At 38.9% G+C, this 254,271-nt stretch overlaps 6 protein-coding genes and 1 non-coding gene across 10 annotated transcripts; 2 read left to right on the top strand and 5 right to left on the bottom strand.

The window, feature by feature from the left end:
• Positions 1–72,712: 72,712 nt before the first annotated feature.
• tmtc3 (transmembrane O-mannosyltransferase targeting cadherins 3) lies at positions 72,713–123,253 on the bottom strand. The gene is made up of 14 exons (XM_014970006.2): positions 123,097–123,253; positions 121,829–122,042; positions 121,486–121,704; positions 113,912–114,011; positions 105,613–105,728; positions 103,949–104,121; positions 87,581–87,833; positions 83,962–84,110; positions 82,457–82,577; positions 82,176–82,287; positions 78,628–78,731; positions 77,963–78,132; positions 76,351–76,577; positions 72,713–75,353 (listed from the first exon to the last, which is right to left on the bottom strand). Exons 2-14 carry the CDS (start codon positions 122,015–122,017, stop codon positions 74,473–74,475), a joined length of 2,814 nt encoding a protein of 937 aa, XP_014825492.2. The 5' UTR covers positions 122,018–122,042; positions 123,097–123,253; the 3' UTR covers positions 72,713–74,472.
• A 38-nt stretch (positions 123,254–123,291) lies between these two features.
• cep290 (centrosomal protein 290) lies at positions 123,292–183,576 on the top strand. 2 transcript variants are annotated; one of them, XM_088006579.1, is made up of 52 exons: positions 123,292–123,931; positions 127,645–127,722; positions 127,885–127,954; positions 128,039–128,085; positions 129,444–129,575; positions 129,948–130,001; positions 131,601–131,747; positions 131,942–132,124; positions 132,411–132,500; positions 133,949–134,071; positions 135,871–135,994; positions 137,868–138,040; positions 138,384–138,546; positions 138,663–138,763; positions 138,852–138,918; positions 141,607–141,719; positions 142,574–142,649; positions 142,772–142,899; positions 146,054–146,212; positions 146,803–146,952; positions 147,043–147,158; positions 147,234–147,336; positions 148,309–148,539; positions 151,475–151,648; positions 152,269–152,380; positions 154,521–154,726; positions 155,026–155,177; positions 155,594–155,705; positions 156,387–156,842; positions 156,941–157,105; positions 157,851–157,958; positions 158,106–158,240; positions 159,605–159,874; positions 159,996–160,103; positions 160,754–160,953; positions 162,488–162,701; positions 164,197–164,334; positions 165,192–165,413; positions 169,047–169,169; positions 170,130–170,272; positions 170,468–170,623; positions 173,456–173,579; positions 174,178–174,849; positions 176,239–176,373; positions 178,376–178,462; positions 179,160–179,324; positions 179,412–179,534; positions 179,623–179,792; positions 180,138–180,279; positions 180,674–180,747; positions 181,695–181,777; positions 183,104–183,576. In XM_088006579.1, the coding sequence occupies exons 1-52, from the start codon at positions 123,824–123,826 to the stop codon at positions 183,346–183,348; spliced, it is 7,950 nt and encodes a 2,649-aa protein (XP_087862705.1). In that variant the 5' UTR covers positions 123,292–123,823; the 3' UTR covers positions 183,349–183,576. The 2 variants fall into 2 exon arrangements, with proteins under 2 accessions (XP_087862705.1, XP_087862704.1); XM_088006578.1 differs by lacking the exon at positions 174,178–174,849 and having other exon boundaries at positions 123,294–123,931.
• Positions 183,561–190,279, bottom strand: rlig1 (RNA 5'-phosphate and 3'-OH ligase 1). Of its 3 annotated transcripts, none has more exons than XM_014970008.2 (7): positions 189,576–190,279; positions 188,833–188,947; positions 188,036–188,131; positions 187,808–187,924; positions 186,654–186,851; positions 185,017–185,186; positions 183,561–184,029 (listed from the first exon to the last, which is right to left on the bottom strand). In XM_014970008.2, exons 1-7 carry the CDS (start codon positions 189,663–189,665, stop codon positions 183,850–183,852), a joined length of 966 nt encoding a protein of 321 aa, XP_014825494.2. In that variant the 5' UTR covers positions 189,666–190,279; the 3' UTR covers positions 183,561–183,849. The 3 variants fall into 3 exon arrangements, with proteins under 3 accessions (XP_014825494.2, XP_014825493.2, XP_014825495.2); XM_014970007.2 differs by having other exon boundaries at positions 188,833–188,950; positions 189,576–190,277; XM_014970009.2 differs by lacking the exon at positions 188,036–188,131 and having other exon boundaries at positions 188,833–188,950.
• Positions 190,280–191,566: 1,287 nt separating this feature from the next.
• Positions 191,567–195,673, bottom strand: lyve1b (lymphatic vessel endothelial hyaluronic receptor 1b). Its single transcript, XM_014970013.2, has 6 exons — positions 195,280–195,673; positions 193,879–194,044; positions 193,594–193,763; positions 193,112–193,519; positions 192,786–192,864; positions 191,567–192,159 (listed from the first exon to the last, which is right to left on the bottom strand). Exons 1-6 carry the CDS (start codon positions 195,563–195,565, stop codon positions 191,964–191,966), a joined length of 1,305 nt encoding a protein of 434 aa, XP_014825499.2. The 5' UTR covers positions 195,566–195,673; the 3' UTR covers positions 191,567–191,963.
• A 1,137-nt stretch (positions 195,674–196,810) lies between these two features.
• On the top strand, positions 196,811–205,407 carry LOC106905288 (uncharacterized). The gene is made up of 8 exons (XM_014970011.2): positions 196,811–197,077; positions 198,681–198,821; positions 198,934–199,134; positions 199,850–200,037; positions 202,907–203,120; positions 204,009–204,107; positions 204,192–204,259; positions 205,133–205,407. The coding sequence occupies exons 1-8, from the start codon at positions 196,811–196,813 to the stop codon at positions 205,290–205,292; spliced, it is 1,338 nt and encodes a 445-aa protein (XP_014825497.2). The 3' UTR covers positions 205,293–205,407.
• A 717-nt stretch (positions 205,408–206,124) lies between these two features.
• eif4g2b (eukaryotic translation initiation factor 4, gamma 2b) lies at positions 206,125–220,085 on the bottom strand. Its single transcript, XM_088006577.1, has 19 exons — positions 219,978–220,085; positions 217,537–217,662; positions 216,494–216,596; positions 216,263–216,394; positions 214,623–214,689; positions 214,283–214,434; positions 214,073–214,183; positions 213,793–213,975; positions 213,569–213,710; positions 212,408–212,571; positions 212,211–212,324; positions 210,792–210,920; positions 210,467–210,571; positions 210,165–210,380; positions 209,244–209,502; positions 208,478–208,682; positions 208,184–208,392; positions 207,984–208,105; positions 206,125–207,377 (listed from the first exon to the last, which is right to left on the bottom strand). Exons 6-19 carry the CDS (start codon positions 214,364–214,366, stop codon positions 207,312–207,314), a joined length of 2,109 nt encoding a protein of 702 aa, XP_087862703.1. The 5' UTR covers positions 214,367–214,434; positions 214,623–214,689; positions 216,263–216,394; positions 216,494–216,596; positions 217,537–217,662; positions 219,978–220,085; the 3' UTR covers positions 206,125–207,311.
• On the bottom strand, positions 211,003–211,180 carry LOC148159496 (small nucleolar RNA SNORD97). Its single transcript, XR_015763210.1, has one exon. It is a non-coding gene; the product is annotated as a small nucleolar RNA SNORD97 (small nucleolar RNA).
• Positions 220,086–254,271: the final 34,186 nt, after the last annotated feature.

Here is a 254,271-nt window from a genome sequence, read left to right as displayed (position 1 = left end):
AAAGAACAAAAAAAAAATGCTGAATTGCCAACACATATATATATATATATATATATATATATATATATATATATATATATATATATATATATATATATATATATATATATATATATATATATATATATATATATATATATAGCTCTGGAAAAAAAATTAAGAGACAACATAAAGTGATCAATTTCTCTGATTTTATTCTTTATAGTTATATGTTTGAGTAAAATGAACAATGTTCTTTTATTGTATGAACTACTGACAACATATCTCCAAACGTTGTATTTAGCAGAAAATGAGAAGTGGTCAAAAACAAAAACGACAGCGCTTTCAGATCTCAAATAATGCAAAGAAAACAACAATACTAATGTTTCAACTCAGGAAGAGATCAGAAATCAATATTTGGTGGAATAACCAGGAGGTTTTCAACAGGTTCAGTGCAGTGGGCTCTTCATTTTTTTCCAGAGCTGTATGTATATATGTATAAAAAAACCTGATGAGGTTTTGAGTTGGAAACTGTCAAGTATTTAAAAAAAAGCATGCTTACCTGCTGCCCAGCTCATGTCTGCTAATCATGCCACCTTATCTGATTGAAAAACACAGCATAGTTAACACAGTTCTTTTTAAAAATATGTATTATTTTGATTGGCATTTACATTTTAGCATCAGATGATTGCTCTAAATATGCTCAGCACATCTTTCTTTTTCAATATGACTCACTCTTTTCCATTTCACACCTTTACAGTTCTGGTTGTTTCCTACCTGATATTTCTGTCTGGGAAACATTCTGCGTTTTACACATAGAAAAATACAACCTGTGGCTGTGGAAATTTTTGTTTTTTGTTACTGTCCCCCATCAAGAATATGTTATTTTGGCCTGATAACATCCTGAATAACAGAACTGCAGGCTGTGATAGAACGACTGAAGGAAAGAGTCAAATCAAAGCTTATCTGAGATTTGAGCGATTTTTACTGTAATCACCGTAAGCACTAGCAATAACTAAAAGGAAATATTAATGAATAAATCAAATATTTAAGTGCATAGACAAGAAGCAGTGTCTTTATGGAGCGTAACATGCAGTCTGAATAAATAACTGATGGTTTCAGCTTTTAATAGCTTTCATTTATTTAAATAGTTATTTGTTTCCTCAGTTCATGTTAATTTTACATAATGGTAAATTATTTCATGATCGTAGAACAAACTCGTTTAAGTTCACGTCATCACGCCGACACTGTGCCATGTCTATTGTGTGATCGCAAAATGGCGGTTCTCTTCTGACTGAGTGCTTTAAGTCTTTTGAACTTGTTTTGTGAGCTGGGGGAAATGTTGCCAGATTTAATTCACAAAATCCCAGTGTTCTCAGGGGACAGCGTAAGAGAAATCAGGTGGCAAATTACACATATTGTGCCTATTTGAGAAGGTAAATGAAAATCACCATCCACCCAATACAAACTGTCAAATTATGCTTCTTGGCTTGGAGGGATCACGCTCTTCCCAGATGACTGCGAGCACAGAATGCAGGGAAGTGTGTGTGCGTGTTCTTGAATGCGTGTGTGTGTGTGTTTTTGTCCTTTAAGCACTGGACTTCATAAAAGCCATGAAAACAGGAGGGAGTGCTTGGCCTTCAGCCTCTTGTCTGTGACGCCTACATTAACACAGCGACACATCACAGCTACACAAAACAATCTTGGCAATCAAAGCAGCTCCAACATAACATTTGCTGAAGGCTGGGAATTTGTTCACCCTCAGGCTTTGCTCGTTTTATTTTTGTCTATTCACAAAATGTGCAAAATGCAAAATGTGCTCTCTGATTATCCAGTAGTTTGAAACCTGACCTAATTAAGACGAACATTTCCTTCAAAATACTCAAATATGGAACAGTTCATTCAGAGGTATTAGCTGAATGATGACTTGAATTCGATCGTCTCGTAACATTTGGAATCCATTACGCTTAACTGGTGGAGTACGCCACTCACTCAGTTGTTGTTGGTTTTTTGCAGCGTTCCGACGGAAAACAGAAGGCAACTGAAATTGCCCTTGAAAAGTGGGAGATTTCTCCCAGATTAAAGGAAACAAAGACAGTGGCATCTGTTCCCACTGCCTGACGTTTCAGTTCCTGTGTGTAAGCTGTAAGTAATGTCAGGGCTGTTATGTGTTTTCCAGGCATGTATCACCACTTTATAGCACAATCAAATAACTGTGTTAGCTTCACTTGCTACAAGAATGCTGTATATGTCATGAGGTGTGAGTTTGAGGATGGACTGAAATGCAGACGGGGAGCTGGGAGCCTGGATCATGTTGACAGTTTAATCCAAAAAAAAAAGAGAAACAGGGAGCACAGGGAGCCAGAGCAGAACAAAAACTATAAATCCAAGAAAAATGCCAACAGGGAACGCAGGGAAGAAATGATGAAAACAACAGGAAATACTGAGAGGAACCAGACTGGAGTGTGAGCAGGAGAGGGGTTTAAATACTGTGAGGACGAGTGCAGGAACAAAAGACCTGGGCTGATGAGCTTCCAGGTTGCAGGTGTGATGGGAGAGAGCAGAAGGCTGGCTGAGGAGAAAGAGAGGCAGAAAGAGAGAGACAGAGAGAGAGAGAGAGAGAGAGAGAGACAGAGAGAGAGGCACAGGGGGTGAAGGAGAGCAACTAACTAGACCTGAGAAACATAATTAAACTAGATGCTGCTAACGCTCAAATCTCATTGGGTCCAAGCACAGCATACGGAAACCCAACAGTTACTGACTTGGAGCGTCAGTCGCTTGTTTGTGTTGCTGAATTTACAGCAATCCCTCATACAGAGCATGTATGTAAAGGCAGTGGAGAGGAACAACTCCCCTTTAACAAGAAGAAACTTCCAGCAGAACCAGAACCTGGCTCAGCATGAGCGGCCATCTGTCTGCCTCCACCGACTGGAGGCTTCAGAAGACAGAGCAATATGCAATATGTGAAAAAGAAACTGATACAGGAGTTCTTCCTCCGTTAATGAAAAGTAACAAAGAGACTCATTTAATTGCTGGCAGCAGAGTCTCACCAGTAGACCCCCTCCTCCAGGAAAGCATTACTGTCACAACATAACTCCAAACCAGATGTAGCTTCTAGAAAGAACAAAAAACTGGGAGAAAACTTAAAGTTAGCAGTTGAAACAGCAGCAGTCTGTCCCCTGAACTTCTTCTTTGTGACATAATTATTATGTACAGCACACGGTGGGATCCGGTCACGCAAACGGACCCAATGTGTGTAAAAAAAAAAGCTGTTCGTATGTTCGTATGCCACAGGTCAACAGAGATGCCTCGTCTTGTGCTGAATTAATTCCACTGTAACCGAGGCAAAGTCATGACACCACATCTGCTTCTCGTCTCCGCAGTCAGGGATTCACGCCACCCAATGATAATGAGCAGAAAGAGAGACAAAGGAGCGCGCTCTCCTGGGCTGTCTTCCACAGTAGCCTGATCTCAAACCTACAGAACATTTACGAGGGCACTGGCAGGCCAAGAAAGCATTTCTGTAATGACAAGAAAGATGACCTGCTGTCTTTGCTTTGTACAAATTTGTAGTAAAGTAAAAGTTAGGGAGGTCGGCTTGAAACCAAGATGTTCTAACAACCATCCCCACCTTTTAAGTTGAACAATTTACCACGTATCCAACTACAAATTTACATAGGTAATTTACATTAACCTATGTAAATTAGGAGCTCTTGCTTTTATTGGAGATGTAAGATAAGCCAGATGTGTCAAAAAGATACTCAGGAAAATGAATTCTGAGGAGAGAGACTTGTTTTGTAAGCACCAATGTGTTAAGTGTTAAAGCAGTTTTTCAAATTTATCAGTTCAAAAAACTCGGGAATCAATCATGTTAGCACAGCTGAAAACTGTTGTTCTACATGACAGAAGCAATAACATTTTTCTCCATTTGCCTAGTTGAGTATCAGTATGTGTGCATTCAATTAGTCTAAAAATGGCCAGAATAATAGAATTTTCTACTGAAACTCGTCAGTCTGCTCTTTTTCTGAGAAGTAAAGGTTATTTAATGAGAGAAATTGGCAAGAAACTGAAAATCTCAATGGTTTGTGTACCGTTCCCTTCTAAACAAACCTGACACAGAACAGGACCTTCAGGAAGCATGGGGGGCAGATGACACAGTCTGCAGGGCTGGATTTGGAGCAAATGGAGGATTCTTTAATAAAAGCAAAGTTTAAAGAACACAATTATTATTTAAAGTAAAAATTAAATTATTTCTAATTAATTAAATTGGTAACACTTTATTTGAAGGGGGGTGAATAAGACTGACATGACACTTTCATAAACATGACATAACACCTGTCATGAACATGAATAAGCCTTCATGAATATTTATGACTGTTGTCATAAAGCTTCATTCGGTAAATTATGACACTTTTAATACAAAGTTGACATTATTCAAAATGTCTTTGTTATGACAATTTGACATTAACCAAGAAATCATTACTGTTTAAACTTTACCTTTAATAACATAAAGTTACCTAATTTTTAAAGTGCAATCGGTAATACTTTTAGAACAAATTTATATCAGTAATAATTTATTGGTTAATGTCAAGTTGTCATAACAAAGACATTTTGAATAATGTCAACTTTGTATTAAAAGTGTCATAATTTACCGAATGACTCTTTATGACAACAGTCAATGAAGGCTTATTCATGTTCATGACAGGTGTTATGTCATGTTTATGAAAGTGTCATGACAGTCTTATTCACTCCCCTTCAAATAAAGTGTTACCATTAAATTATTTCTAATTTTTTTCTAATTTTTGACTATGTTTTATATTTATTTTGTAATTCATTTGTTTAATAAAAAGTGAGGTTTTTTTTTTTTTTGATAATATGCAATTTTTGGGGGGTAACTCCAACATTTTGAGCAGTAGAGTGCATAATTTCCTAAATAAAAACACACATTGCATCTTCCCCATATGGGTCCCAAGCAAGGAAACCAACAGCATGAAAGAAACTGCTGTTTTCTATCCAGCTTCACCTCCAAAATTTGAGAAAATATGGAATTACAGAGGAAAAAAAATTTACTCATGTGTCATGATTTTAGTGTATTAAAAGGAAACGGTTTGTTCAGAGATACAAGTACATCTAGCGAGGGACAAAATGGCAGCGTATAGTACGTAAGAAACGGCAAGGAGCAAACGGAGCCAGAGTTGTGTGAAAAACACAAAACTAACATGTGGAGGCTGTTAAAAGAGATTTATGGCCAGATTTGCACACAGTCTGGGTGAAAGTAAAAGGCTAAGGTGGAAGAACAAGTGCAGGCAGGGGAACAGCAGGTGATAAAACAGCAGAGGGAGGCCCAGAGGATTTGGGATTTTGCATTTCACTGTTTCCAGGGCAGTCCCCTTTATTCTGCCTTCATTTGTTCATCACCCTACAACTTTTTTGTGGCTACCACAAATCCGCAGAAATGTACATACAAGTGACAAGAAAAGAAGTTTATTATTTAAACAAACTTTCTCTTCATTTATTAGCTTTTGTTGTTAAAATGAGTAACTCACTTTACCATCAACTGATTGGAAGATCAAAAATTTGATCTTTTCTTGATATCCAGGCATAGACAATGTATCTAAATTTCTTCACATGTATTATCCGTGAGTAAGACAATGCGTTTTTTTGACAGAAAGTTTTTTGAATCATTTATAATGAATTAAAATGATAATACTTTAATAATTTAAGAATAGTAATGGATTCAAATACTGAATTTTGAATTTTAACTTGGAAAGTTTGAGGAGCTCCCATGGCCTCAACACAGTTATATTCTAAGTATATTTGCACATGTTTCCATCATATTACCACTCAGAAATGAGAGGATATGCACCGTCATCGGTTCGCTCAGCCACAACAAGCAGCAAATACCACATGCCACTCTTACTGCTGCTAAGGGTTGTTTAATAAACCTTAAATACAATTTTTATTTAACCTTTTAACATTTTAAAAGGTTCAGTAAACTGTTTAAAATGTCACATTTTACAATGCTTATTTTCAAGTAAGTAAAAAACCCAATAATTGTCAGTTAATTACATCTCTTCTCTGCCCAGCTTTATTTGCTTCTTAGATATTTCAAAGGTGTGTTTGGTGCTGAGAGACGGCTGATTGTTAAAATATACAGTGAACTTGATTAGGGTGTGTTGTTGACTAGAGCAAACAGTAATTACCTCGGCTGAAACCATTTTCCAACCTCCCTTTGGCCCGCCGCCACCTCTTCATGGACCAGGCTTTCGGTGTTTTCCTCAGAAGGTACGAGGAAATAAATGTCACATTTTAAAGGTGGTTCAGAGTGAAAACAAGGAAATGCAGTTGACAAAATAAACAGCAGAGAAGACAGCACGAAAAGTGAAAAAGCGACAGGCGTGGCGACGTTTCAAGCCAAACCCGCACATGCTGCACATGAAAAACGCAAAAGTCCTCTTTTGGCAAAATAAGATTAGGGGAGACTGATCCGAGTCGGAGCAGGACGGGTTCAGGAGCTGATGCGGATGGTTGGACCCCCAGGACCCGCATGAGGAGAGCATGAGGCAAAATCATTCTCGACTGGAGACACCTCCATGCAGGAAGCGAACCGAATCCCCAAACAGTCGCAGTGAAAGCTCTTGGTAAACATGGCCTCCAGGTCTCTCTGCTGACACCGGCTTCCATCAACTCCCTTGTTTCTACTTTGTGACCAGGAGCTTCTGCTCTCCCATCCTTCCCCCATAGACAGCTCCCAGCTGCACACAGCCATGAAACCAAAGACGAGTGTTTAGTACCCAGACCCTATTTTTTATTTTTTTGTTGTTTGTTTTGTTTTTTCTGTTTTGTTTTTGTGACTGTACGCCAGCTGAACTTGGACCACAGCGCGCTGGCTCCCGGTGAGAGTGCACTTGATGGATCAGTCCCTTATGCACTCATGAATGTGACTTGGACGCGTTTTCAAAACGGGGCTTGTTTTTTATTTGTGAAAAATGTGTTTTCGGTTGTGCTTTGTCTCAGGCAAAGACGAATGTGATACGAATGTTTCTCCATCAGCTCTGGTTCAGATAACGGCGCTGGGAAGTAATTGAAAGCAAACAACTCCATCGGACAAACAGCAGTTCAAGTGGAGACGCTCTGGAAATGGGGTTTAACTGAGTCGCGTCCAAGAACAACAATGCATGCAAATGTAGCGTTGGTAGCAACAGCTTGAAGGCCTTCGCTGCCAAACCTGCTAGCTAGCAGGGAGCTAGCAGATAGCACAGGAAGATACAGCAGGACCTGAAGTATCACCATGGAAGTGTTACATTTAATAAGTAATGGCTTATTATTAAAGCTGTGTAGGTGTGTGTGTTTTAATGAAATCAAATCCATCCATATGAATGTGTGATTAAAGATTTCTGTACTTTTGAGAAAATTCAACTAAAACACAAATTGAAATTAAGTGGACATTTTAATGTGAACTCAGAGGCCCTTTGCACATACTTTACAACACTTTTTGTAAATAAATAAATTTAAAAAAAACATTCATTTATCAAAGAATATATCCACATGGAAATGTTTCAACCTGGATTTGAATATGGGACCATGTTGCTGCCAAGATGTCCGGGCTGTGAAATTCATTTTTTATGTTGAGGTCAAGGAAGGAAATCCCATTTCATTATTGACAATAAAAAGGAAAAAAAAATTAAGAGCAATTTTGGGGTAGGTCGGCAAAGTTACAGTGAAATGTAGCATAAAATGTGGTTTAAAAAGTGTTTGATATGTTGATATGTTAAGAATGACTTTCTCAGTAAACAAACTGTTGAGACCCGTAGAAGTCAGACTAAAATTTTAATGTTTAAATATGAGTTTGGTTCAGTGCCACTGACCTAATCTCTGGTATGCCTTTGCAAAAAATTTAAAAGAAATTGAGAAGAAATAATGAAATCTGGGAAGTGTCATAACTTTGACAACGTTCAATGTTGTTTAAATACAAAGGTTTCTTTTTTTTGGGTGGGGGGCAATTCTAGACTTTTCCAAAGATTGGAGGGGTTCGGGCCCCCCAGAGTCTCTTGGGATTTCCACCCATGGTTGAAGTTATTGTCTGATTTCATCCCACAAAATGAATCTGAGCTGACATTTTCCTCTGATGTGAACTTGAGAGGTTTAAAAATGAAGGGCTCTTATATTGTTTTGTTCTAGATAAAGATTCACCGATTCGATATGAATATCTGCATCGGTCCCTATATTAAAAATATTCTAGATTGGGTGTCAGTGACATTGTGCATCCTTAGTTCTAGGCCGTATTTGACCTCGCAAAATTCAAACTTATTAGACCATTTGTGGAGTGTAGAATGGACCAGTTTACACGTGACAACGTCAATGGCTTTTCAATAATCAGGAAGACTTTAGAACTAGACAAGATTATGAAATATGGACTACTACCACATGACTATTACATGGAGAGACAGTATGCAGTGTTAGATTATAGCTGGGATTCAGTTATTATTAACATGTTAGATTTTGGGTAACTTTAAATGAAAATCTGTCATGGTTTTGAGTTTAACTGTATTTTTGACCAATTATTCATTCTGTACTTTGATGCTTTATGTGATATGGTAAAGAGACTGTGTCAGTACGAGAGAGGTCATGAGTTCAAACTGCTTTTATTCTTTTTTATATACGTTCCACTTTTGCCTAAAACAAGTGTATATTGAGACTCCTAAAATAATAATAATAAAAAAACAATCAAAAAACTGCTTTTTATTTAAAACCAGCAACAAAGCAGTTTTAGCCTGTATGTCTCAGACATTGTGTAGTTATTGGGGAAACAATGCTCACAGGGTATGTGGTATACCGAGAAATATGATGCTCCTAAAAGTGAAAATACAGAGTTCAGTGCTATTTAAAGTCAAGACCTTCTTAACTTTAATGACAGCCTTTTTCCATGATAAGTGATAAACCGCACTTTGAATTTTTCAGTAACTCTAAACTGTCCTAAAGTATTATTTCCCTACCTACAACCAGAACATTGTCTTAAACTTAAAGTTGTGTGAAAGCTAAAGCCCAGTTTCCCTTAGGAGAATATTAGGTTTTTATTTTTGCGTGACCAATCGCTTTGATGTCTTTCAGCCCGGTTTCCAAGCCCACCACAGTATTCACCCTGCCCCTATCAAAGTGTTCAGTGATGTCCACATAAATATAGACTGTAGAAAAGCCACAGTGCTGGAACTATTCACAGTGATATATTATTAAAATGACTGGAGACCTGGGCCAGACTCTCTGGTCACAGGTTTGAGTCTCACTTAAGGAGCAGAAACTTTTTCTTCATTTGTCATCGGCGCAGTCGCCCGCCAAGTACCCCACAGGGTTCCTTCTTTTGGTGCCTTATGTTTAATATCTACATCAATATTGGCAGAGCTGTGCATTTCGGTGTGAACAGGTGACCATGAACTTATTAAAATGCTGAGTAGCTGCATGAAGGTCAATTCATGGATGTAATGTAACTTACCTCAGCTGAACAGAAACAAACTGAAGTCAATTTTTTAGAGAGGAATGATCTAGAGTCAGCTTTAATTATGACAGCTGGAAACTACAGATCAAGCCTGAAGTCTGGATGTTGTGATGAACTTTGACATGAACCTTCAGAGACACATGAAGACAGTTACAAAGTTGGGCTTTTATAACCTAAAGAACATTTCCACGAATAAAGAATCAATGTCCCAGCAAGATCTGGGACATTGATACTATAACAATCTATTGTTATAGTATCAGCCACTCAGCTCAAACCAAACAGGGAAAAGCAGCATTCATATTCTATGCTCCACCGATGTGGAGCAAACTTCCAGAAAACTGCCAAACAGCCGAAACCCTGGGTAAAAACACATTTGTTTGGAGATGACTGTGACTAATAAGAACTGGAACACTGATTGATTTTGGTCTGAATTACAGCCTTGCATTACTTCTCTTTGTGTTTCCACTGTAATGTCATCTTGTTTCTAGAGTTATGTTTTTATATAGAAAATCACTTCCAACTGCCATACAAATAAATGTGACTTGACTTGACGTTTTATCTCAGGCAGGCTCAGACTTGTCATTAAAAGTCACTCATTGCTTCAACTCAACAGTTCGAATCTGTCAGGTTTTCAGGCTTTTGAAAGCAGATCAATTTTCCCATCACAATTCATTTCCTCATGCACATTTGCACGTTGGCTTCCCTACAGATCACATCACATTTATTTTTATCACCCATTATTTTGTTATTACATCAACAAGAACACGACATGCAACAAAACACAGAGTCAAGTTTAGACATTTATATTCTAGAGGATTAATACTTAACTTATTTAATTGTTTTCATTTTATGATACGTAACGTGAAGCGACAGATGGAAGCACTACGATCTCATTACGTTCAAGTTCCAGAAGTACAACTGCTTTACTTGAGTCATTTGCATAGGTTGTTTTGTTTTTTTGTAAGTTTATGTGTATTGTGACTGTGTGTTGAAACCAAGTGTTTTTGTTTGTTTGTTTTGTTGATCCTTCTCTCTATTCCATGTTTTGATCTCAACAGAACAAACCTGGTTAAATAAAGGTTACAATTATTATTATTATCATTATTATTATTATTATTATTATTGTAAGAAGACTTTTAGCTTTATTTATTGATCTTATTCTGTTGTGTAAAGTGAGCCTAAGGTAACGGCTCACATTCAGAAAGTAAATCATTTCATCCACTTGATGACACTCAGACCTGCTGTTCTCCATCTTGACCTGTCTATGTAGCGTTTCTGTAGAGAACCTCGCCGGCGTGTGTCAGCGCGAGTCAAGCAAAGTGTGATTTATGGCTTCACATAAATCACACTTTGCTTCCTTGCCGGGATTATTCTTCGAGCCTCTCCAGGCGAGTTGATGAGCAAGGCAGGAGTCCGCAGCCATAGTGCATACATTAGCAAAAACCGTCCCATCCCGACACAAAGCACGACAAAGCTGTGTGTCATCATGAACGTATTGTGACTGTTCCCTCACACTCTGTGTGTGTGTGTGTGTGCGTGCGTGTGTGGGAATCAGCACAGGAACCTTCACAGTTCAGGGACTCTAAGGTTACTAATAGCTTACACCAATAGACTTGTGATCCACATCTTACCCTTTATGGTGCTCTTCCCTGCGGCCAGAGCAAAATGGCCTCCCCCCCACCCCCGGGGTGGGGAGTGCGGGCCTGGCCAGCCCCGTCCCGGGAGGACGTAACAGGAGGCTTATCGGAGTGCCGGGCTGTGCTGTAATACTCGTGTGAGAGGTCTTTCAGGCCGCCTCCCAATATTGATTTTTCTGGGCAGGAGAGAAATTGAGAAGCCCACCCCTCCACCCATCCCACTTCATCCCTCCATCCCCTCAGAAGCCCTGGATCTGTGGAGGAGGAGGAGACAGGTAAAGAGACAGACGGTTAGGCTGGGAGGGGAGTAAGACAGAGACAGAGACAGAGACAGAGGAGGTCAGCGCTCTCTTCCACAGCGACTCCTCACCCAGAGGAAGTCGACTGTAGTCTCCACTGATGCATTCCTTTTTTGGAACACTTTGTTTTGGATTTTTTATCATAACAATATAATACAATATTATGAACCGACAAGGCAAAGTCAGCTCAGGATCCAGCAGGACATCAACCAAGTAACAAGACATACCTAAAATAAAATACAATGATATGACACAACAAGAAGACGACAAAAAGGCCAAAAAATGGCTGCCATATTCTGTGTACAACAGGTTATTTTCTCTGGAGTTACACAGCTGCTGATCCCACAAAGCCCTGTTTTAATTGCAAGGGAGGAATCTGATTTCCATTTTGCTGTAGTACATTTCTTAACAATTGCCAAAAGGACTTCTGTAAGTTTCTTAGCATAATTTGTTTCTAGCCTGGAGTTAGTCAGATGCCCTTATAAACAAATTTTGGGGTCCACAGATAAATTTCCCACATCAACACTCAGGTTACGGTGCTGTGATGAAGTTATGTGCATCTTCACAGGACTTCTGTGAAGATGCACATAACCTTTTTTTAAGCTCAAATGCATTTTAATATGAGTCAAGAATAATTTAAAAAAGTAAATGTCTTGTATTTGTAGTCTTGCAAAATGTGAAAAAGTCCAAAACTTAAGTGAGGCTCTGTAAGACTGTATAATAAGACTGTCCACATTCACAAAACACAATTATGATTGTCACTGATTGTCAGAAATAACAACCGAGAGACAAAACCTGCTGATATGTGTAAGAAATCAGCCACAGGATATGATCATAGGAAAAGCAAGACACAAACAGCACATAAGCATTACTGACCATAAGCAAGTAGATTTCTAATATTCAATTCTGAAATGTACGTTTGTTTTTTACATCTCAGTTGTAATAAGTTACACGCGAGAGCAAAGTAGAAAACAGCAGGTGGGTTGGAAGAAAGGAACTGAACTTTGTGTCAGATGGGCTTTTCAGCCAGATGGCGAGATGAGTAATGCCATTCACCATCCTTCATTGTCCTGCAGTTTATTGGACAATGTTAAAACTAATTCTTCGCTTTGTGAGCTGGCATGGCTGATATGATCTGCCACAAGACCAAGATGCAAACGGTATGTAACATAAAATCATGATTCATGACTCTCCCGCTTTGTCTCTGGAGGTTGTGTATCTAGGTTGCGGAGTCCGTACCTTTCTTTGTCTTGATTCCTGATGACTGTTAGGGACTAGCTGTTCTAACAAACATCACACCATGTGCCAGCAATTAGCATGCCATGTTTCACACCTCACTGACATACAGAGCCTGGCAAATGTGATTAAACCCTTGGACTTTTTCACATTTTTCTCCGGGGGTACATTTCTACCTCTGCAGTACATCTTAGAAACTGAAACTTTTGCCAGTTCCTCTTTGCGAAGTAGCTTAATATCTGACTGGATACAGAATATATTGAATATATTGATAGCAACATTAACACCCTACCTCAGAGTTACAGGGATAAACTTTGACTGGGCCACTCTTAAGATGAACATGCTTTGCTCCCAGGCCTTGGTGAGGGATGGGGGATTTAAAGTTATCAAAATGGTAAGTCTTAGAGCATGTTGACAGAGTTGGCCAGATTCAAAGTTTGGCATCTTGCCAAAAGACACGACATTACATCTCAAATATGAAAATTCACTGGATTGATCCATATCTGGTTCGCCAAAAATCTCAATGAATCATGACATCACTTAAGCCACGCCCCCTAAGAACAAGAAATGTAATGTTTTTACTTTGAAATATCCACATCGGATCCCTATGTCCTAATTAACATTAAAGTTACAAGAACCGCATATTGAAGCAGAAAGACTTTCAGTATTCAAGATGTACATATATTATTGTGAGGAAACGCGAAAGTATTTTGAAATGCATATTCCTGATTTAAAAAAACCTCCTTCCTGTTATTCAGAGTAACATCAATTTATCATGTTACCCAGTCAGTTTTGACCACACTTAAAAAAAGTAAACACCACAAACAAAAAAACACGTCCTAACAATGAAAGAAATGACCAGGTGGAAAAAGAGAAACATCAAAGTACTGTACTAACCCAGGAGATGAGCTGGCAGGGGGAAGAAGATGGGAATTGGACGGACAAGGGGCCCTTCAGAAACCTTGAACAGCATCACCTTTACGCTAAGCAACAGTGCTCAACAGCTCCAGCCCCCGTCATCTGATCTAAGGTCAGGCCTTCCACACAGTGTGACTCAGAGACGGCTGAATGCTGCTTTCAGGCCTCTTCAGCTCTACTTGAGGATGAATCACTTCGCTTCTGCCTTTTATTTCTGGTGAGGATCTCGTTTCTATGCAGCCATGTTTGTAGCACCGAAGGGAACATTGGTCAGCACCTCACCCCCGCACGAGAACTGCAGGTTGAATCAGACCATCTGGTGTGCCGTTATTATAATCAGAGACGTATGAATTAACCACATAAGAACATCCGTACCATTGTACAGTATGCTGTGGGATGGCCTATTTCCAGTAGGTGACAGTATCAGCAACTTTAGCAATTGATGCGTTCAAGTTAGTAAAATGACATTGCACTATCAGAGCCAAATGTCTCCCTCGGGGCTCTTTATTTGCTAATGCGTTTTACAAAAGGAGTTGTATGGGTGTTGCCATCGCATCTAGACTTGAATAGCTTGCCGCTTCCCTATTCAGTCTGTCTTTTGACTGATTTCAAAGGAGGAATATGATAGCACTGAAAGCTAGCTTAGAGAAAAAGTGAAACAATGTCTATCTCAGTCTGTTAGTATCCATATATGAAAGACTTGGCTTTCTTTGATGTGCCACTGAAAATATGTAAATAATACCAATGCTGAAGTAATTGTTTGAAATATACCTCTGCAGCAAAGAGACACATGGCTGGTTTCTTGTGCCAGAGCCTTCTCATTAAAGCCTTTTTCTTTGTTATGTAAGAAGACACGATGTCATTGTAAAAGTAACACTAGCATTTCCTTACATTGCATTTGTTAGAATACATAATTTGATCAGAAGCGAAGTCAGAATGCCAAACTGAAAGTGAAACTAATGGCCTGCTCTCCTTTCTTATTAATGCAGCTAATAATTACTTGACCCCTTGAGTAAAATAACAGAGTGTTGCATTGTCCTAGATGATCAGTTGATCCTTAAATATGACAAAAAAATACATTAAAAAAAAGATGGCGACATCACTGCAAAGTATTAAACCCGTCCTGAAACAGCAGAACCACAACGTTGATCCCAACGCACATTTACTGTTTAGAATGGAAGTGCATCAAATGGGACTCACATACCTTTCAAAGACATGAAAGGACCTGATAATGATGCACAACAAAAATACCCTTAATTTACTCACATTCGAACCCACATGTAATGTACATGTTTGTAGTGCAATATAGCTTTTTCTAGTCCACAAGACTCCAAAGCACTTCACACTGTATACAATCATCGGCCCATTCATACACATGGTCACATGATGATGGTGGTAAGCTACTACATTGTAGCCACAGCTGCCCAGGGGCAGTCTGACAGAAGTGGCACAACAGCTGCCACCCGATACAGGGGCGACTACGGCTCAGTGGGCGCCTTGTAATCCAAAAGTTGTGGGTTTGGCGACAGCTTCCTCCTACCACACATCAGTGTGTGCCTGAGAAAGGCACTTAGCCTCCAGATGCTTACAGATCTTTGTGTGGGTGTGTTAGTGGTGCAACTGGGTGATTGTGGCTTGAGTATAAAATGTTTTAAGTGGTAAAGTATGACTGGAAAAGCACTATATAGGTTCAGTTCATTTACCATTTACATGAGCAAACATGGCAAGCAAGTGTAACAGCAGCTAGAATTGGTACAGAGAGGGTGGGAGGTAATGGAGAGAAAACTGGAGATATGGAGGCTAGGTTATAAGGTACTTCTTTTGAAGTCTTTATCAGGTTAGTTCGATCATTTGAGATCCTGGCTCTGATGCTGCTGCCCCGACAGATGATGGTAGAAGAGATTATTCTCTCCACAACACACTTTTATAAGATTTACAGCATTTTGCTGCAAATGCTTAAGGATTTAAGCTTCCTCAAGAGATAGTCTATTCAGTCCGTTTGTGTAGATGGCTGTTGAGTCTCCAGTCCAGCCTGTTGTACAGAATTGTTAATGTTCCTCAATCATCTCCACTTCTTCTCCCATGACATAAATCATGTTTAACCTAAACCCAATTTATTTTGAAATCTTTAAACCTTTTCTTTGTTTTGTTCACATTCAAGATGAGAAGATTCTTCCCACACCGTGACACTAATCAGTCAACCTGCTCTCTGTACTCAGCTTCTTTTCCATCTCTGATACACCAGATGACTGCAAAGGTATTTCCGTATTTCTGCAGATGACAGGACTCTGACTTGTGCTGGAAGTCTGAACTGTACAAATTGAGAAGAAATGGTGAGATTACAATCTACTGTGGTGCTACTGTACTGCTAATGAGGAGAGGAGGATGCTGAGCCTGTTCCTGAATTGAAGACTGTTCCGTTCATTGGTTCTGATCAGACTTCCATCTGTCCAATCTTTCCTCTGGTAGAAGCCAGTGATCGATTTCATCTCTGATCACACATCTCTGCTATTGTTCGTCTTTGGGATCCTCTCCAGCTTCTTCACAGACAGCTCCTTGCTGTCTCTAATTTAGGCTTTGGGCTGTTTCTGAACATCCCTGAATAATTCCCTGTCTCCCTCAAAAAAAGGCTCTTTTTTTCTCGTTTAACTGATCTCTGGCGATACAGGGTTTGATATTAGGGAAGCATCTCACTGTTTTGGTGTGGATGGTGTTGTCCAGAGTCAGATGTTTATATCACCAGGCACTCACTCACTGATGTCCTCTCCATGTGGCCGCCACAGAGCATTTCAGTCCATAACTTCAAAACAACCCTGCAGGGTTTCTTCAACGTTCTGTGAACTCTTTCTCTCAGTTCTCTCTGTTATAGAGAGCCTCTGAATGAGGGGTTTATATAATATATAATTACACTATTTGTAGCTTTCAAAGAGAAGAAAGATATTCGGAACAAATTGACCAGTATATTTATTTACCAAGACAAATTTATTACCTCAGAGTGAACTAGTTAGGAAAAAATATCACAGTATTGATGTGCTTTCAGTGGTTATACGTTGCTGAAAGTTTTATAAATGTATCTGACTAATTTTAGATCGTCTGTAAAAAGGCCAGGATGCCATTCAGTGATAAATCATAATTGATCATAAAACATAATATGATCACTCATAATTTAACATGAAATCATGCCTGATCGGATGTTACTAATACTTTTGATATTTTTCAGAAGCTGATTTTTCATCTCCAGTGTTGACTGCAGATAAGTTCTCGTAGCCTTATTGTTTTTACTTAAACACAGAATCGAGACCACAGTTTTACACAAACTATAAAAACAAACACCTCATGCACAAGGTTTCCTCACGTGACATCACGGTAAAACCAAAAGAGAAAAGACCTCAGTGATTCTCATTCATCAGTTTTTTGACGCCTGAAAGCAACACATTCATCTGTTCAGCCAATTATGCAACAAAAATAGCCTTTATTGTCCCACAGAGGGGAAACATAATAAATGAAAATATACAGCAAGGGAAAATGGAGCCACCACACTATTCAGATACAACATCTGTTCTGGGCTTCAGACAGACGGTTTGGTGCTAAATTTATGAATCAAGTGTAGAACACAATGTAAAATATGTTGTAAAAAATAACGGCTTAAATTAATAAGAGTGGAATGAGTTCTGTACCAACATGGGCTGACAGGGAACTGAGACAGGAAAGTGTAATAACTCCAACAGCAGCAGAAAAAGCAAGTTTACGAGTGGCAAATGCACACAGGGATAAATATGCAGGGTTTCCCCCAGTGTATTATAAGCCTGGCGGCCCGTCATGCTTTACTAGCCCTGCCGCCAGGTAAGCGTTGCTTGTTTACGTTTCAAGAAAAATAATTTTAAAAAAAAATTAAAAATCACTTTTTCTTTTTAAAGCCGGGCTTTGAAAAGCCTGCTATAAATCTAGCTCTGCTATAAATCTAGCAGAGCAGATTTATAGGTTTATAATAAATAGGTTTATAGTTTATGCACTTAAACCCGACAGCGCGGACCAATCACACAGCTGGCGCCTGCGCTTTGCCTCGCGCGCTGCCGCTCCTTTACCTCAGTGGGATCGCGCGCGGCTCCTTTCACTCAAAGTGGACACAGGTGTATGGATATTTACATAAACCTGTGAGGAATTATGATCCTTTGGAGAACTCTAGGTAAGAGTTTAAAACCCGCCGCGTTAGCTCTGGAACTGAGCTAACGGGGCGGAGCTGTTGCGCAGCTCCATGTGAACCGCAGGAATAACTTATAGCGAATTCAGAGGTGCACGTTGTGGAGTGGTGAGAATGATTTATCTTTGTGAACGAAGGATTATATGTGACGTTTACATCTCAACATGCTGCCCAGCGTGTGGCTCTGTGTCTGTCTTCCCTGTAAAGTTTATGTCTTTGGTCCCTGTTAGCCGGAGCGTTTGTGGATAACGAGCAGCTCTAACCTGATCATGCAAGTTCAGCCCGGTGAGGAGCTTTAACGCTCTCCTTGGAGTTACAAATCACCCTGATTTTATATTATTTTTAGTGTTATTTTTCCGGTGACATGATGCATCAAACCATATCAAATGCGTTGTCTACTTAGAGTTAATACGCGCGGCCGCACGGAGATCTGAGAAACTCGTGACTGTCAGACACGGTCGAGTCCCATAAACTCGACCAACCAAAACAGTTTCTGTGACGATTAAAACTCAACAGACACGAAATGGAACAAATACTAAAGCCAAAACTTCTGTTTGTTGCGCATCTCTGCGCAGTGCAGCGGATTTGCTCATTGTGCAGGGCCGGTCCAAGGTTGCATGAGGCCCTGCGCAGACTTTGACTTAGGGGTCCCTCTAGCTGCTAAAATCATCAGCACCTCTAACAGCTTCTGTGTTAGACCTAGTGAAAAGGGAGTAATTTAATTGGCCAGCCTAAAAAGCACTAATTTGGAGTTGTGAATTCAAAGATTAAACTCACAGCATCACATTGTTGCTATGGTAACAAAACAATCCAACTATGAATATTGTTCTTTGAAGTTTTACAAAGTAAACTTGCCAATTCCTTAAAATCTTGTATTTAAATGTTAAACAATTTAAAATCATTTAATTTATGTATGCCTAAACAATTGAATCAAATTTAACAGCATTGCTAATCTAAATAAACAAGTGTTACATTTATGTATCTATGGTCTGTTTTAAAATATTACCGTTTATGGGGCCCCTGAAGCCCTGGGGTCCTGATGGAACTGCTGACTTAATTTGGATTAAACAGAAGTGCAAATTTGTTGTTTTTAGACTGGTTTTGGGTTTAAATAGCATTTCACTGGAGATGTTTTCCTGTAACATATAATTACACATTAATACTTTAATTAATTTCCTGTCAACTTAACATGTTTTAGTACAAAAACACGGTAGACCGCCGGTGGACCGCCTCGACGCCCGCACCACTGGGCTTAGCAAGTTTTCTGGAGGAAATCCTGAAACCCTGATATGCCATGTTGTCTCATGAAATTAAAATTTATGTTGATGGCCAGATTGACAATATTTTTTTAATTGGAGTGAAACGGACAAAGCTAACTGTATCTTAACTGTAATGCAGGGGGTGGATGCTAGCTTCAGAAGGACACTTCACATAACAAATGGCATTATTACCAAAGAAGTTATGTGAAAATGCAAATGGGATTTTGAAATGTTTGACAACCCTACGCTTTTTGACTAAATAGATACAAAATAGATACAAAATAGATACTTTTTGTATCTAAATAGATACAAAAAGTCGCTCCTAAACGAATAGTCATTTGGGAGTGACTATTCCTGATCTCAGCCCCATAGAAATCCTGAGGCAAGAACTTAAAAAATAATCCTCAATAAACATTTTGCTCCTGTGGACAATGCTCTCCCATTGAGGAGTTTGCTGATGTGTTAGGTTAAAGTTAGCATGTTAGCCTGTCTGACTCAGAAGTCCAATGCTTCTTTTCTAACATCGTAAAATAAAACAAACAAGCTGCCTGTGAATATCTAGGTCAACCTTAAAGGGCTAAAGCAACTTCTCATTTATCATCAGTGGCATTATAAAGAGTAAAAATGCTTAACTTGTGAGTGAACACTTATGATTTCTTAGCTCAGGAACAAAAAGTGCTTGGCCTAAAATAACACTGTTCTGCTGGACAACCAAACACTGGCTGTGATTGATGTGGACAACATGGTTAACTCTCAGACAGTACACCATGTCCTATCAGGTATTGGTACTTGAGTTTCAGAGACTCATTGTAAAAATCCCTCGACGCAGACCCCGATCTGCTACTTTGGAATTGGAACTAGATGTTCCCCATTTTTTTGAAAACTCAGACATCTTAAAAGTAGTCTTATCAACGTAACACTGGAGGTCTCCTTTACAAGATTCCCATTCTTGCTAAGCCCATGATCATGTACAATTGTGGCCTTATTTGTTAGCATTAAGCACTCAGGACAACTTTACTACATACATGTGTCCGTAAAAGTAAAGGACTATAGGGTTTGGCTTTTTCTTGGGGTGCATCAATGACTGGAGAACCAACAGTTTTCATTTAATACTGACATTTTAGAAGAAAACGTCTGCCTTCTCTAGTTGCTCTGTAACACAAAAAGCAGCCCAACTTTCACAAATAATTAGATTTCCAGCCAAAACAGTCAAATTTCTTCTGCCTCGGGTCTTGTATGGAACTGTGGCCTCTTTGACACACTTCATGAGAAAAACAAAACAAAAAAAAGTCTAAATTATGGCGCTGAATAATTGTATTATACAAGTCTCTGTTTTGTCCCAGCATTCTTTTTTCTCCACTTTTTACCGGCAACCATGGTGACTATAGCTGAAAACCCACATCATGAGCCAATATGGATCTGCTGCTAATGTCCAATGCCAGACACAACAGGGCCTCCCAAGAAGACCCTATGTTTAGACTCTGGTGAGTTTCCTTAGCTTGGCAGCACAAGAATCTCCCAAACAAGGCTAAGCAAGTCTGTTTTATATGCTGTTTCTTTGTGTAATAACGAGCAGAAAATTAATAAGCACATAAAACGTTCAGGGAGTTTTCAAGCTTCCTACCCCAGTTAAAGTCAAGTACAAATAATTTTATAATCAGGGAGAAGCGTTTGGGAAAATTGTAGTCATGTCAAAGCTGCAAGCCAGGAATCCTACTTCGCTAATAAAAATATTTGAATGCTTTTCTGTTGTTGGCCAAAAAGCACACAATGATCCTCTGGAGTGTTGAAACAATGCTCTCCGGAGCAATAAATCAAAAATGGGCAAAAGAAGTAAATCCATCAAAGAATTCCTGAAACACAAGGTCAAGCCAGAAGGTGGAGGAATCCCAGAGGGAAGAGTCAAACGTAACGGCCTCAGACCTCTCAGTGGCATGAGACGTGCTGCTTCCTGGTGTCAAGGACTCAATGGTGTCAAGAAAAAAGTATGAAAATGAATTAATAATAGGTAGAGACATTTCTTTAAAAATTAAGCTTGAAATGACAATGACAGGATCCAGGTATGTGTGGATCTGTTTGTGTCTCTGCCGAAGGGTACGGTGAACCCACTGCAGCCGTCACACCTGCCTGCAACCTGCTGGGGTTCTTAAAACTCCACAAAGAACTTTAAAAAATATATACATCTTCTTTACATATTTAGTAACATGATCATTATATCATATCAGTATAATATAGGAAGGATAATTTGTGGGGGGGAAAAAATCAAGCTCCTCTGCCTTCACTCAGTGCTCCCAGTACTAACTGCAGAAATATACCAGTTCAGTGAGAAACAGCCAATCGGAGCCAGGAGGAGGGTCTTAGTCCTGTCAATCACTCTTGGATCAACAGTTTTCCTGTAACTGTAAGTTGTTTTCCACCATTAGCACATTGGGCAGCATACAGGAGGTTGATTGACAGCGCTAAGACCCTCCTCCTGGCTCCGACTGGCTGCTTGGTGCATTTTTGCGCACTGCAATAGTCGCTCAGGGAGGATGTAGAGGAGTTAGATTTTTTTCACACATTATCTGTCCCATTCCGTACAATGAGTTTCAGTATTTATTTGAACTAAAAAAAATTTGTGGCAAGTTGTTTTAAGGGAATAAGATGAAGTAAAACCTTTATTCGTATCCCCTCTCACAATTAGGAGTTATGCATATTACACCACATTATATACCACTTACTCTTTGAAATTAAATCTCGTATTTAAAGTATGTTGGATTTCAGGTTTCTTGCACATTTTGTTTGATTGTTGTGGGAGCACCTTGGGTTCTTCTTTTGTTTTGTTTTGTTTTAGATTAAATTCCCCTCCTAAATGAAAGGAGGTGCTATATATTATTTGTAGCATTTTAAGTTCAACTTGGTCTTCAAAATGTTGTATTCTGTATTTTAAAAACAACAAATCCAACATTGTGAAGAGCTTTATATGCTCTTTTCTGTAATTTACAACATCCAGATTAGTCTTGTGTGCATTAATCCAAACCTAAGCTTCATAGTTTATATGTGACAGCATGAGTGCCCAGGAAACAATAGGCAGGGAATTATAGTCTAACAGGTGTTTAGATTTCTTATCTATTTACAATAATTTGTAATAATTTGCAGCAAACTTTCTGATAAAGTATTACTCCTTCTATGGGAATATTATCAAGTTTTAATGGGGTTTTAATATCACATTCTCCAAATTATTATTTTAAAAGAGATCTTTCAAAAATATAAATCTTTAGGAAGACATTAGACATAGTTTTTTACTGCTCTGATTCTAATAGTAAATGTTGTGTCTTCATTAACTGTAAGCAGAAAACCACAACTAAGAGGAACAAAGTCTTGAAATCATCAGGCTTCACTGTGTTTCACTCGGTGAATTGAGTTACTGAAATAAATGTTTATTATTCATATTCTGGTTCATTCAATATGACTGAGGTAACAATGCATTCAGAGGTTGTTGTTGTTTTTTTACATGGCCTCTGGTGTTGCATAGCAGCCCACCATGACCCTGCAAGGACAAACTGGTATCGATGGATCATGAATAGATCTTTTGAGAGCTGAACTCCATAGGTGACAGCAGACAAATTACAAGACAAATGTGCTTCCAGAAGCCGAGTCTAAGTGTAGAAGAGTTCAGTTCTCATTCTGTTTATTCTGCTCTTCAGTGTAGATGTAACAATCTAAGCTTTCCCAAATATCCAACACCCAACCCATCCTTCCAGCTCCCAGTACACCCTCTTGCACGCACAGTACAGGTTGTTTCGTTTTGTCCACTCACCCAAATCCTTGTTATGAGAAGGAAAAACTCATTTGTGGAGAGAGTTAACACTAACAAAATGCACAGTACAGACATTGGCTTTGACTGACTTGAAAGTAAAAGTGTTTGGGTTCAAGACCATGATTTAATAACTGCTGTAAAATGTTTAAGAGGAACACATGCACTCGACTGCAAAACCAAGTTATTCAAAATGCTTAATCAAAAACATTTGCCAAAAAAAGGAGGAGTAAGGAAGAGCTCTCCCTTACAAGATTTCCATGTAAAAAATACATGAAAAACAAATTATCAACTGTACAGGATATCTGGTGGAAATATTTCTTATAAACATTGTGTGACATCTATGTAAACTTCAACATTTAATTTTTTTATCTGTTACTTGGCTCAGAGTGTAATACTCAAAAGTAAAATGATAACACACAGAGTGATACATTTTAATCTTTTCTTCATTAACTTGCTGATTATTGCTTACAACTAAGAGAAATCCAAAGTTCAGTGACCCGACCCATTAAGGGATTTTAAACACACAAATGTTATGCTACAGACATATTATGGCCCACTCAGGAAAACTGCTGAGCTGACAGCTTTCCATTGTGTCTCTGACATCTTTCACAAGAAGTGTGACCCATAAAAGGCCATTGCTACGGGAGTTGGCTGTTAACAAGCGTCATAAAGCAAAGTCCATTGAAGAGTTTGGGGGAGATTTACAAGGTGTGTTCTTCCTTTTGAGGTAGTTCTGAAAGAGCAAACACACACCGACGTGTCTGGGACGTGGAATACAACTGTCCCGTTTGTGTTAAACCACTTCTGAACCAGACATGATCAGAACTGGTATACCAAGGCTAAACACCAGTAGGACAAGACTGTTGGTCAGTGGGGTAGATTATTCTGGAGATAAAAGTAAATATTTCATTTACAAATCAAGACTGATTGATTGAGGTCGAATGTGAAGCTTCGACAGTCAGAGATGATTTGGGTAGCCTTACCGTCTGCTGATACTGGTCGACTTTATTAAGTCCAAAGTCACGCTGTAAATCTACCCAGAACAATTAGAGCACCTCATGCTTTCATCTGATTACAAGCTTTATGGAGATGCTGAATTCATTTTCCATTGATGGGCTGGAGGAAAATGGGAAACATCAGACCGAACAATGCTTATGAGCTGAAGTCTACTTTAAAAGCAACCTGGGCTACTGTAACACCTCAGCGGTGCCACCATTCCACTGGCGCAGACAGGAAGCCATATTACGGCTTTGTGATATCTTCTCAAACACAGGAGTTTATCAACTCAATGACCCCAAGCTGGCCAGGTCCTGTGGCACAAACCATCAGCCCACCACAACTGTTCATGACAGCTATGTACAGTGATGCTCATATTGCTGTGTTTGATTGTTATAATCATCATGTTGTAAATTATGGCAAAACATCTCCACTTTGCTCTCATTTCTCCAACAGAAATTGCTCCAAAAACTAATATGGATGTATCTTTCCAAACCTAAGTAATTTCATCATGTTCTGTGTAGAGAGAGGAAGGTTTTCTCTGGGCAGTCCTATCAAACAACCTGAACTGATTCACTCTGTTTCTGATTACACTGCTGAAAATGTCACTTTTTAACGTCGTACAAAGTGACACCTGCTATTTCTCCAAACTTTGTATCATCTTGCCCATCACATCCAGACGAAAGACTTCATGAGTAGAAATAAACATTCCTTCAACAACCCAAAATAAGGAAGTAAGAAAGTGAATATCAGGAATAATTAAATTACCTCACCTGGCGTTTTAAGGAAATTATTTCTCTGGCACGTTGAAGGGGTTTTTTTTAGTGCCATGGAATATCTGGGACTTTCTCCAAACCAGACCCACACAGAATGACTATACTATATGAACTATTTGTTGATTTCGTTTTGGTCTGTTCCTCATAAACTTGAAAACTTGCACTTATTCAAATTGCATTTTCTCACCATACTTTCCTCACCATGTCCTTCCTCTGATTGTAGCCTGGTGCCATCATTCCAGGCTAATCAGTAAATTCGTTGGTGTGCTTTCATTCTGAGGTGTGTTCCCTCCTTCAAAAAAGTGAAATTTGTGTTGCATCCTGTAACTACCATGAAATAAAACAAACAGCTTTGAGTGTCTGAAGCTCACTTGTTGATGCTGACATTAGAAAATTGATAGAAATTAGTTTGTGATCCTTACTATTTTTACACCCGTACCTGCTTGACATACATTTCACAGCAATAGCAGCCACTCCCTGATCGGAACAGGGTGTTCCTGCTAAAATAAATAATAATAATGACAAAGCATTCTGTCTGCATGTGAAAAAAAATCCTTTCTTTGTTCTAACCCCCAATCCAACTGAAAAACATGTTTATTCTGAAAAGCTTGGCTTCGCAGCAGAATGTGCCTTATTACCAGAATTCAGAATTTGCCAAAGTTAGCATCCAAGTGAATACCAGAACGGCTTCATTTCTTCCATTTGTCAGTAAGAGTCCTGTGCAACCTAACCTCAGTATTAAACTGTTAGTATTACATTCAATTCAATTGGAAAATACTTCATTGACCGCAAACGACAATCAAATGTTGTAGATCATGTTAATTCAAGATTCTTCAAAGGTTTTTTATAAACAGTTTTAAAACAAATCCAAGCCACCAGCCCACGTGTAAACTTTCTCTTGGCAAAATAACAGAAAGTGGTTTAATGAAAAGGAAAAAAAAGAAAAAGAATTTTGGAATTTATTTGCATCAGATGTGGAGTGATCCAGCGTTGGTTTTATTTAACACAACATGATTGGTTGGGTTTTAAGTTTTCAAACCCAAAAGTAGGGCAACTTTAATATAACTTGCTGTGAAGGCTATCAACAAGTTGGTTTAGAAACAATAACTTATAGCCTGGATTTCTAACTGAGTAATGTTAAGATATTTAGATAAAAAGTTTCATATCAGTCTATCTATACCTCTATATCTGCTTCCTACTGACCTGGGGGTGGGGACAGAAATCTTTTGGTCATGATTCATACTTGGGAGATTTTTTGCTGCAAACAGCTACACTGACCTGAATGACTTTAATTTTAAAATTAAAACAAAATCAAAGATCCTTGTAACGTTTAATGAGATGTTTATTGACAAGACAATAATTTTGGATGCAAAAAACAAAAAAAAAACTAAAAAACATGCTCAGTATGCAAAACTACCTGTGGAGCTAAATCCAAAATTATTCATACCCCTGACAGGTTTTTTTTCACACTTACTAACAAGCATTTACATAATACTTAAGTTATTTCTTCTGAAAGCTTTACACAGAGCATATCTACATCACACAATTGAATTTTGTTCATTTTCTTTTCTAAACATGCTGTCTTAATAAAACTCATCATTTTAACAACCAATCCTTTTTCCTTCACACCCTAAACCATGACTTATGACTCAAAATCCTGTCCAACAAAAACACATGCTTTGAATTTAACAAGTAAGAAAACTGTCAAAAAGTACCAATTTATAAAATAATAGCAATAGCTGAGAAAAATGCAATTGATTTTTGGGCTTACAGCAGTTTTATTAGATCATCCCCCTTTTTTATAATTCAATTTCTTTAATGTACACCACATTTATTTTGGGGGGGGATTTGGTTTTCATCATCCAACAGAAAATTAATCTGTGTAGAAGAGGACGAAATTTCAATCTGTCCGTATGAAATGGGAGAACTAATTTGTAAAACTGACCCAGAGGGTTTAACCATATTATCACTTAGTTATATTTTGTGCTGTCGGATTTACGTGCAGACAGAACAATGGCAGTCTGACGATAATAAAACCAAAATTTATTGAAGGAAGTAAAGGCAAAAACTGAAGAATTGGCGAAAAGAAACAAAGAAGCGTGCAAGGAAGAGATCTGACAGGACGGAGAGCGGCGAAGAGACACCAATCTACAGAGAATCTGGTGAAGATGTGAGGAAACGTAAAGATATTTTACTGGGGTTGTTGATGAGTAGCATGAGAACCTAGTGAGACAAATTATAGGAATTTAGTGCAGCTGGAAGAAACACGGATCAGGGAAAGTGAGAGGAGAAGGGGTTTAATAAACACAGGATGAGCACCGAAGGAGCTGAACCAGAACACAGAATGGAACTAACCAAACTAACCAAAGGAAAATTATTACACTGAGGTAAGAGTCTAAAGACATATACACAAACAACTAACTTACAAAGAAGATCAACACAAAGAAATGTACTTGCAGTGCAAGACCTGAGTAGCATTAGTACAACCCATGGTAAACAAAATACAAAAACATGTCAGAAATAAAGACAAATACATGCAAAGATAATGAGAAATGTATCTCATAAGAGAGATTGAGTTGATCAAGTTATATATTTTAAAATTGATAATCTAAGAAGAACGATGACACTATATTTGTACTCAGCAAACTGGGTACAAATATTTGGTTGGACCTACCCAGTCTCTGTCCTAAAATCATAAACCCTCATGTGGGTTCAAGAAATGGCTGCATTTTGTCATGAAAGGTGAATTAAACATGACAGAAAGATTTAATAGATCTTGGAAATTGTGTGTTTCATTTTAGTGCAGAGCTCCCGCTTCAAAAGTTAAAAAGAAAAAAAACAACAACAAATTAAAGTGTGAAGTCCACCTAGAAAAACAATTGACTTAAAGTGGTTTGGAAAAGACACACACCTCAAGCCATAAATCCCCAGGAACACCGAGTATCCTTTAAATTGAGACTGTGTCGTGTTTGCAGAGTTCTAACTCTGATGTAGACAACAATTACAGACACACAAATTAAGGTAAGTGAAGTTTTAGTTATGGTGCTGAGGCAGGACGAGCTGGTGAAGTAGATCAGCTGTGGATCCACACTGACAGAAAGAGGCAAGTGATTAGTGATGAGGAACACAGGAAGGACTGATGCTGATGATAAAGAGGTGGAACGGCAAGGTATGTCAGTGAACTGAGTTCTGAGACTGGCTGCGAGCGGGTGAGTGCTTCTGATGAGTGTTTCTTTTGGACGGCATCTTCAGGGGTGGATGATGAAGGTGAACCTTGGGAGGGTGAACAGGTAGGTGAGGGCACAACGGGGGATCCAGAGCGGTGGAAGGAGAGGAGGAGGACAGACTCAGGAAGAACCTGAGAGACTGAAGCTGCTGATGCCTGATCAGAACCAAATAGGGGCAGACAAGGACAGAACCCAGAGAACCTCACATTGGCAAGGCTGGCATTGGCAAAAAGGACTAGATCAGTTGAGGAGCACTGCAAGAGAGGACAAGCACAATGTAATGTAATGACTTCAGACTCTTATAGTGCTTTTCAGGACACTCAAAGATTTTTTTCATTGATATCAGTCATTCCCATTCATCCACACATTCTCACACTGATTAAGGGAAGCTACTGCATAGTATCACCAGCTGCCCTGGGGCAGACGAGACAAGGCTGCTATGTCACACCACTGGCCATTCTGACCACCGCCAGCAGGCAAGATGGGGGAAGTGTCTTGCCCAAGGACACAAAGACAGAGATGGATGGGGTGGGTGCTCGAAGTGGTGACCCACCAATTGCAAGACAAATTCCTACCTCTGTTGCTACCATCGCCCCAAAGGAGATGTAAGGAAAACTCAAGGAAATAGAGAGAAATAGAAGAAGGCCCTTGAGTGTGAGAGAACCTTTTGACGTTTGTCGCAGGGCTCCAACTTCTAATAAAATTAGAAAAACAATTTACTTAAAGCGGTTTGGAAAAGAGTCACAACTCAAGCCATCTCAAATTAACTCAAAACAAGGATACACTTTAAATGAATTTTAGGAAATTCTAAGTATTATTGAAATAAAAAAAATACTATAGATAAATATAGAACCTGCCAGGTTGGACGATAAGATCTGGTGGAAAAGGTCATGGGTTCAGGAAAAGGAAAGAAAAATGGCAATAGAGGAGGCTGGAAGCCCATCAAGGTCTCAAAAGGAGAAACACCTGTGGCGTCGGAGATGTGTGTGTTAAGTGCATAATCCACCCAAAGTAAGTAGGTGTTCCAGGAGTTGAGATTAAACATGCAGAAACAGCGGAAGACATTTTCCAGTTCCTGATTCATCCTTTCACTCTGTGCATTTGTGTGGGGATGGAACCTGGAGGAAAGGCAGAACAAAAGTCTGTCACACCTGGAAGGTTCTCGATCGGAAACAGTTTTTTGGGCACTGTGAGACATAGACTAGACTGGGATGTTAAAAAAATTTTAAAAGCTTTGAAGGTTTCCTCAAAGGAAAGTGTTTGAGGAAGAGAAAGAAGTGCTGTGATGCAAGCACTTCCTTTTATTCAGATATCCTGGAATAAATTGATCTTCCAGCATTATGTATGAATGAATAATGCTTCCTAAAATAATGGTACTCATTATTTAAAAAATATTTTTTATGATTTTTTTTTCTTTTTTTTTTTAGCTTAAAACATCTTTTGGGAAGAAAGAAGTGGTTATTTATTTATTGTTTTGCCAAAATCACTTGAAGAAAAAATTACTTAGCCCACTATTTGAAAAAGTGAAGTAAATGTGCTGTCTGGAAATTCCTCTTCCTGTCTGATTTAAGGACTGGTAATAAAAAATTATGCTTAGTTTTGTGCAATTACTGTGATATCCAAGGACCTTCAACTCACTGGACTGCTTTTAGAAAAACTGTCTGAAGGAAAGCAAGTTTCATCAATATAAGTATTCACTTCAGCATAAAGTTTTTGTTGTGTATGAAATATACCTGCATTATGCCAAAAAGACAAACAAAACACCCAAAAAAGGTTTCCAGAAATATTTAGTTATTAAGCTAAAAAAAAAAAAAAAGATCATTGATGGTCAGCTGTTTATGTTCATCACATTGTGTGATAATATGGGCTTGAAATTTCTGGATGTTGAGCATCTTGGCCATGTGTGAAAAAGTAATTGTCCCCAAAAATCAAGTACCTTGTTGTTCCATCTTTGTCTGTTCAGGGTTACCCAAAGAAAATATACTAAACCTGCCATGTTTTAATGTTAACAAAGGTTCAAAGTTGACACGAAATTTGAAAACATCTCTAATTATGGGTTTTTGGAGGACTTTGTTGACAATCAACCCAATTTGTTGTCAACAATAAATAATATTGGATTTATTGTCAAAAAATTGACTTTTTTTTTTTTTTACTTCAGTTAAATCCTAATTTAGTAATCAGTCGGTGGATCTTAAAGCAAGCTATGCAATGCCAGTCACAAATAAAAATAAGAATGCTTTCAGAGGAGAATAATATATTTTTCCAACTGTTCAGGATTCACATTTCATATACGCTTTTCTTTTTTTTTTTGCTTAGACTATGATACATTCCCTGTTTGTGACTTGTGGAAAATTGACAAGCAGAATATTCTGGACAGACAAAAAGCTGACGCCTGACCTACAAATTATGTAAAAAAGAAAAAAAAGAAACAGAAAAGAACAATCACAAGAGTATTTATGGTTAAACTTTATGCTATCCCACCCATGCAGTACATCTGTTACTTGTAAAACTGAAACTCTTAAAAACAACCAACTGCTGTGACTATCCTTGGAATAACATGCATGACTGGATTGCCACCGCACTTGAGGCCTGGTCTATGTAAAACATTTTCTTTAGTGCATGTTCAGTTCAAACAGCCACCGGTCCTCATGAGGATCCTTATTGCTCTTAAAACAGTCTTACAAGGCTGAAGGACTTCAACATTTTACTCATGTGACTATTGAACAATAAAGGTTTCCCCGAATTAAAGACGTCATAACAGATCAAGTGTAGCAAGAACAGCTGATTTGCTGTGTGGCATTTGTGCAATGCCTTAAAAAGAAATGAATAAAAGGCCGAGATCGGTGCCGCCATGTATTGATGAGTTCAAACCGTCTGAAGCATGTTTATGTAAAGTCATTCGAATGCCATATATTCAAATCATAATATTTTACGTTTTGCTTGAGGATTATAGATTTGTTTGAACTGCGTTACAGAAACACGTTTTATGTAGCAGTGAAACCAAATGAGCCATATTACAGCTTTTTCTGGGGAGAAAATTTAAGGCTCTGCACTGTGCATAATTGCAATTTCACAAGCCTTTTCTCATATGAAACCATTTATTTTTTTTCCATGGTTATTTATCTTCACAATTGTGGCTGGTGTAAGATAAGTATTTGCCCATCCTTCATCTCTAGTTTTTTTTTTTTTTTTTTACTTTATGTCAAACATGATTAGTGTGCTGCCAATAAAAACTCGCCAAAGACTGAAGTGGAAACTGGGAGGTGAAGTTTAAGTGTACCCTCAACATGGATACGGAGGCAGTTGACACAAATGTGTGTTTTTTTTATTTACTTTAATAATTGTATTTACTTTTAATAATTCAAGAATTGGAATAAGCTCAGCTTTATTGTGGATTTAACACAGGTTTTTTTTTTTTTTTTTCTGCTTAAGTGTTCCCTTGGCGAGTTGTACCATGAACACACCCATCAAGACGTCGGTAACATGCTTCCTCATTTCTTTTGTTAAAAACACCAGAAGCCTCAAACGCAGGCCGGATCAAGGCTGGTCGTCTTCTGGTCTGAGGATGGGTCTGGAAGATCTGGAGACGATGGTGCAAAGAGGGGTTCTTCATAAAATCAAGAAAATGATGGACAACCCTGAGCATCCTCTTCAATCAGACTGCTTTCCAACAGCCTCCACAGCCGCCGTAATACAAGCAGATCCTTCCTTCCCACGGATATCACCCTCTACAAAAACTAATGAGCTACAAAACATTTCATTTCTATATGGGATTAATAAAACAGCTTTTGAATTTGAATTCAGCCTTCACTTCAGTCTTGATGGTTTTGAAGTCACCTCAAACAACGGTTTGAGTCTTCTTTCAGACCAGAGTGGTGAAATATCAAAAACTCTTGAGCCTGTTATCGGCAGCTTAGAAAGGCTTTACTGGCCCCATGACGGGATGGTGGTCCAGGTACGCTGGGCATGTTGACCCTTAACCACTGAAAACAGACACCATGAGAGTAGAAAATGGATGCATTGGTGAACTTAAAAACCTGTTGTTTCCCTTCTTTTTTTGGGTTTGATGTTTGTTTCTGTTGTTTCAAATATTCAGTCCAACAAGTGCTGTCACGTAAATCCATTCTGTGCTGGCAATAAGAAACTGCCTAGTGCATGCAATCTTGATGACAAAGAAAAAGTCCAAATCAATCAATCAAGTTTGTTTAAGCCTGTGGGACCGAAAGAACGAGGTCCCGGATACAAGCGGCCAAAATGGGTTTCCTCCGCAGGGTGGCTGGGCTCTCCCTTAGAGATAGGGTGAGAAGCTCGGTCATCCAGAAGGGACTCAGAGTAGAGCCACTGCTCCTCCACGTCGAGAGGAGCCAGTTGAGGTGGCTCGGGCATCTGGTCAGGATGCCTCCTGGACGCCTCCCTGGTGAGGTGTTCCGGGCACGTCCCACCGGTAGGAGGCCTTGGGGAAGACCCAGGAGACGCTGGAGGGACTATGTCTCTCGGCTGGCCTGGGAACGCCTTGGGGTTCCCCTGGAGGAGCTGGAAGAAGTGGCTGGGGAGAAGGAAGTCTGGGCCTCCCTTCTGAAGCTGCTGCCCCCCGGATAAACAGAAGAAGATGGATGGATGGATGGATGGATGGATGGATGGATGGATGGATGGATGGATGGATGGATGGATGGATGGATGGATGGATGGATGGATGGATGGATGGATGGATGGATGGATGGATGGATGGATGGATGGATGGATGGATGGAAGTTTGTTTAAGCAACAAGGCAGTTCAAAGTATTTGACATTATGAAAAGTCATCATAAAAACCTCCAATTGTCACCAGTTTGAAACCAGTAACAAACATCACATTTTGTCAAGTGCCATCATCAAACTAATCAATACACATCAAATATGTTGATTAATATTCCATTGATTATGGGTGATTATCAGGATTATCAGAAAGTCTTGGTCTGATCTTTTATAATCTTTTTTATAACCTTCGCATTTACTTATAAATATACATATATCTATTCAGCTGAGTGTGTGTATATATGTACGTATTAGAGACTGTATGTATAATTTTGATCTTTTGTTTATTAGAGAAATGTTGCTAAAAATGTTGACTTGTTTTGCCACTAGTTTTTCTTTTTCTTTTAGAAAGTCAATGGAGTTATTTGTTTTGTATATTTCTTCCATTCTGTAAAAGGAACCACTTAAGTAAATCATTAAAGTGTAAAACAACATGACATTCATGGTCATGATTACTGTATATGAAACATATTTGTTTCATATGCCCGGAAGCAGTCTTTTTTTTCAGGGTCATAGATCAAAATAAAAGCTCAAAGTAAGAGTTAAAAAAGAACAATGTGGGCTTTTGAACTGCTCATTCATCTGTCAGATAGTCCAATAATAATGACTGAGTAGTGTCAGTATACACACAAGATTAGTTTTGCTATTATTTTTAAGCTTAGGGTGAGATTTACGCAGTTTATTGAAGAAACATGTGTTCTGTAGCAAGTCACACACTGGAATGCGATTGTTGTAAATCAGACCTCAAAGTGTTCTAACACTCATGGCACAAGTGTTTACTGAATTTCAACCATGCGCTTCCCTGCTGGTAGACAGACATAATTCTTTCACATCAACGGTAACAGTAAACACAATCCAAGAGTGACTCTGTGACCAAAATTACCCCAGAAGAGATGTGAAAGATGCCTGTCTTTTATGACTTCTGTATTTCTACATTGTCCAGGCGCAGATTTTACCATGAGGATACGAAGCAGGGAGGGGAGAACCCGGAAAAGACCACATCTGGTCACCAACCAAAACTAAAAATGTATCTTTGGAGATGTTTACCGCTTGAGCAACGACTGGATAACTCTGCAAAAAATTCTGTGGGCCTGAAAAACACAGACTTGACGAAGTGGTGAGCATTCTCGTTTAGTTAGGAACAGTTAAGAAGCTGCCTAGTGCTTCAAATAAAAAATATATATGATAAAAATACAGAATAATTTGGCTAATGAATTGCTGTGACTAATTTAGCCCAGTAATTACACTACATTGACTCTGGTCTGTTATATCCATGTTATTTCAACTGGACAAAATAATGAATGCTGATTTAAAATCCTTAGCTTGGGTGCTACGAGGTCATGCTAGCACCCAAGCTAGCTTGAGTTAGCTTGATCCAGCACCAGTTTTGGCCAGGAAACTGTTGTTTTTTACACAGATTTCATCGCAGAGGCAACTAAAATCAATTAATCAAAAAAATCCTTTCTGAATATAATCTCATAAACACTGAACTAAATGTGTCTTTCTGACCAGGAGCTGACAGCGAGTTGGACCAGACGCTTTGGAGCGTGTCTGGTTCAGAAGCACATTCCAAACCTTTGGTTGAAATGGTGCGTTTAATTCCAGTCTCCAGTACATACAGAACAGAAAACTTGCAGAGTTCAATTGATCGGTTTGGATCAAACAGATCCAACTGATTTCTCTGCAGATGGGAACCAGAAGTCATTTGTGAGACTGTGCAATCAGACCCCAGCGGGTGAAATGCTGGTAATTTAAGTGGAGCCGTTTAATTTAATTTATTATAAGTTATTAGGGCCACAGTGATTTTTGTCACTACGGAGAAAAAGATAGATGTATTCATCTGCTTTATGTGTAATGGGATCTGGATTCAGGTTCCACTAATATTGACTAAACTGCATAAAAATGCGGCTAAGTAGCCTAATGTTAATAATCTTATAATTTGACGGGTAGAAATAGTTCATGACCAATTTTTTTAATTCTGTCGTTCAAGAACAAAAAGTCTAGCACAACCTGTGAGATATTTAAAATTGAAGATAACATAGTTACCTGATACTGCTATAAAATGCTACCATGCACCTGGAATATACTTAATACTGCCCCTTTAAGATTTTACTCAAAGTAAATCCACAGGTGTGTTCCCATTTCACTCAAATGTTGTGAATTTACTTAATCAGAAAGCAATACTATCTTTATCTGGTCTCTTTCTGTTCAGAGATGTAATCATCTTTATGTATGTAATCGTCAGACTATGAACAGAGTGATGTTCTTGCATTTTGTTAAAGCACAGTGGTTTGATTAATTCCATTTCCCGTTTGAATGCAAAGTCAATAGGTCCAACTTTACTCGATTAAGGAAGTGACGCAGACTTATGATTAACTGGTAACGAAGTGAATGAGATTTCCGAAGGAACAGAAATTGTTTTGAAGACGTGAGGGGAAGGAGAGCTACTGGCCAGTGAAATAAGAAACAAGTTGATGACAGGGAGGAAGAGAGAAGAGCTTTTAAAGAGTTTAGCACGCTAATTAATTTACCTTCCATCTGACTAAGGGATGGGATCAAAGAGAAGAGGGGATTTCTGCATTTGCTGCTCCTCGCTTCGTTTTATTCAGCTAGATTTAATTTTCAGGTCATAAGAACAGACAAAGGTTTATTCATATGTTTTGCCTGGTTTGCTGTCATGCCGATAAAATATTTTATCTACACTTTATTTTGGTCTCATTTTGATCTAATAACTTCATGTGTAGATTTTTATTTTATTTTGTTATTTAATATTTTTATGATTTACAGTTTGCTAGCTATTTTTAAACTGCTTTGATCATTGTCTTTTATCATTGTAACCTTATACACGGGAATGCAGTTCTGTAAAGCTGTAACCATGGTTACGGCTCTGATTAGAACATCACATGCCATCATCATAGACTGAATGTATTATAGTCCATGGGTGTTTGTGTTTTGGTTTTCTTTTGTGTTGGTTTTCTTGAATTTTCGTTGCTTATTATTGTCATTAGTAAGCAATTAATATCACTTCATTCCTTGTGTCCTTGTGAGTTTCTAAGATTTTGTTTTGTTCTGATTTATTCTCTTTGATTAGCGTGTTTACCCTTATGTCTAGTTCCTCTTGTGTTTTGATTCTTCTGCTGCTGGGATCTTCCCATTAGACCAGCCATTGTGTGGGCTTGCAGAGAATGGTCCAAAAAATGACAAGATATCCATGGAGCAGCATTTGCGTGGGTGACAATGCTTCGTTGAGGACAGCAGACCAGGTGACAGTAGCTCAAATAAGCAGGCATTACAATAAAGGTATGCAGCATCTCTGAATTTGTTACATGTTTAAACTTGAAAAAGATGCCACTCCTCTCAGTTCACAACAGGAAAACACAAGCAACAATTCACCACAGGCCACGCAAACTGTACACCAACAAAATGAAAAAAAAAAAGAAAACATTGAGCAGAGACATGACAATTTAAAACTTAAACAAGTTTCTGAAACGTGACAATGAATTCACTGCATTCCTCAGTCACCAGGTCCGTGTCCAATTAATCATCGTTGGCGTGTCACGGAGTGGACGGCTTTCATGAAGGATGTGAAGCAGAAAAATCTGCTGCCTCCATATGATGCTATTAGATCAATATGGAGCAAAAATCTCAGAGGAACGTTCCTGACACCGTGTTTAATCTACACCACAAAGAATGATGGCAGTTCTGAAGGAAAAAAGAGGTTCAGGGAGGGCATTGGATGTATGTGTCTTTCTTTTTTTCGGCTAATTTGTGTGTGCGTGTGTGAGTGTGTTCTTGACTGGATAGGTTGTGTACGTCTGTTCTAAATCCCCAACTCACCAACTCTGAGACTCCACAAACGAGACACATCCTTCTTACCCATCCCTGATTTCTTTATTTCTCCCTTCGTTCTACTTTAGCTCATGATTTCTTTTCTCCTTCTTTCTTTTGAAACCGTTGATATATTTTGATTACTTTTGAAATTTGATTGAGGTTTTGCAAATTTCAAAAGGGAAATGTAACAAGAGCTTCCATTTTTTCTCAAGTTACTGAAATATTGTGGTAGCACAAGCTACAGATGTACACAAAACCCTGATGAAATTCCACTAATTTGCAAAAAAAAAACACAATTTTGCAGCTGCCATGTTTCCACTAAATAAGAAATGTAATTATAAATTTGTTCATCTGATAATTTGTTTTTAAAAAACCAAACAAACAAAAGACATCAATGTTCTCGTCAGCAGCAACATCTAGTTTTTTGATCATGTGACTCGTGTGATGTGAAAAAAATGTTTCCTTTGTTTCCGCTATAGTTTTATGGAATGCAAAACTACAGCGGATACAGCCGAAAAACCATCACATCCTACCGCAAAACCTTTTATTTGGTGAACTTTCCATTAAGCGAATATATTTACATAATTCTAATTTGCACAGTTATACGCTCAGTGGAAAGACGGCTGCTGTTAGCTGCATTTACTGTTTTTGCTCTAAAGAATCAGTTCAACGACACAAGACAAACCAGTGGTAACACACAGGTTTTGCTGTATGTGTGTTATCACGTTTGGTCAAAAATGGAATGTGAATGTTAAACATAGTCTAAGTGCTAATGTGCGTGTGTGTGTGTGTGTGTGAGAACACTTTCCTGTGTTGTCCTGGTAGATGTGCACTATTTAAAGACTAAAAACTAAGGACAATCTTTTAATTTATCCTATTAGAAAGGTATGTTGTTTAGTTAACCATCATCTAAGCATTTAATCCAATTATTATGACGGCTGTTCACTTCCAAGAATGCGTCGCTTAACTGCATTAACCTTTTGATGAAATATGAAATGAAGTCATTTCACATGACAGGAATCAAGTGCCGCATTCAGACCCGGGTCAGATGCCGCGGTGATGATGAATCTTTGTCGCAGGCAATCTCTGCACCGGAGGAAAAGGTCAGTCTTCCTCTAATGGCCGGCGTGCACAGAGTGATGTCAGAAATCATTAAGGGCTCAGTCGTGCTACTCTGCGCAGTGTCAGATTTAATAGACGCTACAGCGTGCATCTTATTTCCAGTGCAGAGTAACATCAAACACGAGAGCAAGGAAAAGAAGTCTGGAAGTCCTCAGAGCTGGAGGTTAAAAAAAAAAAAAGTCGACTAAGAGATTGGTCACAGCAGCAGTCACTTCACATTTTCCCTTAAAGTTTCTGACACTGGGCTGTATTTATTGTGCCTTATTTGTCTGAAGCATTGCTGTGGGCCCGTCTGTTTTATTTCCTGACGGCACTGCTTCACGACACAAACACAATTAACAATTAAAGCTGAATAAGAAAAGATCAGACAAATTTGGTCACTCGTCGCTGTGACAGTGTCCTGTCCAACCTAAATCTGGAAAGGTTTAGATTGACTTCAACTGTGTGTGATGATGTATTCAAACATTAACATGGAATGTTTTGATCTAAATATTGTATTTGCAATGTTTTCCCACCACTCTGAGCAAAGCAAGGCCAAAGTGGCCACCACAGGAAGTCTCATGCTGCGCCATGGGAAAAGCTGCTTGTTATTTTTGAAAATGCCACATATTTAGTTATGTGCTACACCAAATTCTGCTGTCAGCCAGGAGCTTTTATTATTTGCTGGTGAAGAGCATTTGGTGTGTCAACACAACGCCAAGAATAAAAGATGTGTCAGCTGCGACTTTAGAGAAGAAATTGTTTTTGCCTATCAATCCATAGAGGGTCATTTTCAAGCAATCTAAATTCAGGTGCTGTTTATTCATTGTCAGTTGAGGCCTGTATTGCAAAAATATTGTCATCAACATATAATCGTTGTAAAGGACTGTTGTGAGAGCAGTATTTCCTAAGAGTCAGGAATACATGCTGTTGGATGAGTTGTCATGGTAACAGAAGTCCACAGATGAGTGTTGTCTTTGGATTTGTCTCGACTGATATTGACATTACAATATTTCATAGTAGTATCGCCGATACATGATATCTTAATATTGTGTTGCCCCACTTCCAGTCTTCTCTGGAGTTGGCAACCCAGCAGGTTCATATGTAACATCAGACCACGCAAAGCTCTGACACGCCGCAAAGAAAACAAGACATGCAGCATACACTCTACAGGCCTCAGTACGTATGTTGTATGTACAGCTACATGATAGTGAAATACAAAACACCCCACTAATCTACAGTCGTCTGTTTGGAAGGGGTAGGGTCAGAAGAGGAATACAGTGTTCCTGAGACGTGAACAATTCATCAGAGTGAATTGCAGAGCGTCTGGACCAATGCCCTTTAAATGTGGAAGATGGAAGTAAATGGTAAAAAAAAAAAAAAGGTCAGTGGTCTGTACTTATACAGGCTGGTAGAAACCCAAATGCTAATGCATTTGTCTGTGACGTGATGTGCCAGTTCAACGCTATGAAGCTTTCCTGGATTTGCCTCAGCTGTAAACAACAGTCCTCTACTGCAAAGAGAGAAGCACCGACTTAAACCAGATGGGTGATGTGAATTCAGAACCTGAAAGCATGAGAAACGTGGACTGAATGTTCAGTCACTGCTGAAACTACTGGCAGACTGTAATTCTAAAACAGCACAGAAAATAAACGTCTTTCACAACTTCGCTTCCAGTTAGCGGACTGGGGAATCCAGCAGAGGGAATCCAAGTAAACGTGAGAAACACCAGACTGTCTGTAAGTGAGAGTGGAATCAAGCGTTTTGCAGCTACAGAAGCTGGGCGCTAACGCTAAAGCAGTTTCAACCGGTTCTGCTTCAGCCTAACCCAGCCAGATTCATCTCCATTAGCAAGAGATTTGATTGACAGCAGACTGCAGTCATTGATTGACCCGTGATTTACGTCACTGCAAACTCCAAACGTCACATGAACCATCACGTTGTACCAGCAGACATGATGTCCGCCATCAGAGAACTGCACAGTGTGGACAAGAAAAGTTATGATCTTGAGCAGTACCTGGAGCGCTTAGGTCAACTTCTGGAGTGGAATGACCATGATTTCACAAGCAGGAAGTCAAGTCAACAAGAAACGAGAAGCTGTACAGTTTTGCTACGTAGCGTTCGTTTTATCGTGATGTGCATTTTGCTCTTTGCAAAACACTCAGATGATCTGAACTGTTTTTTGCTATGTTTGAGCCCACAATAAAATTCTACAGCACAAAGTGAAATACTTGAGTTTCTTTGGGCTTATATGAGTCAATCAAAACCACAGCCTGGAGGTTCTCCATTACTGAGTGTCGCTGCAAAAAAACATCATTGTTAGCCAGACCGCAGCTCCTGCGTGCCTTTGGCCCGCCCACGTTCCTGCACAGATTCACACCCACAATAATGACGAACAGATCCTTAATGGACGCACTCCCCGACGGGCGTAGAACCAAACCAGACTCTAAACCAGTTTGAGTGACACTTGACAACGGAGCAGCAGCCTGAGTCAACCATTAAAGCCTTCCAAAGTCAAATGTCTGAACCATTTTGGGTTGGGAAAACAGTGGAGCAATGTTTCAGAAAGAAGATTGTGCCAAACTTCCTGTGTTTAAAAATTTCAGCCCAGCAATGGAGTCGGTAAACTCAGTTAGAAAACCATTTGTTCCAAAGCGGTTCTGCTCGCTAAACATGGGGTTTGCAAAGTTTGTCATGCACAGCTTCTCTTGTTTTGGCTTTAATAAATAATAGCACTCTTGATTCTGTTACATCATTTTGAGTCTCAAGGTTGAATCTTGTATAAACTCATGTATAATATGTCTAATTTAATATATTTTTTTAAAAAACTCTGCAAACTGAACTTGTTGAGATGATTGTGTTGTGTTTGATACAAGATGGCTGAACAGATAAAATGCTCATTTCTCATGTTAAAACACCATCCAGAAAACGTTCTGCCCGAGGGGGGCTGAAACTTAAACCATCTACTTTAAATAAAACTCTCTTGTGTAATCATGACAGCGTTATGAATCAACCCGTTCTCATCGACTCACTTCCTCTTTGGAACGACTTTTAAAAGTTGAAGTGTGGCCAGGAAACACGAGTATAGCTTTGGTAAGTATCACTGGTTTTGGATGTTGTGCAGCTGGAAGGATTTTTTTTTTTTTTCTTGATTTTGGCCATTTGTTGCGATGCATAACCTTTGTATCAAGGTGTTGTGCTTCTGGGAACAGCTGAAAACCTGAGTTGAGCCCACAAATCCCCGGATGGGTTGAAAAGGAGGCGTCAGAGCAGGAGCAAAGAGGAGGATGAGAAAGATCAAACCTTCTCTTCCACCACTTGTAAAAAGAAATATGAGATTGTTGGCAAACAAGCTGGATGCTGTGGAAGCTCTTAAAATGAAGAACATGACGGACAGCCCTGACCATCGTCTTCGTCTGACTGTGATGCAGTGAGAGTCTTCAGTCAGAGGCTTCTTCAGATCGCCAGTAAAGGCCATGAGGTCATTCCTGTCTGAAGCTATCAGCATATGCAACAAATATTTTTGAAAAATGGATTATGATGAGTCACACTTACACATTTAAATAAAGTATTTTTGATTTGAACTAAAGTTAAAATCCCCTAAAAGTAGAAGCAACCAGGGTTTCAGTGTGGGGGTGTGTGTGTGTGCGTGTGTGTGTGTGTGGGGGTGTGTGTGCGTGTGTGTGTGTGTGTGTGTGTGTGTGTGTGTGTGTGTGTGTGTGTGTGTGTGTGTGTGTGTGTATTGTGTTTTTGCATTTTTGTTGCACTTTAATGTTTAAGATCAAACTAGTAGTTTAATTTATGAGGGAAAGAAGCTATCCAAACAAGCCTCGCTCATCGTGGAAATGTATCCGCCGGCCTTGTTAAAACATTAAATAACCGTAAGTGCCCACATTTATTGGTTTACTCTCCCTTGCCACACCCAGGCCTGCACACTGCCAGACGTTGAGAAATCACTTAAACAGAAGCCATCTAACAAAAACAAAGACTAAAATCTCTCGAAAAGCAACGCACACGGCTCCGATGGAACGAAGTTCAACAGCAATAGAGAAACAACAAGGAACAAAACCTACGATTTTTTTTTTTTTTTTTTTTTTAAATGGTCACAAAGCTATTTCTGAAGCTTTAGGACTGCAGGGACTGGAAACATGAGCCACAAACAGAAAAACATGGAACTGTAACTCACATTTGCAGCAAACATCTTGATGAGTCCCAAGACTCAAAGAAATCCCCAAAGGAAAAGGCTTTGGAATCCATGTCCAGTTAGATATGATGTAAAGCTAGCACAACATTTCAGAAGACAAACGACGTATCAAAATAAAACATTGTATGACGGTATGACCTTTTACCTCACTGAGGCTTGAGCTCCTGGAAAATTTGCTATAATTGGTGAAACCACAAATTCTACCTAACATAAAACCTTGACCTTAACTTTTATGTAACATTTATTTTAAAAAATATGTTTTTTAAAATAAATGGTCAATGAATAAAGGCCACGAGTCCCACATAACCCTTGACAAAAAACATTTCAACCCATGTTTTATGGTCATACATCAAAAGCAAAAATCTTAGCAACTAATGAATTAATATTCTTGTTTCCATCAGACATCTGAACTGTGTTCCCTAGAGATGTTTTGTTCTGGATTCAGTCTTTGTTTTGATCCTTTATTTATTTATTACAATGAGAAAACAAAATCTAAGCAGCAGAGGCACGGCAGGACGGAAAACAGGACTGGAAAGGAAGGGATGGAGAGTGAAGGAAAAAGAATGACTCACATTGAACTGATGGGAAGGTTATTATTGCCACGGAAACCAGGTGAGTACATAGGATAGGATATAGTGCAGCAGGTGAAGGATGCAAAATGAGGTCAGGGTGGAAAATGGCTGAAATGATTTCACTGGGTTCTATCAAGGCACTATGATGACAAGCCACCTGATACATGAGTAAAAGTCTGAGTCCCATTTTGTAAAGCATACAGTAGATTTGATTTTGCTTTAGAAGTAACACTCTCTACACATTTATAACTAAAATACTAATACTGATTATTAATTACGGAATGAATGAATGAATGAATGAATGAATGAATGAATGAATGAATGAATGAATGAATGAATGAATGAATGACATCTTGATTCGGTTTGTGATGAGTGGATCAAATGTCTGAGCTCTGTAAAAAAAAAAAAAAAAGACATCCTCTCAGGGGAGCCTTTTGTCTTTTAAGACTTTGTTCTAGGTTTAAAGACATTCAGTATTTATTAAAGCCCTTATCTATTTATAACTCAGATTCTGTTTCATTGCAGCCTGGGACTGCTTACTACCACCTGTAATTTTGAACCATATGAACTTAAATAAGCATAACCAGTAGCATGTGGCAATTGTTCCAAGATGCTTGCTCAAGATTTGTGTTTTGTTAGGACTTGGTAAAACCCACGAGTCCGATCAGAACATTCCTGTGCTTGGCAGAAATTGAGAAATGATAAACAAACTTTGGGAACAACATAGAAGGTTGCTCAAAACAATGAAACAAACTCTGTAAAATAAGCCCAATGTAGTCTACTGAACAATGTAAAAGACAAAAGAATATACCAGATCCAGTCATTTACTTCTATGTGATATGAATAGGCATGTGGCTGTAGCCCACTGTAAGAGTGAACGGTCTGAATGTGGTCTGGACCGTCCCGGTGCGTTATGTCGACAGCTAAACTACACAGGAAGTCTACAGGTGGGGTCCATTTATAAGAGAAAATAATAGCTAAAATGAGGTGAATCAAACTAACAAACAACCAGAAATATTTCATTGAGTAAAAAAAAATTAAACAGCTAAATAAAAACATGAAACAAAGACATAGACTGGCATTTATTTTCTCAGCTCTGGATCAGAAACAGAAGCAGCCTATCTGTTTCTGGGAAGTGCCAGTTAGCGTTGGCTGCCAACAGCCATCTTAGGGAATCTGTAATTCCTTCAGCAAAGTTCTGATCAGTACCAAGGTACAGTATATTCCTTTGGCCAGAGTAGGTACAAAATGCACCAGCAGTTTCCTGTACTTATAGATCCAAAGCTCCTTATGTTTCCATCCATTTGTCATGCCAATTTTTGAGTGAATTTTTAAAACATTGCAAATTAAAAGAAAGAAAATGCGAATTAGGTGTGTTTCCATCTACTGGTGTGGAGCGAGGCAACCAGGTTATGCAAAATGTCATTTCGTCAGATATTGTCGTTATGCATGGCTGTAACAAACAGGAAGTAGATTTTGAAAACTAGCATGGACCAATGCTCAGAAAAATGGAAAGAGTTTTTTAAATTGTTGCTAAGTAATTGTTGTCTTATGTTAACTAGTATCAGTGATGTAAAGAAAGAAATGCATTTCTAAAGCATGCCGACAGCAAAAACATCTGCTCAGTCATGTGAGGTAAATCTTTGCTATGGTAGAACTTACTCTGCAAATGTAAATCCAACTCCTTTTACCAGGTGTCTATTACCGTATTTTCTGCACTATAAGGTGCACCACATTATAAGGCATACCTTCAATGAATGGCCTATTTTAATACTTTTTTCATATATAAGGCGCACGGCATTATAAAGCGCATAGAATAGACGCTATAGTAGAGGCTGGAGTTACATTATGCATCCACTAGATGGAGCTGCACTAAACGGCATGTCAACAAAACAGTCCGACTCTGGTTGGCGAGGAGAGCTTTCCGCGACTGGGCCGGGGCGTGGCCGGACGATGGTCACCCTTCTCCGTTTGTGCACAGCATGTTCGTGGAGAACGTGGTGCTAAATGACCTGCAGACTTTATTAACAAACCAGCGTTCTGACAACTATCCCAGCATGCACTGCGCGCTTCTTCTTCTACGGGCGAAAATGAAGTGGGCGGCTGCATACCGTAGTTGCTAGACCTGTTGTGGCTCAATATTGGTCCATATATAAGGCGCATCGGATTATAAGGCGCACTGTCGGCTTTTGAGGAAATTGAAGGTCTTTAGGTGCGCCTTATAGTGCGGAAAATACGGTACCTCAAAAGCTTTTTTTTCAGCTTTTTTCAAAATTAAGGAAGTTATTTTGAATTTATGAAGAAATATAACTTAAATGAAAACAAGGTTTATGATACTGGCCAAAAACTGTGCCTACGCCATATTCTCAGGTAGGAGCTCTGGAGGTCCGCTGCCCATACTACAACCAACTCTCTAGCTACGGCTCAGACTTGTCTGTTCTTGAAGTTATTTTCAGGAGAATGGGTTTTACCTGGACTCAGAGGTAAAGTGTGGCACGAGACAACTGAGTTGACAAAGGCGGCTTTGAAGACAAAGCATCGGCAGGGGCCGATTACAAGTCTTAGATGAGGAGAGGTGAAATCGCTTGCTGTGAAAGAAAGATGATGAGTTGTTGAACCTCAGGACGGAGCGCAACACTGTGGCTTGAGCCGTGGTAAGGAGCTCGGCTCAGAGAGGAAGCAATGACAAGGCTGGTTGCGGGATTGATTGCATGAACCATGTCTTTGTCATTATCCATGACTTAGACTGAGGCTGAGATGGAGAGGGTTGGAGCTGGAGCTGGAGTTGAGGTTCAGACTAGGGGCTGGCGCTGTGGAAACGCAGCACTGAAATGACTGGAGTGCCTCTCAGTAACAGCTCAGTTCTCTCATCCTAGCATCATGCCTACCAGCTGTCTGCGAGTGGCTGCCGGGCGGGACATGTTACTGTTGAAATCAGTTCAATAACCACATCAGGAGAAACATGAAATACTGGAGGATCTGACAAAAAGTGAAGAAAAACTCCAGCGTTTCTAAACGCTGATATACTAAGAGAGATAACAAACATAAAAACCAGGTTTGTTAGTCATACAGAAAAAGTATAAAGGGATGAAAATTAAACTACACATGGAAATACAAACCAGCCCAAACTAAAATCCAAACTGACCTAAAGAAATCAGTTTAAGAAACTAAAGAGCCCCAAATTAAACCAAAAAATGAAAGAAGTTCACTCTTTCTCACTTTAAGCAGATCTTTAGGCATTTTTAGTTTTCTTAACTTTCTCTTTTGAAAAATCACACACATCTTCCTTGTATCTTCCATTTGTTGCTTTTTTCCCCCCTAATTTGTTTGTTACTGAATGCAGCTTTCTCTAATAAGCACCTCCTTCACAGTTTTGCTTTGGGTTACGCTTTACACTAAAATAAGCTGAGGCATATAAATTCAGCTGATTGAGCAACAAAACCTGTCAAACGAAACAAAAGACGTAAGAGTCTCCAAACACAATAAACGGTGTGCTATTAAAGCACCTTTCTGTTTATATTTCCCCAAAGTGAAAGTAATCATAATGAGACAAAAAAAAGCCAGAATTTGGGCCTGTGAGGCACAGAAAAGAACATTGAACTTGACAGAGGCAATTTCAAAATGCAAAATCAGTCATGCTACATCTGTACTAATTCTAGTTTCAGGCCAAGGACATAAAGGACTTTTAATGGAGGCATGACAAAATGGCATCACTTTCCAAGAGTTCATTTTGAAGAGTAATATATCAAGTATGTTTCTCAAACCAGATTTTCCTTGTTTTGTGTGAGCATGCTGTTGTCTTCAAACATATAAATGAAATATGAAACCTAAAGTATGTTGAAAGGAAGTTTTCATTTCTATCTTTTGAATCATGTTTCTGTCATTTCTGAAGGACTTATAATAAATTTCCGTTATATCATTTGCAGTTTTTTTGTTTTGTTTTGTTTTGTTGTTTTTTTTTTTGTTTTTTTTGGTGATTTTCTTCTGAGTCTTTCTGTAATTTTCCACTGTAGGAACTTCACATTAACATGTGGTCTTTGTTATAGATTTTGGGGTTTTGTGTTGGTTTCCATGGGGCCCTTTTTGCATTTATGACAAGTTTCTGCAAACAATCTTTGACTGGATCCTGTTTGGTATTATTGGCTCAAGGATCAAAGTACAGTGGGTTGTTAGAAATAAAGTACTGAACTAGTGGTGGGACGCAGTAAATTGCATTTTAATCCAAAACTATATAGTTCAGACAAATAAATACGTATTTCAATTCAAGAACTAATTTTGCAACTAAATTATTGCATACATGAACATATGAGCTCAACAGCAAATATATTTATTGTTGGCAAATCTGCATGGGAAACACAAATTTATTACTTCATCTTTCTTCTTGTTTGATTGTTGTACACATGCACAAACCTGATTATATATATTTTCAAATTGCAAACAAGTGCAATTGAACAGTTTTTGTCTTTATTTTTTTGTTATTCTCTTTAAATCATATATTATTTTTATAATTACGATTCATAATTTCAGTAAAAGTCATTGAATTGATGTGGTGTAGTTAGTATTAATTTTTTTCAAAAAAAATGCAAACTGGCAGTTGCTAAAGGGGCAGTATCATGTAAAATTGATTATTTTTTAAATTAGCTTTCATCATTTACATACCTTGAGTGCAGTGGCGCAACTACACATTATTCAGGTGGATGCGAAAACATCCCTCCCTCATAATAATACCACCCCTTTAAAACTCATATAATTTGTGTTGTACTTAAACTGTTCCATTCTAAGATCATTTCAACTTGTTTAAATAAAAATGAAGAGTCTTCATCTGGGTTCAACAACAGTGCTGAACCAGTCCAGGGCCCGCAAATGGACCCTGAGTCGCATTTTGGACACCTCCATTCTACATCAATAGGTGAATATGTCCTAATAAAAAACAGAACATTTAACAAGGTGTGCTACATTTTTCACATGACTGTCATTCTCCTCTTGGATTCCTATACAGTGGAGAAATTCATCTGGCAAACATTCTGCTCGCTGCCTCAACTGCTCGTCTTTCATGTTCAAAAGAAGACGAGCCACAAGTCCGGTAAACCACTGAATCTGCCTCAAAGAACCAGCTTTCTTGCATGTTTGACGATGCCACCAAAATACCTCCAGGAGATTGTGATTCATCTGAGCACAAGCCTTAGTGACTCAACGCATACTTGTCCTCGAGACAAACTGAAACATGTCTCGTATTGACAGAGGTGAACTCCTCAAGCTTGGCATTCCAGCGCTCAGCATACGTTCCCAATTCCTGGAAGAGGAAGTCGGGTGAACACGATTGGCTTTGGATGCCGTTAAACCTGTTTATCGTGGACATTTTCCAGATTTATCTTCCACATATCTTTTAAATGAAAATGTTCTGCATCCATCTTTGTCTTCTACGTAGACGGTTTAGTTGAATGAGGCCAAATGCTTTATGTTTAAAATGACTTTCAAAATTGCGACAGTGTTGGTTTTGAAAGACATTCAGGAGTTTGAAGAATACGAAGTATTTTTTGTGTTAGTCATTTGTCATAATCCGTAAAAGGTATTTACTCAACACATATATCTGCCAGTTTTGCTAGTGGCTAAATGCCTTATGCCAGATATTACCCATAACCACAGTTTTACTCTTTGTTATGAACAAAAACAAATTGGAAGCATTTTGAAACGGTCAGGCGGACATAATGGCTTTATAATTAAAAGCATTTTTAACCACTTGAGCAGCTTGGGTTGAAAGCCAGTAACAACACTACCTTGCTATAATGCAAACATGGCTCTTTAAATTTGTGTATATTTAGTGTTTATTGAATCCAGAAGTTGATCCCGGCTGAATGAATTCAAGAAACAGTTCCGGGCAGAACAACATGCAATCACCATATGCAGGAATAACAGGAATGTTATTCCTGCATAAAACAATTTTTTTGTTGTTGTTTTTCAAAGTTTTTTTTTTTCCAGGTTGGAAAAAAAGGACCACGCAACACAAAACCGTAATGATTTTTTTATTATTATTTCAACTAAAGAACTGAAAGCACAGGTTTGTATTTGCTGAGGATTATTTTCTCTAATCCTCCCTGGATCCAAATGTATATTTAGAGGTTCTTATATATACTTACAGCAAATTCACATGAAATCTTTTGAAGAGGAATATCATTTCTTTATTACAGGGTGGAATGTTACACGGTTTATGAACATTTTATACGTCTCTGGCAAAGAATTGTTATTTTAATAGTTTGTTCAGACATGTTTGTGCAACAAAATGTAATTCACAGCTTCAATGCACAAGTGTTGCAGATTCACTGAACATTAACAGCATCAAAGCCACCAAACAGCTACAAGCAAAGCAGTTAGGAAGGCATTCCTGACTAATTAGCTACAAACTGTAAAGCCAGTTTGTAGCACTTGGACAAATTGAAATAATTATTTTAATTTTTAATTGAGACTGATTGAGACTGAGGAAAATATTATGCTGATCTCTAAATTATTACATCTCAACTGAAGTGTGAGGACTGTAATAAGTTATTAATATAAATATAGGATCTTGAACCTCAGTTATTTGTGCTGCAAAGTATTCATCTAAAGCAGTGACACATATTTGAATGTTTTTACATGATGGAGGTCGTCATGGTGCCAAGGTGTCCTTTCCTTCCCCAGACCCCCCCGGCAGGTTTGTGTTCATCATTCGGCCAATCGTGTCCAGGTCTCAGCCATCTAGTTGCTCCATGTCAGATAAGAAACATCAATGTGTTGTAAATATGTCTTAAATTGAGACAAATAGTGTTGACTTTGCTATTTTTTTCCTCAACGCTTAACTTTTAACTTTTCCAGATGTAATAGTTGCCTGATTTTTCACCAAAACAAACTAACATTACCTCAAAACTTTTTCAGAGTTCTGCATCTCGCACTTTTTCCCCATTATAAAATAATTGTATTTGATGTACTGGAAATATTACAAGATTACATTTGGAAAATAAAGGACTATATTGTCACCTTGCTAAAATAATGGCTTAATTATTATTATTATTATTATTATTATTATTATTATTATTATTATTATTATTATTATTATTATTTTCTAAAAGATGATTTAGGCAAACAACAACAACAACAAAAAAACATTTTTGGCAAAAACATGTCTTGGGCCATTATTTTAGAATAATGAGATGGTAAGAACAAAGCAAAAGCATCTCTCTGTAAATATGGGATATAAAAAGCATCGTTTTCTCTACATACTGGGCTGCCCCAGTATGTGCAGGTGATTCAAATGCTGATGTAAATCATTTACAATGGACATTAATAATAATAATAATAATAATAATAATAATAATAATAATAATGCATTTTATGTATACAGATCACTTATCTACATCAAACACTTACATAAATAATCATTTATTCATTTGTTTTTGTTTAAACTTGGAGTCTGAGAAACTGAAGAAGTTGGCAGGTGGACAAGCAGGTGAGTGAATGACGAGTTCAGCGAGGAAGCGTTGGGAACAGGGGAACTGGTTGCTATGGGGAGGAAGACAACAATGGCCTGTGTGTCTGAGCTTGAGGAATGTTAAAACACAGAAGAAGGTAGACTTGATTACTGCACATGACAGCTAAACAATCTGGCACCGGCCTGAGGGAGTCTCTTCCTCTGATAAGCTGCACCTGTGACAACACACCTGGCTGTCACTCACACTGTGCAATGAGACACATTAACCTGTGGACGTGACAGGTCGCTGGCTCTTCAAGCACAATCAGGGTTTCTCCAACATTTCAGAAATGTCTGTGATTGTTTGCTATGCAGTTAATCACAGTGAGTCTGGAAAACATAAATCTAACAGTCAATGGACTGAAATTATATAGTGCCTTTTCTATTCATTCAAACCCATTCGCACCAATGAGGGGCACGTCAACATGTATTAGGAGGAAGCTGGAATTAAACCTACAACCTTCCAATCTCAAGACAACTACTCTATCCACAGAGCTATAGTCGCCCCAGTATGAATCTATTGCACATTTGAAGATGTGTCCTTGCAAGCCAGCCCTAAGAAAATCAAACAAGTGGATCTTTATCAGACAACACTGTTTTTTGAATAATGTGTTCTATCAATATTTTTTGCTGTATTATTGAAATGTACAATGAGAATCCACTCTTTAAGCACAAATACCACTGGGCTTTATTTTGTAAAAACAACAGAGAAAGCTAATCCAAATCTTAGGATTGTATAATACAGCCCAAAAGACGTTTTTGCCTTTGATCACCGCCCCATCCCCTTACGACCAACCTTTCCTGACAGAATGGATATGTGGTCACGGATCGATGAGGTGCAATGGAATGAAGTCCAAGACTTTAAAAAGTTAAAGTTGAAGTATGAAGGCATGAAGAAATCTGAACCAATAAAAAGGAGCACAAGAGAGAGCAGGAGTAACAAAAGGATTTCTGGAAATAGGTGGGTGATCGTTAACAGGTTGCAGCTGTGAGGGAACCAAGAGACTGAGAACTTGAGAGAGGATAGCTGGGAAAATGAGACAAGGACAACAAACAGAGGAGAAATCAAGAATCAGGGAAACAATTTCTAACACACATAAAGACTGTTTCAGAGTGGGCCTTCTACCCCTGCAGAACAATAAAAGGATGAAATGACTAATGTCCCAATATCCAGAGAAACTCATCCAGGCGTTTATCTTTAGTCACATTGATTACTGTAACGGTGTCTTCACAGGTCTGCAGAGATCCAGATTCAGCTTTATTCAAGTCCCGAATGGCCAATTAATGTTACAGCAAGCGTATATAAAAATACAAATATGCTAAAATGTACAAAAAAGACATCACTTATAAATCAATATTTGATAGGAAGAGTACAGCAGTGCATGTCATTGTCGACCAACAGTTAATATCAACGTCAGTAATATAATATATGGAACAAATAACAATGGAGGTCAACCAGCAGCCAGGTACGAGTTCCCATTCCTTGTCCCGTATTAAAAAGAGAAATCATGGTAGGAACAAAGGAGTGCTTGTACCTGTTATTTTTCATACAAAGAAGTCTGAGCCAGAGGCCAGAAGGCAGAAACAGGAACTCAGTGTGAAAAGGGTGAGAGCTGCCAGCAAGAATGGCATTAGTTTTCCTCGCCTAAGAAAAAATAAATAAATAAAAAATCAATCCTCCAGCTGCAGCTGATCCACGACGCTGCTGCTGGCGTTCTGACCAAAACCAGGAGGACAGAGCTCATCACCCCTGTTCTAAAGTCCTTCCACTGGCTTAAGATTAACAACATGACAATGAAAAAAACAGCAACAAACCAAAGAGGTTCTGAAAGACGGATAGTGACCTTCAGAATCAACGAGGAGGCAGAGATTGGCAAAGACCTTCTGGAAGAGCGCAAAGAAGGCCACAAGGTCTGACAGTGAATCTCTGAAGGACGGCCATGTGGCCGAGCTCAAAGGAAGGAAGCTCTGATACTGTAGGATGATCAGCGGCTACGCAACATGACCTAACAGACCGTAACTAGTAGCAGCAGAGGCAGCTCAAGGGACCTTTAAGTTGTGGGTCATCACACAGGTTTGGAGAGGTGAGTCATCTTTGACCACGCGATAACCACGGTTACAGATGATGGAGTAGGTGATGATAGCTCAAAACATGGTGAAGATAGAGATGGTCTATATAAAGGTGTTGATGCCAGTGACGATGGGGTGGTGTAGCTGGAAATCAAGTGGCTGCTACAAACAGTGGCAACGAAAGAGCAGGAGTTTTTAAAAGAGCCAGAGACTCAATTTCAAGAACTTAAATTATAGTGAAAAAAAAACTAAAGATTTGGACTTTATATTACCAAATAAATCACTTAAAAAAAAACACTTGTTAAAAAGAGAGAAAAAAATTATCGGGTAAAATCATGAACTAGGCTCTGTCTGATCACCTGATGATGGTGGAAAATTTAACACCACTGAACCAGCGTTCCTTTCTATCCAATGTTAGAATGTCTTCCTGTTCTACATGAACTATCAATGAATGAATCACAGCGCAGAAAACAGCAGCAAGTTTACGAGGAATTCCTTTTGAAGCAAATTAAAGGCTGTATTATTACTTGTTAACGGCTGTGAAGCCCCAGCTTTGTGTTGACACTCTGCTCCCGTGTGCCAAGGTATTTTATGTGCCATATTCATAATTCCTGACTCACCGACTGAGTCATGCAGAATAAACCGACTTCAGGAAAAAACAAAAAGGTTTCATTGCCTCTGGCAGCAAAAGTGAAGACACCCCTTCTCAACAGCTTTTCTATTGTACTTGCATTGAACTACTCAAGAGCCAGAGCACAATGCCGGTAATAGAGCAGTTTAAACAACAATTGCACGGCGAATTTCAACGTTAAGATGAGTTAATGTGTAAGTCAAGTTTCTTTTTGACAAATATAATACCAAGAAAGAAGAAAATATCATAGAGGGATCAATGTTCTGTGGGTCTTTCTGCATGGAGCTTTCATGTTCTCCCCACCCAAGGAATGTTTTTATTTTCTTATGAAAAATTCCACATAGTACAAACTGATATGTAGATATCAGTTTGTAGATGGATTGTGTGGCCTACATAACATCGTAATAAGCCATATCAAATATCATTGTAACCTGATTTCTGTGGAATACTTTTTTTTCAACTTCTTTGAATAAAAGCAATTGTACACTGCAGTTTGTATGTTTTTGGATGATGATACCTGAAACTGACTGCACTCTTCATTTGCATTCATTTTGATGATAAATACAGAAACAAGCATAAAAATCAAAACATCTACAATAGTGATAGTAATATTAATAATAAAATAATTGTCAGTGCAAAGTAGCCTACAAATTCTTTGGTCGGGGGCAGTGAGGGACCTGGATAAAGGGTAGGGGGGCGCTGGCCCTAAAAAGGTTGAGAAACACTGATTTAGACGTTTAATTGAATCCTTTTTCTGATGCTGGAATGTTCTAGATGTTACGAAATAACCTTTTACAAATCTCTTATCTGGACAGAGTTTCAAAGAAGCGTTTGCAAAAATGGAAATAAGAGATATATTGTAGTTCTAGACTCATCTCCATGCAGCAGTTCTGTCCTGATAGCAGCAATAAACCTGTTCATCTGCTTTCCAGAAAACATCCAAATGAAATAAAAATGTTAAAAAATTCTAAATAATGTATCTTTTGAGTTTCTCAGGTGGATTTATATTTTTCCGTGTTACTGGGCATTTAGGAGAACATTTTACAGCTTTCTCTTTTGAAGACCGCAATATGGTATCGTAATCCAAAGTTCTGTTTGTTTCAAAGCCTGCAGATTTTGTAAAGTCGAATGTTGGATAGCTGAAAATTTGTCTGAGCCATGGCCATCAATTTGTTTTTTAGAGTGACTTAGCTCATGCAAACATTATTTTAGCCATTGCTCAGACATGAAGACTCCTTCGGGTTTTCTAACGACACTGTTATCAGTCGCTAACGGGCCAGACTGAGTTCAGTGATGAAGCAAAGCAAATGCACACCAAGTTTCCCATGACCTGAGTGAAGTGTCAGAGCAAGGCTTGGACTTAAAAATGTGAAATTGATACATTTGATGAAAGCAAAGCGTGTGAGACGCTGAAGCGCCTCGATAAGCCCTCAGATTGGTCCAAAGGTTTGATTAGCTCTCTCTTCTTTTAGTTATTTGTTGCTGATTAATTATTTTACAGAGCATTGAACATGCTCAGATTAAAGGTCTTGGACTAAGTTTACATCTTTGTTTCATCATCTAATGGATTCAGCTTTGTTTATGTGAACAATGGGAGTGTCAGGATATTGTGTCTCATTAAAACGGCCAATTGGAATAGGCCCTTATGGGTGTAAAGTAGAACGTTGGAACATTAGAAAGCAACTTCTTTACTAATGTTCTTGTAGGGTATGATAGGATATAAAATATAGAACAAAATGACCAGAACAGTTCCTCGCTCTATTACTCCTCTGCTCAGTGTTAAAGGAAGACCAGGTTTGGTTAATGGTCAAGTTCCTGTGTTGCCTGGAAAATTAGGGGATTTGATGTTAATATTTCCAGGCCTGGTCTTCCTTTCCTTCCTGCTTTGTGTCCTTCATTTCTTGCATTCTTCCCCATCCCCCCCTTTCCTTTCTTCCTGTTTCGTTTTGTTTTAAAGAGGTGTCGTTATGTATTTTCCAGGCACATAGAGCCATTTTATAGCACAATCAAGTAACTATTTCCTATTTTCAGTTGTTATGAAAATATGATGTAAAAGAAAACTTTGACTTTGCAATTTAATGTGTTGAAATTAGGCCCCTGTCTCATTAAGAACTCCTGCTCTTCAAAAAGCTCCGCCTTCAGGAAGTTATCACAACATGGCTCCTCTCTTAACCCTTTAGCAATGCTCTTACCAGCGTTGCACTGACTGCATATAACGAGCGCAACAGAAACACAGTTCCACCAGGTGTTTGCTAATTACTGCTGGCTAGTCTGAAGGAGCTGAGACAGGGAGTCATGGGCCAGGGCTGCTCCGTGAAGCGGAAACTCTGAACTTGGAAACCACAACTCCAAGGAGGATGTGCACCTAGAAGGCGGGGCTAGGTCCATAAAAGGCATTTTGTACAGCTGAATGGTTGCCATGGGAGATAAAAGAATTTCTTAAACATGTATGGAAGAATCAAGGCAACACTCCAGGTATGTTTTTGATGAGGGAGTGACATTATAACAGAATGTAAAGCTCAAAAACTTTACATCATGTTAAAGGATGTTGGTCCTGGGGGTGGATGACTGGATGGCTGCTTTCATCTCCTGTCTCTGCTTTTCCAGGTTTCATCAATAAACATTCAGGAACGCAGAAATATCAGCCAACACTTCATAGTGAGCTGTAGTATTTTATAAAACCATAAAGGACTGAATCTGGGAAGTCTGGAATTTTTATATGGAAACATTAGGAGCCCTGTATTAAAACTAGCAACATTAAGCAACATGTTGTGTTGTACATTTTGGTAGTTTAAGTTTACAAAGTTCTGACTTTGTTCAAGAAGTTCTGCTTAAAAATCACAGTATTGATGGGATGGTTTTCAGAGATTATGCCAGTGCTTACTCTGGTGTTCTGGGTTTTGTTTTTTTTCTTTTTGGACTCCATTTTTCTAAGCGCAAACATCAAGAATTGAAACGCAGTAGTAATTCTGACTCTGTTTTGACACTCTTTGCGTTCCATCATTCTCCGCCTTCTCTCTTGCATCCTGCCTGGCTCCTTGTCTTGATCTCTTCATCTCTCGTCGGTAAGTTTGTGTTTTATCACCTTTAAAGTCCTTTTCACCGCCATGCTGTTCCCGAACTCCTGTCTGCATTTTGGTTCTGTTCCAACCCTTCTCTCAAATAATCTAAAAGGGGTTACCCATCATACATCATATTTACTTTTTAGATATCTTATAGCTACTATTATTACTATTGACTACTTGTGAAAACAGTTTGAAAAAAAAATCTGTCCCGTTGTTCATAATCAAAATTAAATGAAGAACTACATTTTCTGTACTATCTAATACAAACTAACGTGTAAACTGTAACTTACTTTAATTAAATATGCAACTAGTTTGAGGTAAAGCGAACAGACACACACAGGTGGGTACACGAACACTCACAAAAACACTTAATTCCGGCTTAAGGAGACAGCACTTCTCTTGATGGTCCCTGCTGTCAGGAGAGGTTTTGTGGGAATGCTGGAAACTTTAAGTTGATCCAAGAAACACAAGTTTAATCTGCTGGTGTTGAACACACAATTGCAGAATGTTTTCAGTACATCCTGGAAACATTTTTCAAAGGCTTGTTGACATTCAGGCATTCTGAACATCTGCATTTTTTTCCGTTTTATTTTTCTTTTTTGCTTTGAATCCAGCCTGTTGGCTTTATGTGAAAGAGAGTAGTGGAGCCTGTTGGATTTTTCCTAAATATGTTGGATCCCAGTGGGATCTTTCACCAAAGTTCCTAGAGCCAGTACTAGTGATTCTGCATTGAAAATACAATCAATCAATCAATCAATCAATCAATCAATCAATCAATCAATCAATCAATCAATCAATCAATCAATCAATTTATGAAACATAACAGAAAGCTGTAAAGTCCCAAATCTATATTTTTAGGTCAAAAGTATTCATTTCCCCAAGCCTGTTCACACTTAGTCATATTGACAGAAAAAAACAACACAAAATTCTGTTTATTTCAAGGCATTTTATGTGACCTACCAACAAATAATGAACCTTTCATTTTTTTAGAAATTTTTTTAGCAAATGAAAATTTCAAAAGTCTGCTGGGCATTTGGGTTTCTCTCCCCAATTGCACACCGATAAAATTTGGTGTGCTTCAATTTTATTGGGCACAGTAAATTTGCCTGGAGATACAACCTAACCTGTGTGTAATGTGATTTCAGTATAAAATTAGCTGTTCTGCAGAAACAGCACCTTCTCCAGAAAATAAAATGTCATAATGGTTCCTCTTGATCCGTGGCTCTACAAACTACTCACTCTGAAGGGCTGAGTTCAAATATGAACCACCGTTTCAGATTTTTACTTCTAAAACAAGAATAATAATATTTGTAATTTACATGTTCCAATCATACTCTACTTTTTCTAGGTTTTACATCCAATAAGATAAGTTAAAGTTCACAATCACAAGATGTCACAAGATGTGAAAATAAAGGTTGAGAGAGCAGGAGTACTCGTTGAAGGGTACATGGGTTCAGTCTGGGTGGTTTTTGAAGTGAGGTTGTGGGGGTGCTGGGGTGGGGTGGGTGGGGTATAATGCTACTCATGTAAACAACAGTGCTGAAAGGTAGTCTCAAAAGGATAATATAAACACTGGGCGGGTTGAGAGTGACACCCAAGTTTTATCCCAGCTGCATCTGCTGGAGGGTTTTACAACATTATACTGATTACTCTACCAATAGTTGGCTGGCTGTTACATAACGTCGCTGTTGTGTAAATCTAAATCTGCTGTGTGAACGCAAGCGGGGTGTGGGGGGGAGAAAAAATGTCTGTGAAGATTCTGGGAACTCTTCGGTCCCCATAAAGCCTCAGAAAGCACATAAAAACTGTGTTCTCCGGAAGTGCTTAGCATGCAGCGTGTGTTCCCGCAGGGAGATGAGATTTTCCTAAAAGATTAATGTCATGACAGCAGCATGGATGAAAAACAATAAGTTGTGTGATATGCTTTTTGGAGTACCTGGTGAAAAACCCTTGAATGCACAGAATCCGTTCTTTCTGAAGAGTGGTGTGAATTTCTGTTTGATTAAGAATGACTCCAAACCAGGCCGATACTTTGCACCCCCCAAACCTCCTGTGACATTATCTGATATAAAAAGTGATCGATATCATAAAACACCAAGAAGATGCTGCTGAAGTTGTCCTCCTCAAAATCTTTAAAATTTATCTGTACGTTAATTAGCCTGGTGTTTGTCAATGATCAACTTTTACCCATGTAATAATAATAATAGACAAAACTGGCAAGTTTTAATTGGAACCACTTTCTTCAGGGGAATGGTTCCAATGAAAACCATTTAAAGCCATGCTTTTATTTCCATGGGAAAAACAATGTTCTCAGCTCTGCAGATTAGTTTTGCATAATGTGAAGAAGCAAAATAAGATCCGAGTACAAACAGTCTGGCATGTTTTTTAAGCGACGACCCCTCATGCTTACATCTCTGTTTGTCTGTCTAGTTGTGTTTTTCTTCTTTAAAAAGAGGGGAGTTTATTTTGAAAGCATTTTCTTTTTGTGTTTGGCCAAGCATCAGTAGAGTTTTGTTCTTATAGGGTTTGTCCAATTATTTGTTCATCTGTTTTTTCATTTATCCCAGTAAGTCCTTTGTGGACTGGCAGAGAACATGTCTGCAGCAGTTAATTGACAGGCTACACCCAGGACAGGTCACCGGTCCATCAGAGGACAGGAAAGACACGTGTTGGATGGAGAGCCGTGCAGAGCCATACTCACACAGAAGAGAAATTCAGAAAATCCAGCAGCAGTAGCTGTTTCCATTGACCATAAAATTGTGGAAATTGGAATAATGGATAACAATGGAACAAATTCAGAAGAAAAAAAAAATCACAGTTTTTGATAAAACATTTTTTTTTTTTTTTCATCTGGAGGTTGTTGTTTTTTGGCTGTATCGAAATTAACAGCATTCTAGCACCACCATATTTCATCAGGTGTGTTCAGGCATCGATGCAGTGTTGGTTTTCTGCCAGCCCTTGTTTTTCATGTGGATGTCCACTTTTGGTCTCAAACAAATCTCCAGGGTATGTCATCTGGTAGTCTGGTTCTTATTGGGGAACCAAAATTGGTGAGGTTCTCTTCCACACTGCACTGCGTCAATCAAACCAAACCCTTTGAAAAACCTGCTTACCCCTTTGGCAGGGATGGCACTGCATCAAGAAACCCCAAAGGAAATGACATACAACTCCCTACTTCGCGAAATGAAAACAAAATTAAGTAGGTTGTAGGATTTCTCTTTTGTCTTTGGCAAAAGACCTAGAGCCATTTCTCTTACTAGCAGTTTGTTTTGGTCGTGTTTACCCAGAATGCCCTGCGCTGTAGTCCGCTTCCTGCTTTTGGAGCAGTCTCTAGTCTGCTTGGCGTTCACATATGTATTCAAATCCCACCAGAGTTCACTTCAAGCAAATTGAGACCCTAGTTTTTTAGGATCAGACTTCGGTTTTTTGGTCTGCATCGGAGTTTGATTGTGCATTCACAGCTCCCCAAACAGACTGGACTTTCTTGGCAAGCAAACTAGCGGTTTAGACCGAGGTGTGTATTCATACCTCGGACTAAACAAGGTGTGAATGCACCTTAAGAGTCTGATTCAAATTGCAAAGTTTTACTTGATTCTTGGCAGAGCTAGAGTGGACTGACGTTGATCTGATGCAGTGATACTTCCAGAAACCCAAACAATGTAGCTTCACCTTTAACATCAATGTTGTTCAGTTGGAGAAAACAGCACCAAACTTAACAATGGTCTCTAATGAAACTGCAGACCAGTCATACCAGCCAAGCACAGTATTTTATCCCACTGTTTGGAAAATGTTCAGTTTGAGTTGGTTTAATTGGCTACAGTCAGCAAAAGAACACATTGTATGTTTCACTAGCTTGTTAGCTCCCTTGACTGCAAAGATTTATTGACCTCCCAACAGGCTTGTGGTGAGATGACGTTTTTCTGCTGTGAAAGAGAGTTACTGCTACTGATAAGAGAATGGTAATCTATCTTGTCTGAGTTTTTATGAGAATTTCTCTGGGAGAATTTACCAGATTTATTTAATGTGGCAGCTGATTTTCTGAAGTTTTCTAAATGGAGTTTAGGTCTGGGATAATTGCTGGCAGGTTTAAAACAGCTCAACTCTCCAATCTAATTGTTTTAGATTAACACATTTAACTCTGGTGTGCTTTTGTAATTGTTCTAATCAAGTCTTTGGTTCTAAAAGTACTGAAAGGTCTCATTTTTGTGCTCTACATCTAGACATTCACTGAAGTGTCCGGGGTGTGGTGCAGGCTGAACCACTGTGGCTCCAGTCCCACCTGAGGGTCCTGCTGGGGTTTTGTTTTAGAATCTCCATGAATCTTCAAATTGTGTTTTTATTGACTTCCCTCATTCTACATATGCTCAATATGTCATAAAACAGTTTAATGTATTTGAAGACTTCTTGATAACTTTCCATGGTTTTGAAAATTATGTTTTTTACTTCCTTGGCAACTGTTTTGTGTCTTTTGGACTCGTTTTGGTTCTTGCATCTCTGATGCTTTCGGGCAGCTTCCTAGCCTTTGCAGCGTGAGAAAGAGACTGCATTCAGTTGACCCCAACAGAAAAAAACACAGTTTATTGGTTAATTTAGATCATGTAAACACTAAAAACCAGTCCAGAATATGCATGGGGTGTTTAAATTCTTTTGTATGATTTAGATTCCTCAGGAGGCAGCGAATGTAATCTCCAGGTAGATCCTGGCAGTCCAGCACAACACAGCAATTCAACATCATAAGTGTCAGAGTTACACAAGTGTTAACACTGCAGATAAAATAACACCAGCAGGCTATTTCCTTGTTGGAAAGTCTCTCTCAGAAGGGTTCCTCATAAATGTTTCCGCAGACATGCAGAGGTGGACATGAATCTCTCTTTTAGGTTATGGCTCCTCTCAAAGAAGAGCTTTCCTCAGTGGTTTGGATGGGCCAGACAACTCTTTAACACTGTGTTCCCCATGACCGAAATAGGCAGGATGAGACCTATTATGATTTTTTTTTTTTTTTTTTTTTTTGGAATGTCGAAGTTTTCCACCTTTGTTTCCCAGGACATACTACAAATTGGAACGCAAGTGATTGTGTCCATTTACAAGCTGTACTTAGATGATAATTTATTAGTGGTTTTCAATGTTCGGTCCTCCGACGGCCTCCGCACTTATTAAATCTAAATCCAAAAGAACATGGTCGGAATGTGGTGGAAGATTCACATCACGGGTGACAAATCGGGATCAACTGTGCGATAAAATCTCTGGAAAACATTTCGGACGTCTTGGAATTGCAAAGACATTCTAGTCCAACCTAGCACTAGCAAGATCTACCTAATAAAGTGTAGCTTGCCAACTATACAACAACAACATGGCAACAACAGGCTGTACACTCTACCTCCCTGTACTCACTCAGTTGTCCACCTGAAAAACATCAGTCTGAAACGAATTAAAAGCTTTATCAAAATAGAAAGTTGTAAGCTTTCTATTTTGAAAACTTTAAATATTTAAAAGCTTACAGGGTGCCATCCTCACAGATTAAAACAGGGGCCCTAAAGATCTGTGGAAGCAATATTTGTACACTTGAAATCAGGAAATTGACACTGACAATGTGGGAAGCTCTTGTCTCGTCCAATGCCCACTCAAGCAATGAAATGCCTCCAAAATCAGTACCGTACCGCATCCAGAATCCAGCAGATCACTTCCCATTACCCGTCTGATATTCGTAGCTTTTCAGTCATCTATTTTAAATCTGTTCAGTCTGTTTGTGCGGGCAGCAGTCCCCTGCCATGCCGTCCTATCTGTAAAAATAATTGTATCTAAAATTGAAAGTGTGTAATTTGTGTTGGTAATGGATTCATGTGATCCAGTGAGTCAGACTGTTGGGCACCAAGCGTATTGACTGGCATTCCGAGGCCTTGAGAAACTCCCATTGCAAGACAAATCATGTTATCAGGACAAAAAAACAAGTTCCAGAGCTTTTCTTTTTTTTAAAAAAACCATAGAACTCACATCCTCGATCAGACGGACATCGTTTTCACTGTGTGACAGAGAAGATAAAATCAGAAAGGAAATGTCTCTAAGTAAAATGGAGTAAAGGAGGTAGTGAAAGTGAAATAACTCACTATTTTTAGGGTTGGGTTCCTTCTACATGGAGTTCGCCTGTTCTCCTTCTGCATCCGTAGGTTCTCTCTAGGTACACCAACCTCCTCCCACAGTGTTGAGGAATCATCAACTGTATTTGTGGATCTTTTACATCTGGATAAAGTTAGACATGGTGCCAACAAGGAGAACTTCTGTTTTCTTGGAGTTTAGTCTAAGAAAGTTTTGAGTAAACCACGATACAGTTTCACAGAGGCCCGTCCGAAAGGAAGGATGGTGGAACAGTGCTGCTGGGCTTGGTGGAGAGGTACAGCTGGGTGTCATCTTGCATAGCAGTGAAAATGAAAACCAAATCTTCTGAGAATGAGACAATCAGAAAAGACAGATGATAAACTGCAAAGGACAGAGAACGAAACCCTGAGGTAACTGGGGAAGATTGTGACTTGAACTTCTTGAGCTGGACAAAGTGTTGACCGTCAGAGAGATAAGTTTTGAACCGTTTCAAATCTCTGGCAGAAAAACTGAAGGAAGATAATCTGTGAGAAACTTTGACTTTGACATGCAAGGTTATGGCAGAATGTCCTCGTGATCCAATTATCATGATGAGAATCTGCTGATCAATAGATTCCAAGGCAGAGATGGTGACTCTGTTCTGTGTGCAACTGAAGACTGAATCGCAGTTTTTCTACTACCTGAAGAGAAGTGCTGATTTTACATTGGGTGAACAGGACACAAAAAGGGTATTAATATAAAAGGGTGTTTTTCCTTGTAAATAAAAAAATATGTATTTGCAGCAAATGAATAAATATTTACAAATTAGGGTCCTAAAGAGGTCCCAAAATGCCTATTAGATATTTTTTGAATAAAACAAATGGATAAATAAAATAAAATCTTGGTTCCCTTTCTTTATGCTCTCCGTGTCTATTCATTTCCCAAACCTCAGCTCCGTCGGTGCCCGCTCTCCTGTTTCCTGGAGACGAAGTCCTTTGCATCGCAGTGAGAGGTTTACCACCTGGGGTCCGATGGAGTCAAACACCCAGGTGGCAAACAAAGCTTTGAAGAGCACACAGAGATGGATCATGTTTGCCTGAAACTTAAAGTTCCTCTGGTCTACAGGAAGGAGCTCTGACACTTCAGCATTTTCTGTCCTGTTTGGTCTCAAACGTACAGGGGTCAAAGGGAATGGGGCAGGTAAATGAACCCGGTTCAGAGGAACGGCCTTTTGCTGGAGTGTGATGGTTGCTGGGAGCAGAGAACCTGTCCACTACTTTAAGGTTGATCCACTCATCTGGAGTCACACGAGTAACTTTGTTGCATTCACATGATGAGCAGTCAGACTGAAATCAACGGTAATACAGGTGAAAAAAACGTTTATCAGGTTAAAAAGAATAAATTGATAACTTCAGACAAATAAAAGCTGAAAACAGAAAAAAGAAAATCGCACTGATGGAAAAAAGATGTCTTGAGCTCCCTGGTTGTAAATCCTGTGGATGTTTGGCTTGCTCTAATTTAACGGCTTCTTAACTTCAGTCAGCACAAAGCACTTTACAATCTGTTCCTCATTCAGCAGTTCACACACACTTACACACCAAATGTGGCAGAACTGCTGCATGAAAACTTTCATGCAACTGACTGAACTCTTCAGTGGACACCTCTGCTTATAGAAACATTTGGGATGTAAAGTCATGTGGTGAAAAATGATATTCAGAGCTTAAGAGATGCTAACATGTTGATGTGAGATCTGTTTTTTTGTTTTGTTTTGTTTTGTTTTGTTTTCATCTGTGGAAAAGGGATCTGATTACCATCATAGCGTATTTAGGGTCTCTGTAGATGGAAAAACAAAGAGGAGTAACTTTCCACCAAAAAATCTCAGAAGTTTTCTAGAAAAAAAACGTAGAAATTTCTGAGTTTGAAAAGTCGAACATTTGCTATAGAAAAGTTTTGAGATTAAACTCAGAAATCTTCTGGAAAAAAAAACCACTGGAAAAGTCTAAACTTTTTGACTTTACATCCCCTTGTAGTGCCATTCAGATGCTCCATTTGACAAGTAGATGCTTAAATGAAGGACTGTCACATGGTTGATTTACTGTGTTGATTTTCAGGCAGCTGGACAGGTGGACTTCATAAAGTGACCGGTGCATTTATACAGCAATCAGATCTAGAAAGAGTCTTGCTAACTGTTTCAAATGGAATGTAGACTATATTGATAAAACTTTTCACTCATCCATTCAAATGATTGAATTCAGGTCTTTAAATTACTTCCATGGCTACAGATGTTTAAAAGCCGAAACCTCAACAAGCAAATTGGTGCTAAAAACTACTGGGAAAAAATGCGTTTCTCAGAGGAGCGCCATCATCGTGTGTTCTCCACTGCCATCATAAACAGTCGATGCCTCTTGATCGTAATCTCACGTCACTGATCTGCTGTCTTACTCGGCTCAGCGTTCTCTCTTCGCAGTAGGGTATGGTTGTTTGCAACACAGGCAATTTCTGGTAAGATTCATAGACTGAAACTGGCATGTTACACAAGTCACAGATAAATGTTGGCAATTGGGTAAAATTTAAAATTTCAACAGTGGCCATGCTTCTAGGAAGTGATCGTTTCTCAATAGCCGAGGGTTCCGACCTTCTGGACGAAGTGAAGCGTAGAACAAGGGCCTGGTTTTAACCAGGCTAGGACACACACACAAAAAGTGAAAAACCGTCTTTCATTTTCATTCAGATTAAGAATTATGCTCTACTTTGTGTTTGTTTATCAGATAAAATAACTTTGGGTTCTAATATTACAGAGCCCCTAGGGGACATTGGGAAAAATGCTTATTTTGTGTTACCTCGCAAAAATATTACGTTCCACCGCAATAAGCAAATACAGCTTGGTGCATTTCTATCCTAAAGAAAAAGATATAAAACTTCAGATATCTCAGAAGTGAGATATTAACATACTTGGAAAAACCTTATGAAAACTTTATACTATAATAGAAAGTACGATGGCCACCATAAAAAAGACTTTCATTAATCAGGTCACATGAACTGATCAGTATAGTATTGCGAGACAATGCAAAACCTATTGTGAGGGAACGCAAAAGTATAGAGGGAACGCAAAAGAAAAAAAGTTCCCTATGGGGCTCCATATAACATGACAGAATGTGAAGAAGTTAACAAGTTATGGAACTTGCATTACAGGGTTCTTGTGAAGGTCTATTATTGTAACAAACGGTTTCTGTGTCCTTCACAAGTGATGAACTGCAACACAGCAAAGCTTCCATGTAACAAAAACCCGACTAAGCTTTGACCTCAAACCCTTGAGATGAAATAGAGCGTTATCTGTTCAGCAGTCCTTCTGTCCCGACATCTTACCCACAACTGTAATGTTTCTGAGGCTCAGAAGGGATAAATTCCTGCAGCGAGATGCCAAATCCCATGAAGGGTTTTCTCATAAAAACGGAGCATGATAGGAAAACCCGTTGTTCTTGGTTTCAACAGGAAAATCACTTTAAAAGCAGTAAGCAGAATCTAATTTTAACATCACATGGACGTCTTATACAAAAATGAGTTGATTTGCCCCAGTTTGAAGAGTTTAGCCTAATTCGCTTTTGGAAAAAGGGAGCTGCTTCTATAAAAGGAAAAAAAAACAGACAAAAATACAAAAGAGTTTATTCAGGGCATAAAACTCATTAAAGAAGATCTAATATTTAAGCTCTTTTGATTAAATGAAGACATTACTTGCTTAGATTGCTTAGCATAACAGATTTAAGCTGAGACAGACTTGATCTAACACTAAGAATGTTTTTTTGGGAGGACAAAAAGGAAAGAAGCTGATTGAATAATCAAAGGTTTTCTCTTAGGAGGTTATATATTCATTCAACGCTGAATAACATCAGCCAACTGCCTTTATTTCCCCTCATGCATCTCTGTCTTCTACTCTCTGCCCGTGTTAAACAACTCCAGGCTCCTCACTAGACAGGCAGGCACTTAGGAGCCTTAAACCACCAGTAGTTGATAACATCTAAGACAAACAGCCAACCCATCATTACCCCACCAATTACTAATATTTTGATAAAAACATACTTGGTTTTTCTAATACTTTGCACTATACATTCGCACATTGACATCCTAGCACTGCAACCCACAACCACAGATCTTATCATCGACGTTCCGTTCTTCCTGCAAGTCATTTACCCAGATTAAAGATTTACCCAGCGATGCAAAGCGTCACTCGTCACCCCAGTCGCAGCTCATCTCATTTACGCATGTCCTACCCCGGATCTTCACATGTTCTCTCTAGAAATTAAAATAAGATCCTCTCAGAAGTTAACATGTGAACGTTGGGTAATTCAAACTCTGTACGTTTTCCTTTATACCTCCCAGTATATCAGGGGTGCCCAAGTCCAGTCCTCGAGAGCTACCATCCTGCAACTTTCAGATGCATCCCTGCTTCAACACACCTGAATCAAATGACTGGCTCGTTATCAGGCCGTTGGAGGAAGGATACTTCTAAAACTTGCAGGATGGTAGCTCTCGAGGACTGGACTTGGGCACCCCTGCAGTATATGTTCAAGAATGCCTAAAATGTTCCTTTCGACTACATACGCATGGATTGTTTTGCAATTAGATACAAGTCATCTAGATTAACACGAGTTCAACAAAACGTTGTGAAAATGTGAATCTTTTCCTTCTGAAAGAAGCTCTGTGAGGGTGCTGAGTGTCAGTTACAATGAGTTTTAGCAGTAAATCATCAGCCACAAGCTCATAATGACCTTCGTCTCACTTCCAGTTAAACTCATGAGTTAGCAGTAGTGAAGATAATATTCCTCCGTTTTTAGCAGCTAAAGGTTTTATTTGCTTTTTTTTTGGTCCATATAGAATTTTATCAGAAGGTAAAATATGTTTAGGCATGATGGACAACAGTGTTATCAAAAGTGGATACAGGGAAACCAGGGATAACTTGCTGGTGAATGCATAGTTGTGGAGTCTTTGGCTAAGAGGTTCTTTACCTGTGAAGAGGAATATTTAGGTCAGGGGCCACCAGAGCTGGATGACACATGAGAACCGTGATGTACGGATTCCCCAGAGCACCATGCTGGGTAAAAACCAAACGTTTCATCACAAACCCGTCATGCCAACTGATACATTGGGTGCATTATGTAACATTCTGAATTTAAAGAAAGATTAAAGGTATGTATCGCTCCTAAATTGCTTGGTAACAATCAAAATACAACTTCTACTAGTGGAGATGACCTACATAGAACTAACATTTGACCAACTTTAAGGCCGTCATATTGAAACTTCTGTCAATTTAGACCAAACTTTTTTACATATAAGGGCTGATTTGGTAAGCTTAATATTGTTGCAAAGTCAAAAAAAAATTTTTCTTGTGCCTGTTACAAGAGAAAAAAATGGGGGTTAAATTTTTTATAGCCATATTTTCACCACATTATTCATTCATTCGTAAATGTTGCAGACTAAATATTTAATTGGATAGCTAATTGTTTAATCTATAAACTAAACATCGAGCACCAAACTACATCTTTAGCTCCAATCTAAATAACAAGTTAGTAAGCTAAAAAAAAAAAAAGGCTAAATTTACAACATATTTAGTTAAATATTTAGCTTGCATTGCTCCAAACTAAATAATTTGTTTGGAGCAGAATATTTTGTTTACAAACTAAACATTTAGTTTGGAGTTAAATATTTCATTCCAACCTGAACATTTAGTTGGCAAGCTAAATAAGCAAAAAATATTTAGTTAAACTAAAGTTAGCAAACTAAATATTTATCTCCAGACTAAATTTTTAGTTTAAAACTGATATTATAAATGACTGAGTAACATGGTGAAAATAATGAAACACCATTTTTTCTTCAGACAGGCTAAGTAACTCAAGTTATTGCTGCTGGTTTTTACTCCAGCTATTATTTACTCCACGGTACTTTTCATGGCTCATAATAGCTATTGTGCAAATAGACTGAAAATCTATTAGCTGTCATTCTATGTTAATCATAAATCTGAAATTAAATATATGTTCGTGAAACAGACCCTTAAAACTTTGAATAAACGGTATTAATAACAGTATGAGACTCCAAACCAAAGCACTGGAGCCAGCAGCACAGCAGTCTGCATGAACACCGAGGCAGTTGCACTCTGTTCCGAGCAAAACGACAGATCAGTCTCTGCCTTGGCTCATAAGTGCTAAAAAAAAAAAAAACTCTCGCCCTGTTCTCTTATGATGCTTTAATCTCAGTAGTCTTTATTCTCTTAGCTCAGCTTTGCTTTATTTGATACATATTATTTACTACAGAATGCTTATCCATGCGTTTGGCAGAAGAAAAAAAATCCCTTTTGAATTACATTTAAAAAAAACTGACACATGACATAAAATACATTTTAGAAAAACAAATACATGGAAACAGCAGATGGAAAAAGTTTTTTTTGTAAAAAAAAAAAATAAAATAAAAAATCTACTCAGTGGCTTTTTGGTGCAACCTTGATCTTGTCTGGTGTACAATAATATTTTGATCTTAATTCTAGGTGTCCTCTTCCAGTCTCCTCTGGTGGAAAAAGCAATTACCTAAATATTGAACTGTTATTGCTTCTTCTCACTAAAACCACAGTGTGTGTGGCTGTTGGCACAGATTGAGCCCCAAATGGGATTCGTTGCAGAATATTAGCAACCTTGAACTGATGCTCCTGTGGAAGATCGTGAGGACGGGGATGGTCGTGCAAAACTTTGTTTCTCAGGATCTGGAGTTGTTGACAGGCCTCCTTGGTGATGTCGGGAAACGAGGGACTCTCTGCTGGAAGAAATGTGAGCACTCCTCACCCCTCCTCCTGACTTGATTTAATACCAACAAAAGCTAAAAACTGAGGACCACCCGCTCTGTTTGAGAAACTCTTATCCACAACATCACTGTCGTCGATGGAAGGGTGTCCACCTTCCTGTTATCTGCTTGAGTCCAGAGAAGATCTTGGCCACCAGCTGGCAAGTCTCTTCATCATGTAATAATTTATTATGTTGGACATCGCCTGAATTGGTTGTGTGTTTGACAAATTATGACATTGGAGTAGCAACAAACGACAGGAACAGGTTGGAGAATACGATCATATTCACTGCATTAGAATGTACGTCCCGATGACTCTCGATTGTCAGATTAAAAGTACTTTTGGAAAAAGTACTTTAAGGGGCCAGTATTATGTAAAATTATCATTTTTGAGAATCACATCCCCTCATCAGAAATATGCTTTGATAGCTGTCTTGATTCTTACACCCATGTCTGAGAAATCCGTTAGTCTTCCATGGAAACCATTCAGCTGTGCAGAATGCTTGGGTGGACCTAGCCCCGCCTTCGAGGACCAAGTTTCCAAGCTTCTGTATTACAGAGCAACGCTCCCCCGAGGCTCCCCCACTCAGCTCCTCAGAAGAGCCAGCAGCAATTAGCAAACACCTGGTGGAACTGAGCACCTGCTGAGCTCATTATAGGAGCTACTTCTCAGTGTATTACTGGTGAAAACATTAAAGGGTTAGTAGAAGAGCCATATTGTGACGAGTTCTTGGAGGCGGAGTTTCAGAAAGAACAGTGGTTTTTAAAGAAACAGGCCCAATTTTAAGGCATTAATTTATGAAGTCAAGTCATATTTGATATATGCAGAATTTTTAAAACAACTGGCAGTATGATACTTAATAGATTCTAGTATAAAAAAGGCACTATGTGGCTGGAAAACATATAGTACTGTCTCTGTAAGCAGGTATTAAGCACTGTTTAATACTGTTGTTGAAATCATGAGTCTGTTTTAATCATTTCTATAATGTGCTTCACATAGTCAATACACATTATTCATGTGTATAGCTATTATTAACTAATATTAATACATTTGTTCATTATTAAATGTATTAATAATGAATACATTTCTAATAACTTTCATTATTAGAAAGTTTGTTCTAATAATGAACAAATGTTTCTATAATATTCTATTTTTTTTAATATGACCAAAGATTCAGAGATTTGCCACAAGATTCTTTTGTGACAAGCTTCTCCCAACATAAAAATCAGCAGGGACAAATCAGTCGAGGATATTTTTTTCTCTTAAATATGTTTCCTGTACATGTTTGAGGTTAATATGAAACTTCACTTGACGTTTTTATTGAATTAGCACCAGAACGACACTTTCATGAAATGATACTGTGATGGGGTTATCAGAGCCCCCAAAGTTGAAATATTTCAAGGTTAATGGCAGGCAGAGGTCATACAGTTTAACAGTACAAAACTTAGAGTTTGATAATCAAATTTTAGATTCCACATCATCCACCAGTACTTAAAATTGATTTTTGTCGCTGTTTCAAATTAAATCCACACCAGTTGTCACACAAAATGCTTCCATGTGTTTTGACTGAAGAGGGTCAGGCACAGGAATCACATTCATTGTGTTGAACAAAGTCGCTCCCTGTTGCAAATGAACACTCAGAGTTTAGTTCATTTCCTCATGGACACTGCCTCGTTGTGCGAGACATTAACTGTTTCTACATATAATTGTGAGGGATGTCATGCAGTTGTAAACAACATTAAGGCTTTCATTTTCAGAGATCTGTTTCTTTGCATGTTTGAGGTTAATATGAAACTTCACTTGGTGTTTTGATTGAATTAGCACCAGAACGACACAGTCTCTCTGTTAAGCGAAGTGCAGCTGAGCACTCTTCGTATCCTTCCACACGCACAGCTGGAGTTCATATTTCTAATCTTAGAAATACGAACTGTGGATAGACCTCCAATTGTTTTAGTGGGTGCATTTGCCTAACTCGACCCAGGACCAGTATATACCTAACACTAACCTTATCCAAAACTTAATTCACACCATACCTGTAAAACTAACCTTAATCCAAACCTAAACCCAACCCACAAAACAGCACCCATCTTTATCTCTAACCTGAGCTTTGGGCCTCATAAGGAGCAGTCGCTTTTCAAAACATAGTATGTGTTCAGAAAGTAGTCCTTACAATGTGTAGAAGATAGACACACACAATACACACAATATGTCTATCTTCATAAGGACTTTGCATCAATTTCCATTCATTTCTATAACCTAACCCTTACAAGTACATGCTTAACCTTAAATATAATCTAAACTCAGTTCCCACTTTAGTCCTAAGTCTAACTCCTTACTCAAAAACAGCCCTTCTACGTATGGGGTCCAGGGTTTGTGTTCCATATAAAGCAGTGCATCCTCACAATGTGGTATTTGTTGGAAAAACGGGCCTCACAAGGTGAGAAATGCTAAAACACACCCAGCATGTGGGTGGGATGGCAGAGAGGAAGGGATGATTATACACCAGGCAAATGTGATTGTTTCTAAAATCGAAATTTAGGTGCACAAGTTTGCCTCCATCCCACGTAGGGTCAACATATTAGATACGAGCTCAAATAATTTGTTGATACACGTTGTTTATTCAACAGCAACATTTTTTAAAATCATCAGGATTATTCTGGTTGGATATATTTGACAAATCTCATCAAATTTAGCACAGCTCATCTAAACTGGTAGGTTTCTTGCCACAGACCTGGCTCTTAAGCATAGCCCACAAATTTTCAACAAGGTTGAAGTTAGAGCTCTTGAAGGACATTCTGGAACTTCAGTGTGAGTCTGCTTCATCTACTACAGAACCGGCTTCCATTTGTTAAGAATCATTTACAATTCATAGGAAGTCCTTAATTGTCCACTTTGTACAATACACCAGTACCATTGATAATGAAACAACTTCGTTCCTTGATGGTGCCAACACAATGCTTTGCAATTGGCACAAAGTTGTTTGGCCTAAAAGCCTCACATTGAGTACTCCAATAAAACTCTAAAGGCCAAATATATTTATGTCTTTTGTCTGGAAGGTGGCTGAATTTCAGTGTGGAATATTGTCTGCATTTTTAATGTACATCTGCAATTTTCATGCATTAATCAGATTCTTTAGCACACACTGGATTAATCATGAGAGCGAGCACTGAGTCGTTACAAATGACTGGACTTCATCTGCTGAGTTTTATGAGCGTTGACTCATTTGGATGGATCCGGTTTGAAAACAGGGAATCTGGGTAACACGCCTCTGAGTGTCGTCTGCCTACCAGACGTCTATGATGTGGGATGTTGGATAGAAAATAAAGAGCTGTGTCTTTTGATGCATCTCTGTCCCCTTTGCTCAGTCTCATCTTTGATTATGACAATGTAAAATTCAGCATGGCTACAGATGCTGATGCTCCAGCAGTTTCTAGACCAGGAGTGCCCAAGTCCAGTCCTTGAGAGCCACAACCCTGCAACTTTTAAGTGCATTGCTTCTCTAACACACCAACTGAGTGGCTGGTTACCAGCTAAATTTACTGCTGAGAGGGAATTCAGCCTTTTAACTTAAGTGTGTTGGAGTAGGGATGCAAAAACTGGACTTGGGCAACCTTGCAGGCTGGCTTCTGTTCCTTGACATCCTAAGCAATTCACCTTGATTTGAGCAGGGACTCATACTAACTCGTACAAAGTTGTTTCAGCTAACAGCTAAGTAAGGGCTTAGCTATTGCATGCGTGGGTCCTCTCTGGCTACTTCAGCTTCCTGCTGCAGTCCAAAAACCTGATTGCTAATTGTTTTGCCCTGTGATGGACTTGCGACTTGTCCAGGGTGTACCCTGCCCCTTGAGCCTCTCCCATACTTCATCTGAACAGTCGATCTGCGGTCACATGGTGTGATGTTCATATTCACACACAGCACAGGCCATGTGATCACACACAAAACACGACAAGAAACCTGTCACCAATCACACAACACATCACACAGACCTCTGTGAGAAATATTTCGAACTGGGCCTGGTGTTGAGAAGGGGGAGGCATCTGGGTCCATCTGAACAAAATGACACGACTTTCATCACGCAACTACGTCAGTAAGAGCCAGCGACGACGCTTCAGATGAAGTATGGGAGAGCCTTTACCCAGTGAAAACTGGAGATAGACAAGAACCGCTGGAACTCAGTTCCACAGAGTTGGAATTTTATGAGAGAAAGACGTTTGAACAAAATCATGATTTTTGATCCCACTTTATTTAATAACCACCACCGCCATCACCAAGGGTCTTATAAAAACCTCTGATTGTTATAAAAAAAAAAAAAAGAACATCTGAAAATGAGGTAAACCCAAAAACCATTAACTGGATGCTTGGTTGTCCAAAGTTGTACCTTCTTTATGGGACACACTGTTAACACTGTCTGAGACAGGCTTTGAAAAAATACATGATGAACATGAGGAACTTATGCTTGACATGGTAAAAAAATAAAAATAAAACATAACGGACACATAAACATACACCGCCAAAGCTTTTCCCTGCAGTGTAAGCAATGTAATACTAATAAATAACACTGGATATGAAACCCTGAATATAAATGTAGGATAATATTTTCAGGGCCAGAAAATCAATGCATGACAAGGTCTTTAAGTAGTACCGCCTCACTGATTCTTAGACTTTCTCTGTGCTGCCAAAATTATTGAAATCATAAACAGATCCGGAGGAGAGAAAGGAAGAACATCACAAGAGCTGCAATTACTATGATTAGCCTGTGAGAAAAAAAAAATGCATAACTTAAAGAGCATAGCATGTAGCAGTGGTACAATGACATGCTCGACTAGCTTTAGTGTTTTTGATAAGGCAGTCCTGTTAAAATGTGCAGAAATGTTTTTGGTTGTCATTTTTTTCAAGCTAGCTAGCTCGGGCTTATTTAGCGGTAGAGTGAAAAAGAAAAAAAATACGACTTGTTAGCACTGCCAAAATCTGCTTGTAAACACAAACCTGTCCAAAATCTGCCCAAATGATTATAAAATACCTATCGTCCAAATTATGTCTTGGTTGTGGCGGGTTGTTACATCATCCTTGTTGTGCAGAGAGGATGTAGGAAATCCATGTTTTGCAAATGTGCTAAGAAAATTCCCCTCCTGAGGTGGAAGGAGCTTTGGAAAATGAAAACACATGGCCGCTGCTAAGGAGCGGTGTGCGTCATTGTTAACAGTCATATAAAAATGGGTGTAGCCCATGTAGAAGCAATGTCCTCAGGACAGTTTATGAAGAAAAACATCCGAAACATCCACCTCTAATGAAGCTGCAGGACAGAACACAGGCGTGAAAATGTGACAAATAGATCAGGGCTAACAGTCGGGAGAAAGACCCCCAACGAAACCAAGAAGACAGCTGGAAACGGGATGATGTCATAGCAGGAAGTGCAGAGTGAGATCAATAAATATTAGCTGCTGTGACTTAGTGGGAGGTGTGTGTGTGTGTGTGTGTGTGTGTGTGTGTGTGTGTGTGTGTGTGTGTGTGTGTGTGTGTGTGTGAGGGGGTTATTTTGCTCACTGTGTGGTTTATTTTCAGCTATGAGCTGTTCTGCCTCAGAGAAGATTAGGGGAACGTGTCACTTCCTCTAATTGTCCCAGATACAATCATTCTTTTTTTTTTTGTTTTTTAAACGACAACAGAAGAGGGAGTCACATCTTATTAAACACAAATCCAGTGGTAAACAATGATTACACATAAAGCAACAAAACAATGTGTGAAATTCACATTCAGTTCAAGCTCGCATCTACATCAGCGATGGGCAAGAAACAGATGATGTGTTCCATAAAATTGTATGTGTATAAAGTTTCTAGGTTTTTTTTTTCCTTTTACAAGATTTGTGATTTGAAAAAAGAAAGAAAAAGACAAACACTAAAAAATTTGGAAAGAAATCCCAGCTGATTAAGAATAAACATGTTTTAAGAGGAGGGGTGACAGTCCAGTACCAAACCGCACCAGGATCAATCACCACTTAGTATGCGCTCTATCTCCTCTAGTCTCTTCAAGGCTGCTGCCCTTTTTTCCTCTATATCTTTAATCTCTTTAGTGGACTTGCCCTTAGTCCGTTTGCCAGCCTGAGTGCTGTCCAAAGGTTCTGTTTGGTCTGCCCCCCCGCCCCCAAGGCCTTCTGTTGAGGATTTCCGCACATTCTTCTCATCCTCAGCGCCCTTTCCGTCAGCATTGGCACCCCTCCCTTCCTCCTCACTCGCGGCAACCTCTTCCGTTGTTTCCTCCATCGCCTGCACCTTCTCCTCCTTGGCCGCCACGCCGCCGCCACCACCCTCACTGGAAAGCGGCTCCCCTGCCGCGCTCATGGCGGCCATTTTACTGCGCACTATGCTCAAATGACGGCGCACATACTCCTCGTTGGGCGCCAGGGCCAGCGTTTCCTCCAAGCACCGTTCAGCCCGCGGCAAGTCCCGCTCTTCAAAGTACACCACACACAGGTTATGTTTTCCTTGGACATTGGTGGGGTCCATTCGCAGGATGCGTTCGAAGCAAGTTTTGGCGCCGCGGGTGTCCTTCTTGTGGTTCATGAGGATGTCACCTTTCAGAATCAGGCCTTTGACGTGCTCCGGGTGGTGGCGAAGGAGCTCATCCAGCACGGGCAACGTGTCCAGCTCCCGCTTGGACTGGGAGTAAAGCAGAGCCAGGTTGAACAGCGCGCTACGGAAGCCGGCCTGCAGGCCGATGGCCTTCCGCATCCAGTGCTCCGCTGCGGCATTTTCATTGGCATCCATGGCCAGCATGCCAAGGTTGAAGTAGCCGTTGGCGTCGTCGGGCTCCTCTTCCACGTAGATGAGGAAACGACGGTTGGCTTCAGGCCAGAACTTTGGTTCTCCTGGAAGGAAGCAGAAACTACTGAAAAGCCAGGTCTCACCCGTCACCACATCTGCTTTCAATCTGAGCGCACAAAGTCTGAGTAAATGTAGTTTTTTTGGGGGGGAGATTGTCTTCACTAGAAAATGGAAAATTCTTGAAAACCTGGCCACCTTTGAAATCAGTATAGAGACTAAAACCTGATGTAAGAGTGGCTGATAGAATCTCAGAAGCATTTTAAGCAAGTTGGTATGGAGCTAAATTGGAGCTGTGAAGCTTGTTACTCTATATGTAATAAATTTCATGCAATATTCTAAGTTTTTGAGATGTACTAGTATGTGCCTTTCACACCAGTAATTATTACCTATAAAAATGTAACAAATTTTGTGCCTTTATAGCTTTTGACAAGTCAATGTTTGTAACAAATGGTGGTGATAATCCAGATGTCACTCCGTCAAAGACACAGGAACTGAGCGTGGTGCGGAAAGAAAGCTTAACAACACCCCAAAGTTTATTGCTCTAAGTAACCCAGCTTTGTAGAACAATATACTAATATATGTATAATGTCTCAGTGGCTAAACTTTCACTTTATGTTGACCTGCCGTGCTAACCAACAGGTTTCTGTTGGTTTCAAAAGCAAACTGAAGCTGCCTGGCCTTCCAGTCAAACCTGCTGCAAGTAAAACACACCATTCAATGTTTTTCTTCTCACTTAGTCGATAAATAAAAGAAACTGACAGAAACTTGGCCCTGATCTCTTCAGCGTAGGGGACATTTCTTAAGAACCTGGTTACACCCTAGAGGTAATAACAGGTTACTTCCTTTATTCATTCCAGTTTGTGGGGGGTTGATGCCCTGCACCAGTGAAAAGCAACGCAATTGACAAGTGAAGTACGGCTGTTAATCTCCTCAGACAATGTGCTACAGTCAATTTAACGGGTTTTTGCCTGTTTGAACAGGTCCGGCTTCTCCATACCCACGAAGCGTCAAACCGCAACTTTTCACTTTCTTGCAACTCACCAGACTCCTGCATGAGAAGAGCTGAGTTGAAGAGTGCCAGTTTGTGGCGCGGGTTGAGCTCCAGGGCGCGGTTGAAATTCTTCAAGGCTTCAGACGGGTCTTTCATCTCGATGTTGACAATGGCGAGGTTGTACCAGAGGTCGGCGTTGGAGCTGTCGAGCTCCAGTGCGCGCAGGTATGCGTCCCGGGCTTCTGTCAGCTTGTTCATCTTCAGCAACAGCTCCCCTCTGTCGAATAAACAAACAAACTACATGAGGGCTGCAACTAATGATTATTTTCGTAATCGATTATTGTAATGATTAATCGATTACTCTAAATAAAAAAATAAAAAAAGCCGCCTCCTGCAGCTTTTTTTGTTGAACTACTTGAGCTTATTTTATACAATATTAAAAATACACTGAAATAAAGAAATAATTCCTTATTTTATATAAGAAAAAAATTTTTTTTTGCCTAAAATGGAATAAAATAGCATTCCTTTAGTGAACGCTTGAACATTTGTAGCAAAGGACGCACCTGCAGCTTAAAAACACTTCCAACATGTAAAAAACTATTTCAGCTTGATTTAACAGCAATACAGTGTAAGGCTGACCTGGTGATTAATTTTTGGATTAAACTATTAATAACTGGATAATGAAAAGTACTTAGTAGAAGATTATTTTTCGTAACATATACAATGAAGGATTCTTTAAGTCTTAAATGTAATATGTATTTATTTTACTCTGTAGTCTCTATACTCTGAGTTAACGATTAATCGATTACTAAATTAGTTGATGATTATTTAGAAGGTTTTATTAATTTTTGTTTTTTGTGATGTATGTAATAGGTCTGTCTTGTAAATGAGACAATGAGTCTCAAGAGAAACTCCTGTATAAATAAAGGATTAAATAACAATCAATTAATCACATTTCAGACCTAAACTACATGCTGGAAAGATGATCTAAAGACAAGAAATAATCTCGTTCCTCCTAAATGTTTGTAATTTGCCACGTTGGAACCAAAAACTCCCAACTTATTTTATTTGGATTTTATATAAAAGACCAACACAAAATAAGGTATAAAAAATACTAATTGTTTAAAATAGTTTCACAAAATCGGAAAAGTGTGGGGTCCCACCTTACTTTTATAACCCCACAAGAACCAAAATTATGGCGTACAGTAAAAACGCCATAATTATTTATGCTTTAGTCAATAGAGCATAAATCCAGCCCTTCCATGACAACCTCTGAGGTTTTTAGTAAACAAACAAGCATCATGGTGCCTGAGGAACAGAGAGGCAAGTCCTAACATTTTGACGTAGTTTAAAGTTGGGTTAGGTTCCGACACAATCGACTCGGAACTTTATACTGAATAGGGATGATGATACACACGCAGTTAAAAAAAACAGGGGGCTGTTAATCCAGCAGGAGTTGCAGTAAAAAACTCGCCTCCAATTAAGAATCTGCAGCAAGATTTTAAAATTTTCCTGCACTCAATGTGAGCTTGAGCTAAGAACTCTGTGCGGCTCTGGGACAGAAAAATCTAAATGAAACACTGACGTTTGCGGTTCTCAGGAGCACGAATACTTCCACAAACCACTTGCAGGGTCTTGGAAGCGAGTCGAGGAAAATCTTGCCTGCTGATGTAGGCTTGCTTGAAGTCGGGTCTCATGCTGATCGCCTGCCTGTACAGCTGATCGGCCTCCTCCAGCCGAGAGTCGTTGGCCCGGATCAGATTTGCCAGGTTTATGTAGACGTTAAGGTGATTGGGGGCCACACGTGTCGCGTACTTCTTACCCGGAATAACCTGATTACAGTAGGAGAGAAAATATTGTTGCACTAAATACGGAGGTGATGCATTCAACACAAGGAAGATTTATTGTTTTGCAGGAACAGACGGCTAATTTTGTATTCAGGTGTGAAAAGTCACTTTGATGTCAGATGTGCCATCTAGAGACAGATGGATTTCAACTTTAACAGTTGCATTAGAAAACGGAGTAATTAGGTAGGTGTGGTGTGCACTACAGTTAGGAAACGTAAAGAGAGTTCCTAGGAATCTAAAAAGACAGTTATGCATCCCCAGTCTTCATGCCAAATAGGTGGAGTTCATTTTTCTTGGGTGAATGGGGGCAAGCTGTGTTTGGTATTCCTTTGAATGGTGAATAAGATCACTCCCAGACAAAAATCATGACACACACAAACACAAGACAAAAGCTTCATTTGGTAAACAATCACATTCTGGAGAAATGCACTCAGCTTTATCGCAATAAGGAAATCAATTCTACGTGCAATGACGACTTACCTGTGGCATGAGGGACTTGGCAACCAGGTACGCTTCCTCTGCCTCTCTGGATTTGTTCAGGTTCTTGTACGTTCTTCCAACGTTCATGTGAGCACCAATGTCGTCTGTGGCAAGTGCAAACGTACGTTTTTGACAAAATCAAATCACATCGATTCAAAATTATCCCAAAAGGGAAAATAAATGTTGCCAAAACTCATACGATCTAAATATTTTCATAGTAGGGCTGGGAAATGTGACTTAAATGATAAAATCAATGATTTTGTTGTTGTTTTTTTCATACCAAGTCTGATTTTTGATGTTTTGTTAATTCTCCCTTTCTTTTCTTAAGATGAAGTTACAAACAGAAAATATTTTCAACAACTTCCTTTGATTTCAGTCATTCCCTCAGGGAGTTGACCTGAATTCAAAATGTAAAAACATAGTCATATGAAAAAGTTTGGTATTTAATGTGGCCAAATGCAAGGTGTTCTCCTATTTGAATCTCCTCTGAAGAGTGGCATCATGGGCACCTCAAAACAGCTCTGAAATGATCTGAAAACAAAGACTGTTCAACATAGTTGTTTAAGGGAAGGATACAAAAAGTTATCTCAGAGATTTCAGCTGTCAGTTTCCACTGTGAGGAACATAGTAAGGAAATGGAAGACCACTGGGACAGTTCTTGTTAAGCCCAGAAGTGGCAGGCCAAGAAAAATATCAGAGAGGCAGAGAAGAAGAATGGTGAGAACAGTCAAGGACAACCCACAGACCACCTCCAAAGACCTGCAGCATCATCTTGCTGCAGATGGTGTCACTGTGCATCGTTCAACAATTCAGCGCACTTTGCACAAGGAGAAGCTGTATGGGAGAGTGATGCGAAAGAAGCCGTTTCTGCAAGAACGCCACAAACAGAGCCGCTTGAGGTCTGCAAAAGCACATTTGGACAAGCCACCTTCATTTTGGAATAAAGTCCTGTGGACTGATAAAACAAAGATTGAGTTGTTTGGTCATAAAAAAGGCATTATGCATGGCAGGAAAAAAACAGCATTCCAAGAAAAACACTTGCTACCCACTGTAAAATTTGGTGGAGGTTCCATCATGCTTTGGGGCTGTGTGGCCAGTGCTGGCACTGGGAATCTTGTTAAATTTGAGGGTCGCATGGATTCCACTCAATATCCACAGATTCTTGAGAATAATGTTCAAGAATCACTTATGAAGTTGAAGTTACGCCGGGGATGGATATTTCAGCAAGACAATGATCCAAAACACCGCTCCAAATCTACTCAGGCATTCATGCAGAGGAACAATTACAATGTTCTGCATGGCTAGACCTGAATATCATTGAACATCTGTGGGATGATTTGAAGCAGGCTGTCCATGCTCGGCGACCATCAAACTTAACTGAACTGGAATTGTTTTGTAAGGAGGAATGGTCAAAAATACCTTCATCCAGGATCCAGGAACTCATTAAAAGCTACAGGAAGCGACTAGAGGCTTTTATTTTTGCAAAAGGAGGATCTACTAAATACTAATGTCACTTTTCTGTTGAGGTGCCCATACTTTTGCACCTGTCAAATTTTGTGTTAATGAGTACTGCACATTTTTTTTAGTCCAATAAAACTCATTTCAATACTGAAATATTACTTTGTCCATAAGATATTGGTGTTATCAAACTGAAATAGCTGTTGCAAATATCCAAATATTTAGAGATAAAAATAAATAAGATTAATAGGGGTGCCCAAACTTTTTCATATAACTGTACAAGCTGTAAAACATGCCTGTGGAACAAGACGGTAGGACCTGGGTGGGCCCAAAGTTGGTAAAAAAAGAAAAAAAAAGAAGAATAAATCAGATTTTCCAAAAAGTATATTTTCATAAACAGCTAATTCAAAGATGAAATTTCACAGTAGCAGGTCTTGATGACACTGTCAGTCAGCAGCTCTGCTAATCCACCTCATTTGTTTTGCCGCTCCTCTTTAAAATCTCCATCTGGCTGAAAGCCAAACACAGAGAATGGTACAGTATATGATCCTTAACCATTACAACTGATGGAAAAGATGGTTTGAACTTCCATCTCTGGTCCTGCTTTGCATATAACAACAAATTAACAACTGAAATGCAGAAATTTAGCTGCTTTGATTTTTTTTAATGTAAACTAATCTGATGCCTAATTACTGATGGTGTGATGCTTTTCAGAGGAGAACACACACAAGTCTTTGTGTGATTCAGAAAGCAAAATAAATCCTGCTGAGAACTATAATGAGCGGGCCAAACTTTGAACGGTGAGAAGAACCTGTTCCTGATGACTGCAGCAGGAAATCCTTACTGTGTTAAAGTGTTTGCATTGTTAATCTTGGGGAAACAGTTGTTGGTGGGGAACCGACAAAACTGGATGATGTCCCAGCTGATGACAGGCTTCCTGAAAGCGGAGGAATGGGAAGAATCCTCCAGCCCAAATGAAAAGGGCCTAAAGTATTTCACCTGCACATTTGCTGTAGAATGCTGAAGTGTAGCTTTGTCTGCTCAAAATGAAGACACATAATGGATCGCTGGATGGCTCTTCACCATGTGAGGAGAGACGACATCAAGAGCCACTAGAAATGGATTTAATGCACCAACAGTCGTTTCTTTCAACCCCTTCATCAAAATGGCCTCATTCACTAGGACAAAACACTCTTACATGTTTACTTGGGTGCCATTATCCACAGTTTAAATTTAAACTGGCCCTGATTCTTTTCATGTCTCTTGGGTTTGAAATAATAACCCGCTTGTGTTTTCTTGTGATTTTATCCGTCCTATTTTTTGAGGGCAACAGGAAGTTGCAGTTGATGATATAAAATGGCAATTGATGATATAAAACGTACACCACAGCAACATGTACTTTTGACTGAGGGAACATCATACCACCAACAGAAGTTCAAGAAAGTTACTTTTACATAATACAGCCAATTAAGTACCATTTTGGTGATATGTGTGATAATTTCTGGATGTAAAGAAACATAACTGCAATGTAATGTAAGTCAACAACAGCAGTGTATATGACACAACAAAAAAGGTCAATGTCTCGATAACGTGTCTTGTGTACCCCTAAGTTCTTGTGAGTAGCATTTCTTTAACCCTCTGATGAAAAAAAAGTCAAATTGAGCCAAGCATTCTGCTCAGAAATGAGCTTTCATAAGTGCAGCTGGCATTGTGAAACCTCGAGAGCCACCATCCTGCAACTTTCAGATGCATCCCTGCTTCAACACACCTGAATCAAATGAATGGCTCGTTATCAGGCCTTTGTAGAGCTGATCCCGATCTGTTGGAGTAAGGATACTTCTAAAACTTGCAGGATGGTGGCTCTCGAGGACTGGACTTGGCCACCCCTGCTATAGCGACTTCAGTTTCTGTTGACTCTACGATACCGATAAAAACAAACAAACAAAAAAACAAAACAATGGATAACTTGTTTCTCTGAAACACTCAGAACAAAGCAAAACATCTGCGGTCTGAGTCTACCACATGTAAGATACCATCAGTTTATTGAAAAATGCCAAATGATTTAAAGATGTCTCATTGAAGTCTCTCACCTGGCTGGACACGAGTGGCTTGGAGAAAATACCGCAGAGCCATTGCATAATTGTTTTGGTTCTCTAAAGCATGGCCGACATTATTCCACAGCTTGGCGTTGTTCTTGTTAACCTGAAATAGCACACAAGTTTAATAAACAAAAAAGCTTTCAGAGATAAGCTGATTGATCAAAGCTGTGTTATCTATTAAATTCTCTAACGACGTTTTTCATCACAAGATAATTAAAGTTTTGTTTGAACACTGGAAAACTGCCAAAATACTCCAGAATCTAAGCTTTTACCTTCAGGGCAGAGGTGAACAGGGTATATTCCGACTCCCAGTCCCAGTTCCTGTTGAAAGTTTTCACTGCATGTGTGGTGAGCAGCACACCAATCATCAGCCAGGAAATCTTCCTTAATTGTCTGTGAGTGACAGTTTTATTCAGACTTTAAAGCACTTTCGTTTTGGCCATGATGCTGAAAAAAGATGCTGATGATTTAAAGCTCAAGTGCTTAGAAATTCTGCATTTTAATACAGCCCACACCGCTATGTTTTTACTATATTAGTTTCTGTTTACAAGTCTCGTACAGGCACTGCAAAATAATAATGCTCCAAGTGTTTCTTAGGGAAGACATTTTACACTGCAACATGGAGAAGAAGGCATTCTGGTCAAAAGTGATGCAAGACCTGGAATGCACCAAAGCACCTTACGTTAGCTGCGTCTCCATTACATATGTGCGGAAATCTTGGTTTGCATTCTGCTAATGTTGAAAAAACTCAATTTCCCAATTGCAGTGTTTCCAATAAATAAGAAAGAAAAATAAAATCATACGTGCATAAGTTTGTTCACCATACATCATTTAAAATCATGGCAGCGACGGATGTAAGCATTTACGTGAGATATATTCGTAATTCAGCCGTGGCGCTAGAGCTCATCATTTATCAGCCATCAGAGGAAATGTCTGCGTTTTAATCAGGAGTGACAAGCCCCGCCTACTTGGAGTGGCTACACATGCGACATTTTGGGGAAACTGTAGTCAGAGATTTTACACAAGAGCTATGGATTCAACACATTTGAATGACAAATTAAATTATCTATGAACTATGTGATGCTGTGAGAGCTCTGGTGGAGCCAGTTGCATGTAGTCTGAAAAAATAAATAAAAACAATCCATTGTCCTCCTACCATTTCCCATCGTCTTCTTAGTCTTTTCCACTAGTAGTAACAAATGGCTATTTAGCAAGTGACTCGTGTGATGTGAAAAAATTGTTTCTGTTGCAGTTTTATGAAATATATCTATTTCGATACAAATGAAAAAAAAAATCACCTCAATCTAGAACAAAGACTATTTATCGAAAAATTTTCAAAATTGACGCCTTTTCTCTAAATTTGTTTTCATAATTTCAATTTGTGCAATTCTGTGGTTAATGGAAACACGGCTACTAAACACTAAACCTAAAACTGGGGCCAACAACTCATCAGACATGATCTTTACAGCAGCTCCACCACTGTACAACTTTCAAGCAAATGCACTACTTTGTGCTCGCACATTCACAATCAATAAGGTTAGGTTTTGTGACTTTGAACATTTATGTGTTTTTTTGTATCTAATGCCTGCATATGAATTGTCTTAACATTATAGAAAGACATGATACAGAAGGGAGAATTTGTAAATTGCAAATCAAGACTTCCAACAAAACAGAAAAGCAATTCTAAAAACAGACGTATTTTGGGTTAGAGAAGGGGAAATACGCTCTTTCATTTTAGTAATTGCTTAAATACCTGTTAATTTGGAGAGCTACTTACTCTTTATGTGAGACAATCTTGAATCCATGTGCTACAAGAACACAGAATCCCATACTGGGAACATAAAGTACCCTCTCTGCAACAACAAACCCCACAGGGAAGAAGAGGTTGGACGCTGGAATGAAGGGCAGGACGATCAAAGACAAGGCCTGTGAAAAAAAAACCCCACACACAACAGATCAGTCATTTTGTCTAAAAGGTATAAAACAAAGGCTCAACCTTTATTAATGCTAGTTCTAATAAAGATCTGCTTCCAGAGCTGACACTGTTGTCTCAAGAGTTTAAGATGAAGAGACGGTTACTTTTCCAAACGGATAAATCTATTTTTCACCAGATGACTAAACCTTTCTCCAGAAGAACTTTAACTCATGCATCTAAAAGAAATTTCACTAAAGATTTAATGAATCAACTTTGGAATAGTGACTTCCCTCTTGGAAAGCACCCTCATATAATGATGTTAAGCTCTCTTTGCTTTGCTGTGCAGTGACAGTGATGTTCCAGCTTTTTCCCAGCTTATGACAGGCTTGATGATTGGTGGTTCTTGGGTTGCTTCTAATCATTTTAAGCAATTCCTGGACAAAATTGGCTGTGTCAAAAGATCAATTATCCAGAAGATGCATAAACAATAGCTTTGGAAAAAGCAAAACGTTAGGCTTCTGGAATGGCCCTGACTTTACATCTATTGAGAATGTAAGGAGGATGCTTCAAAGCCAGGCCCTTAGCAGTAGCTGAGATGAGTTCTACCATTTATTTTAAGAATAGTGGTCAAATATTCAGTCAGAATTATGCAAACAAATAGTTGATAACTACAACAGGACTGCAGTGTCTTTGTAACTTCCATAAAAAATGATAAAGTGGGTGTATGAATGTATTAGAGTCTTTCAATTCTGGCAAAAAACAACAACAACAACAAAAAAAAAACATGGCAGAAGGGAACCACTATTATTGGTAAACAAGTTTGGAAAAGGAGGGAATTTTAATTCTTATGTTTTTTTCCATGTTATCGTAAAAACAAACCAGAAGGTGTTGGTGGGATGTTTGCCGGATTGGACCAGAACCAAACAGTGTTTTAATCCACTTAAGTCCACTTTAGGCCTCTGAATAGTATGTGCTGCACACAGTTTCGGGCAATTGCTACTCAAAACTTTCCATTCTACTCTCTGGCGTCCAAGATCAAGTCCCTGCTCTTTGCAGATTATGTGGTTCTGTTGGCTTCATCGGACTGCGATCTCAGGCTTCTACTGGAGCAGCTGACAGCGAAGCGGTTGAGATGAAAAGGAGCAAGTCCAAATAGTTTATACCCAAAAAAAGGTACCCTTTCCGGGTCAGTGACGAGGTCCTGTCTCAGGTGGAGGAGTTTTAGTATCTTGCAATCTTGTTTATGAATGATGGAGCATCTACAGTGATGCGGTATCTTTAACGGTCTTGGTAAAAGCAGAGGTGAAAGGTGAAGCTCTTAGTTAATCAGTCAATCTACGTTTCAACGCTTGTTTATGATCACAAGGTTTGGGCAGTAACCGAAATAACGAGATTGCAGATACAAGCAGCCGAAATGCATTTCCTCCATAGGGTGTCAGGGCTCTCCCTTAGAGGTGGACTGAGAAAGTGACCATCTTGGAGGGACTCAGAATAGAAATGCTTGTCCTCCACATCGAAAGGAGTCAGTTTAGGCTCTTCCCATTGGTGAGGCACGTCCCAATGGGAAGACTTGCAGAGGAAGACCCAGGACATGCTGGAGGGACAGGGACCAAGTTTCTCGGCTGGCCTGGGAACGCCTTTGGATTCCCCGAGAGGAGCTGGAACAAGTGGCTGAAGAGAGGATGTCTGAACCTCTCAGCTTGAGCTGCTGCCTCCATGACCCAACAAAAGCAAAATATAATGAATGGATGGTGTTACACTTAATGTTTTCCTAAATTTATGCTTATCCTAACTGATCATCAACATGGACTTTTAGATTTCAATTTATTAGACAAATTGATACAAACCTTTCCTAAATAAAATAGCATTTTCCAACTACAGTAATAAAAAGCAGAGGAATTCCAGAAATTTAGACTTCAGGCAAAAGCTCAGCAGTCACTGTGAGAAACAATGTTGCAAAGCAGGGTTTTCCCAGAGAACAGCAGCTTCTGAGTGGTGTCTCATACTCCATGTGAGACAGCTGGCAACCTTGCAAAGATGCTAAATAGGTTGATGTGGTATGACATTGTTACGCAACGTAACACAAAATGCTCCTAGCAAACCAGAGTAAACACTACACAAGTCATAATTGAGTTTATTTAGTGTTGATTTGTGTTGCTTTTTCTAAAAATGAAGGACTAAGGAAGTTCACTGACCTTCAACTATGAGAGCCATAAGACTGTTGCACAACAAATGCTAATTTTTTTTCCGTATCCCACAGTGAACAACCACCACCCATGTTTTCCTTTTAAATTCAAGCAAGAGCCTATCTTTTATTGCTGGCAAATTGTTTTTTTTCCTCCCAACCCCCATTTGTTTTCATCTCAGTTTCTGATGCAACACTTTAGAGCAGAAAGCAGCAGCCAAAATGAATTAAAACCAGAAGTTCTATAGAGAATTAGTCAGACAACAGTGCACAGTAGGGTAATAAAATTAGTATTTGGCGAATTAAGCCAGTTTTAAGCCTTATTTAGTATGTTCCAAGAAAAAAAAAAAACACACACAATTCTCTTCTGCATCTTTTAAGCTGTGGACGTGCCTGTGGACACAAGGAACCACTTTCACTGATGCTTTTGATAGTTTTTGCCCTAAAACAGCATGCCATGTAAAAGCACAACAGGAATTCTGTCCTTTAACTATTTAATTTCAAGCACTATTCAGTTCAGTTTAAAGAGCTTAAAGTTAATGCAGTCATGACAGTAAAGAAGGGAGAGAATGGCATAAAGTGTTTCAGTGGTAAACAAGATATGAAACTCTTTGATGCTTTAAATTGTTGGACAATCATAGCCATGTGAAAAGAACAAGTGTGGTGTTATCTGTATGTTAAAATGAGCTTTGTCTCCAACATGCCGCACCAACGTGTTGACTCGGGTGAATTTGACAGGTGGATTGGCAAGATACTGGGTGGTTCATATGTTGTGTTCCATAAGATTCCAGCTAGCGTGGTGCAAATTATTGCAAACTCACTGTTATCAGAACATCACTCTGCCAAGTATGCATGCTTGTAATAAATGTTGGCTTATTGTCTATGTAGGGTTTTTATTCTGGAAATATTTTGGGAGACATTTTTTATGTAATGCAGCTAAAACATTTTAGCTGCATTAAGTCATTAAGAATATGAGAAATACTTGAAGACTTGCTATTTGTCAAATCCTAATATTAATTTTTCTGATAATTCAGTTTTCTTCCTGCTTTGCTCTGGAATATAATCTGCTGTACCCCCAGATGAACTATGCTTGTATGGATTTTAATTTCACTTTTTTTTAACAGATTGAAATTACTCTGAACACAACCAATGCTCAACCTGAAAGTCACAAGAAAAACAACAACAAAAAAAGGCCATGTAAAAGCACTTCTAGGTGCATCTGTGCGAATATGAATCAATTTGCGTTCAAAGTGTTTGCATAAGAATGTAGATGAAGCGACCACAACTTCCTCTCACCATGATAACCGTCTTGGCTGAGCTGTGTTTGGAGAACACGCTGTAGTGGGCGAGCAGGCACAGGAACGTGTAGAAGGCCACAGTGGCTAGGTTCCGGACGTCCAGAAGGGACTCCACCAGAGGAATGGTGCCCATGGTCCAGTCGCAGCACAGCTCTGAGGGATTCAGCAGCAGCCACGCGTTCACAGGGAGCAGATAGTTAAAGGTCAGCTGCCTGCTGGGAGTGGGACTGACAGCTGCCGGGTTATCAAATCTACGAAGAAAAAGGCCACAGAAGACATTTGCTTAGCTATTACTGCAAAGGGGGAAAATGGAGATCATGCATAAGAGCTGCATAATAAACATCCAGAAAATGGCAAAACACCCGAAACAGAGTTCCTTAAAATCACACCTAAAAAGCCACCTGTGTAGAGTGGATTAGAAGCAACTGGGACATTGATGAATATATTTGATGTGTATTTGCTTGATGACGGCATTTGACATTTAATTACTTATTTATCACAAATCAAATTGTTAATCCAACATTGGATACATTAATCCAATGTAAATTCCAAGTTTTCCTACTACGATGCAGGCTTATATAACAGTAATCCAGAACTAATTTATGTAACTAGCTACATTTACTCAATTACAGTTACCTGAGTAACTATTTTGGGGGAAAAAACGTTTTGGATCATATGTACCGCTCTGTCTTTTTTTAACTTTTACTTGAGAAATATTATTATATAGTTATTTTTGCTTAAGTAAACTTTCTGGATACTGATAGTAACTTCACTGAATGAGGGACAAACATGTTTTAACCAAAAATGCACCAGACATTGACCTACAGTTTGTTAGAGTGAGATCTCTTGTTCTTACACAAGCTTTGTTTCCTATCTTTAGAGTCCAAGAAGATCCAGTAAACACCATATACTGTCACTGTGTTCTAACATCTACTGAAGACATAACCTTCTGTAAGTATTAGTTTAATTAGTTTTATATTGAAAAAATATATATATTTGGAAAAGTGTTACTTCTGACTAAATGTGTTATTTTGTCACTATGTTATTTATGTATACATATATTTCTTCATTTTACCCTAAGCTGAATTTGCTCATAATCTTATGTAATTTTTTATGGCTGACGTCTTAAAAAAATGAAATGTTATGATTAGTTACTCAGTACTTGAGTAGCGTTTTTACAAAATACTTTTTATTCTTCAGTAATTTCTTGATTAAATTAGAATATCTAACATGTATTCCAATTTAATTGTATATCATGTCCTGTGCGTTTTATATTACATCCAATTTATTTTGGTTATGACTCCAGTTTGGGCTTCTGATGAAGTACAACAATTATAACGCCTCAAACTAAAGAACTTCTGATGATAGGTGTAACATAGCTAAATGTCTGTATAGTAGATGAGCAATAGCTTTAGTATTGCCATGGTTATGATGCTGAATTGATAACAGTTGTGTGTGGCTGGTTTCTTCACCGAGCTGCACCTCCAGCTCTGTAAATCTGCTCAACAGTTTCAGGCCTAGGCCTTCACTGAGCTTTACTCTGACTTCCCAACACAGCTCCTTTAATATTCTTTGTTGTAGATCTTTTCATCGCTTTTTAAAACATAACAGCATGGAAGAGCAAAATGAGAGCCGCAGCAGCGTAACGGAGTGCTGCGTTTGTTCTGCCCCTTGTCAGTCAATTTACTGTTGAAATCAAACTGTTGTTCTGATGTCACTTTTGGGCAGCAGAGTTTTATTTCCTTGCATGGCTCTCATACAGTTCTAATTTGTAAAATCAGTGTTTGATTTTAGACTCACACCCTTTGATACTAATGGAAGAAAAACATGCAAGGAAGAGTGTTAAAATTTAGGATTTTCTGGAAACTCCTTTTTTTGGGGGATCAGTGATCGGAAGCGAGGCTGAATTTGCTTGAGCCTAAAGTAAAATACAATCAGCTCTCCAGCTGGATAGTAAACATCTTTCAGTTGACTGTCTTTTATGTTGTTGTTTTTTATTTTAACTTGAAGGTCTTTTTTTTTTTTTTAGCTCTCCTTAAACTTTAAAATAAACTTGGGGATACTGAAACCATGCATCTATTTAAATAAAAACATGAATAAATGATTCAAAGATTTGAATTTTTTCCCCTTCTTTCAACTGTATTTGAGCATATGACCCTAACTTGAGATTAAAAATAAAGAAAAAATACTGAGCTAGTGAGAATAGTTTGAAAGAGACCGATGCATCTTGCCGTTTACAGTTTTTCCTTTAAATCTGACACCAGCTATCTTTCATCTTTGAGGTCTTACTAATAAGTCCCAAAAGTTCCCCAAAACAACTTTAATCCTAAGAAAGTTCTCACAGAGATAAAATCTTACTGGCAGTCTTTTATGGAAATAAAAACTTCCAAACTGGAGAGGTTGGCTCATGTTTGTTCTCTAAGCTGAAATAAAATGTGTTGTGGTGGTTCTTAAAGAAAAGACAAAGAAATTAAAAAGCCATCAATATAAAACCATTAGCATCAATTATTCAGTTTATGGCTAAAACAGAAATTCTGCACTGATACCATTACTTTCACAAACTTTCTTTACTCTTCTTTTTTTTTACGGTTTGTCCTCAAGCTGCCAGACTCCATTTCTAGGTAGTCAAGATTGATATTTCTTTACAAGGTAAGTTAAAGTTGTGGAAGTCTTTTAGGATTTTTTTTTCCACACCTCATAATCCGGGAGACTCGGTTCAATTGGGAATCAAAGTTGCAATATTTGTTACATTTTCTTCTCCGGTTCACTTTCACATTTCAATGTGTCCAATGATCCAAAATCTTTGAAAAACTTGTTCACCTCCTTGCCTGTGGTGGCGCTGCAACAAGAACCACTGTAGTAAATAACACGAAGACACTGAGCAAAACTTCCTTCTTCAAGAAATGTCAACAGAAACGGAGTGGTGTCACATTTTAGTGCTCGTGAGGATTCCTCTCTTATTGGTAAAAGACCACAAGCCATTTCTCCTGCTAGTGCTAGACTTGCTTGTTTGTTTTGGTTGTATCTACCCAAAATGCCCTGCACTATAATCCGCTTCCTGCTTTTGGAGCAGTCTCCGGTCTGCTTGGCATTCACATATGCATTTGAACTGTGCCAGTTCACTTCAACCAAACCAAAAGCTGGGTTTGTAGGCGGACCAGAGTTCACTTTTTTGGTCTGCATCAGAGTTAAATTGCATATTCACACCTCCCCAAATGAACCGGATCTTCTATGCAAACGAACTGAAGTGCAATTCATTTCTGCCGAGTACATGACCATTTTCAGACAAATTCTTTCCACATATTAAACTATTTAACTTTCCCAAACTCCAAGTAATAAACCACTGTTGTCAACATAAAGCTTTACTAAAAAACATGGGGCTTTGTGTGAGGCTCCTTGTGACCTTCAATCAGTCATCAAGAGGAGCAGACTTTAGTACCAGTGGTGTTCAACTCGAGCCTTTAAGGGCCATGGTCCTGCAGGTTTTGGGTGTTTCTCTGGTCCAATATACCAGAGAAATAAATAGCTAATTACCACAAGATTAAATGGTAATTGAGCCATTTGAATATGCCATTTTATACTAAAGAAATAGTAACACCTTGTTTTACAGCAACTGCTCTCACACATAATGTGATGCTGACTCCTCTACCAGTAGAAATACTCAATGACCACTTATGCCATTATGGGTCCAAAATGATATTCTCATATCCTTTTGGATTATGTATTAGGTTTTACTGATTTTTTTTTTTTTGCAGCTTTAGTTTTTACACCTGACATTTTATTTCAGACATACAACACAATATGTTGCGATAGTCCCATTTAAGAATAGAAGAGTGAAAATAGGCAAAAAAGCAGCTTAGACCAAGGAATGCTTTCAAAGACCTTCCAGACCTTAGTTTCTTGTAGATAACATAAAAAAAACAAAACCACACAGTTAAAGCCCGTATATAAAATAATTTATATGCTATCTAGATAAGACAGCTATTCCGGAAATATTTGAAAACTTCACTTAAAGCAGAGTAAATATAGCGTTATGGATGTGTTTTGTCTTTGGGATATCTCCACAATCATAACTCCTGATCAGTCTTTTCTTGCTGTGCCAAGCCTGCATTTGTATCTGAACTGCTCTGACATGGGTCGTAGTCTGAACTTGTTTTATAGAACCCCTGGCGTAAACCCTGATCGGCACCCAGCAGACAATAAGCTACATATGCTGGACAAACTATTATGGCTCTGTGGCAGATATTCTAGCAGACAATCTGGAGTCATCTTTAGGATTACAGCCAGAGGATTAGTCTGTCCCAGCTAATTATCTGGAATTCTATCATCACGCTCAAATGTCATTAGGTAGAATCTTGTGCAGACCATTTAAAAATAGATAACCATCAACAAATACTCCAGGCTGCATAACTATTAACATTTACACTGAATGTTTTGAGAGGGTCATAGAGTCCATATACCTTTACTTAAAAGATATCGCTCTAAATTACTTCTATAAACGGTGGGTTTAATTCAGATACTTGATAAGTTGCCTTTTTATTATGTTTCGTGAAAACAGTCATTGGAAACGTCAGCTGATTAAACTATACTGGACCTTTACTGAAGCCACTGTGAACTGATGCATGATTTGGTGTTTCAGTGCATTTGCTGTGGTTAGAAACAAGATTAAAGGAAACTAAATCCAACTGAGGTCAGGTGAAGGACTAAACCATTTTGTGGCTTTTTTCCTTTTCACCATTAAAAAAAAGTTTTAAAAATTGTTTGGTCATATCTTATATTTTATTGTGATATCAACAGCATTTTCATTAAGTTACCTCAGGAACCTAACTGAGACTAACTCTTTCATTGACCAATGTCCAAGTATCTTGGTTCAACACTTACGTAACCTCAACGAAATGAAGATGATATTCAGTACACACTAATTGATGTTTATCTAGCTATCGATTAGAGTGATAAAAATGCAATGTAAACTTGTATTTATTCAACAGAATGATTAGATGTTTGACATTTTGAAAGTGAAGCAGTTAAAAATCATGAGGTGGTTTCTCTTCCTTGTTAAAGGCAGGACAACTACAGTCCTTAAGAGTCTGTTGTGGTTATTTTAGATGTGTCCTTGTTCTGACACTGGCTGAATTACATCCCTTGTAATTCAGCCAGGATTTTTGTAGGATTTCTCTAGTCTTTGGGAAAAGATTACAAGCTATTTCTCTCTGAAGTGCTTATTGATACAGTTCTGCTTATAGAGCTGTCTCTGGTCCACTTGGCATCCACATATGCATTTGAACCGTACCAGAGTTCACTTCAACTGAATTGAAACCTAGGTTTGTATAAAGGCCAGAGTTTACTTTGACCAATGGTCGGCATCAGAGTTGCTTATCAAAGTTGTCCAAAACATATCATTCGTTCATCCTCCCTTTTTTCCAGACCTTTCCCATACTAGGTTCAAATAAAGATGAATCAAACCTTGATTGCAAAGTTCTTTCATTAGTCTTCAGAGAGACCTATAAACTTTGGATTAAAATTTGATACTTTAGACATAAAATTTCTCCTTTTAGCCTAGAGTTGTGGAAAAAGCAATGTGGTATCTTTGATGTTTGCACATCAAACATCAAAGTTGGTTTAGTAAATAGCCTTTAGCAATAGTACAGTGATCCCTCGCTATAACGCGATTCACCTTTCGCGGTCTCGCTGCTTCGTGGATTTTTTTTGGGCCATTTTTTTTTTTTCACAGTTCATTGTGTTCTGCATCTCCACTTCTTCTCTACTTGTGTGCCAATAACGTTATGGTATTTAAATATACGTAATACAGAGCTTGGTCATTCAAGAGATGAAAACTGAAACTTTGAATGCCTGCTGGAAAAAACTGTGGCCAGAATCAGCGCAAAACCCGACCAGAGGCTCGCTTGACGAGATCCATCGCTCTGCCATAGATACAGCTGTGAATCTCGCAGGGCAGCTTGGACTAGACGGTTTTAATGACATGACTCCGGATCACATTAAGGCTCGATTGATGAACACACACCCGCTGACCTGAAAACAGGTTTGTTCTTTGGTTTCAATGTAGAGTATTTAATTATGCTGTGTAACAATTGTAAAAAAGATAAAGGTAACTCTACTTCGCGGATTTCACTTATCTTGGGTTATTTTCGGAATGCAACCCCCACGAAAAATGAGGGATCACTGTAAATGTAATCCATTTGGACTATTGGAGAATGTTGTTTTGTTGTATTCACACAGTTCATGCTGCTATCACTCCCCTAATCAAATGTTTACGCTACAGAAGACAACTGTCTTCCATTCTTCAGGTTATCAACCCAATCTGTGGTGATAGAAAGTAAATAAAATGTGACTCATTCATGTGATACTATGTGCTGTTTTTATTATTTTTAATGTTACACCTTTATTGCTTCAATTACCCACTCCTGTTGATTTATCTCGTAATTTTTCGTTGAAATGTTTTTATCCTGGATTGATCCTAAATAATAGCAGAATGCAGAAATCTCCTCTGCGTCTTTGAAGGCAGAAGGATTGTTCAGTGTAAAGGAGAGAAAAATTATCTTTCGACTACGTTTTGATGGATTATGGGACTAACTGATTTTGATAGTGTGTGGGATTGGCTTATAAACTTCCATAAGTTAAATTATCTTACTCATACCACTGTGAATGTCAGCTGCGCCCATTCTTAACAGGCGACAAATGCTGAAGGATTTCGTGCGGTTATTTTTAAAAGATTAAACTATTTTCATATACATGACAAAGATTACTATGCAACATGCAGTGACCACATCACTACAGACACTCAGAGCTGTTGAGCTGGACCCTAGCTTTAATGCACTTTAGACAGATAAATCTGCATTCATTTTACCACAGCACAAATGTGGCCTTCCTATTTTGATACTGGATGCAATCTGGCAACCCTCTTCAGTGTATGCCTCCAAACTGGCTTTAAATTAGTAATTAGCTCATTTAGATCCAGTGGGTGGAGTAGAAGTAAAGCAGGTAACTCATTTACAAAGGATATAAGTCTGTGACTCTAGCCAGCTAGTGAAATGGTCTGCTCTAGGAAAATCCTGCTGGATGTAGTGAGGGCCAACCACCTTCAAAAAGTCTTCTTGTGCTAAGTCCAAGGTTCAGCTACAGTTGTGGTCAAAAGTTTACATACACTTGTAAAAAAACATAATGTTATGGCTGTCTTGAGTTTTCAATAAGTTCTACAACTCTTATTTTTCTGTGATAGAGTGATCGGAACACATACATGTTTGTCACAAAAAACAGTCATAAAATTTGGTTCTTTCATAAATTTATTATGGGTCTGCTGAAAATGTCACCAAATCTGCTGGGTCAAAAATATAGATACAGCAACATTAGTATTTGGTTACATGTCCCTTGGCCATTTTCACGGCAACTAGGCGCTTTTGGTAGCCATCCACAAGCTCCTGGCAAGCTTCAGGTCGAATGTTTGACCACTCTTCTTGACAGAATTGGTGCAGTTCAGCTAAATGTGATGGTTTTCTTGCATGAACCTGTTTCTTTAGCACTGTCCACATGTTCTCAATGGGGTTTAAGTCAGGACTTTGGGAAGGCCATTCTAAAACCTTAATTCTAGCCTGGTTTAGCCATTCCTTTACCACTTTTGATGTGTGTTTTGGGTCATTGTCTTGTTGGAACACCCAACTGCGCCCAAGACCCAACCTTCGGGCTGATGGTTTTAAGTTTTCCTGCAGAATTTGGAGGTAATCCTCCTTCTTCATTATCCCATTTACTTTCTGCAAAGAACCAGTTCCACTGGCAGCAAAACATCCCCAGAGCATAATACTACCACCACCATGCTTGACAGTAGGCATGGTGTTCCTGGGATTAAAGGCCTCACCTTTTCTCCTCCAAACATATTGCTGGGTGTTGTGGCCAAACAGCTCAATTTTTGTTTCGTCTGACCAGAGAACTTTCCTCCAAAAGGTTTTATCTTTGTCCATGTGATCAGCAGCAAACTTCAGCCGAGTCTTAAGGTGCCTTTTCTGGAGCAAGGGCTTCTTTCTTGCACGGCAGCCTCTCAGTCCATGGCGATGTAAAACACGCTTGACTGTGGAGACTGACACCTGTGTTCCATCAGCTTCCAAATCCTTGCAGACCTGCTTCTTGGTGATTCTTGGTTGACTCTTGACCATCCTGACCAATCTCCTCTCGGCAGCATGTGATAGCTTGCGTTTTCTTCCTGATCGTGGCAGTGAGACAACTGTTCCATGCACTTTATACTTGCGTATAATTGTCTGCACAGTTGCTCTTGGGACCTGTAGCTGCTTTGAAATGGCTCCAAGTGACCTCCCTGACTTGTTCAAGTCAATAATTCGCTTTTTCAGATCCACACTGAGTTCCTTTGACTTTCCCATTGTAGCTTTTGTAGCTGAGTCTAATCACTGGGTCAAATGAGCCCTGTTTAAATGGGCTCATGAGAAGTCAACAGCTGTAGTCAATCAGAATCACTTACAAGAAGTGAAGAGGCCATGACATGAAGCTAATTTGATTGACACAACTCGCTACATCACCAAAATTGACAAATTTTGTTGCTGTATCTATATTTTTGACCCAGCAGATTTGGTGACATTTTCAGCAGACCCATAATAAATTTATGAAAGAACCAAATTTTATGACTGATTTTTGTGACAAACATGTATGTGTTCCGATCACTCTATCACAGAAAAATAAGAGTTGTAGAACTTATTGAAAACTCAAGACAGCCATAACATTATGTTTTTTTACAAGTGTATGTAAACTTTTGACCACAACTGTACATGTAACGCTTTGGTTTCTTTGGTAAATATCCCTTTGACAATGCTTCACAGACCTGATAACAAAAACCCTGGTAATCTTTATAACCAGTAACCCTTTTATTCCAGCTTCATAAAAGGTTTTAGTTAAGTTAAAGTAGGAAAACAAAATAGAATGTATTTATAATAGATTATCTCAGGGCTTTTGCTTTTAAAAGGTTCTGCAACAATTTCTAATCCTTCACAATCAAATGTCTTCTTTTACACAAGCAGAAGGAGAACTAGATTACTTTTTGTGAGATAAAATGCTGTATAGCATTTAAATGTTTCCCTGCTTGAGTCCACATACTTTAAATTGGTGGATTATTAACGGGCTTCTGTAGAACTTGACGATAAGCTGTTGAATCAGGTGTCTTGGCGTACTTACACTGCTGAAACATGTTGGGCGGTCTGCCCTGAAGGCCGCGAGGAGCATGATTGTAAAACACTTTTACAAGGGAGTGTATGCAGATGTACTTTCTGGATCAATGCAGTGTTGATATTTTCCAAACCCAAAGTTGAAACGCGGTATGTTGGATGGCGGTGGATATACTCAAGAGAACCCTGGATCCTACAGATGATTTTGTGCAGCTTTATCATTCATGGGCTAGTTAACGGCATAAAAGATTTACAGAGGTTTTAACAAGCTATGGCTTAAGATTATATGAAATTCGCCGCCATATTGCTCACACAGTTCAAAATAATTTTTTATTAAGATGCAAAAGAAAATGCTACGGAGACCAGACTTGATCTGGGTGATAAATCAATTTCAATATGGCGGCTTGAGGTGCGGTCGTGCTTTGGAGTGTTAGCACGCCACTCCATTATATTTCTCCACTTATACCCCACGAATAATGTCAGAACACTCTCATTCTCTTTCTGCGAAACTGCGATGAGTATTAGTAGATATTTTTCGACTCAGCCTGACAATATGCCACGCAGGAAAACCCCAGCAGTCGACGCCGAGGAGAATCCCAGGCCGCAGAGCAGTGAAGCTAACATGGTTGCTAGCACCGTGTCAGAAGGAATGGATCCAGCACTACGCGAGGTGATTCGTGAAGTCACTGCGAATCTCACTAAAGTTATTGAAGAGAAACTCGGGCCAGTCTCTCTGCTCTTACAGACGCATGGTAAATATTTGGAAGACCATGAAACACGCATAAAAGAGATTGAAACCCGTCTCTCAGCTATAGAGGATGACTTGGTCCCGTCCATTGACAAACTCGAATCGCTGGGAAAGCGGGTGAAAGACCTGACGGAGCGGGCTGATGATCTAGAAAACAGGGGGAGAAGGAAGAATATCCGTATTGTTGGCCTACCGGAAAAGGCTGAAGGCAACGATCCCACTCGTTTCTTTGAGACCTGGCTGCCAGAACTTCTTCACATTAAAACAAAAACGGGCCGACTTAAAATAGACAGAGCGCATCGCACTCCAAATCAGGTGCCGTCCTCCGAGCTAAGACCTCGCCCGGTGCTGGTGAGGCTGCATAATTTTCAAGACAAACAGCGTATTATGAATGCAGCGTTCCAGCTGGGCAGGAATAACCGACCCTTGAAGCACGGGAGCGCCACGGTGATGATATTCCAGGATTTCTCGGCTGCTGTGGTTCGTAAACGAAAAAGTTTTGATGATGTGAAGAAGCTTCTTCGTGCCATTGGTGCCGACTACAGACATATCTACCCTGCTTTGCTGAAGATAACCTACAACGGCTCAACTAAGGTGTATAAAGATGCATCTGAGGTGAAAGACTTTATTAAATCGTTAGATGCCACTCCTGCTACTGATGGTGAGTGAACATCGGACTGAAATTGAAGTGTTTTGCTCGTTTGTGGTTGTGGGGTTTTCAACGGTGCGTTTTGAGTGACTGCGTGCTACTGACATCTAATTTCTCCTCGTTTTTTCTCTTGTATAATTCATTTTTATCTTATCCCTTTTTTTTTTTTTTTTTTCTTTTCTTCCCTGTTACTATTGCGTTAATGCTGAGAATGAAGGACAGATTGGTTTTAATATTTAAGGGGCATTGATGGCGTTGCAGCTACATTTACAGTAGTTTTTCTCTTCTTTTTATTGCGTTTGGGGTGTCGCTGTTACCCTTCTGAGTAGGAAGCTATCTTCTGCCGCTAGAAAGCCTTTACACTTAGCCTCTCCAGTTAGGAGTAGGACAGTGTTAAGTTCTTTTTTTTTTTTTTTTGCCATTGTTGGGCATGATCTATTTGTTTTGTTTTAGATTGTTTGTTATATTTTCATCCGGCTTTTCTTTTTTTTTTTTTTTTTTTTTCTCTTTTCCTTTTTGTTTTGTATATTTATGCTACGACCAATAAATGGAAATGTATACAGTGTTTATCCTACCCTATTTTCTTGAAATACTATTATGTCAACTTTAAATATGTGTTCTTGGAATGTAAATGGCATTAACACACCCATTAAGCGGAGAAAGGTTTTGAACTATCTTAAGAGAGAGCAGATTCACATAGCTTTATTACAGGAGACGCATCTGGATTCTATAGAACATCTTAAATTAGCTCAGGGGGGGTTTGGACAGGTATTTTTCTCTTCGTTTTCATCAAGGAGCAGAGGCACAGCTATTTTAATTAGCAGGCATTTACCATTTAAACCAACTGACTGTATAAAAGATGAAGGTGGTCGCTATGTCATAGTGAGAGGTGTTTTATATGGGGAGGAAGTTGCAATCTTGAATATTTACTTTCCTCCTGGTCATCCAGGAGACTTCATGATCACTGCTTTTACAAAACTAGTGAATCTAAATATCAAGAATTCATTTGTTGGAGGAGACTTTAACTGCCACTTAAACCCAATTATGGATAAATCTCCTCAAGGCAGTTTAGGTCTTCTTCGCCAGGCCAAAACTCTCATTGCTTTATGTGAGGAGCTAGACTACGTGGATGTATGGAGAACTCAACATATGGTAAACAAAGAATTTACATTCTTCTCCAAAGTGCATTTGTGCTATACAAGAATAGACTACTTCTTTGTCCCGAACAGTATAGTATCATCAATAATGTCCAGTTCAATTGGTAACATAGTGATTTCCGACCATGCTGCAGTCTTTATTAATTGTAAAATTGGAAATCTGTGTCCTCAAAACAAACGTTGGCACCTTGACTCCTCTATCTTTTATGATCAAAAATTCATAACTTATTTTATAGAAGAATTCAAACAGTTCTTAGTTATTAATATTCCCTCCACTGATAATTCGTCATTACTTTGGGAGACCTCAAAGGCCTATTCAAGAGGTCTCATTACTTCCTATACAAGTTATAAAAGGCACAGACAAACTGAGCAGCAAAAAATTTTAGAATCTAAACTAAAGTTTGCTGAAGAAAACTATATTAAAAAACCCTCAACACACAAACTTAAGGAAATAACTGCTCTTCGTTCATCACTTGACTGTCTACTGACTAAGGAGGCAGAGATTAAAATTAGATTCGCAAGGCAAAGGTTATATGAACATGGCAATAAACCTGGAAAATACTTAGCACATTTAACAAAAAAGAAGTCTAATTCTCAGTCTATTTCTTCAATCACAGATTCAAACGGAAAACAGTTTTTTGATTCTGCAGCAATTAATGACATCTTTAAAAAGTTCTATGAAAACCTTTACAAATCTCAATTATATAATGATCCAGATTTAATAGATGAATTCTTCTCTTCCCTCAATCTTCCTAAGCTGACTGAGGAACAGAGATCACAGTTGGATTGTCCCATATCAAGGAGGGAGTTATTGGATGCCATTAAGGAGCTACAAACAGGCAAAGTGGCTGGGCCAGACGGCCTTATTGCTGAATTTTATAAGGAGTTTCAAGAAGTGCTAGCTGAACCGTTACTGAATATGTATAATGACTCTTTTGAGAAGGGTATATTACCTGTCTCTTTAAGGGAAGCAAATATATCTTTAATACTGAAAAAAGGCAAAGCTCCAGAAGACTGTGCCTCTTATAGACCAATCTCTCTGTTGAATGTAGATTTAAAACTCCTTTCAAAGATTCTTGCGCGTCGTCTGGAATGTGTACTCCCTCTTTTAATTAACGAAGACCAAACGGGCTTTATTAAGGGCCGTAATTCAAATAACAACATGCGCCGGTTGCTTAACACAATCCAGATCTTTAATCAAAAGTCATTACCTGGTCTAGTGGTCTCACTTGATGCCGAAAAGGCATTTGACCGTGTTGAATGGCCCTACCTGTTTTCTACATTACGGCAGTTTGGCCTCAGTGAGAATTTTGTGAAATGGGTTATGCTTTTGTATAATAATCCCTGCTCAGCGGTTCTTACAAATGGGTTGCGGTCCCCCAACTTCCATGTTTTGAGAGGGACTAGGCAGGGCTGCCCTCTCTCCCCCCTGCTCTTTGCCTTGGCAGTGGAGCCATTCGCAGAAGCGGTGAGAGCTCGGGAGGACATACGAGGCCTAACCATTGGACAAAGACAGCATAAAATCACCTTATATGCTGACGATGTGTTGGTGGTATTGACTCAGCCCGAAACGTCCATACCCTCTCTCATTGAGACCATCAATAAATTCAGTGACATTTCAGGTTATAAAATCAATTTCAACAAATCAGAAGTTATGCCATTAGGCATATTGAAACAAAAACCCCAGACTCTCTCTTCTTTCCCCTTTAAGTGGTCTCCAGAGGGTTTTGTGTATTTAGGGATCAAGATCACACCTGCTTTTGATCAAATGTATAAAAGTAATTTCACCCCCTTGTTTGAGCGCGTTAGATTGGACCTGGAGAGATGGAAGACCTTACCATTATCTTGGCTTGGCCGCGTTGCTCTTCTGAAAATGAATGTCCTACCCAGGTTATTATATCCAATACAGATGGTTCCAATCATTTTTACACATAAGACCATTAAAACTTTAAATGGCTGGTTTAGTTCTTTTATATGGGCAGGGAGAAAACCTCGTCTAAAAATTTCTACACTCTGTCTTCCATCCACAGAAGGCGGTCTCGACCTCCCAGATATAAGAAAGTACCAGCTTAGTGTTCATATGCGAGTAGCTGCTGATTGGATACAGAAACCAGTTTCTCTCTGGCTTGACATAGAGAGCTCCATGTCTGGCATCCCTCTGAAAAACTTACTATTTCTTAACAAACTTAAAAAATTAAAATTGTGTTGTAGTAATCCTCTCACCTTATCTACTGTTAAAGCTTGGCAAGTAATTCAAAAGCTTGAGGGCAGGTCTAACCTAACATCTCTTTTCACCCCACTATGTGATAATCCCCTTTTTTTACCTGGGATTTATGACTCTGGCTTTCAAGTATGGGCAACAAAAGGCATATCTGTTCTTTCTGATTTAATGGACGGGCCAAATTTGATGTCCTTTGATCAGTTAGTTACCAAATATAATGTTCACAGACATGATTTTTTCCGGTATTTACAGGTGAGGGACTACATTTTGAAGAATACAACAATTCTCATCAACCAAAATGTCTCTGATTGTGAAAATCAATTATTTAAACCAAAAATTACAAGTTCTACTAAGACCTGTTATAGTTTATTAAAAGAATTAGGGGTTACTAAATTGACTGCCTTAAAGGAGACATGGGAAAAAGAGCTAGCCATAGAGATCAGCAATGAGGCTTGGGGTGAAGCTTGGGAAAACGCAAATTATTTAAGTGTTTGTAATAAGGTTAAAGCTATTCAACTTAAAATTTTACATCGGGCCCATATATCTCCATATCTGCGTCATCGATTTAATCCAGACCTTTCTCCGCTTTGCCTCAAATGTAAAATAGAGGTGGGTAATCTGACTCACTGTCTTTGGTCCTGTAGGAAAATTCAACAATTCTGGTTTAGTATAAAGAAAGAGTTGGACAAGATCTTCTCCATTAGCACTGAGTGTAATCCAATGTATATGTTACTGGGAGTGACAAACAACAGCCTTAAGAAGAATTGTGAAAAACATCTGTACAGGATGCTTACATTCTGCGCTAGAAAATGTGTCCTCTTGAACTGGATAACAGATAAGGTCCCATCCATAACACAATGGCAACGGACTGTCCTTGAATATGTGTCATTGGACTTTTTAACAAGTAAATTACATAATAGAGATGATATGTTTCATAATATTTGGGATCCCTTTATATTGTATACTGGTCTTGATATTTCTGCAATTTTTTCACGTAGCCTTACATAATATATTGCATTAATGTGTCTGTTTTATTTTTTTTAATTATTATTTATTTATTTTTTTGTTTGTTTTGAGCTGGTGTATTGTAACGTTAATGTTGTGTGGAAAATGTTTCTTTTGTTTCCTTTTTTTGTTTGTCTTTATTAGAATGGAAAAATAACTAATAAAAAAAAAAAAAAAAAAAAAAAAAAAAAAAAAAAAAAAAAAAAAGATGCAAAAGAAAATGCTACGGAGACCAGACTTGATCTGGGTGATAAATCAATTTTATCAATGAATTAAATTGTCTGTTTATGAGGATTTCATTTCTGGAAAAGCTGGATTTTTTTTTTTATGTCATTGCATTCCCTGGGTTTAAATAGTTCAGAGAGATGTTTGCCAGCCAAGAGCCTACCATGTTGTTTTACAAGCATGTTTCACAGCTTGGCTTTATTTGGACTTAAAATTCAGGTCAACTCAAAGAAGGTCAATAACATAAAAAGCAAAGGTTTTGAAAAAAAATTAATTGCAAATTAATATTCAAGAAAGGGAGAAAATAAATTGACCAAAAAAGAAATAAAACAAAAAAAAAAATTACACTCAGCCCTATTCCAAGAGTTTTCTGTCTGTACAGAGAATAGAGCAGAACCCTTCCCCACCTGTTGCTGAGCACAGTCAGCTGTCTCAAAAGCTAAATAAAATATATTTCTCGCTAAAAACATGTTTTCAGTATGCCAAATAGTGGTTTCAGATAATACGTAGAGATCTAGAAGGTTGAAGGTCACTCTTTTATCTGTCACCTGCTGCCAGGTGACATAACTTGAAACAGGAAATATTTTAATATAAACTGCTAAAAGTCACACTTGGTTTTAATAGATTATGACAGATATTTTTTAGGATGCTATAAAAAATGTTCTTAAAGGGGAAAAAACTCAGTGGATCATAAAATATGCGTGGGATATTTAATGATAGACTGACTCCTACTGCAACCCTGATTACGACCATGCAGGTGCAAAAAAACAGATGGATAGAAAAAAGAAACAAAAACATAATTATTAAACACAATAAAAACACAGGCCCATTAGCCACATGCATTAAGTGAAATACTCAGAAACCACAGGAGGACGGTCTATTTATTGAAATAAACAGAAACCTTCTGTAAACCATAACGCAATCGGAATTAAATCATGAACCACATCAGTGAAATGTGTTTGCATAATGCTGAAGTCCATTAGCAGGCAAATAATGGTTTAAAATTTATTACACTAACATTTACCGTTTGAATATCTTTGGCAAAGATGCATCACCCACGTAGCACACGAAGCTTTACTAATGTGAAACAAAAAAAGGGATGTTCTATTCCAAGTCAAATAAAGTTAATTTATATAATCATTTCCCGACTCCGTGCATGTGGTTATGAGGTCGGCCTACCTGGTGAAGACAGGCAACTGGGACTGGATGACCTGGACCCTGACGATGACAAGCAGCAGGGTGCTGATGATGAGGACGATGAGCTTCAGCAGAGTCTGCAGGACTGCGTACGGGAAACCGTCTTTACCCTGCAGGACTTGCCGCAGAGTGTCCAGCATCATGGGCAGAGTAAACTATGAACGGCAAAGGGAAGAAATAACAGGAGTCAAGTCGACCTCAAAGACATTTTAAAGAGCAATTAAACACCAACTCGACTTTTTCTTTGTAGATAAACGGTAAATTGAACCTTACGGCTGTGCTATCTTTTGCTACAGTGCAAATTGTGACATTTTCATGAAAACTTCCTAAGATAATGCTACAATGCTTAGGAAGCGGCTCAGGACAGCACTCACTACTCACTCAGACCAGTTACTGCACAATGACTCGTGCTTTTACACGCAATAGCCAAAGTCTCCAATAACGCATAAAAAGGTCGCTAGATTTGCTGCTTGTCGCTCATTTTGACAAATAGTCAATAGAGGGCTCTAAAAACAGAAAAAAATATCATTAAATGCAGTGACAAAGTTGCTAATTGGCTAAGTTGGTGGTCCTGACCAACTGGGACTGTCCACTTTGGAACTTTTCAAAATTTGTTTGGTTTATGTTTTTACACTGGGTTTCATTCCACTTTAAAGGGGCAGTGTTCTGTGTTTTACAGGCACATACTATCATTTCATTGCACAATCATATACCTATGTTACTGTCAGTAGTTATAAAAATGCTACATATGTATATCAAGTATGACTTAAAAGAAATTTGACTTTGTAATTTAACGCCTTGAATTGGGTCTCTGTCTCTTTAAAAACTCCAGCTCTTTCTGAAACTCCGCCTTCAGGAAGTCATCACAACATGGCTCCTCTATTAAGTCTTTGACAATGTTTCTAAGCGCTGTTACACTGAGAAGTAGCGCAGCTCAGTTCCACCAGATTTGTGCTATTTGCTGCTGGATAGTCTGAAGGAGCTGAGTGGGAGAGTTGTGCAGGGCTGCTCTGTGAGGCGGCAGTTCGGAAATTTGGAAACTGCAGCTCGGAGGAGGAGCTTCATATCAAAGGTGATGATAAGTAAACCAAGGCATTTTGCACAGCTAAATGGTTGCCATGGGAGCATAAGAGGATTTCCCAAACATGCATGAAAAAAATCAAGGCAACACTCCAGGTATGTTTCTAATGAGGGAATAACATTATGACACAATGTAGAGCTCAGAAAAGTCAATTTTACATAAGAGTGCTCCTTTACATACTACACAATAGCATTTATTATTTATTACAATATCTGCATGTATGAATGTTCTGAAAGTCCCAAGAGAGGTAAAAGGTGGTTTAAACTTTTTGTTGTTTTACAATCCTTCAACAATAAAAATGATTCCAGCTAGTAATTTAGAAAAGTAAACCTCCATTAACACCATTCATCTTTTACGCACTGCCCTGAAGGAAATTAGCAGCAAACTATCCTACTAGAAGTTGAACACTGAGAATAGTTATACTGGTCTGAGACAGAAAATGTGTTTTTTTCTTTTCCACAAATTCCTTATGTTTATCTAATAAAGGCTCTTTGTGCTCCAAGAGTTGATTGCAAACATTCAATTTACTGTAATGAACAAGACAAAGGCATCTGCAGAGCCCTACCCCTTGTGCAACAAACACTTCATAGACACAGCAGATCCCGACCACGGTGATCCCCTGCTCCTTGCACAGTGTTGCTGCAGCCACCAGAACTACAGTCAGAGCAATGGGGGGCCACACTGGAAAAACAAAAATAAGAAGAAAAGAACAAACATTTGAGACAATGAGATCACTTAACTGTATATAAAATTTGGTGTCTGAATTTCTTTTGTTTAAATAAACCAAGAAGTGAGTAGCTTTTGTATCAGGTTTCTGTAAAGTGACCTTTAAGATAATTGCTCCACGTTTGTACCCGATAGCCAGTTCCAATCAAAAGTTTACACACAGTGGTGAGGAGAAACCTGTAATTGTTTCAGGTCATCAAACATATTTAGAGAAATTAGACAAAACGCAGTGTTTAACTTGAAGGGAACAAACATCCACGGCTTTTCCTGAGTGAAAAAGTGATTTCCCCATAAACCAAATAACTGATTGTTCCACAACGGCAGGAAATATTTTGAAATAATCTGAGTCTTTTACTGCTGGAATCGTTGCCGTGTTTGACCATAAAACTTTGTTTTTGTTGTTTTTATTCAGAAAGAATCCGACTTGCTCATATGGAAAACCTGCTAATTGGAGGTGAACTTGAAGGTGACCATGTTGGCAGAGGAAGTCTTCCAATGCCATCTCAGGCCTAGTCCACACATCGCCGAACATCTGGGAAAACTAACACATCTTTAAATGTATTACACAAAAACTCTGCTCTATAGAGTTATTTTATAAAAACAGTTATTTATAAAAACTTAAACAAAAATGGAGATTTGAGAAAACAAAATAATATTACATACATTGTATTTATAAGGCTATCCAATGGCACAGCTAAAATATTGATAAAGGACTGATTGTTGTGGGAAAAATGAGCAAATTTCAGAAACAAAGTATGTCCTGCATGGCCTGCCTAGATAATCCTGGTTCTTGAGTACATTTCATCCATGACAATGAACAATGGAAAAAAAAAATGCAAGTGTCTTTAACCTACTAGTCCTGAGGGCCCAGGTCATTTATATATATATATATATATATATATATATATATATATATATATATATATATATATATATATATATATATATATATATCACCCTCTGCGGGTGGTCTCTTTCATCCTCTGAGCTCGGGTCCTCTACCAGAGGCCTGGGAGCTTGAGGGTTCTGCGCAGTATCTTGGCTGTGCCTAGAACTGCACATTTCTGGACTGAGATGTCTGATGTTGTTCCTGGGATCTGTTTTAGCCATCGCTCCAGTTTGGGGGTGACTGCCCCGAGGGCCCCGATGACCACAGGCACCACTGTGGTCTTCACCTTCCAGGCCTTCTCCAGTTCCTCTCTGAGGCCCTGGTATTTCTCCAGTTTCTCATGGTCCTTTTTCCTGATGTTGTAGTCGCATAACTACATCCACCACAACGGCTTTCCTCTGTTCTTTATCCACCACCACATTGTCCGGTTGGTTCGCTATTACCATCTTGTCTGTCTGGATCTGGAAGTCCCACAGGATCTTGGCTCGGTCATTCTCCATCACCTTTGGGGGTGTTCCCCACTTTGATCTCGGGGCTTCCAGTCCATATTCTGCACAGATGTTTCAAGTACGCTTTCCCTGCCAGCATCTCGCACCCTGCTGTTATGTGCTGGACAGTCTCAGGGGCCTCCTTGCACAACCTACAACTTGGGTCTTGTCTGGTGTGGTAGATCTGAGCCTCTATTGCTCTGGTGTTTAGGGTCTGTTCCTGTGCAGCCAGGATGAGGGCCTCTGCACTGAAAAAAGTAAGCTATAGAATTTACCTAATAAATCTGAGGTAACAATTTGCATCCACTCTTTTGTGGTAAATTTAGTAACATATATTGAGTATAAAATAACTGAACAAAAAATATATGAAATACTTAAAGAAATTGGGTAAAATTTACCTCATATTTATGTATATATTCAACAGCTACTTACTCAGTTAAATTAGGTAAAACTATGTCTCGTTTGCTAGTAGGTAATACCTGATTATTACAAATAAAGGTTAATTAAAATCAGTTAATAACCATTACTTATTCTGAGAAGGTAAGACTTACCCCCCAAAAAGACATTCAGATCATACACCTTTTCAATGTTTTTAATCCATAAAGTTATCAAAAACAGAAACACAGAATAAATTGCAGCACAACAGTGTCACAGAACATTACAAATAATGAACCTGCATTATAACCTAACAACTTCAAATGTTTCAGTAATGTTGGACAATATAACATATTCCTGTTTTAGGACATCCAGACTGCTCAATAAGAAAGGAGTAGATCAGAGAAAAGGAGAAGTGAGGAGAGAAGAGAAAATGAAAGAAGTGAGGTGATCAGAGCAGAGGTGCAAGAGATGTCCAGTCACATGAAGATTTTCTTGTATCTAAACTCTTACTTGTGTTTCTTCAGCCACATACAACAGTGACTGAGCAAATCAGCAATCTGCAGGTGTATTTATACACAAATAACTGAACTGCCTTGTTTATAAGCAGCAATAATACACTAAATTATCCAAAAAATTAATAAAGTGCAGTACAACAGCTTTACACAACATTTCAATGAATAAACCCGTTTTATAACTCACTATGCTAATGGCTTCAAATGTTCTTTCTGGATAATTTGTCAGTGCAAACAACACTTTCAGAGACCCCTTATTCTATTTTAAAAGCCACAAAATCCACACACAAACTCAACAAGATTGTTTCTGTGTGTGTACAGCATCAAACTTCTGGATAAAGACAAATCAGAAAATCAACATTCTTTAGTTTCTGTGCTTGCTCTCACTCTCAGAGATAGGATGAGAATAAAAGAAACAAACAAATGGGGAGGGAAACAGGGAGAGTTCAAAATTCTTCAGGATTCACTCAGTGGTATTGACCAGACTGGCCAGTTTCTATTGCTTTTCCAGTTCTGTCATTGTGGAGAAATCAGAGAACAATTGAGTGAGCTGAGAGAGGCTGCAACATACTTATGTATCCATCTGTACATATATTTCTGTGTCTGTCTGTGGAGCAGAGGAGGGAAGAGGACAAAAATATAAAATTATACTCCATTAAAAATATCTGTCCAGACAAAAGATCCTCTTGGAACGAGAGGGGAAATGTATGTCTATTGCATGAGCTTGGTTTTGAGGCTGTGGACCTTCTTCAGTAGTTTTACCCCATCAAATTCCAAAAAAAGTTTTTGAAAAGCTTCAAATGTGTTCTTGAGCTGCTTTGGATAGTCAAGGTTGAGGGCATATATCAGTCCCATCAGCAGCACACATGCCTTTGTTCGGCTTCCACATCCTTCCATCACTTGGTTTCCCTCAATCACTATCGACACATCTGATGGATCCTCCTCAGCGATGATGTTGTGCATCACGATCACCTTCATTGTTTTGTCTGTGTAGTCCTCACATTCCTACATGTTAAAAAGAAAGAAACAAAGAAGACACACATTATTAATTTAATTGAAGATGCTGTTTCAATACATTTCAACTTATCTAAAGGAGACCAAAGGGGAGTGATTAGAAGATGAAAAGGGGAGAGAGGGGAAAGGAGTGGAGAGGATCCCTTGAGTTAATCAATCATCTGTTATCAATGACATACCTGGCAGTCATGGAAAATATCTTTTTGTCTTTCACCAAGGTAGTTAATGAGGCAGCAGACAACTGCATCCCTTTTTTTCCTCAATGCTCTGTGTCTGTAGGGAGATACAATTTAGTGAAAAGACTGTTAGTGGAGAGTGGGGAGAGAATTACATACAGTAAGACAGAATTGCTTAAAAAAAGGGTAGTTTAAGCTGGTAAGGAGCTCAACTTTGTTCACAACAAAGCAATTCTTTACAAATTATTTCACTTTTAATTCACGTATATCAATAATGACATATTTGTGAAAAAAAGTAAAATAACATACGTCATTTATAGTGTCCAGCGCATCTTGGAACCAGCAGCCCCTCCTTCAGACCGCAGCTTTAGCATGAATGTCTCCTCCAAGGAAAATGTAGTGATACGTCTGAACTCTTCCTTGATCTAGGTAATAAAAGGACAAAAATAACATTTTAAATGAGACCAGATCTCATAGGCATGGGCATGCAGGTAATCTGGAGAGTGGATCATTTTGTTTTTAAACAGACCGCGGCGGAGACCGACTCTAGCTGCCATGTTAAGGGAGCTAACAGAGCTAACAGGTAAACAACATAAAACACGTCAGTCATTTCATATGTTGGCGACATATTAGCATAGTAGTATTTTAAGACTGAGGCGAAAATACACTAATGAATTGTTCCTCATTGACAGCAGTGTATTTCGGTGCAGCGTGAAGTGGGAGCAGAGACCTGCAGATACTTAATGACCATTATACCTTAACCACACTCGTCAAAAGCTGAACTATCCCCTTTACAGTCTATCCTCAACATGCGCCCATTCAATATATTAGAAAAAGCTGGAGTTGACTAGTTTCTAACCTTAAAACCAGCGGTCAGACACAGTCATGCATGCTAGCTAATGTTGTAAAAAGCACACCGGGAACGCATTTCATTGCAACTTAGTTGTCCAGACAGTTAACGTTCATGGTGGCGCCAGGGACAGATTCAAACTTTGATTTCAAGTAATGGCATGTTACACAGATGCATATTGAATATAAGTGAAGTGAAATATCTCATCATTTCAAATATTACAATTTGCCTTCGCGCTATTATTCACAAATAGCTTACCTTCAGCTCACGGTTCGATGGCAGAGAGGATCCAGAGGTCCCTGTCCCGCTCATTCAAAAACGGACTTCTTCTTCTTTTTGTTTTAATGGCGGTTGGCAAGCAACTTAATGGTGTGCATTACCGCCACCTACTGGTACGGAGTGTGTGCACCGGACTCAAGATTCGGGGGTATATTTTACTCTATTTTCCTATGTAGCAGGTTTTTACTGTTAACGAATGGGTAGCATATGTATAATTTACCCATTATTTTATAATTCCTTAGCTAACTGAAAAAATCGATTACATTTTATATGATTTTTTTAGATCATATTTACCACTCTCCAAAATCACTTTTTTCAGTGTGTGCTGTCCTTGAGTCCAGCTTTTTCCAGCCATTGGTAGGATTTCCTGATATCAGTCACTTCAGTTATTTGTCAGTGGTACATCCCATGTAGGGGCTTGTCCTCCCATGATGGTACCTCTAGCACCTCGCCCTCTGTTCCCCTTTTTCTGAGACATTCGCTGAGGACATGATCTGTTGACGCTTTGTCCTTGATGTATTTATGGATCTTGGATGTTTCATCCTGGACAGTGGCTCTCCTTCCTTACGGCTCGTGTACAGTCTCAGGGTGCTGGATTTAGGGTGGAACCCTCCATGAATGGTGAGTAGCTTCCGAGTCTTAACATCCGTGGCCTTTATCTCTTCCATTGGCCAGCTAATTATTCCGGCAGGGTATCTGATTACTGGTAAGGCATAGCTGTTTATTGCACGGATCTTGTTCTTGCCATTGAGCTGGCTTCTCAGGACTTGCCTTATTCGTTGGAGGTATTTGGCTGTGGCTCCTTTCCTTGTGACCTCATTGAGGTTGCCATTTGCTTGTGGTATTCCCAGGTACTTTTAACTGTCATCAATGTCTGCTATTGTTCCTTCTGGGAGTGAGACCCCTTCAGTGCGGATGACCTTCCCTCTCTTTGTAACCATCCGACAACACTTCTCTAGTCTGAATGACATCCCAATGTCCGTGCTGTAGATCCTGGTGGTGTGGATCAGTGAGTCGATGTCTCGCTCGCTCTTGGCGTACAGCTTGATGTCATCCATGTAGAGGAGGTGACTGATTGTGGCCCCATTCTTAAGTCGGTATCCGTAGCCAGTCTTGTTGATGATTTGGCTGATGGGGTTCAGGCCTATGCAGAACAGCAGTGGGGACAGAGCATCTCCTTGGTATATGCCACATTTGATGGACACTTGTGCAAGTGGTTTGCAGTTGGCTTAAAGGGTGGTTTTCCACAGCCCCATCGAGTTTGCAATGAAGGCTCTTAGAGTTCTATTGATGTTGTACATCTCTAAGCATTCAATGATCCAAGTGTGTGGCATTGAGTCATAGGCTTTCTTGTAATCAATCCAAGCGGTGCACAGGTTTTGCAGTCTTGAGCGACTGTGTGGTCTACAAGGAGTTGGTGTTTGGCTCCCCCGCTATTTATGCCTATGCCCTTCTGTGTTGTGCTCATGTATTTATCCACGTGCCCACTTATCGTAGCCGCTATGATGCCTGACATGAGCTTCCATGTTGTAGAGAGACAGGTTATTAGCCTGTATATATATATATGAATGACCTGGGCCCTCAGGACTAGTTAAAGACTAATTGGACTATATATATATATATATATATATATATATATATATATATATATATATATATATATATACACTAGGCCTCTGGTAGAGGACCTGAGCTCAGAGGATGAAAGAGACCACCCGCGGAGGGTGAGAAGGGAATAAAAAACTAAACTCTCAACTCACTTTATTTTATATTTATTTTATACATTTACCTCACCAGTGACATACCAAGTAATCACCAGTTTAATTTGGTTTATCTCTTCCTTAGCACGACATGTTGTCAAATACAGGTTGACTTGAAATGTAGGCGAACATAAGCAATAAAAAGGGGACATTCTTTAGGAAAAGATTAACATTTCATTGGAAAGTTTATGACCCAAGGAAAATCAGAGCTATGTTCAAACTCGAAATGCTCTGTAAAATGTACTCCCTCCATGCTGCCAAAGCCGGCAACTTCCCCTAGAGGCACCTGTTAATGCGAGCGATTTGGGGTTTGCCGTCATGTAGAGAGATTCTATAGAATATGGAGACCCTGCGGCAGGAACCACAAACATTGCAATGAGTGGTCAAATGATCCTGCCGCGTCCATCCATTCCACCCATGAAGTGTTGGGTGGGTTCTTGGTAACAGCAGACATGTGGTCTCAATAAAGCAATGCCAAGAATTTAAAATCAGGATATTAAAATGGTAGATGAAGCAAAAAATTTCTTTTTTTTTTCTCTCTGGAATATAAAAATAAGTGGCAACGGTAACACTTTATTTGAAGGGGGGTGAATAAGACTGTCATGACACTTTCATAAACATGACATAACACCTGTCATGAACATGAATAAGCCTTCATTGACTGTTGTCATAAAGAGTCATTCGGTAAATTACGACATTTTTAATACAAAGTTGACATTATTCAAAATGTCTTTGTTATGACAACTTGACATTAACCAATAAATCATTACTGTTTAAACTTTACCTTTAATAACATAAAGTTACCTAATTTTTAAAGTGCAATCACTCAGTAATACTTTTATAACAAATTTATAACAGTAATTATTTATTGGTTAATGTCAAGTTGTCATAACAAAGACATTTTGAATTATGTCAACTTTGTATTAAAAGTCATAATTTACCGAATGACGCTTTATGACAACAGTCATAAATATTCATGAAGGCTTATTCATGTTCATGACATGTGTTATGTCAGTCTTATTCACCCCCCTTCAAATAAAGTGTTACCCCTTTCACACATTTAAAACCAGCAATTAATTATTATTGGGTGAATTTTTTTGGAAAACTGAATTAAACTCCAAAAGCTACCTTCCTTTGTGATTGCTGAGTGACCTGTAGAATCACAAAAACAGAAAACAGAACCTGTCTTACATCATAAAGTAGGCCAAAGATCTCAAAATGGTTCCAGTCTATAACAATATAAGAGCAGAGATTGAACAAATTTACTGGCATCAATTAGTCTGGTTGCCAAAACCATTAATGCAAAGAAAAGTAAGAGCCGTTCAACACAAATGGAGAAAATACAGATCTTTCTCACATCAACAAATAAATCAGCAGACAAGATGAGAACCCACAACAACATCCAAAACACATCAGGAAGTCCACCTCTGATTGGCTCCAAAAAAGAAGAGAAGGATTTGTATTGGCCAAGTGAAATTTTACATTTTCACAAAAGGTCATGCTGATTTGGATAGCTTCTTATTAAAATAACCACTAAGGTCACTAAAAATATATGAAAACTTCAACAAAAATGGGGATTTGAGAAAATTCTGTGTTTACGTGGGTACATAAACACAGAGTGTTTCTTGTCTTTAGTCTAGTTATCTTTGTTAAATAGAAAAATGTGTTAGATCATCAAAGCGGATAATCTCTTTTGGTTTTTGAAAGAAAAAAATCATAGAAAGTTCACAGAAAATGTTTTTAAAAAAATTAAATCGGAAACATTAAAGAATTTTCTGATCATATGACTTACCAATTGAGTGGTCTGTACTAGTTGATTTTGTGTATGCCAGGAAAGCAGCCAAGAGGAAAATTGAAGAAAGGAGCTCTGCTCTACCAACAACACCAGTCACCTGAATAGAAAGGAAAAGGCTTTTTATAAACAAGAATCTTAATATCTATAGTTTAGCAACAATCTAGGAGCCACAGGAATGGGGTGTATGAGACCACTGAGATGTACAGTGTTAAGAAAACATTTTTAGAAAAATATGAATATCTGGGAATCGAGGTAAAAACCCACAAGTTCTGCTTCTAACCCTAAATAAGCCCCCAAAAGATATGGGCAATTTTTTCATTGAATTCAGTGATCTTCTACCTGCGATATGCATTGATTATGACTATTTAATTATTATTGGAAACGTCAACATCCATATTATCAGCCCCAAACACAAAGGACAAAAAGCTTTCAAAGCTTCTGTCTGACTCTACACACAACCGAGGAAACAATCTGGAGCTCAGAATCAGAACCAAACATGGAGAAGCAGCATTCAGTTTTCATGCTCCTCTAATCCGAACAAACGTCCAGAAAACTGCAAACCTGCTAAAATACTGAGTTCCTTTAAATCCTAGAGTTGAAAGCAAAATCAACACTTTGAAGTCCCAACTTGAATCTGATAGTAGAACGACTTGTTAGGGCCACTGTAGTTAGAAAATAAAAAAATTCAAATAAAGGGGAAGGAGTAAATTTCTCAGAAAAACAAGGAAGTTTCTAGATTTGAAAAGTTGAAAATTAACTAGAAAAAAATCTCAAATTTCAAGATTAATCTAAAAAATATTCTATAAAAAGAACTAGGAAATTTCTGAATTTGAAAAGTCAAAAATTTGCTTAGAAAAAAAAAAAAAACCTCAAATACTTTGAGATTAATCCAAGAAATTTTCCAGAAAAAAAGCATGAACATTTCTGAGTTAAGATTTTTTGACTTAGGATAAACTCACTGTGAGAGGTTTTCTTTGAATTAAGTGTTTCTTGTTTGATTTTTGGGAAAGCAGCACACCACCAAAAAATGGAATTGTATTATTGTTGACACTCAGACATTCAGTACTAAAAAGTAAACTGTCAACACATGACCTAGGTTCTGGTTACTTTCATTTAAAAAATAAAAAATAAAAAAAATAAGCGAAGCTGTTCCACAACAATAAACCACTCGAAACACTGCTGCCATGTCTGCTTTGGCACACATTTGAATAAAGAATAAACCACTAATCGGATTAATCTCAATTAATCGATTAATTAAATAATTGACCACTAATTTAGTAGCCGATTAATCATTAATTAGAGTATACAGACTCCAAAAAAGGTCATTTGGTGAAAAAACAAACAAATTCAGAGCAGTAAATAAGCAAAAACTGCACAAAAATATATACATATTTTGCATATAATTTAAAAACACTTTTGTCTGTGAATATGTTTTAAGCCAAAACTCCTCAATTGACTTAGTTTTAGCTTCACGTGGTTCAAATTCGCTAATTAAACGGTATTTTATTCCCTCTTAGGCAATAAAATGTTTATTTTCCTATTTAAAAAGATTTTAATAATTTGTTTATATTAAGTTAGTATATTTCTAATATATAATGTATAAAAAAGGCTGTAGTGGTTAAATGAAAAATCTTCAGAATGTGGCATTTTTCTTTATCCAATTAATCGATTAATCATCAGAAAAATCGATTACTAAAGTAATTGTTAGTTGTACCCTTATATCCCCACAAATTTTTATATTGGTGCCTCTCTAGTTTTAACAAAATAAAAGAGTTAATAGGGTGAGAGTAGGATTTGAACAATCGATTGCAAACTTTCTCAGGATGGTGGCACTTATTCTCTCTGCAGTTGTGAAGTGTGTCGAGATGGAGATGGTGGAAGACAGTGAGCAAATGTTACCCTTACGCTGTGCCCATAAAGAGAAGACTGCTTCGAACTAACGTCTTATGGTTGAAACCAGATGTTGCATAACACGGAAACATAAATTTTATTTAGAGGCATTTATGGGGGCAGCAGCCACTGACTAAAAAACACTAAAGACAAAAAAAAAACGCTGGCTCTGAGCTGGAGGTTTTATTTGATAAGATCCTGAGAGCAGAATTAAGATTTTTTTTATGCACACCTTCTGCAAACCACACTAATTACCAAGCAAAGGAGCCTCACAAAGAATTGCTCCATTTGTTGCTGAAAGGCTTTTCTCTGGGAAGTTGAATTCTGTTTAACTTAAGAGCGAAAAATGATTCGCCACGACTCCCAACTATCATAACAAGCCATTTAGAAATAAATCCTGAAACTCATTGACATAAGTGAGGTGACACATTCCACAGCAGGATACCTAATACACGGAATAACACTGCATCTTCGGGAGCATTGAAAAACAACAGCGGGAAGCCGGAGTACCGCTGATCTGAGCCGACCAATCCAGCTGTGGAAACAAAAGCACTCAGGTAAATCACCTCAGCAGTTATAGTTCGTCTTTTTAAAGAGCCTCTCTGACAGCAACGTCTGTCACTTGGGTAAATGATGACTGCCCTCGTGTGGAAGAAACAACATTCTCTGTTCCATCCCGAAGCCTTATTTCATTCCAAACCAGCCCAGCCCTAAAACCTCTCATAAGGTTCCACACGTGATTCCAAAAAGAGCTTTGCAAATTAAGAGCCTATTATTTTGCGGTCCGCAGCCCTTAAGAACACACACGCATGGGCATTAAGGCGAGGGCTGCGGCCTCTGACTAAAAGGATTAGCGTCAACATTCAAATGGAGCACATGCTCTGTTCACAGACTGACCTATTTGTCAATTAGCAAAGGAAGGAAAGAAGAAGAAGAAGAAAAAAGCAGAGGCATCCAACTTCTAGGAAGCTCTCATATATCTAATCAGTTCATCAAAGCTAACTCAGCTGAACAGAAGACAAGTCGAACATGGTTAGCTCAATTACACAGAATTACCCAGACCCATTTTCCCCCTCTTCTGAGTGAGCATCTGCAAACTGCTTTTCAATTGCAGGCTTCACCCTCAAGCCACTTTTGGAGACTTTAAGGAGAACACCAAAACAATTTGGATTTGAAGATTCTTGGGAGATTCAGAAAAAAAAAACCTCCATTCAAAAAGTCATCAGCAGAGAACAGTGAGGAAGCAGGACAAGGCCTCTTTATGTGCACTTATCGTGAAGGGACCTTCAGTGCTTGGAACGCTGCAGCAAAACAAACGATCCGTTCAGAAAGAGATTCCAGACAGTGATAACGCGAAGGGCATCCTTTGGAGCAACTTTGAGGGCTCATTTGTGAGGCAAATTGTTTCCATTCAAGATGTCTGAGAGGCGCTGCGTGGATCGGAGCAGGCCGGGAGGAAGACCAGGGGCCGAGCAGTGGGATGTGCGACAGGGGGGCAGATGACATCCAGTTCAACAACAGCTGTGGTTGCTGGTGCTGTTTTAGAAAGTATGGGTAAAAAAAATAGGAAACAAAAAGCAAAACGGTGCCCACCACACCACAGTGAAGTGGATGGCATGGTTCAATAACTGAACAGTAGAGAGCGAATCTTTCAGTGTCTAGAGAATCAATTCCGATATTTAAGGTCACAATTTGATTCTGAATTGATTTTTATTTTAGAAAACAATTTTTCTAACAAAACAAGAATCTGGAGATTCTTGGGACTGACGAGAGGAAAAGACAGTGTAAACAAATTACATTTATTTTAAAATAGGGCTGAAACAATTCATTCAACAATTAAAATATCGTCCTCAAATTTAGCAATTGACTAATAGTTAACTGGAGCATCCAAGGTCAAAAATAGGCCATTTGCTCAAAGAACAAGATATTCAGAGCATAATTCCTCTGGTGCCTATCTCCAGCGAACGTTTTGAGCGAGAGGCGGGGTACACCCTGGACAGGTCGCCAGTCCATCGCAGGGCAACACAGAGACAGAAAGGACACACAACCATGCAAACACACACTCACACCTAGGGAGAATTTTAGAGAAACCAATTAACTTTTTAACGTTTTTCTTGAATAAATAGTTTCAAAAGTAAACGGGATATTTGTTTTCACTACATAGTCATGGCCCTTTTTTATCCCACCCCAGTGTTGTTTTAATAATTGGAGATCCCCAAAAAGATATGACAGTGATTCACTCTTTCTGCTCCAACATTTTGCATCTGTGAATTCCCTTTGTGTGGGTGTTGCAAAGAATCTTGACTCATTCTTCCATCCGTGCTCTCTCCATATCTTGGAGTTAGTGGTTTCACATTCGTTTATTTCTTCCCAGATCATAATATTTGCTTCCTTCTCCCTTTTCTCCCTTATGTAATCTGTGGTGTTTACACCCTCTCAAACAAGGGCACAAACACCATGCCCTTATTTGTAAGGGCGTGTAATAATTTAGAAATAATTTTTTAAATCATCTGTACTTCTATCGTTAATTTAATTAACTTTCACTGGGAGCTATCCAGTATCCAAAAAATATTTCTTTATTTACTGATATAGATAATGCCGCAACTGGAGGAAGCCATGGAAATCCCAGGTTTTCAAAGCACATACAGTGCTGCTTGAAAGTTTGTGAACCATCCAAACATGGCCATTGTTTTCTAAAGAAAAATTATAATAATCATGTAAAATGAACATCCAAAGCTCAAATTGTAATGCGGACCTTCCAAATAAGGAGCACAAAGAAAAAAAAGATGCATCTTTTTATTATTTATTCAACAAAAGTATTTTATCTGTCAAAGACAGAAAATCTGCCAAGTGCAAAAGTATGTGAACTCTTTCAGTTAGTACCTTGTGGCACCACCTTTTGCAGACATTACTTCAACTAAACGTCTTCTGTAACCACAAACAAGTGTCTCACATCTGTTTTTTGGGATTTTTGTCCACTCCTCCTTGCAGAACTCTGCCAGTTGAGAGAGGTTGGAAGGACATCTGGCATGTACTGCCCGTTTCAGATCTTGCCACAGCAAGATTGGGATTGAGGTCTGGACTTTGACTGGGCCAATCCAGAGTGCAAATCTTCTTTCTCTTAAGCCATTCTTTGGTACTTTTGCTGGAATGCTTTGGGTCATTGTCTTGTTGCATAATCCATTTCCGTCCCAGCTTCAACTCCCTGACTGATGGCAAGAGATTCTGGTCAAGAATTTGTTGATAGCCCTGGGAATTGATGGTTCCCTGGATAATATGGAGTCGTCCAGGTCCAGAGGCAGAAAAGCAGGCCCAGACTTTCACATTTCCACCACCGTGCTTCACTGTTGGGAGGAGGTTCTTCTCTTTAAATTCAGTGTTTACTTTTCTCCAAACATGGCGCCTGTGATTGTGGCCAAATAATTCAATTTTGGACTCATCCGTCCAGAGAATGGACTTCCAGAAAGCCTCTGGTTTGTCCAAGTGTTCTCTGGCAAACTTTAAACGTGCAGCTTTGTTCTTTCTTGAGAGCAGAGGCTTCCTTCTAGCAACTCTCCCATGAATGCCATGTCTATTGATATTTCGCCTGATTGTAGACTCATGTACATTTATCCCAGACGCTGACAGAGAGGTCTGCAACTCTCTGGAGGTGATGCGTGGGTTGGCCTTTACCTGCATTATTATTTTTCTGGTGCTTCTTTGTGAAAGTTTTGACGGCCGTCCACATCTGGGCAGAGTTGTAGTGATGCCTAGTGCCCTCCATTTGTAAATGATTTGTCTTACAGTGGATGGATGAAGCTGGAATCTTTTGGAGATGGTCTTATACCTTTCCCCAGTCTGATGGGCTGTCACCACCTTCTTCCTGACGTCCTCAGATGTCTCCCTTCCTCTCGGCATTGTTGATATGGTCTTTATGCCTTGACACAACAGTGGTTTGTTTGGTTTCGTCTCCCTTTTAACCAGTGCACCTCCAAACTTTTCCCAGGGACGTCTCATTTGATTGGTCTGCTTAATTGATTACTCAAGCACTCACATGTGCTTCACCTGAGTCTTTTACCTGATTGTCTTTATCAGTGCAGCTGTGGTTCATTTACTTTTGCAGATGCTCTGATTCTGGTTTTCATTTAGTTTACTTTCAACTCCCACATTTTCCTCAAAACAAATGAATGGAATTGATTAACATAAACCTGACATTTCATATACAAAAACTGGTGATGACAAAATAAGAAAATCATGGTAAAAATAGAGAAAAATCTAAACTACTCAACTAGTTCACAAACTTTCAAGCAGCACTGTAGATCCTTTAATTTCTGAAAACTTATTGGTCTGGGCTTTTTGTTTTTTTCTGACAATTTCCCTATGAATCTTTGGTTAATTCTTCCAGCTTTTTGAATATACTTTGTAATTTATCTGGCTCAAAATCAAATTTATATTGCCCCATTAAGACTTGTCATAATGAGCAATAAATCAAATAACTGCATGGTAAATTAAACAACAATCATGAAAGAGATGCTCCGCTTTAATATCATTGAACTGCTGGCATTTTGAAAAACACTGCAAACATTTGACATCTAGTACCAAGTAGTTAGCTTCACTTATTTTATACAGCAGCCCTAACTGACAATTTTACTAAATTATTCAACTGTGTAATATATGAATCACTATTTTGATAATGATTAATATTTTTTGTTATAAACTTAATAGTCTATCTTAATAGTTTTTTTATGGATACTTTATATATTTTGCAGTTCTAGTGCTAAATATTCTTTAGACATTACGTTTTTTTTATCTTTGAGTATGTCTACTGGCATTAAAGCTGCAGTATAGAACTATATAAAAAATGTGGGTTGTTTTTTTATTTTTACACATTTGCTAAAACTGTCGCCATGCTGTCTAATATGAGTCAGATGATCTATGAAAAGATCTATCTCCTCCAACTCCTCGCTGTGCTGCTATTGCCACCTGAATAAATGCACCGCTCCTGAGAAAAACAACCAATCAGAGCCACAAGGAGGGTCTTAGCACTGTCAATCAACTTTGTGAATGTGCTGCTAAATGTGTTGATGGTGGAGAAATGACTCATCATTACAGGAAAACCATTTATCCGCCATCATGGGTGGCCATGCTGACTAGCCTTACAATTCACAACAGGCTCTGTTGACGGGGAAATGAGAAGCGTGCAAATTGGCATGACTGAAAGCGCTAAAACCCTCCTCCTGCCTCTGATTGGTTGTTTCCAAGGTAACACTGGGAGAAGGAAGCGCAACTTGAGTTTTTTCACAGATCATCTGTCTCATATTATACAGTCATGACAGTGACAGCTTCAGCAAATATGTAACAAAATATTTTTTTCTATTAAAGTTACATACTAAAACTATAAAATGCCATTGTTATTATATATTAGTTGAAAATGGTCTCAAAATGACAATATCAAAAGTTATGGCAATCATTTCTTGGACAGTTTATCGTCCAGCAAATTTGTTATTTTGACAGTCCTAGTTCCATTAAGTTATATTTGGTCACAAGATTAGTCCAGATGTCCATCTATTTTCAGGCATTTCAAAAACGATACCCAATACTTCTGGGTAGGTAGACTTCAGAATCGCCCCTAGCTGTTTTCTTCAATATCCAACAGAGCATGCACTTTTTTAAATTTCCCACTAATCACAATCCAAACTTACAGCCTCCGTGTGGATGGGGTGCACGGCAAACAGCAGAGCAGCCAGCAAGCTGAAAGTCTTGTCCAGGAACAGTCGGCAAACCCGCAGGAAAAGCATGCAGACGACTCCGTGCAGAACAATATTGAGCAGGTGATAGGAAGCCGCACTGAGTTCACTGAAGAGGTAGTTGAGTCGGAATGTGAGCACCGTCAGTGGTCTGTAAGACTTGTGGCTCCTTTCCTGTAGACATTTTACAATTCAAAACTGAAACTTAACCAAAATATGATGCCGCAAAGAGATGCAGCATTCGATAAATTAACCTATATCCAAGTATGCTGGAGGTAGACCTTTAACAGATACTTGCCTCGGCCATCGGCGTTCCCCAAAAGTCGTTGAGGAACAGGTTGCGGAGAGGTGTGGAGGGCCGGAGGTCTTTGTTGTCGAGGATAGCCGAGACGTCGTCAAACACAAAGCCGCATGACAGACTGTTCCAGTAGCATCCCACCACCAGCCCAGTCAGAAGCAACATCTCCTTCCATGACACGACAGCCATAGCTGACCCAAGCCGTCATGGGTCACTGTGGAAGAGAACAGATAAACAAACAAAGTAGGTTTGAAAGGTATTAAATGTAAGAACAACAGGGAGTATTTTATTTGGCACAATACTGGCTGACTTCAAATTCTAAGACAACAAAATCTACTCCTAAGTTTTAAAAAAAACCTTCAAAGAAAATGTTTTATTTTTTAGGATAATAATGAGTTATCCTACCAAACTCAACTTTTTACAAACATAAACACAAATGTATAGGAGGTAACTAATATAACACATATTTAATACGCAAGTAATACCAAACTATAAGAAAACTCTATGTATCTTGATTCTATGATTGTGGCAGTATGATCTATGAAGACTCTTGCTCATATTTTTATTTTTGGTTTGAACCATTGTTTTTTCTGACAATTATTTGGATGTTGTGGAGTTAGGAGGATTTTTGCATTTACTTTAAAAAAACAACAACTTTAGAACAGTTGATATGATGCATAATTGGGGTAAAACATACATTGTTTTACAACCAGATGAAGATGATTATCATCTTAAAAGCTTACATGATACCTTAACTATAATTCCAAACCTCAAAGTTGCCTACATATCACCTCGGAGACAATATTTACTGTGAAATCTTGTCTCCGTTTCCTGGATATTGACATATTAGCATGTCAGAAGTACAATACTTAATTTTACTAATGTTGCTATGCGCTATGATCTTATTAGAGGATTATACTGTTGAAAAAAAGAACAGATATAGTACATCTCAGTGTCGAGAACTTGTAGGGAAATTAAGTCTTTCGTGTAAACAGTAATCAAACCACACCTGTGCTGTCAAACCCATCAAAATAGCAGACACTTTAGGTCACTCATTAACAGCACACGTTGCTTAATTAAACGAGAAATGACGCTGTCATTATTTTTTTGAAAGACTTGACACCACAAAGTGTAGAGTATTGTGAAAATGTCAGGTTCGCTAATGTCCCGTTGCGTTAGCAACTTTAGCGGGCAATGCTAATTAGGTTGCTACTACTCTTAAAAAAGATTGGAAATGGTGGAAGTGTAATAGTTTAGTTCTGCCTTACCGAGGAAATGCAAGAGCAGAGACACGAGCTTCAGTCAAACTTATCATAAAAATTCAGGACGGTACATAAGACTCGGAGTTTTACAGTATTTCATTTATACCAACTAGCTTAAACGCACCGCAGCTATCCCTTCCGGTGCAGAGGTGAGCGCGCAAGTTAAACATTAGCCAAGCTAGTGGGGGGAAAAAGAGTCAGTGGCTTGTTTGAAGTTTTAAAGCATCCGCGCGACCAGAACCGCATTAAAATGCCTTGATTTGTTTTAACGTTACACGCTCGCGCTGTCCACGAGGTTGCGCATACTTTTATTTTTTTTCGTTCCACCAAAAGCTCACGGTTCGTGTTTGTTTTATTTTCACGTAGCTGTTGTGTGAGCCGTATCCTAGCAGCAAGCAGCAGCAGCCAGAGCTTTACAACATGGACCTTTCAAGATAAATGTTTGCTGCTACTCTACCCTACCTGTGTACCTCAGGTTTGCTTCCGTCAAGTCTGACATGCCCTACTGAATTCAACTAAATGCGTTGAATACGTCTTTAAATCAAGGCTTTTAAATATAAATCCTGCACGGTTCATTCTTAACAATGAGTAGAGTTGTTTTTGTTTCCCTATAATGCCACTGAAAACCGTAATAATGTATTATTGACGATATAATCAAATGGAGGCGCTCTGTCGCAGTAAGCTTACTAACTACATGGATTAACCGAATCTTTAAAAACATCCCTTGTTCAAAATGCCGCCGTCTGGTCTCATATGGGATAAAGTGTCGAAAATTGATCCAAAGACTCTTGATGAATGTGAAAAAGACGAACTGGATGAAGTCTTCCGCATTTTTGTTGCGGTAATTATTTATGGTTTATATTTTACATAATATTGACATGCTCAGTGTTCTCTACCTTCTTGATTTTAAAACGCATGCTTGAGGAATGAAAGCACTGAAAAATATGTCCTCGCAGTTTTTGTTTTTGCCCGTTTGTCACACTTAAATGTTTCTGATCACTAAGCAGCGCAAATTAAAAATAAGCTTTTAAATCATAGTTCTGATTAATAAGGGTGAAAGCAATCTAATATAACCTGGATCCTTCTAAAAAATTAATTCCCTCCTAGTCCTAATTGCTTATGCTGTTCAGTTCAGAAGCACCTGTTTTCTGAAATGGAATGAAATTTTGTCTCATCTCAGATCATCTAAGTATCTTCAAAAGGTTGTGGATCTGATTCTGTGGGTTGGAAGGATCTCTGGTAACAATAAGTCTCACAACAAATCCTGAGATGCCTCTGTCTAAAGTCTTGTTGTATGACACTCGCATGACTGTCATGACATTTTAACATCTCAATTTCCAGACAGCAGAAACAATATGTCCAGGATGACACCATTAGTTTTTAGCAAGCACTGCTAATCCACCTTGCTTTTGTCACTGGTCATAGCTCAAGTATTAGAGATTTTAAGATGCTAATCAGCTGCTACCAGTTGTAGAATAATAAAAAAAAGATTTTGTTCCTACAGTTACGCATCATGACTGTTGGAAAGTTTTTAAAAAATGAGGGCAATGATGCAACCTAAACAATTATGAACAACCGTTTACAAACCAAAAAGTTTCCCAAGAAAACTATGTCACCCTTGACAACAACTGCCATCAATTGTTTGTGAAACTCAGCAATGAGTCGTTTGTATCGCTATGGAGGTATCTTGGCTCTCTGTTCTTTGTCGAATTGTTTTAGTTTATTTACATTGAATAGTTTTTGAGCATTAACTATCTTGCTTGAGGTCATTCCAAAGCACCTCAATTTGATTTTTGTCCAGACTTTGAGTAGGCTACTCCAGAAGTTTCCATTCCTTTGTGCATTTAGGGATAGACTTTTTGTCAAGCTTTGGATTACCGTCTAAACCTAAATGTGGTTGGACTGAAGATCACAGACTGATGCATATTTTTCAAGACTGTCTGGTAGAGAACAGAATTCATGCTTCCATCAGTAATGGAAAGCCCTCCAGGTCCTGAACTAGCAAAGAAGTTCCTGACCATCACACTGCCACCACCATGCCTGAATGAATTCAATATAATGCTCTTTTTCTGATGTGTTGTTCTAGTTTTAGAGCAGATATAATGTAATGCACTACTCCCACAAAGTTCTGCCTTTGTTTATTACGCAGAACAGTTTCCCCAGACATCTTTGGGTTCATCTAAGTGGGTTTTTTCTGGTAAATATGAGAGACCTTTGTCTTCGCTTTGGTCAAGATTGTTTTTTCAGCTTGGAAAGACTGATAGATTTCAATTACTTGTTTCTCATTTGTTTCTGTTTTTCTTTAGACTGAGGCATGATATGTTGTTTTTCTGAGATGTCTTAGCTTCATTCATGTTGTCAGATAGTTTCTATAGATGTGATAAACTGATTTGACACATTTAACAGTAATCACCTATAAGTGTGGCTGGTGAAGTTAAACTCTTCTATTGCAGGTAAGTTGACAGTTAATTCCTGACTTTAAGGAATGGTGTTTTTTCACATAAGGCCAGAATGGTTTGATCTTAAAATTTCTTTAGTGGTCTGAAACATTTAAGTTTAACAAAAAACAGGAAAGTGTGAGGGACAAAACATTTTCATCTATATGAATTGAATTAAATTGAATTGAATTCATGCACAGACCAGGCATAACATTATGACAACTGATGAGTGAAGAACGGCAGTTATGTCTTCATCATAAACCCTGTTTATGGGATAAACTGGGCAGCAAGTGAACTATTTTTTTCCACACTTTGTGTTGCAAAGTGGATAAATGGGCAAGTGTAACAATTTGAGCATATGATGAAACCCAAAAGACGATGACTTGGCCAGAGTTGAGGACTGTTTTGGTCCTTGGTGGTCGAATCAAATCATCATGACATTATTAATGTATCCAGTAGAGTAAATGTATCGAAAGGTTTTCACACAATATTCAAACTCTCTGGATGTTGGATAGATTCTTCACTTCCACTAACGCCAACACATGATGTAGATTCTAGCAAAGTTGACAAGGGATTAGTGTAAATCATAACTAATGTAATCAATGCAGTAGAGTGTTTAACCATAAAATCTGTAAGACATGCCTTCCTAAAGCCATACAGGCTCTGTTGATGTCTATCAAAGTAGGTTAAAAGAAGGAATGGTAGTGAACGGACAAAGTCATGGCTAATCCTGGGTTCTGATTCCCCTCGAGAGCAAGGGGAAGAAGAAACCCTTGCTCTCGTGTGGTCTGGACCACACAGACCACATTGTCTGTGTGGTCCAGTCTGGCAGACAATGATTTAAAAGACAACACTGATGTACAACAATTGAATAGACAACACTCTGATATCCAATGGTTTGACAAAAAACAGTCTGACCGGTAGACGACAATCTATCTATATGCCCTCGCTTTTACCTGACCACCTCCTGAAAATCCAAAAATGGCCAAGGAGCTTTGGCCGTAGGGAAATATTTAAAAAAATTATAATAAATTAATGTCTTAGCGTTATTCCCTCATCATAAGCTTACCTAGGGTGTTGCTTTGGCTCATTCATGCATTTTTGATAAATCCTTGACTTTCCTGTAGTATACAACACGCTGCCTATTTACCCTAAGCTCCTCTTTGGAGCTTCAATCCCCACCCGAGCTCCTACCCAACAGAGCACCCTTTCCCCGTGCCTCCCCCACACAGCTCCTCCAGATTAGCAGTAGCAGCAATTGGCAACGACCTGCTGGAGCTGCCATTCTACTGAGCTCATCATATCAGCTACTTCCCAGTTCAACACTCTGAAATTGGTTGTAATCGGCATCATGGAGAAGCATTGTTGTGATGACATCCGGAAGGGGTGTTGTCTAAAAGGGTAGGAGCTTCTTAAAGAGACAGAGGAAATTTCAGGGCAAATTCCTTTAAATTTATTTTTAATAAGTACATTTTCATAATATCTGGAGATAATATAGTTTTGTGCTATAAACAAACTAATATATGGAAAATACATAATACCCCCGTTAGAAACTGATGCTCTTCTGCTATTTTTCCCAATGTTGGGGATTTTATGGTGTGGTGAATCATGTTTCCTTAAAGAAATCTGGCCGGGGTGGTGTTATGGTTCTGATTATATTCCTGATACATATCACCCACAGGTATGGTCATAATGTTATGCCTGATTGAGTTTGAGTGACAGATGATGCATGTATATCAAGTTGTCTTGATTTTGTTATAAGCATACACACACACACTCACACACACACATATATATATATATATCATCTTGTTAATCTTTTAACATTATGCAGTTTCACAGCCGCTTGCTGGATAGTTCTTACATTTGACTCAGCAGCTCAACATCTGCTGAAGTCCTCACTCAGCAATAAAATCTGAGTATCGTTACTGAACTTTGATAAGTCGAAGGAAAAAAAATGTCTATGCAGCTATAACCTTCTACATATATGTACACATATTTCTGGTTTCACCTCTCGCCGTTTTTGACTGCAAGAGATGTACTTCATCAATGTTATTATTAGATTAGCGAATGCACTGTTGAAAATCTTTCCGACTAAATCATGTTTTCCATGCAGACAAAAGAATGGGAGGTGAAGGATAAAGCTACGGAGAACATTATCCGCGTCCTCCGAGTGGGTCAGGCCCTGCTAAAGGTGTCGGGTTTTGTTGTTTCTACACTCTGCTCTCTCCTGTGCACATCTGCTTGCAAGCTCACGGGCGTGATTTATTTTTGAAGAAGAAGAACATTTCATACAGACGTGATGGATGTTGGTTGGTTTGAGCTCTTCAGTCTCGTCTCTGTCTCCACCTGTTAGATGAAAGAGCGTGAGGTTAAGCTCCATGAAAGCTTCATCGACGATATCGGTGTACAACACGTCAAAACCGGTTCGTAAGCACGCGCCGTTTGATGGAAAAACACATTTTTTATGAAAACAGCATGTTAATAGTGTTCTCTATTTTCTCTTCTAGAAAACGAACTTCGTGCAAAAGTGTCCAGGCTGGAACAAGAGCGCAAGGTAAGGCTGTGGAGCAATTGTGTATTTCAGGCAGGGATGCATGATATTTGGGTATTAACATCAGTATATAACGATGTTAGTCACATTTGAACATATCTGTATTAGGGCTGCAACTAACAATTATTTGATTAGTCAAATATTCTTACTATTAGTCGATTTAAAAATTGGCACATTTTGCAGATTTTTCATTAAACAACTTAAGTTTAATGTATTCACTACTAGAAATACATTAAAAATAAACAAATACATTCCTGTTTTAAATAATAAAATATTTTATTGCCTAAAAAACAGCAACATATTGCACTAAAGGAGCAATAATCAAATGCTCCTTTAGTGAGCATTTGATTATTTGTACATGTGAAAAGCTCAGCCTTTTCTGCTTGACTTAACATCAATACAGTGTAGGGCTAATCTGTTGACTCTTATTTTGATTAACCGATTAATATTTGCATAGTAATTTGCTTAATAAGAGATTAGCTTTTTATAGAATTTCAACTGGATGAAGCTTAACTATTCCACTTGGTTTTTTCATAATCTTAATGCAAAATGTATGTATTTTTTGTACAGTACACAGCTGTTTTAGCAAATTATCTTTTTGTATATTTTTTGAGTCTCCATATTCCAGTTAAAGAGTACTAAATTATCTAACGATTATTTCAATTATCGATTCATCACAATTAATCCAGTTAATTGTTTGCAGCCCTAATCGGTATTGGTCCGATAAGTAAAAATGTGTCTCGACTCTCGAGACACATTTTTTAAATTAAGTTTCTGTCTCTTTTAATTCATTTCCATTCAATTTCACAATGAAGAATTAACTGGTTCCTCTATTCAGGGAAACACATCAGAGTTTGTGGTTTTTAATGTGACAAAAGTAAACAGCCAAAGGGGTGTGAATACTTACAGGTGGCACTGGTGACCCCTCTGTCATGGGTCTGACCTGAATACACTTTTTCTGCCTCTTCACTTCCGCCATCAAGGCCAAACCTTTCAGCCAATCACAGAATGTAACCTTGGCTACACCAGGATTGGTTGTTGTGATCACTGCAGGAGAGCACGTAAGAAGATTACCTGCTAATTCCATGCACAGTCTTAGCACTTACTTCTTGTTTTGAATGAACTGAAACTGAGTTACTATAATTTTTTTTTGGCTTTAGGAGAATTTGCAATCCCACTGTTTGTTTTCTCAAAGAAATTAATCCTTGTTTGAGGACTTTTAACAATCACAGCTGAGCCGCACGTTGGCTCTGTAAACAGAAGAAGGTGATGAGAGACTAAGGTGTGGGTTGTTTTCTCTTCTTCTTTTTATTCTCCTTCTTCTTCTCTCTGTCTCGTTTCCGATCCATACGGCTCAGCAGCTCGGCACCGGGCCAGACAGCCGCTTTCTTAGGGATGAGATTCGGCAGCTCGAGGCCCAGCTGGAGCAACGGGAGAAGGAATTGACCCAGTTAAGGAAAGACATGGGCAAGGAGAAGAAAACCAATGAAGAGGTATGAGTGTGCCACCCACAGTACCTACATGTTTTACACCACCACAGGAGACTTTGGGTAACCTTCCTGTTTAGTTTCCATACAGAATCTTTTGGTTTGTCTTTAAAAAAAAATACTACAGAGATTAGTGAACCATATGTTCTGGTAAATTCTAGTAACAAAGGATTAAATCTTTAGAAAAAAACACTTTGTATTGCAAATCTTAATTTCCTCTTTGAGGTAATCAGATTAGTCATTGTTTGCTTTAAGCTTTTAGGCACCACGCACTGAATACTTCTCATATTAGACATAGCCTTGCTAGCTACGCTAACTGTGTTGAATTATATGATAGAAATGTATCTGCACATTTTGTTATGTGTTTCCTTTTCCTAGCTGATTGTGCGACTGGAGGAGGCTGAGGATGAAGTGAAAAAGTTAAAAAGAGAGGTACACAACCACTGGGAAGACATCAGCTCCATCTTTCCCTTCCATTCTCCTCTGTCTTCACCTGGTCTCACCTGCCCTCATTTCTGCCTGATGTCAAATCTTCTTCATTTGTTCTATTCTTTCTTTTGTCTGTTTCTCTTCCATTGGGCAGTTGAAAAAATCTAAGAAGAAGGTAAGAAATGTAGGAACTGTAGTGATGTACAATTAGATCACATTTAAGATTGGAGAATTTGATTCTGTTACACACTTTACAACAAAAGAGCCCATTCTGGGTCTGTTAATGTAGCAGAAGTGTTCCGTTCAAAAATACTCTTAAGGCACTTTCGCACTGCACGGAACGGTACGGAATGGTACGGAACGGAACGGTTCCGAGCGTGTTCGCATTACAACTTGCGACCGGTTCCACCCGGCCCCATGGAACCACAAGAGCTGTGGTTCCAATCGTGCCGGCCTAGCGGTTCTGCTTAGGACCAGCAGCTGATTGGCTACTGGTTGTTAGTCAGACGTTGATTTTCCGTTGACAGCTGGCTCTCACTACTATATAAAATTTTAAAAATAATGACGTCCGGCACCGCTTCGATGGCGCCCTCAGTGTAATGCGAACACAACAGGGCTGGAACCGTTCCATTCCGTACCATTCCATGCAGTGCGAAAGCGCCTTTATTCATTGTTGTTACTCATATCATCCAAGCATCTTCAGTCATTCGCTGTATGACAGTCTCAGGACTTCCATGACATGCTAACCGGTCAGTTTTGGGGACTAAAAACGATATTCAGCAGTAATGTGATGGATGACACCATCAGTTGTTGGCAAGTACTGCTAATCCAACTCATTTGCTTTTGCCACTATTATTATTATTTAAAATTTACACACTGTGTAGCCGATGAACTTTGGGATTTGGGGGTCGTAGTCCAGGTATTAGTTGCGCTTTTAAGATGCCAATCAACTGCTCCTAGTTGCAAAAACAACATATTATTTCCACGGTGATGTGGATTTTTACTCTTCGGAATTGTCAAAAACAATTGACTTTTGTTTTTGACAATTGTTCCCAACATCAGAGGGAACAATTGTTCAAACATGCAATGATTCATACAAAAGAATTCCGACCAAAAGAATGATTTGTTCTGAATTGGTCTGCAAAAGACCAAATCAGAACAAATTCGACATAGCTGCTCTAACATGGTGCTAATATGAAAGACATAATTCTAAAACTGTTCCTATTAAAGATGTACCCAATATAGTCAATGTTCTATCATTGGTTTTTGTCAGTCTTTTAGCAATCGATAAAATACACAGTTGTATTGTAAAGCACTTTGAAATGCCTTTGAAAGGTGCTATACAAAAAATAATTTGATTGACAGTTAAAGTAACACGCCTCCGCTTCACTGAAGGCAAAAAACATATGATAGATTAGTTGTGATCATGTATCTTTTTCAAACACCTTGATGTTTGTATCTAAATTGCCCCCACGTTTCGTGACTGACTATGACTGAAAAGTCCAACACAATTTTCTAAAAAGAAAACAGTAGCTTCGACCATTTTTTGTCTGGTCGTTGTTCTTCCTGAAAGCTGTTCCTGCCTTTCTTGTGGCGTGGCAGAACGAGCAGCTCCAGCAGGATGTGGAGTTCTACCGTGCAGAGCTGGAGCAGAAGGAGCCGCTCACCTCCAGAGACGATGGCGCCGAGACTCAGAGGAAGCTCAGCCTGGCCAACCGCCAGCTCTACCAATGCCTGGACGACCTGCAGGTTCACAGAAACCACACTTACTAAATGAGATAAATTAGCATATCCCACTGATTTTTTAAATATTTTTTTTAAATAAATCATCTTTTACAACTCCTTCTTTTATGGCTGTAAGCTCTTAATGTGCGCAACATGTGTTAGAAGTCAAGATATTCATTCATTGTACTAATTTATTGTTGTTATTTTGCATCCAACAGCGAGCAGAGGATGAGAACGCACACCTGAAGACACAGAACGTGCAGCTGCAGAGGAGCCTGGAGGAGTCTGTGAAAGAGATGGAGAAGATGACAGATGAGTACAACAAGATGAAGATCGTTGTGCAGCAGACTGACTCAATTATGGACCAGCTCAGGAAAGAAAGGGATCACACGAAGCTTCAAGTAAAAGCCCGCTCTCGTTCCACTGCTGCGTGTGTGTGTGTGGTTTTTTTTATGTCCGTGTTTTTTTGATCCCACCCTGAATCGGTGGGTGGTTTGCAAAATAAGTTTCCATGCTGAGATGAGTTACGCGGTATCGTTTATCATTCTTTAGGAAGGTCAAAGAGTGTGAGTAATATCATCAAAGAAAAGCTGCTGTGTTAGATCTGTCCTGTTTGTTTTGAAGTAGATAATCTAATGTTTCTGTGCACCAAACTCAAGCAAGGCTTTGTGTTTTTTTTATGTGCAGGTTAGAGAGCTGACAGAAAAGATTCAAAGCATGACTGAAGAGAATGACCCAATCATGGCAGCTGTCAATGCCAAAGTAGAGGAGTGGAAGGTGAGTGGCAAATATAGGCAATAATGTAAAGACTCATTATTTTTGTCTTTTGTTTTTGGACGGATATTCCTAACAATATTGACTCTACAGAAACCCTTACATTGCCTTTGGAGAAACATTTTGACTGCATTAACTCACACATCTGTGGTCAGAGGTTTACATTCTCTCATCATGGGGTATGAGTGTCATTCATTTTGGGCTTTTGATATTTTATTCAAACCATTCTTTTCCCCCAGACTGATGTGTTAATACCGCAGTGATTTTTAAAAACTGGATGCAGAAGTTGCTTATCCGTATTGGATTTTCTCTAATGCACACAGATTAGTGAGATTATTCTAAATAAATCCAGTTAAAAGGGCAGTATTATGTGTTTTCCTGGCACATAGTGCCATTTTATAGCATAAATGAGTAACTGTTAACAGTTGTTATAAACATGCTTTACATACTAAAAATTACGTAAAAGAAATGTCACTTCCTAATTTAATGTCTTGAAATTGAGCCTCTGTCTCTTTAGAAACTCTACCTTCATGAAGTCATCACAGCTTGGCTCCTCTATTAACCCTTCAACAACGTTTTTTTATCAGCGTTTCACTGAGAAGTAGATTCTATAATGAGCTCAGCAGTTCTGCAAGGTGTTTGCTAATTGCTTCTGGCTAGTCTGAAGGAGCTGAGTTGGGGATGCATGGGAGAGGGGTGCGCTATAATGCGGAATCTTGGAAACTGCTTCTCTGAGGAGGAGCTTCGTCCTCGAAGTCGGAACTGGGTCCAACCAGGCGTTTTGCACAACTGAATGGTTGCCATGGGAGATTCAAGGATTTCTCAAACATGCATGAAAGAATCAAAGCATGAAACAATCAAATCAAACAATCAATCAAACATGCATGAAACAATCAAATCCAGGTTTGCTTTTGAATAGGGAATAACATTGTAGTATCATGTAAAGCCCAAAATTAGTCATAAGCCGTGTGGTTGTCTTGTCCCTGGGAGTGCAGTAAGAAAATTTATACCAGAAAAAAAAGCCTAAAATGACCCTGGATGTGTAGTTCTTAGGCTAGCTCACAGTTTAGGTCAATATTTTCCTTGTGTTTTATGTGTTTTAAACACTGGCCCTGCTTTACCTGAGCATATGCAGCCAATAACACAGCAACTTGTGGTTACTAGATAAACACGTCAGTACGTTGTTCCATTTAAACAGGTAGAAAAAGACTTGAACCACTAGCCTGTGAGGGTCCAGTCTCTCTAGCCTGCTTGATTTATAACAAACATGTTGTATTCTCCTTACTTTGGAGTTTTCAAGAGACAGACTGAGTGTAAAAATGTACAAATAGTTTTTTTTTTTTTTATAAAAGTGCCTATTTTCTGTTTTTTGTGATTTTATTGTATTTTGTTCTCTTACTTGAGTAAACATTAGCCTGTTGCACTGGTGATGAGATGTTTTCCTCACACAGAAAGTGCTGTCTGGGAAGGATGAGGAAATTTTGGTGTACCAGCAGATGATCCGTGAGCTGAGGGAAAAGCTGCGCTCTGCCCAGCTGGACTTGGACAAAAGCAACATAATTGCCCTGCAACAGGTGTGTCCAAAAATAGCAAGCAGAGGAGTCAAACGTCTTCATTTATAATTATATTCAGCTTCTCCCAATGTGGCGCCTCTAACAGTGTGGCAGAAGATAGTTCTTTAGAACAGCTCATATTTTGTTAGAGCTGCTTGAAAATGGTAAGATATATAGAATTGTATCTAGATTATTCTTAATAAAATTAAAAATATTTTTTTCTCAGCATTTATCATATTTGGCACTAACAATTGACTGCCATACATTCCGTAAAACGTTTGAAAGTAAAGGTAAAAGCATTTCTGCAAACTAGTGCAATGCTCACATCAAATTGCATGGTTGCCTTGGACACAATAAAGAGAGAACTCCAAAAAAAATTGTAAATTGATAACAGTAACAAGTTGCAGCTTTCAAAAAATATCCTTCAGTTGTATCACTGTTCTGTCATATGAACCAACTCTTCCTAGTAGGCATCAGAGGTACAACAACAGAAACGGTTTTATCACAACGGTTTTAAAATAGTTCAACCATTTTAAATTGATGTTGCGTTCCATTTGTAGTCAACATTGGGAAATAACAACTTCCCAGTCTAAAAATCGACTGAGACGCCCTCCGAAGTCGAACTTCTCACTGGGATAATGTGAGGAACGCCAGCTTGTAAGACCGACTTCGCATTTCATTGATTTAACATTCATTTACATTTTACATGCGCCTGCCGCTCTAAACTAAATAAATTAAAAATGGTGTTTGCTCACGGAAAGTTGAAACGATATTCTTCAGACTGAGTGTCTCTGGGCGTCGCTATGTTGAAATCCCAACTCCTCTGACTATTTTAACTGGAATGCTGCTACTTTGTCAAACCCAACTCTGAGTTCCGACTTTGGAGGTAACTGAAACGCAGGGATAGGTTCTGATTCTGATTCATAAACAACACATGCTCAGAACATCTCAGGAGAACCCCCATTCAGAAATTTGATCTATCTCTTAAAGTTTTATTTTTTACTGGATCCACCTTTTGTTCCGCACCATTTGTTTTTTGAAGATGGTGACCTTGGTATGACCTTCAACAAAAGTGTACAGTAAAAACACACAAAAAAAATTACATATATTATTGGTGCACCAATAAATTGGGCCAGATTTCCTTGATTTTGGGTGATCAACAGTCTGACATGTATAACGGATCTTATGCTCTGATATTTTTTACCGACAGAAAGGTCTGAACATCAGTCTTCTGTGACAGAAGTTTGACTGACAAACCTGACCTAAAAGTCACATCTGGACATGTTTAGTTAATAATATCCACCCCACCCCACTGTTAGCAACTTAGTAAGTTTGTTGCTCTATTTACTATTCAGACAAAAAATTACAGTATTGGCCAAAATTGAAGTTGGAAGGTCAGGTGTTTTAAAATAAGTGATCAGCCAGAAAACTGCAATCGGAGCGTCCCAAGTAGTATGTATAAAATATGTAGAATTAGGTGGTTATAAAATGTCGGGTAGGTTTGCTATGGAAAGCTTTGTGTTTGTGCACATGTCAGCTTGTTCCATTTTCCAGTTTTTGGCTTCTTTTCTTGTTTTGCCTGCATCATTACCTCATTTTCATCTTTTTATTCTCATCCACCTGTCCTCCCTTCTTTCTGTGTCGCTGCTCTGGCCCAGGTCATATATGAACTCTGTGGTGTAAGTTCCATCCGTCACGTGTCTCTGCTTGTTTTCGTCTTAGAAGTTGCCTCATAGCGCCCACAGCGAGGCGAGTTACAAACCTGTTTAGTCCGTCGCTAAGCTGTCATTATTCAGAAATGTCTGTAAATGTCCCCACAGGCCGTCCAGGAGCGAGATAATCAGATCAAGATGCTGAGCGAGCAGGTGGAGCAGTACACAGGAGAGATGGAAAAGCACGCTCGGCTCATAGAGGAGCTGAAGATGTCCACAAACAAAGATAGAGGTCTGTGTTTAAACTGACCAATCAAATGTCTTGTTTTAGTTGTTGGCTTCAAGACTTCAGTTAGAAACAAAAATGTTATTCATGAGATACCAGATAAAAGAATTATAGCTGCTTGAAAAGTATTTTTTTTTCAGCTTATGGACAAAAATATTCATAAAAAGCATTTTTACTTTCTATTAGGAATGACAGTGATAGATGTGATAAGTTACAGGCCACTAGTTTGGTTTCACGGTTCGCCACGCCTCTCCGATTGGCGTTCTTGTCACGCAAAGTTAGCTGCCTTCAGCTGAGAGATTTCTAAATGTTTAAAAAGCCAGATGTTTCCTTCAGAAAGCGGTACAGACCAAAACACAGCTGACGAGGCAGAATGTAGGTCAAAATCCTCGTCGGCTGGGAGAGGGGTGGAGGCAAATGGATGCTAACGCTCCTGTGCTTGTAGGGTTTATATGTTGGAACTATTAGCAAAAATATCAACTTTACAAAGTGAAATACTTCCATTGCCAAATGGTAAAAGAAATCTGCCTCTATAAGGTGATTGTTATTTTTATTTAATAATAAAAATAAAGTGAAGTACAGGCTTTTACTAAATGGAAGTGTACAGTTGTAGTTTGGTCATGGGCATAAATGTCATTTTAACTTTTGACATCTGAGGATTTGTTTGAACTGACATTGTTATAAAATATTCAGTTTATTTAAAAACCAAAACTCTGTGAACAAGTTTGATTTACCTACAGATTTTCTCTAATCTCCACAGGCTTACAAACATTCACACTAATCTCCTGATTGATTGTACTTAAAGTTCCAGCTTATGAACATATAGCTAGTGACCATATGTTGAATGCAATGTTTAGTTTTTGTTTTGTTTTTTTGCCGGCATAAAAAAGACTTGCCTGATAGAATTTATTGAGTTGGCTGCTACCCATGATGCGAATGTCATCATGGGGAGCGGTGAAGAGTAAAGGTGAAGATTAAAGGATGAGGATTGCAGATATACAAAAGTTGGAAAGTTTTTTTGAACACAAACAGTTTCCAGGACTACGAGGTTAATCAAATTGTACGTAAATTAAGTCCAGGACTTTTAACACATTAATTTCGATTTATTGATTGCAAAGATTTTAATGCATTAAAAATTTTAACATGGGAATCCTTGTTTTACTGCTTTTCTTGTATGACTCTAAATTTGATGCAGAAAAGCGACATCCGCAAACAACAACGATGGACAATGAGGCCGCTTCTCTTAGTTATTAGTCATTAGTTCTCTTAGTTCATTTTTCCGTCAAAATACGGTCTGGTTAGACAGTGGGAAGGACTATTGTAGTGTGCTAAAAGGAGTTAGCCTTAGTGAAGCTATCCAAGCCTAAAATGGCATCTCAATGCTAAACATGTTGCAGCACCACAGACGTCTCCAACACTAATGTTAGCACCCAGAGTGCACATTTCTAAAGAAAACACTTGAAAACTGAATGGATATAACACCACTTTGCACCTTCCTGATGGTTGAAAAGCCTAAATAACAGATTAAAAACATTAATATATTTGCTGTTGAGCTAATATGTCTATTTATTCAAGAATTTAGCAGCAGAAAGGAATTTTGGAAATGAAAATGTTGCCTAATTAGTCGACTAATTGCAACTAACTAATACAAACCCTACAATTAACAATTAATTAAACATTTTAAATCGAGTTCCACCACTAGTTTATAAATATTATTGTAGAAGCTTTCCAATCTGAAAAGGGAACCGTTAAAAACATCTTTAAAAGCCGCAATTCTAACAATCATACTTCTGATGGGCTTATGTGAACTTGTTACTAACTTGGATTTTTAACAGTGTTTGACTGGTAAATGTAATTTAATAACATGTTTCTGCCTCAGGTGCTCCTTCGACGTTACAGCAGAGGAAGATGGAGGAGCTGCAGTCTAAACTGAAAGTGGCAGAGGCCAGAGCGACGGAAGCAGAGTGGGCCTTCAGACAGGCAGAATCACATGCTGAGGAAAAAGACAAAGCCTTTATTGAGGCGTCAAATCGCCTGAGCCAGTACGAGTCTGTAAGTCCACAAATACCTTTTTTTTGTTCCTGCCTTTGTTTTTGGCCTCAGCTTCCGAGACTTGTTTTTATCCAAATCGAATTAACTGACTCCTAATTTCCCAGAAATAAGGCCTGTGATTTTTCTTTTTCACCGTCCTTTAAATAGGGATGTTAAAACGCCTATGTGACTGTGGCATGATCAACATGCTTTTTGGGTCCACAAGCGTACTGTTACTCCCACCCCTTTTACTTCCTCCCCCCCAAAAAAGAAGGAAATAAACAAAAGTGAGACAAGATGTGCCTTTTTATTTTATTTATTTTTTTGACGGACAACAAATCACAGTGCTGTTTCTGTACGGCAGGGCACTTACGGCCTGGAAGCAGCCATTGCCGAGATCAAAGAGTGTAACAATCAAATTAGAATGAGAGATCGTGAGGCAGAGGCCATGACCAAAGAGATCAACCAGCTCGAGCTGAGAATCAATGACCTCATGGATGAAAATGAGGAGTTCCGGGAAAAACTGGGTCAGAGTTTTTAAAAACACCACTGTTTTCCATCTGTTTAGACAATGCTGGCTCATCTGAGGCAGGGAAATTTCTAACGAGTTCTTTTTTTGGTGGGATTTTCCGGTTGCGAGCAGGTCTGGAGCCAAAGCAGGAAGTGGATCTGACAGAATTCAGGCGTGCCAGGGATCTCAGGCAGCGCCAGTACAAAGCCGAAAACCAAGTTCTTGCCAAAGAGGTAAGGCTGCGTTCAAAGGAGATCAGACTGTTGCTGTTAGAAGTGCTAGAGTGGCCTCATGTCAACACGCCGATGGATTCCTTTTCAGATTGAGCGACTGGAAGAAGAGCGGCTGGAGCTGAAGAAACAAATCAGGCGCTTGGTGAAAGAAAAAGGTGAAAGGCCTGATTTAAATAGTGCAAAGCATTTCCTACTAGGCCTGTCGAAATAAATCAATTAATCGCGCGATAAATGAAAAACCAGCACAATAATATCCATTTGCTCGATTTGTTACTTTATCTTTTCTCTCTTTCTTTCTACCAAAAACTGGATGACAAAAATCTTCAGTTGGGTTGGTCTGAACCAGCCCCTTTTATTTGAAGGACAGTTTTGCTTACAAAGACTTCATACTTAATTTAGACAAATTTTTGTCAATTGTTTTGTAAATAAAGTTAAAAAAAACATATCATTTGAGAGAAAATCTAAGCAAAGTTGTTTTTATGGTAGAGTTGAGAAACTGCATTACAAAATTAAATAAGATTTCAAGAGAGAATCTGAAACTAAAATATCAATCTCATCACTGTAGAATCGATTCGATACAGATTTAGTATCAGTATTATCAATATTTTGGATCGTTCAGCCCACCTCTACAGGTGCTGGTCATAAAATTAGAATATTGTGATAAAGTTCATTATTTTCCATAATGTCATGATAAAAATTAAATTGTCATATATTTTAGATTCATTGCACACCAACTGAAATATTTCAGGTCTTTTATTGTTTTAATTTTGATGATTTTGGCAAACAGCTCATGAAAACCCAAAATCCCTGTCTCAAAAAATTAGAATATTATGAAAAGGTTCTCTGAACAAGCAATAAAAATAATCATCTGAATCAACAAAGTAACTCTAAACACCTGAAAAAGATTCCTGAGGCCTTTAAAAACTCCCAGCCTGGTTCATTACTCAAAACCGCAATCATGGGTCAGACTGCTGACCTGACTGCTGTCCAGAAGGCCATCACTGACATCCTCAAGCAAGAGGGTGAGAAACAGAAAGAAATTTCTGAACGAATCGGCTGTTTGCAGAGTGTTATATCAAGGCACCTCAGTGGGAAGTCAGTAGGAAGGAAAAAGTGTGGCAGAAAACGCTGCACAACGAGAAGAGGTGACCGGACCCTGAGGAAGATTGTGGAGAAGGGCCGATTCCAGACCAAATTAAATTTTCATCTCCATAAAACTTTTCAGCAGATGGAAGCATGAAGTGCTCCAAAATCTTCTGATGGCTGCTGCATTGATCCTGCCCTTGATAAAACACAGTGGACCAACACCAGCAGCTGACATGGCACCCAGACCATCACTGACTGTGGGTACTTGACACTGGACTTCTGGCATTTTGGCATTTCCTTCTCCCCAGTCTTCCTCCAGAGTCTGGCACTTTGATTTCAGAATGACATGCAAAGTTTGCTTTCATCCGAAAAAAGTACTTTGGACCACTGAACAACAGTGGTCCAAAGTGCTGCTTCTCTGTAGCCCAGGTCAGGCGCTTCTGCCGCTGTTTCTGGTTCAAAAGTGGCTTGACCTTTGACCTGGGGAATGCGGCACCTGTAGCCCATTTCCTGCACACGCCTGTGCACAGTGGCTCTGGATGTTTCTACTCCAGACTCAGTCCACTGCTTCCCCCAAGGTCTGGAATCGGCCCTTCTCCACAATCTTCCTCAGGGTCCGGTCACCTCTTCTCGTTGTGCAGCGTTTTCTGCCACACTTTTTCCTTCCGACTGCCTTCCCACTGAGGTGCCTTGATATAACACTCTGCAAACAGCCGATTCGTTCAGAAATTTCTTTCTGTTTCTCACCCTCTTGCTTGAGGATGTCAGTGATGGCCTTCTGGACAGCAGTCAGGTCAGCAATCTGACCCATGATTGCGGTTTTGAGTAACGAACCAGGCTGGGAGTTTTTAAAGGCCTCAGGAATCTTTTTCAGGTGTTTAGAGTTACTTTGTTGATTCAGATGATTATTTTTATTGCTCGTTCAGAGAACCTTTTCATAATATTCTAATTTTTTGAGACAGGGATTTTGGGTTTTCATGAGCTGTTTGCCAAAATCATCAAAATTAAAACAATAAAAGACCTGAAATATTTCAGTTGGTGTGCAATGAATCTAAAATATATGACAATTTAATTTTTATCATGACATTATGGAAAATAATGAACTTTATCACAATATTCTAATTTTATGACCAGCACCTGTATGTATTAGTTCATTAAATTGATTGCCATTTGTTAACTTCAGTGTTTTTGAGAACCAGCAACAGGCTATAAAATAAGTCTAAAAATAGTTTTGGCCTCATTTTGAAAAAATGAGCTCCCTTTTATCACTTTTCTTTTGGGATACAGAACTCCAAAACACAAGAAATACACAGAATAAAACGTGATTCTGCACTGTTTTCACATTAACATTCCATACGCCGTGCTGCACCTCCTTTAACTCTTTCATATCTTGTCATATTACAACCACAAGCTTCAATAAACTTTTATTGGAATTTCATGTGGTAGAACACAAAGTCATGCATAACTGCAGCATAGAAATGGTTGTTCGACGAGTTTTAAAAAATATATGAAAAGTTTGATGTCCGTGGTGGTGATGTGGACATTTTATGGCAACTTTCAGTTCATAGGGAGCTGCACCTGAATCCTATGTGGGAAGGTTACGAGTTCTGAGTGTTTGAAGAACATGAAGCTGAATCTCTAGGAAAAACAGGATAAATGAAGATACAGTCATCTAATTTTGAGAAGAAGTGTGCTACAGCTGCTTAAAATTTTCATTTTGACTCTTAAACCACTTAACATTTCCTCCTGGTGATCAGCTGTGCCTGCTGGAATCCCACAGTCAAGTGTGCAGCTGCAGGAAGATGTCTGGTCTGGCAGAAAAGAAGAGGCACAAGGAAGAATCTACACTGACGACAAGATCAGACAAAAGGTAAAACCCATTACTTTTTTTTTCCTATAGCAAAATATGTCTCGTTAAAAAATAGATTTGTTCATTTATGTTCATATTTCAGTGCCTAAACATTCAGAAGTACCTTCTCAGCTCCCACCTGAGTCAGTTCTTGCTCATTTGTCATCCAAAGTTAATCCGCCTCGCATTAGTAGAATGCCTTAAATCTGTATTATTGTCTCTGTTTACCTAAATGACAGAATTACTAGAACATCTGCTCTCTGTGTAAAACAGAGTAGAGTTAGGATTATTATTTGGAGATCACAACTTCAAAGAGGATGTGTTTAAAAACCTGATGATGTGTAAGTAGTGTGAGCATTTATTGCATCATTTATTGTGATAAATTTATTTTCACGATAAAAGTTTTTTGATTTATCGTTCCAATTAATTATATTTAAATTCCTATTTTCCCCAAAGAACTGTTGGGATTGTTGCTTTTACTGTTTCTCCGTCATTTCTTTCATCAAGAACGTCGATAAATGTCAGCAAATTTGAAAATATGAGTTAATGGAGCTACTGTGTGCAGCTTAGTGATATGAACCACACTTGTTATCTGACTGGTGTCCTGAAAAAAGAGCATTACACACTTATTCAAGAGCAGCCTTTGTATTTCATGTGGTCATAGTCACACAGTTATCGACAAACAAGTAATAAATCATTTTCACTGTCACTTTTATCTCAATAATACCACAAAATATTGTGATGCAATTTTAGGTTTATCCAGGCTTGTATTCAGAAGCTCTCAGACTTATAGAAGACGTTAAAGTGAGGGGAAAACACCATATATGTATAACAATACATATATCTATTTCTCTAACGTTAACTTTGCATTGCAGAATGAATACCTAGAGAAAGAACTGAGCAGCAAGAAGAGGGAGCTTGAACTTCACAAGTCCGATTTTCAGGCTCAACGTGAGTTTGAGATTTTCTCAGAGAAAGAACACTGTTGAACTGAATTAGTAAACAGCGTATTGACTGTCTCAGAGGGCCATTTGTTTGCTTTTGTATGTGTGTCACGGTGTGTCAATCTACAGTGGCAGACCTGTCCAAAGCAAAGACAGACTTGGAGGCTACGCTGAAAGAGGTTCTTCAGGCCATTAGGACGAGTCAGCAGACCGGTTCTGATCCTGTCACTGCCAGCAGTATGAAAAGCTTGTCTAATGTGAGTATCAAAAACAGCTTGAGATACAGTTCTTTATTTCATTTTTTGTCCTCTTACAGCTACACAACTATGTCTGTTATATCCTCACCTTCCAAAATGTCTGGGGGTTTTGCCAAAACTGATTTTGTCCTAAAAAAAAAAACACACAAAAAAAACAAATCACCACCTCTTTCTTTTCAAAAAATGTTTTAAGCAAAAAAAAATAATAATCATTATTTTTAGCAAAAAAAGAAAAAACATTATTTTTTTGAAGGTGGCAATATTGAAATTTAATGTGCTGAAAATAGCAACCAAGTTGCTAAGCTAACAACAGTGTGGTTAACAATAGCCACTGTTGTAAGCTTACTGACTTTGTTGCTATTTTCAGACAACAAAAAAAAATATTTTTCCAAAATCAGCAGGTTTGGATTATTATTATTATTATTATTATTATTATTATTATTATTATTATAGAATACCAAGGAAGCACATTTTACAAAAGTCAGAATTTTTAACGATGATGTTGGCGATTGGTCAGAAAACTGCAATTGGTGCTCCCGTATTGTCTCAGTTGGTTTCAGTTATGTCCGATATTACATTTCTTTTTATTATTTGAAATGTGACAAAGAATCAACAAAAGAGAAGAAAGCCCCTGAGCTTCTTTGATATCTCTGTCGCTTGGTAACTCAACTCAAAACAAAAGCTGCAGGACATAAAAAAAATTAAAAGAAACGCGGCAAATTGTGAGGCAAAATCTTTAGTGAGGCACAGCAGAGGAGGATCCTGGAATGACGCTGCAGTGTCAGACATGTGCAGCAGGAATTATCACAAGTAGATCAGATAGAAGCCACATTGCTGACAGATGTTGGAAATAATATTTTACAGAGAACAAAATGTGTCCTTGCTTTGAAGTTCATGGATGATCATTTCTTGTAAATATAAATCTGATGATTATAGATGTGTTATTCTGAGGAACATTTAACACTTGAAGTGAATGAAAATGATTTTTAATGACTTGTTCTTCTTCCAGCGAGAACTGGTTTACAACCACAAATGTTCTGGCCAATTTGAATTTATTTAGTATTTTCTCTCATCCAACAGAGCCAAAATGTATACATACAGGCTTATGTGTGTTGCTAATGGATCTAGGATGTCTTTTGACTTGAGAAGGCCAATCAATATCTGCTGAGTGATCATAACTGGCTGCAGCTGGAGGTTTTTCTTTGTCATCATAAAACTCCGGTCACAGGGCTTTTCATCACATTTGTCGCAGACATTAACCAGGGCTGATGTTATTTAGCCAGTTTTTAACCTCTTTTATTTTTAGAACTCAAAATCTCATCATCATATCAGTAAAAATGTCTCTACCAATCATTCCTTTAGCCTCCCACTTTCACTGAATTCTTGTCCTGAACTGTACAGCACAGAGGAACTGTAGCTAAATCATTTGTCAGCATCCCCTGGTTTTACCAACCCTTTTATTCTTATTGTTTAAATCAACATGAAATGTTTGCTAATCGTTCGCAACCCGAACTAGTGGATTTCTAATCGGTACTAGCAGCCTAGCATGAGTTAAATACAGTGCATGGAGTAAAACCTCTCAACTGATGACAGTAAAATACCCAAAGTAAATAGGAATTCAGTTAGAAATTAGAGATTCAGTGTAAAGTAGTGGGCCTACTTAAAAACAGTGATGAATGCACTGCAAAAATACAAAATTTTTACCAAATGTCTTTTAGTTTATTGAAATAAGGCAAAATAAACTCACAAGTAACTTTTCAGTGAGATGTAGGAATATAATAATTTCCTAAAATGTATGAAAAAGTACTACTGAGACTGGCAGATTATTTCACTTATAGCAAGACATTTTCCCATGTTATAAGTGAGAGAATCTGCCAGGGTTCTGTTAACTTAAAACAAGCTCCAATATCTTGCTGAAAACTTCCTTGTAGTTTTATTTTATTTCAAGTGTTTTAGGATATTTGCTCTTGAAACTAGACCAAAAACACTGGGTAAGAGGGACAAAAAAAGAGAGTGAAGTGATGTGCTCTATTTTCCTGGTTTTAGTCAGGACACAAACAGCAGCATTCTGGATCAGCTGCAGCTGGAGGTTTGATTTCTTAGGCAGACCTGTAAAGACTATGTTGCAGTAATAAATGAGACTAAACTCATTTATGAGTTTCTCTAGACTTTGCTAAGACACTAGACATTCCTTTAACCATAATGTTCTTCAGGTGATAGATCGCTGACTTTGTAACTGTCTTTACGTGACTCTGGAGGTTCAGGTCAGAGTCCATCATAACACACAGATTTTGGACATAATTGCTAGTTTCTAGCTGTAGTTACTGAAGCTGTATGCTGACTCCTGATCGTTCCGCCTTAGATCAAGGAATAATAACTTCAGCTCTGTCTTGGACGCAGCATTCTGAAGAGTTTTTGCCCGTACGTAGTTGTAGCCCAACTACATAAAATATACCTGTTTGGAGACCAATCAATGATCGGAGCTCATTGGTCACAAAGCTATGGCTGGCAGTGCTTTCATTGTAGCGACATTGTAGTGTCTGGAAAAAACACCCCAAAGCAAACCATCATCCTCCTATCACTTCCTGTTGTCTTTTTGTGATTTTCACCAGTAGTAACATCCGTCTGTCGGTTGTGTGACTCGTGCAATGCAAAAAAAATGTCTCCAATGCAGTTTTGCAAAATAGATCTCTTTCTATGCAGCTGAAAAACCAACTTGTCCTTGTGCAAAAACATTTTATCAAAAAATGGGAGTTTTTTGTTTTTGTTTTTTTTTTTTCAAAATTTGCATGTTTTCATTGAGCTAATTTGTTTTTGTAATTTCAATTTGCACAATTCTGTGGTTGATGGAAGCGCAGATAGTGAAGACTTTCTAGTTATCCAGCAACACAAATACTCACGGCCCCCAGACTGCCTTATTTAAAAGAATATCAGGTCAGCACACACATTGGTCAAGAGGTAGACCAAAATGTCCGCAGTGTTGTAAAACTTTTACTGCGTGATGGTGGTTGGTAAAACTAGACCACGATTTACTTGACCTTCATGTCCGTGATGTGTGTTTTCAAACGTTTGACTGGAACGGCTGCAGCTAGTGTTTTTGTGCTGCATTTTAACTGTTCTCTCTTTCTATCTCTCTCTCTCCGTCTCGCGTCAGGCTTTAGATGTGAGCAGCCTAGGTGGGCAACCCCAGGCTGACCTCAACTCTCAAATCCATCAGCTGGTGGGCCGAAACGAAGAGCTGAGGCAGGAACTGAAATCGGCTCGCGAGGAGGCGAGCAGCAGCTTCGGTGACCTCGTCAGAGCCAAAGAGAAGGTACGACGAGGTGAAAAAACACCGGAGCCCACAGGAATGTTTTTGTTTTACCGTTTTTATAGCCAAGAATGTCACTCTTTGGTTTTCGGCTGTTGCCAACATGTGCTGGTTTCCTTTCACTTAACAAGAGAAACGAGGTAAACAAACCCGTGTTTTGGCATTTTGTTTATATTTGGTTTAAAAGTTCTAAAATGTGAAAGTCTGCAGCAAATAAACTTTTAATGAAGAACATGTGCCAGAAAACACAGCTTGCAAAATGTTTGCGAGATTCTTGTGCTTGAAAGATAGAAGAAATGTCGGGTATTAAACTGTTTGTTTTTGTTTGTTAGTTTGTTGTGTGTTTTTTTTTTTTTTTTTTTTCCTGCCATCGCCGTTGATCCGTGAAGTTGTTAAACAGTCAGGTGGTTTCCTGTCTTTTGTGGACTAAAGGTTTGGGATGCTCTGGAATGCTTCTTCTGTTTTTCTCTAGAACTTCCAGAGCATTCCACAGAGATACATTAAACAACAAATTTGGGTGAATGTTTTAAATGAAAGTGGTTGGGTTGAAAAGCTTGACCGATGGGTTGTGTTTTGATGCCTTCGTCTGTCAGGTGAGCCATCTCCAAAATGAGCTGGAGCTCCTCAGGAAGTCAGGCAGCGGTGGAGTCCTCCCTCGACCTCTGACCCTCCCCGAAGGCCTGGGCCCCAGCAGCACCGAGGTCATTAGCTCCTTGAACGAGTATGCTGTTCGACTGCTTCAGGTCCGACCTAGTTTCTTCTCAGATCTCTGACTTCAATAATTGTAACTAAACTGAGAGTCTGTTTAAAAATCCTCATCTATTCTTGTTTAGGAGCTGAAAAACAGGGAGGAAAAAAGCAAGAAACTTTTAGAAACCCTTGAAGAATACAAAGAGAAGTTTTCTGTCATAAGCCATCAACAGGGACTCCTCTATAAGGAATATTTAAGGTGGGCTAACTTGACTAATTTAGAAGGCAAACTGTTGTAATGAGCTGGTGATGATGTTGTTGTTCTGTTTGTTAGTGAAAAGGCGGAGTGGCAAAAAGAGAAGGAGACATTCACAGACATGAAGAACAAGCTGGATGAGCAAAAGCAGGTGGACGATGTGAAAATTCAACAGTTCAACGTAAGTCACACCAATGAATTGCTGGAACATGAATAGGAATGTAATTTATTTATTTTTTTGTTGTTGTTGTTGTACACCTAAACATGACAACATTGTTCAACTTAAAGTCGAATTGTATAACTGAATTAATGTTTTTTGGACAAAAACAGGAACGACATCTTAAAGTGGTTGTGAGCTACGGAGTCAAACCAGAGATCAATAATGTATCAAGACAAAAACAAAATGATTCCAAATGTGACATCTTTAGCATCTCATCTTAGCATTTAGCATGATTAGCACTATTAGCAATGCTACAGCTACTTTTACCTGACCTGTGAGACTTCCTAAAGACTCCAACATCTCCTAATCCATTTTGTTCTGTTTTATAAAGAATTGCCCCATTGCTGGAAGACTTTCGGCTACCTGGGATTGGCTCATGTCTTGCTGTCTCTTTATATGGAAGCCTGATTAAACAGTTGAAAATACAGTTTCCTTTTAAATTACTTCTATGCTTTTACCAACTGTATTTTATAACACCTCACTGATGCTGAAAAACAGCTAGCATCCCTCTGTGGCACCTCTCACTTCAAGGAGACTTCCATCTGAAATCGGACGGTTCCATTTCCCAACCGATCAATCGGTGCGTCTTCATTTTTTTGTTTTATTTTTGTTTGTTTGATTCATGTAGGCTTTTATTTATTATTCGACGTCATTAAGAACATGCAGTACTGAACTACCACTAAGAAAATCTCAATAGATTTCTAGATTTCCTTTCACCTTAGCTAACTTGAAACATACATCAGGGAGAACACGCTCGTCCCCCAAGACTTACTGCACAGCTTGGATTGCACAGATTTCAACATGCGCTGCAACCGAATCTCCGTGTTTGTCAGAACAAAACAAAGAAGTGTGTAAGAAAACAAGCAACGGCACACGCGAACGAAGAAGAAGTTAGAACCGTGACGTTAATCTCGCGTGTGTTTTGTCCATCAGGAGCTGCTGGACACACTTCACAGAGACCCCGAAGAAATTAGGAGGCAGCTGAGTGAAGCATTCCGCAAGCTGACCGTGCTGAGGGTCAACGAGAAGAAACTGACGCGCCGCTACTCCACTCTGCTGGAACAGGAGCAGCTGCTCCGCAAGGAAAACGGCAAGCTCAGGGATGAGAGCAGCCGCATGCAGGCCTCTGTCCTCCAGAGGATGGGCTACCTGCAGAGGTACAAGGTACGCACATCCTGGTTCACCTGTTTCACTGTCAAATGGGGGCAAATCAGCTGGAAAACATTCAAAGCTCACGGTAAAAACACAAGTACAAGAGGAATTCTGATACTTGGTTCAGCATTTTCTGCGTCCTCCTTAATTTTGCTTCCCCTCGTGGAAGAGAATATCTTTGCCAAATTTCTCATTCTGCATCTTATCAAAAAGCCTTTCCTTTTTAATTTATGTTTGCAAGAAGGATTAGGTTGCTCTCCTCCGACCTGAACCTCACCATAAATCTTACATTCGATCCAACAGAGGAGACATGTTTTCCTTGAAGACAGTGTTTGAGGTTGCTTTTGCTCGTCGTGCTGGAACGCTCGTTTGGTCCTCCTGACAGCCGGTGTTTTGATGTAAATCATCGGGCGATATTTACACTGTCGTCTTCCTAACACCTTTTCCAGTCGTTCGGCACTCAATCATCTGACTCCCACCTCTGTGCGGTGCTGCTGGCCTCGTTGACATGGAATGTTCTGGACGCTGGCTCAGGCTAAGCTCATTTAGCTCAGCGACTTTTGACCAGAAATTGTTTTTCCTGATAGCCGTCGGGTTTTTTTCATGTCTTCTAGCGAAGGTAAACTCAGAAGAGCTTTGGTCACAGGATCACAGCGGAGCTTTGTTTGGTTAATTTGGTATGCTGACAGGATGAAGTATGTGGCAGCATTCGTTGCTCTGGCGCTGCGCTTCCTGATTAATCCACAGCTGAATTACCAAATCTGCTACCGGTGTGCCAGGATACTGGTTAATCCAAGGGAAGTTTTAAAACTGTTTATTTTTGTTTTGCCTTTTGTCAAATTGATTCCAGAAGTTAAGAAGCAATAAAAAAAACATGTTTTTTTATTTCCCCTAAAACCTCATTTATTTTTTAAGTATAAACAAAAAGGATATAAAAAGTTCGACGATTTTAAGTGCAACACACATTTAAACGGCTTGTAAATTTGGTGAGAAAGCAGCTGAACTTAATAGTCATAATTCAAGGACCAGGTCAAATATTCTCTGAAAGTCTGATTTAAGGAGCCAATCTGTCTTTAATGCCCATATCTGATTTAAACACATTCCAGCAGTATTTATTGGTAGCCCTGGTAACATCAGTGCTTTGTGCAACCCTTCTTAGACTTCTCTTTTAACATTTTTTATACAATTAACTTATGCTTCTCTGGACAGTAGGCCTCATCATAAGCTGTGTTCTCCTTAGTTCACGCTACATATTTTAAATTGAATTTAGATCCAAAGAAGAGCTGACCATGGAACAGGGTCGATTTTGCGTCTGACGAATTCTGTTTGACTTCGCAAAATCATTATTTTGTTCAAAGATCTAATGACAACCAGTTTTTTTCCTTTTTCTTCTAAAGATCACCACATTTCTATTTAAACAGATCATACGTGTTAGACTGCTTGAGATGTCAGGTCCAAAGTCCCTTCAGTGTCACTTTAACAAGTTGCTTTTTCAGATATTCATTCTTTGTCTTGTGTCAGATGCAGCTGAAATGCTTATTATTGAAAAGCTTAGCTCACTGAGTCTCATTCATTGATGGCGACTCCAGTTTGAGATGCCAACTCGAGTCACATGTAAGACTCAAAAAGAAACGATTTTAGATTGTTGATGAAGTTTTTTAAAATTATGTCAAGAAAAGAACTTAAATTCTTGCCCTCTTATTTAAAAATACATCCACTGTAATTGTGAACTCTGATGTCATTATTGATATTTTTTATGACATCCAAGGAAACCAAGCTTTAGCAATGGATTTTACTTAATATTAGGTTACAAATTAAGAAAGCAGTTTCATTTACCAGAGGGTTTCCAGAAACCCGTTGGAAGCCCTTTTGTTTCCAATTGAATTATTTTGACATGAGAACAGAGGACATGTTTGCTGTAAGCCAAATCCACCAAGTGTTATGATTTGGGGATGGTTTGCTTCAACAGGACTTGCTGAGCTTACCTTCATATAAGCCACCATGAATTCTGCTGTGTAACAGCAGAATTCATGGTGCATCTGTAAAAATGTAAAAATCTGTGAATTCATGGTGCATCTGTAAAAATGTTAAGCAGATTCAGAACTGGAACCACCACGTACACGTAAATCCACTGAAGACTGCCTGGGAATTGAATGGAAAGTCCTGATCAGAGTCAGACCCCAGGTGTTGGAGTCATTGAGAGGCTTTGGGATATCGCACTTTAAACTTATAAACTTGGCAGAGGTGCCAACTGTTTTTCAAAGTGTGCTCCTGAAAGAGTCTAGACTGCTTTTCTTGAATTCTTCTCTTTCCCCGTGTACCAAAAATACTGTTTGGATGCCACCCAACACACCTAATCTGTTCCCCACACCCACCCCCAAACTCTGATGATGGTCATGAATCACCAAAACAAAAACCGATATCAAAAGAATCCAGAGGTCTTTCAACACAAGCGATAATGAACGTTGTGAAAATACTCAGGGAGTTCAGGCAGAGCCCTTAAACAGCACTTAGCGAGAACCTCACACATCACCCGCGATCGTCACCTGGTCCTGAGAGTTTAAATGTAACCCAACACTACACAAATCTTTACAAGGGGAACACATTCATCTGTTCCACTCGAAAACACACTGAAGGTCACCGGGTGTACATTCCGCTTTGACGGGCAAAGAGGTTAAATGGCTCCACAGTTTTTGGGAGGAAGAGATAAGGGAGTCAACAGGGATGAGAAATCTCACCCCCAGCCTTTTACCTACAGCCACTGATTTAAGCTAAATGTTTTTTTCTCTTTAGAAGCTAAAATACTGGAAGAAAACAATTAACCGTCCTGTTGGGTGTGGCCACTGAGTAGTTAAATCAGTAGTCACTGTAAAGCATCATCAAAAAATGATGCCGTTGACAGTTTACTATTGAATTGATGTCTCACCCTTTTTTTTTTGTTCTAAAGGAAATGGCTGCCTATAAGATAACGGCCCTGCAGAAGGCCTTGGATGACAGCGTGCCTGCATCAGAACTTGAGAGAGCCAATAAGCAGTACACCAAGCTAACAGTCAAATACAGAGATGTGCTCCAGAAGGACAGCCTACTTGTACAGAAAACATCCAGCCTCCAACATTTAGAGGTAGTAAGAAACATTCCCAACTCAAAACTTTCCTCTTCAACCATCTGCTACTCTTTCACTCCTTTCAGTGTCCTTGTTCATCTCTCCTATCTTCAGATTTTCGACAAAGTAGTTTTGAACACCACTTACAGTTTTCTGGAGTTTCTTTTTGTTAACGTTTTTTATTTGATTTTGGCAGCTTTTTCACTCATTTACTTGCCAAGTTGTAACCATCCAAGAATTTGTGGGAGGACGTGTAAAGATTCTAAATAAATTTAAAGCTGTTTGGCAATTCTTGTCTTTAGAACTGTATTTTTGTTCTGTCCGTCAAACCAGAAACAACTTCTACTTCGTTTACTGTTGTCCTAACACCATTCCTTATTGTGTAACAGCTTCCTCTGCACCAAAACTGTAAGTCATCGTGTTGATGTCAACATATTTCCAAAGATTTTTTTGAAAAAGCTGCAAATGTTGAGCAAAGAACGTTTGAAAGACCTTCTGGAAAACTTAAAGAACATTCAATCTAGGCTGCTTTAAGAGATTACAAGTGACTTCTCGGTGACATCATTGAACGTTACATTATTTCCAGTGGTGTGCTGAACTCTTCCAATGCATCTTTGTGATTCTGTCCAACATCCCAGAGCGAGAACGAGTCTCTACGGAAACAAATCTCTGCCGTCAATAAGGAGCTGGAGATCACGAAGGAGAAACTCAACACCCTGGAGCAAGCATGGGAGACCGTCGGTTCAGTCGGTAAGCAAAAAGAGGGAGCTCACTCCAGTCATTTGCATCTTAAAAAAAAAAGATGATAGTGTCTATTTTGTTTACTCAGAATCTTAAAACGTGTTACAAAACTATTTGTTCTGCATAACAGTTGAGACATTCATTTGCTTCCAAACGAGAGTTTCGACACAGCTTCCCTGAGCTGTTCAGCACAAATCCTTCAGGGATGAAATCTGAGGTCGTCATTGCTATAAACAAAACAGTCGCAGGATTCTGGCGATGCCACACAACATGGCCACAGCAGAGATTTCCCACAGGGGGGAGATGACAGTGTTTACATCTGTGGAATCACAGTTCCTCTGCTCCCCTCTGCTGCTCTGCCAGCGGCCGTTGGCTGTAATAGGCTCGGTGGTTGCAAGGCGGCTTATGTACGTTTAGCCGCATTGTTGGCATTAATTGGGGTGTGAGCTGCGGCTCGAGTTGTTATGACGTTTTTGTCACAACAGTGAGAACGTCAGGTTAAGAGTCGTTATATGCGCAAGAGATTTCGGAGGCCACTCAATAGCAACCACATCCAAAACTACAGTGCCTTGCAAAACCGCTGACGCTGGTGGAAATTGTAAAAAATCTAAGTAGCACATAATTGTGACATGGAAATAAAACCATGTGCTTCTTTCTTTGATTCTCCTAAAAATCCAAAATCCGACTCAACCTCCTCCTTTTTTTTTTCTTCTTGGTAGAAGTCGTAGAGTTAGTAAATTGAATCCTCCTGTTTGTAATGCAATCTCAGTATAAATCAAGGCATTCTGTGAAGTCCTCAGAGGTTTGTTAGAGAGCATTAGTGAACAAACAGCTCTGAGGAAAGAGCGGGAAATGCACCAAAGCAGATCAGAGATAAAGTTTTTGACAACATATTACAAAAGCTCCGTTTTGTCCTCCACGCAATAAGCTAAACTGACAGGTCAGGAAAGTTGAGCAATAATTAGAGAAAAAGCCGAGAGGAATTCCAGAGCTTCAGAGCTCAGGTGGGACTAATGACAACAATAAAAAAAATTAAGTGATTTAAATCAAAGAATGTTCCAATCCTTCAATGGTCTAGTCAAAGTCAAGACTTAAATCTCACCAAGAATCTGTAGCGAAATTCAAAAACGGAGGAAAAATAGATGGTTTTAATCCAATCTGGTTGAGCTAGATCCATTTTGCAAAGAAATATGGACCCCCATAAAATACATATAACTAATTCACTCTATATGCATACAGAGTGACATAATCATATCCATTTTTAAACATGATTTGTTTTTTTACAATGACATTTTATTATTTGATTTTATCATGTAAAAAATCTAATTATCAATTAATCAAATATTGACATCATCTAATTTAGTAATGGATTAATTAAGTGGAGTATACAGAGTTAACAAAAGGGCATCTGCTGGAAGAACAACATATTCAAAGCAGTGATTAAGCCAAAACTGCATGCATGCAAAAGAAAATGCATGCATGCATATTACATTTAAGATACAGTAAAAAAAAAAAATCTTTGTCTGTAAATATGTTCTACCCAGAACTCAAGTGGCAGTTTTTGCTTCACTTGCTTCAAATCTGTAATAAAAATAAATAAATCTCCTTTTAAGCACCTTTTTATGTCCAACTATTAAACAGTTAATCCAAAAAATAATCACCAGATCCATAAACCAAAACTGACTCTCCATAATCCATAGGGGGAGCACATCATGATGAATTTGAAAATCATCTTTTGACCCGCCAAATGAGTGTCTCGCGACCCGCTAGGGGGTCCCAACACCCCAACACTCCATTTTGGGAACCCCTGGTACACGTGCCAAGTTTACTTTCAGCTAAACTTTCCAGTTGTGTGTTACTTTATGTTGGCTTGTCCCAAAATATCCTTATGAAAAACATTTGCATTTGTGGTTGAAACATGACCAAAAATATAAAGTACAGGGGGGTAAAATATAAAATATTCTTTTTTTTTTAATTCAAAGTTTTTATTCTTGAATTCATTTATTATTTACATCTAAAATAAATCACTACTTTTTTGAAGAAAATATATTAAATGTTTTTTCTTTGTTTTCTTTTTTTTAATGTTTTACAGCCTTGACAGTTAATTAATGGTTCCACCTCACTGAAACAACAGTTTTTTCTTCCCCAGGCTCTGAAACCGGCCTGGCCGAGGGAGACAGGGCCTCGATCAACAACGAGGCGATATCCGCTGCTAGGAGGATCACGACTTTAGAGATAAAGGAGCTGAATGAGAGGCAGAGGGCCGAGCATGCCCACAGGATGTACGAACACATGAGGAACTCCCTCAGACAGGTGGAGGAGCGCAACACAGAGCTGGAATCCAAGTTCTTAGAGGTAAGAGACCAAGGAAAACATTAGATTGTTGGGTTTTTTTCTCCCATCTGGCACTTAATTCGTACCAGTCAACACAATCAAGTGATAAACTATTCTAAATGATTTTTGCATCTCCTGGCAGGCTCGCCTTATTATCTAACAAGTCTGTTTTTGCGTTATGTAAGTATAGCAGAGCCTGTGCGGAAAGACGTTAATGTCACCATTCAGGGTTATTTCTTGCTGAAATGTCTGAGTTTGCGTCCGATCGTCTGTAACACATCACTTTAATCGCTTTCATCCAACGCTTTGTTTTGCTCCAGCTGACCAAGATGAATGCGGAGTCCCAGCGGGTCGAGCGGGAGCTAAGAGATGAGCTGGCAGGCGCCAGCAGCAAAGCCGCCAGCGACGCCGACAAGGCCAGGATCTCAGAGCTGGAGAAGGCCGAGGCCGAGCTGCGCCTCGAGGTCTCCAAGTGCGTCTCGAAAGTGTTCCTTTGTTTTTCCGTTCTTGATTGCTGCTGACTTTGGTAATTAATTGCTGAGGTGAACATGTTTTTGCAATCCTCGCAAAGATAAGATGGTTCCTGACTGGACCTGGAGAATTTACCTTGGGCAGGAATCAACACTAATAGATTCACTGATATCATGACTGTACCAGTCTCTCGCTAGGTTGTTGTTAAAACTGTAAAAAAAAAAATAAATTAGAATGTGTGCAGCCGTTCCTGTTAGAGACGTCTGCGTCCAGCTGAAACGCTTCAGGTTTAGTTCTCACTTTTTGCCCTTTCTCATTATGCTGGTAGTAAATCCATTCGTCTATCTTCGCTTTTTTTTATGAGTGAAGATAGATGAGAGAAGTACCAAGTGGTGCGTGTGTATCTTTCTTCTGCAGGCTGCAAGAAGTGTCAGACGTGGCTTTGTCCCAGGTCTCTGCTCTGCAGGCCCGACACAAATCCAAAGACAACGAAGTTGAGGCTTTAAGGAGACAAATACTGGATTACCAGGTGATAGGAATTGCTTTTGTATCAAAAAATGTTAAAAGTCGACAGGAATTTCAAAAATATGACTGTTATTTATGTAATTGGAAAACATTTTTGATTATACTCAAACACACAATTGTAGAGTCTTTAAAAAGGCTCCACAGTTAACTTGCTCCACAGTTAATTGCTAATGAGGTAATCGGCCAGTGGATCTTAAAACAAATTAAATAAATTAGAAGAAATATCCCCCATAATGGACAATGATAAGTACCGTATTTGTTTCCGGGCTTCCACCTCACAGAGGAGCCCTCCACCACATTGACTCTTCAAAGCTCCTTCAGACTAGCCAGCAGCAATTAGCAAACACCTGGTGGAACTGAACATCTGATGAGCTCATTATAGGAGCTACTTCTCAGTGTAATACTGGTAAAAATGTTGTTGAAGGGTTATAGAGGAGCCATGTTGAGATGACTTCCTGAAGGTGGAGTTTCAGAAGGGACAGGAGTTTCTTAAAGAGACAGGGGCCCAATTTCAAATTACAAAGTTAATTTTCTTTAAGCGATATTTGATATATATACAGCATTTTAACGTTGTAAAATACTGTATATATGTCATATGCAGCATTTTTATTGTTTTACTGTGCTATAAAATGCTATGTAGCTGGGAAAATCATAATACTAACTAACCATTCTCAATTTTCCTCAGTCACAGTCGGATGAGAAGGCTCTGATAGCAAAGCTCCACCAACACATGGTGGCGCTGCAGCTCAGTGAGTCGACAGCTCTGGGGAAGCTGGAGGCCGCTGCCTCTCACATCCAGCGGCTGGAGGCCAACATGCTGCGCGCCGAGCAGCGGCTGGACGCCAGCGAGCGAGCGCTCTTCCTCGCCCGCCAGGAGGGCCGCCACCGCGCCACGCACCTCCGCAAGACCGTCCAAGCTCTGCGCAGGCAGTTCGCCGGGGCGCTGCCCCTCTGGCAGCAGGAGAAGTTCTCCCTGGCCATGCTGAAGCTCCAGGAGGACCGAGCCAAAGCCCAGGAGGAGAGGAGGGCAGCTGAGGTGGAGAGGCAGAGGGCAGATGGAAGAGCCCAGGAGCTGGAGGTGAGACTGCGAGGCCTGGAGGAGCTCATCTCTACCCTGAAGGACGTGAAGGGTGCCCACAAGGTCAGTGAGCGGGGGAAGAAAACCAAATAAAACAAAAACATATGCCGCGTTCATTGGGTTGTACTTGCTCGATTAAATTCTGCTTTTACCTGAAACAGGTAATGGAGTGGCACAAGAGGATGGAGGAGGCCCGCCTCCAGGAGCTGAGGAAAGGGAGGGAGCTGGTGGTCCAGAAGGAGGAGATCAGCTACCTTAAGAAGCTGGTGGAGGAGCAGGACCGCACGGTCCGCACGCTGGAGGAGGACATCGTCCAGCTCAACTCTGTGAGGACAAACCTTCTACGAGTTTACAACTCTTATCAAACTCTGTTAAAAGAAAACTATGTTTTATAAATATCACACAGAGGGCTGGATAATATGGCATTAAAATTAAATCTCTGACTTTTTTTTTTCCCACACCAGAGGCAATTTCTGGTTTTATTCAATTTTCTTTTCTTACTTTCTTTTCTAAAAGAGAAATTACAAATGTCTTTTTTTTTTTTAATCCTCTTGTGAGTTTTATTACGGAGTATCAGGGTCAGGCCACGAGAATTTTTGTTTAATTAAAAGAATACGGTAATAATATCTGCAGAATAAAGACCCAATTTGACCAGAAGAACGTCTTAAAATCACAAGAAACGAGAAAAAGTTTGGATAATTGATTTCTTGTTATTGTTTGTGTGGGGGTTCTAAGAAAATCTCTACATCATTCTCCTAATATAACAACTGTGATCTTGTAATATTATGACTTCATTCTCGTTATTAAAAAAGAAAAAAACATCTTAGCCCGACACTTATATTTTTCCGAATATGAAATAGAAGTTGTAAAACATGCTTATCAAACAAGATGGCTGCCCTGGACGTGCTGACATCACACTGAACTACAGAAACCCCCTAAAAAGCATATTTTCCATAAATTAAATAAATTGAATGATTAAACTGATGTATCTCCCAGGCCTGATTGTACATAAAACAAAATAACCATTACTCATTGGCGAACACAGCTGTCTGACATTTTCATTCTACTAAGCTTCAGGAAGAGCGTCAGCTGGCGTGGGACCAGCGGGAGGTGGAGCTGGAGCGCCAGCTGGACCGCTATGAGAAGCAGCACACCGAGATTCTCAACAACGCCGAGAAGGTAAAGCAAGACTTGGAAGGTTTATTGATAAAATGTTTCCATTCTGTTAAAAGCCAAACTTATTTTGTAAGAAACCAGTTGGACGTTAAACTTTAATTGATGTGTCCTCTCATTGTTTTTTTTTGTTTGTTTTGTTTTTGTTGTTAGGTTAAGGAAGGGGAAGGGCCGCTCCCAGACCCAGCGCTGCCTCTGGCTCATCAGTTAGAGTTTGCTCTGGGTAAAATCAAAGAGCAGGTTCGCACCATCTTGGAGCTTCAGGGAACATGCAAAAGTTTGGACAAGGTAACTGATTCGGTCACAGCTCATGCATACGGAGGACCAAAACTGATATAACTAGAAATAAAAGAAGAAATACATGAGAGCCGTTAAATGAAACACATGTTCTGTCTGAGCATCCACACGAAAAGTAATAAAGTCCGTAGTAATAGCACTATTTTCTAATAAAGTTGCTAAACTTTAGCTCACTGATAAACTGGTCTCCATCTTTGTTGAGGTCAGTAGAGTGTAATTCTAACCAACCAATCTGTTTTAAGACTCCGCCCCTCCTCATCTGCATAACGAGGCAAAATGCACAAGGTAAAAAGAAGAGACAAGGAAATGTAAAAACAGCAAATGTATGAGGAAAAAAAAACTTTTTAACAAAAATGTATGTAAAAGGAAAAACAACAAATATATATTTCTGCTTTTATTTTTATATCGTCTTTGGTTCTCCATTTACATAATCAGGACACTTAACCCCTAAGAGATCCTTTAAACTTAAAAAAAATGAATACCATAATGAATGAATACCATAATGCATCATTTATTATTTTTAGTTTTTTTTTGTTTTTTGTTTTTTTTAAGGAAAATGCTTCAGAAATGAACAACAAAATTGTTCGCTGCCTAAACTCTGCTGGTCATTTCTCCACCTTGAATGGGTAAAACTTTGTTGGCCTAAAATAAAAATATAAGATCATATTTATATTTTTTAAGTATTTTAACAATTTCAAGTCAGGTTTATTTACATAGCTGCACTGATTTTTTTCTACTATGTAGCCCAGGAAAGTCTTCTAAATGAGATTTTTAATATCAATTAGTTTTTTTGTTCTTGTAGTTTAGCATCAGCCGATACCAATCCGATACAAAAAAATAGAGCTGAATTGACTTAAACCGTTTCTTTTCTTTTTTTTAACACAGACGTAAATGTACTAATTTACTTTTTCTTTTTTATATATATATATAATTCTACTCACTTAAACACGCCTTGGCCTTCACATAGCCAATGTAAAATAAATAATGAAGAATCTGAAACTGACAAAAACTATAGGTTGACTATCTTGGTATAACATGTGAAAATAAATCACAACAAACCTTCCAAATGGTTCAGAAAGTGTAACTAGTAATTCTAAATATAATGTGAAATAAATAAAGCATGACGTCACTCAGAACACAAACCACAGAATTAGACTGAATAGATCTGCCAATGTTTGTGTCAGTTTTTGTGTAGCTTATCCAAATAAAGATAATGTAAACAACTGATGCAATGGGTAACTTTTAAAAGAAAATCAGAGCTACATTCAAATCTTCTCTTAAGGGTTAATTGACCGTTTCAGACGATCGAATTGTTCATGTTTGAATCCCTACTTTAAAACTTTGTCAATAAACAGAAACTGAAAGAGAGCGAAGTGGCTTTGTTGAAAGCAGAGCAGAACGTCGTGTCGAGGGACAAGGTGATCAACGAGCTGCGTCTCCGGCTCCCGGCGGCCGCCGACCGCGAGCGTCTGCTTGCCGACCTCAGAAAGAACGAAGAGGACCAGCCAAGCAGCCAGGCTGCCCTGAAGCTGGCTCACCAGACCATCAAAGATCTCCAAAGTCGACTCGACAAGAAAGAAGATGTGCTGAAGAAATACCAAAACCAGCTGGCTCAGGCCAGACAGGTGAAGCTATGATGTTGAATGATGAGTAGAAAGGATTTACTTTTGTAAAAAGAAAGACAAAAGAAGATCTATGAACACTCCACTGTTTTTCATTCCTTGCCTCACACACTGTTGGCTCTAGGATCAAGAGGAGATGATAAAAAGACATCAGGAAGAGTTGAGAATATTACATCAGAAGCTGGACTTGCACACAGACACCTCTCTGGATCAGTTCAAACAGACAGCAATGGTACGTTCAGACTCTCCATTTAAAAAGACTGCTTCCTGAGTTAAAATCCAACTGCCAACAACGTCTTAGTAGGGCAGTGTTAGGTAACGTTGACTTTTATGAGCTTTGCATCATGTAATAATGTTAGTCCCTCATCAAGAACACACCTGGAGTGTTGCCTTGATTATTTTTTCAGCGAAACGCTGGTAAAAATGCTAACATGGGGTTAATACAGGAGCGTTGTTGTGATGACTTCCAGATGGTGGAGTTTCAGAAAGAACAAGAGTTTCTTAAAGAGACACAGGCCTAATTTCAAGGTTTTAAATTACAAAGTCACAAATACTGAGAAGTGAATTTAATAAGATGGTCAAGAAAAAGTATAAAAAAATATAAATGGTCTAAGCAGTGTTCCCTGAGATACCCCAAAACTCAAATCACACCACTTACTATTTTGAGCACTCCTAATTATTAAGAATTTACTGTAAGGCACCATTTTATAGCATTTTTATAACAACCAAAGGTAATATAGTTACTTATTTGTGCTATAAAAAGTCACTTGACATTAAAAATAAGTATTTATTCAGTCTCTAAGCACTTGTTAAACAGTTTAAGCGTGTGTTATTTAAGGAAGCAACAACTGTTGGGTTTAAAATGACCCTCTTTGTGTTCAGGAGTTGATGAAGAAGCCCGCTATCAGAGTGCTGACACCTAAACACCTGGAACGCCTGGCTGAGTTGGAGCAGACGGTGGCTGAGCAGGATGCTTCACTCAGCTCTGTCACAGAGAAGCTGAAGCTGACCGCAGCCGAGCTGGAGCAACACCGGATCGCCATGGAGACGCAGGCTAAGAAACACGCTGAGGAGACGGCAAAGTAATCAGCCACCACTAACCATTTTTACAGTGAGCTGTCATGTGTTACACTTTTACATAGAAAACATAGATCATAGATGTTTTTCAGTGAATTGGCTCAACATGTTGACACAAAAATACATATAATATATATATATATATATATATATATATATATATATATACACACACACACACATATATTCATCACTGTTAATCCAACTCCTTTGCTTTAGCTTTTGTTAAAGTTAGGTAAAGTAAGCAAAGTTAAGTAATGTTAACCATTTTCCACAGAAGGTCAAAGGCGATCTTTTGCCCTGGTTCTGTGCATGACAGGGAAGCATCTCTGCTTTGATCCGGAGAACGTTGATCCAGCCGTCTTGTGGTTTCTCAGATGTGGAGTGGAAAATTAGATTTGGTTTTTTCACTCAATTTAAGCTTCTCACCCTTTTGTTTTTAAGCAGATGGAACCAACTACTGTAAGACTTTGAGGGGAAAAAAGATTATTTAGACCACTTACTTAGGGTAAATTAAAAGACTAGGTCTTAAGAGGTCAGGAGAAAATCAGATTAAAGAGGGTTATCTAAAGTTCAGTAGTGCACCGGGACACAGTTATGTCAGGCACTGGAGAGCGAGCGCTGAAGCACGTATTACAAAATTCTAGTAATGCATTTGAAATAAATCGCAGAACAACACAACTAATTAATCAGATATATAATCAGCCATCTTTGTTCAGATTTAAATCCTGTAGAAAACCTGTCTTGTGGGCTAAGGAAAATATTAGACGATAAAAAATAGATTTTATAAGTACATACTACAGAAAATTGTGTTTTTATTTTTCTCATCTAAAGAAATTAAAGAGGAATGTATTATTTTTTCCTCAAATATTTGGAACAAAATGAGTCAAAGGAAGTAAAAACTATAAACATTGTAAGATGAGGTCAACTGACAGAGCTGGGAAATGAAAGTTTGGTAGCCCACTTAAAAATATAAAGCAGATAGTTTGAAGTTAGAAAACATTTAATTACATGCACATAATTACTAGCTTTATAATTTAAAACATTTCCATTTCCTTTTAGATTTAGTAGGAGCCACATTGAAAGGGCCAAATAGCCACATCTGGCTCCTGAGCTGCTTGTTGCATTTAAAATGTACATATGGAGAGAAATTTTGTTACAAGGTTCCAACAAGAAAAATAATAAAATAAATAAATAAATTTAAAAAATAAAGTGTATCAATGCAAAAAACAGAAGAGGTCACATGTAAGATCATGCCAAAGTTTTTCTCAATAATTGTATTTCTCCTCTTTTCAAGTTCATATTTACACCCAGCGTCTACAGCGAATCTATAAAAACATCTGAGTTCATTTATTTCCTGACCAGAAAGAACATAATTCTTCTTGCAACCCAGAGTAAACAACATATTTCTACACTCACACAGATCATGCTCAGACATTTACTCTCTAACTTTGTATCAATTGTAAAGTTAATGTAATAGAATGTGGACCAGGGATTTACTTCTAGTTAAGATGCTAACAAAGAGGGGATTTGTTCCAGGCTGGAGGAGAACTACGTTGCCCAGGTGAAGGCTCTGGTCGGTGAGGTGGAGGACAGTAGGAGTCAACTGGCTCAGATGGAGAAGGAGATGAGCTTCCTGCGCTCCGAGCTGGAAGCTCAGAAGGAGGCCAACGTTCGCTCCCCGAGCAACACCATGAAAAACCTGGTGGAACGCCTCAAAGCACAACTCACTCAGAAGGAGAAACAGCTCAAGGTCTTTTACCAGTTTTTCTTTTTTTTTTTTTACTTTACAGTAATTATTTGACTAATTGCCAATGTGGTCTTCTTCTTGATATGTAGAAATTGATAGCTAGAGCATTGTACAGTGACTCTGGAAAGTTTTCACAGCACTTTGTTTATTTCATATTTTGTTTTCCAGCCTTATTCTGAATTGTGTTAAATGACAGGGGCAGTATTATGTGTTTTCCAGGCACGTAATGCCATTTCATAACACTCTGTGCTATAAAAGTGCAGCTCAGAAGATACGCAGTTCAACCAGATGTTTGCTAATTGCTGCCAGCTAATCTGAAGGAGCTGAGTGTAGAGTGGCAGGGAAGGGCTACTCTGTGAGGCAGAAGCTCAGAAACTGCATCTCTGAGGAGGAGCTGCGCCTCGTAGGCGGGGCTAGTCCCACCCAGTCGTTTTTTGCAGCTCAGTGGTTGCCATGGGAGATTTAAGGATTCCTCAAAGGGGCATGAAAGAATCAAGACAACACTGCAGATATGATTTTGATGAGAGATTAATATATTAGCGTGATGTAAAGCTGAAAAAAGTTGATTTCACATAATACTGCCGCTTTAATCTCTTTCCTTAAAATTTTACACACAAATACTCCATTTTGAGAATCTGGAAAACAAAAATTTTGAGCGTTTCGCAAATTTATTAAAAGACAAATAAGAAATCACATTTACACCAGTATTCACATCCACCTATTTTGGTCTATTCTTCTCTAATGCTTCTGGATCTTTGTTCCTCAAGACAATCAAACATTTACAGACAGTTCCTTTGATTTCATATTTAGTGTTTGACCTCTGACCTGCTCTGTCAACCGAGTGGCCTTATTTGTAAAGACAGTTGTGCGCCTTTCCAAATCAAGTCCAGGAAACAGGATTTATCACAGGTAGATTATGTTTAAGTTGCAGGAGCATCTTGAGGATTATCAGTGGATCAACAAAAGCTTTGAAAACTTAAGGAAATGTGATTTCTTGGTTTTCTGATTTTAATAAATTTACAAAACGCTCCAAAAAGTTCTTCCACATTGCCATAATAAAGGGGTATTCATGTGGAGAATTTTTGTGGGAAGAGTTTTAATTCAGTACAATTTCGGAGTAAGGCCGCAACACAACAAAATGTGGAAAAAGTGAAATGACATGAACGCTTTCCGGATGCACCCTAATCGAATATTTTCGAGGCATGTCCTGTGTTTTGTTTCGGCTTCAAAGTAAATCAATCCAGCGAACAAAAAGCAGAGATTCTGTTGCTGCTAGAGGTTCCAGCTGTGTGAAACCAATGTGGCCAGACAAGGCCAGTACAAAAATTCTTGGCATATTGCAGCTAAAATGATTGTGTTTTACTTTTGTGTTGACTGAAGAAGATGACTCTGTATGCCTTTGTATGAATCAAACGTGATTTTCTGGGCACCGCCAAGGATCAGGCCACGTTTATTGCATTACTGAACACCAGGGTCTGTTTGTTTCATCTCCTGTCAGGCTCTCAGTAAGGCTCTGTTGGAGCTGCGGGCGGAGATGATGTCAGCTGCAGAGCAGCAAGTCATAGCCAACGCTGCCCAGAAAGAGCAGAGTCTCAACGTTCAGATGCTGGTGGACAAACACACCAAAGACCTGAAGGTAAGATCAAAGTGGGTTTTGTTTTCTTTTACTCGTATGTCATGGTTTCTTTCCTGTTGATGTAATCAGCTCAAATGAAGCTTTGTTGGATGTTTTAAGTCTTACAAATTGGCATAATGATTAGAAAGCAGGACCTCTACAAAGCAGCTGTAATTAAATCATACCTGCTGACAGGCTGCAGTAGAGGCTTCTGGTTTCTATAGAAATTACGTTTGCGATGTTCCTGGATTTAAAGGACCATCTGCATCAATCAGAGCATGTTTGATCTCTGACCAGTAAGGTGACCTCTGTGAACACGACAGATGGTAACCTCCGTTTAAAAGCAAGTGCTTAGGTTGAGATGGTTATTTATTTTATTAAATGCAAATTTTCATTTAAAATTTTTATTTAAAATAAAATTTTTAAATAAAACTTTAATCCCTGTGACAGACTGTCGACCTGTCCAGGCTGTACCCCGCCTCTCGCCCGGAATGTTAGCTGGAGATAGGCACCAGCAACCCTCCTGACCCCACTAAGGGTCAAGGGTGTACAGAAGATGGATGGATGGATGGATGGATGGATGGATGGATGGATGGATGGGTGGATGGATGGATGGATGGATGGAATTTTAATTTATTATTTAATTTATTATTTTTAATTTATTTTTTTTATTTTATTATTGCATAGAGAATTGCAATAACTCTGAAGAATTTTAATTAATATGAGTTACAACAACATTTAATTTTTCCAAATATTCATCCAGATATTTCTATTTTACAAATGAAAATACGATAAAAACCGGATTCAAAAGGACAATTTTTAGCTCAAGAATTAAGATCTTATGTAATTTTTTTATTTTATTTTAATTTGTTTTGTAGGCACAGGTACAGGAACTGAACGAAGAACTTCAAGCTGCAAAGGAGTCGGCCAAAGCAGCCAGGAGCAGAGAGAACGTTCTGAAAGAGGAGGTTGAAGGACTAAACCAAGACTTCCAGAAATATCAAAGAACTCAGAGACGACTGCAGGCCGAGAAAGCAGAGCGAGAGCAAGAAGTGGTGGAGCTCAAGCAGCAAATAAAGAGGCTCACCAGCACCATGCAGGTACAAAGCTATACAGCTGAATCACGTTGAGTCACACTGAATCTTCTGTTTTTTAATTTATTTATGCTTTGGATCAACAACGTAATTTTGACATCAGAGATAGCCTGAATAAATTAAAAAATCAAGAGAAACTGTTTTTGTAGAGATGCATCAATCCAGTATTCATCAATCCTGATATAAAAAAAAAAATTCTAGATTGCGTATCGGTGGCAATAGATCTATAAGAGCAAATCTATTCAGTCTAATTCTATGCTTTGTACTCTCAGCATTGTCATGCTTTATTGTTTATTTTACATTGGATTTAAATTTCCTAATTGCACTTTATAAACCATTTGAAAGAAGGTTTGTTGTAGTTTATTTTTTACCTTTTTGACTAAGGTAGTCAGTCTATTGTTTTTGTTAGTTTCAGGTTCTGTAATATATATTTTACATTGGCTGTTCTACTCCTAATTGCACTGACTGAGCAAATGAGTTGTTCTTTCATGTTTGACCAAGCTTGTGAAGCTGTTGGTAGGTAGATTTAAGTGTACTATACTAATGCAGAGTTACCAAACACATTTGTAATTCAAAAAGAGAAACGTTTCAAGTCAATTCATCACCGATTTTTTGTATCAGATCGGTATCAGCCAATACTAAATATAAATGTTGTATCAGAAGTGAAAAAAGTGGATCGGTGAACCCCTAGAAATGTATTTATTAAGGGACAAAAGCAACATGAAGTAGGCTAAACAGATTTCAAAATGTAACGCATCATCATCCCCTGATCTAAAGAAAATCAAAAGTTGGATGAGAAATAATGTCATTAACATCTGTCACTTTGGAACGGTTTACAAAGCCGTTGCTAAGGCTTTAGGACTCCAACGAGAGCCATTATACACAGTAATAGCGATGTTCCGAGGACTGGGAGAACTTCTAGAAATACTCAGATCGCATTTCAACATCCCAGAGTAACATCTAAAGTACTTCAGGCCTCACTTGCTTCAGTTAGGGTCAGTGTTCACGATTAACCAATAAGAAAATGTCATCCATGGGAGAGTGCCAGGCCAAAAACCACGTGTGACTAAAGGTAACATAAAGGGCTCGTCTTATATTTGCTGATTCGGATTTGTTCTTGTAGACTTTTGTTCATAGTTGTTTTTCTTTTTTGTTTTGTTTTGTTGAGATATTGCATGTTTGGATAATTATTCCCTCTGGTGTTTGACACTGTGTAGATAGAACGTTTTTTTCCTGCTGCTGTTTACTTTTGGGCAGTTGTGATGATGCATAACCGTAGCAACAAGTTAATGGTTTTTACAACTGGGAGTGGCTTGATCAGCATCTCAAAAGCTCATGTCGTACCTGAACCATGACCTTGAACCCCAGAGGAGTTGAAAAGAAAGAGCAGAACAGGACCAAAGAGCAGAAAGAGAAAAAGAATGCTCCCTTCCATCTCCTCCATCTGTCAGAATGGGTAAGGTTCATATCCCCTACTCCAACGTCTCTCTGCCCGGCTTCCTAACCGTATGGCCAGACAGAGATTTAAAGAGGAGTACAAAAGCAAAAGAGGTGGATTAGCAGTACTTGCTAACAACTGATTGTGTCCTCCAGAGTCTATTACTGTGGAATGTTGTCTCTGCTGCCTGTAAACTGAGCTGTTAGCATAACATGATAGTCATTCTTGACTTTAAGGTTCGATTGGAACCACTGAAGGAAACGACCTGAAAAACTCTGAAGAGATGAGTACGACCTCCCTTTTCACACATTGTAAACAAAACTGGAGTAGGATTTCTTTATTGTCTTTGGTTTGGTAGAAAACCACAAGACATTTCTTCCTCTAGTGCTAGACTTGCACAGTTGTTTGGTTTGTATTTACCCCTGCACTGTAGTTTGCTTCCTGTTTTTGGGAGCGGTCTCCAGTCTGCTTGTTTCCATGTATACATTCAAACTGCACCAGAGTTCACTTTAATTGAACTGAGATTTTTAGGCGAACTAGAGTTTGCATTTTTGATCCGGATCAGAGTTCATTGTGAATTCACACCTTTGCAAATGACCCAGACTCTCTAGACAAAGTAACTAGATTCCAGCTAAAATGGACTGGTGTGAATGCACCTTCAGTTTAACCGCTTTTTGATTAAGTGAATGTCTTTTGATAAATGAATGTCTTTACGTGGCCTAGTTGAACATTAGAATTAAATTTATTTGAGATGCAATGGAAAATAGGCTGTTCATGCTTCAGCATGGGTGAATTAAATCAATTACACACAAAAAATGGGCCAAAATTCCTTCGCAGTGATCAAAATAACCCATTGCTAGCTATTACAAACATTTAATGCAGTTCTTGTCACAAATACTGATAAAGTTTAGAAAGCATTATCATTTTAATGTTTCAGTGTGGCAAAAACAGAATAAATCTGCAAGAGGAAAAGTACTCTGTGTTGGTCTCTGGCTCCTAGTTAGAACTCTTGCTTGTTACGTCCTAGATTTCATTCAGCGTGATATGTTGGACAGCGGCCACCGACAGCCAACATCAACGTCATAGCATCATGAGGGAAACTGATTAAAGTCCTCTGACTCCTGTTCAGCATTCAGATGTTGAAATAGGATAGAAGGTTCATATGGGAGTCATGCCACGCCCGTTAGGCTCGTCTCACAGTCAGCAGGAAAAAAAGATATGGAGGAATGTGTCGAGAAAGAATGATGACATTTCTTCTGAGGTTTAAGATAAACGGCAGCCAGTATCTGAGTTGATTTCATTATCTGGGAGCTTGCTTACTTGTTTCTCAAGACTGTACAGTTGGGGGTCAGAAGTTTGCATATGCCCAGAAAGAGAGTAAAAGTCTTGTTCCTTTTTCATAGTGAAATTTATATAAGCCAATCCAATTCTTATGTGGGTTTTTTTCTAATCCATAGTCAAAACTACACATACAGTGCAATTATTTTTTGTTTTTAATTTTTTTTTGTCTTTTAACAAGTTGAACCTCCACGACTTGGTATTCATGACCGTCAACAAACTTTTGATGGTTTTTCTGGCTGAATATTTGACCTCTTTGTTTGAGCCATTTGGATTATTTAAGGTTTGTTTTCTGACTAAATCTGAATTTTAAGTACAGTTTGAAAAATCCAATCGGGTTAAGGTCTGTATGGTCATAAGATTCACGGTTTGATTGTTACTTTTTTTTTTTTTTTTACAATTTTTTTTTTCTGGTGGTTCCAGAAGAGCAGCAAAAATACAATTTAATTGTATTTTTAAACGTTTTTAAAAATACAATTAAATTTGCTGTTCAGTGTTAAAACTGTGCTACATCATATATATGGTGTCTTGACGTAGCCTATTCATTAATCCAGATTGGTCTTTTGTTTGTTTTATTATAAGAAGTGTATTTGTGATAGTATGTTTTTAATACAATAGCTGAATGTGTGCATATTTTAGATCCAACATCTATAATTTTGACCACATTCGGATAAGAGAAAAATTGTGATAAAGTCAAACTTGAGCAGCCAGTTCTTGTTTTTTTTTTTTTAACATCCTTAAAGTTTTTTGTTGTATAAACAATTACCTTGAATAATTATGAAGCAGGAAGTAAACTTTTGTCTGTGTGTATAAATAACATTAAACATAAAAAGCGATGATTCTTTTTTTTTCCTGTTGCTCAGAATCAGACAGAGGCAGATGAGAAAGGAGCCATCGTAGAGAATCTGCAGAAGAAGATCAGGAGGCTGGAGTCGGACTTGGAGAAAAGGAACGACGTAAAAAACATCAAAGATGATCATGGAAAGGTGTGAAACAGTGTCCACCATATATTGTTGCTGTTGGGCAAAAATCTCATTCTATCATTTTTAGTAAGTTTTGTTTTATTATTCATCAACTCTTCTGGCAATCCTTCTCCTCTGTCCGGGGTTTTATGTATTAAAGTGAAAAGTTTATTTAGATTGTACCTAGAAAAGTCTATTCCAACCTGACTAGTTAACTCTAATTATAAGCCTGAGCCCAAAGTAAACCTGACATATTATTTTAATGAAGATTTTACTGCTTTTGTTTCGAAACCACTATCAACAAACTTCTTACCATTGAAGTAAGCAGTGTAACTCCTCCCGTTTTTAGCTTTTGTGTGACGTCTCCCAGCTCCATCTTGTCACTTGTTGTAACCGCAGATTGAGTCAAGTGTAATTCCTCTGGGACGTGATTGATGGGAGCGAAGCCACAGGCACATGCAGTGTGCTGCACTTGTTACACTCTGGTTTAACTTCTGCACCCTACTGACTTTCTTTATTTCCTCAACATTTTTAATAGAATTTAATTTAATTGATATATCAGTGTCTTATACCAATATTGGATTGGTCCAGTCTCTGTAATTGAGCCCTTTTTAACGTCTTATTCACCACATTTACCATCAGTTGCTATTAGACAGTGTTTATTCTACACACGCTGTCACAAACATCACTGGCCTTAGATAATCCAGCTCCATTTACTTATAGGTTTGATCAATTCTACAGGAATAAATTTAAATGTGGATAAAATGCCTCTGTAGACTCTGTTAAGTTTTTTAAGGATTTGAACTTTATTTTGCATCCAGTTTGAGAATTAGACTAGCAAACATTTAATATTCCCACATTTAGCATTCTCAAATAGGTTCATGAAACTTACACCTCTGCTAGCTCAGGAGTTTAGATTAAATCCAAGAACCTCATCATGTATGATTGTCTGTTTAGCTGATGCAAAACCTGTTTCTCCAACAGACCAAAGATGAAATTGTGCGGTGGGAGGAGAGCAAAAGATGGCAGGCTAGGATGGAAAAGGTGAAGAATTCCCTGAAGGAGAAGGAACGAGATAACGAATCATTGTCAAAGCAACTCGGCACTCTTAAAGATCTTTATGGCAGGTCAGCGTGTGTACATCATAAATCTGGTATGCACAGTGCCTAGATTTGATACAGTTATGCTGATGACTGATTTATCATTCCCTATGTTCCTGTTTAGAATCAAAAAAGTGCTCAATGATCACAGCTGTGCATCATTCAGATGGTTTGCTCTGTCTTTTTCATCCATTGACCCTGTGTGCTTTCGTTTGCTTGCAGATTGGAGCAGGAGAAGGCTGCGCTGCAGAAAAAACTGAAAGCTCGAGGTGTGACCGCCGACCAGGTGGTGGGGGTACGAGCCAACGACATGGAAAGGCAGATACAGGAGTTGAAGAAGAAGAATTCTGAGCTGGAAACCCAGATTGTCACCATAAAGTATGTACATATATGAGCCTACATTAGAGTTAATGTCCACTTTGATTGTGTCAGATCTGGTGTTGACTGAATTCAACTATCCTGATAAGTTAAAAGTATTTTTTTTATGTTTGTCATCATAAAAATCATTTTAAAAAATCAATAATTAATCAAGAAATGACCAAAATGTTCTCAGATGAACAAGTCTACATCTGTAATAATATGCATTTATCTCCATATACCGAGATGAAATGCTTTTGGAATAGAAAATGGTTAAATGTTATTAAATGTCACAGAGTTAATACATAAAAAAAAAAAAAAAATATATATATATATATATATATATATATATATATATATATATATATATATATATATATATATATATATATATATATATATATATATATATATATATATATAAATTATCAAAATATTATCAAAATATTCACAGATAGTAAAGTTTGCATGTGGAATCATATTACTGTGTCCAACTGTCATGTTATGCCACATTTAGCAAAATAAATATTCATTTAAAAAAATCAAAAACTGATCAAAATATTCTCAAATAGGCTACATGTGGCATCATATAGACAGTATTTCAATGCTCCTTGTTTTAATGGTGTTTCAGGATTAAAATTAAAAAATTTTAAAACATGATCTATTTAAAAATAGATCATGTTTATAATAACTGAAGGTAACCTAGTTACCATACTTGATTGTGCTGTAAAAAGGCACTACTTGCCTGGACAGTATATAATAAAGCCCCATTTATAAATACAAATCCAATAACTGTCAGACTGGTTTTAATCCACTTCCATGAGTCAACACTATGCAGAACCAGCTTTTTTGGGGGTATGTTACTCTCACCTTTTCACATCTAGACACTAATATTTTTGCTATTACTTGTCTGCTTTGAAATCAAACATCTTACATTATATTAAAAAAGTGTTACTTATTAGCATAAGTAGTTGGACGGAGGCAGCCGAGATATTTCTGATTCCTACTAAACCAGCTGATCATTTATCCGACAGGAGCTTCGAACTTCCGGAAGGGCTCTGGTTTCCGAACTTGTCGGTCAGACAGTTTTATTGGTCCCAGCTGCCTCCTCAGAGACCCGAAGGCTTTACCGATGACCTTTAGAGACGACCTTTACTCGTCTCTGGAGCCGACGTCGCTGAGTTTGTAGATTCTCATTAAGCTGCAAGAGCCGACTGAAGGCCGCTTGCGACGCAGACGTCAGGTCAGGGAGGCGACGGTTAACGTTCTGCGTGTCGGCGTTTCAGACGGATGTTTCACACGCTGTGCTCCGCTCTTGTTGAGGGTTCGATCTGATATCTGCAGACTGAAGAGTCTGCCGTCTAACACCTTGCTGCCACTAACGTGGCGAGGTCAAGCGTTTGACAGGACCCTAATTTAACATTTGACTCGGACTCAATTGTGCCACCTGCTGGCAGAAGTTGAGTTGAACGTCCACGCTACATGTTCAGAGACTATGAACCATATGAAAGAGTGGGACATTTTTGGAATGACATCTTAATGAATCACATTATCATTGAATGGTCAACAAATTAGATACAGTGAGTTATAGGCATTTCTTTCTACTAATTTTGATAACTGTGAACTATTGCTAATAAAAAAACAAGATTTGTCTTCTAATAAACTCATAACCTTACAAACACTAACAGTATTAATGATTTAAATACAAAAATAACATATAATACAAACTCTTGTGTATATAGAATGGCCTACACATTTATGGGGAACACTGCTTTATCCAGCAGACAACACTAACACTCAACAATGTCACTGAAAAAGAACCTGGCTGTTTAGAGTGTTATGGAAAGTTGAGTGGAAGGAAAAACTGTGATAAGCAATGATAGCTAGAACCTTTTCAATAATGTCTACAAGGGATGAATGGATGGGTGTTTGGAATATGACCCATCTGTCAGTGGGCAAAAGTAAAATTAAAGCAATGTGACATAAAATGAGACACTAATGAACATTTTATGCACAGATTACTGTACAGAAACAGCTATTGTCCATCTTTCCATTAATCAAAAAATCTCGCAAATGGTTCCCAAGTGGTGTAATAGCTAGCTTACAGGGAACATCTCAGCTTTTCAAGTTTAAAATACTGAACTGATTGGCCAGAAAACTGCAATGGATACACTAGGCTAACCACTTGATACATGGCTTGGGAAATGGAGAAAAATTTTCAGTATCAACAAAAATCAGAATTGGCCGGTCAGGCTTTTCAAAGTACAGTAATCGGCCTGAAAACTTCAGTCAGTGCATGTTCTGCACCCCTATTTTTAGCCTGGAAAACGTTAGCATACATGCTGGGCTAACCTCTTGATACGTCTCGGGCACGTTTGAAATGGAGAGAAGCTTTCAGTATCAACCAAAAAAAAGGAATCAGCAGTCTGGCTTTTTAAAGATCGGTGATTGGTAAGAAAACTGCAATTGGTGCACTCCTACTTTTAGCTTAGAAAACATGAAGGCTAGGCTAACCTCTTGATACATGTCTCAAGTTTGAAATAAAGAGAAGTTTCCAACACAAACCAATATTTTCATATCAGACAAATTCAACATGTTTATGAGCAGTATGTGCATTTTATCTATATAAAATATTCAGAGCCTTAATAGATAATGAGAAATTACTATTTTACAATGGAACTATAAAAAAAAGCATTCATATCTTCTCACAGGACAGCTGAGATTAAATCATGCACATTAAATAAGGAGACTTTTAAAGGCAGTTCGTTGCACCGGATTTTCTTTAGAGGTGCGAGAATGAAAGGTTCACTTATATTTGTAAAAAGTTCCTTTTCTGTCGTGTTGAATGTGCAGGCAGCAGCAGGCCTTGCCTCGTGATGATGCCATGGATAATCTTATGTCAAAGAACCATCTTCTAGAGGAGAGACTCCACTCCTTAGAGAGGCAGATATCCAAGGAACCCTCTTCCAGACCCTCGGTAAAGTGTTTAAGCTGCATATTTATTGCTCAAATACGATCATTTGACTTTTTTTTTATCTCATATCAGATGTCCCTGAATTATTACTCGTTAAAACACAGCTCATATTCGCAGGTAAAGCTGAAGTAATAAACGAAAGAGTTAAGGTATTAAAAAAAAAAAAAAAGAATTGGTTTTGGCCTCGCTAATGGAAAGAAGTCCTCATTTCTCCTTTTTAGTCAAAAGGAGCAGTCCAGTAGGAACATTGTTCTGGTGTTTTACCATCAAAGCACTAAAGTAAATGGAAGATTAATAGTTTATTTGACATTGACATTTCTTTCTCTTGTTTCGGAGGACTGGAATCTGGGAGCAAAGTCAACAACAGAGAACATATTTATGCTGTATTAACCAGCATTTCTTCTGTTTAAGAGCTCGCCTGGAAGACATGAATATGAGCATCATATTTCACAAGCATGGCAAGACATCGCATTTACATCAAGATGTAGTACTTGGCCTATGCTCTGTTTGAAGGTCTGGAGATGTTTAGCGATCTGTTCATCAGTCTTCCTCTGTTTCTTCATCTTCCTCCTGGGTTTGATCTGATTCACTGCCTGCAAAGGGGAGACACTTCTCCTCCCGGGCACTTAGTGGGATTTGTTCACTCACGTTTGATGTTGAGGACGGAGCATCGTGCTCTCAGCTTCCCGAGACCCACGACCCCGCAGGAGGTGCCCTCGACCAACAAGGGGAGCCCACGCAGAGCCAGGCGGGTGGAGGAGAGGACCTTGATGCGGGTCGCCTGGAAGATGAAAGGCAAACAGCAGCAGTTGTTGGAGAAAATGAAGAAAGCATCTCTGTTGGATGTGACGTTACGGAGCATGTGGAACAGGATGAACCGCCCGACACAAAAGGGAATGGTGCCGATTCTGATGATCTGTCAGAAAGGACGGAATCCATCTCGCCTCCGTCTGCAACACAGGCAACGACAGGCGGTGGAATGAGCGAAAGCGGGAAGAAACCGGGCGAACCTGACCCAGATGGTGAAGGCATGGATCCCGATGATGATGATGTCAGAGTTATCCCGGAGGGGACCCAGAATGCCGAAGAAAAGGTGAAAGAGAAAGAAGAAGACGTGACGACAAGAACGGAAGTAGAGGAAGATGACCAGAATTCTTTCTCAGCTGATCCTGATGTTGATTCTAGTATCACTCTGAGCAAACGCCCGGAGAGAATTGTCCACGCAAAAAGGGGCAAACAAACACAAAAACAGGAAGTTGTGAAGAATCAGAAGGTATTCCAGCCTGTGTATCCCCCCAAGCCCTCCTTTAAACCCTGGCTGCTGAGGTGGTAGAGCTGTGATAGCATTAGACATGGCAGAACCAGAGCTACACACAGACAGTGAAATGTCTCGTTAGCGTTTCCTCCCTGTCATTGTCCATCACAGCCTTCAGGTTTCCACTTGCTCTTTGTATTTATCCCTTGATCTTTGTCACATCACAAACAGAAACTTTAGCATATTTTATTAAGAACCTATGTGAGAGGCCAACACAAAACATGGCTGAAATTATGTGTTCTTTTGCATTCAGCTTTCTGAAGTAAATACTTTGTAGAACCACCTTTCAGTGTAAAGTCTTTCTGGGTCTAAACTCTGAAACTTTTGCCCATTCTTTGTATCCTGGCCATGGCCTCCCTACACATTTCTGCTCGATTCTGATCTCCACTGATCCGTGTATGATTTCTCCCATTAAAGTGAATTTTCTGGTAGAATTTCAACCAAGCCAATCAGCGAACAGAGGGAGAAACTGTGAACGATGACTTCGATTTTCTCCGCTGTTTCTGAATTGTAGTCTGTATTACATACGTCACACCCAAAAACGTTAGTGATTGGGTGAACTTTAAAACTGCAACAAAGTCCATGTCTCCAGGAAGCGATCATTTCTCGGTAGCCGAGGGTTCAGACCCTCTGTAGGAAGCAAAGCGTAGAACAGCAGGCTGGTTTTCACCAGGCTGTTCTTTCTAAGATTGGAAGAAGACAGAATGGGAACATCAGTTTTCAAGCCTCTTTTTGCCACTTTTCAAAACCACATATACTTTTCCTTCCACATTTGTGTTGGTCTGTCACATAAAATTCCCCCATAAAACACAGACGTTTATGGTTTTAAAGCAACAAAATGTAAAAAAAAAAATAAAAAAAATAAAAATAACACTAGCTGCGTTTCCATTCCAAATGTTTCAAATTTGGGAATGTTAGGGATCGACTTTGTCAATATTCTGCTAATGTCGAAAAGGAATAAGTTTGTTCATGAGGCAAGTTATTAAAAAACATGCTGTGCCATCGTCGTCTAACCACTTCCTGTCCTCTTCTTCATGGTTTCAAGCAGTGGCAACATCTGGCTGTTGATCGTGTGCAAAAAAGTGTTGCCATTGCAGTTTTGCAAAATAACCCAATTTAGATAAAGCCAAAAAATCAATCTCATCTTAGTGACAAAACTTATCAAAAAATAATTTTATTTTTTTCCCAAAATTGCAAATTTATTTTCAGAATATCAAGTTATATGGTCAATGGAAACACAGTTACTGTTAATCATTTTCCTTCTTAAAGCTTTTCCCTCCACTGCATTTTCTCGGTACTCAACCGTTGGACATGTGTGGCTCATTCTGAGACTTTGCCGTTCTTTAGACTTCGGGACGCGGGACCAGGACTCCATCACAGAGAGATCAGGACATCTCAAAGGAAAACCTCAAGCTGGCCTCAGAGAACTTGGAGCTGCGCTTCCAGCTGGAGCAGGCCAACCAAGATCTACCCAGGCTGAAGGTACGACCAACCCAAAAGGGATAGTTGAGACCAAATCACCAGACTGAAGATCAGTTTTGGTAGAAAGAGAGAAAAGAGAAAACTGATAAATAAAGCAAATTCAAACTTTTGAGTTTCTTTTAATTTATCATGCGATTAACTGATTTAATGTTTATGGCGTCAGGCCTACTTTTTTATTTCACTGGAAATAGAAAAAACACCTTTTAATTTTATGGTTTTAGACATTAGGATATAATAAAGAGATCTTGTCTTTTAAAGGATTTAAAAATATTCAGATGAAGAAGCACAAAACTGATTCCATACTGTCATTGTTTAATGAAGACGTGTGTAAAAAAAAAAAAAAAACCCAATAACCCATGGTTTAAAAGCTTATAGATCCGCTGTAAGCAGCAATAATTTCCAGTATCGAGTTACATCGTCATGGAGGAATTTCAACTCTCTTCTTTACAACATGCCCTCAATTGCTGGAGATTTCCTGCACAGCTAGATGGTTTCAAGACCCAGTGTGGCCCAAACTCCAGCTGTCTGACAGATTTCTGTGCTGCGGTAAACAGATGAGTCTGTTGTTGATTCTGTGACCCAGTTCCACAACTGCAAAACAACACCAGCTCATCACTCCTCCACCACCATGCTTTACAAGAGCTAAGTTGTGCTGCTCGAGTCTGTTTTTAGAAAGATGAATCAAGATGAGCCTTGCTTGTTTTGGGGGGGGGGGGGGTTGTTTTTGTTTTTGTTTTTTTGTTAGTTAGTTTGTTTGTTTGTTTTTTTTCCACTAACAATTGGAGGCCTAAAGACTCTGAGGTGGGGCTCTTGGGAAATTAGAATTAGAATTTCAGGGTTTCCCCCGGAAAACTTGCTAAGTCTGGTGGTAGACATTAGAGCAGTCATTCATTAAGCAGCCCACTGTGTTTTTGAGTTAAAAAATGTTTAAAATTGACAGGAAATTAGAAAATATCACTTGATATTTATGTGTTATTGGAAGATTGGAAGGTTAATACATGAACACCAACTATAAGGTACGGTAGCCAACAGGTGCAAACACGCAGCAAACGGCTAAACGAACTGCAAACAGGTGAAACGGTGCAGCAAACAGCAAAACCAGGTGTAATCACATGTAGAAAACAAAAAAACAAATGCAACAGAGAATGATGCAAACCAAAAAATTGCTGTAATAACAGAAAATAGAAGTAAAAACCATCAATCAACAAAACAAATGCAAACAAAAAAAGGACTCAATCATAAATAAAATGCTAGAATCACAAACACATCGCTGCAATCACAAATAAAATGCTGCATATTTGCACCCGTTTTACACCTTCAAGCCACCGTAATAAAGTCTTAAAAAATGCAAACATAAAAAATATAAAATAAACAACTTTTAGCCTGGTGGGGGCACAAGTAAAGCCTGGTGGCCCGCCAGGCTTATAATACTTGGGGAAAAACTGAATTTATTGTTTGTCACTGTACACATGTGCTGTAATATGAAATTCAACTCAAATAGTGTAAACATTGTAATAAATTAATATATACATGCACACATACAAATAACCACCATATGATTAGTGCATGTGAGCACTGAGCGTGTTCGTTGCTTTTGGGAAGAAGCCACTTTTCAGTGTGTTTTTGTTTTTATGCAGCTGTAGCGCCCCCCTGAGGTCAGCAGGTCAAACAGGTTGAAGCCAGGGCAGCTGCTGTGTTTGGTGATTAACATTTTTTTCTCAGCATTGCAGCCTTTGTCTTTGAAGTGAATTTGCTGGGGCGTGGCCCATCTCACCACAGATTCTCAATGGGGTTTATGTCTGGACTTTGAGTGGGCCATTCTAACACATGAATATGTTTTGTTTCAGATCCTTTAAGTAAGACTCTATAATTCAAAGCAGGTATATATATATATATATATATATATATATATATATATATATATATATATATATATATATATATATATATATATATATATTTATTTATTTATTATTATTATTTTTTTTTTCTGTTTCTACAGAATCAGGTTGCAGACCTAAAGGAGATGTGTGCGGCTCTGAAACAGGAGGGAGCGGAGGCCGAGAAGAAGCTGGTACACCTTCGGGGAGTAAGAGAGCTTTGCTTTACTGTGCAGACAGATGTTTTTTTTTGTTTTAGAAACACTCCAGGAACATAATTTAACATAATTTAATTTGAATTGATAAAAGCAACTTAAAACTGCAATATGTAAGTTTTCAAAATATATCTATATTTTTTAACATATTTGTTGAACTATGAATGTCATAGTGAAAAAATTGAACTCCTCCTCCCTGAGCTAGTGTTGCCGTTGAATAAATTCACAACTCCCAGTCAAAAACAACCAATCAGAGCTGGGAGGAGGGTCTTAGCGCTGTCAATCAATGCTGTTCAATGTGCTAATGGTGGAAAAACAACTCACCGTTCCAGAAAAATCGTTCATCTGCCATCATCGGTGGCCATGCTAACTAGCCTTAGAATTCATGGCAGGTTACGTCGTGGTGGACCAGCTTTCGCAAAGGTTGAAAGGCGGGGAGCATGAGAGTGATTGACAATGCTAAGACCCTCCTCTTGTCTCTGATTGGTTGTTTCAAATTGAGTGGTGCATTTCTGCAGTTTGCACTGGGCGCACTGGGAAAAGGCAGAGGAGCTCCAGTTTTTTCACATGTATAAACCTTATACTGTTATGACATTGAAAATTTTAACAAATATGTAAAAAACATTTTTTTATAAGTTACATACTGCAGCTTTAAGGTTCAACATTTTCCTTAAAGCCTGTTCTCCGTCAGGCTGGTTTCAGCGGCAAAACGGTCCCTGAGCTGGAGAGGACGATTGGTCTGATGAAGAAGGTGGTGGAGAGGGTGCAGAGGGAGAACGAGGCGCTGAAGAAATCCAGCGGCCGTGCAGAGCAAGACAGAGTTGCCGCTTTGGAGAAGGAAAACAAAAAGCTGAAGGTTGGCACGCTGTTTGCTGTCCGCTTCACGCGGATTTTGTTTCCGGGTTTTGTTTCTGCAGATGACAGGAAAATGGTTTTCTTCCAGGCTGACTATGAGAATCTGAAACATCGAAGCGAAGCTGAGCTGAGCGCAAAACTGGAATCCAAAACCAAAGGACTGGAGAGGATCGTGGTGGAAAACGAGCGCCTCCGCAGAGAGATCCAAAGGGTGACTTTTTATTTATGTTCCATCAGTTTTCCGACTGCCAGTTTCTCGTCCATGGTCTCGTCTGAGTGTCCGCGTTGCGCTTGGGCAGGAAGTGGAGGCGGCGGAGAGGCTGAGAGTGAGCAGGACGAGTCTGGAGGCGACCAATGAGAAGCTGGAGTCTGAGCTGGAGGAAACCAGGCAGAAGCTGCGAGCGGCTCTGTCCAAAGCTGCCGCTGTGGGACCCGAAGGCAAAGCTTCCAGGACCACTGTTGTTGCCAGGTTAGCAAAATCTGCAGAGCACTGCAAAAGTATTCACACCCTCAATCCTAGAAATCTGCCACAATTTAGGATGTTACACAACAAAAAATGGAATTTGTTTTACTGGGATGTAACACAACACGATTGGACAGCATTGTTAACGGACTCCACAAGTCTGGTCTTTATGCAAGAAGAAAACTATTGGTGAAAGCAAGCTGTATAACAGGTCTTAAAGGTCTTAAAAAGTCATCATGAAGTCTAAGTTTTAGTCTTAAACGTTAAAAGGTCTAAAACTTATAGGTAAGTGAGCTGAGACTTAACTAAGGGAAAACCTTGTATCCACAAGACTGTGTGTTGGACTGGCAGGATGTTTGAGAACAAGATGAAGGAGTTGGAGGAGCAGCTCTCCCAGAAGACCTCCAGCATGTCAGAGCTCAAGCAGCAGCTCAAAGAGGCCAAGAGGCGCGAGGAGTGGGCCGAGACACGGGCAAGGCAGCTCCAAGATCAGGTACCAGATAATCAGTCGAGTCGGAACAGACTGACTGGAAACATTACTACTGCTAGAAATTATGATTTTCTTTTATAAATTTTTTATTTTTTTTTTTAAGATTTTTTTGGCTCTAGTGGCCTTTATTTGATAGTTAATTGTCAGGAAGGTGGGTAATGAGAGAGGGGGGAGGACATGCAGCAAGGGTCACCAGGGCCGGGAATCGATCCTGCGACAGCTGCATCGAGGACTAAGGCCTCCATATAGTGGGTTGTGCTTAACCCCTGCGCCACCACAGCACACCCCCTAGAAATGATTTTAATTGTATGTTGTATAATTATACAAGAAAAAAAAAACTTTCTTGCCGATGATGACAGGAGGTAAACTTTTATGCCTCTGTTTGTTGCTCATTCAGGTTGACGTGTTACAAAAGTTTCCAGCAGCTCCAAAGACTAATGTGGGGAGCTCCAAGGATCTCCAAGCTGTCAGGTATGTAAATTATCTTTATGTGATTTTTGTTTTTTTTCCATCATCACTGCACATGTATTAGGAGCGTATTGTAAAACAGGCACTGTGGGGGAAAAAATGGACTCCTAAGGTGTAGATGCTTCATTTGAATAAAAAATGTTTCTATTTGAGCTAGCTTTGTTAGCATTATTGGGGCAGACTTACACAAAACACAAATGGTTTACTAGGTCAGTGTTTTTCAAAGTGTTTTTCAACTACAAAATGGACAAGTAAGTGTCTGAAAAAGACTAAAGGAACTAAGAACTACAATTGGAGTGATATAAAATTTTATGTGTGATTAATTAAAAAAAATACACATTTTCTTATAATCAAAAGAGAAGATTGTGGTGAAGAATTTTTACTGTCTGGTACTATATTGTAACAAGAGCATCTGAAGATTAAATTAATAATATATTACCACACAGACCTCATGGGCAACTAAAATCAGTTTAGCATTCATTCTAAATCAAAGTAATAATTATTGAATAGTGAATAAAAGTGAGAAGAAACATTCTAAAAGTTGACATTTACATATTTTGTTGCATTGTCTGTTTGTTTACAAAGAGTGATCACCGTCCAGAAGCTAGTGGTGATTAATTAGGGGTATTAGAGTAAAGAGGTACAGAAATGCATACATGTTTCCTTTTTCCTTCCAGTGTGGTCATGAACTTCTTTGTGCTGATCTATGATATAAAATCCCAGTGAAGTTTGTGTTTGTTATGCAACATATGGGAAAGTTTAAGGGAATGGATGCTCATACAAATCAAGAGAAACATAATTTTCATAAAGGTTGGTGATCATTGGGAAATTCTTTAAAAGTCAAATAGAATTTATCTGAATCTTAAACTCGAGATGCTGCATGAACACACACTTAATCAGGGAGATGACCAGTTGATGATGCAACTAAACTCATATTTATTTGTCTGAAGACTGGAGAGTGCCGAGCCAGAGAGGACGACCATGGAGCCGAAACAGAACCTGGAGCAGGATGCTGGAGCTTCTCCAGAACCTGGTGAATCTTCACTTTTCCCCGACTATACTAATGCTGTTCTTTAACAAAAACAGTCACCGTGACGTGACTTGAACTTAATCTAGTCAAGCACCTCGTGCACATTCTGTTGTTGGTTAATTACTATTTTGCCAAAAGTCACTTTCCTTTACACATGATTTTTAACGTAGAGTCTGCCACCAAAATGTTTTAGCTTCAGCCTTTCCAAAAAGGCTTTCTACAAGGAAAATTTTGACCATTCTCCCACAAGTGCATCTGGAAGGTCCACTGATGTTGGACAAGAAGGTCTCTGCTCCAATTCATCTCAGAAGTGTTCTGTCTTATTGAGGTCAGGACTTTCTGCAGGTGTAAAGCTTTGTTCACACAGCAGGTCTCCATGCTTAATTCAGATGTTTGTTTTTCTGCGTGATCGTTCACACTGCTAATGAAACCATACCACAATGAGAACGGTTTACCACCCTGAAGCAACCCGCGTCCGAATAAGAACATCATTGATGTCACACAGCAGCGCTCTGTTTACAGAATAATGGATTGAGCTGTTTATTGCTCACTATTAGAGTTTATTCAGAAATAGGAGCTGACGGTGCTGTCACAAAATCACAACAAAACAATATTTAGTCTAGCACTAACTGCAACTTCCGTACAGAGGCCTGTTTGGATGCATAGGCGGAGCTAAGAGTGGTGGGGTTGTGACGTGATGCGCTTCACTGACAGACTTCTTTCATAAGTTGATGATTAGCCGGATATGGTCATTTTCAGCCACTGTCTTCGTCCATATTTACAGGAACTGACTTCTTCTGGTGCAGAATTATGGCTCATGTCTCACGTTGGTGACACAAAAGTCAGACAAAATGTGAAAAGACTGTTCAGACTGCGGACGTACATCTCTGAATTAGCACCACATATGGAAGTGGCATAAATTGCATCATTTGGGGCTGAAAAGATCGGAACTGGGTCGTTCAGACTGCCGTGAAAAAGCCAGATATCATAAAAAAAATTTAAAAAAATTCTGATTTGCCTGCTGTGTAGATGTAGCATTTGTGGACTTTGCGCTGCACACTGGTGTGGAGTTCTTTTCAACAAATGGGCCATACCTCAGACTGGTCCCATAGAGTCAGGAGATCAAATTATAACTGAATTGTACATTTCCTTTCCCCCAAAACCTTCCACTAAAGTGAAATTAGGTAAATAGCATTCTTCTGGCAAACTCAGATAGTCCTGTAGATTGTCAAGAGAGAGGAATGACTCAGTGATGTGCTCTCAGTCCTTCTAGCTGTGTAGTGGAGGTTAATGTGAAGCGAACCCTGATCTCAGATGTTGCATTCAAAGGTCATGGGAACCTGAAAAGGCTCCTACAAGCTGCCGAAAGCCAGAAATCTAAACTCCAAGCAGAGGTGAGAAAGCTAAGGAAGGAGCTGGGGAACTTCGACCCGAACTTTTTCGAAGAGCTGGAGGATTTGAAATACAACTACAACCTGGAGGTGAAGAAGAACATCCTGCTGGAGGAGCAGCTGAGGAAGGTGTGCGATCAGTTTGGTGTGACGGCTGAAATGCCCAGCGTGTCCATCAGCTAACGCATGGTTGCCCAGACTGTTTTACTACAAAGAGTTTGCTACTATTCTAATTATGTTCTGTTTTTTTTTTTACTATCAAAGTCAGGAGAAACAACCAAGCAGCACTTTTTTTAACTGTTTTTGTTTTTTTCAACAACAGCTGTGTTATTATAGTTATAGTTTGTAATTATTTATAAGGAACTCCTCTGTATTTTCCAATTAAAATAAGTTCATTTTGAATGGTCAGAAGTGTCCGTTTATTCATCACACAACAGAAGATTGTATGTACAGTATTTACAATAATACAATAAAGTCATGCACTTATTTTTCAAAGACTATTACAAACCGTCTTTATATTTCAATCTGAAACACTGTTTGGTTGAATCTTCATATTTCACCTTCAGAATGAGGACTCTGTCCATGGAAAACCTTTTTTTTTATTAAGACTTTCTGCTAATTCTGTTCTCCAAACATAGTTTTTCTGTTAGAGAGCGTCATCCTTGTCGTCTCAGAGGTTTACGGCTAGAAGTGCACGTCCTGAAGTCGACTGAAGCGCTGTCCGTTCAGTGGGGAAAACCATGACAACAAGCCCTCGCTGTCGCTGTAGGCTGCGGACGCTCCCCCGAGGCGGACCACCGCGGGTCTGCTGCCGAGGCGAGTTTCACCGTCCGGCCACCTCAAGCCCAGGTGATGCCGGTGGATCTGCAAACATAAACACACACTGACTCAACCAACCAGCTTCAGAGATGCAAAGTAGGGTGCATCTGATAGCAAGGTTTTCTGGCTGACCGATGATCTTTAAAAACCGATTACAATTTTTGGCTGATACCGATTTTTTATTTTTTATTTTTTTTGTTCATCTGAAAAGTCACTAAAAATAGCGACAAAGTTGTTAAGTTGGAAACGGTGGAACTTACTGTTAAGGGCACACGTGTGCACATGACCTGGTGGTTGTCGAGGGAGATAAGATCGGTTTCATATGCAACTATTGGCCAATTACTGATTTCCCAAAATGAAAAAGGCAGTATTATACATTTCCCAGCAATATATTGCCATTTTATAGCACAATTAAGAAATTTTTAACTTCAGTTGTTATAAAAATGCTATATATATATATATATATATATATATATATATATATATCAAATGACTTAAAAAGAAATTTGACCTTTTAACTTAACTTCTTGAAATTGGGCCTGTGTCTTTTTAAGAAACTCCTGCTTTTTCTCAAACTCGGCCTTCAGGAAGTCATTATAACATGGCTCCTCTATTAACCCTTTAATAACGTTTTTACCAGTGAAGTAGCTCCTATAATGAGCTCTGCAGATGCTCAGTTCCACCAGGTGTTTGCTAATTGCTGCTGGTTAGTCTGAAGGAGCTGAGTGAGGGCGTCATGGCGGAGGGAAGCTTGGAAACAGCAGCTCAGAGGAGGAGCTTCTTCTTGAAGGTGGGGCTAGGTCCACCCAGGCGTTTTGCACAGCTGAATGGTTGCCATGAAAATTAAAGGATTCATCAAACATTGATGAAAGAGTCAAAGCAACACTCCAGGTATGTTTATGTTGCAGGAATAACATTATATGTAAAGCTCAAAAAAGTTGATCATACAAAATACTGCTCCTTTAAAACATTTGAAAATGTTTTTATAGAAACCTAAACATAGCCTCAGTGGCAGAATATTGGCTCCCCCACCTTAATCAGTGTGCCGTCGTTGCAGTGCCAAACGATGCCCTCCACTCGACCTTCACAGTTCTCCTGGAACCAGGAGTGGAGCAGCTGGAAGTTGACAGGCGGAGGGTTCCTAACCGGAATGCTGCCATGTGGAACCAGGCAGTGGATGGGCTGCTTCTTACTGCCCAGTCCTGAACAGAGCAGACGACTAGGATGTACATGAAAGGCATCAAGTCGTTTTAAATGTCGGTATTGAAAAACGTCGCCTTAACCTCAGCTGGATTTATGTATATTTTTTATATTAAGTACAGTTCAGGGTTGATGAAGGTACATTCTGACCACAGTGAAAAGCTGAATTTTAAAACTGAAAAATATTTAAGAAAATAGGCATGACAATTTATTAAACTGTGTCTGCAAAATTCACTTAAGAATGAAGAAAAGTTGTGCAAAAGAGAAATAGACAAAAAATTTCTCAGATTGTTTGTTTACCAAAGCGCCTGGCACTAACTAGTGTGACTATTGGGCACACCACTTCTAGATAATGTTTCTAATTTGGGATTTTATTTCAATTCACGTATCTGTGACATAATTATGCATTATAAGATTTTTCATTTGCTAAATCAGCGGCGCATTAGGGCCACTGTAGATAGAAATAATAAAATAAAATAGTAAATTTACAACAAAAAAACGCTGAAATTTTTAGATTAATCTCAGACATTTAATATATATATATATATATATATATATATATATATGTATATATATATATATATATATATATATATATATGGACATTTCTCAGTGGATTTTTTTTTACTTTTGAAACTCAGAAATTTCTAACTTTTTTTCTAGAAATCTAGGATTTTTCAAACTCAGAGATCTCCATGTTTTGTTTTCTAGAACATTTCTGACATTTTTAGCAAAAAATATACTTCTCTTTTTTGTCTTTCCTATCAAGGCAATTCTATAAAATACTGAGAAAATGTGTGTAAACTTCTGATGTTCAAGACCTTAATAAACCTCTGGCACATTTTCTCTCACTGTTGTGGCATTTAGAAAAAAAATAAGTGGTTCTAGTAACTGTAAATGACCTAATATAAGAGACAATCTGGCCTTATTTAAATTCAAACAGTGAGAAAAAACATTTATGTTTTTTTTTTTTTTCATTCACTGTATGTAAAGCTCTGCTCTCAAATGCCAATAATATTTCAGGCCAGTTAAAAGGTCTTTGATGGTCTTTTATATCTGTGTCTGTAATAATTCATAAGCTCTAAGATGCTAAAGATCAAAGGGAATCATAGTGATTAAAATAACAAGAAAAGTTAGAAAAGTCATAATTTCCTGTTTTCCAATGCTAGGCCAAATTACTCAAAACATTCTCAGATGACCAACTTTATGTGTGTGGGGCGGCTTTTTTTTCATGCCATTAAAAAATCTCATTAAGTGTAACAAAACAGACATTACTTTGTAGGCTGTAATCCTGAAAAAAAAAGAAAGGTTTTTGAGGTCCAAGAAACATAGGTTGCATGCAGAATGATTATTAGAGACAGAAACAAAATTAAAAATAATGATAATAATAAAACTGAAGAAAAAGCAATAATAATCCACGGTCCAGTGGACTCCAGCTATGCCTCCTGCCAGACCCTCAGCTGCCTCACCGTATGGGTTTCCGTTGACGTTGGTTCCGATGAGCTCCAGTGTTTGCTCCTGGAGGTCTGCCAGCGGAAGCGCTGTGATCTCCAGCAGGTCGTCGTCGTCGCAGCCGGGCTTCAGAACCAGAGCCACCCCGAGCTCATAATCCACCACGGAGGAGTGCCAGCAGTACTGCTTGTTGCTCTTCTGCACCGGGACCCAGCCTGCAGTTTCACCATCAACAGCCATCTTTGTTGAAACTCGGCAGCAACGTGTTCGGCCGTTTCCTAACTGTCCCCCGATGAACTGAGACGCTCAAAGTGCTAACTGAGGCCAGTACGGTCTGTCTTAAATGTGGATAATCTCTCTCTTAGTAGAACAATATACTTCATATTTTCAGGAAATGACTTTAGAAACCCTTCCTGTATTGATGGACATCAACAGTTGCTGATGTCTTGCCTTACTTTGGCGATGTGTTAATGCTTCAAACCGTTGAATACTGTTACTTTCCTTCTTGAACACATTAAAGCTGCAATATGCAATGTTTATAAAAATTATATTTCTTTACATATTTGTTAAAAAATATGAGACAGATAATCTGTGAAAATGTTGACTCCTCCAGCTCCTTGCTGTGCTGCTATTGCCGTCTGAAGAAATGCACCGCTTCTGACAACCAATCAGAGCCAGGAGGCGGGTCTTAATGCTGCTAATCAACCTCCTGTTTTATCGTTACTGGAAAACGGTGGCTATGCTAACTAGCCTTAGCATTCTCAGCAGGTTCTGCTACCAGAAACTGTAGCGTAGCAGGTAACTTCACACAGTCAATGATTGACAGCGCTACGACCCTCCTCCTGCCTCTGATTGGTTGTTTCTAGATTGCCCTGGAAAGAAGCAGAGGAGGTAGATTTTTTTCTGTCATGACAGTTTTAAAACATGTTTTTTTTTATATAAAAGTTACATACTGCAGCTTTAAAAGAAATTCAGATTCTAATATCCCACTGTAGTCTCATCAACGTTGAATAAAAAATGGCAGTTTTGAATTAATTTTCACTTTCTGTTCTGTTGAACTTAAACTACAGAACCATATAAATATCTGATCATTTCTCTCATATTTTTATAAACTAAACCCTTGAATTAAAACTGGACTTTTTTTTTTCTTTACGATAGAAGGCATCAGAACCTGGAATGTGTCCGTGCTCGTCAGGAATGGGATGTCCGTTGCTATGTTTGACTCTGTGAGCAGGAATCCACGACTCGGGCACCATTTTAAAATCTTCCTCCACATTCCAGGAGAAATCTGGAAGAAAATCCAAAATGCTGAGATAAATCATCAGAACTCTGTTGTTCCTATTAATTAGTCCAAACCACTGCAGCATGGGAAACGTGTACCTAGCTAAAGTGATGGTACCTTTACAGCTTTTGTGAGTATGTTGGTGCTTCCTGAACCTCTTCTCTGCCTGCTTGTTGGGCTTCCTGTCCAACCTGGCCCAGAGGTAAAACTGGCCTAATAAAAACAGACAACTACAGTCATAACGTCAATAAAAAGCCTCTCTAATCACCTTTTATACAAATATCATTGGGTTTATTAAGACAATTCCACAAAGCTTTAAGGTCTAAGCAAAAACCCCAGATTTTTTGGTTTTTCCTGAAACAGGTGTCCAAGCTGTGGCCCGGGAGCCATTTTGCATGCTCTCAACTGATTGTGTATGGCACCTGACTTCAGTTTAAGAATGATACAAATCTGTCCCTCTGCTAAATTTAACAAGCATTTTCAAAGAAAGCATGACCTAAATTCTGATTTTTATTGATCAGAATGAGGGTCCATCTGAAAATATGGCATAAGTTTATGGGGAAGAAGTTCATAAGTTTCTTACTTCTTCCTACTCCTTTTCGAGCAGGAGTAGACAAAAGAAAAAAAATGTGTCTTTTGCAGTCCTTGTTCATGTGTTTTCTTATACTGCTACCATGCTCTAAATAAATTGTACATTTTGGTAATAGAAAATTAACTAAATTTATTTTATTAAAGCAAACCTGCAAAACCCTTTAAATTTTGGATCTAGAATAATTTACAGCAACAAATCTATTTAATTTGTTTATTGTTGAGTAGGTGAAATAAATACTTTTTTTTCTTTTTTTGGCCCGCAGGTCCTTTTGACTTGACATCCCTGATCTGATATAGAGCCCTATACTCTGAGAGGCACGCACCTTGATAAAGAGCGACGTAGCAGCAGGTGCCATCCAGTTTTTCGGTGGCGAAGGCGCAGTCTACGTTAGCCTCTAGAGCCACAGGGTTCACGTTTTCAGTTGCAACAACCTGAAACTGCTGAAGACGAGACAAAATGGGGAGTATAAAGAATACAAACTGAACCTCCTTAAAAGTTGTTCATTCCACAAATCTGACCTCTATGGAAGAATGGAAAGAAAGTCATGAAAGTCCCACTTAAGAAAAACATTTAGAAGAAGACGTTCTGGTTAGATGAGGCTAAAATGTAACTTCTTGGCTTCGTGAAACCTCTGTTCAAGGACACTTTCTGTTCAGTCCGATAGAGTTTGACTATATGTTGTTCTACAGGGCATTGACGTAATAAGAATACTGAAAAAAATACATGCCGCACTTTTAAGCATTTTTATCGTTGTACACTGGAAATACATTGCGTACTGGGGGCAGGGAGGGAACAATCTAGATCCTTAAAGTAAGCGTTTCGCTTTTCTTGAAACTTTTTTTGCATTCTCCATTCATACAGACAAGTACTCTGAGATTGGTGAAATCTTTTTGCTGCACGAAAAGGTTCTTTAAGTGACCCGAAGTAAATGAAACACATTCTGAAAACATTAAGGTATGGCTGCGGAAGAAGACCGCTGTAGGTAGAGAGTGCTGCGGTCTGCAGTGTAACAGTAGCAGCAGAATCAATCAGAGGTTGATACTGGTGATGCTGCTTCTCGCTCACCTGATGCTCGTGTTTTCTGGACGCTTCTTCCTTCACGTCGGTGAGAAAAACACACGGGATTTTCTGCTGAACGGAGCCCAGGCGCCGCATTGCTACTTCCGGCTTTATTTTCACTGGAAATGTTTTGAATTAACCTCGAAAACAAACAAAAAAAATGTCAGCAGCTGCTAGTGGGTTAGAATGTGTGGATGTGTTTTCAACTTGACGTGACTCTTCCTGTGAATTCTAAGGGAAGACTCGTTAGCGCCGCTGTGTGGCCTGGAGGGAAGTTGCACAACAATGAATCGCTGTACTGGATTTTTTTTAAGTTTTTTTTTTTTTTTTTTTTTTTTTTACATGGGGAATAAAATTATTTAAGTTCAGTTATAAATTGTTTTTTTTTATTTTAAATAAAAGCAGAATCTCAAATGTTGTCAAGACAAATTACAAAACAATGATTTAAAAATATATATATGTGAATAAAACCAAAATTTTATCCACATTCAATAGGAAATGCTACTTTAAATGAATACTCAGTTTTCAAATGGGCCAAACACCGAGTAAAACTCAGAGAGTTCACATTTGTAAATCAGATGTGGTCCAGAGTATAACGACTTTTAAAGCATGCATACCCTAGCTATAAAGCTTGACTTCAGCTGGCTATATAACAGCAAGACATGCTCTATCAAATGATGAAATAATCTAATCATTTTAAGACTACACTTGCCATTAATGATTCATTCTAATTTAGAGAAACCTTATGTGATGTTAACAGCCCAAACTGATTTCAATTATAGTTTGATTTCTTTTTTATTGCAAACATCTGGAATCTTGTCAGTAAAACCTTAATTCCTCATTCGCCAATTTATTTCCAGATCATTTCAAATTAAATTGCCCAAGTGTTCCAACCAACTGGATTTCATCAGAGCATGACTGTGTTAGTTTAAGGTGTCCGTTTGAGATGGTGTGTATTATGGTTACAATAATCAAATACTTGATAGAGTTTGTGGTCCATGAAATAAAGGAAATCATCATTTCCATCCCAACAACACAATTTATGTGGCAGCAGCTGCTGCTGATTTAGCTATAAAACACAGAGCCGAGTAGAAAAAAATATGCTTTTTATTTCTTTATGTCTTCTTAATGTAGTTCCTGCAATTTTTCCACCCAAGAAGAAGAATCAAATATATATTGTCATATAGTGCATGGATGGGTTGATATAATTTGCCAATACTTATTACTCGCCATGTATTTTTTGAGTTATAGTGGTATTCCGTGCTAAACATGCTATACTAATGTTTAGCACGTTAGTATTGTTATGTTAGCGTACTTAACTTCCCCTTAATTGATATAAATGCAATGCTAGTTTTTCCATTATGACATTGACATTCTCACATGACAGCTTGCATGTATAAAATAATATATAACACTGTAGACCCCTGCCTATATCTGCAGTTCAGTATGCAAGGATCCACCACTTCCTGCACACAATGATTATAATACTGATGAGGAAGCCTGAACGCAATACAACACTTTAAATGGAACCAAGCACATCTGATGGCCCAGTCAAAGTTCAGACTTGAACTCAACTCACCTCCAGTCTGTAAATGTGCACTGAAAACATCCACAACCAGCAAAATCAACAATCTGGGTAAAAAATACACCATGTTAAATGAACAATGGTGTTGACATGGCAACCGAATGCTGAATAGGGAATACAAAAAATCTTGGTGTTATTATTGGAATGTGTGTACTGTTGGTTTTCCATTCCGACATAATATCTACTATGGATGCAAAATGTATCGGCACTAACGTTGGTATTGGCCGATTTGTCATTTTTTAACATATCAGAATTGGTCCGATAATTAAAAGTGGGCCAATATTATCAACCGATATTTATTTCCATCTTGCTGTTTGTTTCTGGAGGGGGAGTGAAAGAGGTTGGTCATGTGACAGTGGCAGTGATGCAGCAAAGGATTGTGGGGAGTTTAACTGAAGCACAGACGCAGTGGTGAACTCAGCAGGCTGGTCGGTTTTTTTAATGGGTATCAAAAGGGTAGTGAGATATATAAGAATGGTTATCAGCCACAAGAGTAATAATATATCGGATATCAATATCATTCCAAATTTTCATATTGTTGTATTCCTAATCTCTACAGCTATATATTTAACCATTACTTGAAGGTAAAGAGCAACACAAACATGGATGCTTCTTGAATCACCCAATGCCATTAGAAAACATCAAAAATATTAAACCATGTTGGATAAAAGGAGTCTAACCAACTATGACTGGTCTGCTTCATCAGATAAATGACTTCTTTCCTGTTGTCCAGGAATTTCCATATGGGTTCAGTCTGTTGTGCCTCATCCAGGCCTGTAAAAAACTAAACCAGACAGCAGAAACATCAGCTACTCTGCAGACTTTGTTTCCGTCCCTGTATTCACATACAGTGTGACATCACTGGAGTACTTTGTGCTTAGTTCTTCATCGTGTTCTACTGCTGCTCCGTCTTCACTGTGTAGGTCCATCTCACTGAGGGAGTTCCTCCACATCTCCGTCTCTACGTCGTCCTTGTGGTGCCGGACATACCAGCGGATGACATTCCTTCGCCATATCAGACAGGAAATGCAGATGATTAGTGACAAAATACACAAACCACAAGAATTTAGAGACTGCTGCTTTTATCCATTTAAAGTGTTGGAGAAATATTTTCAGAGTAGATTTCACGAAGCTATTCCTGGATTTTAGTTATTCAAGGGCGGCTGTGGTCCCTGATTCCCACCAATACTGGGGGCTCACTAGGGGTAATAACAATTTTAAAAAATGGCTTGTAACTGTGACTGAAAAGAACACACAACATTATTATGTATACAGTCCCTGTGATACGATACAGTGTATAGTATGACTTGTTTGACACAGCTATTAAATCCCTGGCAAAATTTATGAAACTAGTAAAAACAAAGGTTCATCCTTCACCTGTGTTTTATATACAAGAATACACAGAAATGATGTGCAGTTTCCCCTATTTTACCTGTTTTTTTTGTCATTTATTATTTTTTTTCTAAAATCAAGTGTACAAGGACATGCGACAGATGTTCTGATGTTGTATATAAAACCCTAGAACTTAAAGAGGAGAAACTTTCTTTTTCCAGGGACTTTCCAGGACAGTTTATCCAAAGTTTCCTCATGAAGAATTTAAAGCCGCCGAAGCAATCAGGAAGCCGACTCACGATTTGTAACACCACCAAGCCGTCGTTGCACTGAGAAGCAGGAGAACGATGCTGAGACTGATGAGACTGATGTGAGCAGCTGAAAAAAAAACATTTTTATTTTTTAAAAATCTGAACACTTCCTATCCTAAAAACATCTAAATGTGTATTAGAATAAATTTTGAATTATAAATTAGCATTAATACTTGATAAAGTCCACAGTAAAAGAAATGAACGTGTTTATGTCGTTCCTCACCTTTTTTTTGTTCTGTTTTCATGTAAAATGAAATTTGCCAACCTGTGACAGTAAACCCAGTAAAACTGTGAGCAGAATAAGGAATGTTTACCGTCCAGCAGGGGGCGTGTTGAGCCAACGGATGGTTCCAGCCCCGGCTCAGAGGAGACGGAGGAACTTGGGGACTGAGTGGAGGTTGGAAAGCTAAAAGTGACACCAGCGGGCGTGGAGGTGATGAGGCGATGCGGAGAAACGGGAATATGTGAGGACAGGTGTTTGAGAGGGGAGGAAGACGAAGACAAGTCTGTTGTCTTGGTAACAGAGGCTGCAGCTGAAGGCGCCTGCTCGGTGGGCTGAGGTGTAGATGCCTTTCCCACTGCAGGCAGAGTCTGGGTGGATGATCTGGAGGTAGGAGCAGCAGATGACGAGGCTGGGCCCAGAGCTTCCGGTAAGGTGGAGGAGCTGGGAGACTGTGGGCTGGCTGTGGACGGGTCCAGAGTTTGGTTCTGATCTGTAAGCGCTTAAAACAGAGAAAAATACACGTCAACTTCAAATCCTCAGCAACAGGAGTAAATGTTTATCCTTTATGCTCACTGGGCCGGGTCGGACCGGGCCGGTTGGAACCTGAAGCGTTGAAGCAGTACACTGCAAATTTCCTGTCAGGCGGCACATTCCACTGGACTAGCCCCTTCTTTCCTTTTCCACAGTTGTTGTCGGATTTTATCCGTGGGATGACCGCCGTCTTCTCAGCCACCCAGCCATACCTGTTGGGAACAATTAAGGAACACAGAACAAAACTTAAGAAATATTTAGACTGAGACTTACTTTACTGTCAAACACCACCTCTCGCGGTTTCATGTAATTCATTGATCGTCCTACTTGCATGTCTCCAGTCCGTGCCGTACTGCTTCCTCCAGCTGAGCTATTGTTGCTATGGTGACATTCAGAAGTGAACACGCCGCTTGTGCGTCGGTGAAGTTCAAAGTGTAATCTCCTCCGTCAATCAGCAGGAAGATTCCTGTGGGTTTGTCCGTCTGGACCACGACTGAAAATGTTGCAAAATTGATACGTGTCGTTAACATAACAAATGGCAAAACGTGGTATTTCTAACCTTTAAAGGTGTAGATTTTATTATAGTTTGCTTTCGGCCGAGGTTCTCCAACTATTGTAAAGAACCACCAGTGGTGGTTCTGTGGCTTTCTCTGTGACAAAATAAAAAGTACAATAAACACAAAACTAGTACAGAGACCGAAAGATTATATGTTTGAGTACAAAGTCGAGTACTGTGGAGAAAATTCCCAAAACTTGCAGCACAAACTGAAGTATACAACAGAACTAATAGTTGGTAATGACATAAAAGTATAGAAAAATGTTGGTGACTTCTTGTGTTACAGTTTAAAATGTTTAAGTATGGCGCTACTTAGAGTTTTAGATACTATAATGGTATCTAAAGCTTAGAACTCTTGTTTAAATATGGTAATCACTTCCAGATTCAACATGGTGACAAGAAAGTTGCTCATACAGATAATCTGCTGCTGACACACAGGACGTCATCTAGTACTGCTCCACTTGCTTACACACCGGTACAGAGATAAACGTTAAAAGTACATTTTGTTAGGCAAGATGTTCAGTTTAGCACTTCTTTGATTTGATGAAAAGTAATTTCCCACTGCACTTTGAAAGTAATTTCTATCCAGTAAAACTATGTGACATTTCTGACGATCTAAAGTTCTACCTACTGCAACAACTCATGTTTTTAGGTTTTTGGGTTTTATAAGCTCCACATCACAGCCCATTTGTTTCTATTTATCACATTGTATTACTAAGATATCTTCAGCGTACCCCCTAAAAGCCCACAAGTGGTACTAGAACCACAGTGAAAGAGCCATGTGATCTATTAGCATGTATTAGCATGTTTTTTCTCTCTCATTTCTTTAAAAAAAATTAAATCCTCTGAACGCTCTGCACTAAAACATTAAAAATACTTGACTAATAAATATGATTCTGATAACATAAATAGTAATACAAAGTTAATCCTGGTTTTAAGAAAGAAAGTTTAGTTCAGTTAGTTTAGTTTAGTTCATATTTTCTGAATACAAAAGAACAAAATGCCTTAAAATTTTTAATCGTGATACAAAGTAAACTAAAATCATACGTGAAAACAGATGTAACAATTCTGCAGCTGCATTCTCACTTTATACCATAATATAAAATCATTACAAAGTGTAAAAAAATTAAAAAAAAAAAAAATATATTGCAAAAATAAAGCAGATCTCTTACCTTTACTTAGACTGGAGGCAGAAAGCTGCAACATAAAGAGCAGCAGAAAAACGGACGTGAAGCAGAACCGACCCGCCATGTTTCTCTGTGTGAGGTGAATGTGAAGGAGCATCCAGAACCAACGAGGGCCGAAGGAAACAGGAAGCGTGAGGTCAGCTCTGCCTGCTGGCCTTTCAGACACAAACAGCAAACATCCACATGACATTCGGTCGGATTCAGATGTTTTGCTCGTCTGATTGCAGATAGATGACAAACACGGCATATGAAGTACCGTGTTTGGGATCATAGAGGAAGTCCAGGAAACATTAAAGTGGGATGACAGGAAGTGTTGAGAACTCCAATAGAAATAAATCAGAGAACATAAACCTCTGCTATTAAAAGAAAAGATCAGCACCTGAGTCACTGAACTGATGATTTTTCTGTAAAAAACAAAACAAAAAAACTAAGTGAAGGAATAGTTTCACTCTGTTGGGTGTGTAGTTCAGTGGTATAAATATTTCCTGCTTTGCCAGCATTTACAGCAGAATTGTTGGCTCTATCAGTGGAGTAGGAAGAGCTGCTTCCTGTTCAACGTTGGTGTTTTTTTTGTTGTTGTTCTACAGATTAAAATAGTTTAATGTCACCTCAGTGAAATTTTTTTTTAAAAAGAAAAAAGTCCTAAAATTCCATAATAGGCATCATATTACGACACATACAGATCATAACACAATATTACGATTATTACAAGAATAATCGTAATATTGTGGGAATAAAGCTGAAACAGTATGAAAATAAAGTCATATTTTGAGACTAAAATTGCAACATTACAAGAATAAAGTCAAAGTATTACAAGAACAGCTGTGATGTTATGAGAATAAAGTCGAATTAATACAAGAATAAAGTCGTAATGTTTCAAGAACAAAATTGTAACATTTTGAGAATAAGGTCGTAATATTACAACTTTACTGAGAATAGTAACAAAGAAGAGAACATAATCCTCTGTAATGTAAAGTCAGAATATTACAACTTTATTCATGTAATGTTTTGAGTTTGTTCCTGTAATTTTATTTTATTTTTTTCAGGCCCCAATTGTAGTTAACAGATCAAACGCATAGAAAACCAAATTAACAGTCAACCCTAATTTCTGTTATTTTATACCGTTCTGCTCATCATTTGACTCTCGTTTATTTAAACCATCCCAGAACATTTTCCACCTTTTTAATGAGACGTAAATCCTGTAGCATTAATCTGAAGAACAAACTAGTGTGTTAGAAAAGTGTAAAAAATAAATGAAAAGGCTGTAAAACTCTGGTATGAACCGACGTCAACACAGGGAGGTAAACCTGTCCTCCCTTCAGTTGTAGCTGTGATCACGTTACCTGATTAATACTGAATGACAGTTGGTGATGGGATACTCCCCGTGAACCGGACACCAGACTGAGACGTTCATTCAGTGAGTCGTCCCAAACGGCCCCGCTCTTCTCTTCGGGCTTCATTGCTACGATCAACAACAGCAGGCCTTCCGGTGGAGCTACAGCTACCTGGTACCAACATGTCCATTAGAGCCAAATCCCATACGGACCTACAGACAGTTGGCAAGTCCTCGACGGAGGACGGCTTTCACAAATCTCTCTCCATGAGCAGCAGCGGTGTTAACAGAGGCGGGCACTTTGGGTACGGGGTGACAGAAGAGGTCAAAGTTCTCCCCAGGGGACCCAGGAGGCCAATTCGGGCGGTGAGGCCGGTCAGCGCCGTCGGCTCCGGCGGATCCTTCCTACAGATTAATCACCTGCAGGGGGAACTGGTTCGGAAGAGGAAGGTAAGGACGGTACAGAGGGATCTACTGGACAAGGTCATGACTGACCGCAGAACGGTGTCATGAAGCATGGCCTTTATAGACCATTTGAAAAATTAACAAATGACTGTGGAGCTCATCACAAAACAGAGAGGAGAGATTTTCTTTCCTCTCTGACAGGAAACCGTCCGACAGGAAGCACCTTGCAAACGCTTTCTCCAACTCACTGTCTCACAACTTAGTCAGTGATAAAAGGTTTGAGGAATGATTCTTTTGTTGATAGGTTGTTAAACTGTGTATGAATGTGGCTACTACACTGTTCCTAATGGAAAGCCCTAGAGGCAAAAAAAAAAAAAGTAGCAAACATGGATTTGTGGATTTACTTTGCAACACTTTGCAAAATCATTTTCATTTTTCTCATTTTAAGGTTATTAGAGTACATATGGTGGATCAGCACAAAGTCGGGCATAACTTGGGCAATGTTTATTTCTTGTGAAAATGCTGTAAGCTGAATATTACTGATGAAAATGACAGAATATTTTGAAGTCGACTGCAGAAAAACTGCAGAAACGTAAGAAATAGGCAGAAGCAGCGGGAGAAAAAAATCAAAAGCCTGCAAAACGTGTGGAGAAAAACAGTTGAAGAGGAGTGAAAACTTTCAGTCAGAGCTCAGATCCCAGCTAAGGAGTGTCAGAGGTTGGTGCAGAACAGATTGATGCTTACGAAGCCAAACCGTAAGGTCATAAGAGTCTATAAGCTAAAATGCTAAAGCTAGATGAGGTAAGGCTAAGGTAACATACTCCATCAAAAAACAATGTCAGAGCTAAAATTAGCTAGAAGTTAAAGCTAGCTAAAATATTAATGATCGCATGTGGTCATTAGTATTTTATGACTTACAGTTAGTGATGCTGTAGGCCATCAGTAACATGTTGACTTACAGTAACACTCAATGTGAAAACCGCACATTAAAGCTAAAATTAACTAAAAGCTAATGCTAGCTAAAACACTAATGATAGCATGTAGGCTAGAATGTTGCCCTAAGGTAACATTCTCCATTCAATATGCAAAACCACACGTAAAAGCTAAAATGTGTTAATTTGTAAACATTTTCAAAAGCCAGGTATTATTTTACCTCCTCTTCACAATTTAGTTCTGCCCAAATTAAATGTTTTTGAAATTTGTGGTTGTAATATGATGACATATAAAAAGATTTAAGGGGCTAAACCTTTTTGTTTTATTTTCTTTTTCTTGTTTTTTCAAAACTCTGTATATCATCCAAGCTTCTGAGAGATGACACGAAATAAACTCATCATAACCTTAGAGTCTGCAGACCATATGAACACCCAGCCTTCAGCTGAAATGCACTTTAGATTAATTATGGGTTCAAATTAGCCAAAAAGAAGAAAAAAAGGAGCAACACATAAATCATTCCACTTGATTAGTATAAGCAGTAAGAACATTAATGTTCTTTGATTTGTCGGGATGGGGAGATATCAAAAATAAGCTTCCAAAGCGCTGACGTGTATTAATTTACTAGGATAACACAATTAATCATTTTCATTCAGCAGGCCATCATGTTTCCAAAACAAACTGCAGCTTTCCCTCCTCATCGATGTACACTCCTCAGGAATGCGAGGACCTGAAGAGAGAAAACAAGTTCCTGTCAAACGAGATCCACATGGAGCGGATCATGATGCGCACGGAGAACGAGCTGACGATGAGGAACCTCCGCAACATGAACCAGGAGCTGCAGGTGCAAGTGAAGGAGGTGAGTTTAGAACAGCACAGAACCCAGCAGCTCCTTCAGAGAGAGGTTCAAATAAATTTCAGGTTGCCTATTTAAAACACACCCGTCAGCACACGCCCAACTGTCTTTTAAGCTGAAGCAGAAGTTGCATCACAGCCAGCAGAGGGCGACATTTTGCTCCCGAGCGGCAGAGGAGGCGCAGGAGTCCCGGGGCGAGGCTGAGAGGAGCAGGGCCTCCGCTGAGGCTCGGGCCCTCGGTTGTCAGCGCGACAAGGAGACGGCTGAGGCGGACCAGAGGCGGCTGAGCGAAGAGCTGCAGCTGCTCAAGAAGCAGGTCAACTCATGTTCACCTCACATTCACACCGCAACAAAAACCTGCAACAAAAACTGATTAATTTACATAAGACTCCATGTAGAGTCCAAGTTTAAATTGTATTTGCCCTTCAAAGGGTACAACTCTCAAGCATAAATTAAACTTTGACTTTGTAATTTACATGTTCTATAATGCCCTTTGATATTGTATTGATGTTTATTTTTTGCTCTCTACTGTCTGCATTTTATTTTATCCTTGCATGTTTATTCTATAGTTTTAGGGGGTCCAGGAAGGCTTGATAGGTCTCTTTTTTATTTTATTTTATTTTTTTAGTATCTTTGTCTGATATTAAAATACGTTTGACCATCTAAAAAATTAAGGAGTGTCAAAAAAAGAAGAAATGTCCAAAGTTATTTCTGAATATTATAGACAAAGTCTCAAGTTTGCTGATAAGGTTTAAAAGATTTACCCGTCCACCGTCTCTCCTCACTCAAAACAAAACACAGCCAACTCAACTCAAACAAGTCAAACATCAAGCGTCAGCTGTTTATGTCAAAAGGCCAGAACTGCTGTAGCTTTCCATCAGTGCTTCTCCATCTCTCTGTAGTCACAAGTTACGTCCGTACAACAACCACACACTGAAAAAAAAAAAAAAAAAAACACTACACAAGTAAATGAAACTGAATGGATTGTGAGCTGCTGTGCCTGTTCTGACTTCAGCCTTTGGTTTTCGCAGCTCGCCGATCTGCAGCTCACACTGGCGCAAACGGAGAAGAGCTACTTTGAGGCCAAGTTGAAGCTGGAGCGGCTTTCTGGGGAGAAACAGAGTCTGCTGCAGGAGAACAAGAGGCTGGGGGCAGAGAGGGATGAGCTGCGACTCAAGCTGAGGCAAATCACACAGGAGAACGTCCAGATTAAAGAAAGGTACACCGGCGATGGCTGACTGGCTGTTTTAGCACCTCATCTCCACCAAAACTGAATGTAACTGTCCAAAATACTGTTGTTGAACCTCAGCCAAGCAAACATTTTTCGAGTTTTCAACAGATTTTTAGCACCATCTTTCTTCCCATCAACTCTGACTAGCTCATCTGTTGGAAAAAAGCTTCCATGTTTCACCTTGGGAATGGTGTGTTCAAGGTGATGTGGCGTGGGCCTGAACTTACTTTAGACATTATGGTAGTTTCTGTGATTAAGGCTCTCCTTGACCACTAGCTGAAACAGATCACCAATCAGTTGAGGCCAATTAATTATATTGGATCTTATTTTGGGGTATCTTAAAGAATACAATGGTCCTACAGTGCCAACCACTTCAACAGTTCACCTAGCACAACTACAAATATAAAAACACAACGACTAACCAAATGGAAGAGGTAGGTCACAGTGGGGAAACCTGACACATTGCTGATTGGACGATTCCACTTTTGGGTGTAGAACCGGAAGTTGTTCTGGCTTTAGTGCATTTGTTGATATCCACTGCTACATAAGAATATTTTGAGTCAGGACAAACTACGAAGTAAAAGAGTTTGGTTCTTTTTCATAGTTTGGCCAATATGTCTCCTCGCCACCAGCTAAACAAAGAAGAGAGCAAATGCCAGAATGACAGTCCTAAAGTCAAAAGTAATGTCATCCAATCAGCAATGTGTCAGGTTTCCCACTGGAAGCTCCTTCTTCCATTTTGTTAACATCATCGTGTTTTGTAATTTGTAGTTGTACTTAGTTGATGATGCTGATTTTTTCAATATGTTGTGTTTTTAAATCTGTAGTTGTGTTTAGTGAGTTGTTGAACTGGTTTGCACTTTGGGGCCACGACTAAAGAGGGCTGATTATGCATGCCCTGGATTTTTATTCGCCATAAATTTGGAACTCATTTTCATTTCTGGTAACAATTTTACTATATTCGAGTTACCAGTTTCCTTTGACCTTTGCCCCTAAACGCTCAGTGGAACATTTGGGGGAGGGGAGGTGCAGAAATGAAGATGTAAGTCAGAATTTCCTTGGACGTCCAGGAGACTTCAAAAGGCTTCATAATTGCACAATCAGTACAGACTGGTTTGAAATTTAGAATTTCACCAAGGTGACAAATTTGTTTGAAATTTGGTGTTTTGACAGGCATGGAGTTGGTCTCTGTGAGCTTCCATAACTCTGGAGAGAGTTATAGGAGAAAATACCAGAATCCAGATGAGGACAGTAAGATTTATTGTATCTGATTGGATAATGTGGAAGGGATGTGTTTTTAGGCCTTATACCTCAGTTCTTCTGTGTTTTTTATACAAAATGAGACATGAAATGAGATAATTATGATGATAAAACACTGTCAAGTGTCCTATGATTTCATAGATTCCTACACTTGAAAAGGAGGACTTGAAGAGGCTTCAGGAATTCACTCAATCTTTTTTATTTTCACCAATGAGTGAGAACCAATGAACTGGTGAAAAACCTACAAAATATTTTAACATACATTTTAGACATTTGGTTCAAAATTAATAATTTATTTTAATGACTAATTCCATTTTTAACCTTAAACATACATTTCTTTTACGATTTTAACCATAAATTCAAGTATTAAATTATTAAATTCCATGTCTGGTTGAATCAAACAAACCCAAACATTTTAGAATTACATTTTTTTTCTTTTTCTTAGGACAGAAGTTTTTGCATTAAATATCTTAACATACATTAATGGAACCAAACTGTAAAAACTAGCAGTGCAAACTATTACTTCAATAAATTCTGCATTTCTTTTCTCAAATCTGAAACTACAGTCAAATTACATTCAATTGAGCCCAGTTAATGGCCTACTGGTAGTCCTTCTAAGTCCTTTCCCATGAAGTGCTGCTTTGGAGGCTATGCTTGCCTTTCTTTCACCTGCAGAGAAGTGCTGTAGAGTGGCACACTAATGTGTGTGTGTGTGTGTGTGTGTGTGTGTGTGTGTATGTGTGTGTATATGTGTGTGTGTGTGTGTGTGTGTATGCGTGCGTGTGTGCGTGTGTGTGTGTGTGTGTGTGTGTGTGTGTGTGTGTCTGCGCACAAATGTCTATTCATGCACCCACATCTGAACTAATGAGCAGATCTGCGCAACAAACACTACTTGCTTCCTTTGACAGTTTGAAAACTGACTGGCAGTTTGAAGATGTTCAGTGAAGCCCTGTATGTATTTACTGTGTAGAAAGAAACTGCAACTTCAAAGGTTGAACGTTCCTCTGGTGATCTGGTTATCCTCCCCTCTGCTGCTGTTCAAGTAGTGCCAATGCCTCACATCATTCACATACCTATACTCTGGATGTTTAACAAATTACATCCAAATAACATACTGGCGCAGTTGGTAGAGCTGTTGCCTTGCAGCAAGAAGGTTCTGGGTTCGATTCCCAGCCCCGGTCTTTCTGCATGGAGTTTGCATGTTCTCCCTGTGCATGCGTAGGTTTTCTCCAGGTACTCTGGTTTCCTCCAGCAGTCCAAAAACATGACTATCAGGTTAATTGGCCTCTCCAAATTGCCCCTAGGTGTGAGTGTGTGTCTGCATGGTTGTTTGTCTCTGTGTTGCCCTGCGACAGACTGGCGACCTGTCCAGGGTGACCCCGCCTCTCGACTGGAACGTTAGCTGGAGATAGGCACCAGCAACCCTCCCGACCCCACTGAGGGACAAGGGTGAAAAGGAAATGGATGGATAACATACTCCCCCTGGTGGCTAAACGTTGCCAGTGAGCGTTTGTTAGCTCCATCGAGGCTAACCTGAAAATGGAAACAAAAATACTTGGGGTGTGTTGGGATGTTATTTCATGTATTCTGCTTGCAGTGAGATGACTTTGAGACGTAAAGCGACGGCGGCGGAGGAGGAGAAGCAAAGAGCCAACCAGGCTCAGCGAGAGGCCGAGGATGAGAGGCGTCAGGCCAACAAAGAGAGGCAGGAGAAAACGGCGGAGTGCCTCAGCTGGAGGGAGAAGCACCACGAGTTAGCTAACATCCTCCAAGCTCACGAGGATCTGAAAGCTCAGAGGCGGAGCAAAGCTGTAAGGACTTCACGTTCAGAGACCTTGAACTTTGTCACCTTGGTGAAGTTACCACCACAAACCTCAGTGTGTTTTACGCGACAAAGCAACTTCATGTGGCTGTGGGTTGCCGTTTTTAAAGTTTTTTTTTTCGCTTTGAAAGTTACACATTCTGAAATTAGCAGCAATTATTTAGTCTGTCGTCCTACAGGAAAAAAATGCAGATATTTTTTTTCAAAGTCATATTTTCACAAATGTTATACACTCATTTATAACTGCAAACAAAACATTTGCTTTGTAGGAAAAACTTTAGTTTGAAAGATATTTCCTTAGCAAGCTAAATATTTAGCTTCTAACAAGCTAACAGGCTAAATAATTATTTAGTAAGCTAATTTTAGTTTAGTTTATAGCTCTGAGGGAAATATTTAGGTTTAAGGGAAATATTTAGTTCCAAGCTATTGTTCTGAACTTTAAAGCTAAATATTTAGCTTTAAATGAGTTTTAGGTGAAAATTTTAGCTGTATGCTAAAACTTTATGTGATATTAATGAATTGGTGATAAGTTTAATTAAGCTAATTTAATGGGCAATTCTGGAATAAACACTGGTAAGCTGTGTTAGGGTTCATAACCAGGGTAGAGCTAGAAATTAAAGAGTTTAAATTGAGGGAGATGTTAGTGTCCAAGTTAAAGTTAAGTGAGAAGCTGTGGCAAGAATGGAACATTCATGTCCTCATTTATTTTTAATTGAATATGACTTAAGTTTATTATTTAAAGAAGAATGGAAAAAATACTACTGACTTGGAGATGTGCAGATAAGGTAGAAATCAACCGCAGTTCAGCATAAAGTGATTCCATAAAGTAGTGACTCATGGCAGCTGAATATAAATCTAATTTGTGTTTCCAACACAGTGTCAGGCCAACATCAAGAGCTACTTCCTGTGTATGACTGAGAGCAATCAGCGGGTAAAAATCCTGAAAAATCCAGATGGAACGCCAAGGAATTTCACAGTAAGCATATTCTCCTAAAGTCAGTTCAACTACACAACAGAAATAAAAATGCACATTGACATCACTTCTGTGAATTCTGCACAGGAAGGAGATCCTGTATATATCAGCACACCGGACGACGGATCTGAAGAGCCTGAGAGAAGTTCATCCAGGTAGAGTCGTTCTCAGTCTGACAACTCTGTCCAGATCAATTACTGATTTGAAAAAAAAATTATTCCTGCTAGGGATGCACCGATCCACTTTTTTTTTAACTTCCAGTACCGATACAGATAACTGAGGATCAAACTGGCTGTTCTGAGGCTAAAGCAAATAGTCACTTTTAGAAGTACAGAAAAAAACCGATTCTGTAGAGAATCACCATTCATAGTCTTGGTAACTCTGAATGTATTCAAAATGCTCAAAAATCAACTGTAGTCTGTTTAATTGTTTTTGTAAAATAATATTTTGAATAATTATTTTATTTAAGTGAAAAACCAGGCAGCTAAGCTAACTTATTACCAGTGATTTAAGTTACAGATTTTTATGCACAAGCCTGTATTTGTCTAAATATAAACTCATAGAATTTGGAGCTTTGTAAAATAGTTTTACATAAGTTTTGGATTTGTTTACACTGTCTTTTCCTCTTGTGACTCCCATAATTTAAACAGAATCTCTAGAACGTTTGAATAGAAAAATTGGTCTCTGAATTAAAAATGCTTTCTGAATAAAATCAAATTGCTTGACACTGAAAAATTGGGATCTGTAGTCGCTTCAGGTGCTGAATGTTCTGAGCAAATAAATGTGGTCCATAAAAGCTATATCTTTAAGCATTTTTTCAATGTGTATGGTAAATATTTATATTTGTTAAAAAAAAATTGCTAACTATTAATCCAACAGTCACAAAATCAGAGGTCGACTGCTGGTGTTGTGCAACCTGTGGCCACCAGGGGGCGACAGACACACCAGCTACAACCCTCTGAAGGTGGTCTGATCTGATGACACGTTGCAGCTAAAAGAGGTAAAAACTTTTTATCGTCCTCCTGCAGGACCATGCTGAGGGTCTCAGCCCCACACATGGGGAGGAACCCAGGCCCCAGTCACTTCGACGAACTGCCCGCCTTCGATGGGGAGCGCCCCGGCTCGGCTCCCTCACGCCGGGGCAGAAAGGTGGTGGAGTACTTCTGGATCCCTACAGACCAGGAATGAAGAACGGCTCTATTCCAGGAAACCATCCGTGTTTCAGCCCAACATGTGAGCTGTTTCACTATGGAGAGCCATTTCATTCAAAAGTAAATGAATACTGTTAGTAAATAGTCCATTAATATACATTTTTTATTTTTGAAGCTTTTGAACGTTCTAAATTAAAGTAAAATTATAGTAGTATAAGAAATAATAAACAAGTAGGTAGAGGTATAAACTTACTAAAGCCCATCGCTTCTCCAGCAGCATCACTATTATGATCTCTTCACATTCACAAGTACTGCAGCAATATAAGTTCATTCTACGTTCAGGTTTCAGATTAATGCACATTCAATCATGTGCTTACAACATTCCAGTAGTTAAGCATATTAATAGTAGCTAATAGTATTAATATTGATGCTAATATAAGAATTCTATGTCAAGACATTTTCTTGTATTTAGTGTAAATCATTTCCTCATACAAAAGTATAATGTATCCATTAAATATAAGCTTCTTGCTTATAAAAAGCTTATTTTTGTTAATTCCAGTTTTACTTTCAAAATGTATTTCATTATTTTATAACAGTTTGTGATATTTTTTTTGTACAATTGAGAACTCCCCCATTTATTTGAAGACAATATGAAGAAGACCTTAAAATAAAAAGTAAAAATAAAAAGATAAAAAGTCCCTGAAATGCATAAAGTAGCTTTACAAAATAAGTAAAGATTGAAATAACCTTCCCATTGTATTTGTTTGGAGTATTTAATATTCTATAAACAGTATTTTGGGTGAAACAGCTCTGTATCTTACTTCTCTTCAAACCTGTAAGGAGAAGCAGTAAAAAACAATGACAAGTACTGGTGCTCATGTACTGGACTTTATTGACATTAAAGCAACAGAGGTGCACAATAATTATGAATACCTTACAATAAGATTCATATTCATTACCCTACACATACACATGGCTTATCAGCATAATCTGGGTACGTTTTCTTTTTTTTTTTAACTGTTTAGTTGTTACATGTTTTCCACCCACCAAAAGAGACACGTTTACGCTGAGATTTCAAATAAGCCACTTCCATCCCCTCCCTCCACACTCTGCAACAAAACTGCATTATGGGTAGGTTTCTACCAGGTTACTAAGCTGCAGAAATGACGTTTCCTTCTCTGAATATTAATACTTGTAATCCCATGTGAAGAAGCCTTCTTGGAAATGTTTACAGTGTGCAATCAGGCCAGGACTGAATGAAATGCTCAACTTTTTGTTTGTTTTTGACTCATTATTTAATTTCATCATGAGAACAAAAAGCCCATCTATAACTAAGAGGTAGAAACACAGGCAGAGTTGGAAACGGTTCAGCGCCACAACAATGATCACGTTTTTTTCCGACTGTTGTAACATCTTGAAGAGGATACACAATACAAAGCAGGAGAAAACAGGGCCACCTCCTGGTCATGCAGAAGATTTATGCTCTAATAAAACAGATGGGGGTTTAACACCAAAAAAAAAGTTTTCTGCTTCGTATTCTCTTTGTTGGGCCTTTTTTTTCTGATAATCACCAAATCCTTACTGCCGTTTCTTAGGATCGCACCTGAATGTAATGATTATAATCAACACCGTTTCATAGATGTATTTAAATATCTATTAAGCTCTTTATTTTTTTCTCTCTTTTTCGCCTGAAGGAAAATAAGTCGAAAAAAGTTTCAAATTAGGAAGAAAAAAAAAAACATGCAAAGTGAAAAAGTAAACCAAGCAAAAACAAGGAAATAAACAGGATAAAGTCACTTTAAACTCCATGTGTAGCTGACTGAACACAGATCCAAGAACATAATAATAATAAAAAAACAATCCAAACATCCACTTTAGGCAACAGGTCAAACGATGCTTCTCAGCCCAACGAGTTAACAAGCCTTGGGTTTAGATTGACGGAAGCAGCTCAGTGCCGTGTGGTAGTGGTTAAATAAAGTGTGGTGTTAAAATAATAAAAGTGTGTGTGAGAACAACAAAATGGCGGATCTAGGTCATGATGCTTCTGCTCTGTTTCTCAGTCTGCTTCTTCCTCAGACTCCTCTTCCTCTGCTGTCTCCAGCCAAGTCAGCCACTGGTTCACCTGACAGGATGAAGAAAAAATTAAGTTAGTTTTCTAACGCTTAGTGTCTGAACTGAGCGGTGTGATGGAATTTACATTAACGTTGCAATGCTTGGTAAAGTTTAGAGCTGCAATACAGATTTGTCTTTAGGAACTCGAACAGGCTGTTGAACGTTTTTGTTTGTTTAAAAACACTAGTAGGGCCCCCTGGTGGGGGGAAGGTGGATGGTCTTGTTGGGCTGGGGCGCCCCCCGTTGGATAATAGAGGAAACGCTGTGCACATCCCTCATGCCATCAAAGTGCAGGCAGAAGAAAAAGTGAAACATGCAGCCAAGTGATCCTGAGAACCAGATGCTGAAAATAATTACCATATTTTCAGTTCAGTATACAATATTTTCAGAACGTACAGCAAGTCTTTTTCATCCCATTAACAATTTTAAAGTAAAACAGTGTCCACCACAACGTTGCAGCGCTTTAGTGTGCAGTGCATTTGCTGAATGAGAAAAGATCAAATTTGTCAGTTGTCAGACTGTTAACTGGAAAAGAAAAAAAAAGTCACCAAATTGTATTCAGCAGCTGATTTTTTTTCTTTCTAGTTCAGAATCTTAAGTTTTGACAGCCGTGTACCTGGAATAAAGCTTTTCCTTTTCCAGGGAATTCTTGGGTGATGTCTTCTTTCCATGCTAGGAAGGCTTCTTCTTCAATGATCTCCATGTCGTAGAAGTTGACAAAGTAGCGCAGCAGCATACCTTATAGGAGAAAGAAAAATAAAAATGAACTAAAAGCACGTCTTAAATGAGAAATAAAAGCACCTGACGCTGCCGTACCTTTAGGGAAGCCGCTGGCGTTGCAGTGCACCTGCAGCGCGTAGAGGGCGCTGACCTGCAGCTCGGTGTGGTCGTGCAGGAACTTCTGCATGACGGGTTTGAAGGCCAGCAGCAGTTGCTTCTCCTGCTCCAGCTGCTCCTTGGAGGGGGCTGCCAGCTGGTCGTCACTCTCCGCCATACACAGCTCCTGGGAGATGTACTGGAGGAAACTGGAACCAGACGCACAGGTCAAACGATGGTCACAAAGTTTTGTTCTGCCAATAGAAACGTGGAGCTGTCGGGGCTGAAGCGCACCTTGTCATGAGGATGTTGACGAAGCCTTTGTCGGTGTGCAGCCTGGGTGAGATGTTGTCTTTAATCCACTTGTAGATGGACTGTGGTGATGGGTCGGCCTTGATCTGCTTCAGCAGCTCCTTCTCCAGCTTCAGCAGTGGGAATAGGAAGCTCAGCCCCTTCCCCTCCAGAACCTCCAGCATGCGGTCCTTGTTCTGATCGATTTCTGCCAAAAGAAAAAAGAAAAATGGAGGTGGTCACTTATGTCCATTTAGGAGACTGCTATTCTTCCACAGGCTGTATTCTCGGCCCACTCTGCCAATTAAGGAAGACGGGGTCATTTTTCTTCAACCGTTCTATAATAGTGATGCACAGATCCGATATCAACTGTTTATTATCAGTATCGGTTAGAATATTGGGTAAAAAAAAATAAACATCTATAATCGGGCATTGGTGACAGTACTCCCAATCCATAAGGACAGACTGATTCAGTCCAATTCTGTCCTTTGTTATCTGAGAAACAACATGCTATTTATTCTACATTATATTTAGAATTCCTAATTACACTTTCTGAACCATCTGAGAGGTTTGTTGCCGTTTATTTTTACATGTTTGAAACAACAACAAAAAAAATCCGATGGTCAGTTTCTTTGTCTTACATTAACCATTAGACTCCTAATGCACCGACTAAACAAAGTTGTGTTTAAGTTGAGCTCACACCTGCCAACCAAAGACCTTGACAAAGTGATAGTGTGTGAGCTGGTGGCGCAGCAGAGCGGCTCTGTACCTGGAAGCATCTTCTGCATGTTGACTTTGCTCTGCTGGAAGAGCTCAGTGAGCCACTCGCGGTCCTTCAGCTTGGCCGTCTGCTGCAGGCAGAGCAGGAAGAGTGGGAAGTGGGTGCCATTCTCCAGCGGGTGGGCCAGCTCCGCCACGCTCACCAGCTCCGCCATGACGGCCCGAGCTGCAAACTGGGCCAGGTAGGACTTCACCAGAGGCACGTCCAGCTCGATCTTTGGGCACAGGTCCAGGACGGTGAGGAAAGCCTGGTGGGAATAAATGTGACTTTTATACACTGTTTGACTGTTGTGACTTGTAGTCCAGAGAATATGATAATTATTTTTGTTTAAAAACACTGGAGGGGAAAAAAATGGAGAAGTGGAGTTCATTTGTGTTCAGCTTCACAAAGGAAAGGCTCACTGGAAACATCTCAGAAAATTTTACTGGAAAATAAATTATCCTAGAAATTATCACCATACATGAACGGGGCGGTATGTTGTGGTTTTCAAGTGCTATATTGAGAATGAAATAATGCAAGATTGCCATCTTGAGACCAATAAATAGTTATGGAAAGAATACTTCCTATTCCAGAATACACTGGAATAGGAAGATATTTTAAATATCCAAAACACAGTGACCAAAAACGAAAACTGGAAATAAAAACCACACAAAATTTCCCTTCAAAGAAATATCAGAATGGAAATTATCAACCTTATTTTAAATCATCATGATTAACTGCTTGGAAGATGAACTTCCACACTTTTATCAAGTCTTCTGCAGCAAAACATCTTTACAGATTTGTGCTCCATGTTTCTACTCTGCCCCTTGCTGAAGATGAGAGCCTCTGTGGGGGTTTTGTCAAAATGTTGTCTGGAGCCGTTCTGTGTGCTGCATCTCAGCTCTATGCGTTCCCATCGGCTTCCTGTACCTGCATGAAGTTTTCTCCGGTGATGAGGCCGTCGGCGCGCAGGGCGTGGATCAGAGTGCTGGCGTGCTCCTTGTCTTCGTCGGGCCGGTCCAGGGAGCAAACGATGATCTTACTGAGCATCTCTGGCAGGAAGTGCTTCGGCGCCTTCATCTCCCGCACGCCGCCCACGGCTTCAGTCAGGTTCTTCGTGTTCAAGTACTCAGTCATGATGGCCTCCTGGTGAGAGGATGAAACGACACTGGAATGAGCAGGAGCTTCGCTGACGGTGGGTTTTCCACCATCAGCATGTCTGCTTCTCTTACTGTGGTTTTCAGAAGCTCCTCTTTGGCAGGAGGCGGCTTTTTGTTGGTCTTCTGGGGTTTCTCCTGGATGGGTGGAGGGTTGGTCTTCAGGCCAAGCTGTGGAGGCTGGCGGAGGACAGCAGGGGGTTATGTAATGTGAAAATTACACATTCTTATTAAAAAATTACATAAGGTCCCATTTTTAAAGGGGCGGTATTATGCGTTCCTTATATTATTGTTTTTGATAAAAGCACAACATTATAACATAATGTAAAACTAAAAAATAAAAGTTTTTTCCGCACATAATACTGCCCCTTTAAGTCAGTCTGTCCCCGTCTTCTCCTACCTGTCCTAGTGGAGGGGTCTGGGTGCGGGGGGGCTGAGCACTGGGAGGCATCATAGTGGGGATCTGAGGCTGAAGCTTGGGCACCTGGTTCTTGTTGAGGAGGAATGACTGAGCCGGCCGTAGGCTGATCTGGAGACGGCACAGAGAACACAAAGAGGAATCAACCTGGAGCTGAAATTGCATCTAAATTGTTTGTACTTTTTCAGAAGCGATGCCCTCATATCTCATAATCGCAGTCAGTGGACCTGCTGCCAAAGTGAGGAAGAGAGGATGAGGAGGTGGAGGTAGAGGAAGACGAGAGGAGATGGAGACGGAGTGGAGAGCAGAAGACAGACTGACAGCAGGTTGGGTTCCTCAGAATAACGCGTCTTTTTATAATCACTGGGCATTCAGGCTCCAACAAAAAGATGGTTTAGTTGGGATTGCTTTAGATTTTAAAATGAGGTTCTGTTAAATTAAAAACAGTCTTCACCTATGGTAGATAAACTCCCAGCATCTTCAAACAGATTAGCAAATCCTGAAGGACGAAGCCAACAGCTAGTTCGAGACCAACGCAAACTACTACCATTATAATAAATGCCAAACATAATGTTTCAAGGTTTCTAATAAAAAAAGACAACAAAAAAAAACCCGCCTGTATAATCCAGACTCAAGTTGTTTTTAGACAATAGAAGCTCACTTTGGACTTGCATTGTCACCCATGACAGACGCAAAAAAACAAGTTAGCTAGCCAGCCAGCAAGGGTATATAAGCAGCTAGTTAGCGGTAGCCTCAACTGCCTCCTTCACAGACAATAAAGATGTCTATGAGAGACTGAGAGCTTCTGCAGGTTTCACCAAGTCAAATTTAAGAATTTTTCAGATCATTTTTAAGACCTGAAATTATAATAAAATGTACAAGAGAACTTTGTGTATAAATACTAACTAGCAACAGAAACGAGTCGACGCCTACAACCATCAGCAACCAGCCAAATCATTACCGACATAAAAACCTAGCTAGGTTTATCTTTGCCTGCCATTTGGTTAGCAAGGTTGTATTAGCTGCTATTAAGCTGTAGCCCCATCTACCTCAAGTCACAGAATGCAGTGAAACTCTCAAAGACGTCTGCGTGTGTCAGAATATATAGGAGCTTAATTCGCCCTGCACGACAATATTTAAGACCTGTGATTAACATACTTAAGACCAATCTTTCTCCTTTTTTAGATAAAATTAAGACATTTTAATTCCTCAATTTTAGATACAGGAGTTTGCTTTGAAGTAACCTGGGTGTAGAAAATGAGGGAGACAAAAATCATCTATAACAGGTAGGATATTAACTGCTTTGACCTTTTAACAGAACCTCACTTCAAAAGTTCTGAACTGTTTCTTTAAGTTGAGACCATCTGACAATGAGCTCCTCTAACAGCTTGTCCTACTAACCTCATCTGCATTGAGCTGTCCTTTCTTGCTGAAACGTGGAGGCATGTCCTTGGACTGAGCCTGCTGCTGACTCATGTGGTTTTGGCTCTGGTTGAGGAAATGTTGGTTCTGAACCTGCCAAACATTCAAGTGTCATTTGCTGTCGCTAAAAAACGATTACAGTCAGACACACATCTATTCACTCTTAGCTGAATTACCTGGTTGGACTTAACAAAAGACTTGGGCCCCATGTCAAACTGCGACTGCTGAGGAGGCGCAATGTGGCCGCTGTGGCCGTTGAAGAGTGGGTTGGTGCGATGGCGTCCCATAGTGGGCGAATACCTGTCCTGAATAACACCCGGTCCGGTTCCGATCCCGCTGCCTAACAAACAAAAGCACAGAGGACTTCAGATGTAGAAATTGGGACGCTGACATCAGTGTTGAAGATGTCTGTGCTGCAAAACATGCTAGCACTGAAATGCTAGTTTAGGCTTGAATAGCTTTGCTTGTAGGATAATTCTTTCTACCACAACAATAGTCTTTTTCAGCACCCAATCAGATTGTTGTTGATGATGTCACTCCACCGGAATCATGAGTCGTACCTGTAGCTCACTTGAGCATGCGCTAAAAGAAATACTTCTGGATCATTGTAAAAATGTAGATTAACCAAGCATGACATATTTACTTATATTAATTAAAATCCTACTTAATATAAGAGGATCAATTTTCTTGCACAATGTTATAATTCTCGTAATGAATAATTGTCATTATTTAGTTCAAAGATTACAATTTAGTAGAAAATTGTGTATCCAGTCAAAGGACTGCAACTCTTCTGCGCTGTCAATGCGCCCTCTGGTGGTCTCATCATAGACACACAAATGAACAATAATACACAGATCCTATGAGATCGTTATTTGACTATATGCTCATGGGAAATACTAATCTAATACTCCATGTTTCCTCCTCTTTGAATATTATACAGGTACATACACTTGCTAGATTTTTTTGTTATTCAGAAAATAGCATTCAGAGCAGTCTAGAGAAGTGCAATAAAACCATTTTTATCTTTAGGTTATTCTTCTCTTTAAGATGAAATACTATTTTTACGATTACAATAAAACACAAAAAGAAATAAAACAACCCTCCCTGAAGTATTTCTTAAAGCGCATGAACAAATAAGCTGACAGTACAGATTGTGGAGTGACGAAACAAAGACCAGCCAGAACTTTTGTATGTAAAATAAATAAATAAATGAAACGATTGGTTGAGTTGAAATTTCTACTTATTAAAATTTATGTATTTAATTGAAATGAACATGTCAAAATCCTGATCCTAATAAAAACAGCTACAAAACGTGGACAGAAAACATGATCCCACACCTGGCATCTGTCCAAACATGTCGGCCAATCCCCCAAGAGTCTCCCTGTCCAGTTTCATTCTGTTGGGCATGAAAGGGCTTTCCAGAAAGAAGTCCATCCTCATCCCCTGAGACATGGGTGCTGGGATGAAAACACCCAAATCCTAGAGGAAAAACAACAATCGTTAATAAAACGATCCTACAAACTACATCATTTCATGGCTAAATATGGTAAAGATGGCTGACCTTCACTGCGTCCTGACGGATCTGGTTAATCGTCTTTGGTCCGTTGTCGATGAAGGCCTTGCGGGGGACCCAGTTGTTTTCACGCAGCTCCACTGTGTCTTGCAGCAGGAAGCGGATCCTGGCAGGCAGCTCCTTGTTGTTCATTAAGGATCGCATACGGCCAAAGTACTGATCCATTAAAGACTGTTGGGAGCGCACGGAGAGGGAGGAAGTGCTCAACACAGTGCTGAATTTAAATCCAATCCTCAGCCACACCGAGGGCCACATTAGAGGCCCTTACCTTTGCTTTCTCATGGTCGAGTCTCGGCCCCACTGTTCTCATTATCTGACAGAGGCATTCCAGATCCTCTCCCATATCCTTGAGCTGGACTCTCTTCTTCTTTTCCAGAAGCTTTGGACATAACAACAGGAAGTAAGGAAGGAGTCACCACGAGTCTGATGGTTATGATTAAAAACTATTAAACAAACAGGAGAAAAAGCATGAGCTCACTGTTTTGATGCACTTATGAAGGATAGATTCATGGATGAGGTCAAGTTTGCCAAGTTCCCCGATGAATTTAATGTTGCCAAGCATCTTGATCTTGGCGATGGCACGTTGCTCCTCCTCCTCAGAAGTGAGAGGGTTGTCATGTTTGTCATAGACTGAAAGGAAGGACAGGTCAGCAGCAGCTTTATCAGGACACAGGCTCTCTGGCTGATTACCGAAGTTTAAAAAGCCTGACCTGCTCATTCCTTTTTGAATGAAGCCGGGTTTTTTTTTCTGTCTGAAATGTTGCTGTATGTAGCAACATTTCAAAATATAGCTCAAAAGACCATCACCTTTGACTTACTTTCAACATTTCTGGTGCGATTTTCAAATTCATCTTGAAGCTTGGAAATCAGCAGTCTTCTGAAGGTCTGGAAGGAGAAAAAAAAATATTTGTCAATTTGCTTCTGTATTCAAACCAAACCTGATTTCTTAATTTGGGTCCCAAGGCTCAAAATCATCTTTTTTTAAAAGAGTTCTCAGTCACTGTTTAATTTAATAATACTATAATATTCTCAAAAGGTGCTTTCGCACTGCACAGAACGGAACGGAACATTACGGTTGTGTTTGCATTACAACTTGCGACCGGTGTTATAGATCAACTGGTGGCTAAATCAACTGGTGGTGGCAGCTGGAAAAGACTGATGTTTCTGTGGGCGTGGCTTTTTAGGACCCCTTTACTGAACCAGGAAGTAAACAATGCAATAAGCTTAAAGAACTACAAATCTTTGCAAAAATACTATCGGATTCCGTAAAACAACCACTAAGATCTCAGGAATAACTAATTAGAAAGACTTTATTGGTCTAATATGGCTTGTTGCCTTTTTTTTTTTTTTTTTAAAGTTCATCTGCAAAACCATCAAAACGTGTAAATTACGCAGAACTTGTCCTGACTTATGTGTTGCTTCAGAGGTTGAAACTCGTCAAAGAAAGATCGAAACAGATCTCGATGTAGCATGAGCAGATCTCAAAGCAAAGATTATTCCCTGAAAGCCGACATAAATGTTGAAGAGCCTTGGGATTAAAAATGAAATGCTTAAAAAGTTCGACTGGCTGTGTAATTTTTCCACATATTCCTCATATTGTGATATTTCAAATAGGTATCCACAGAAACTATAGCGAAATCTTTTTAACTGTTTCTGTAACGCTACACTTTATTTCCCAGCTGTCATTGATTGTCATCTAACGGACACCCCGCGCTTTAACAACCAGGCCTGGATTAATTGGTGGCATTTTCAGAATCTCAGTTCGAGTGAAGATTTTAACCTGTTTTTGATGTAAAAGTATATAAGACAATTGTTTTTTCAGCGATGTCTCATATGGTTGAGAATTACGGTCACTTGATGAAAAGAATAAAGACGAGGAAAAAATATCAACAATAAGGAAGAAATGACACTGCCACATAGATCTGCGGTAGCCATGTCTTCTGTAAATGAGCTAGGAAATAAAGTGTAACATTACAGAAACAGTAGGGGGGGTCCTAAAAAGCCACGCTCACAGAAACATCAGTCTTTTCCAGCTGCCACCACTAGTTGATCTATAACACCGGTCGCAAGTTGTAATGCGAACACAACCGTTCCGTTCCATGTAGTGCGAAAACACGTAAAGGGAAATTAAACTAGTTACATTTAAATAAAGTGGAATTAAAAAGAGTTCAGTGAATTTATTTATTTCCTCAGGTCAGTTCATCAGCATCAACAATAACTGAAGAATCTGACTAATATGGGTTACAACAGCATTTAATTTCCCTTTGAATGTGAAATCTAGGAAAAATCTCAGACTGTAAGGAACCACTAATGGTTTTCATTATCTGACATGACATTTATTGTATTGACAAGTGAAACTTGCTCTGTTTTCTTTTCCCATGCATAAATCTCAACTTTTCCCTTCTTCTTAAAGCCTGAGAATCCCAGTCCTTGCCCTCAGACCATAACAGCCACTTACTGTGCTCTGCTTTTGGGATGTTTGGATCTCAGATGAAGGGCCATCAAAGTTTGGAGCGTCCTCTGCCAAGCGCAGACATAGCTGAGCATAGAGCGAGCTATATTTCGGCTCTTCTAGGGCTTTGTCTACAATCTGAAACGAAACAGAGTTGGGATGTGAGTCAGCAAGAGCAGCGGCGCGTCCACACATCTCCGCTTAGCTCGGCTAAACGGATCCGAAACGTTCACGTACCAGCAAGATGATTCCTTTAAGGACGAGTTTTGAATCTACGCCCACATTCAGGAGCTCAAGGCATAGCTTGTCAAACTTCTCAGGCGTGAGTTTGTTGAGTATGCTAGGAAAGAAATAAAAAAAGAAGGTAAAAATAAGACAGCAAGGTCGGTTAAAAAAACAAAAAACAGTCATGTTTTATACTTAGAAGCAGCACCTGATGCAGAAAGGAACAGGCCTGAAGTGCTTTTTTCAAACCACATGCCATCCTAATGACTGCAGTCTTATCTTTTGTTTTGGTGTAAACAAGCAGAAACGCGACTCCGCCTCAGTGTGGCTTGAAATGGCTTCAGAAAAGCTTAAGATTCAACCATTTGACTCGACCGATTTAAAAAGAGCATTTTTATGTGTTTTCCAGGCTTATAGTAGCATTTTATAGCACAATCAAGTAACTATGTTACTGTGAGTTATAAAATGCTGCATATATCAAATATGAGTCAAGACATTTGACTTTGTAATTTAGCGCCTTGAAATTGGGTCTCTGTCTCTTTAAAAATCATCTGCTCTTTCTGAAAATCTGCTTTCAGGGAGTCATCACAACATGGGTCCTCTATAACCCTTTAACAAAGTTGCACTGAGAAGTAGCTTGTATAATGAGCTCAGCAGATGCGCAGCAGGTGTTTGCCAATTGCTGCTGGCTAGTCTGAAGGAGCTGAGAGGGGGCAGTCTGAGGCAGAAACTTGGAAACTGCACCTCTGAGGACGAGTATCATCTTCAAAGGCAGAGCTACATCTCATCAAATGTTTTGCACAGATGAACGGATGCCACAGGAGATTAACAGATTTCTCAAAAGGTTAGGGTTAAATGTTGGTTCAGGTTAGCTTAACCCTGGTATGTTTTTGAAGAGTTAATAACATAACATGATGTAAAGCTCAAAAAAGTTATATATTGTCCCTTTAAGATCACTTGTTGCCTTTAATTATGGTTAAATCCAATTCTCGCATATCTTGTGATTTTATTTCCCAAAAAACATTTGAATTCCTGTACACCAATCGGGTCCTTACCCCCTCACTTTCCTGAAGATTGCATCGTGTCGCTCTTTCTCGTTGCTGGAGTTGGCATCTCGTCTAGTGCTTCGTGAAGGAACCCATCTCTGAACGCTTTGCCCTGGGGTTTTCCCCAGGAACTCGCTGCAAACGCAAAAAGACTCAGTTCAACAGAGTCCAGCAACAGCAGCAGCAGAACGGTTTGTACAGAACGCAACACAAAGGTCATTGTTCTGAGAGCAAACCTCCAGCACCTGCACAATCCCAATCACTGCTACCTTTCTATTAGCTTCACTTCAACCCGACTTTGTGGAAAACCCGTCACCACAAACAGATAAATAGAGTCTGAAATGGCAGTACAGAACTACTGGGAATTGTACTTAAAGTTCCCTGGAGTTCCAGCTTCTATTCTTTCAGTCTTCAGCAGAGTGACGACAAAAAAAAAAAAAAAAAAATTCTTGGCGGTCAAATGAGCTTTATGTCAATAAGAACTGAGTCTAAAGCTAACCCTACCTGTTGCCGACAGTCTTGGGATAGTGCTGAGGTGCACCCCTACCACCTCCTCCCCCCGAAGAAGCACTGCAGAGGAAAATAACCAGAGGAACGCGTCAACTTCACGCCACAAACTGGAACTGTTCGGCAAACACAAGGCCATTCACCAGTAAACCCAATTTAAGAAAACTAAAGGAATAAGTGATCTGCACATCTACAGTGTTGACTCTGAACATCTACTGTTTGGAGAGAGACTGAACAGTTCCCCAGAGTCAGTAAACTGGAAGGGAAAGCTGCTGGGAATGAGTGCAGCTACTTAAGGAAGAGATTTACTTTTGCTTTTCATCAGCAAATCAAAGCTACCATTTGATCATTAAACACTTCACATCTCTGTCAACTGTTTAAAGAGCAACACAACTGAATTCTAGCTCAATACTTTCCTGCTATAATTCAGTACTATAACCAAGTACTGAATTAGTTTTGTAACCGACATTTATCTCATCTAACAGCCATTAGTCTGTAAACTGACTGAACGTTACTACAGGTTGAAGCAATGCGTCATTATTATGCACATGTTGGCAAGTCATGAACCAGGTGAAAAGCTTTTGATTCATGAATATCTGATCAGCATAAAACCACAGCATCTTATTCAGAACTAGATTTTACTTGACCAATTTCACCACTTTTGTTTGCTTGTATTAAAATCATTAGTGTACTGGACAAAAATCTGATTAAATCTGGATTTGTTTAGAAGAATAAATTCCATCTAAAGTGCCAACAAAGTAGCAGAGATTTATCTGGGCAGAAACAAACCAGATTATAAACATTTCTTTCCCCTCGGGTGCAGTAGGTCAACTTGATTGTTCATTTTAGATATACAGCTAAAGGAAATTTGTGTCTGAGTTCATCAGAAAACTTCTCGGTTCTGTTCTTAATCAGATGGTCAATGAAGGGATTCAGGTTGAGGCACGACTGAAGAAGAATTTAGGAGTTTTTGCATTAAAAAAAACAAACAAACCCAGCAGTCATTTAAAGAGACAGCAAACATTTCATTCAACATTCGTCTTGCTCTAATTGAAGCAATTACACTTTAGTTTTATCATTTTCATTAGAAGGTGACCTTAACTCAGATGAATGTTACTAGGCAGCAGACAGAAAGCTCAGCTTCGTGAAACTAGCATCACATGTATCTTTAAGGATTGACATTCAGCTCAGAAGCCAGGGGATTGCTTTAAGTTTTAACTGAAAAACACTGAACATAGGTGTTCTTACTCCGTTGTACCAAAGCTAAAACTGTTGACTGATTCCAATAACAAAGATGGAAGAAATTTAGGAATTTTCTGTGACGGAGCTTTTCACAAAATTCCTTCACAAGCTTTTGTGAAGGATTTTTTTCTGAAGAAAAACATCAGAAGCATTCTGATCTACAGAAGCGATGACGGTGATGATGTGCATAGTGCAGACGGTGTGACAGAGCGGTACATGGAAATATTCCCCAGGGCCGCCTTGTTGTTAAACCAGAGACAGCATGATCTTCCATCCAGTCTACATTCACAAGCTGTTATAGAATCACATTTCAACACAGCTTGTTTCTTATCTACAACTTGCACACAATAATGAACAGCTGCTTCCCATCTCCAGTTCATAGCTATGAACTCTCAATATCATCAAGCTAGTGTTAAAATCTTAAACAATCATGGAGGGCTTTTTGTGCAACAAAACAGACTTTGAATCCCTTCTAAGGATCAGTCTATGTACCCAGCCACCCCTTTAAAAAAAAAAGGTCTCACAATGCAAAGTGCCTGACAGCCATTTTGAGCATTCCCAATCCTGCTTTGTTTTAAATGCCGGAAGTCCCAGCCCAAAACCCTATTATAGGGCCGACCCTGGAATAAATGACTTATATTCCCGTTAGTAGGCCTTGGAAAAAAAAAAAGAGAGAAAAAAAAGCCCCTGTGATTTATTACCTGAAACGAGAAGCACCCCCTTCTGCAATCACACTCTCCACTTTGGCGGCTTGACAATGAAGAATACTCAAAAGAATAAGAATAATAGGAGGGGATGGGGAAAACGGGGCTGAGGAAGACAGAAGAAAAAAAAAACAGAATCAGCATCATAAAGGAAAATTAAAATGGAAAATAAGAAATTCACAGGAATGTAAAAAAGGAACCACTCTAAATCACATCTTGTTACCTAAGAATAACGTGTTTCCATTTCTGTGTCACTGTTCTAACAAGAACACAAAGAACTCGGTGAGCCAAAATGCATGAATGTGAATAGGACCCTTTTGTCGACAACAAAGAAGAAGCTGCGTCAGCTAACATGCTAATGCTATCCGCTAACATAAATAATTAGCTAGCTCACTATGCTGCTGAATCCATAAATTAGCTCCGTCACGACACTAGCAGAGCGGTTAAATGTATAAGCGGCTGGGTTTATACAGCATGTGTGATGAACACCGACATGCTGCTGTGGTCTAAATATTAATCGTTCGTCATTATGGATGCAAAAACAGCAGAACCGATGTGAACGTTATGTACTGGTGCAGAGGCTCGGGGCAGGGCAGCATGGACAGCCGAGGATGCTTTCCACTCAACCGGCCTTTTATTGTCATCCTGATAGAGGTGTGGAGAATTATGTCTGGGTCTAAATAACCCATTCATGGCGACTGACTCCCCACAATATTGACGCAACGTGTTTTCCTAAACTTATTATATGCAAATACTAAAATTATGTATGCGTGCATGTATATTTACACGTAAATAAAACTCGCTGTAACTAGGCTACGACGCCATTTTCTACTAGAATATAAATCAGCCGACCCGTCTCCAGGCTAGGCTACCAGCCGGTTCCCGAGCTAATATGCGCTAGTTAGCTTAACTCGAGCTGATGCTCTGTGCTTGCAAGCTAGCAGAGGCCATTTTGGATAAGCCGGTGCGGTTTTGTAAAGGGACATAAATCCGCCTTACCTTCACCAAAGCAACTTCAGTTTTGTTTTGTTGTTTGCGTACCAAAGAAGAAATGAGAGGGCCTCTACAAGAAAAGCGAATTTTGCAGCAGAATGCCAGGAGGGCGTAAAAGTCGAAAAATATCCACAAAAACACACACTTCAACCCTGTGCCTCTGCCTGGTTTGTTTGCGTTAGCTGGCTAGAAACGAGCTCGCAGCCTTATGGGGGTAGAGAGACCTCATCTCCTATTGGTCGCTTATTTTGTTGCCATGTAAGTGCTGACCAATCACATCAAAGAAATGTTTTTAGGGCGTTACCGTTACCTCATATAATCCACTGACAGATTTTTATTTATTTATTTATTTATTGTTTCACACAAAGACAACTGGCAGATTTAGCTGATTGACAAAAACATACTCTGAGCGCAAAAAATTCAAATGACATTTTAATTCTGCCAACAAAATTATGGTCGGCTAAGTTTATAATTTTAAACAGGAGAAACTAGAAAAACTGAGTGTTCATAAATGTATGAAACATTTATGAACCCTTAAGCTAATTACTATAGCAATCTTGAACATCTCATATAACTCATAAACATATGCAATATGTTTGATCTTTTCCAGTCATCTTATACATATTAATATTCAGTGACTTAGAACATTCCTGAAAAGTTCATTTGTTTCAATAGTTCAACTCAGTAAGTGAAAAGCATTGACTAATTTAACAGACCTATGACTTTCAATCTTCTGTTAAATATGTTATTACCAGTTGATGAAAGCCCAATATTTAAGAGCAGACACATCAAATTTGAGGTGGGCTAAATGAAAAGTATTTTTCTTAAAGATTTATTTTTTATTTATTTTATTTTATTTATTTTTTGCTTTGTTAATCTAGTTTTAATCTGACAAATTAGCCTCGGATCACATCTTCTAATTTATCCAAGCTGATGGTATTTAGCACAGGGCCAGCACAAGATAGTCCAGGGCTTCAAGCAGAATCTAATAAGGGGATCCACTTTCTGTTCAGATTACCACTCACTAGCAACAAAACGTATTTACATAACACACTTTAAGCAGAAAACTGAACTGAAAGATATCAAAAACTCTGAGTATTCTTCTATCATTGTTTTGTGGGGGAGGAGGGTTTCTTGGCATTTATTAAAAGTGTACAGAAATGTTTCTCTTCACATACAATGAAAGACTGCTCTTCCATATATTCGTTTCTACCCAACAACCCTATTGGTAACTCAGAAATTTGTAAAAAGTCGTCATTTCAAGACAATCAGTCTGTGTTTATGTCTGCTTTACTGATGTAGTTAGTTATGAAAATATAAGTGTTTAAATCTAAAAATAGGTCCATTTCTTATAGAAAGAATAATAGCTTAGTGATGTGGAGCATTAAGTTGGACATTTGATATTTTTTCTCTTTGTTCACATCTATTTAATCAGAAAGTAGAAAACGTCTGAGATTTCAAATTTCTTCTTCAAAAATGTCTTCTTCTTTATTTATGCGTCATTTCTGCTAGTTAGCGGAAATAGCTCAAAAACACACATTTTGGAAACAAACGGGGACTAATACTAATAACGTGTATTTTAACTGATGGTTAAAGTATTTAGTTAAATTCTAATATTTTGGACATAAGTCGTCTGTTTGTATGTTTGTGAACGACTTCCATTTTGAGAAGGTAAGTGTTCAAACTTATTCCCTCATCTGATTTTGTTAATAATTACATAAGTAGCTATTAATAGTTATTAATATCCAAATCAAACCTACTGTTGCACAACAAAGATGTGCTCCAGATGCCAAAATGGAAAGACATCAACAGTCACCTGCAATTGTTTTTACATTCATCTGGGTAAAAGCATTGTTACATCACATTATAGTTCTTTGTCCTCCAATAAGTAAGAAATTTCACAAGTGGAAAACATTTCCATTTCCACTTCAAATAGAAGGACTTTGATGTCCTATAAACTGACTCCAACAGCACACTGTGCAGTCCTCATAGTAATTACAACAAACATAATAGCACCATCTTGAATTTCAAAGCCCCCACTAGGCATATTAAGTTTTATAGTTCATGATAGAACCACTATAAAAACACCGAACAAGCATGGCCTGTTTAAGAAGGCTTTCTAGAAGATGGGCTGTTCTCCCTAAAATGATAGCAGCATGACTTAGGTTAGCAACTCTCCACCTCAGGAATTCTGAGAGGGTTTTCAAAATGTTTTCTAAAGTCTTTGTGGAAAAGTCTCCTCATCTTGTCTCAAAGGATTGGGAAAGAGTGAAAAAGGGGGAAAGGCAACAGAGTTCATCCAGTAACTCTGAAACTTATTGTAGTCAGTAATCCCACCTGGCTATCAACTGTTTTTGGTCTGAAAGCTCTCTCTCTCTCTCTCTTGCTAAATATTGGTGCAGTGTTCTCTCAGGAATCGTTTTGCAGAGGGCCAGCCACAGAGTTACCTCTACTTCTCAACAGGTATTCCAACTAGAGGCCACAGTGGTGTTAATGTGGCTGGGAGGTACAGGATATGATGTTTTGACGTAGCGTCCTCTGCATCGGCATAGAAAAATGGTCTCTTTCTCTGGCAGAAATAATCAGCTGGAACTGATAAAGACCAACTCTCCAAAACAGTTTTGATTCCAACAGACGGAACTATCTTGTCGAAGAACAGTCTGGCACATCTCTGTCTTGTCACCTTGAAAAACCTGTCAATTGTCAATTGTTGACTTTTATTTTTATGATGTTTTTATGACGTAAAGCACTTTGAACTCTTGTTGTTGAAATGTGCTACGCAAATAAAATTTGATCTGATTTTGATTTTATAGTTTCACATCATACTGAGACTCTCATACATGTCTATCTGACATTCTCAATCTCTTGCAACAGGAGAAGACTGCTACTTTTCCAACTTAAATCTTGAGATCAAAAAGAAAAGTTATTTCTCCCACATTGGAGGAGTCTGATATTTTGGTTCAGATACGTTTGCGATAGCAAGATGAAAAAGTAATCATTGATTCCACCACAGCAGCCTGATCCAACCTCGTTTAGCGAGTAAGAATCGCCTGGAGTCACCAGAGGCAAGGTCAGCTTTTCAGATGTGGTTCTGATGTCGGTTTCACAGTGCCATTCATTCAATAAACAGCTGCACAAAATAATTACTCTTAATTGAGACAGAAAATATGGAAGCCACAATAAATTGTTTTCAGGCTTTTAATGTTACGTACATCCTGTACACAACGAAGAATGTTAGAAAAACATGTGACCTCCTGTACACATAAATATATTAAATGGAATTTGATAGACTTTCAGCATTAAGTCTTAGGTTGACAAAATTACCTGTTCTATAGTAAGAGGGTCTGAGACTGCTCATTTCTGAAGACTACTTGGCACAGAAGTCACTAAAGATTAAGGGAATGTTATTGCATAAAAGGTATGAATAAGGAGAAGGTTAAAAATATCTGTATCTTTATATATGTGGAGGCTGTCAATGAAGTTCAAAAATACAAAAACCTAACAATTTTTCCAAAAATGTATGAAAACAGGGAGTAAATTGTTCAGTGAGACCCACCAAGACACAACACTGAGGAATCTACAGGAGCTTCCAACAAGAACTGGTTGTGTTCCACATGGAGGAACTGGTTCTTGTATACTACTGGTCTGGACTGAGCAGTAGAGTTGAAAAACTGAAGCTAGTCTAGCTAAAATCTCCTAAAGCCTTGTCGAAGAATGTGTTGAGGAACCAAACTCGAACTTTAAAAGGCCACCACTGTGACACACAGTGATGGCAGTTCTGCAGTTATTCAATACTGATCTGAGTCTCAGAACTCAGAACTAAACCTGGAGAAATTTCACAAGACAGATGAACACATACTGACAAGTCATATTATATATATATATATATATATATATATATATATATATATATATATATATATATATATATATATATATATATATATATATATATAATTCCCTTCTCACCCTCCGCGGGTGGTCTCTTTCATCCTCTGAGCTCGGGTCCTCTACCAGAGGCCTGGGAGCTTGAGGGTTCTCCTCCAGTATCTTGGCTGTGCCTAGAACTGCACATTTCTGGACTGAGATGTCTGATGTTGTTCCTGGGATCTGTTTTAGCCACTGCTCCAGTTTGGGGGTGACTGCCCCGAGGGCCCCGATGACCACAGGCACCACTGTGGTCTTCACCTTCCAGGCCTTCTCCAGTTCCTCTCTGAGGCCCTGGTATTTCTCCAGTTTCTCATGCTCCTTTTTCCTGATGTTGTGGTCACTTGGTATTGCTACATCCACCACAACGGCTTTCCTCTGTTCTTTATCCACCACCACAATGTCCGGTTGGTTCGCTATTAGCTTCTTGTCTATCTGGATCTGGAAGTCCCACAGGATCTTGGCTCGGTCATTCTCCACCACCTTTGGGGGTGTTCCCCACTTTGATCTCAGGGCTTCCAGTCCATATTCTGCACAGATGTTTCTGTACACTATGCCCGCCACTTGGTTATGTCGTTCCATGTACGCTTTCCCTCCCAGCATCTTGCACCCTGCTGTTATGTGCTGGACTGTCTCAGGGGCCTCCTTGCACAACCTACAACTTGGGTCTCGTCTGGTGTGGTAGATCTGAGCCTCTATTGCTCTGGTGTTTAGGGCCTGTTCCTGGGCGGCCAGGATGAGGGCCTCTGTGCTGTCCTTGAGTCCAGCTTTTTCCAGCCATTGGTAGGATTTCCTGATATCAGCCACTTCAGTTATTTGTCGGCGGTACATCCCATCCCATGTACCGCCAACATGGGATGTACCGTGTACCTCTAGCACCTCGTCTTCTGTTCCCCATTGCTTGAGACATTCGCTGAGCACATCGTCCATTGAGGCTTTGTCCTCAACGGACATATAAGTGTGTGTGTGTATATATATATATATAATGTCAGTTAAAGAGAGAAAATGTTTGGAAACATGTGGCATTTAAGTGTATGCACGGTAACATTTTTGTGATGGTTGAACTCAATGAAATAATTGGAAATTCTTAAAACATGACAAATATTATTTGTCTTAAGAATAGAAATTATGTTTTACTGTCATGACACCTAATTTAAAACTTTTATGTTCTACTTTCCACTTAAGTTTCTTCCACTAGCACTCGCTTGTCGTCACTTATACCTGCTTTTACTGGTCTTGTTTGTTTACCGGCATTTATTTGTATTTTTTAAATGTATCAGCAGAAGAATTTTTACTTTCACTGTGCAAATAACAGTTCATGCAGGTATTGTATTCTTTAGTCATTAACCACTAGATGGCAGAATGAGCTTTATTTTGGAGCTTATATGTCGCCCAGTTCATGTAACCGACACTCTGCATTCAGATATCCTCTGTAAACTACAGTCAAAACAAAACAAAGTGTGAGGTTTTACTCAGACGGTAAAATGATCAAATTTATCTAAATCTAATCTCATAAGAGCAAAACTACACAGCAGACCCCACAGAAAATAAAGTAAGTAGAACTCAATTAGAAAATGGAAAAGATTTAGAAAAATAAATAGCTTTCCTGTAAAATTATAGTCAAGGCAAAAAGAAAAGCACAAACATTTTTGAAGTATTAATACTTAGGTCTTACATACAGCAGATTCCACCATGTCGTAATGTCTTAGAAAACGACAAAGCTAAAATAGAATGTTTTGTGAAAAATTAAGCAGGCAGCAGCTACTTCACATCTACTTGATTAACTGATCTGAAAACGCGCCAGCCTCTTTAAACTTAAGAGTTTTGGCTGTTTGCTCATCTAACTCAGTGCCAAATTTCAAGTCTATCGTCCTTCAGTGATAACTATGTTTCAGAATCAGAAAATATTAAAGATTGTTTCCAAATCTCCCAGCAGTGTATGTTTTAGTAAATTCACCCCAACATCAGACCATGTAAGAGCAACAGCTCAGACTAAACAGGCCTCAGGTAACATGTTGGACACATGTGGGTATTGTACCCAGAAAGAAGTAGTGTTGTTTCAACATATTTTTACTCAAGTAAAATGTAGCTATCCAAGAAATTACTCAAGTTGGGGTAAAAAAAAAAAAAGGCTACTCAATAATAAGCTTCAGTCAAGATGTTTGTGTTCAACCTTTTGAAGTTGCAGACAGGTCAGATTAACATAAAATGACAACTGAAAATCTTCAATAAAATGTCACTGAACACGAAATGAGAAACTGCAAAATCAACCTTGTTATTTTTAGCAGGGCAAGCAAAATGCTAACAGCGTTAGCTTTGTAGTCATGCTAACATTCTAATGTTATTTAGCCAGGTGCTTCCTCTACACATCCCAGCTGGTTTTAATATTAGCATTTTTTTTAAAAGTTTGAATCTGAGATACTGAAGAGAAAAAAAAAGTACCAACTTTTTTCAACCTAATTTAAACAAACAGAAACCTTGCAGAGAGGTCTTTAGGTTTCCATTAGCCTTGAGCATTAATGGTTGCTGAAATATTTCACACTGGCTGATCAAAGCAGCTTTATTTCCACTCACCTTGAAGTCTTCCACTGTTGTGTGTCATTTATTTGCAAGGAGTATTCTGGGTCACACTTGAATAAAATTATGTTTCGTCAGCTTCTTTTCCTTCATCTGTTTATCTTTCCATAAAAATATTCTTAAACAAAGCTCAGATTTAGTGTGATGTGCGAAGGGCGATACAACAGGATTTTATCTGAAGACTACAACAACTCTGACAGGAGGTATCGTTCTGGGTTGTATGTATTCCTAAATGTTACTAAAATTCATGATATTCTCAGCTCTTCCACAGCTAGTGGTTTACCTTGGATTTTCCTTTCTGAAACAATTTGGATTTTCTTTTTATATATATACACACACACACACACACACACACACACACACACTTTTTTGTGCCTATCTAGACAGCTAGCTAGCTAGACAAATAGAAAGATCTAATCTAAATCCAACCTCGTCTAGCAAGCTAGGTAGCTAGATGGCTATCTAGATAACTAAGTTAGCTAGATATGCACAATTTGTTTTAGCAATAGGATAAATAAAAAAAATCCAAATTTCTCAAGAGTGAAAAATTTACCACACGTAAATAATTTGTTTCTACAGAATCATTCTGCAGTTATCATTTTGCACCACCTTTTGCTAATTTGACAGTGTTCACCTGTAGCAGAGATGACATTATTATTATTTTCACATCACAAATAATTTTTTTTTATTTCAATTAAAGTGATGCCTAAAAAATATTTTTGAGTTCATCCCTCTGGTTTTGGAAACACACTTGTCCCTGCTTATAATACCAAACTTTTTCTAAAAATAAAACTTATCATCAAGACTTCACAACACCAGTTACATTAAGTGGTGTGACTGTACAACTCAAACACATTGATCGTTTTTTTCCCTCCATATGTTCAATTTCATGACATCTTTATGTCACCAACAGCATAAACAATTGTTCACTCAGGAAAATTTACAGTTTTGAACTGTCAGTATCTCTCAGTTTGTTGGATTTTGAAACAAAAATCAGTCAGTCTGTGGATGTCACCATAAATTGCAATTTTTATCAGGCAGCCATTTGTTACCCTGCTATAGCAATAAACATTGGCGTATCTGCTCATTCTGTTGGAGCATAAACAGAGAGCATTTCTCTTTGTGCAATATCTCAACAGGCGTCTTCCCTACAAAGACAAGCCATAGAAAATGTCACAATATTTTCTAGGCAGACAAATCAGCGGTTTAGAGTTTAAAAACAATAAAACAAGGAAGACTTACAGTGGAAGTATGAAAGCAGGAAATGGAACTGAGCTGAGTCCAACAGAGGAAAACAGCAGAGAGCAATGAGAACCAAGGAGCCTAAATACTGAGGAGGTGTGATTAGGAACATAGAATCAAGGAAATGCTGAACAACTGAAGGAGAGTGCTAGGTAGGGTAGCTGAGGGAAGGTGTCGGTAAACTACAGAATGAACACAGAGGGAGCAGAATAAAAACACAAACAGTTCTCCAAACCACAGGGGGAAAAAAATCAGAAAAGGCTAAAATAACCTAAATATAAGTGAGAAGCAAAACAAAAACACCAACAGATGATGACAGAAAAAGGTTGAGTTTGTATCTGATCATTATCCTGGTGAGAGTACTCACTCGTTTTTACTTTCAAGGACAGTCCACTAGATTTTTGGATTTATTGATATTTCCCTGTATTTTACAGAATTCATGAAGCTTAGGGAGGCCCGTCACAATTACAAATTTCACTGGGTGATAATTAGATTATTGCAACGAACAATAATATTTTGACCATTTTACATTGATAATGGCAAAATAGCAAGTTCGTTCTTTCAAGACAAACTTTGAGAGAGCAAAAATCTTAATTTCGTAAATAACACTTAACACTGCAACTGGATGAGATTTTAAATATCCAAAATGAAACTCTACCGTATTTGACAGTGACCATGAAACTACTGTAGTAGTTTTCCAGTCGAAACAAAAAAAACCAAAAACACAATCAATTTCCTTCATTAAGTTTTAAGACCTTACATTACAATTCTGCAGTCCAGGTTCCATTTGTTTCACACGCAACAAGCAGGAATGGTCAGGAAACGAACAGAAACAGGGGTTCAGGTTCACCCGCATTTCTCCAGTAGACCTGTGCAGACATGCTCACTCCAACCCCAACAAACCAGAGAGGGAAAAAAAGTCAAGCAGTAGCTGTCACTGAGCGATAACTGCGTCGTGGGAAAAGGTCACATTGCTTGTTTTTGAAGCATCAACCATCCCTGCAGATCTTTGATGGCACCTGATTATTTCAAAGCTTTTCTTACCTTTTCAAGAGAAATACCTGTAAAATAAGACTTGATGCGAATCATAAAAGAAATACTTGCAGTGACTCGCAGGTTAAGAGCTTCATTTGTCTCTTAATGTTTAGTTATATTTTACTTTGTAGTCATTTATGAGCAATTTAAAAACAGAAAAGCAGATGTTTTGGAGATAGAAGAAGGAATGAAAGATGAAAAATACTTTCAATGGTTCTGTTTATTCAACATTTTTTGTTTCAAAACATAACAGTATCAAATAGACAACATAAATTTCAACCATATTTTAAATATGGTTACTCTAGTGAATAAGGACACATTTTATAAAATTATCTTGCTAATCTACATTGTCTTCCTGCCCTGATAGAAACAAAATAAAAAGGATAAACTGTTTTTTACAGTATATAAACAGCTTATTCACTCCCAAACACCTCAAAATTAAAAGGGATAAACATTTTAATGTTATTCATAAACTTTTTTAGCTTCTATAAATATAGATATATATTTTTATATATATTTGTTGAAACTGCCACTAGGAACCAATAATGGGTGAAAAAATAAAGTTCCTCTGTCCTGTGTCAGCACTAACCACAAACAACCAATCAGAGGCAGGAGGCGGGTCTCAAGGTTGTCAATCATAATCTCTGCTCCTCCGCCCTTCCATCCCCCCTTTCCTCTCTGCTTCTCTGCAACTAGCAGAACCTGTTGTGAACGCTAAGTTAGCATAGCTGTAAGTTATTTTTCTGACATTATAACATTTAGCAGCGAGTACATTTAGCAGGGTCTTAGTGCTTGATTGACAGCACTAAGACCCTCCTCCTGACTCTGATTGGTTGTTTTTGGTCGGGAGCGTTGCTTTTCTTCAGATGGCAAAATGTAAAATATTTATTCTTCATAAAAGTTACACACTGCAGTTTTAAATGCTGTCATTTCAGATGTAGACTGGCTAAAATCATACAAGAAATGAATGTACTGTCTTTTTGTCAACATGTTGCTTAGTTTAAAACAGTACATCATCCAACACTGGTCAAAGTCTAAATTGACCAGTGTTGACCGACAGTCTCTATCAGTCGTTGTTGGGCAAAAGGGAGGAGTACACTCTGAGAAGGTCATCGGTCTGTTTCAGAATGTAAGTTGGCCCCTATAACAAACTCCTGCAGCCTTTCTACATGCAGAATGTTCTGAATTTGTCCTTAGCTGCACCACTTCAGGGTTTTCTTTCACTCTCTTTAAAATTCTTAAAGAACTATTTGATCCTTGTGGCTTTCGCTGCCCTGTTTGACATTGTTCCACCGCAGAGGCTTTTCAATGGATTAGCTTAAGACTAAAATGGTAGCCTTTTGTACTTTGGTGGGGAGAAGACTCGAGTTGTTCCAGTGGAAAAACACTTTCACCTCTTCTTTCCCACAATGGGCCACATAAGCTGTGCAGCATATTAAGCTGGAAAAGATGCCATAGCCTCTTCAAATATCCAAACTAACTTAATTCTGCCCAAATGAAAAGCAAGCAAATAGTTGCACCATCTTTTTTTATGTTAGTGTAGTTTAAGCCAAATAGTATGAGGGGCCGTTTAGGACAAAATTTACGTTTTGTCTCTCACACACTACCAAAAAGTCTCGCATACTCCAAAAAAGTTGCCTCGCATACTCAAAAAAATTACGTTTTGTCTCTCACACACTACCAAAAAGTCTCGCATACTCCAAAAAAGTAGCCTCGCATACTCAAAAAAATTACGTTTCGTCTCTCACACACTACCAGAAACTCTCGCACACTCCAAAAATTACGTTTTGTCTCTCACACACTACCAAAAAGTCTCGCATACTCCAAAAAAGTTGCCTCGCATACTCAAAAAAATTACGTTTTGTCTCTCACACACTACCAAAAAGTCTCGCATACTCCAAAAAAGTTGCCTCGCATACTCAAAAAAATTACGTTTTGTCTCTCACACACTACCAGAAACTCTCGCACACTCAAAAAAAGTAGCCTCGCATACTCAAAAAAATTACGTTTTGTCTCTCACACACTACCAGAAACTCTCGCACACTCCAAAAAAGTAGCCTCGCATACTCCAAAAAATTACGTTTCGTCTCTCACACACTACCAGAAACTCTCGCACACTCCAAAAATTACGTTTCGTCTCTCACACACTACCAGAAACTCTCGCACACTCCAAAAAATTACGTTTCGTCTCTCACACACTACCAGAAACTCTCGCACACTCCAAAAAAATAGCCACGCACACTAAAAAAAATACTAAAATGTCACACACACACAAACGTTAACTTTCTCGCACACATACACTGCTACCAAGCTCGCACATTCACAAACGTTAACTGTCTCGCACACATACACTAACAGCTCGCACATTCACAAACGTTAACTGTCTCGCACACATACACTAACAGCTCGCACATTCACAAACGTTAACTGTCTCGCTCACATACACTAACAGCTCGCACATTCACAAACGTTAACTGTCTCGCTCACATACACTAACAGCTCGCACATTCACAAACGTTAACTGTCTCGCACACATACACTAACAGCTCGCACATTCACAAACGTTAACTGTCTCGCACACATACACTGCTACCAGCTCGCACACACACACACACAGACGTTTATCTCTCACATACACAAGACTAAAGTTGAACACACAGTACTAAGACTCGTTTTTTGAATGTGTGAGAGCGAGACTTTTTTTGAATGTGTGAGAGCGAAACTCTTTTTGAATGTGTGAGAGCGAGACTTTTTTTGAATGTGTGAGAGCGAAACTCTTTTTGAATGTGTGAGAGCGAGACTTTTTTTGAATGTGTGAGAGTTGTCACGGAAGAGGCGGGGCATAATTTTTGGATCAAACTGCGCATGCGTAGATCCTAAACTATAATTTTCCATTTTTGACTCACTGTATGTTGTATTACTTAGTATATTTGTGTTTTTAAATATATATAAATATATTGAAACTATCTTTCAATAGCTACCTTATATTAAACTATGTTAAGGACAAATGTCAAACATAGTGCAAATATTTTGAAAACAAAGTAAAAGATCTTGCAGGTATATTAATCTCCTTCCTCCTTCATCAGAAATGAAAAATTATAAATGCACACTATGTGTTGGGAACCTGTGTTTGTTGACTGACTTTTATTTGTCAGGCTTACGAGACAAAAGCTGAAAAAAGATCGATTTTCTTCGCTTTCAAAATAACACAAAACAGCGAAAAAAGACCTCCACACCGGACCTCGTTTATTTATGTATGTATTTTTATTTTGATAGCTGCCGATTAAACTGAAAGTTACACATTGACATGATCATATGAGTAGTTTTTACCGAGAAATCGATCAGAAGCGCCGTGAAAATGGTCAGATTCACCGGATCCACGTCTCTGGCTGCAATGCGCGCTCCCGTCACAGGGGGAACAGATTTTCACGGGGGAACAGAATTTCTCACAAGACCTCTTAATAATTCCTGTAATGCTGGCACCCAGTGGACAGATTGTACTACAGCAATTTTGCTATTTTTAATCAATCAATCAAATTCATTTATTTCTATAGCACATTTAATCTACAAGAAAGTTAAACGTTCTATATATATTTAAAATATATATAGCACAAATATACTAAGTAATAGAACATACAGTGAGTCAACAATCGAAACTTAAGGTTTAGGATCTACGCATGCGCAGTTTGATCCAAAAATTATGCCCCGCCTCTTCCGTGACAACTCTCACACATTCAAAAAAAGTCTCGCTCTCACACATTCAAAAAGAGTTTCGCTCTCACACATTCAAAAAAAGTCTCGCTCTCACACATTCAAAAAGAGTTTCGCTCTCACACATTCAAAAAAAGTCTCGCTCTCACACATTCAAAAAACGAGTCTTAGTACTGTGTGTTCAACTTTAGTCTTGTGTATGTGAGAGATAAACGTCTGTGTGTGTGTGTGTGCGAGCTGGTAGCAGTGTATGTGAGCGAGACAGTTAACGTTTGTGAATGTGCGAGCTGTTAGTGTATGTGTGCGAGACAGTTAACGTTTGTGAATGTGCGAGCTGGTAGCAGTGTATGTGTGCGAGAAAGTTAACGTTTGTGAATGTGCGAGCTGTTAGTGTATGTGTGCGAGAAAGTTAACGTTTGTGAATGTGCGAGCTGTTAGTGTATGTGTGCGAGACAGTTAACGTTTGTGAATGTGCGAGCTGGTAGCAGTGTATGTGTGCGAGAAAGTTAACGTTTGTGAATGTGCGAGCTGTTAGTGTATGTGTGCGAGAAAGTTAACGTTTGTGAATGTGCGAGCTGTTAGTGTATGTGTGCGAGACAGTTAACGTTTGTGAATGTGCGAGCTGTTAGTGTATGTGTGCGAGACAGTTAACGTTTGTGAATGTGCGAGCTGGTAGCAGTGTATGTGTGCGAGAAAGTTAACGTTTGTGTGTGTGTGACATTTTAGTATTTTTTTTAGTGTGCGTGGCTATTTTTTTGGAGTGTGCGAGAGTTTCTGGTAGTGTGTGAGAGACGAAACGTAATTTTTGGAGTATGCGAGGCTACTTTTTTGGAGTGTGCGAGAGTTTCTGGTAGTGTGTGAGAGACGAAACGTAATTTTTGGAGTGTGCGAGAGTTTCTGGTAGTGTGTGAGAGACGAAACGTAATTTTTTGGAGTATGCGAGGCTACTTTTTGGAGTGTGCGAGAGTTTCTGGTAGTGTGTGAGAGACAAAACGTAATTTTTTTGAGTATGCGAGGCAACTTTTTTGGAGTATCCGAGACTTTTTGGTAGTGTGTGAGAGACAAAACGTAATTTTTTTGAGTATGCAAGGCAACTTTTTTGGAGTATGCGAGAGTTTCTGGTAGTGTGTGAGAGACAAAACGTAATTTTTTTGAGTATGCGAGGCAACTTTTTTGGAGTATGCGAGACTTTTTGGTAGTGTGTGAGAGACAAAACGTAAATTTTGTCCTAAACGGCCCCTCATAAAATAGTGTATATTGCATTGTTCAAGACTTTTTCCCCCCGTTTGGAGTCAGAATGAGATGGAGAACAAACAGTGAAAGCAATAGGGTATATGCCACGAGAGGTGGTGACGTATTTCCATTTGAATTTATTCCACATAGGTTGGTTCCAGGTCCTGCTTGCTCCTATTGTTCTTGGCCGAAGCTGCAAGATCTGTACCATGAAAAAGACACAAAACTTAAAATATCTGTGAGCTGCTGGTACAACAACTGAGTTTTGTGGTGTGCCGTTGTGTCTAGTAATTAGTCGGTACCATCCAGTGCTTAGTTTTTTCATTTTCCAGCTGATATCAAGGCGACAGCGGACTGTAGCCAAAACTTAGCCACTACAGCTAACACGCGGTTTGTAGCTGCCTGCTATTTCAAAGCTTGAGGATATTGAAGATCCAGCATCAGAAATGGGAAGATGGGGGATGTAAAGGGAGTTGTACGTGGTTCGTTTAGTGGAATAATTTGTTGGAGGAAAATAATGCCGGAGGAAATCCACTGCAACGGGAACAGGCTGAGAACAGAGGCAGCGATTCGGCACAAGGTAAGTCAATACGTGTGTGTTGATGTGCGTTTATGTTATATGGAGTATGAAATTATTTTTAGGCAACTCCTTAGTTTTTGTTTATGTGACAATTATATAAAATACATTTAACATGCAGTCGGAGCGATACCGAGCACGGTAATTTAAAAACAGCCGAGAGCAGCAATGCTCCAAACCACACAAGTCAGTCAGATTAAGGTCCAAAACCTTAAGTGGCACCGACCCACATAAAAAACCCACAGAACAAATGGTGCAAATCACGTATTTCCCGAATCCCGAATATATGATTATCTACCTTTGCTGTTTCATCATTATTATCCACATTAGAGTGATTTTTTTCCACTTGGCTGCTATCATCTGTTCTTGCGTTAGACAAAGTAATTTCTCTTTTTTTCCCTCTGAGATTCTGCTTAGAAAATGAGGTTATGAAGTTACATCCTCCTGCTGCTTTTTGTTTTTAAAATGGTTAACGGTTACTGTGGGCAAATCCAGCAAGGACCAAGTGAAAAACTCCATCTCTAACACAGAGTGACCTGTGCACCGGAAGCAGGCTATGTGGAAAAAAAATGCGGAAGTGCTAAAACGGAAGTCCGTGGCATATACCCCCATAGACATAATATAAGCATAGACGCCTCATGGACCGCTCCGGTGCAGGAAATACGGCGGCCATCTTGGAGCGGTATACCCTCCTACTTTGCTCAATCAAAACAGCAGAAGATGCCTCAGCACTGAGGGATATTGTTGTTCTGGTCGATGGATTATTGATGTGAGGGCTCCACAGACAACATTTCACAAGAAAGATGGACATATTATTGTGTATATATTGTGATTAGAACATTACTTTACTGTATTTATGTCCACCGGCGACATACCAGCTAATATTAGCTACAGTGCTTGGTGTAATACGGGTTCAGCCCCGCTATGAAGGCTAACTGAGATTCCGTAAATCTAAAAAAAAAAAATTATTCTCTAACATTGGCTTAGATTATCTGACACAAGGGCCTATATTAGAAATGAAACAATATAACACATATTATAAAACTTATATTATGTGTTATAACATTCACAGGCAAAGTTTACACAGGTGGTAAAGACTATTATTTATATTCTTTCACTCTGTCAAAAGTAAGATACATCCTAAATCTTCCGTTTTTGTTTTGAAAGTTTCCTAAAGACACGGTGTGAGGAAGAAGAGGGAGAAATCTATAAAGAGAGACGGATTCACTGCAGCACGGATGAATCTCACATCGGATTTTGGACTCGTCGGCTGAAAAACATATTATATACATATAAACATATATATATATATATATATATATATATATATATATATATATATATATATATATATAATTATATACATTATATATATATATATATATATATATATATATATATAATTATATACATTATATATAATTATATATTATATATATATATATATATATATATATAATGTATATAATTTTTTTATTTTTTTATTTTTTATATATATATATATAATTCAGTATTAATCATTATTTATTTGTGCCATTATTAATCTTTATTTATTAGTGTTTGTATAGTTATATAAATATGTATTGATATTACTAAATGTATTAAATAAATTATGAACGGGTGTGTGCTTTGTAATATGCTCTTCATATCATACATCGATATCAGAATATTCCATTCCTATTCTATTGTTATAGCCACTAAGCATATTTAAATATAATGAACTATGTATTAAAAACATACTTAAAAATACAATTGTTTATAAATGTTGCTTTGATAGATGTTTGAATATGGTTTACAGAAACAAAAAAGTGTGTTATGATCGATTAAATGCGCTGATACATCATTGTGCCTGCTAAACACATAAGGCTGAGTGGAGCGGAGTACCGCTCCAAGATGGCCGCCCTAAATCTCGTCAGCGACAATAGGCGAGAGCGGTCCATGAGGCGTCTATCCTTATATTATGTCTATGTATACCCCATTTAAAAACTTGAACAGAGTAGCAGGTGCGACCTTCTAATCCTTCCCCCTCATTTCCAGGGGGTTGTCGTAAAAATGTTCCCCCTTCCCAAACTGTCCGTCTGAGACGCTGATAAACTGCGGTACATGCGACCCCCATCCACAAGTTGGAATCAATAATGCTCTGTGATATCTTCTTTTTAATCTCCACAGTCAATTACATTACACCTGACAGGCTAATCTAACTGAACGCATCACGGACCCCGAGTGGCCCCTCGGCAAAGAAAAACCTCTCGCTCTGAGAGCAAGAAAACGGTTCCAGGCAGAACAAAAAGCAGAAGGACTTCAAATCAAATCGGTGGAATAATTCACTCCACACATGAAAATCAATCAGGCGTGTAAGTTTGCTAACCTTCTGTCAATTGTTGCTTCGTTGCGTGCGAGTGCCGTGTCGAAACGTCTTCTCCACAAACCGCTTCAAGTGGAGCAATCGATCACCTGTCAGCTACATGTCAGAGTCCAGAGCGAGGCCCGTTCTCATCTCATCACAGAGATGGCTTCTCCATGGTCAGAAACCTCTTCTTCTACGCTCACTCAACGCCCAGCCTTGGTTGTTTGTGTGTCTCTTCATCTTGAGCACGTGGGAGTGTAATATTAGCGCTTCCAATTTAAACTCTTCCTTCTAGTTCAAAACAAAATCAATATGAGATTCATTATGAAAAATGTTCAAAGGATCATGCTCCCCTGGGTTTTTGATGCTTACTGTGAGCGTTCCAGTGTATTTTGGCTCCAGGACGTCTTCTCTGATAGAACCAAAGACTGCCATTGGACTAAAGTTTTACACAGGACCACTCTAACATTATATATAAATTATATATTATATATATAAATTAAAATTATTTATTTTCTTCTCAACAGATAATCATTTTTGACATGTCATTTTTCAAGAAAAAAGTAAATAAAACTTTGTTTTGCGAATTCAACTCAAGATTTTCAAGAAGGAGAAATTATTTCCTGCAGCTGTGATAAATGTTACTATGGGTGTGAATACATAAAGGTGAACAGATTCTTTGGAGCAGATCTTCTTTTGGGTCAAGTTTGTATGGAATCAGAAGCATGCACAAAGTCAGAGCTGTAAACATAGCAGCAACAAGCTAATAACATTGTGTGTGTGTGTGTGTGTGTGTGTGTGTGCGTGTGTGTGTGTGTGTGTGTATATATATATTCTGTGTCCAAGCTTGCTAATTTAACTTTTTCCACAAAATACACAGCAGACTGATGTTTTTTTGTTTTTTTTTTCACTAGAATTACTTAAATACAGTCTTGGTTGGTGGAATCAAAAATTTTGACTACAGAAAATAAAAGAGTGCATTTTCCTCCATTTTACAAAATGCAAGTATTGCAGCAGAATGCAATTGCACTCAAGCACAACATCACTCTCCGGGCCTCTGCAGGTAATTCACACTGTTACCACACCCTGTCATTTGTGTCCAAACAGTAATGGGAAACTTGGCTTAAGAGCAGCAGCATCCGTAAATAATTTCACATCCCGCAGAATCGGACGAGACGAGTCGTCTTCCTGCTAATTAAAGCGCAGCGCCAGCCGTATCCGTCCACGTGGCTCCAGGAAACGCAGGTCCTTCATTACATACCGGGCACTGGGAGGAGTCACAGTCAGAGGTTATGACTGAAAAAAAAAAAAAAAACCCAGCTTTTAGAGGGTGACATCTAAACCCAAATTAAGTTAATATAAAGTTCTGCAGCAAAGCCTGTCAAATCCTCCCAGTGGTGAAGATGGCAGCAGACACACGGCTAATAGGCGGGACGCCTCTGTGAATGAAACACGACGAGCTTCAGAGCTGCTGTCACACTCTTGTCTGCACCGATGCCGAACCTGACCGGCGTTTTCAGAAAGGAAGACGCGGAGCTCATTTGCGGGGAGGTGGATTGGGTTTGTGTTTTTGAGGCTTCCCTGTAATGTTTCTGATTAAGAAATCTAGGCAGTTGTGGGCCGAAGGTCGTTATCTCCATGACCATATATTCTCATTAAGAAACTAAATTGACTTGTTGAAATTTAGTTGGACGACTGCCACGGTACAATAGATGATGCGTAGGAGTCAGACATCAACTCGCCTCCCTTTGATTTATATTCTAATGAGCTTCCAGAAGGAATTGAATTTCTCACAGTTAATGTTACCTCCCTAGGGTTTCTCTTCTGTTATTATTTTAGCTCATCATTTGCAATCTAAGAAATATACCTCAATGTGTGTTTCTCAGACTGCAAAGAGTCACAGAATAATGCAGATATTATGACAATGACTTCATTCTTTGTTTCAGAATCCACGTTTTGGTGTAGCAAAACAATTTGAAACAAAACGGTAGCAAAGTTCAAGGACGTGTTCCAGATTAGGATGATTGGACAATACAGAAATTCATCTTCTGTTCTTGATTTTTGCCTCAGAAACTTCTCACCACAAGCTTAAGGTTGGTTTGGCTTTGATTGGCTACTGGATGATGGCTAATATGGTTGACAACAAACGACAACACAGCCTGTCAAATATGACCTGTAGCCGATCAGAACACAAGGGACACATGAAGGGGAATTCTAAACAATGGAGACAAAACAGTGGCCATGGCACACCAGAAAGTCCAGTGGACGTTGACGTCTTTGTATCGTTTTTCTCTCTGTTGAACATCATCCACAAACTATCGCCATTACGCCTTCCTGGTCGGCCATGTCTGTTTACTCACGTTTGGTCTCAGCATGAGACCAGACTTTTTCTTACCCCAACATTGTCCATGTCCATAATTAATGAATATAAAATTTTCACCTGCAACTACACTTTATTGTGTATTTTTGACACAAACACACAATATGGGACTTATTGAATATAAGATTTTGTAAAGCCCTGGACGTGGATATACGTTTCCCATTCTACAAAAAAACTGGAGGTCAAAGTTCAGTCATTTTACCGAACGATTAAAGCAGCCTCAGAATAGTTACAGAATGCTCTAGAATTGAGCAAACATTGTTATTTCTGATTTGTAATGATGGAGGGCAGTTCAAATATAACTTTTATTTACTCCATCCATGCTAATAAGTCTATTTTGATGCACCCCAGTCTAATAACATGTTATTTAGAACCGCCAAACGTTTGCGTCCTGGTCCTCCATCGGCACCGTCCTCGGAGAGAGACGGCGCCCACAGATAAGAAATCTCCCCAAAAGTATACAAACCGCAGCAACATGAGACCGCTACTGTTTTATTTATGGCCGTGCCTTTCATCGTCTAAAGATGTCCTCGAATGTTCTTTTGGGAGGGAAAAAAACTCACCAGTCGCCATGCAAATGAGACGGCAACACAAACAAATATGGTAGTCTCCTGGATCAGCACATATCGCACACAACCAGACGCTCAGATTACCCCGACGTCTGAGTAACAACCCCCCACCAATCCTCCCTCTTGCATCTTCTTTATTCATTGCTTTTCTCTTTGGTTTGTTTCCTCATTTGTTTGCTCCAACAGTTATCGCGGCCGTACTGTTAAACATCAGCCGGTCCGCTGTTCAAATACAACACAGCGGGGGCTCTGAGATACGAGGGTTTGATTCAAACACCATGACACTAATGTGCCATTAACCTTCCACAGCCGTGGAGGGAATAAATGTCTCCATTTGGCTTGAAAAGGTGAAATAGGAGGAGGAGAATGAGCTTAAGCTGGCTCAATGACACTCGTCCGCCTCGGGGAATCATTGTTGTTTAATTTTGTGTGCGATTAGCTCTGATTAGGTGAAGCTACCCATTAGTTACTGCATCCAATGAAAGAGAAGAGTTTTTATTTGAAAAAGTGCCTTGAAATTCAAAACAGTGCCCTTTGGAAGTTTGTGTTTGGCAGAAAGTCAAAAAACTTCAATGTATTTCATTGGTACTCTATGTGAAAGATTGATGATCTTTCACATAGAAAGATCATCTATATGAAAGGGTAGGTAGGCACAAACAGAAAAATTTAAACTAAGTCTAACTGCCACAACTTGGCAATAAAATCAGAACATATGGAAGCCAATTTCTGCCACTCTGATGGGATAAAAAAAAACAGTATCTCATGATTGTGACTCTCACATTATTGTGACATAGTATCTCATTATTATTAATTAGCTAAGTGATAACAATAAGATAGTTTTATGATTTAGCTAGCTCACCAGATCCTAACTCATATGACTTAACTATCTCATCATCACGAGATAAAGATATCTCACGATGATATTGTCAAGTCTTAATTATGAGATAAAAGTTGACATTTTTTCTCGTTTTGCATCTCGTACAATCTTGAAAGTTTCTTGTTAAAACGAGATGCTGCTTCTGAGTTTTTCTCCTTCCTCTGGCAGTTGAACACTTCTGTGTAAACCGATGCTTTAAAAAAATTTCATCATAAAATCCTGATCTGTTTTTCAGCTATTTTTATTACAAATAACACGTTAAAATAATGTATTGAAACAGCTAGCAGTCAAATTCGTCAAGCTGCTATCATGCGAGAGTAGCACAGGCAAAATGGACGACTTTCTGACAAGAAAACGGCCAAAGGGGCCGTCCAGCAGGCCCTAAGAAGTCAAAAGAAATTGATAAATATGAAAGTGAATACTTTTGCAGCCCACAAAATCATTTTGAATGAAACTTTTCAAACTGCCATGTTTTTTGTTTTTTTTTGTTTGTTTTTTGCCCGTTTGTCCTGACTTTCTCGTTTTCCGTTGTTTACTTCCGGCTCCAGGTAAACTTTTCCCTGCTGTCAACAACACAGCAATCTTTTCCTGCAGCTCAGCTGTCACACTCTTCACCCGCAGACAGAATAGCAAATGAATGACTTCTTCACTGAGGTTTTTGTTGTTTGTCAGACCAAGACTCTTTTTAATTCTGTACCAACAGACCTGGCATAACAATGGAGGCCGACATAATGGATTCCAGGGGGGATTCTGAGGGAACGTGGTGTTGACTGCTCTTCATCATCACAGCTGAGGCCACCGAGGACTTGTTATGTTTGTGCAGTACAAATAAAGTTTGAGCTTGTTGTAACTTCGTTGTTATTATCTGCCAGTCAAAAGCGGAGCACAAACAGCTCAGGCAGAGAGCGACGGCTGCAGCACAAAGAGGCGCTGATAATGTGCAGACTGTAAATTAGAGAAAGCCAGAGCTCTATGGAGATAGTCAATTAAGAAAATAAGATGGAAAAAATTTACGCTAACTTTTCCTGTTTTTTTTTTTTTTTCTTTTTGCAAATATCTGATTGGTAGGCTATTTCAATTCAATTCAGTTTATTTAAACAGAAACAATTCACAACAAACGTCGCCCTAACGCATTTTCCAAAGTAATGATAAATCAACCCAATCATACAGATTCCAAAGCATTCCAAATTGATCCAATGCGGTCAAGTTAAGTTTATTATTCAAACTGGTTTTAAAAAAATCACACAAAAAGTAGTCAGTAGCCTAAGAAGCCTTGTTACCTGTTGATTACTACAGATTGGTGTCTGGTGGTAATCAACATCTGGTGGTGCAGTCTGAAACCTCAAAGCTTCCTTAACAGTATTTTCACTGTTTGAAAATTGGGAAGATTGGGGAAGAAAAAGGCAACACTTGTTATTTTCACGATTTGCTTTCACACTGCACTGTGTCAAACCAACCAAACTCAGAAAAACTTATTCACCTCCTCACCCGTGGATGTGTTGCACCAAGAGTCGCTGAAGGAAACGACGCAAAAACCTCTGAAGACACTGAGCGCAACTTCCTTCTTCACGAGATGTAAGCAAAATGGAGCGCCATCAGATTCTTTTTTCTCTTTTGTCACTGGCTAAAGACTGCGAGCCATGTCGCCCACTAATCCATTTTTTGGTTGTATTAACTGTTGAGAAAATAAATTTAAAATAAGCTAGTTTTAAAACTTAACATGTCTTGATTCAAATGGCCTAATTGTGGTTTTGAAATTAGTAATGTATTCTGGCCTATTGACCTTTATTTTACCTGTAGTTACAGCAGATGGTTTGCTAGGATCGTTTGAACTGCCTTTTGTCTGTGGGAAAACAATACAGTGGAAGTTGTAGCTTTTCACACTCATCTGTGAAAGGCCGTAAACACGGCAGGGGTTTCTGGCTTGAGAGAGGGTCAGAGATAGCTCCTGGTTGGAGGAGCAAAGATACGCCTTATTTGAATAAATTAAAGATAGGAATACGCCTTAACTATAAAACTTTCTACACAGAATTAACAGATTAGATTTGCTCTTGCAATTCTCCAAAGATGTCTTTGCACATCTTTGCTTTTCTTTCTTTCCTTCTTTCCATTTATGTCAGGTAAATGAATGTATGTCTCCGTTGTTCTGCAGTTTCTGGTGTAAGTTTGTGCATTGTCTTACTTGTAAGTTTATGCATTGTCTTATATTGGATTAAACTCTGTAATTCTGTGACGTCAACACGCATTGTTGTTTTCCTTGTGGCTACACGTGGCTCGCCGAGAGGACCTGGGATCCAGAGGAAGAGAGAGAGCCAAACTTTTTTCCAAAGTTAACTTATTAGAATTTTCTTCCTTAACATTACCCAGAATGCTCTGCAATGTGGTCCCTTCCTGCTTTGGAGCGGTCTCCGGTCTACTTGGTGTTCACATTTTACTTCGAACTGCACTACAGTTCACTTCAAGCGAACAGAGACCCGGGATTGTAGAAGGACCAGAGTTTGCTTTTTTGTTCAATTACTCATTCACACCTCCCAAATGAACCAAACTTTCTAGAAAAACTAACTGGGGTTCGATCACAGCGGACTTAACAGGACTGGTGTGAGCGCACCCATAGCGATGATTTCTACCTACAGTAATTACTCATCATGATAAAGATTATTTTTGCCAAATGAGACAATCGTGTTTTCTTTTGCTTCTTCTTTTAATTTTTTTTGAAAGTTTAGGGAATAAGGTTTTGTTTGTTGTTCTGCTGTTGTCTGAGAATGATTTCATCAGACCCGCTCTGCTGCAGAGGCACGTCTGAGCGAATCAAAAACCTTGTCAAAACATTTATTAAACGGTGAGTGGGCGCTAACCTTCTTCCTGCGGGAATGGAATTGAATGAGTCATTTTTAAAGGTTTAAACGAGCAGTTTTTACGCTTCTGAAGCAAAGCCTTAATTAAAACTCGGCAGAATGATAACTGGAAGATAACCATTATGAAAACATCAAGTCCTCACAGCTTACCCTCTGCTGTCAGTCCTCCTACCTGCTTCCTCCTGTGTCAATTTTTCATGGTGGCCCAGCAATGTTTGCAGAGCATTGTCAGGACTAAGACCTTCAGCCGGAATTGAGAGAGCACAAAGCAGAGCTCCTGCAGAGACCAATTGTGGAAAAAAAAAAAAAAAAAAAAAAAAAAAAGAGTTCGAAGTAAGAGACACAACCAGGGCTGACATTTGTGAAGGAAGACCAAAGTCGCTTCAGTATGAAGAATGAGGTCTTTGGTTACATCAAGCTGCCACCATGAGACACAAACCTTTTCTCTCGCAATGACAGAATGGGCTTTAAAGAATGATGTAAAGTCTCTTAAATGAAAATATAAATCAGCAAAAAGAAAATCATACACACAAAATCCCACACTATGTCTCTATAAAGGCTTCAGAAGCAGCTTCAGTCTGAAGGTTATCACATGCTTGGGTTTACTGTGTGTATTCTCACTGTCCATGGGTTGGTCAGTGTTTCATTTGTTATGGTTCAAAAGCAACCCTAAGCAGATATGTTTTGGTCTAGATTTAAAGGATCTCGGTGTTTCAGCTGTTTTGCCATTTTTTTTTGGAAGTTTGTTCCAAGTTTGTGGTGCAAATCTTGGTCTTGACTGGAGCAAGGTGATGCATTTCTCCTGTAGAAGTCCGTTGTGAAGAGTGTAATCACTTTAACAACATAACAGCTAACCAAATGCTTTATAGAAATGAATGAGAATTAAACACAACAAAACATAACCAACAGCTCTATGTTACCACAGAGGAGTTGCAGAAATTGGCGTAGGTACATAGAAAGAGTAAAACGTGACAACTCACACCGGGTTAAAAGCTTTGGAATTTTCAAACTAATTTTAAGAACAGCTAGAGATAGAATGTGCTTGAATGGTAACTCATTCCACGTCTTAAAAACTCCTTTCCGTATCTCTCTGGATACAGAAACTGTCGAAGCATGGGGTCAGCCACCTAAGAGCGCGCTACGGCATGTAAGGGCAAACGGGACCCTGCGGTGCCACCCAGGGGAGGGCTGAGGAAGCAGAGGTAAAATCATCCATCATGACACAGAAGCTCCTATCAGGGAGGAAGGAAGGATCGAAAGCCCTGCAGAGGAGATCTCAGTCTGGAGATGAGAATGTTGGGGTTCAGTGTGTCAAACACAGCTGTTCAACAGGGGGTAAGATGTTCTTTACAGTCACAGTGCCAGTTTGCAGGACAATCAAGTAACTATGTTACATTCAGTTGTTATGAAATTACAAACAGCTTATAGGAAATTTGATTTTGCATCATTGGACGCCTTGAAATTGGCCTCTGTCTCTTTAAGAACCTCCTAGCCCTTCAGCACGTCGTCCTGCTATGATTCAATTGAAAGGTTTACCCTCTCATTACATTGCATGTCTCTTCCACTATTGAAACTTAGCAAAGTATGCTTTCACAGCACATTTTACTTACACTCTCATTAGGTACCCTGAGTGAGACATAAAGAAAAACCCGACAATGCATTCATTTAAAAATGCACAGATTCTAAACAAGCAGAACGAGTTTATTCACATTAAAACATACATAGACATGTTCTAAAATAGGTCGTTTTTTATTCTTACACAAAATAAACCTTACATATTTTGAAGATCTAAGGAAAATCGTCTGCAGGATAAAATATTACTTCATTCTAATGTCATGAAGAAACATCTTTATTATGAAGAAACATCTTTATTATGAGGAAACATCTTTTCCAAGTTGCTCCCAGGCTTCATTCACACCAGCTCTGTCTAGTTCGCTTTAATTCAACTCTAGTTTGTATGTCTACAAAGTCCGGTTCATTTTGTGAGTTATAAATGCGCAATCAAACTGTGTGGACCAAAAAGAGAACTCTGGTCTGCCTAAAAACCCAAGTTTTGATTGAAGTTTAGCTGAAATCTGGTCTGATTCGAATACATACGCTAGCTTAAGAAATGTCTTGTGGTCTTTAGCCAGTGACAAAAGAGAAATCCTACAACCGCTAAACCTTCACACCACTCTATTTTTGCTTACATTTTGTGAAGTAGGAAGCTGCTCTCATGTCTTCGGCAGAGGTTTTTGTTGTTTTCTTCAACAGTCCTTGGTGCGGCGCCACCATTGGCGAGGAGGGGGACAGGTTTTTCAAAGGGTTTGATTTTACACAGTTCAGTGTGAAAACAAACCGCAGCAGCTGAAAATATAACACACGTTGCAACTTTGGTCCCCAGTCGATCCAAGTCTACCAGACTATTTAAATAAGTTTTGAGCATTTCAAACTGCAAATTAAATACATAATACATCAGTTGTGTTGTCAAATGCAAACCTTCAGCCTTTTATTATTGTTGGCAAAACTTTTAAAAGGGAGATAACGTACGCAGTACAGTCCACAACCAGGGCTAACGTGATGCTTGAGGTGCACACATTGTTCTGTGGTAGCTAAGGAAGCGACAGGGGAAAAAAAACTATTTTCAGCTACTAATTAAATAGCAGTATCATGATTAACTTTATTCCTAAATGTGGTTTTTAAAAGCTGCAGTGATTCAGCCATGTTCAGTCAGGACTTTAACTCCCTGATTCCAGGGAGAATAGTCTCATTGTTCTGAGCACCATCCACTGCAAGAGAGGTATTGATTTTTCACAACACCAACATTAAACAGAAGAGATTTCCTTCAGTTTCAATTTTTTCTTTATTTGAATCAGCACAAATTTGCACAAAATGACTCGTTTTCACCTTCTGGAATGTTTTCTTTTGTACTCCCTTCACATAGTGCATTCACCAGAGGCATGTTATTCAGGATCCTGTTTTTTTTCTCCAACCATCCTTAGTCAAACTGACAGTGACCGTGGATGACAGCGTTTGGAGGAACTGCACACGTCTTTTTTTTATGTCGCTCAGGTGCAAAGGGAGCAGGTGAACGCTTCCAGTGCTGGCAACCGAGTTCTTCGTTGGGAGTGAACCACAAAATGTCACTGCAATTTCTCTCTCCAAGTAGAGAGAGCCTAAACACAAAGTCCACCCCACCGCACGATTTTAGATAGAACAAGAAGGAAAATTTTAACTCTAGCCTCCCGACTGGAGCGGCACAAGGGACGTAAAAACCCGAATCTGAGTCTCCTCGTGTTGCAGGAGCTAACGCTCTCTCCTCAGAGTCGTTTCCAGAGGTGCTTTCTCCATGCAGATGGTGCGTGACTCTCATAAAAAGCCTTAACAAATGGAAGGAGTAAATGAAGTGGACAGTTCCTCCCAACCAGAACATCCAGCAAGGTTTCTACAATCTGGGGAGAAAATAGGATCACATCTAGTTCCACTGGTCCAAAGAAATAATGACAAGTAGGAGAAAAAAAAACAAAAAAAACTATCCCGCAGCTCCCTAACTTTGTTTCCAAGTCTGACACAAAGCGCCTCATAGCCTTCACTCCAGATATAGCAGAAAGTTTTTCACTCCCTCAGGGTATGGGAGATCTGCAAATCGACCGTAATTGCTATATCAATCCTTGGACAAAAAAAAATAAAATAAAACGAGGAAAAACGTCTGAAGTTTTGAGCGAGAAAACCGATCGCTGCCAGACAACGCTGAACAAAAACACGCTCGGATTGTTTGAGTGAGGGTAAAGCCCTTTGATAATCAACATTTTAATTAACGAGATGAAAATGTTTGCATTATTTCTTCTGCTTCCAACAAAGCGGAGATGCAAATCATACAGGGATTAGCATGTTGCTGGGCGTTAGATAGAATGTAAATAGCCTCTGTTGATTACCTTGATAGCAGAGTAGCTTGGCTAACAAGAGTTCATGCAGCGTTTTGTTAGATGAACATCCGATTAAATATGTATAGATGGGTTGCGATTGTTACCTCTGTTGAGCTGGGAAGCACTTTGTTTAGCTCTGATACATAGATTAATAGTTTTGGGGTAATTGTGTCCACAAACTAAAAGGTTCATTTCTCCAGCATGTTCAATTTTCATGTCAGGGTCCTGAACATCTTCATGCCCTGGATCTATTTTAGTGTGTTAGAGTGTGACAGGAAAAGAATTAGCATGTGTGCAAAGCAGCTAAATATCGCAGATGGTGTAAATGGAGAACAAGTGCCCCATTTGACCCTACGTAAGTGTGTGTTCAGTTGTTTTTCTTTATCGGCTGATAGTAAACCTCACATATCGGTATCGGGATCAGAAGTGAAAAAAAGTGCATCGGGACATTCCTGGTTTTTAATGTGAAAAAATTCCTGAACTTTTCCTAAAACAGATTTGGCCTTTTTATGAAATTTAGAGCTACAATCATCCAAACCTCCTACAGAGACACAGCAAGACAAAGTGAGTGTGACAACCTGAGTGATCCGTGTCTTTCTTGTGACCTGTCACTTTTCTGACGGCGTGCGACAACCTCAGTAACAGAAAACTGAGCTCGGACGAGCACTTTCACTGCCAAGACTGCAACCGAATCTCTTTGCATTCCGTGCTGCACACACGTTGGACGTAATTGTTTGATGACCCAACATAAAAGTACTGAGTGGTGAGCCGAGCAAAGCCTCTGAGAACTTCTGTCTGTCCCCGTAATCGATGTGGTGCAGTGGCCGTATTGGATTGTGATCGATAAAAGCAAAACAAACTTAAAACGTTCATTAGATTCCGTGATAAATTTCTGAATATCAGAAACAATACTGGATAGATTTCTTCTTTTTTTTTCCCCAGAGGAGTTATACCAGAGCTTTCAAAAGCCAATATGAATTAATACAGTAAAGAGCAAAGATTTACATTATACAGTACATGTAGCTCTGAGGGTAGCTGGTGAAGCTACATTAAAAATCAAACGAATCTCACTGAAAAAGAGAAACAGTTTTCAGCAAACCATATGAAACCTGATTGTACTTTTATAAATTTTTATATATGCATTAAAGCTGCAGGATGTCACTTTTATGAAACTAAATGTTATTCACATGTTTGTTAGAACTGTCATCATGTTGTGACAGAAAATAGATAATCTGTGAATCTTCTCCATGAGCTCCTATTGCAGAAATGAACCACTCCCAGTCAGAAACAACCAATCAGAGATAGGTGGCAGGTCTTAGCGCTGACAGTCATCCTCATGAATGCGATGCTAAATGTGCTAATAGTGGAGGAAAATCTGCCATCAGCGCTGGTCATGCTAACTAGCCTTAGCATTTTGCTTTCTGCTAGTTGCAGCGTAGCAGAAATCAAAAGGAGATGGGGAGGGGTGACTGAGAGAGCTAAGTCCCGCCTCCTGCCTCTGATTGGTTGTCTCTAGTTAGCACAGGGAGTTTCTGACAGCTTCAATAAATATGTAAAAACATTTTTTTGATTTTTTTTTTATAAAAGTTACATACCGCAGCTTTAAACCAATGTTTAAAGTTGTTCAAACAAAAATGAATGCATATTTCAGAGGGTTAACAGACTTTTTAAAAGTTTGTTAACTTTAAAAAAGTTAAACGCTGGATTAGAGAAAATCCAGTGTTTCTGTTGTAAATATAGACATTGAAAATCTATATCTTAGAATAATTTCTCCAAACCAATATGAAATCCATGCCCATGATATCCAGGTGTTTCTCTCACTATGACATTTGCGTTTGTCAGTTGGGGTCAAAGGGTAAGTGGGGGCAGGGGGTGGGGGAGGGTGTTGTGTGTGAGCAGAAGCCTCGTCGACCACATCGCTGATCGGGTCGAATCCGCCTCTTCCAGCCTATCGATTCGGCTGGATAGGACCGATGAGGGAGCGCAGTCTGCAGGGAGCAGAGGCTGAATCACACACACTCCGATCGATACTCCAAACGCTCAGCGGCGTATTTCACCTCTGACAACCCAACTCCCCCCAAAAACGGCAGCCCCCAACCCCTTTCCCTTCTCATGTATTTACAGTATTTACCAAATTATGAGAAGAGCTTTAGATCTGTGAAAAAGTGATTTACTTGTTGTTTTTTCTTTTAAAGGGGGCAGAATAATCTTCATGAATCAATAGGGCCAATCTTTCTGCCCCCCAGGAGGGTCCAAGCGACCTGGCACTTATTGACACTCTCACATTTCTAACCTTGATGCACCTTAAGGCCAAAGTTGAAGCTGCTTCTGCTGTCATTAAAGAATTTAAAAGTTACAAACTTCACATGCTTTCTGTTTGAACTTCTGTAAATTTACAGCAGTTTCCTTTTTGACATTATCAGAAGGATAATTTTGTTTCGCTCATTTAATGTGGTCTTAGAAACCTGCTAGAAGTAAAACCCAAATGTCATCATTAGGTTTCTGAACTGCAAAGATCAGAAATGGTCTCATTTCCTAATCTCTAGTGAAAATATCTGAAAGGTTTTCGCAAAATAGTTCTTCCATCTGCATTTTATTTCACTTATAAGACATTTCTAACATCTTCCATTATCTGTACATCCTTGTCCCTAGTGAGGGTTGCTGGTGCTGGTCAGGAGGTCACCAGTCTGTCAGGGCAACACAGAGACAGACAGGGCAAACAACCATGCACACACAGGGAGAACTTGGAGAGTCCAATCAACCTGACAGTCATGTTTTTGGACTGTGGGAGGAAGAGATAACCCACTCATGCACAGGGAGAACATGCAAACTCCATGCAGAAAGACCCCAGGCCAGGTATTGAACCCAGAACCTTCTTGTTGAAAGGCAACAGCTCTACCAACTGCACCACTGTGCAGCTCTTTCTAACATCTTATAAGTGAAATAATTATGCCAAACCTCTCCAAGAATTAGTTGGAAACTAATTTGCCTCATCTACAAATTCTCAACATTCATAACTCTGATCTAACTGACTAGTTTTATTTAAAAGTTCCCTAAGAAATTATTTATAGTTATTAAACACCAAACCAGATTTGTTGTTGCACAACACAGTTTTTCCTCAAATAAATTAGTTTGTTTTCCAATCATTGTGGGGGAAAAATGACTGCAATTTATTTGTCATTGTCTTCTCTTCTTTTTTTTACTGTCAGATTTTTTTTCTTCCTTTTTTATGAGGCGAATGCTAAAAACGAAAACATGAAGCATTGTGTATTTTCTCCCATTTTGAGGAACACAGAAGCAAATCCAACATGAATTGGAGCCGTGGCAATGTGAGTAATAGGCAGAACAGTTTTAGAGGAAGGATTTGCTATAAGCCGATCATTTCTGTGCTGACACAGTGAGGGGAATGTGCTGATTCACTTGACATAAGAGGACCCGACAGTTCACCTACGCCATTTTCTAACCCCAGGAAGGCAAAAAAGTGTAACAGAAAGCAAATATCTGGATTCCACTGAGTTTGTATACCGATACAGTTTCACTCTGAAGTAACCAACCGTCTTTCATTCCTCTTATTTACAAATGATCTTACAGGGGCAAGTATATATATAGATTTTTTTTTTTTTCACAAAATCGAACCTTCATGAATTTAAGTCATTTCGGGCAGAAGGATCAGATTTTCAATGAAATAGACAACAGTAGCTGCTTTTCCATTACAAACGTGCGCAAAACTTTGTCAATATTCTGCTAATGTCTAAAAAACACACATTTTCCAATTGGGGTATTTTCATTAAAATAAGCACAATTCTTATTTATTACAATTCTTATTTGTGCTTCACACAAAATACACAAATATATTTTGTGTGAACAAAATACGTTTGTTCACACATTAAGTCATTAAAAAACATGCCACTCCGTCATCCTCCTACTACTTCCTGTCGCCTGCTTGTTTGTTGTTTACGCCAGTGGCAACATCCGGTTCTGATCGCTCTCGTTTGTCTCAGGACAAATGATGAAATTTCGCTATTGTGCTAATTTCTGCATCTCTTCACTGCCATGAATTGTGGTAATGTTGGTTATGTGCATTGTCATAAATATTAGAAGACATCAGTTGCATTTACATTACAAAAAAACGTTGTCAATATTCCGCTAATGTAAACAAAAACAAAAAAAAAAAAACATAATTTAGACACTGTGGTATCACCATTAATTAAACACAATTGAATTCACACACAAATAAGTTTGTTATTAAAAACATGCTGTGCCATCATCCATCAGCTACTTTCTTTATTCTTTATGATTTGTGACAGTAGTAACATTCAGCTGTTGATCATGTGACTCTTGTGATTTTAAAAAAGTGTTTCTACTGCAGTTTAGTGAAATAAACAAATTTTAATACTGCTAAAAAACACCTCATCATATTGCCAAAACTTTTTATGACTTGAACTTTATTGATTTTCCAACATAAAGATAAATACCACAGTTTCACACTTAGCATAACCCAATTTAACACATGCTATACAATGGTTAGGTCTTGATTCTTTGAAAAAGATGCAGTTAACAGAAATTATTTAATGGAAATAAATAAATAAATAAAAAACAAACTGAAAATTTACATACATAAAATATGGGTGCCCTAGCGCCAAAACTTTTCCATTGAGCAAATTTATAAAAAAAAAAAGTCAAATTGCGTAATTATATCGTCAAGGGAAATGCAAGTATTATTCTTTCCAAAAAAGGCAGGAAAAGCTTTGTATGCTTTCGCTTTGCCATAGAAATAAGGCAACAAAAAGCCTAATTGACCCACTTGTAGTGTCAAATCAAATGAGCAACACGAGTGCTCTGTGAGTCAGAGAGGAAAACTCTCCAGTGCCGCATTCTCCACAGGAGGAAAAAAAAGAGAAAAAGGCCACAAATATTCATTATTTTCCACCCATGATGCCTCACTCCTCTGTGCTGCCCATCTGAAGCAGTTTGCGCTGCCAGATTGCTCCTGGTGCCGCGCGACACACACAAGTGGTTGTTTATCAGGCGAGCTGCTGTTTAACTTTGTAGGACACATTTCCATTGATTGGGCTTTGTAATTTTCCCCCCAAGTAGATCGTGTTAGCGGCGGCGGACCGGTGTGCATTTAAATGAACGGAATGTTTCTCTGGCGCTGGCGGAGTGATTCCTCAGCGCTGAGAGACCCCGCGTGGTTCCCACACTCGTTTATGGGAAATAGAAGATTGGCACAGGAGAGGTCTGCTCCCCGGCTGAGACGGTCCTTTAGAAGGAACAGGTAGCTTTTAAAACTGTTCCCGGCAGGCGGTGCAGGGTTTGGCTTGGAGTAGAAATTAATGTTTTTATTTATGCAAAATGGAACAAGATGATGTCTTTATTTCAACAATTTTATCTGTTGCAACAAAATCGTTGCATAAAAGAGGATGAGCAAAAAAAAACAACAAAAAACTACAGCTCACAATTTGGAGTCTGGAGTGGTGCAGTCTGTTTTGAAATGATTTTTCTTCATTCAGTGCAGTACACCAAAGGTCAAACACACAAGGCGAACTGTGGCACACACAAGCACTTTGGTATTTTCTGTCCTTATTTGGACACCGAATTGAGTTCCGAACATTTATGTCACCCCATTTGTGCCTGACCCCCAAAATGATGTTTCACTGGAATAGGACATGGCTCTGGCCTCCATAAGACGTATTGCTCTTGGCAGGGTTGGGTGATTCAACAACAGAAGGTCCTAAAGTGAAAACGCAACAGAGATATGTCGTTAAAATGTGCTAAAAGGTTTTTATACCTCCTGAACTTTTCTGCATGTTGTAGCATCTCAATAGATTTCCTCAGATTTTCAAGAAAGAATCAACAATTTTCTTATTGTTGTTCATGTAAGTGTCAAGTTTCTTTTAAGTCATGTTTTTTATATCTAGCATTTTTATAACAACAGAAGGTAACATAGTTACTCGCTGTGCTGCAAAATGGTCATGTGTCTGGAAAACACATCCTGCCCCTTTTAAGAATGTTACCTCCATTATTCACTAAAACAGCCAACAAAGGAAGATGCAAACATAG

This window comes from Poecilia mexicana, unplaced genomic scaffold (assembly GCF_051168715.1).
Source record: "Poecilia mexicana isolate PSO_F unplaced genomic scaffold, ASM5116871v1 scaffold_6, whole genome shotgun sequence".
NCBI classification, from domain to species: Eukaryota; Metazoa; Chordata; class Actinopteri; order Cyprinodontiformes; family Poeciliidae; genus Poecilia; species Poecilia mexicana.
Note: the sequence above shows the minus strand (reverse complement) of the source record. Positions and strands in the feature narration are given on the sequence as shown.

Coding starts and splice junctions, on each gene's coding strand:
- tmtc3 (XM_014970006.2), bottom strand. CDS start 122,017: ATGGCTGTCGTGTCATGGAAGGAGATGTTGCTTCTGACTGGGCTGGTG. Junction 87,834..103,948: donor CAGTTGCCTGTCTTCACCAG/GTAGGCCGACCT, acceptor TTTTCTTCGTAG/ATTTGATAACCCGGCAGCTG. Junction 84,111..87,580: donor CAGCCAAGACGGTTATCATG/GTGAGAGGAAGT, acceptor TTTTTTTCACAG/GCCTTGTCTTTGATCGTCCT.
- cep290 (XM_088006579.1), top strand. CDS start 123,824: ATGCCGCCGTCTGGTCTCATATGGGATAAAGTGTCGAAAATTGATCCA. Junction 170,273..170,467: donor CTTAAAGATCTTTATGGCAG/GTCAGCGTGTGT, acceptor GTTTGCTTGCAG/ATTGGAGCAGGAGAAGGCTG. Junction 173,580..174,177: donor AACCCTCTTCCAGACCCTCG/GTAAAGTGTTTA, acceptor CTGCCTGCAAAG/GGGAGACACTTCTCCTCCCG.
- rlig1 (XM_014970007.2), bottom strand. CDS start 189,665: ATGCGGCGCCTGGGCTCCGTTCAGCAGAAAATCCCGTGTGTTTTTCTC. Junction 187,925..188,035: donor TACTCACAAAAGCTGTAAAG/GTACCATCACTT, acceptor ATTTTCTTCCAG/ATTTCTCCTGGAATGTGGAG. Junction 186,852..187,807: donor CGAGCACGGACACATTCCAG/GTTCTGATGCCT, acceptor GTGAAACTGCAG/GCTGGGTCCCGGTGCAGAAG.
- lyve1b (XM_014970013.2), bottom strand. CDS start 195,565: ATGATCCCAAACACGGTACTTCATATGCCGTGTTTGTCATCTATCTGC. Junction 193,520..193,593: donor GCCCGGTCCGACCCGGCCCA/GTGAGCATAAAG, acceptor CTCTGTTTTAAG/CGCTTACAGATCAGAACCAA. Junction 192,160..192,785: donor GCTTGGTGGTGTTACAAATC/GTGAGTCGGCTT, acceptor GATATGGCGAAG/GAATGTCATCCGCTGGTATG.
- LOC106905288 (XM_014970011.2), top strand. CDS start 196,811: ATGTCCATTAGAGCCAAATCCCATACGGACCTACAGACAGTTGGCAAG. Junction 197,078..198,680: donor AACTGGTTCGGAAGAGGAAG/GTAAGGACGGTA, acceptor TACACTCCTCAG/GAATGCGAGGACCTGAAGAG. Junction 200,038..202,906: donor AACGTCCAGATTAAAGAAAG/GTACACCGGCGA, acceptor TTCTGCTTGCAG/TGAGATGACTTTGAGACGTA.
- eif4g2b (XM_088006577.1), bottom strand. CDS start 214,366: ATGCTTGGCAACATTAAATTCATCGGGGAACTTGGCAAACTTGACCTC. Junction 208,683..209,243: donor CATGCAGAAGATGCTTCCAG/GTACAGAGCCGC, acceptor TTCTTTTGGCAG/AAATCGATCAGAACAAGGAC. Junction 207,378..207,983: donor AAGGAAAAGCTTTATTCCAG/GTACACGGCTGT, acceptor TCATCCTGTCAG/GTGAACCAGTGGCTGACTTG.